At 37.3% G+C, this 288,358-nt stretch overlaps 5 protein-coding genes across 5 annotated transcripts; 1 reads left to right on the top strand and 4 right to left on the bottom strand.

Moving 5' to 3' along the window:
* Positions 1-25,396: 25,396 nt before the first annotated feature.
* Positions 25,397-28,215, bottom strand: SMIM43 (small integral membrane protein 43). The gene has a single exon (XM_051965152.1). The coding sequence runs from the start codon at positions 25,949-25,951 to the stop codon at positions 25,760-25,762; it is 192 nt and encodes a 63-aa protein (XP_051821112.1). The 5' UTR covers positions 25,952-28,215; the 3' UTR covers positions 25,397-25,759.
* Positions 28,216-54,717: 26,502 nt separating this feature from the next.
* EXOSC9 (exosome component 9) lies at positions 54,718-72,839 on the top strand. Its single transcript, XM_051966348.1, has 12 exons — positions 54,718-54,904; positions 60,538-60,632; positions 61,116-61,235; positions 61,355-61,457; positions 62,374-62,511; positions 64,933-65,015; positions 66,113-66,245; positions 69,624-69,712; positions 69,907-70,053; positions 70,620-70,801; positions 71,868-71,946; positions 72,660-72,839. Exons 1-12 carry the CDS (start codon positions 54,839-54,841, stop codon positions 72,742-72,744), a joined length of 1,320 nt encoding a protein of 439 aa, XP_051822308.1. The 5' UTR covers positions 54,718-54,838; the 3' UTR covers positions 72,745-72,839.
* Positions 72,840-73,553: 714 nt separating this feature from the next.
* On the bottom strand, positions 73,554-81,340 carry CCNA2 (cyclin A2). Its single transcript, XM_051966347.1, has 8 exons — positions 80,814-81,340; positions 79,550-79,799; positions 78,244-78,359; positions 77,909-78,132; positions 75,836-76,043; positions 75,108-75,221; positions 74,487-74,620; positions 73,554-73,775 (listed from the first exon to the last, which is right to left on the bottom strand). Exons 1-8 carry the CDS (start codon positions 81,045-81,047, stop codon positions 73,727-73,729), a joined length of 1,329 nt encoding a protein of 442 aa, XP_051822307.1. The 5' UTR covers positions 81,048-81,340; the 3' UTR covers positions 73,554-73,726.
* Positions 81,341-82,698: 1,358 nt separating this feature from the next.
* BBS7 (Bardet-Biedl syndrome 7) lies at positions 82,699-146,365 on the bottom strand. The gene is made up of 19 exons (XM_051966346.1): positions 146,270-146,365; positions 142,332-142,397; positions 139,031-139,093; positions 130,921-131,096; positions 129,259-129,445; positions 126,063-126,135; positions 123,650-123,766; positions 108,675-108,805; positions 105,755-105,839; positions 105,156-105,258; positions 103,207-103,399; positions 100,935-101,009; positions 99,906-99,971; positions 96,107-96,246; positions 93,840-94,004; positions 88,843-88,952; positions 88,641-88,744; positions 87,187-87,310; positions 82,699-83,889 (listed from the first exon to the last, which is right to left on the bottom strand). Exons 1-19 carry the CDS (start codon positions 146,303-146,305, stop codon positions 83,756-83,758), a joined length of 2,148 nt encoding a protein of 715 aa, XP_051822306.1. The 5' UTR covers positions 146,306-146,365; the 3' UTR covers positions 82,699-83,755.
* A 4,969-nt stretch (positions 146,366-151,334) lies between these two features.
* On the bottom strand, positions 151,335-253,519 carry TRPC3 (transient receptor potential cation channel subfamily C member 3). The gene is made up of 12 exons (XM_051964157.1): positions 253,018-253,519; positions 239,611-240,382; positions 225,069-225,257; positions 208,392-208,556; positions 202,314-202,530; positions 185,511-185,744; positions 180,266-180,530; positions 173,283-173,478; positions 170,500-170,709; positions 164,790-164,873; positions 161,226-161,301; positions 151,335-156,848 (listed from the first exon to the last, which is right to left on the bottom strand). The coding sequence occupies exons 1-12, from the start codon at positions 253,239-253,241 to the stop codon at positions 156,706-156,708; spliced, it is 2,775 nt and encodes a 924-aa protein (XP_051820117.1). The 5' UTR covers positions 253,242-253,519; the 3' UTR covers positions 151,335-156,705.
* Between the last annotated feature and the right edge of the window lie 34,839 nt (positions 253,520-288,358).

The raw sequence follows: 288,358 nt of genomic DNA, 5'->3' as shown, positions 1-288,358 counted from the left end.
AGAATCCCTAAGATATTTCAAGGCTCAATTTGCATACTACCTTCTACATAAGGCCTTTCCTGATCCCCTATATCTAGTACCAACCCTGCCCCCCAAATCCCTTTGTATCTATTTTGTCTATTTCTATTCTGGACCAGGTCAAATTATTTCTTTTTTCTATTTTGACTTTCTATTCTGGACCAGTAATTTAGGCTTTAGATTAGAAGACAAAGTACAATAAAAAACAATTTTACTTATGATAAGATTTTAAAGATATAATTCATAATTAAATACTCTCTCCTATTTCTGTGTTCACTCCAGTAAATGGCTACATTTAATGAGGAAGGCATCCCAGCAGGCCAATGAGAATTTTTCTTAAGACTCCTGAACATCAAATTAATTCCCCATAGGTTGGCCTTTTATGTCTGAGGAGAAGTGGTAAAGAGAAGATCATGAGCCCTATTTTTAAGGTCTGTATTCATTTTAAATATCAAGGTCAAACAGTTTTTACCCTTTACTCCAACAGAAGATTTCTTTTTTCTTTTTTTCTTTTTAATAACTTTTTATTGATAGAACTCATGCCAGGGTAATTTTTTACAACATTATCCCTTGCATTCATTTCTGTTCCGATTTTTCCCCTCCCTCCCTCCACCCCCTCCCCCAGATGGCAAACAATCCTTTACATGTTGAATAGGTTACAGTATATCCTGGATACAATATACGTGTGCAGAACCAAACAGTTTTCTTGTTGCACAGGGAGAATTGAACAACAGAAGATTTCTATTCTTTCTGAGATCATCATAAAACCTTTGCCTTTTTTGTTTGGCCAGAAATCAAGGAAATAATTCAATCCTCAGTACCCCAGAGACAATCAAACCTAAGACTGGCCTTTCTATTCCCTAAACTTAGGAATCTATATAAAAGTACCACCTTATCTGTTGTGTTCTCTGGCTAGAATGTAAGCTCCTTGAGAGTAAGAAATGTTTGTAATCTTGTCTTTGTATGCCCTGATATAGTGCCTGATACATTGCGCCCACATAATATTTCTTTGTTAAATAATGGGTTGATGGAGCATTTTTGCTCAGACACTATATCCATGTGTCTGATCCTACTCATAGAATTTAAGTTCCATGATCAATCAAAAAACATTTATTTACCACCCACACAATGTTCCAGGAACTATGCTAGTCACTAGAGATGCAAAAGACAGCTCCTGCCTTCAAGGAGCTAACAATCTAATGACAGAGACAACAAGAAAACAAGTATAAACAAAGCTAGTTATATTTAGGATAGAAGTGACCCAAACTTCAGCACCTAGTACAGAACTCTGCTACAAGGAAGTCTTTAGTAAATGTAATTTAATTCAACAAATATTTATTCAGCATAATTTATGTCTAGATTAGGTCCTGGGGATTCAAAGACAAATGATACAACTGCTACCCTCAAAAGTTTATATTCAATGGGGATGGGCAAAAAACTATAGTCCATGATGGGAAGTAATAGGAACAAAAGGGAGATCCTGGCAAAGTGCTTTAAGAAAATTTCAGAAGAGAGGAAATACTCCTATGTAGGAGAGATAATAAGGTTTTCAGGGATGTGAGTTTAGCCTTGAAGGGATAATATGGATTCTGTAAGGCAGAAGTGCTTTGGAGAGCTGGGATGACTTATACAAATGCATGGAGGTGATAAACTACATCATATTCATAGTCAATAGTTCATTTAGTTTAGAATGTAGAGCAAATTTCACAGGACTCACAAATTAGATATCTGAAGGGACTGGGCTCCTGAGGGCCTTCCCCAAGAAGTCATCAATCAAAACCACACAAAACAAATATGGAGAGATTGACCTTAAAATAACCACAAGCTAACTAAAGCTGGATTCTCAGAGCCTTGTCTAGCCATTCACATGTGAATGCTTCACAAGTTTCAGGAGAACATCTCAAAAGGACGGGCTGGTGTTTACTTGTACACCAGCACTGGATGAAGTCAGAACCTGGCTCTAAAAGCTCATCCTCCTTGACACAGCTATAAGGAGATATAAGGGAAATGCCCCTCTCTGTCACATGGCTTCAGCTATTTCCTTTCACCTCTGCACCTATCAGCAACATGATGTCCAATAACATGGGTATTTTGAAACTAGAATGAGTCCAATAAGTATTTGTTGAATGAATGAATGTGAAATGCCTTGTGGAATAGGTGAGATTTGGGCTAAGCCTTGAAAAAAAGGTAGAATTAAACAGAGGAAGGGAAAGAGAAAATTCAAGGCTGTACAAAAACTTGGAATCAATGATCCAGTGAGATATTTGTAAGTCACTTTGCATAGTGCCTGGGATAGGTGCTTAATAAATGATTGTTCACTTCCATCAGGAATGATTATAAAGTGTTGAGGGGGTGATAAAACCAACTTGGTTAGTATTGATGAATAGCTAAAGAAAATATCAGTACAGGGGATTCAGATTACGGAGAGCCTAGTATGCCAGACTGAGTAATTTGGACTTTATTCTACAAATAATGGAAATTGTTTCAGCTGAAGGTTGGCATAATGACCTTTAGTAAGGAAAACATCTGACAGACATGTGCAATGAAGACTGAAGTGAAAAAAGACCCTGGAGATAAGCAATTCAGCAAGGTAACTATGCATGTAGTGATGGGAAACCAGGAAAAGAGCAATGTATAAGGAGGGGAAAGAACAGAAACAAGGAACATGTCCAAGGAAGAATAGATAGGAGATAATTACAGAAAATATCAGCACTCAAAGACAACATTTTACAAATAAGGTTCAAAGAGAAACAACTTGCTCACAGTCACCCAGTTATTGACTTAAAGTCCAAATTATTCAGCCTGGTATTCAAGGCTCTCCAACTGCTATTTTCTTTATCTACTCATCAACACTAACCAACCTAGTTTCATTTCCCCCTCACCATTTTACATTCATTCCTGATAAAGGTGAATAATTGTTTATTAAGTACCTACTTTGTACCAGGCACTATGCTAAGCAATGTACAAATAATTTATTTGATCACTGATGCCAAGCTTTTTGAACAATTCAAACATATCCACTTCCCAGTGCTTAGAAAAGTGACATCATTTGATCCCTTACCCTTCACAAAGCAAACATATTACCTGAGGCCATCAGCACAGCCCTCATTTCCTGATTTGCTGATCACCTTCTAAGGGTTCACAGACAGATTCACCTCCAATGCTATTTCCACGTCATAGCTCTAGGTTCAGTGTGTGTGTAGCCAGGTATCTCTGAGAATTATTTGTGTAAGATGGAAAAACTCACCTTCTAATCTACTACAAAGACTGTATACTCACTCATCCTGGCCTGTATCCTTGAAATACAGACATTCATAGCTTTGTCTAGTTTTTTGATGTTGTTTTTGGTTTTTTTGCTGAGGCAATTGGGGTTAAGTGACTTGCCCAGGGTCACACAATAGAAAGAATTAAGTATCTGAGGTCGGATTTGAACTCGATCCTTCTGACTTCAGGGCCAACATTTTATCCATTCCACCATCTAGCTAACCCTTTGTCTGGTTATTTCCACCAACACAGAATGATTTCTTTACCGGGTGCATTGAGAAAACAATGGTGTAATCCAGGGGTCAAGTCTGGGCCTTTGAATAAGACTTTTCTCATTGGTGGAGAGAATGAACAATATGACTGAATGAAGGGGGAAATCAGCAGGAACTTCGAGAAGAGATAGTCTTCTCAGAATAACTAGCCTGAATGAACTTCTTCCCTTTGTGTTCACCAAAGGATGCTCTTGGAAATAATCTCTCCTCCCCTATATTCTTCTCAACTTCCTCCCTCACACAAGCACACAGCATTGAATAATCTTTCTCTCTACCAAAGAAGTGCATCTTATGCAAATACTCAGGCTTGAACTCTGTTACAATGGGGAAGTCAACCTGACCACAATATTTAACTGTCTCTTCTCCTACATAGAGCAATCAACTATTATTTTTTACTTCAAAAGAAGACCAAGATCCAACTTTGGGAGATTTATTTTAAAAAATTTAAATCATTATTAATAAGATTCTTTCCTTTTTTAGCTCTTGAATCCTCTAGGGGAAATTATTGTTCTCCCCTACAATTCAAAAAGTCCTTACTCTCTAACCATTCACTTTGGTATGTATCCTGTGCCATTCCTGCCCTCTTGGTTTTCCCTTCACAACAATGAAGCACTCCAATGAGACACAGTAATGATCCTGAATAAGCTGGCATTCATACTAATTAAAATAGAAACATAACTTTAAAGAACAGGAAAACTTTTTGGATTTGACATTTCCCTTTAAGACAGTGAAGGAGAGAAAGGGGAAAGGAGAGGAGACACAAAGCATGTCCTCATTTTTTATCAGATCCCCAGAGAGAAAAGTTGCATAAGCCTTAGTTTGCTCTAGCTACACCCTTCCTGGGGTGGCGGCAGCAACAGTAACTACTCAAACGTCAACCATTCCAGTTTCTCCCCTTCTCTCCAATCTGCCTCTGTTGAATCTCCGGATCAAACTCATTTTCGCACTCCTATAGTGAGCCTCTTCGATCACCCCTCTCTATGGTTCCATAGTTTCTCCTCTGCTGACAGGAAATAATGATGTTTCTTTAGAACTGCATCTCCCAGGGGCCCATGTAACTAAGCTTAGATGACATTCTGTCCTCAGAGAACTAGTATCTCAATATATATGCATCATGGAAAGTAGGGAGAGGAGAGAAAAAAAGGGAGAAGGAAATAGAGGAAAAGAAAGAAGGAGGGATGATGAAGGAAGGATGATGAAAGAGTGAAAAGCAAAGACAGAGATATAGGGGAGAAGAGGAAAAAAGAAAAAGGAAGACACAAAGATGGAGAAAAGAGAGTAAGAGAAAAAGAAAGGGAAGGAAAGAAAGGAAGAGCATTAAAATGGTATTTTGTTCTGGCCTCTGTGACCATACTATGTCAGCATAGTAAGTAGGTTGCATCAAAAAATAAGATTGCAAAGGGGAATCTGGAAGTCATGTACAAACTGTACTAAAGATCAAAGAAGCATAATTTACAAATTGTTATCATGAATTAACTAAAATTCGCATCCTGGTAAAATGTGCCAAATTAGATGAAATCATTTAAGCACTGCTTGTCAAGGTTTCTGTACTACGATATAAAAATTTCAGACAAATTCCAGATCTCCCCCATTTCAGACCAGTAGAACATCAAAAAGGTGATGACAATTTGGGGACTATAACTTTGAAGTTTTACCAATAACTTTGAGATGATATGGACATGTTAATGAATTCATTCCAAGGTGGCACAGATAAAAGAATTAATCTGTTCCCCCCAAAAATAAAAAATGAGACTCCAAATTCCTAGCTCTCTTCCATCTCCATCAGGTCCATGCTGCTGAGTGCTCCCAACTCTAATTTATGGTTACATAAGTGATTTTCTCTCTCTCTCTCTCTCTCTCTCTCTCTCTCTCTCTTTCTCTCTCTCTCTCTCTCTCTCTCTCTCTCTCTCTCTCTCTCTCTCTCTCTCTTCTCTCTCTCTCCCTCCCTCCCTCCCTTTTTCTTCCCCAAGCTGCCTGCCTTTACCATCCTATTCCCTTTCCCCATACCACCATCCACTTCTGTATTCCTTCCCACTTATTTGAAATTTGGGCTTTGTTGAACATGATTGCCACTCTGTTTCCCCCACTGCCAATCACAGTATTTCCTACCCTAACAATAAGCCATGGCTGTTTCTATTTCATAATTTCATAAATCAATGATGAGTTCAGAGAGATAAAGGAAAAAGAGGAAAATGAAAGGGTGGGAGACAAAGAAAGAAAAAGAAGAAGATAAAGGAGAATGAGAGGAAAAGAAAGGAGTAGAAAAAGAGAAGATAGAGACTGACTCAAATTTTTCAGTTTTTCACACTATTGTGACTCCACAAAGAGACTTCCATTTCCTCTCTTTTTAAACATGCTAACTATAAACAGCACTCAACCTCCAAATGGCCACAGAACTATTTGTCTCTTGTGAATACAAGGGATATATTGAGTCCTGCATGACTATTAACAAGGTCTGGTACCCATTGAGATCTCTAGGAACACTGAAGGATTCTTTTTCCACCCAATAGCTCCATCTGGTGGTCATGATTGTCTGACTTCCTTGCAAGACCTGGCAGCTTAGAATTAGACAACCTGGAAAAGGCCTTTTAAATTGCCTAATCCAGTCCTTATTTCTTTAATGAATCAAATGGAGTCACAAATAGGGAACTCATTTGTCTAGGGTCACACTGTTTAGATGAACCCCGTGTCTAGAAGCGGAGTTTGCAGAAAGGGTCCTTATCCATGACAGAATTTAAGAGGTGCTCCTCGTGTCTGTGTTAATGGGAATGCTAACAGTTCTGAATGGTATCAATTAGAGTGAGAGATGAGAAAGAGGGAAGGACGAGAGCAAGGGAAGGAGCAGCACAGAGCAGAAGCTTTTATCTATTATTAACACCTGGGGAAATAATGGAAAGGTTCCAAAGATGTATTCCTGAGGCAGAACTGTGACACAGCTTCTGGAGCACAATTTCTTCCTACAGCAATTCTTCCTTCAACCTCTTAATCCTATTCCAAATCCCTGACATCACTCTAGAGTCTCATTATTGTGGTTCTCAAGGCCTGTCTTTCCCTGCTTCCATGTTCTCCTGTTTCCCCCAGGCCACCTGGGATTTTCCATAAGGGGTTGATATCTTTTCCTTCCTTCCCCTACACCTATTTCCCAAAAGAAATTGATCTGCTCAAACATGGCAGCCAACATAGATCAGGCTCTCTATCTTATCCTAGTATCACTCCACCAACAGAGGATTATCATTACCCCCCACCAATTTGCCCAGGGTAGGTGGGAAAATTCCTAGTTCCTCTGATTCTTTCTTAGGGCTGCAGTGTTTGGAGCAAACTGTGACTATGAGAGCAGATTAGGGAGGCTGAGTGGAAACCCTGAAGGGGCCAATCAGAGAAAGTTTCTGTTTCTCAGAAAGAGGTTTCAGGTGAGTGACCTCACCAATAAGGAAACCCCAACTGGGAAAGAGACCAAAAACTAATGAATTTAGAAAGATGCCTCGGCATGAGTTCAAACCTTTTCACATATTAGAAGGTTCCCACAGAGGAAAGGCCCCATTAAATTCTATGTATATGGGAAAAGTCCCGGACAAAAGCCAAACCTAATCAAGCAGCAGAAAGAGGAAGGATAATGGAAGGGGGTGGGTAGGGTGACAGTGGGGGGGGGGGGGGGGGGGGAGTGCCTGTTTTTAATGCACATCTTTTATTCCAGAGCAGAACAGAAAGGTCCTATTAGTATGTGGATTAAAATCAGAAAGCAGATCTTATTTAAAATGAAAGAATTCACATTGGAAGGAGTCCTTAGAATGCAATCAACCAACCAACAAGAATTATTAAGTGCTTATTATATGACAGATAATGTGCTAATTATTGAGGAGGGCCAGTCTTTAACCAAAACACAGACTTGTCTCATTCCTTCCAGACCACCCACTCACAGCACCGACTGTCCCCAGGCTTCCTTCTGTTGAAATTTATTAACTCCTCAATCTCAGCTCTCATTGACTTATATATGTCAGGATTGGTCTTTTTATGTCCCTTAAACGTCAGAGGGTGTCATGTAGGTCTCTCCTAATTCCACAGCAGGCACTTTGGAAATTATCCTATTCAACATTTTTATCTTACAGTGGAGTAAACTGAGGACCAATGAGGGGAAGGGACTTGGCCAATGCCAGAGATCAGGTTTTCTGATCATGAAGAAACATTGAAACAAAGTCAATAACACGACCATAGCCACCATCAAGATTGAAAGGGAAAAGGGGCAGTTAGATGGTGCAGTGGATAGAACAGTGGCCCTCAAGTCAGCCTGAGTTCAAAGCTAACCTCAGAATTTAACACTTACTAGCTTTGTCACCATGGGCCAGATATTTAACCCCAAATTGTCTCAGCATAAATAAATAAATATATATATATATATACCCCTTTGTTAGGAAACTGAAGTACAAAAAGATTAAGGGCTTTCTAGGGGTACACAGACAACTAAGTAGTTGAGATAAGATTTGAGGTAAGACTTATCTGGCTTCAAATTCATCATATCATCTTTGATAGGATTGTAGTATCATTCAAGGATTTTGATAAAGGCCTTATTTCTAAAATATATAGAGAATTGACTCAAATTTATAAGAATTCAAGCCATTCTCCAATTGATAAATGGTCAAAGTATATGAACAATTTTCAGATGAAGTGGAAACCATTTCTAGTCATATGAAAAGGTGCTCTAAATCATTATTGATCAGAGAAATGCAAATTAAGACAACTCTGAGACACTACTACACACCTGTCAGATTGGCTAAGATGACAGGAAAAGATAATGCAGAATGTTGGAGGGGATGTGGGAAAACTGAGAAACTAATAAATTATTGGTGTAGTTGTGAACTGATACAGCTATTCTGGAGAAAAATTGGAACTATAGTTATCAAACTGTGCATACCCTTGAATCCAGCAGTGTTTCTACAGGGCTTATATCCTAAAGAGATGTTAAAGGAGGGAAAGGGACCCATATGAGCAAAAATGTTTGTGGCAGACCTTTATGTAGTGGCAAGAAACTGGAAACTGAGTGGATGCCCATCAGAGAATGGCTGAATAAGTTATGTTATATGAATGTTATGGAATATTAATATTGATCATATTAATGATCAGCAGGATGCTTTTAGAGAGGTCTGGAGAGACTTAAATAAACTGATGCTATGAATGAATGAAATGAGTAGAACCAGGAGATCATTATACACAGCAAAAACAAGATTATATGATGATCAATTCCATTGGACGTGGCCCTTTTCAACAATGAGATGATTCAGGCCAGCTCCAATGATCTTGTGATGAAGAGAGTCATTTACGTCTAGAGAGAAACTGTGGGAATTGAGTGTAGATTACAACATAGCATTTTCACTCTTTTTGTTGTTTTTTCTTTGCATTTTATTTTCTTTCTCATTTTTTTTCCTTTTTGATCTGATTTTTCTTGTGCAGCAAGATAATTTTACAAATTATTGGATTTACATATGTTTTTACCATGTTTAACATGTTGGATTTACATATGTTTTTACCATTTTTAATATATATTGGACTACTTGCCATCTAAGGAAGGGAATAAGGGAAGGGGAGGAGGAATTGGAACACAAAGGTTGCAAGGTTTGCAAGGGTTAATGTAGAAAAATTATATATGCTTATGTTTTGAAAAATAAAAAGCTTTAATAAAAAAAGTATTGTAGTATGATACATTTAGAGCTCAAAGAGATCTTGGAGGTCATCTAGTGAAACCCTTCATTTAATAGAGAAGGAACTGAGACTCAGAGATAATAGGTGTCTTGCCCAAGCTTACACAGCTAATTATTTTTTAGAAAGCCAGTTATTATAATTTTATCAGAAAGTCAATTGTTATGCATCTATCAGAAAGTCAATTGTTATACATCTATCAGAAAGCCAGTTGTTATACATTTATCCACATAATCTTAGAAAAAACAAAAGCAGCAGGCAGAGATCCAAGGCCCAGGCATCTATGCTGGCTGCCATATTTGAGCAGATCAATTTCTCCTGGAAAACAAATATAGGACAAGGAAGGAAAAGGTACCTCCCCCTCATGGGAAATTCCAGACAGCAACTTGCCACAAGTTCTCAGAGAAAGTGAGAAAGAAAGTGCTAAAGGGCAAATTCACTCCTTTTAAAATCCACTAAATGGGCAGTTTTTCCTGCTCTTATGCCCTGTCCTTTCTGCTAAGGTTTTGGCAGTTCCCCTGAGTCCTGCAGCTTTGGGGGGAGTTTTCAGTCTAAGGACTTGCCCCCTCTACCTCTGACACTCCCTCTATCCTTCCTCCTACTGCCTCCCTCACATACACTCCCAAGATTTGTAGCACCATCCCAAAATGCCAAGCTCTTCATTACTGAGCCACAATGGGCCCTGGAAGTCATCAGGAAGCTCTGCTTTTATAACCTATACTGCATTGGACACAGAAGCAACGAGGAGTTGTAAAACAATAACCACCAAGTTGGTAACACAGATTGTATAATAAATACAAAAATATTTGTTAAGAAATAGCACTCGCCCCAGCCCCAAAAATAAATTTTAAAAGAGGTCCACTACTTGGAGGTGACAACTAGGATGCAGACAGAATTAATATGTACATGGCATAATGCTGTCCACAGCTGCAGAAAAGTGTTTACTAAAGTAACTCATGCATTCGTATGGAAAATAAGCACCTTCCAATGATTATGTACTTCATTTGCTTGCAAGCGGGGATGTGAAGAATGATTATCACAATGATGATAATAGCGAGACCTGGATTCACAAAACATTGGCACCTCTTAAAAAAAAATACTTTCATCACTCTGCCCCGGGGTTCTGATTCAAAGTAGAATGCAGAATTATAGATGGGGAGCTGGAAGGGAACTTGGAGGCCATCTAGCTCAAGGCCTTTTGAATTTTTACAGATGAGGAAATTAAGACCCAGAAAGAAGTGACTGGTCTAGGGTCACAAAAGTAATAAAAGGTAGATCCAAGATTCAAATCCGTATCTCCTGGCCACCAACCCAATGCTCTTTTTAATGCCATACAATCTTCTGATCAATTAAAACAATGCACATAGTAAAAAATGATGATAGTTGCAAATAAAACAATGTATTTAAAAGTCAATCTTAAAATGCCATGAGAAAAAAAATTTCAAAGGATGGTCTCAAAGAACATGGGAATATTATACCTAAACATGCAAAAGCATTTTCCAAATGAATGTTTAATTCTTTTTAGTCCTAGGGTTATAACCAAATGACGGAGATCCATCCTTGAATGATTTCCAAGAAGGGATTGATTCACAGATGTCTCCCAGCTCTGTGCATCTATTCCAAACCTCTCTTGAACTTCAGTCCCAAACCCCATGGCCAACTGCCCATTCAACTTTTCTCATCCATCCTCTTAGAATCCTTAACATCCTTCAAGGATCAGCTCAAGGACCACCTCTTACAGAAAATCTTTTCTGATACCCCCATCTTGCGGGTGCCCTCTTGTTCTTCCATTAACTATTTGTACTCTGTACACTTTAAGCTAAAAAAAGAAAAAAAAAAGAAAAAAGAAAAAACTTTGTGTTTGTAGGACATGGCAAGTTCTTTTTTTGTACTCCCAGTGTAATGTCGGAGAAACTGAGGCAAGATAGAGATTAGAGAGTTTTTAATATTTTATCTGAAAGGGAGAGATTTACTGGGATCAAATGGATCCATGGTTTGGTCCCAGAGCTGAATGAGACTATGTCTCCAAGAATCCATCATCCAGCAGTGAATGTGAGTTTTCAATGACATATATATGCACGTGGCTCCAAGCTACCAGGAATAGACCTAGGCAGGAGTGGAGTCAGAGCACTGAGATCGGGAACCAACTATCAATCCTGTTCTGACAGGGTGGGGAGAGGCACCAGACAGTCTGATAAGTTGGGATCACAAGAACAATGACAGCATGGGGGGAGGCCCCAGGACATTCTGATAAGTAGGGCTCATGATGTCTAAGAAAGAAGGTCTTTTTCCTTATTTGTATTATTATGATTAGGAGGGAGGGATAGTGTTGCAGGATTGAGCAGAATAATTAGGAACCGAGGCAGAACAATTCAGGGAAACTGAGGCAGGACAATTTAGGGAAACTGAGGCAGGACAATAAAAGGGAACTGTGGCACAACACCAGTACCTACTACAGTGTTATTTACACACAGTAGGTGCTAAATCACTAGTTGTTGAATATAATGAAGTTTTGTAATGTGACAAATTCCCTAAAACATCTAACTACCAATTATGATCACATTCAGTACTAGGTACTTTATGAATAATATAATCAGGTAAAGTACCTAGAAAGGATAATGTGTATGATTTCATACAGATATTGTCAACTCTGATCAGTACTGTGGGCAATTATGGAGAGTTGATGCAGAAAAGCAATTTATCTTGAATGTTTAATTAATATTTCCTAGACATCAGAATTATAATAAATCAAATATTAGTCCACATTTGACTCCTATTAGTATTCACATTGATTGCAAACTCCTCATTTAAAAAATCTTTGAATAAGAGGCAATCAAAAACATTAATACCTTGTCTAGATTCAAAGAGAATAAGCATGTTGAACCAACCATGCCTTTATTTATTTTCCAGTAAGTTAACAATGGGTAGATTTCATCTGGCACATTAATATGACTTCACATTGATATGAATATCAATATGTGCAGAATTTGATCCATCAAACATTTATTAAGCACCTTTGGTATGTTCAGGGTACTGTTCTATTTACTAGGGGTACAAATAAAACCAAAAGACAATGTAGTCTGCCCTCAGATAGCTTACAATCTAATGATAGGAGATACTATACAAGCAGCTATGTACAACGAATATATACATAGGATAAATCAGAGATAATCCCAGAAGTCAAGTACTAACATTAAGAGGGAATGAAAGAATATGAAAACAAGGTTAATTGAGGAAAAGCAACTAATAATGGGTGCAGCTAGGTGGCACAGTGAATAGAATGTCAGGCCTGAGGCAAGAAGTTTCTTGAGTTCAAATCTGACCTCAAATACTTACTGGCTCTGTGACCTTGAATGCCATTTAGCTTGTTTGCCTCAGTTTCCTCATCTGTGAAATGAACTAGAGTATTTTTGCCAAGAAAACCCTAAATGGAAGTCACAAATAATTGGACAAAACAGAAAATGAGGAAACAACAATAACACTCACAATTAATGAGGAAAGAAAAAGGACAGGAAGGGAGATGACATCTGAGCTTCTTTGGGGCTTAGGAAATCCATTTAGGGATTTCCACAGAGCTAGGGAGCTCTGGATGAGGAACCCTCCACCCTTTGTAATTTATATTCTTGGAGGAATGCCAATTTTTACCCACAAGGAATAGAATCTGAGATTAATAAAATCTGGAATGAAACTCTGGTCTTGTCTCTATTTCAACAAATAGTGATAGAAGCTTATTTCCTCAATAAATGATCCATCTCCTCCAATTATCATATATATAGATGCTATATGGTACAGTGGATGGAGCCTTGGGTCTGGAGTCATGAATGTTGTTTTCTGTTGTTTCAGTCATGTCCAACTTTTCATGATCCCCTTTGGGATTTTCTGGATAAAGATGCTGGAGTGATTTGTTGTCTCCTTCTCCAGCTCATTTTACAGATTAAGGAAACTGAGGCAAACAGGCTTAAGTGATTTATCCAGATCACCCGGGTAATATGAATCTTACTTACTCCAGACCAGGCCATTACAACACCTAAATGCCCCAGACACTTATTAGTTTTGTGATCCAGGCAAATTATTTAACCTCTGTTCACCTCAGTTTGCTCAAATGTGAAATGGAGATAATAATAGTACTTACCTCCCAGGGTTGTTGTGAGGATCAAATGAAAGATTATTTGTAAAGTGCTTTGTACAATGATTGGCACATAGTATGTGCTTCATAAATGATTTGTTCCCATCCCTCCTTCTTGTACACTCTTATTTGGGAACGTGTTGCATGTATTCTCTCCAAAGAGTATCAGTTCCTTGAGGACAAAGGCAAAAAAAGCCTTTGTATGTTACTCACACACACACTGCTTGTTGATTGGATTGGATTCACATTTATCTCCATCATTTCTATATTAGTGTAGCTAAGGACCACCTGAGGAATGGAATCTTCCCCTTCATGCTGTATTTTTCACCTTTCTAACTAATAGGTCAGTCTAGGATGCTCTATACCTTCCTTTCAGTGATATGTACTAAGGAAGAAAACCATTGTGAGTAAATGATCCTTCTCTTCCCTTACTGGAAATTACATCCATCACTAATATATGTTTAAGGCAATTGAATATGGGGGAAAAGTTTCCTTTGGGGAAGGACACTTTAGTAGGGAACATTAATTCTGATGAAGAAGGTAGAGCTGGTCATTTCATCAGTCATCATCTGCTCTGTAAATGATCTTTCAGTAAGGGCAGTGTTAGGGTTTTTTAGGAAATCACAGCCCTCAGGACACAAAACCTCATAAGGAAAAGACTTCAATGCATACATTGCAGGGAGAGATTGAGACTCTAAAATATCCTAAAGCCAAGGTAGGGGTTAGAGTGGAGAGACTGAATAGGGCTTGGTCAGGGAGAAGCTCTCAGGGCTAATTGGTAGCTTCCTGTTTTAACTAACTAATCTGTGTTATAACTAGGTGCTAAACTCAATTTTTTGTACATATCTGCTGAAGGAATAAGTTGCTTTCAGAAACCCTCTGATTGTCGGTGTCCTAAAGAAAGCCCTAGTTGCTTCCACTCTAGTTATAAATGAATGAATACAACTGAAAAAAAATTTATTAAATGGTTACCATGTAATAAGTACAAGGATACAAATACAAATGCAAAGAAAATCCCTACCCTCAAAGAGGTTACATTCTAATAGGGAAAGACAACATTCAAAGAGGAATGTAGTGTTTTAGTCCAGCATGAGAGAGACCATAGGGAAAGTAGAATGACTCATAGCTTGGAGCAATGAGCCAGTCTGGCAGGATACAAAGGAAATATGAAGAAATCCCTGCCTTTGAGGAGATTACAGTCTTCTCACAAAGGCTTAATTTAATCAGATTGTTGCTTAATTTTGTCCTTCAACTTCATGCCATTAAATTCAACAAACATTTACTAAATATCTACTGAAAAATCATAATGCTAGCACTGTAGATATAAAAAGAGATGGATAGGTGGATGGATGGAATAAAACAAGAAAGAAGAAAGAAAGGAAAGAAAGGAAAGAAAGAAAGAAAGAAAGAAAGAAAGAAAGAAAGAAAGAAAGAAAGAAAGAAAGAAAGAAAGAAAGAAAGAGAAAGAGAAAGAGAGGGAAGGAGCGAGGGAGGGAAGGAAGGGAAGAGGGAGAGAGGGAGGAATGGAGAGAAGGAGAGAGGGAGGAATGGAGAGAGGAAGGAAGATGGATAGAAAGAAAGATGGATCGGATAGGAAGAAAGAAAGACAGATGATAAATAGATGGATGGATAAATGGATGGATGGATGAATGGATGGACAGATTAGAAGAAAAAAGAAAGAGAAAAAGAAGGAAGGAAAAAGAAAGAGTTATTTATTACACACTTACTATGTACTAAGTTACTTGGTATACAAAACCAAGAAAACAAGGTGATCCTTTCATCTACAAGGAGCTTACATCCTGGACAGAAGCAGCTATACCCAAAGAAAGAACACTGGGAAATGAATATAAACTGCTTGCATTTTTGCTTTTCTTCCCGGGTTATTTATATCTTCTGAATCCAACTCTCCCTGTGCAACAAGAGAACTGTTTGGTTCTGCACACATATATTATATCTAGGATACACTGTAACCTATTTAACATGTATAGGACTGCTTGCCATCTGGGGGAGGGGGTGGAGGGAGGGAGGGGAAAAATCGGAATAGAAGTGAGTGCAAGGGATAATGTTGTAAAAAATTACCCTGGCATGGGTTCTGTCAATAAAAAGTTACTTTTTAAAAAATTAAAAAAAAAAGGCGCTTACATCCTAACAGGTAAAGAAAAACCATAAAAAAGGACTTGGAGTGAGAGAAATAAAGAAAATAGCCCCTATCCTTGGGGGAGCTTATATTTTATGATTCAACAGGTACAGATATGAGTAAATATGGGGAATGAGGAAGATCTTCTGTAAGAGATGGCACCTTAACTGCTTTGAAGAAAGACAAGAGTTTTTATGAGGAAGGGCTAAATATGGAAGTGCCATTTGGGCAGAGGAGATCTTTTATGCAAAGTTATTAGATGGGAGATTGAATGCACAAAGAGACTAGCTGGTAACCCTGTATCACTACAATCATAAAATACCTAAGAGATTTGATGCCCTAAAAGAAGACTGGAAATGTAGGTGAGAACCAACCTGTAGCAGGCCTTAAACATTAAACTGAGGATTTCATATTTTATTGCAGAGACAACAAAAAGCTATTAAAGATTTGGGCGGGGAGAAGAAAGAGGGTCAAAACTATGCCTTAGAAATATCAATTTAGCAACCTGATGAAATTAGAGGGAAGAGGAACTTTATGTAAAGATATCACTCAATCAGAAAGCTATTATTAGAGTCCGGGTGAGAGGCATTGAAAGCCTGAATGGGGTGTCTGTGGTACAGAGAGAAGTGGTTGGATGTGAATTATTTGGAGTTAGGATCAATGAGACAAGACAAGTGATTAGTTATTGGAACGATGGTGAAGGAAGATCCAAGAACAACTCCTTTTGAACCTGATTGACCTCAACAAAATTATGGAAGATTGGAGGAAACTTAAGTTGGGAGTGGGAGAGATAATTAGCTCAGAACATATTGAATTGGAGATGCATCTGAAAAATATAGGCAGAGTAAGTTGTCCAAAAGACATGTGGTAATGAATAACTGAACTTGATAGAAGACAGGATGATAATATGAGGAGTCTTTTGATCTCTCCAGTTATTGGAACCACTCTTCACTTATTTTCTATATTTTCTATATATCCTGTCTTTACTTTTCTGTAAGCAAGTTACAATTTCACAGTAGAATGTAAGCTCTTTGGGGACAAGGATGGCATCCTTTTAATATCTGTATCCCTAATAATGTGTCACAACACATTATTAGGTGCTTAATAAATGCCTGGTTGATTAATTCTGCATAGATTGAATTCTTGAATCTGAAACATAATTTAAGCTGATGAGATCAGGAAGGGAGAAAGTATAAGGAGATGAGGGTGCCTTGAGTCAGGTTGGAGCAGAGCTGCAGCAAGAGAGAGCAGAAGAGTCATCATAAGTAGAGAGAACAGCATTAATTCTCTGAGAGTTTTATACAAATTACTGCATTTGATTCTCTCAACTTCCCTGGAGGCCATAATCACAATAATACACATTTATGCTGAATTTTCAAATTTATAAAGAAAGCTTCCTTCACAACTTCCTTGTAAGGTAGATATGTAATTATTCTCATTTTAACTGAGTTAGAAAAGTGAAGTCCTTTGTTTTGGCCATGGTGGTGAACTGATTGAACAGCAATTCCAGTGCCTTTCCTCTGCCTCTGAGTCTATACCAACCTGCAGATCCAGATTATCTGTCCAAGGGAAAGTCTATCTCATAATTCAGTTTAAGAAGAACCCCATGGCCATTATTTGGAGATCTCAAAGAAAGACGGGAGCTTTGTTGTGATGACTGAATCATCAGGATTACCCTTACAAGTGTCACCTTTAGTTTGCCAGTATAGACTCACACACCACATAATTATTTTCTAATATCCCTGGTTTTAAATTGTGGCATGTTCCTTAAAGAATTCATGGTAATGGGGGCAGCTAGGTGACTCAGTGGATAAATCACCAGTCCTGAAGTCAGGAAGACCTGAGTTCAAATTTGACTTCAAACACTTAACACTTCCTACAGGTGTGATCCTGGGGAAGTCACTTGACTCCAATTGCCTCATAAAAAAAAAAAAAAGAAAGAAAGAAAAAAGAATTCATGGTAACCACAAGGATTAAAAATCCAGGATTGTCCCTTCCATATGCCTAGAGCTCTAAATTGCTCTTCCATTTCCTTGTGATCCCCAAGAAGTTATGGCACAAAATGGCCTTTCTAGCCACCTCTAAGTTTCAACATAAACATGTACATATATATGCATATATTATATATGTACCCATTATATATGTATGTGTGTATTTCATCTCTATTATTTTTAGAATGACACTTGGATTATTTATAGTAGCCTATACTATATTCTTTCAAATAACTCAGGATTCTCCATACTGCCTAGTTCTGTTTCCCTCCTCAAGCAAGTGAACCAAGTGCAAAGGATGGCATGTTATAATTTCCAGAAAAGCCATAACAAGGCTCATTCTGGTACAATACTTTCTACCCTGGCCTACAGTGCCTGACAAAGAGATGTGTTACATTTTATTCCTTCCCTAGAGTTCTCAAGGATCCTTAGGAAAGGATTGCAAGATGGGAGAGTTGGCTGTGTAGGTCCTTTGCAAATGTTTCCAGTTCCCACCAATGATATGTTTTTAAATGTAAGAGCAGTTCCCTGAACCCTGCTTTCATTTAACAACTAACATTCAGATTAAGTTTTTAGAAAGAAATATTTACATCAAAGGTATATATAATCACAAATATATAAACTTATTTCCCCCTCAACATATGGAGCTTAATTTTTCTCCCCTCTTTGTATCATCTCAGTTTCTGGAGAGGGGAAGAGAATTAGGTTTATACAGCATCGTCCTAAGTTTTAAGTCCAATGCCTAGGACACTCTGGCTTCTCAAGGCTTGGCTTGCAGACTGCAACATCCCACAGGGGATCCTCATCCCAAGGTATCCACAGCTCATGAACTCCTAGGTAGGCATCACTTGCAGCACCTAAAACTGAGAAAGACAAATGGAACAGAACAGAGATCCCAGACAGATTTCTCAGAGCTGGGACAAACAAAGGGGGAGAGAGGACATTTTCCCCTTCCTAGTTCAGTTCATGGTACCTCCCTGTGGGTGAAATGTGTGGGTGACCTCAGCCTTTGGATTCTGGAGGAAAGAGCGAGACTGGCCCATCAGGTAGTTTTTAAAGATGAACCTTTTCTGGATGCACAAGCAATGAAAGGTGCATATTCCTACCAGAATGGTAGGAAATGCAGGAAGTGGAGTATCTTCATGTTAGGCATCTGGGCAACTTCCAAAGATCTGTTACACTGGATAAATCTGATCTTTGGCGTAAGCACAGAATTTTCAAGGAGGAAGGAAATGTGAAAGCCATATGGTGCAACCCATATCTGACCAAGATTCTTCTCTGTATCAATTTAAACTATTTTGGTCATCTGACTTTCCTTTGAAATTCTCAAGGAAGGGGAACAAGTAGTTCATACATTTTTACTTTGGGGTATAGCTCTCATTGAGGATCTCATCATAAGAAATCCTCTACATCTTCTACCCATCCTTGTTAGTTTTGTCCTACAGGGGCCAAGCATACAAATGATATACCATAGCCTTTCAAATTCTTGAATATAGCCATTATCTTCCTCCCCAATTCATCTCTCATTCACTAGTCTTTTCTTTTTGTAGGCTTAACCTTCCCAGTTTTTTAAGACCCTTCACTATTCTGGCTCACTTTTGGTCTCTCCCCAACTCACCAGCATCCTTCCTAAAAGTGGTATGTGCCCCAAACTGAAAGTAATGCAGTTATTCCTTTCACATCCAAGGAGTTAGGAGCATGGTGCCCCTGAGATCTGGAAATCTATGTAAAATTTTTTGGCCCTCCCTTTGTACCAGAGAAGAAGTCTGAATTTTCCCTTTTTATTTTATAGTACCTTAATGGTAAACAGTACCTTATGGTAAAATTTGGGCTAAGTATTTGATCATAAATTTTATATCATCTGCAGCTTTCACAAAACTCCAAAAAATTCCCATTTAATTTCTTATGCTGATCTGTAATATATCAAAACCTCAAAGGTTTTGTGGAAGGAATAACTGGACTCTAGATGTGAAATGAGCAGAGCAAAAAACAAAGGGAATCTCATCTTCATGGAACTATGCCTCCCAACGAAGCCCAAGATCCTGTCAGCTTTTTTAGATTCCATATTAATCTGTAGGTTTCTACAGAAAACTATACAAAATCCAGATCTTTTCCAGAGAAACTGCTCCCCAATGATGGGCTTGTCAAGCTGATTTCTGGAATCAATGTAAGATTGTATACTTATCCCTATTAAATTTCACCTTGTCCCATCCAGTCCAATGTTCTCACCTGCCAATATGCTTTTGAATCCTAACCAAAAGCACTAAAAACTCAATTCTTTTTTATGGGAAAAACATCAGGGGGAAAGCAGTTCTGCCCCTACAGCTGTGCCCTAAAATTGTCAGACATCAACATTGACTTTATGTGACATATTGGATGTTGCAGGTGTGAGCGTGACATTATCCAACTTGAAATGCTGGCCTTCCTAAGAGTAACAACTATAGATTAACTGCATAGACAACTCAGGAAATGACAGTAAATCAGCACTCAGACTATCCTCATGGGACTTGGTTAAGCTGAAATTAAGCTAAAATTTAGAAAGGTCAGTAATATAAAACAACAGCTGGGGAATTACAGGCCATCCCTTATTGTTGTTTAGATGATTTAACTTGGCTCCCAAACTATAGAGAAAACCTTTTATTTCATAAAGTACACATGCACACACATACAATTATGTTATAAGTACAATAAATACCTATTTTAAGGTAGTGTCCATCTTCAAAATGATACTGTGCTTTCATGAATCATGGTTCCAAGTGAAGCTCCATGGCAGTTAGACAGGACCCAGAAAATTGACCAGGAATTCAAGCAGATCCATAGAGTAAAGTGAAGACCAGCCAATGGAATATGGTAGTATGGACAACCAAGGTGAAGGGAAACGAGGCTGAAAGAAGGTTCCCAATCCAGGAGTCAATCTACAATAGGAAAGAAAGGCAGCAAAGGAAAGGACCCAAAATAAGGCCTAGAGCTCGTGTAGTTACTCAAGCAGAGGCAGGACAGATCAGCCTAATAGAAGGTCAAACCACACATGATTAGTTGGCAGAGCTCCATTCATGACAACATGACAAAGTAGCAATCCCTGCCCCGATCCCAGCTTTCTCACTTACTATCTAGTATGACTTCAGAGAAATCACTTTCTATCTCTGGACTTCTATTTCCTCAATTATAAAAATGAAGGAGTTGGCCTAGGTGGTTTCTAAGGACTCTTGTTTAAATTCCAACATCATGGATAGATCCTATATTAGGTGCCAGAATTGCATATATAGTCATGGGCTTAGTGACAAAAAAAAATTTCCTTGGACAAACTGATTTGGACTAAGTCACAAGAGAACAAGAAAGAAAATCCCTTTTTCTTTTCCTCACCCTCAAATACTAGAGATATATTTTATATTTATCTCTATATTTTCATTTGCATATATTTAGTATTTGGTGGGATAGCTAAGTGGCACAGTGGATAGAACTCTAGGCACTGAGTCAGGAAGACCAAATCCAGACCCAGAGTCTTGCTAGCTGTGTGACTGCACAAGTCACTTGAATTTTTTTTTTTTTTTTGCTTCAATTTCTTCAACTGTAAAATGGAGATAAAAATAGCACCTAACTTCCAGGGTTATTATGATAATCAAATGAGATAATATTTTTAAGTGCTTAGAACAATGCCTGGAACATAGTAGGCATTGTATAAATGCCAGCTATTATTATTTATCTATGTATATGTTTCTCTCTAGTAAACCATACGTTGCTTGACAGCAGGGTCCTTAATACCCAGTGCCTGGCACATGGTAGGCTCTTAGCAAACACTTGTTCAATGAATTCTTGAACTAAGAGTTGTAGTAAGACCAGCTATGGTTACCTCCATGATTAGCCATTGAGCTGTCTATCTCAGGCTTCCCTATAAAAAGGAAATTGATCCCTCCAGTATCTAAAGTTCAGACAAAAGGATCCCAGTTATAAAAGCCAGAGGTGTCCAAGAGCAATGAGCCAAATGGTTATTAGTTTCTGTATTCTGGTCATTTAAAAAGAGGGAAATTCATATTTCTCTTCATCATGAATAAACAAGTGATTAAATAATTCCTTCCACACTAATAATTAATTGTTAAGTGTCCCTATTAATCATACAATGCCAGGGAAATAGAGAATGAAAACTGGATCTTTGCTACTTTCCCCTCAGATGGCTTTGTCAGTAAGGACTGGTTTTTCTTTGTTTGCAATAAGCCATTCAATCAGAGCCAAGTCTATCTTCGCAAATATTTCCTGATCCTTAATCCTGATCCAGTTGTTAGTGTCTCCCTCCTCAAATTTTTTGCATTGACCTATCTGTAGACCTGCTCTATCCTTCCAGGAGCTCCCTAAGGACAGGGATTCTTGGTTTTTTCTTTGTACTACCAGGTCCTAGCACAGTGCCTTTTCCCATAGTAAGTTCTTCATACATGTCTGCTGAATTGAATTCAAAGTGGAGAGTGGAAGTATTTCTCCGAAACAGACAATCCTTCTCCTCTACCCACCACCCCAAGAGATATCACTGAATCACAGAAGCTCAGAGCTGCAAAAGGTCAGAAGAGATTATCTAAAATAATTATTATTAACCTGGAGTCCATGAATATATGTATGTATGATATATGTTCATATATATATATATTTCTGTATATCCACATAGTTCAATATCTATAAACACATATATTTTAAACTGTTTCAATATAAACTGATTTTCTTTGGAATCTTATATATTTCATTTAAGCATAAATACTCTATCAATAAGAGGTCCATAGGCTTCACCATACTGTTCAAAGGGACTAGGTTTTAGACTAAATCATACCAGGACAGAAAAACCCTCTAATATCCCTGACTAGTCTTTTCCCAACTTTTGCTAGAAGCCTCTAGAGGGAGAGCTCACTACTTGCCAAGGAAGCCTACTTCATTCTGGAGGAGCTGTCCTTTCTGGAAAGTATATCCCCCTTACTAGGCTAAGATCTTCTTTACCTGGTCCACCCTACTGCTTCCAGTTCTTTCTTCTGGAACATGTCTAGACTTTCCTTTAGTTGAAAGCTTTTCACATGCTTGAAGGTCGCTATGGTGTCCCCATAAATATCCTCTTCTCCAGGCTAAACATCACCAGCTTACTCAAATGGGGGAGTGAGATCTTATCCTTTTTGTCCTCCTCTGAACACTCTTTAAGTTATCAAATAATTCCTAAAATATGGCACCCACAACTGAAGAAGAGACTGAATGTGGTCTAACTAGGCCAGTGGGACTATTAACTACCTATGCCTGGAAAAGCCTCTTTTAATGAAATAATGTAAGCAAAGTGATTTGTAAACTTTAAAATCCTACATAAAGCTCAGTTATTATTATTAATGTAGTCTAAAATTCCCCTTAAGTATCCATGTAATCAAAACAAATATGTCTTGCTCACTTTCCTCTTAAATTGTATGAATAATTACTTCAATTTTCCATTTCACATTTGTATCTGAACCAGAATACAATAGCTGTTTAGAGGCAGACAGATCTTTGGACATCACCAAGTCCAACCCTCTCATTTTACAGGATGGAGAGACAGACCTAGAGGTTAAATGAATTCCCAAGGTCACACAGCTAGCTAATGGCATTCCCACAACACCCTGCTGCATCTCATAAAACTGGATTGAACTGAAAATGTGATTATTGTTCATGCCTCTGACTAGATCCTTTCTTTGTTCCTGAAATGAGAATTTTTAAAGTTTTCTACTTTTACAATGGGACTGTTTCCAAATTTTTCTTCAGACAAATGGACCCAAACCCCACCCTTATTTCTGAAGCTATACAAACACACATACACACACACACACACACACACACACACACACACATACAGAGAGAGAGAGAGAGAGAGAGAGAGAGAGAGAGAATGTTACATGCACAGTGTGAAGAAATGAATTTTTTTAACATTCAGGATAATTTAAGAGTGACAAAGTACCAAGGGAAGAAGATGATAATATTCTATCCCAACCTTTTTTTTTTTTTTTTTTTTTTAACATTTTCCAATTCTCCTGCCTCAGCGGGATGGTGCATTTACAAGTATTTATCTTTCTCAGTTTACAAGAACAGAGAAACATACTAAAATTGCATTCCATATTTTTTCAATCATTAACTAATTAGATCCTGAAGCTTGCACAAGGTTATTTAGTAATCATTTTTGCTCTGTGGTCCCAGGAAAAAAAACTTGATTACTCACCGTATTGTAATGGTATCATGTCTGAATAGAGATAGTGTGAATTTTGATGCAAGAGGACTTAAGTTCAAATGTCAGCTCTGCTACTATTTGTGTCTTCTTAGACACGTTAATTCCTTTCCCTCTTTTCTGGGCTTTCTATTGCTCATCTGTTTAAAAAAAAAGTATATTTGAGAAGTATCAATCACACCAGATTAAAATGTAATTGGGAAATATTTAACAAAATAAATAAAAATATAACAGGCTATAGCTAATGTTAATATATGGTTCTCTAAATCAACATGCTGCCTTCAGGGAACGTTTTGTATGATTTGTGGCCCCATTTCTATTTGGGTTTGATACCACTAGACTTGATAACCCAAGCAGGTCTCTGGAACACCCATTCACCAACTAAGAAACAACTACATTTGCCTCACTATCTCCATTCCCAAGGAAATTAATAGAAGGATCAGGCACATTAATAGATGCAAGAATTTTTTTTTTATTATTTTACTATGAGTTACTACAATTTCTCCTCTCTGTGCAAATGCACTCCAAATACAAATAACTACAAGGGGATACTATAATTTTATCTTGAAATGAAATGTTTTCTCAGTATATGTTCATTCACTGAATAAATTAATAACAGTTTGGTCCTTTGAGAGGTACGCTTAAATGGCCATCTTGTTAATGATTCTGGCCAGTTTGAGGGATGACAGAGTAAAAGAAAGTTTTGGGAGGACCAAGGACTCAGTTGCTCAAGAAAGTTAAATCTCACTAAGGAAAATTAAAGGTTAAGCTTTTTGCTATTGTCCTCAATTCACATTTGAGGAAGAAAGTTCAATTCCACAGAAAAACAGATGTGATTTCTAGAAGGCCAATATCATTATTATTTGCAAGATGCAAATTGGCTTTTGCAAATTCTCCAGAGCTGTAAGAATTCTTTCCAAAACACTGATGTTTCTACAGCTAGAGAAGGCCTGCCTGCTCCTGTTTCTTTTCTTCTTCTAGGTTTTTTATCCCAAAGTCCTCTTGTTTTCCTTTTCCACACTCGTTTCCCATTCTCAAAGGAATCCTATAGAACAAACACCCAAAGCTCCCCTTCCTGGTTTTATCCTGACTTCAAAAATATAGTGGATTTCTTCTCTCTCCCCAGAACAATTTGGTAGGAGAAGCAGGAGAAGGTCAGGACACCACAGCCATTTCAGTGATCAGATGCCAAGGGGAGGATCCCCAATGGATCTGCCCATCAACACTTGAAATGGTCATTTTAATCCTTTTTTACCCTTCGAGCGTGGAGTTCATTCATTCATTCAATCCGTGCATTCAACAATTTTTTTTCATCTCCTACGAGGCCTAATGCTAGTTTTAAGCAACTCCATGGAAAGAATTAAGACAATTATGGCTAATGATTCCCCAGCGCCGACCTTGCTTTCCCCTAGCCACTTAGTTAGAGGATTGTTTCAGCACAAAGTTATTTTGTTCGGTAGTGGGGAAGATTGCCTGAATAATCTAAACCAGTGAATTCTTCATTTAATGAAAGTAGCTGGAGTAGCTTTGCACATTACTGCTCCATCTATCCGTTCAAATCAAGGGTCTCTCTCTCCACCCCACAACCCCACAATTGTACCCATCCTCTGAGATGTCATGACTACTCCTTCCCACCACCAACCCGCGCTCCCGATGCCCGCCACCGACCTGCATTCTGGAACCCCTGGACCAGCTGATCTCGGGTCATTGCCAAGGAGGAGATAGGAGTAGCCGCACCTCCCCACTCCTGAGGGCCGCCGAGCCACAGGTCAGGAGGTGGCTTGGGCCAGACCCACACGAATCAGAGTTAGAGCAGAGGTGGAGCCGAGGGTTAGCGGACTCGGGGGCAAAGCGCTGGGGCTCTACTCAGTTAAGGAGCTAGAGTGGAAACCGCTACAGCTGTAGGAGATAGCCCGAGGGCTTTCTGCAGTCGGAGCTTGCCTGACCTGGAGCTGGAACTGATGGGGAGGCTGGGGTGGGCTGGACCGGAGGGAAAGCGGACTAGGCGCTCGAATGGGCCGGAGCCGCGCGCCCAGCCTGGCCGGTTCACACCGCTTGCTCCCGGCAGAAGCCCCACGGCTCCCGGGGCAGCGAGAGGCGGCTCGGCTGCAGCACCCCGGCGGTGTGCGCGATGGAGTTCTTCAGCTGCTTGATGACGGCGAAGAGCAGGAGGAAGAGTAAGAAGAGCAGTAGAAAGAAGAGGGCCAGGTAAAGCAGCAAGTTGAGTTCCCACTCCATGCCGCCGCCCCGCAGGTCGGATCGAAATGACCAACCTGAGCGCACCTGGCCAAGCCGGGAAAGCCGCGTTGCCCCCTGGCCGCGGGGGCCCTGCGGCCGAGCCACCCCTCACCTCTCACCTCGGGCCACTCTCCTCTCGGCAGCCCCAGCTCTCACCCCGACCCAGCCCCTAGGAGACAACGTGCGCTCCTAGCTGCCCCGCCAGTCCAATCCTGAGGAAAAAACTGCGTTTCCGCACCCTGCCGGGGCCAGCGCCGATGTCAGTAGCCAGCCTCGGCAAGAACCTCCTCTGGTCTCTCTCGGCTCAGTCTCGTTTTTTTCTCTTGTGGGCTCACTGGGTGATAAAAGCAGATGCTGCCCAGAGAACTTCAGAGGGAGGGGGGGAAACAGGGTTGGAGGGAGGAAGGATTGCCAAACAAGTCCCCAATTAGCTTCTCCTGAGAGCTTGGCGCTGCTGCTCTGCAAATGACCATTCCGGACATCGACAAGGATCCTACTTCCTCCCTCCCTTTTTTTCTCGTATCTCTGCATCCTTCATCTTTCTCCTTTTATCTCTCTTCCAATTTCCTTTTTCCTTTCTTCCCTTTCCCCCCTTCCCATGTCTTCATCTCTTCCCCTTCTTTCCCACTTTCTTTCCTCCTCCCCCGCCCCAGTCCTTTTCCTTTCTCTGTTTTCCTTCTTCCCTTCTATTCTCTTCTTGTTCTTTTACCCCTTCTCCCTTCTCCCCTTCCTCTCTTTAATTCCTTCCTTCTTCCTTTCCTTTAATCCTACAACCACTCAAAGGATCCTTATCCAATTTAGTTCTATTTACACACACGCACACACACACACACACTACTCTCTGACTTCCTCCTCCATTCTACTGTAGTTCGTAAATTTCAGCCTGATTCTCTTCCTCTCACACTTTTTCCTTCTTGCAATCAGAGAAACTTGGCTTCCTCTGGAAGAGACACTACATATCTGTGCTCTGTCTTTAGATAAGGTGTCCCTTTTCTCATTCTCCCCACTTCTCACAGAGAAGAAGGGGATCAGCATGTTTCTTGTTGTCCCCCCTATTACATATGGTTCATTGCATTGCTCTATGTCAGTAGATCTAGGTGTTATACTAATCAACTGTCTTCTGGGTGGCTTTCTTCTTCTACCCTCCAAGCCTTTTTACTTTTCTCTTCTGAAACTTAAGTATACAAGCCTGATGATCAGCTTCCATTACTCTGTGCTGTCTCCATTTCCTCTCCTTTCTCTTGCTTCTTAATCCCTTGAAATCTGAATCCACACATCATACAACCAACACTACTATCTCCAGATTTAATGGATAATGATATCTTTATTGCTAATTCCAATGGCCTTTTGTCAACTCAATTCTTCAGCATTTGGTACTGGAGAATATTCTCCTGGACAGTTTCTTTTCTCTGTAATTTGTGACACTGACTCCTCTTGGTTCTCTTGCCTATCTGAATACTGCTCAGTATCTTTTGTTAGATTACTAGTCTCAGAATGTCTCCTGCCTGTGGATGCAAGTCAAGGCTTTATCCTTTCTCTACCCTTTCTCATGTTGAGCTCATCAGTTCAATTATGTATTCAATTACTGCCTTTTCACAGATGACTCCCAGATCTAAACATCAACCTCTAGTCTCCAGTTCCAAATCACTAACTGCCTAATGGACATTTGGAACCAGATATCCTGTAGACAGTCCAAAACACAATTTATTCCCTTTCCCCCTTAACACATCCTTTTTTCAAAATCCTTGTTTCCTTGAGGACACTACCATCCTTCCATCTTGACAATGTTAGAGTCTTCCTTGACTCCTAACTCTACCTTAGCCCACATATCTACTCAATTACCAAGCCACTGTGAGTTCATGCTGTCTTTCTCATGTACCCCTTTCTTTTCACTCACATGGCTACCACTCCAATTCAGATCTTCAACACCTTTGTATCGAACTATTGCAATAGTTTTTTCGCTGGCCTTTGTAACTTAAGTCTCTCTAAACTGTACTCCCTTTAGTTTCTCAAGTGGTATTTTCTAAAGAACTAACTTTCCCACATTATTCCACTGCTAAAGAAACCCCGGTGGGTCTCTTTTATTTCTAGGATAAAAAACAAACTCCAATTTTTGACATTGAAAGCCCTTTACATTTGCTTCCACATACCTTACTAGGCTTATTATACATGACTCTCCTTCATGCTTTTTTCTGTCCAGACAAACTGGCATCCTTGCTCTTTTCCATGCCTTTGCATAGGCTGTCCCTCCTGCCTTGAATGCACCTCTCACCTCAGCTTCTTGAAATCCCTGATTTCCATCAAAACTCAGCTTAAACATAACCTCCTGGTCTTGCCAGCTGCTGCACAGATATCATAAATTACTAGCATCACAGGTTCAGGCACAAAATGCTTTGTAGGCACATCTGGTGAGGTACCTGAAAATCCTGAGATGGGATTTACTTTAAAAAATAAAATCATCTTGATTGTGAATTATTGTCAATAACTCCTCAAGTGTATTTTTTCAGTGTCAAGTGCATCATCTGCATTCTCAATCAGCAGCTTTTGGATTCTTCCATGACCCAGTTTATTGAGGCCAAACACTAATTAGAGCCTGGTACAGATCCAGGGATTACTAGAGAATGGGCTTTGAACTCTTGTGTATTTGCATTTAGGTTTTTCAACTTGCTTTTGTTATTTTAATTTTTACCCTACCTTTTGATCCCTTTGAGGTTTATGAAGACTGCAGAGGTGACATATCTTGATGCATTCATAAAAGAAACACTAAGTTATATCAATTGATTTAGCTAAAATAAAGAGACTTGGTTCTTATGTTTCATATCTTTTAATAAAAGCATCAACGGATGTCTTGTGGCGATATTAACATCTCCCATTGCTCACTAGCTTCTAGTTCCATTTACAAGTTTGGAAAGAAGACCCATGATCAACTGAGTCTCCCCAGTACTTTTGATGAAATTACAAATTTGGGGGAGCTCTGTCAGAAAGGGCCATCTCACTGTTGAGAGCCATCAGTTTTGTTTCTCAGTCCCTAGAACTGGGCCCATTGCATTGAGATAACTAAATCTAGAGGGGGATGGACACTTGGAGATGAACTTCCTCCGTTGTTGCTCTAGAAGCATAGTAAAAACACTTTTTTCTCTGTGGGACCCTTTTCTTTTAGTTCTGTCATCCAGTCCTCTCTCTACAATATTGTTCTGGGGTGAGGGAGAGAGTAAGAGGGCCTCATGGTGAAGACAGCAGGAATATTTGCTGGCTTTTTGATTCCTTCCATGAGCACATCAGCAGTTAAGATCTTAAAAAATTAACACTTCCAGTCTTGGGGGCTATCTTATGAATTCGAGTTAGCTCAAGGAAAAAATCTATTCATTTCCACATCATTCTGAAGAAGATGACCATGCCCAGGAAGATCATCTGTGACAACATAAATAAAGGGGCTAGCCAGATCTTATGAACTTCTCAGATGGTACAAACATAGAAATGAGGATAGGTAATATTCTAGTCATATAACTTGTGCAAAGGTCCATAGAGGGAGATGGAATGAAGAGCTGAGGGAACAGCAAAAGTCTTACAGTCCTGGCAAACAGCTTCTGCCTTCATCTAGTTGACCCATGAACCCATGACGGGGAAGTAGAGGTATCTGAAGTAGAAAAACAACAGGGACTGAAACGTTCATCACTTGGTGAAAAAAAGGCAACAGAGAAATCAATTCAGTCAAAGCTAAAAAGGAATATACAAGGAATTATGATTACCATCATTCCAATCAACCTAACATCCCAACAACTTTTCAGACCATAGTAATCCTTCTAAACTACTTCCCTCCCCCATATATTTCAGAAGTTCCTTGAGGACAAAAGCTGTTTTCACTTTTATATTTGTATTCTGGGCAGTTATTACTGTGCCCAGACACATAGCTAGTGATTACTAAATGCTTTTTAATTTTTAAGGGAAGAAAGGAAAAGGAGCAGGCGTTTATTGAGTCTGCTATGTGGTAGGCACTGTGTTAAGCATTTTATTGATTTATCGATCCCTTTGTTCAACTCACTGATTCTAGCTTTTTTTTTTCTGAGTTCAAACCATATTTTTACATAACAGGACTCAGAGTTTAGCAGACCTGGGTTCAAATCCTCCCTCTGCCACTTACTAGCTCTGTGATTTTGAGTAAACCATGTAACCTTTCTGAGTCTCAGTTCCTTCTCATTAACAGTAAGATAACAAAATCTGTTCTTTTTATGTCACAGAGTTGTTGTCAGGAAACATATAAAAGTTTTGCAAACCTTAAAATGATATATCACTATTGGCTATCATCATCCTCATCCTCTTCATCCTCATCCATATCATCCTCATCTTCATCTTCATTCACTTCCTGTCCCTGCCGATAGAAACTGATAACTAAAAACAACAGCTTCTTAATAATGGATGTTTGCCTTCAAGATAGTAAAAGACTGAGAGAGGTGATTGCTTGCCGCAGCTGTGATCAAAGCCACTTAGGACTCTTGAGCTGAACAATAGCCTTTCATGTCATCCTTTTATCTGAGCATCTTAAAAGGATTTGCAGATATTAACTAATCAATCCCCACTGCCTCTCTCTCCAGTGCTCATATTTAAATGGGCATTTCTGGCATAACATCCTTCTTATAACCATTATTAGAGGCAAGCATCCTCTATAGAACAGGCTCTGAATTCTAGCTTAGAGTTTATAAAGGTTGCCCATAAATGAAGCATTTTTCTCTGTCTAAATATGCTCATTAAAATAAAGTAAAGATGCAGGACCTAAACATTCTAAAGGGGGGAAAGGGAATTTCATGTGACTAAATAATAGGGAGGTTAAAAGAACAAAGGGCTAGGAAGCAAATAGTTCTGCTATTTGTGAGATGCATAATGAGACACATGTAATTTCTCTCTGGATCCAAATTTCCTCATTGATAAAATGACCTTGAACTAGATGCTTTCTAAGGTACCTTCTAGCACTAAAATTGCATGTTTCTGTAAAGCTGTATGGCTTACTTGCTGTCCTTCACATAAGCCATTTCATCTCCCATCTCCAGACATTTGCCCAGGCTATCTCCTATGCTTGGAATGTAATCTTTTTTTTTTTAATTTCTCCACCTTATAGAATCACAAGCACTGCTTCATATAAGAGACTTCTCTGATTTTTTTCCCTCCCCAATTACCCTATATTTAGTTGTACGTGTGCATACCTATATGTGTATATGTCTATGTGTAGATATGTGTGCATGCATCACATGGGTTTCTTCAGAATGTAAACTTTTCAAGAGTAAGGAACAGTTTATAAGGTGTAGGTTCTGGCTCTATAAGGATAAAAGCAAGCAAACAAACAAAAAAAAATTTCTGTGTTAATCATGTGAAAGAACAAAAGGAAAAAACCACACAGAGACATACATACACAAAGGTAAAAATAGTATGCTTTGAATTGCATTCAAACTTTTTAATTCTTTCTCTGCATGTAAATCACATTTTCTATCATGAGTCTTTTGGAACTGTCCCTGATCATTGTATTGCTGACAAGAACTAAATTTGTCATAATTGATCATCACAAACTCTTCTGTTGCTATGTACAATGTTCTCCTACTTCTGCTCACTTCACTCAATATCAGTTCATGTAGTTTTCCCAAAATCTTTCTCAGTTTTTCTCAAATCTGCCTACTCATCATTTCTTATTAGACAACAAAATCCCATTAAGTTCATATACCTTAACTTATTTAGCCATTCCCCAATTGATGGACATCCTCTTAATTTTCAATTTTTTGCTATCCAAAAAAAAAGACCAACATTTTTGTGGATAGTTTACTCTTTTGAATGATCTTTGGGATACAGATTAAGTTGTGGTATTACTGGATCTAAGAGTATACAGAATTTAATTGCCCTTTGGGCACGGTTCCCAACTGCCCTCCAACATCAATCATTTTATTGTAGAGATTAGTTCATTCCACAAAACATGAAGCAACCACAGTGTGCAATATGAGAGAATACATAGACAAATCCAAACCTGTCTTCAAGAGGTGCTTTAAAAAATTGGGGAATAATAATGCAATCTATTGCACAGATTCATATATACAAAATAATTCAAAGGTTTTTTTGAGGAGTTGTGATAAGCCTTTGAAAGGGGTTAAAGATTTCTGGCAGAGGCAGAGATGAGGAGAGAAGGGAATAATCTGTGCACAGGCATAGAGGAAGAGATTGAAATGTCAGGCACTAGGAAAAGTGAGATCAGTTTTGCATGAGAGGGAATAAAGTACAGTGAGATTATGCAGTCAGAAAAACAAAGAGGATACATGATATTTCCAATGTCTTATGGTTGGTAAGGGTTATCACCAGGACTTGACTCAAGTCTTAACCCTTATTACATGGTCTTTCCACTTAGAAACAAACCATTCCAAGGAAACTAACCAATGGGATCAAAATACTAATAAGATTCATATGTAATCAAGCTTTATTAATCAAAGCATATAAACAATATCCCTGCCAAGAATATGCCATCAACTTGAGCCTTAGAGGATCCAATAAGCTTCTTTCATATCTGACTCATGACAAATGGTTCATTCTGTTCCTGAAGACCAAGACTTTTCCCTTGAAGTGGACAGCTGGAAAGTTTCCATCAATCAACCTGGCCCTCAACAGTGCACATGCTATTTGAATTTCAGATATGGGAAGTGAAGGAGTCAGTCCTCTTCACCCACTAGAAACATTTTTTTGATGTTCCTACATCAAACATTTGGTGACTACAGTATTCTGTAGTCTTTTATAATTCTAACTATGGATGTTTCTCATTTATTTTCCATAAAATTTTATTGGAAATTTGAAATATGTTGATAAAGGTGTTTATATTTTTATTGGTGGTCTGTATTATCATAGAGTCCACATGTGTTTATCAGTTGCTAAAGAATACACATGCATTATTTACTACATCATACTACATAGGCACTTATTGAAAACTATTTGAAGAAAAAACTATTTCCTCCAAATAAGTCAATCACAAAATGAATATTTAAATTAAAATGGAGTGCGGTATGCTAATTTGACAAATTTATTCTTACTACTGTAATAAAGTGCTAAGATACTACAGACAGATTAGTGTCACAGTAGATAGAGCTCTGCATCTAGATTCAAAAACTGGGACCTCAGACACTAACTAGTTATATAAACTTGGGCAAATCACTTTTCCTTCATTCTATTTCATTTTTCTCATCTGTAAAATGGTGATAATAATAGCACCTATCTCCAAGGATTGTTATGAAGATAAAATAATATTTGTAAAGTGCTTTGCAAACTTTAAAGCACCATATAAATGCTTTTTCTTCTTCTTCTCCTCCTCCTCTTCCTTTTCCTCCATGTCCTCCTCATGAGCAACTATGATTAGACTTAGCTCATCAGCAATACTATAATCCAAGATAATTCCAAAAGACTCATGATGGAAAATGTGATTTACATTCAGAAAAAGAACTGAGAGTCTAAATGCAGATCAAAGTATACTATTTTCACCTTTGTATTTGTGTATGTGTATGTGTACTTTTTCCTTTTGTTCTTTCACATATTAAAATAGGAATGGTTTTTGTTTGTTTGCTTTTGTCCTTGCAGAAAGAGGAATAGAAGAAAGAGGAGGAGGAAGAGGAAGCCTTCTCCTTCTCCTCTTCCTTCTTTTTCTTCCTCTTCTTCTTCATTAGTTTTATTAAAATCTAGCTCTTGGACAGCTCCCTTGATCTCAGGCTATAGACATTCAAGTACTTCCCTCCATCAAGCAGTTCTAGGAGATCAAAGATGACTTCTTAAAAGATTCCTTTCCTTAATTTAGCCTTATTCCCTAAATCTAAATTAAGAAAACAATGAGAGCAACCACTATTATATGATTTAGGGCAAAGCATACTAGAATTAAAATGAGAATACAAGTTTTGGTCTTAGCTCTTGCCATGTGGAAGAGGGTTTAGATGTGTTCTACGCAACCCACAGAGGAAAATGTAGAATAACAAGTAGACCTTACACAAAGACAAACATAAACTTGACCAAAAGAGAAAAAGGTTTCTGAACAATTCTCATTAGAATGTAGGCTCCTTAAGAATAAGGACTTGTTTTGTCTTTCTTTGATTCCCTAAACACTTAGCCCCGTACCTAACACATAGAAACTAACACTTAATAAGTTCTAGTTAATAAATTGAACTATTCAAAAATGGAATTAGTGAAAGTAATCAGTTCCTCCTTGGCCAGTGTCTTCAAGTGAAGGTTGAATGGCCACTTGTTGGGGATATCATAGAGAAAACATTTGGTCAGGTAGAATTTTGACTAAACAGTTTCTGAGAAAGGCTCCTTTAAAACCTGAAAGTCTGTAATCTTTATGGCTCTAGACCATATCCAGTAAATTAGCAGTTATGTTGGGAAAGATCAATATTAGAAAATAGCCTGCAACATGACAGGAGATGACTCTATATGAATCAATAATGTCATATAGTAAAACCAGATATTAAAACAAATATGATAGAGCAGGTGTAGAAAGTGGGGTGACAACAGGGGAAAAAATCATTGGCTCAGAGATAGCATTGTCTGCAAATGTCATTTAATCTAACTCCTTCATGTTATAGATGAGAAACTGAGGTCCAAAAAGAGGATGTCACAATAATGAAGGAAACAAATTGAATTTTCTAAGTAGGTCATGATTTAGCTCAATAGTTTGATATTTCTGATGAAAATTCTTTTTAAATTGCATACTTTCTAAATCAACATATAAAGATGCTATGAAACTGGCAAAAATTAGTTTGACCCATATGGTCCTATACCCTCAAGATACATGACATCTAAGAAATACAGCTAGGGCAATGATCTATACTGGGTAGATAGCCAGACGAACCATGGAGGAACACAAAGTGCTAATGAGGAATAAACATGAGAATCTCTATAAGACATGCATAGAAGAAGTGCGCTAAAGAATTGCAACTCTATCCAATGTATCCTTCAGCCCAAACATTCAATCATCAACAAGTTATTCACTAAGTGCTTTCTGCATGCTGGATCCTGTGTTAAGTGTTAGGGAACCAAAACCAAAATAAAATGGTCCCTGATCTCAAGGATCTTTCATGTTGATGAGGTAGACAAAAGGTACAAATAGAGATATAAACAAAATGGAGTAAGAGATGCAAAATAATCTTGAACAGGAGGTGATTCTCATAACTGAAATCAGGAAAGGCCTCATACAAGAATTGGAGTTTGAACTGAATTTTTTTTCATTCTCTTCCTTTGTTTTTTTTTGAATAATAGCTTTTTTATTTTCAAAATATATGCAAAGATAGTTTTCAACATTCAGCCTTGCAAAATCTTTTGTTCCAAATTTTTCTCTCTCCCTTCCTCACCCACATAGCAAGTAATCCAATATAGGTTAAACATGAGCAATTCTGAACGTATTTCAATATTTATCATGCTACACACAAAAAAAAAATCATATAAAAATGAGAAAGGAAAAAAGCAAGCAAATAACAACAAAAAAGGTGAAAATACTATGTTGTGATCCACATTCAGTCCCTATAATCCTCTCTATGGATGCAGAGTCTATTAGAATTGGCCTGAATCATTTCATTGTTGAGAAGAGCCAAGTCCATTACAATTGATCATTGTATAATCTTGTTGTTGCCATGTACAATGTTGTCTTGATTCTACTCATTTCACTTAACATCAGTTCATAAAAGTCTCTCCAGACCTTTCTAAAATCATCCTGCTGATTTTTTCTTATAGAACAATAATATTCCATTACATTCATATGCTATAACTTATTTAGCCACTTCCCAACTGATGGGCATCCACTCACTTTCCAGCTGAACTGAGTCTTAAAGAAAACCATAATTTCCAAAAAGTGATTAGGAAGAGAAGGTATGTTGATACAAAGGCATGGTGATGGGAGATGGAATGTGGTATGAGTAATAACAAGAACAGTTTTGTTCATTCACAGAACTCATGGAGCAGACTAATGTGCATAAGATAGGAAAGGTAAGAAGGGGCCAAATTGTGATGATCTCTAAGTGCTAGACCCAAGTGTGGTAAGAGAGCCATTATAACTCACTGAATAGAAGCATTAGAGCTCTAGACTTCAATTTAAGAAAATCACTTTGGTAAATATGGCAAAAAACAGTGTTTACTAATATCCTTGACACATAGGGTAGGTTAGGCTTTCTGCCAGTATTACACCATACAGGTTAAACTAGTTTTTTCTTAAAAGACATGAATACTATTATTGAGACACAATTGGCTTAATGGACAAAGGCTTGAATCTTTGTGATAGCTTCCTGATATTCTAAGTACAAAAGCCAGTGTGCATTGAGAAGTCAATAAAGATTCAGGACCTCTGCCCTTAACATCAAAAACTACCATGGCAAAGGCAGAGGCAGGGAGCTGGCCTATTTAATCAATGCGGGATCCTTGCTAAATATCCTTTACATAGTATGACTAAGAAAATTTCTTTTTGTTAATGAGTTAGAAAAATTATAAAGTCTATGAATGTCTATAGGTGTTTAATCCAAAATCTAAATCTCAAAACAGACCTAAGTCAAACTAGATATACAAGAGCAGATAAATGGAGGATGGATTGAGGAAGAGTAACAGTTGAGGGAAGGAGCCCAGGTGAAAAGTGAAGAGTGGAGAGAAGGGACTGCATATGGAAGATGTCATAAAAATAAAAAGGGCTTATCAGCTGATTAGGATTAGATGTGGTAGGTGAATGAGAGTCAAGAACACCAAAGAGATGACTTTGAAGATAATGATACCTTGACCAGAAGAGAAGTGAGCTTTGGAGAAAAGATAATGACTTCTATTTGGACATGTTTAATATGAGACAACACCAAGACATTCAGCCCGAGATGTCCAATAGTTGATTGGTATCCTGCATGGCCACAGTATTCTTTTAGGACTCTTCAATGCATCTGCAATTATTTGCTCTTGTTTTTAATCTTCTATAAATGTTATGGTTATTTGTTTGTTTGAAATCTCAGCTGGTGATGTTCACTGGGAAATCATATTAGTTGTTTTAGACATCTCCCTTTTTTTCTCCTCAATGGGATCATTTTAATTCATGTGTTCAGCATTTTTTTTCTTAAGTTTCTATCCTGAGTCAAATTCTCCTATAGATAATTCTACATGAACATTTTTCTGATATTCCCAACTATTGAGTATACTCTCTCCTCAAATTATCTCATTTTTAATTATTGTATTAATTCTACATAGATGTATATTATTTGTTCATATGTAATATGAGACCTAAATCAACAGGAACACACACATATGTATATAGACATGTATAACTCTATAGATAAAGGTATCTATCAGTCAATCTTTCTGTCTATGCATCTGTTTATATATGTCTGTCTATCTATCTGTCTGTCTGTCTCTCTCCTTATAGACTTGCCTGTCAGAATATAAGCTCCTTGTGAATAATAATTATTTCATCCTTTGGACTTGTATCCTCAATACGTAATACAATGCCTGGCATTTAATAAAATACTTGTTAATCGACTGACTGAAAATAGGCTACCATCAAATCCAGAAATATTTCAGATCTCAGAATTCAGAGTTACAAGGGATCTTAAAGGTCACAAAGGAGGAACCTGAAGCCAAGAGAGATTAAATGCCTCATCAAAAAACTAGTCAATATGATCAACCTCTCTAGCCATTGTATCTAGCTCTCTCACAGTACCTCTATAGTAATCTTGTTCTGAATTTCTGCAAATCACTTAAGTTCTAACAATTTCTTTCCTTATTAGGAGGAAAAGAAAATCAGCTTAGCCTTCTTTCTAATTGAGTTTTAGGCCCACCATCCTTTTCTGCCAACTGACAGCTCCTACTTGCACTATTTCTACTCTGAAGTCTCTTTCAGACCTTAGAGCTTGGGTTCCCTGAATGCATAGTTGGCCAGCTGGGCAGCTGCCTATCTTTGGCTGTTGGCATTCATTCTCCTTAGCGCTTGTCAGAATTGAGGTCAGTAGGTTTTGTTAATTCATGCCTGAAACAGAGCTTCATCCAGATAATCTTGCCATTTTGCAATGACAGCTTCCTTCAAGGCCAACAGCACTAACTTGTTAGGGATGGTCTAACTGACAAATACAATCAGCTGCTAGAAGCTATCCCTCTCCTGACACAAAACTGCTCCTGAACCATCCAGGCTGTGAACACAGCTTTTTTGAACTTGTAAAATTCAAGATTGGGAATGTATGTGGTACTTTAGTACATCCTTGAAGATCTGGGCACATTTATCATTCCAGCATTATTCAAATGGTATTAAAGGATGCAGTCTAGGTTGTTCCTCTTAATAGGAATTTTCCTTCTCCCTTCTTTCTTGTGGTGTATCCCTGAATAATATATATACAGGTAAGATCATTGAGGGAAAATGATGGCATAGTTTGTTTTAAAAAAACTGATGATGACCAAGACTTTGTTCCCATATGTGAAAATTTATTCATATTTTAAATTATTTTTTTCTCAGTCCCAACTCCTCCATTCCCACGGAAAAGAAAAAGAAAATCCTTGCAACAAATAAGCATTGTCAAGCAAATCAAATTTCTGCACTGGTCACATTCAAAAAACAAATATCTCATTCTGCATTAGTCTATCAAATCAATTAGGAACAACATTATCATTGGTCTTGTGGAATCATGGTTGGTTAATACACTTCCTTCAAATTGTTCATTTTTACAATGTTGATATTATAGCATAATTTGTTTTCCTTGACTCTATCCATTTCACACTGCATCAGTTCATACAAATCTTCCCAGGTTTATCTGAAAGCATCTGTTTTATCATCTCTTTGAGTACAATAGTATTCTATTACCTTTATATTTATGATAATAAAGAATTATTATCATAATTCATTTAACCAATTTTTAAAACTAATCTTATACAAATGGTGAGCACTTCCTTAATTTCTGATTCTTTACCACTACAAAAATAGCTGCTACAAAATTGTACATATAGAACATTTATAGCCATGGCAAAGCAGATAGTAATGAATCTTCTTGAATATTATTTCCACTGATAAAACTCTATCCATTTCTGATATTGAACCCTTTGACAATTTCAAGGACTTTGGTGAAGATACCATTTTCTGAATCTTTAGTAGTTGGGGCAGCTGAGGAGCCAGGTATTGTGTTATTTTTTTATAAGAGTCAGGCTGGAAGTATGACCAATAATTTAGGGATCCGCTATATTCATAGCTCTTAGGTCCAGAGTCCTGGAATATCTCCAGTAAGATCTGAGAAAGAGTGGCAGTTATGATGGCCATGATGTTCTCACTCCTTGACACATGACACTTCTTTTTACTTCCTCTGTATGCCTTGCTAGACTGGCTTACAATAACTAGGGAATGGCTATAAATTCTATAAAGTAATTCTCTGGTGGTTTTGTTGGTGTGGCACTAACTCAAAAAATTAATTTAGGTGATACTATCATTCTTGTGATATTGGCATGGTCTAACCATCTTCAAATGATGTTCCTCCAATTATTTAGGTATGTCATTATTTTAGCAAAAAAGTGTTTTATTGTTCATTTATATAACTACTTTGTCTTAGTAAAGGCATTCCCATATATTTTATACATTCTGTAGTCATTTTTTTTGGCAGAGGGAATTGGGGCTAAGTGACTTGCCCAGGGTCACACAGCTAGGAGGTGTCTGAAGTCACATTTGAACTCAAATCCTCCTGATTTCAGGGCTGGTGCTCTAACTGCTACGGTACCTAGGTGCCCCATGTAGTCATTTTCCTATCTCATATAGCTGGGTTTTGATGATAATATAACAAAAGGGTCAGTGATTTTGTGGGCTATTTTATATACTACTAAGTAACTGAAATTATTACTTCAATAGATTTTTTTCATTAGCTCTGTGGAATTATCTAAATAAATTACCAAATTATCTGGGAAAAGCAATAATTTTGTTTTGTTTTTGCATATGCTTTTCAATTTTCTTTTTTTTACTTTATTGTAATAATTTGCATTCCTAAAACTGTATCAAATAAGAGCAATGATAATGGGCATCCTTTTGTTACACGTGGTATTACTAGAAAGTATGTCTCTATTATAGATAATTCTACATTTCTGCTTTGTTTTTCTATTATTTTATTTTTCAAGTTATACATATACATTCATTTTTATTATAATTAAAACTTTATTTTCAAACATAATTTTCAACATTCACCTTTGCAAAATCTTGTTTTCCAAATTTTTTTTCTTCACTTCCCTCCACCTCCTTCCTAGACAGCAAATAATACAATATGTACATTTATTTTTAAAATTTCCACATAAGTCATGTTGGAAGAGAAACAAAAGGAAAAAAAGAAAAAAGAAAAAAACAGAAGCAAAAAAAAAAATGAAAATACTATGCTTCTATCTACATTCAGTCTCCATGGTTCTCTCTCTGGATGAAGATGGTATTTTCCATCCAAAGTTTATCGGAATTGCCTTGGATCATTGAATTGCTGAGAAGAGCCAAGTCTACCACAACTGATCATCATACAATCTTTCTGTTAACAGCCAGATACAATGTTTTCTTGGAACTGCTTGCTTCACCCAGCATCAATTCATGTAAATCTTTTCAAGTTTTATTAAAATCAGTCTGTTCAAAACTATCCATTGACCTAACACCCAATACCAAGGTAAGGTCTAAATGGATTCATGATTTAGATATAAAGGGTGATGCAAATGAGGAGAACGGGGATAGTTTGTCTCTCAGATCTGTGAAAAGGAAGGAATTTGTGGTCAAAAGAGAACTACAGAACATTATAAAATGTAAAATGGATAATTTTGATTATATTAAAAAGGTTTGTACAAACAAAACCAATGCACTCAAGATTAGAAGAGAAGCAGAAAACCCTTATATCCAAGGGTTCTGATAAAGGCCTCATTTCTAAAATGTAGAGAAAATTGATTCAAATTTATAAAAATACAAGAATTCTCTAGTTGATAAATGGTCAAAGAATATGAAAAGACAATTTTCATATGAAGAAATTAAAACCATTTCTAGTGATATGGAAAAAAAATGCTCTAAATCACTATTGATTAGAGAAATACAAATTAGAACAACTCTCAAGTACCAGACTTCTCAGATTTGCTAAGATGACAGGAAAAGATAATGATAAACATTGGAGGGGATATGAAAAAACTGGGACACTAATCTATTGGTGGAATTGCGTGATCTAATCATTCTGGAGAGCAATTTGAAACTATGATCAAAGAGCTATCAAATTATGCATATCTCATCCAGCAATGTCTCTACTGGATCTGTACCCAAAGAGATCATAAAAGAGAAAAAAGGCCACACATGCAAAAGTGTTTTTTACAGCCCTTTTTGTAGAGTCAAGGAACTGGAAACTGAGTGGATGCTCATCAATTGGGGAATGGCTGAATAAGTTATGGTATATTAATGCAACGGAATATTATTATAAGAAATGGTCAGCAGGATGATTTCAGAAAACCCTGAAGAGACTTGCATGAACTGAAGCTAAGTGAAGTGAGCAGATCCAAGAACATTGCACATAGTTGCAACAAGATATATGATCAACTGTGATGGACTTGACTCTTTTCAACTATGAGATGATTCAAACCAGTTCAAATAGACTTCTGATGATGAGAGATGAAAGATGAGAGAGCTATCTGCATCCAGAAAGAGAACTATGGGAACTGACCGTGGATCCCAAAATAGTATTTTCACCTTTTTGTTGTTGTTGCTGTTTGCTTGCTTTTTCTTTCTCTTTTCCCCCCTTTTTTATCTGGGTTTTTGGTACAGCATGATAAATGTGGAAATATGTTCAGAAGAATTGCACATGTTTAACTTATCTTAGATTGCTTGCTATCTAGGGAAGGGCGGAGGAAGGAAGGGAGAGAAACTTTGAGAACTATCTTCACATATATTTTGAAAAATAAAAAGCGATTATTATAAAAAATTAAATCAGCCTATTCATCATTTCTTATAGAATAATAACATTGCATTGCTTTCAGATACCATAACTTATTCAGCCACTCTCCAACTGATGGGCACATATCATTTTCCAATTCTTTGCCACTGTAAAAAGATCTGCTACAAACATTTTTACAGATGTAGGTCCTTTTCCCTCTTTTAGAATTTCTTTGGGATATAGACCCAGTAGTGGCATTGTTGGGTCAAAGGGTATGCACAATTTGATAGCCCTTTCAAAGTTCCAAATTGCATTCTAGAATAGTTGGAATCATTTCACAACTCTACCAACAATCACCTCCAACATTTATGGTTATCTTTTCTTGTCATCTTTATTTTATTTATTTATTTTTTTGCTGAGGCAGTTGGGATTAAATGATTTACCCAGGGTCACACAGCTAGGTAGTATTAAGTGTCTGAGGTTAGATTTGAACTCAGGTCCTCCTGACTTCAGGCCGATGCTCTATCTACTATGCCAATCAGCTGCTATCTTTTCTTAATATCTTAACCAACCTGTTAGATGTGATGTGGTACTTCAGAGTTGTTTTAATTTGCATTTCTCTAATAACAGTGATTTAGAGCATTTTTTCACATGACTATAGAAATTGTCACCCTATCTGATCTTATTGTTACTCATTCTGAGAGTTTCTTTATTATGCCTTGTTAAATTTCTCCTAAGATGGGCTTATTTCAATTTTCAATTTGTGTTTCTGTTAATCTGTTATCTTTTTTGTAAATATTCATTCATTTCACTTACCAATTTTATTAGCATATAATTGAGTAAAATAGTTTGATAATTTCCTCTTTATTTGATGTAAATTCTTTTTAATTTTTTATACTGGCAGTTAAGTTTTCTTCTCTGTTTTTGATCAGATTAAGTAATAATTTACTAGTTTAAAAAAATAACAGCTCTTGATTTTATCAATTTAATGGTGGATTTTAAAATTTCTTTTCAACTTTGCCTTTTTTCTTCCTCAATTTCCAGATTTAAAAAAAAATTAAGTAGAATTTTAAAAAAATTGCCTTTTTATCATAAATCCAGTTAATTAGCTTGTTCTTTTTCTCTTTTGTTGATTAAAGTATTTAGAAATCTAAAATTTTCCTTAAGGACTACTTTGACTATATCCCCAACGTTTTACTACGTTGTCTCATTATTATAATTTTCTTCAGTGAAATAAACTATCGTGTCTAAGAATTTTTTGAACCATTAACTCTTTAGAATTAAATTCTTTAATCCCCATTTACATGAGTGATTTATTCAAAGATCTTTCATTAATTTTAATTTTTATTTTGCTGTGATGAGAAAAAGATGTGTTTAATATTTCTGCTTTTCTTTTGTCTATAGTATTTTATGCCAAATCACTTGATCAGCTTTTGTAAAGGTACATTAACATTTGGGAAATATGCATATCCATTTCAATTATCATTCAGTAATTATCAGAAATCTGTCATATTTAACTTCCTAAAATTTTAGTCAGGTTTTTAATTATTTTTATATGTCTTTTTGTGGAATGTGTCTAAGTTTTAAAAGGACACAATGAGGTCTCCAACTATTATGATTTTGCTTTCTATTTCTCTCTGTAATTCAACTAACTTTTCCTTAAACTACTCAGATGCTATGCCATTCGAAGGACATACACACATAGACATATGTGTCCATGTATGTATGTATATATTTATATAATTTCATTTCATTTAAACATGTGGTTCTCATGCTTATTTTCTTGAACCATATTTATTTTTATTTTTAGTCTGGGATCATTATTGCTACCCAATGATTTTCTTAAATCCATTTTAAAAATACTCCTCCATTTAACTCTGTGTGAATCTTTTATGCTCCAAGTGAAAGACCACAATTTCATATATAAAGGAACAGAATCATCCATTTCTGTCAGACGCTGGGCAAATCCTGATCCAGGTCAAGCTACTATCTAGTACCCTTTTTGACTACCCAATAGACCCAATTCCTCCTCCTCTCCCCTGGTCATCACATAGGCACAGAGGTAGACCGAAGCTCACCCCAGCCTCTATTGATGAGATTCTAGTAAACTATTTATTTCCCACTCAATACTACCCCTATGGTTTTTTCTGTTTCTCTCCTCATCTTGCATAGTACTGTTCCCAATCAGGGTGGCTGCACTGCTTCCCTCAGGGCTCTAAGAAATTCTGGCATAACTCAGAAGTTCAGCTACCCTGTTTCATTATTGTAATTTTCTATTGCTATGTTGAAGGGACATTTTCTCTATTGCCATTGGCTAGACCCTCACCATCTATATACTCCAGTGACTTAAAAAGGGCCCAGTGACTAGGTCCATGATTTCATTAACCATTTAATGTCAATTTGATTTTTACAAAAAGTTTTTTACTTCAATGACAGGCACAACAAACATTTATTTTCCCCAACACCTCTAGAGTGTACTTTCTCCTACCTCAGTCTCTAAGAAAGTAGATTTGAACAGAGTTGAAACTCTGCTCAGTTCTTTAATCTCTTCCTCCTTTGACTATTGCTATTCTTCTCTTGCCAAAGTACAGCCCTGTATTATTCCTTTCTTCCTCCTCCTCCATTCTTCCTCAAGAGCTACTGAATAAAGCTGAAGGAAATCCCACAACTATGCTGACTGGATACATTATAAATTCATGTTATCCTATCTCAACTGAGCCCTCACTGCAATACATGAATCATTTTATTTTTCTCTAATTATTTCCCTATCTCATTCTCCATAGAAGCTATTCTAAACTTTCTGGTCCACCCTCAAACCTTTCTGTTTTCCCTATTCTCAGCTCACAACTTGCTTATTTGAGAGAGAAAGAGGGAGGAAGAGGGAAAGGGAAAGAGAAAAGGAAAGGAAGAGGGAGAGGAATAAAGAAAGGGAGAAAGATGGATGTGGCACAGTGGATGGAGTGCTAGGCCTGGAGTAAGGAAGATCTGAATTCAAATCTATCTTCAGATACTTAATAACTATGACCCTGGGCAAGTCACTTAATCCTGTTGCCCTCTATTTCCGCATGTATAAAATAAGCTGGAGAAGGCAATGGTCAACTATTCCTTATATCTTTGCCAAAATAAATGTGGTTAAGAAGAATTGGCTCAGTTATATGAGCCAATTGAACAACAGAAGTACTATTTTGATGCAAAAAAACAAAAAAACCTACTATCTATCTACCTGTTTTATCCTCAGTTTTCTGATTTTACTTAAATTACTAATTTCTGGCTTTCTTTTTCCTTATGGATTTCTCCTCTTCTTTTGATCACACAGTGGTTGTTTTTAGTTCATTTAAGTATTCCACACTACCTCTTCCCCCAAAGCTTTCAACAGAGGACTTCATCTTATATATTGCTGGGAAACTAGCAATTACTGAAGAGGGGACCCCAAAACTCTGAAAATCCTTAAAGGAGAAAATCTCCTCAGTGAGGAGCCCGCCCCAAGGACAAACAGTTTCATTTTTGTTATCTGGGTGGGTCAGCTCAGTCCTGAAACTGATTGAATTCAATTCAAATTCTAGCCCTACCTGAAACCCAAGGAGGAGCCAACTTGGGACTCCACCCACAGGCCCCCTTTAGCTAAATCTCTCATTATAAAAAGAGCTAAACTAAAATCCTCTCTTTGCAGAGGTTCCAAACATATCATGCTATGCTATGCTTGGCATGCCAAGGGCCTCTGCCCACTAAAATACTGTTTCCAGTACTAACTTCTCTTTACCCTTACCTATTTTCTTAATCAGACTTTAACCTTACTTCCATTCCCCTTTTTTATCAATCTAGGTTTTTGGGTCTGTAAATTCCTTTACAGAGAACCTATGCCTATGCCAAATCCCAAAGGGTTGCAGGGGAGACAAACCCCTCCAATTGATTCCCTGAGTCCTGAACCTGTCACTAGATCTTATTTAACTCCTTGACTGCCAGAAACCCTAATTTCATTTGAGTTCCCCAAATCTAAACCTCATCATTATGAGTTTCTTTTTCTCCCCTATTCCATATCTTGACCTTCATTTTGATACACATACATATTGACACCATCTTCCATTATTCCTTTACTCCAGCATCTCATTCCCTCTCCTTTATCATAGAACCAATCTCCTCCTATTTGTACCAACATATTACCCCATCATCATCATCTCTCTAATCTTCAATCTCTTCCTATCTACTGGCCTCTCCATTGTAACCTATAGTCATGTGCATGTCTCCTCTGTTTAAAAAAGTTGGGGGAGGAGGGACATAAAACACTATGGAGTTTTATTGACAATGAATACACACATCAGAGGAGTTATAGTACTGAAAAAACAAAAACAAAACATACACAATCCCCCTCTTCTAGACAACCTATAATTAAATAGAATAATGATAGAAATAACGGGGAGATATACAAAATGCCAGCTCTTCTTTGGCATCCTCCTGGTTTGACATATTGAATGTACCAAAGAGACAAACTATATGAACCCAAATTGTCTAGAGTGTTTTAACTGATTCTGTCATTCACACAGGTTATATGAAAAGTCTTTGTTCTTTACAAAAATAATATCAATGAGAGATGCAGCATGGACTGTGAACCTGGAGTGGTCTAGAAGAAAATGTGGGTGTAGTCCTTGGAAGGAGGCTCTTCTTAACCTCAGAACTAGCTTGTTTGATTCCTCAAGGTCCAAGTTCCCCAGTCAATGTCAAACACCCCCACCTCCACCCTACAATTAGACAGAAAGTGCATGTGATTCATAGAGGAGTCTAAATGAATACTCAACTTCTAGCAGGAAGTGAAACATAAACAGTTACTTCCTTTTGCCCTTGAGATTAACTGATGGCTTTTCTGACAAAAGCAATCAGAAGATAGAGTGGAAAAGACAAAACTTTCTAAAAGGGCTAGGCACAATGAATAAAGAATTTTAATGTTGTAGGAGGGTTTTTTTTGTTATTTTTTACTTTAAAATCTATTCTATAAATTTAATCTATGTGAAGCTTTTCAGGTCATATATAGCAGAGAAGCAGCTCTGAATCTCAACTGAAACAGGACCAAACAAGTTGAATAAATTACAATGTCCATATCTATACCTTAGACTGGCCCAAAACTGGTATCCTGAGAGGAAGAGGTCCAGCCCCACATCCACATATGCAGAGGAACTCTAAAGGATGGAAAGGCCAAAGGAAATTCCTCAAAAGTAGGAGGAGCAATTTGAGCATGGAGCGCCACCTGGTGGCTTACACAGAACTTGTTTCCTATTCCAGCCCCCATATCTGAGGGTACGATGAAGTTTGCCATGCTCCTGCCTTCCTGGTTGTCTCTAATGCCAATGTAGAATAGATGTGATGGAGGTGGGGGGAGGGTGGGAGGAGGCAGGTAAGGGAGTTATATTTCATATCCATTTTCCTCAGCGGTGTTTGTTGAAAAATTAATTTCTAATTCTTGGATTTATCAAACATCATCATCATAAAAATGTTACTATTTATAATTCCTATTATATGTCAAGCACTATGTTAAGTGCTCTATGATATATCACACCTTTACAAGAATCCTGGGAGGCAAGTGCTATTATACTCATTTCACTGTAAGGAAACTGAGGCAAATTGAGGAGAATGACTTGACCAAATTCACATATTACTTCATGTATTTGGTTCTCTCTGATCTAATGCATTAAACTGATTATTTTTTTTTATGTAACTGCAAATAACTTGAATAGTAATTGCTTTGTGTTATGATTTGGCTTTACAAATTCCCCTACTTTATTTTTTCCTTTCATTCTTCATTTTTTTATTTTGATTTTTTGTTCTTTCATATAAATTTTGATATTATCTAATCTAATTTTATGAAGTGTTGCCTCAGAATTTTGATTGATAAACCATGCTAATACAGTAATTGGTAATGCAGTATTGTGGTTTTTTACTCTATTGTGACTATAAAGCCTTGCAGATTGAATAAATACATAATTCCTTAGTTTTTTGTTTTTTTCTGTAAAATTGTTTTGTACTTTTAGAAATTCAAGGAAAATGTTGCTACATTAATTTCCACATTTAATAATTTTGCTTTTATTTAAAATGATCTGTAACAAGGTGTGGTTTGTTTGGGGTTTGGTTTTTCTTTTTAAAATCTTTTTTGGGTCTAATACATAATTAGGCACTTATTGTTAAATAGAAATTCAGGTAATTTATTTTTCATATATTTGTTTTGCTGAATATCTTGCTCTTCTTAACTTAATATGCTGAATATCTGTGATTTGCTTTTTTAATTTCTCATCAATTCTCTTGGGTTTTGAAAATAAATGATCATAATGTCTACAAATGGAGAAAATTTAGCATCTTCTTTATCCATGCGTGTTTATTTTACTTTGCATACAGATATAGCTAGCATTTCTACATTATGTCAGATAATAATAGTAAAAATGGAGATAAAAGTGTCACATGATAATAGTACAAATAGACATAAAATGAACATATTCAATTGGCCATATGACTTAGTCCTATCATTAACTTATTTCCCAAGGTGCTTACTTTAAAAAAAATTAGTATTTTTTCCAGCTACACGAAGACAATTTTTAACGTTTAAAAAAAAATTAAATTCCAAATTTTTTCCTTCCTTCTTCCCCTGCCCAAAATGGTAAACAGTTTGACATAGGTTATATTTGTGCAATTATATAAAATATTTCCTTATTATTTATGTTGAAAAAGAAGAAATATACCAAAAGGGAAAAAAAATCCATGAACAAAAAAGTGAAAATAATATGTTCCCATCTATATTCAGCTATGACACCTACTTGATATAATAGGGTATTATTTTTTGGTAAAAGACAAGTCTTACCCAGAGAAGTCATCTCATCTCTCACTGGACCATTAAATCCTGTGTAAGATATAAAGATAGGAAAAAAACAGTTTCCTTACCCATTATTTCAACGGGCTTCCATTTTTATGAGGCTTGTGTTACAAAAAGTCTTTTTCTTGGCCAATGACTAGAGTGACTACTGCCCTGAATCTATTTATTATGGATTACATGCTGAAACTGTTAGTGCAACCCCTATTTGAGGAAACTACTTTTTCTAATTTAAAGAAACACTTGCAATTAATATACTATAACTTTTGGCTATATATTGAGTTAATGATTTTCTTTGAAGTAGATCATAATTGCTTTTAAACTCTTCCTCCCAACAGATCTCAATAACTTTAAAAGCAAAACTATCTTAACTTACAAAACATCAGGAGTTAGGATGTGGTTCCTACCAGACTCTCCTCTATTTCAGTAGCCATATTCCAAGATTAACAAATGTATATTAGATCTAATTGATGGGCATCCACTCATTTTCGGATTTTTTGCCACCACAAAAAAATCTGCTTACAAACATTTTTACATATGAGAGTCCTTTTCCCTCCTTTATGGTTTCTTTGGGATAGATACACAGTAGTAGCATTGCTGGGTCAAAAGATATGCACACTTTTATAGCCCTTTGGCATAGTTTCAAATTGCTCTCCAGAATGGTTAGATTAGTTCACAACTCCACCATCAGTGGATTAGTGTCCCAGTTTTTCCACATTATCCCCAACATTTATCATTATTTTTTCTTGTCATCTTAACCAATCTGATAGATTGTATAAAACCTTTTTAAAATAATCAAATCTATCCATTTTATATCTTATAATACTTTATATTTTATTAATAAATTCTTTCTGTATTCTTTAATATGTAATATTTCCCTTCATATATCTAGATCATATATCCATTTTGACCTTATCTTGGAAAAATAGTATAAGATATTGATCTATACCCAATTTCTACCAGACTGCTTTCCAGTTTTTCCAGCAATTTTTACCAAATAACGAATTCTTATCCCCAAACTTTAAATCATCACACTTTTCCTAATATAAATTTACTATAATAATTTACTATTGTGCTGTATTATAACTTGTAGAGAGCCAGAACTCTGGAGAAGTATACTTGAAATAAGGTGTCAACTCAGAGGAATTGATGAGACAATGGTTATCTAGTTTACATATATTTAGTACTTAGCATGATGATGTAATAGTTCTCTAAATTCACACATGCATAGTGTGCTACAATGATGTAACTGTAATAGAGTATATAAGGACCAACCAGGGCTAGAAGAGACTGGAAGATGAAGAACCCCATGGTGGCTGGTCTGTCCTCCTTCACTTGGAGACCAAGGTCTCCCAGAAAGCTAGTCTGGCTCCAGACAAAGGAGACAGATTGTGAAGGAGATAATAAAGACTTTGGACTTTATTCTTGACTATTCTTGTGATGATTATTCTGCTAAGACCAAGGCTGGTCCGAAGACCCTCCAGAAAACTAGTCAGAACATTACAATAACTATGTTCTATCTGACATTCCTATTCCTTAATATCATATAGTTTTGATAATTACAGTTATAAATATGATTTAAGATCTTAGTGCTCAACCTTCTTCCTTTACTGTGGTATTTTTCTTCTTTAAAAATATTAATGATTCTCTCTGAGAGAAAGCAGGTTTCTTGAGGAGGTTTTCTAGAGGCCGCCTTAGTTGCGGTTAAGAGTAATAATCACCCAAAATGCAGCCAGCTGGTAAAAATGCAAACGTTTATTTTCTCCTTCCAAAATAGCCAGTTAGTTGAGGCCTATCTCTCTGCTTGGTTCCAAAAGCGCTTGCAGATTGTCCTTTGCTTCTGCCTCTGCTTTCTTTAGCCTCCAGCCAGCCAAGTGGAAAATGGAATGAATCCCCCTTGCCTCGAAGAGAGGGCTTCTGGCTGAATCTAATTCCGCTGAACTCTCTCGGAGAGCCTCTGTCTGTTTTCTCCCAGCGTGCTCTCTGGCCCTAAGAGGTTCAAGGGAGGTGTGAATTTGGATATCTCATACTAAACCCTGAAATATCGCAAATGTGTGAACTCCAATGAGTAAAGATGTGAACACAAGCATTGTATCAATTAGTTCTACTTAGTACCTTATTTCAGGTTGGAGCCCAAAACATCTCCTTGTAAGATCAGATCAATAATACAGAACCATGCTAAATTAGATAATTATTGTCTCTATCAACTCCAATGAGTTAGCAGTTTGTAAAGATTCCAACACTTTATATTGTTTCATTGATTACTTTGATATTCTTGACCTTTTGTTCTTCCAAATGAATTACTTTTTCTAGCACTAATTTTCTCTTCACTAACATTTTTATTCCAAAGTTCCTACTTAGCTCTGATATCTTCCTTTTAAAAATTAAGTTACATTTTCCTCTGAAATAACAAATTGAAATGAGCAGAAACAAAAGAATGTTATATAGTTAGTGACATTATTCAAAGAATAACTGTGAATGATACTTATTCTGAGTATTATACTTAAATTAACTACAAAGGACTATCAACTAGACTGAACTAGCTGTGAATGGCCAGAGCTAAAAAGTTGGCTAGAGACAAGAGTTAGGAATAAAGTAGAAATTTAATTTCAAAGTGAGGGAAATGACTTGCAAGCAAGGAGGCAAACTAGACATATGTGCCTCTCCTTCTTGCCAAATGGGGAACCCACTTTAATGTGACTAAACCTTAATGCTTATACTATTAGCTTACTATAAGCTGTAACACTGGGGTAACAGCAACAATGTGACAAATTTGATTCATAGCAGGACTTCATGACTGGAACTTGCTTAACTCAAAGAACACCTAACATTGGTCAAAGCAATGCAATAATTATGGGATTTTGTCAGAGAGTGAGATCATCCAGAGGATGAGAGCAAAGAATTGCCGTTATACAAAGTTCAGGACACAGCAGACTTGCTGGGCCTTAGATCCAGAAAACTGGGTGAATCCTAATAAAAATAAGTGTCTCCTAATATTTTGACAGGACCTATGAAGGATAATGGTGTCCACTTCCAAAGAAAGAAATGATAAATAGAAGAAAACATAATATGGTTTTACAAACACACATATAAGTCTATGTCAAATAGTGCCCTTCTCTAGTGTGGAGTGGTGAGGAAGAGAGAGCAACAGTTGGATATTAAAATGTAATAAAAAATAAATTAAATTTAAAAAGTTGAAAAAGAAAAAGAAAACGAGAAAGATAAATTAATTTGAGTAACTGAAAGGGCCTATATAATGTTTTGGAGATAACATTCTGATGGGGGAAAAGAAATATATTTATCTTATAATCTTAGTGTCTTCAAAGGGTACTTACTAAGTTAAATAAGAAAAGCATATGATTCTAAGTAGATTGTTTAAGTTCTGAGAAGAGAAAGAGAAGGGAGGGTAAAAGAAATGTACTGGTTTAAAAGAAAGGAGAAAGAAGAATAGATTTTTTTCTTAACTGGGATGCAAGAGAACAGTATATATACACATGGGAGAAAGGACGGGGAAAGCAGCAATCAGAGGAACTTACTCCACTCTTATCTGAAATGGGCAAATAAAATTTGGATATATAGACATACCCAAAGAATCTAATGTAGAAATACATCTAAGTTAACAACTACACAGAGACATAAGGATAAAAGAAGAAACAAAATGGGGAGGGGGAAGGATAACTGATGCTGGGACAACACTGTAAAGACCACTTTAAAAGACATGAAAACCCTGATCAGTGCAATGACTAACCATGTTTCCAGAGACATAATGAAACAGACTTTTTTTTTTTTTTAATGATCTCTGTATGGAATTGTTTTTCTTGACTAAGCTTATTTGTTACAAGTCTTTCTGTAAAGTTTTTGTTGTTGTTGTTTGTCTTCTAATGGGAGTATGAGAGAAAGGGGAGTTAGCAATATTGATGAAAAAAAAAAGTTTGTTGAAACATTTCCTAAAATGCATAGAAGTAAATAAAAGGGAATACAGAGCAACTGAATAATTTTGCAAGTAACATGAGCAATTTGAAAAAAAAATCATTAAGCAGTTATTAAGATTAAATTATTAAGATTCATATGCAATCCTTTTTGGGTTTTGCTGCCTAAAAATGAAATTTTTTTATTGTTTGTTTGGCATTTGGATGTACCTTGAACATAAATTGTGAGTGATTTCTGTTGAAATTTCCTTACTGTCCGTACCTTAAAAAGTACAATGGAGGTAACCTTAAATACTCCCTATTTCTTGAAGGGCAATACTCTTTCCTATGGGACTTCAGTGGAAAGTTCATTCTAGCATGACAAAGAAATGGAATTAAAGTTTGTTTTCTGTTTTTTAATTTAATTTTTTGGGGGAGGAGGATTGATAATGAGATCATTTTTGACAGTGTGGAGTATAAGATGTCTTTCAGGATTGCCAGTTTGATATATTCAATTGCAGTTGGTAATTTGGAACTGAAGCTCAAGGGACAGACAAAAAATGGATTTATAGATCTGTGAGTCATCTGAACAAAAATAATAATTAAAACTTGAGGAGCTGATGACTTGGCCAATAGATATTGCTTAAATCTGTCCCTTTCACACAATTCACATGGTGACAAACTAGATCAAGTTCTCTTTACCTCTCTTCTGCACTCTTTCAATGACCTCCTAATTCCTTAAATTTTTCCTCTTTCCAATCCTTCCTCCATAGCCAAGATATGACCTTTTCACGGCTTTACTTAAATAAATTCACTTCCTCCTCTCCTTCCATTATCATCTACTTCTCCAGTTTTTCTTCACATTTCACCTCAAACTTCTTAAAAGAACCATAAGTGGATAAGCCATGCCTCTGCCATTACCCTAAAATCTTATATTCATTTACCTTTCCTGTTAAGAATCACTGCACAGAACTATTGGGGAAAAGGAGAAGACGAAGTGCCCTGGATCTGATCTAATTGCTAATAGATCCTGGCAAGTCATTTATTAGTAACATGGAATTAGAAAATACCTGCCCAATCTACCTCATGTTCATCGGGAAAAAAAAGCAATTTATAAACTTTAAAACCTATAGAAATGGAAGTTTTGGTCTGGGGGGAGAGGTTTCCCCCTATTTTAAGGACTCAACCCCCGATGCCTTTTTTTTTTTTTTTTTTGTATAAAGAGGCTGCATTTGCATTCAAAGGACCTGTTTTTCTGCCCAAATCTGATCCTAAGTGAAGCTTTGGGTAAGTCACTTTTATTCCCTTTTTATTAAGGAGGCCTTTCAGTCTTGTCCCAGTCTTCCTGACCACAGCAGTTACTGGAATGGTTTGCCATTTCCTTCTCCAGCTCATTTTACAGATGAGGAAACTGAGGCAAACATGCTTCAGTGATTTGCTCAGGGTCACATTGTTATGAAGTGTCGGAGGCAAGATATTAACTTTATTTACTAGGAAGGTACCTATTCTGAGCGAAGGACATGATCAAAAGCAGGAGTAAAATCAATTAACCAGCTGGTAAATACCTACAACTATGCGTGCATCATCAATAATCGAAAACGGGGCAGCTAGGTGGGATAACGGGGCACTTAAGTGGCCAGTGGATAGAGCACCAGCCCTTTAGTCAGGAGGATCCGAGTTCAAATGTGGCCTCGGACACAATACTTTCGTACTCAGTGAATCCAGGGGTGTAGTCTTTGGAAAACAAAAAACAAACACAAGGAAATGTATTCTAGATTCCGAGGACCTCCCTAGAGGATGTGGCACTGTTGTTCCATTAAATAACTTTTCTGGCCCATTTTCCTCATCTACAAAATGGGGGGCTGGGCTGGATGATCCAATTCAAGATCTAGGTTTCGTGTCCAATAATTACGCCTGCAATTTTCTACTCGAGTTTTGCGAAAAATAACCCTCCCCATCCTTTACAGAGGCTAGATGAGGGGGAACCGCAAGTGAAACGCAGCCTCACCAGTGACGCCTGCGCACTTTCCACCTAGAGCCGCCCCGCCTCGCGCCCTACCTCGTAGCAGAGCGACAGCCGCGAGCCCAGACCCCCCGCCCCCCCCATCTCCCAAGGACGCTTAGTGATGCCGTCAGTTTTAGGCGCGACCGAACACACCAAGGATTCACGTGAAGCGACGCACACTTCGCTTCTCTTCTATTACTCTCCCTCCCTCCCGACTCGGAGGCCACAGCGCTCCTCCGGAACGGTGGTGCCATGAAGGAGACGCCGTTATCTAACTGCGAGAGGCGTTTCCTGCTCAGAGCCATAGAGGAAAAGAAGGTAGGTAAAGAAACCCGCGCACACTCTCTTCCCTTGCCCTCATCCTCGCGCACGCGCGGGCTCGTAGTTTAGAGGCCAGTTGGGGGCGGGGCGGGGCGGAGCAACTGTCACCTCTCGCCCCGCCCCCTCCCCGTCGCGCCTACAGTGGACCCTAGTGTTTTCGGACATCAGCTAGGACTTAAGAACCTCTTGGTTATTATCCCGCTATCGATGTTACTAAAGAAAAGGGGTCTGATCCCAGCGTCTCTAGCGTACCCGTTCCCCAGCCTCCCCCACTTCCGGGTTTATTGCCTTATGGGAAGGGGCCTCTGAACATCAGTTTCGGAAAGACTGGGCTTCTCATCTGTCACAGATTCTGACCTACTATTGGCGCTTGCGCTCGCGCTTGCGCATGTCCTTCGGGAAAGTGGGAAGATTCTCCCGCACTTTCCTTCTCTCCGGGGGCGGGCCCAGAAGGTGCTATAGGTTCCCTTAGTTAGAAGTAGCATCTGCCCCGGCTGTCTTGATACGGGGTCTTCCCAGGCGAGGGTTTTACCTCCTCATTCTCTGAAAGGGTCAGGGACTTGCCCAGGGTGTCCTAGCTCTCTGCCGGTAGCCGGACTGCTTCTCTCTAAAGTGTCAAATATTTTATAAACCGAGGAAGGTGGGGGAGCGCGCCGACAGTGATGAGTCAGAAACGGCTGCCTGGAGGCGCTGGCAATGCGCTGATCCTTGAAGGCAGGGGCAGAAGGGAGGAGGGAGGGCATTCACACCCGGGTAAGTCCGAGACCGAAGGTGGAACATCTTACATGGGAGCAGCAAGTTTGGGCAGGTGTTAGAGGTCGGGTGAAGTTAGCCCAAGCATCCTGTGCTCTGTGATATGTAAGTTCTGGCCGTGCAAGGCAAAGACAGTCTGCTCTCAAGGAACTCAGTCTAATAAACCTGCCAAAAGAAGCTGGAACCAGATTGGAAAGGGCTTTATGTGCCAAACAAGAGGTTGCATTTTATACCAGAGTAATTGGGAAGCCACTTAAGCTTTTGAGCAGTAAGTGATAAGTGGCCATATTATTAGATATATTACTTCGACGATTTTTCCGGAGCTTGAGTACAGGAGAAACAGTAGGCTAAATCAATTAGGAGGTTCTTGCAGGAGTCCAGGCAAGAGGCCTTGAGGACTTGGACTTAGAGTAGTTGAGCTCAGTAGAAAAAAAAAGAAATGAATGTGAAAGATGTTGATGAGATTATATTCACAAAACTTGGCAATTGGTTAGATATAGTAGTTGAATTAGAGTAGGTTGTGAATCTGGGTTATTGGAAGAATGATGCTATTATCAATAGAAATATTGGAATTAAGGGGGAAAGGGATGTAGAGAAAAATAGTTACATTTTGGACTTGTTGAGTTTTAGGTGATAGTGAGACATAGTATCCTAGTGAATATGTCGTTATGTAAATTTGGAAGTGGTGTGTATAAAGATGACAGAGGAGTTAATGAGATCACGTCATGAAAAAACAGTAAGAAAGGATCTATGAGGTAAACTGTACCAAACCCTGCAGAGAGATCTAGAAGGCTGAGGACTGAGAAAAGGCCATTGAATTTAGAAAGAAAACAGTTATTTGGGAGAGAGTGGTTTCAGGTGACTGAAGAAGCTACATTGCTAAGAATTGAGGAATGCAAGGTAAGGAAAGAAAGTGAGTGTGCAGAGCTTTTTCTAGAAGTTCCTCTGGGTGAAAGGTAAGCGGTAGGGTGGGGGAAGCACTGGGGAAGGATGGGATATTTTGCTCTTAAGTATTTCAGAGATGTGAATTGTGGCTAATAATGGCATGTGGATATAAATCCCAGAAGTTGAGGGGATTTATCTGGGAAACAAAGATACTTGTGGGACAACAGCTTGTCAGTCCCAAATGTAAGAGGTGGGATAAAGAAAAAGACTATGCCATATACTGAACTATTTGAAAAAGAACAAAGAATGACCCAGGGCTAGTCAGTAGCACAATGTAAAATCCATAGATCTGGATGGAGTGAACTTCAGAAACTCTCAATAAAAGTTCCAGAAGGATCTAGAAGGGAAGGGAAGAGGCAGCTAGATGGTGCAGTGAATAGAGCACTAGCCATGAAGTCAGGAGGGCCTGAGTTCAAATTTGGCCATACTTCCCAGCTGTATAACCCTGGTTGTCTCAGCAAAAAAAAAAAAAAAATGAAGGGAGGAACAAGATGAAAGGCACATCTATCTTCTAGCCATCCATTACAGCCTAAAGACTTTCTGGCTGCCCTCACACCACATCCCATCCACTGTTTCCTCCATGCCTTGGCATAGGCTGTTGCTTATTCCCTGCATATACTTACCACCTTAGAAACCCCAACTTGCTTCAAAATTTAGCTCAAGAGCCATACTTATAAGAGCTTACCCCCTTCCAGACCTCTACCACTTCTTGTGCATTCCACTTGCCTTTAGTTAAGCTGATCTTAGCTAAAAGGCTAAGAAACCATCTGTACATCTTTTTCCCTGATAAAATATAAGTTTTTATGCAATGGGTACTGTTTTATCTGTCTTTGTATTCCTAGCACCAGATACAAACTAGGTGCCTAATGTTTGTGGATTAAATGGGGTTATGAGAGAGTATACTTCCAGTATTGGAGAGAGTGACCAAGGATTCAGTGTTTTCTGTTGCAAGGGTCTGTGACTTTAAGGAGCTAAGAGGAGTATAAATTGAAACTATCTTATATGTAAGACAATCTGTTTAAAAATAGAATGATACTGGAAGGATGGGGCCTATATGGTTCAGTCTAAGCCAGTGGTTCTCAAAGAATGTACCATAAGTATTAGATATATATTATTTCAGCTAAAAGAAAATTTATAATTATTTTGTTAATAATCTGCACTTTAAATATGGATAAATCTTTTTATTAATATAAACTAACCTCAAAATATTTTAGACCCTGCACTCATGAAGAATTCAAAGGTAGCTACTATTATTGAAGGGAAAATGGGTATACTCAAGTCTCCAGTTGTTTCCTTAGTGGTGACCCAAAATAAAGAATATATACTGTGCTGTGGGGCCCCTCCTCACATAAAAAGTTTGAGAACGACTGGTCAAGAGGGGAGCCTTGTGATAATAGAATGATACATCATGACCAGTTATGTTTATGTCAAAGAATTGAAAAATGAGTAGATGCCCATCACTTGGGGAATGGCTGAATAAATTATGGTATATGAAAATAATGGAATATTATTATTACATAAAAATAATGAACAAGCTGCTTTTAGAAAGGCCTAGAAAGATTTATATGAACTGATGCTGAGCAAAGCAAGCACATTGTACACAATAATAGCAAGCGATGATCAATTGTGAAAGTTATTTTTCTCAGCAGTTCAGTGATCCAAGGCAATTCAAATAAACTTGGGAGAAAACTCCATTCAGAAAGAGAAGTATGGACACTGAATGTAAATCTTAGTACGTGATATGTTCACTTTTTATTTCCTGTAGTGGTTTTTCCCTTTTGTTCTAATTTTGCTCTCTCAACATGATTCATAAAGAAATGTGTTTGTGTTTTTTTTTTTTTTAATGAATGTACATGTATAACCAGAAATAAAATAATTTTTTAAAACTTACAAAAAAGAAAAAAAGGAAATGGTTATGTTTATCTGATTAGTCTTTTATCCTGAACAAGATAGGTAAAGCACCCTCCAAACTAATGACCAGGTGACTATGCTCCTAGGCCCTGTTATAGGAGGCTGGATAAAACCTGGCCTGGGGTTCAGATGAGGTTTGACTTGCCCTCATCAGAAGCCTTGCAGCTCTATCCTAAAAGGAGCCCCAAGACTGAATGGATTAACTTGGAGAATAATAGGTTCCCCAGTGACAAGAGACAACTTCAGCCAATCAACAAACAAACATTCTGCCTGCCATATGCCATTGTAGTTGCTGCTGAGGATATAGTCCTGGTCCTTAAGGAGTTTAGATGCTGCTAAAGATTGTAGCATGTTGAGAGATAAATGAATGCCCCAGATAGAGAATATGCAATGATTTAGTAATGATAGGGAAATCAGGAAAGTTTTCTGAAGGAGGTGACCACTTGACAGGGAGAATGATGTGTGCTCAGTGAAAATAAGCAATTTACAAGGAAGAATTGGTTTAGAAGGATAATGATTTCTTTTTTGAATTTGTTGTTTGAGATGCCTATAATGGGATATAGCACCTAAAAAGGTGAGAGCTGAATTTGAAGATCTGGGGGTTATATGTATAAAAATTATAACTGAACTGAAGATCCTTCAAGGCAAAAACTGTTTTTCATCTTTGCTTTGATGCCAAAATATTTGTTGAATTGAACTGTTTAGTCAGCCTTAAAATAGTTTACAAATGGATCTCCAACCTTTTCTCCTTCTTCTCTTCATAAACAATCAGTTCATAAACTATCTGTGTTGTCTATTCTTGCACCTCTCTTTTCCTCTCTGGTCCATTACTATACATCTAGGCTCTTATTATCATCCACTTGGACTCTTGCCCTCGCCACCTGACAGGTCTTGTTTTTTTTTTTTCACCCCTTTTCTTTCCATCCTTCATATCATTACTAGAGTCACATTTCTAAAAGGACATCTGATTCTCTGTTGTTTAATGAGAACAATTTTAAACTTTAGGACCCTCCACAATCCACTTTAGCTCATGATTCCTCTGGACATACTGTTCCAGCCTAGTTCTGCCCTTCAGAACCTGTTCCTTTTTCAGGCTCCCACATCTGGATTTTTCAGGGTGGGACCATGGGATAGTGAGGACCAAAAAGTAAATGCCAAAATCAAACAAACCCTATCCCCTTTTTTCTAAGTTAGCTTCCCTTTCTTTCCAACTACAGTATGTCCCAAGCCTTTTCTTTCTATGGCCATCCCATGGGAATCATCATTACTTTTGTACTATTCAAACTTTCCCCTTCTCCTTTCATATGAGTGTTGTTTGTCAATGATAGCTTCCTTGTGGATACTTTATGATGATGTACCTCACCTCAGATCGTCAGTTTCACTAAAGTAGGTTTCTCATTTTCTTATATCCTGTTTGTGCCTCATTCCTCCATCCATGAAAAAGGTTTAGGTATTTTGTGTCCTGTAGAACTCAGCTACTATGGTTTATAATAAAATATAGTTTTGTTTTAATGGAGATATTCTCTTACCAAACCCACCAATACAGCCTCTTCATTTCCCCTTATACTTGAATGCCTTTATGACTTTTTTTTTTTTTTGGTACTGGTCTGATTATTTTAATAGCCTTCATTTATTTAGAAATTTATCATTCTAATAAAAAATATTATCGATTCTTGAGATATTTGGTTTCAGAATTGGTGAATTTTAATTTAGAGTTTTATTTTAGGTTAATTTTAGAATTCCTCTTGTGTACTCTGTCTAGGACTAGATGTTATGGAAAGGTAAGGTTTTGGTAAAATATAATCTCTGCTGTCATGGAGCTGATGATTTAGTAAAGGATAAGACATCAACAGATAAAGCTATAATACAAAATAATATAAAATAAAAGGTCATGTGAACTCTGTGTACTTTTGAATTGAATTAGAGCTCACAAGTTTAGTAAAGTTAATAATGTTAAAATAGTTTAACTGTTTGAACCTTCTGAAATTTCTACCTATAAAATTGTTGTTTTTCTGTTTAAGCGCCTTGATGGTAGACAGACCTATGACTACAGAAACATCAAAATTTCATTTGGAACAGATTATGGCTGTTGTATTGTGGAACTCGGGAAAACAAGGTAAAAAAGGATAACCCTTTTGTTTAAGTAAAATAAAAATGCACGCTGAAAAGTACCTCATGGGCTCAGCATTTTTGTCATTTAAAGAGTCTCTGAAAACTCCCTGCTCCTCATTTTTTCTCATCTGTAAAAAGACAGAATTGGACAAGGGATGTTATGAAAGGATAGTAATAAGCAGAGGTTCAAGTTTAGCTGGGACTGGTGGTTTTTCTGAGCTGCATTAGATTGTGCCAATTGTGCATTTGTACCAACTCTGGTATTAATGTGATGACCATGGGGTTCCAGGAGAAATAGACCAGCCCAGAGAGGAGACAACGTGTAGGTCAGAACTCTTGGGCCAGTCAAGGATTGTGTCCTGCATATCCAACTTGGAAGATCCAATTCAAAAAAAAAAAAACTTTTGTAAAATTAGTCAGTAGAGAAGAGCTTTAAGAAATGAATGTAGGTTCATTGACAAATACTTATTTTTTTTTTGTTTTGCAGAGTTCTTGGGCAAGTTTCCTGTGAACTTGTTTCTCCAAAGCTCAATCGGGCAACAGAGGGTATTCTTTTCTTTAACCTTGAACTCTCTCAGATGGCCGCTCCAGCTTTTGAACCTGGCAGGTATTGGATTCTGCTTCTTAAGAAGAATTTACTCTGCTTTTTTACAAGAGAAAATGTATTACAGCAGTGAATTTGTGTTTTAATGGTGATCTGTCATCTGCCCATTCTTATTTTCCTAGGCAGTCAGATCTCTTGGTGAAGTTGAATCGACTTTTGGAAAGATGTCTAAGAAATTCAAAGTGTATAGACACTGAATCTCTCTGTGTTGTTGCTGGAGAAAAGGTACAGAATATGTCTTCAGTGGTTAATACTAGAAAAAATGATAGAGATTTGTGGGGCTTGACATCCATCCTTCATTCATAAAGCTTTAGTTGATCTGAATTTTTTATGGGATAGTCTATAAACTTGATTAAGGACATACTTAGAGCATTGTCCTGTTTATTTTTTAGGAAGACACTTTATTGTGAGTAGAATTTGGTCCTTATGAAGATAAATTTGTTTCTTTTAAAAAATAAACAACTGTTGTGCTCCACAGAAATAATATCTTAAATTTGTAGAATCCCCTTCCCAATAAGATTTGAAGTTCTTATTCAAATTTATCTCATTCATTCTTCTTAAAGTGTATCATAGAGAAAGATAGCACTCTTACTCTTTTACAAATTGATCTTCACTTTGGACTTACCCTTGGCTCTAATGGACTGACTTGAATTATGGCAAATCACTTTGTTTTGCATTCCATACTCAGTGCTTCTTCTATTTGCCTGAGTTACAGATTGTCATCACAATTTTCAAAGGAGCACTGGTTAAGTAGAAATTGTAGTAAGTCTGGAAGTCTATGAACATTTTATTTTAGATAAAACTGTGACATTTATGCTATCTAAAATTAGATTCAGTTTAGCTAATGATAATAGAGTAATAGAAAATTTCATTATTATGTATTAACTCACTTAGAAATTAACTTTTAGAGATAAGTAACAGATTTAAAACGGACCATGACCTGACAGAGCCATCACCCTCACTAATAAGAAACCCTAGATGCAATATCATGTGTTCTTTCCATCCTACCAGGCTGCCCTAGTGACATGTACCTTGACTTTACAGATTTGCTTTCTTTGACTTGGTAAATATATTAAAAAGTAATTACATTTCGCATGTACTATACAAAGATTTATTTTTTATTATTCCAATTCTCTTCCAGGTCTGGCAAATCCGTGTGGATCTTCATTTGTTAAATCATGATGGAAATATTATTGATGCTGCCAGCATTGCAGCAATTGTGGCATTGTGTCACTTCAGGAGACCTGATGTGTCTGTCCAAGGTGATGAGATTACCCTGGTAAGTCTTTGTAACAGTGTTGGGGGGAGGGGGGGAGTGGGAGGTTCCTTTGTGTACTCCTTGTTTTAGTGGTGCTGCCATTTGGGAGTTAAATCCCAAAAGTGTCAAAGAGCAACTATTTAAGTCACCATTCCTGGCATAGCACCAAAGGTAAAGAAAGTATCGATGAAGGAGGAGGCAATAGGGTGTTGTGAATGGAGAGCCAGCCTTGGGTCAATAAATCTGTGCAAGTCTTGGTTCTAATGTGTTGTAACTTTGTGACTGTGGAAAGTCCTTTAAGCAATTTGTGATTCCAACATATTCTGGCAGATGGAGTTTCTACACTAGGAATTCCCTGCAACTGGTGAAATCACAGGTCTAGACCAAAAAATGTAATTAAATAAATGATTGTGATTCTGGGAATTTGGATGGAGTAAAATTCTCAAAGACTCAGCAAGAAAAGAATTTAAGAGAAATTGTTGAGGGTGGGAGTAGGGGTAAAAAAAGATGTGTTTTTAAAAATCTACTAGAAAAAGATAGAAGCTCCATTCCATTTGTGAAATAATCTGCACTCATTTCCTTATTAGATTGTTGCTTATAATCCCATTTTTCAGATAAGAAAGCCAAAAACCAGAGAGGCAGAGGGACTTGCCCAGATTCTCACTATAGGTTATGATCATACCCAAATTCAATTTACTTTAACCCACCTTGATTAAGAACTTGCCAGTGTAAATGCCCATTGATTGAGGGATGACCAAATGAGGCTCTGTACATAATGGAAAATCAGTATGCAGTGAGAAAGGAAGAAGGGGTCAGTACAAGGAACACATCAAGATATCTATATTTACACTAATGTCAAGAGAAAAAACCAGAAGGCATTTTGCCAGATGCTCTAGATTAAAAGACAAAAACTAAAATAGCCCCTGCCTTTTGAAAAGTATTCTGCTGGGATTGAGGGGAGAAGAAGGGGTAATGGGTATACAACAAGCATAGAAGTAAGTTACAGCAAGGGGATTTGAGGAGGATGGAGATTTAGTGAACTCAGGGGAGGTTTCACAGAGTCAGCGGCACCTGGAATGAGCTTTGAACCTTGCAAGTTAAAGATGAGGAGGGCATGGGGCAGGATTGCCTATATACAGTTGTGGAAGATAGAATATAAAGTTTAGAGAAATCAAGGGTGGCTAAAGATAAAGAGTGCTAGAAGAGGTAACCAGGAACTCATGTGTGGTCAGAGATATGGGAAGGAGGAGATTAAAAGATCTAAAATGGAGGGAAAAACTGGTTGACATAGAGCCAGGAATCCAGATAACAGGTAGGGGTGCAGGCCTCATAGAGGAGGAGACTGAGACAAGTAATAGGGGAACATTGTTGTTTTCTCTCAACAGAAAGGAAGTCTGAAGTATAGAGGCTACAGGAGATGGAAAAAGAAACAATTGACTGTCAAGTTTTAGGCATCCTGTGATGTCTGACTATTGCTATAATGACTGTTTCTGTATCCTGTCAGCCAGACACCAGAGAGATGAGCTGGGCCATAAAGGCAAATAAGTGAGGCTGGCCAGTCATTTGGTTCAATAATGGTATTGGGTATAGAATTAAAAGACCTGAATTTGAACACTATTTAGATGCTAGCTGTGTGACCACAAGCAAGTCATTTAACCTATTAAAGCCTCAATTTCCTCTCTGTAAAATAGGTATATTAATACTTACACCATCTAGATCCCAGGGTAGTTATGAGTAAATTGTTTTGTATCCCCAAAAGAGCATACAAATAAGGTACGATAACTTTTGATAATCAGGGGCCCAGAGCCAAATTGAATTTATGCTTACCATGATCCTTTTTATTTTTGAAATGTGTGAAACCACCTGAAATTCTGGATCAGCATGTCTTTAGCTTCTAATTTCTAAGAGTTTCTAGCTCTCTGAGGTTTGTCATGTCTGAGAGATCTGAATCTAGTACCAAGGACTCTCTGGAGCTTCTAATTTCTCTTGAGGCCAAGACTCAGTTGGCATCATACTGACTTGGAGAGGAGGCTGAATGCTTGCTTGGCACTAGTTCTAAAGCTTCATCCCAAGGTGGCACATTTGGAGGATGCCCAGTAAAGGAAGCAAGTATTTGGCTTGGGCACTTACATCCTTGGCAGGTAGCCCATGTTCTTTCGTGGCTCCCTGGAACTTATGTGTCTAGTAATTATATCAGTCACACTGAGGCTTCGTATAGTTCCTAAGCTGCAAATACCTCAGATACTAGTGACATTGATAAGAGAGCTTGAGGAAGAAAGATTCTAGGATCATAGAAGCATTAGAGAAGGGGATAATTTTTGCAACATTGGTGACAAAGAAACATTTTATTTTTTCCCCTTGAACTTCTGGACCAGTTCGTTTTTTTTAATATGACCATTACTTTAATGTTTTATAGTTACTGGCCATTGTGTTTTTGTATAGTACGCATTGGAAGAACGAGATCCTGTACCTTTGAGTATCCACCACATGCCCATCTGCATCAGTTTTGCCTTCTTCCAGCAAGGGTGAGTCTCAGGGAGCTTGGTATCAGGAGCAAAAACAGATGATCTAAGGATAATACCAAAATGTATGTCCATAACACATACCCTGCAAGTGGAAGAGTCTTATTGTGGGGTCTTTCTAACACATACATATATTCATGTGCATGCATGTACACACACAGTGAAAACATGGAAAATATGAGTGTCATCATCATCATCATTATTCCATGTTGCCAAAAGAATAGCAAGGCAAAATTGAAGTATGAAATGCTGAAATCATCACTCCTGATTGTGTCATATGTTATCTCTTTACATTTAATAAATGCATGGTAAAGACTTAAATTTGTGATTGCATTAGTATAGGAAAGTCCCAGATGGGAAATCTCCTTTACCACTGTACCAAGTCTGGGACTAAGCCTTAGAGAGTTGCCCAGAGTTACTCAGCCAGTACATAACAGAAGTAGGACTGGAACTCAGGGACTAAAGACTTGGAAATGATGAACTTTGATCAGGTAATTAAATGTTTTTTTTTTTTCTTTTGGCTATGAACAAGGATGGAGAAAAGCACTGAGAAGCACTCAAACTCATTACATTGAAATGATAGTTGAGAATTTCACTGTAAGATGAACTGTTTTGTATGGAATATGATCAGAGTTTAGAAATAACTTTTAGAGTCATTAGTTTTGCCATGTAATGGCATTTATTGTACTTTGAAATTTGAAATGAAATCCAAGATGGAAGGGATTAGAGAAAAAATGGACTTGGAATTAACATAAAGCATTAAATCAGATCCACATGACCTAATTTTTTGTTAGAACATTCAGGTCATCTAATCAGCCAAAGACAAATTATGCATTATTTAAAGAAACCAATATTGACAAAGAGATTTTTACAATAATTGCCTTGTTGGGTTTTCAGAAAGAAGTATGTTTAGTATTCACTTTGTGTTAATAAATATTATCATTTTCCTTGGCTTTCAGTGCTTCCTAATAACAAAAGATGTTGTCATTTTAATTTTTCAAAACCTGTTTAGAATTTATATCGTAATCCTTTAATCATTCGGTGTTTCTTATTCTGGACTATTAATGTTAATTAAAATATTAAACTGCTATTTATTTCAGAACTTACTTATTGGTAGACCCCAATGAACGAGAGGAACGTGTCATGGATGGCCTTCTTGTGATCGCCATGAACAAACACCGTGAGATTTGTACCATCCAGTCCAGTGGTGGGATCATGTTGCTCCAAGACCAGGTGAGCTGTATGATTCATGTCTTGTTAAATATGATAGTGTGAGGCATTTTGGGATTGAGGCTCCAAGCTCCTCTTACTGCTAACATTGTCTTGAATAACTAGATAAGTAAGTTTGTGTGTCAATAAGGCTCATCCTCCTAATCCCAGTACTAGTTGTTAGTCTTTAATAATGCTCACTTAATAATATTTGAAAGTAGTTAATTGTGGGAGCCTTTTTCACAATGTAAATCACTCCTTCATATCTAAGTAGATGGAAAGTAGTTGTTGCCAAAATCAATTCTCACCGGGTGCCAGCAGTCTAGCCAAACCAGTGGATGGGCTGCCTACTCAAGCTTGAGTTACAGCAGCAGCAGCAGCAGCATTAGGGTGATTCTTCTCCGACCCTTACTTCCTCACCATAAAGAGGCATGAAAAACACAAGTAAGAGAAATGAGTGAATAATGTTGGGAAATTGTGTATTCTTCAGAACTTAAAACCTGAATATTCTGGTTACGTAACTGATATGGATGTAAGCTAAGTTGAGGATTGAGATAAATAAAAAGGATGGTGTTAAAAGTACTTAAAAAAAAATCATTCAGGCAATGTGTTACAGTTGATACATACCTTGCATGGTGTTGAACAAGACACTTAACCTGTCAGTGATAGTCTCTGCAACTCTGTTAAGAATGTACATTTCAGAGAAGATGCTGAACTTCATTGGTAGAGAGTTGCCTCCCTCAGGAATTCCTGAGACTGGCGAAATCACAAATATAGACCTTCCTCCTTCCTTGTCCCTATCATTTAAGGATGATAGGAAAAAAAAATCTGATTTTTTTTGTGTTGGTTTTTTATAAATTTTATGTGTGTGTGTGTGTGTGTGTGTGTGTGTGTGTGTGTAATTATAAAATTTTATAAATTTTATAAACCTTTATTTGAATTGATGCTTTAAATGTTTTGTGGATTTAAAGTATCCTTTCTCAAGGGATCTGAAAGGGGGAGAAATAGCAGAAGTCTGGGAGATATTGTTTTTATCAGAAAAACTGACCAAGAGGATATCAATATCTTCCCACTCATAGGCCATTGTTCCATTTTCTCAAAAGTTTTCATCTGTATATGCTTTGAGAGCATCCTTGATGAAGGTATGGAAAAAAGAATGAGGCTTTCTCAGATGAGATTCCAAAGCAAACCACAATCATATATTCTACTGAGAGGGGCAGAAAACTCAAGACCCCCCACTTCTCTCCAGGCTTATTGTTTGTCAGTTATGAAAAGTGATATGCTTTGGTAAAGTACAATACTACCCAAAGGGCTCTTCTTCAGTAGGTACTTTCCTGTGTTGTATCAGTCATACAACATCCTTAAATGATGTTAACAACAAAATAACTGTGGTCAAGCAACTGATTACTAAAATTAAGCAAGGCCTAAGACAAGAAGATGTATGCTTATCCAGAGTGTTTGCTACTATTACATACATGTGTAGCCTGGAGGTGAGGCCCTTTAGAGTCTATTTTTTAATGACTTTGTGCAGATTGCATCGAATCTAAACACATTGTAGAGCCTCTTAATAAGCATTCAAGAACTTAGCCTATCTTAATAAGATGAACAGAGCTCATGGACCAAAGACAAATGGACGGTGAGCTGAGCCCAGAATTGAAAGAGGAAGATCTAAGCAAGCGGCAACATATTACATTTCCCAGATTTTACCCAGAAGTGGTGGAAGAAGAAATAAAAACCAGGGGGGAAAAATTGGTTGTCATGGAGTAAAAGTGAAGGAGCCTTAAGGCCTGTGTATCCCACTGGCATCTATTGCTGTGCAGTAAGAGGGGGGCCATGTCTCCAGCAGCTGTGGCTGCTGCTACAAAAAGTACTTCTGTTAACAAGATTATTGATTGATTGATGTCCTAGAGGAGTCCATTTCCTACAGCCAAACAAATGAAGTAATTCAGTCCTCCGGAAATATAAGTCTTTAAAGTATTATTGAAGTCACCAGATTAAGAACTGGAGAGAGATCTTAAAGATCATCTTCTGTAATGTCCTTATTGTGCAGCTAAGGAATCTAGGGTCCAAAAGGAAGTAACTTGTTGAAGGTCCTGTTGTAGAGCCAGGATATATGCGTATTTAATTGGTGCCTGCTGAATAACTGAAATCAGCATCTTTGCCACCATCTTATAATGCCTCAGCCTCAGCAGAATTGACCTTTTGAAAAAACAATGTAAGAAGTCATTACCCTTGCTTCTCTGAAAAAAATAGGACTAGTGACACATTGCCTTAAAATTCATTAACTCAAAATACAAAGTACTGGGGGGAAGTGAACTCTAAATTACTTTGTCTCAGACAATTGGAAGTTTTTCTTGTTGAAAAATTCTGAGATTAGTGATCATAGTGTCGGTCTGTTTTGTTTTTTTGTGAGGCAAGTAAATGTTGGGTGTCTGAAGTCATATTTGAACTCAAGTCCTCCTGACTCCAGGACTGGGGCTCTTAAGTACTGTGCCATCTAGCTGTCACCAAAAGTGTCTGTTTTAGAGGGCTGATGGTGTCAGATTCAAATAGAAATGGGGGGCCATTAAATGGTATAGTAAGATCCCTAGCAGGCCATGTTTTGACTTAGAAAGCCACCTCTTAGCATTAGCTATGTTTTATTTTATTTTTGTTCATTTTGTTAAATATTTCCCAAATGCATTCTAATCTGGCTCATGCCACACTCAGGACTGTTGTGGGCTCCATGTACTACATTTGATGTCTCTGATCTAACCTTCCTCCTCATTTTACAGGTGAATAAGTTAAGATCTAGAGAGGACACCCAATTTGTCAGGGTTACAGAGGTAGATATAACTTCTCTGACTCCAAATTCCATGCTTATTCACCACCTGAAAACATCAGCATTGGAATTAGTTATCCCTTCCACATTGTGACTTTATCCATAGTAGCTTTTAAAACAGACCTGCTCCTATGATCCTTATTAGTAAAGAAACAGACCCAAATTAAACACATGTGGGAATCTCAGAAGAATTTTCAAAGATACTTCATGGGATGCTGATGTTGAAAATCCCTAGCACGAAATTAATATTCATTCTATATGTGCTATCCAATCTTAAAACAAAATAAATGCTGTTGACTTAAATCATTTTGTTTAGCCAATGACATGGATAGTAGACTACTTTGGAATTAGTTTATTTCAAATCTTTAAATAACAAATACATTTAATTGGTAGGGAACACTCAGATGATTTTCCTTTTCTTAAAATTTTTTAAGTATCTCTTTGGACAAAGTTGCTTAAATTTGTTAATGTTTTTAAAACGTAAAAATAGCCTCAGAACCAGAATGTGTCTGTTTTTATTGTACTAGGACAAGGCATTTGGTTTGTTGTATCATTTGAGTAACATTGGCTTTCATAAACAGGTTCTGAGATGCAGCAAAATTGCTGGTGTGAAGGTGGCAGAGATCACAGAACTCATACAGAAAGCCTTGGAGAATGACAAGAGAGTGAGGTGAGTTTGATGGAGAGGAAATTTGATTGACTCCTCGCTTTTCTTAACTTGTACATAATCTCTTGTTGAAAAGTTCCTAATTTTATGCTTCTTCATGATGACCACAAAATGCAAATCAACCTGATTTTTAGTTTTCTGCCTATCATTGGATAATTATTTTTGTCCTTTTATTTTTCCAACTAAAAAAAAATTAGGAAAGAAGGTGGAAAATTTGGCTTTGCAGAATCGATAGCAAACCAAAGGATCACAGCTTTCAAAATGGAAAAGGCCCCTGTTGATACATCAGATGTGGAAGAGAAAGCAGAAGAAATTATAGCTGAAGCTGACCCTCCTTCAGAGGCGTATCTGTTTTGGAAGTTATTTTTTATAAGTGGTCATCAATGTTATTGTGATTTGCATTTCTTTTTAAGGGAGTCTTTATTATTGGAACTTTGAGCAGTTAGGTACATGAAGAGTAAAATAATCTAGCTTGTAAAATGAAGAGTTACAAGTGTTCCACTCTTTAATTTTGCCTCCAGAAATCCAGGATTTCTTCTTTAACGGAAGCTTCTAAATGTTTGGGGAGAAAGGCCACTGCTGCTAGCACTGATACAGTTTAACATAGCACCAAGATTTTCAGGACACCTTATGTGATCTTTAACTTTGTATCATATAAATGAATAGGTCATACTTATATTTGGCACATAACCTTTTTTCTCAGTTATCCTCAAATCATCCTCCTGGTTGTTAGTCCCATTATCTTGTACATAGGCTATTAGATTATCTTTCTTGTAAGGAAAAATTGTGCCACTTGTTCTTAAGTGGGCTCACATAGTTAAAAAAAAAAAAAACTTCTCATTGTGCCTGCTCTTTAGAAGAAGGTATCAGATCAGATTTTGGTCTGTTTAAGTTTCCTTAACAAGTTAAGTGTTTCTAAACCAGTGTTATGGACTCCTGGCACTGCCCAGATTGGAGAAGGGATAGAGAGTTCCTGGGGCGATTTAGAAGAAGAGGAGGATGAGGATGAAGGTGGCAGTGATGATGTCACCATTCTTGACAGTGTCAAAATGGAAACAGAAGACCAGAATGTTGGGAACCACATCACTGATGGTAAGTTCTGCTCCATTAAAAATAACAGCTGAACTATTGGTTTTCATCAGTCTTTGCTTGGCTTCACTTCCTCTGGCCCCCAGGTGTGCTCCCCAGGATTGCCAGATCACAGTGGAGTAAGTAGTGCACTCAGACCCACAGCATGGATCTTAGCAGAACCCTTGGGACTGTGAGCCCAAGAAGGAAGACAGCAAAAAACTTATCTCCACATGTTGCAATTTTGGATCTCTGACATGACTCAGTATAATTCATTAATGTCCAAACACTGCCATTGAGTAAAATAGTCTGGAATTATTATATTTCCTCAAGTTCTAAACCTTGGTTAGGAGGATGGAGAAGTAATCAGCTCACTTCATTGTAACTTGGTTTAAAAACAGATAACCTTACAAGTACCACCAATGCAGTTCCATTAACATGTGTCTTAGAGTCAGGATTTAAACTTGTCTTTATGATTCTATCACTTATTTGAAAAATGTAGTTTCCCAGATTCTTTTGTCTTTAAGAGAGACACTCCTGTGGCTATGAAGCCACAAGAGCAAGAACAGTCTTTACATTTGTTTCACCTGGCATGCCGTAAGCATATGATTGTTTGCCCCAAAACCCTTTAAGTGACAGTAGCACTGCTTTGTGAAGGAAGTGCTTTCCTCTCACCCAACACATCCAATGTCACATGAAGAAATTGGGCTTCAAGCCCAATGCTCTGGCTAGGCTGTACCTAGAGTCTGTTATCTAAACTTTTCCCCCAAAAGCAATTAGTTTTTTCTGGAAACAAAATTCAATAATTCATTTAATGAAGTCTATATATTACAGCTTTTGAATAATCCATACAGAAAACATTTATTGCAGACCTCCTATGTACATAGAGCCCCTTCTAGAAATTAAAGTACAATACAACATGGTAGAGCTGGTCTTCACCAAAGGTCCTCGAATGATAACCATCTACTGACATTGACTCATCAGCTGTTTGCAGTTCTTGATTAAGTTTACCCAATGATAAGAAAATACAGCATTGTCTTGTTGGCTATACAATTTTACCTTACTATGGTTTTTGCATATTTCTTAAAAGATACACCTATCGTTCTGTCAGATAGTGAAGAAGATGAAATTATCATTTTAGAACCAGGAGAAAATCCAAAGAAAACAAGGTAACTGAAGTACTTCTGATTTATTTCAACAGTTATTAATGTTAATGCAAATATTAATTCAACTCTTGATGCTAGGTTTCAATATGTCTCCAAATGTAGAATTTTAAAATGCATATGTAAATATAAAGCTCACTTTTAATCCCAGCAGATGACCATTGAAAATTCCTTTTTATATGGATTATAGTGAATTGTCCAGGAAAGACTCTGGGCTTTTTAAAAAAATCTGCACTATACGACAAAATCATATGATGGCCAGAGGAAAGAAGAGAGCCTACATCTTCACATAAACCCATTCTAAGTTTGGTTAAGGTGAAAACATTTGGCCCAACTTCTGCTGGGCAAAGTAATTTGTACCTGATAGGTTCAGGGCAGGGTGCTAGGAATGGGTTAGACAGCCCTGCCCAACATGTTGGCCCATGGCCCTGATAAAAGATTTTTCCATCATTATTTAAAGCTGAATATGTCCTAGCAATTAATTTTACTTGGTTGGGGACTGGCAAATGCTAGCAATCACCCCAGGCAATGATTTGTTATTGTTATTTTAACACGAAGATACTCTTCTCAGGCCTGGAAGCCTTACCTCCTTGAAAACAGAGGCTAAGCCTTCTTACTAAATTTTTACCTGAGTGAATACCCACTAAAGGAAACATCTACAAATACTTGTCTAAAATCTGAGATACATGTTTTTAGGCTTTGATTTCATTTGTTTACAGGATACAGTCTAACAACTCCAAACAGGAAAAAGCCTCAAATAAAAAAGCAATTAGAAAGAAAAAGAAGAAGAAGGCTGCTAACTAAAGCTTCCAAAATACATTACTGGAAAGTACATTTAGGACTTGTTGCGTATTTTTACATGTATTTTTCTTGATTTAAAATAAAGTATCTAGAAAACATCTTGTGTAATTGGATTAATTTGAGAGGTTGAACCTACCCTACTTGTGATTGCAGACAGTTGAGGGGAAGGCCCAAAGAGGCAGGCAGCATGGTCTGACAGACAGAAAAGAATATGGTGATATTTTAATCTGTGTGGACCAACCTGGAAAATGCCCTTCTGCCCATCAACAGCTCTCTCTGGGTCGTTGGGATCCACAAGTGGTTTGTATCATCAAGAAGAAGGGCTATATATGGTTTGTTTTAAAATCTCATTCTATTTTACACTGCAAGAACTGCTTTAGCAGCAGAGGCACAGCCTTGGCCAATGGTACGCACACAGCCCGCCAGCAGGGACTACCAGAAAAGGCCAAGGATTTGTTGCAGAAACACCATTTCCTACCTGAATACTGCACATCACCCTGCCCTGGAAGACCGTATCTTAGACGTGCTGATGCTCTCCTGAGCCATGGCAATCTTAAGGAAACAGATATAAGCCAAGACAGGGAGGGCCACCAACATTTTAAGCTTTTTCTCCTGGAAAATCCTTCTGTGGTGCTGTCTTTTACCATGCTGTTCAAGTTCAAACACTCTCATGAGTGAGCCAGATTCTGACCAGTTTTCACTTGTTAGAGGCAAACTATCAGGCTCACCAAATTCTTATCCTAAGTGTATGGGCTTGAATACTCACTATGCATGAACAACATGACATATCTGCAGCTAAATACGCAGGACAATTGCACATAAAAGATTTACATTTAAAATCATAAAAATCAAAAAAGTTACTTCATAATTTGTAATTGACCATAACTTGTGCCTTGTGAAGTGATTCTTTGCGAAGAAACCTGGGCCCACAATAAAAACTGTCCAGCACAGCTTCGGTTGGAATTATAGCTAAGTCTCTTGTTCACTATAAGTTTAGTGTCTCTGGAGGGTTGATGAGAGATACACCATGGTACCTGTGAAGGCGGGGAGAGAGAGAGAAAAAAGCAAAAGAGAAATTCAATATCCTTCATCTTGGAGAAGCGGCTTTGTTATCACCAAAGAAAATGAGCTGCTAAGTCTTGTCCAGGCTTTCAACCTAGGAAGCTGCTTTCCTAACTGTAGACCTTAGTTTAGATAACTGGTGAGCTCACAATGGGATATGGACTGAAACATTGATAAAAAAAAACTCAATTTTCTCTTCATGAAGTCCATGAATCTAGGTTTAGTGGGAGCAATATCTCAAGACGAGCATAACACATATGATATGATAGACCCAGGGATAAGAACTTATAAATTTATGGCTTAATAACTGTTTTGAGTATTTATACAAAACCCCATGTACAGTTAAAGTATCATATTTTTACTCTCCAAATCCTCCTTGCTCACTTGGACAACTCAAGAAGCCCTTATCCCTGTGCTTCCAGAGAAGATGGGGAATACCACCTGATTCACCACCTACTTGAGGGGACCTGGAAAGGTTTTGCCCTTTCTATATCCCCAGCACTAAAAGCATAGTATCTGCAAGTCACACTACTTAATACTTGCTGGTTTTTAAATATCATAAATCTGACCTCAGAAATTGATCACTTATAAATTAAAAGGACATACAGCTACACTTTGACAGAAAGTGCTTAACAGGAGTTACATGAAAAGAGTCCTACTTCTCCAGCTGATACTTTTCTTACTTTGCCGTCTTGTATTTTTCTCGTATAGACTGCTGTGCATGCTGTGGTGCTCTGAGGTAGGTCTGATGGAGGTCCAATAGACATGGTTTAAGGCTTTCCAAGGTGTATCCTGTTTGTTGGATTAATGACTCAGGCTACAGGAAAGGGACATGGAAGTATGAAACTAGATTGTAGGCATGTTAATGAGTATAGATATCTTTTCCCCCCGAAATGTGAAAAATGAGTCAATCATCTCATCATTCCCCATTTTTAGACTCAACAGATCCTTGAAATAGAAAGATTGAACCAAAAAGCAGAAGCACTGGCCCACATAGGTGCAGTTTCTCTAGCCTTTGGCTCAATGTATCTTAATGTCATTCAGTTCAGTTGAATTATTCAGATGAACATTCTTTCCATTTTATAAAAAAACAAGCAAGTTAGATAAGATGGAAAGAATGTTCATTCTATCTAGGTCACAGAGATTATTTCCCCAAAATGATTTGTAAGCCAAACATTGCTCTATAAATGATCTATTATAATAGTGGTTTTTCCTTTTCATAAAATGCAGTCGGACAACTATAGCGATTTTATATTTTATCAAAACAACTCTTCAGTACTATTTATTTGCAAAGTCATACATACCCAGCTTTTCCCAGTGATTGTATAGAGTGCTATATGAAAGGCAGCTCCTGCAGTAACTGATGGTAAGTACTTCAGATATGGGTCAGCATCAATTAAACTTAACTCTCCCAGAAACTAGAAATGTAAAAGTTTTAATATTTAGTGATTACATACATTTATTTCCACCTAAGATGTTTGCAAGGTGTTATGTGTTAATAACATTAAATGTTAACCTGCACATAATGCAGACATTAGCCTCTGACTCTTCTCTTCACAATAAATTATTATTAACTTATTATTAAGCTTTCTTATTAGCTCTGGGCCTCAGACTTAAAATGGAAAATTTTAGCAGGACAAGGACAAGGAGAGAGTGAAGGGATTCAGAATTAGGCCCTAAAAGGAGCAGGAGAAGTTTATCCTGGAAAAGAGACGGCTTGGGCCAAGTGCTGCTAACATTCCATGAACTTGCTTAATATTTTAGTAATTGTATTTCACCATAATTGATTTCCTGAATGATATGTTATGCATTCTAAGGATTCAGGACCCCAAAACAAGAGGAAATGCTTCTTGTGAGGGGACGGGATGTTTGCCTAGAACCATTTGAAGGGCTGCTTTGTAGAAAAGAGGTTAGAATCATTTAGCCTCCGTGGACAGAACCAGACACAGTTCATGAACATTACGAAGGATATTAATTCCAGTAAGTCACCTCTGCAGTAATGAGACATCTCATGATGACACGAGTCACTTACCATTGCTAAGCTTTCCACTTTAGAATTGGCCTGCTGCTGATGTAGGAAATACTGAGTGAGAAATTGGTTGATTGTTGGTGCAGCAAGGTCAAAAGCAAGCACTTTGAGCACCAGGTGCTCCATTCTTAAGACCTGCTTTTTAGTGTACGTGTCATCGGTGATGTACACAAACTCCGCCACTTCTGGAGGGTAGATCTCTTCAAACTTTCTACAAGGAAAGGCAGGATTCAAGATGATCAGTCCCATTAAATAAATATTGCTTTCCTCATTGGAAATGCCATCATTGCAAAAGGTGTTAGTATGTTGTTCTATCATAAACTGCCTTCCATAGCTTTTGTCCAAGGGGGTTATAGTGGATCTCTAACTCCTGATCCCCAACAAACAGCCTACAGACAGTACACTGAATGCACCACAGCCAAAACCAGAACTTCTGGTTCCTAATTTTCTCATTTTGCCAAGGGTACCATTGTACATCTAGCCAACCAGGCTCACAACCTGTCATCTGACTTTGCACCAAAAAAATGAGCTGCCAAGTCTTGTCCAGGCTCTCAACATCTTTTACTCAAACCCTCCACTTCAGGCTGTCATCGCTTGCCTGGACTACTCTTAAGAGCCTCCTACACAGTCTCTGCAAGTTGCCAAACTAATGCTCCTAAATAACCTCGGGCCCTCTGGGATTAGAAAGAGATACCTTGGTTACATTCTAGCAACATCCAAATGCCTTCTTGTCCTTCCTTTATGCAAGCTTTTGCCCAGTGTTAGAATACATGAACTCTCTTATCTCCTACACTTAAAATCCCTGGTGGCCTTCAGCCTTCATACCCCCTCAACCAGGAGGCCTCTTCTGATTCCTGCAGCAGATAAAAACCCTCTTCTATCTCCTGCTTTTCCCCACCATTTATTTCCACATAAGCCCCTTTTAGGAAGCAAGGTCTATAGAAACACAGACTGGTCTTTAAATTTCAGCTCCTTAATAGGAGAGACACTGATACATTGTGGGACTTAATGCTTGCTAAATGTAGCTAACGTGCACAGACCTGTTTCTGAAATGCAGTTCTCTATCGCTGGATTCTAGATGAGTTCTTCCCTGCTCTAAGACCTTGATGCTTCATGTGAAGTCCCCAAATGGCATGGCTCTAAACTGTTCTATACTATCAAATCAAGGAAGAGTATTTATTTGGCTAGGCCCCTGGAAGACTTCTGCCAAATGCTCCAGAAATCACTGATGCTAAAACCAAGGTACTGAAGCAGAAATTGAAGCATCTTGTTGTTTATGAAGGACATGGACTATTACATTTGAAAGGGACAAGTAAAATACATGTATAGAGTACCAAGACCAGGAATGGAAAAAGTGAGGTCAGAGACAGCATTATAGAGGGGACAGGATAGGCAACTGGCCTGTGTATGGTAGAGGGAAGGACCAGAACTTCAAACAGTGGTGGTGCTTACATCCCAAAAGCAAGTGCCCATCAGGATAGGCAATGTCTACTGCTGAAGATGGCGGCCTTTTGTAGAGGAGCCAAACATTAAGCCAAGTGAGGCTCTAGCTTCTGAGGTGACACTGCCTCCTCTGCCTGGCTGAGCCACCATTCCCAATCCTAAACACTGGTTGCACTCCCAAAAAGAAAGAAAAAAATCATTGTGTAAGCATACATTGAAAATTCAGGCTGCTTTCTGAGCTCAGTTCTTCTATAAGCCAGATTTGGAAGAAAAGTTCAGAACAACCCATTATCTTTTTGAAAAAAAGTTCTTGCCAATCCAGTCCCTGTAATAAAAGAATAGTAAGCACAACAGCTTACTCTTACCTCTCTGTTCTGTATTCCCCCTGAAAACAGGCCTGGCTCTTTAGATCAAGGCTTCTGAACTTTTTTCTACTGAGAAATTTTTAACGACCCTGGGTATATAGATATATGACAGGTATACAAACCAAACATTTACTGATAATCATAACTTCATGACCCCTGTGTTCAATACGAGGTCACAATCCTCCGTGTTTAAGAAGCTTTGCTTTAGATGATCACTGAGCTCATCCTGCTTTGTAAGGAGCCTCCCACGACTGGGGGAGTGACTTACGAGGCAAGGAGCATGGCAGCAGTCCCAACCAGCTGAAGCTTCCCTCGGAGCACTGACATTGAGGACAGGAACCTATCAATGTAGTTCACAGCCAAGTGGAGAGTCTCATTCTGGAGCTTGTACTCTTCCCCCACCTCCACCAGCCAATCCACCAAGATGGCTCGCATACTGTTGGTTATGTCTGGTTGCTTCTTCATGTAGCCCACCTTGGGCTTACACTTAACCTGGTTAAAAGTAAACAGCTGAGGGTCAAACAAGTGGACCCCATCCACTATCCTGTCTAGCAAGCTGTCCCTTCACAGAAAAATGGCCAGCAAGCACAAACTCTGATTTACCTCCATTTCCCTTAGGTACAGATAGATGTCTTCATGGTAGTCAGGGACTTCATTGACATTTGGTGGCTTTTCTTCTGGCTCCAGGACCACAGACATGTCCATAGTAAGGGGAGATTCTGAGAAAATTTCAGGACAAGGTTTATCACTTTCTTGTTTTAAATGTTTAAATTGCAGAAAGTTAGAAGGTGACTGACCACAGTCAAATCTCTAACTCTGGTAAATGGAATTCATATAAATGATATCAATCCTCTTTCTAAGCCATCTCTAGTAACAACACCAACAGCTTTAATTTTTAGAGCTCTCAGCTTTACCAAAGGCCTTCCTCAGCAATTCAATGAGTACCAACATGACTATTCTTTGAACAAGGAAAATGAGGTTCAGAAATGAAGGCATACACCCATGGTCACACTGCTAGCATCAAATGTTGCTAGAATTTTAGGGCAATAGTTAGCCTAGCTTATACGGCAGGGGATCCCAATAGACATTATCATACCTGGTAATTTTACTGAGCTACTCTTGCTGACTCAATATAATAACAAAATAAATATTATCTCATCTGATCTTCACAATAACCCTGGAAGGTGTTGTTATGATCCCCATTTCATAGCTGAGGAAACAGGCTAAGAAGTTAAATGATTTGCCCTGTCACAGAGGTAGTTAAGTGAGGCTGGATTTGAACTTGAGTCTTCCTGTTTACAGGCCCTTCCCTCTATCCACTGCACCAATATTTTATGTTCTACATGTACTCCACAGGGAGCATAAATTAAATAGATTGGCTCATCTTAACTTTTGTAGGAGCTGTTCTGTTATGGAGGTGTCAAATCCAGATTAACCTAGCTATAACTAGAGCTGTACACAAGGTGACCCCTCTGGAAATCACCTACACCCACCCAAGATCAAGAAACAATCCTATCACTGCTTGAGTTTTCATAGGAACCGAATGTTTTGCTGATCATTATGCTCTAGGCAGCCGTTTTATACATTTTTCTTTACCATGACTAATAACTATGTCATTACTTTCCAATGTTAATGATGTCCCAGAGCCAGAAAATCAATCTTAACCTGACTTTCATGCCTAATTTAACAAGAGAGCAGATCAACTTTGCACAAAAGGTTTTTTGCTTCCTTCTGGAATATAAGAATTGGATGAATAAAAGTTTTGGGTTTGCCTTCCTAGGCGAATAGTTCTTTTCAAAAAGCTAGGCTAGACTGTATATTCAGGGCCCCAACCACTGTTAGATAATCATCACTTATGCCTGTCTCAGTTCAAAATGAAAGGCATTCAGTTTTAACTTTCAAGTCTTACCAAAACTACCATCCATTGGATAATCAAGGGGCACCAAAGGTTTTCTTGTCTCAGGCAGAGAAACAGCTGAATTAAAACCCAGCATATCATCCTCAGATTCCACTTTTTTAGGGACAGAAAGTTTCTTCCCATTGTCAGCATCGGGTTCATCCACGTGGATTGTGAAAGTGGGCTGCTTACTGGTGGCATTCCAGGGTGGGACAATACCCTGATCATCATTAATGGAAACATCCCTGAGAGGCGCAACAACCTGCAAAAAAATAAATAGGCAATATTACTTCCTAATTGGTTGGTGACTCAAAAAGCACAATTACCTCTCCATCTCTAGTTCCTCATCTGTAAAATGAGGGAGGTTGGTGTGTCCACATAATCTTTCTGGTACATTCCAGTTCCAGATCCTGGGACCAGGCTGGTCCCTTGCTTCATGCCTGGGGGGTAGAGAGGGGGAGAAGAGACAGGACACACAGACCATGCTATCTATCTCTGCATTGCCTGAGAAAGGCGTGGGGGCATTTCAAACCAGGGAGATCCTCACATTTCCGACCTTCCAAGAACTGGACCGAGAACATGCTAGTGACCCAGTACCGTGGGGTGGGGGAAGGACCCTTAAGAAAGAGAGGCCAGACTCAGGTTAGCACGGGAAGTGTCCCAATGGACAGCTAGTTCCGAACACTTTCATTTGCAAGCTGTCTTCTCCAGACAGAGGGCAGGAAGGGTCTGGGGCCTCCTTTTGTATGCCCTGAGCTCAGGCTTAAGAAGCCCTTAGTAAGTGGTGATTAATGAAGAAGGGGCCTGGGCAACTTGACAGCTGCCACTTCCTGGGGTGGGGGGGAGGGGGAGGAGACCTTTTTCAAAGGTTGTCAGCCAGCCGGGAGGGGCTGAGCGCGCGCTAGCTCCCGTGGCGATCCCGCGCAAACGGGCGGACCGTTCTCGGCCCTGTGGCCAAAAGGATCTTTGCGGAGAAGCCCCAGCACCTGTTCCTCTGGGGTCTTCCCGGAGACCACCCCTCCCCCCCATCCCACCCAGGGCACTCTCCTCGATCCCGGGGCCCAGGACGGGCCAGGCTCCCGAACAGGTCGAGGAGCCGCGAGGAGACAGAGGGGGAGACGCGACCAGCGCCCGAGATCCCGCCGCGCGCCCCCCGGGCTCCACTAATATTAGAACGCTGGGCATCGGGGCGTTCTATCTACCGGGACAGCGTTCCAGCAGCGCGGGAGTCCGCCCGGAGCCCGCCTTCCAACGCCACCCCGCGCCGGCCTCTCACCCTGCGGTTCTTGGACTTCTGCGGCGCCAGAGCAGCTGCCGGGCCGAGACCGGGGCCCGGGCCCGGAGCCCGCACGTTAGCCCGCAGCACGCCCAGCACCGTGCGCGTTCTGGCGGGCTCGGCGCCGCCGCGTTTGTCCGGATGGATGTTCTCTTGGTTCTCGTCGGGGCCGGCGGCCCGGGGCAGCCTGGGTGGCTGCGGCCCCGCCGCGCCGGCCGCCGTGTGCCCCAGCATGGCGGGGGGCCAGCCTGCCGGGGCTCGGCTGTGCGCCCGGCCCCGCGCCCCGTGCACCCCTCTCTGTTCTGATCCGCTCCGCGGACCCCGGAGGCTCCAGGCAGGGCCGGACCAGGCCAGGCCGGGCCGGGCTGGGGCTGCACACACACACAAGAACTGGTGGACTCAGGCAGGATGGCAGGCAAGGGCAGCAGCAGCCGGGGCGTTCTACCTCTCCCGCCGCTGCCCAGGCCGCGGCACCGGGCTCTCCTCGCAGCAGTTCAAGCGTCCCGCGACTATTGAAATGGGCCAATGGAAGCCGCAGGCGTCGGTACGTCACCGCGCGCACGCGGGCCCGAGACATTGCACGCGGGGCGGGGCGGCCTGGGAAGAATGGGAGGAGGAAGAGGAGGAGTCCTCAGCCCGCCCCGCCCCGCGAGGGACTGTCGGGGGTGCAGGGAATTGGGGGGCTGGCGTGGAAGTGACGGCCTTTTCCGTAGTGATGTGGCCTGACGGAGTCTTTGCCTAGCACAAGCTAGGGCTGGAGAGCCGCGAGACCGCCGGGGGAGCCTTAGGCACCCACGTGGGTACACTCAGCTGGGATCCCACCAAACAAAGGGCAGCCCCAGCCCAACTCTCGGGGGCTCCCGAGCAGATCTGGGGACAGGATAGACGGAGGCAGCAGACTCAGGAAGTCCCGCACTGGCCAGAAGGTCCAGGAAACTGGGCCACGGGCTTTGCGGTGGGAGGGGAAGCTGAAAAAGTGCAAAGCGCTCTCTGCCTATGGAGGAAAGTAAAATACCCCACGGGCCGCAGGTTAGCAAATGAAATCCTATTTGCCAGGCGTTTAGCAGCATGGCACAGTGTGTGGCCCACAGCAGATCGCCAATAAATGCTGTGTCTCTAACCCACGTGAGCCTGGCGCTCAGGGGAGGGGCTGGGACTGAGGCTTCCAGATTGATCAGGAAGTGAGCAGTGTAGAGAGGGAAATTAAAAGGGGGAGGAGGGGGAAAATAGGATCACCAAGAGAGTGGAATCAGAGAGGGGGAGAGAGTCCAGGACTGAGGAGCAGTCAGGGGGGTAGGGCCACCTCTTTATTGGGAGAAGACAGGATATATCATAGCAGGAGGGTAAAGACCTTAAAGTGAAAATCAGAAATGGCACTTAAGAGAACATCCCTTTACAAAGGAAGAAATCCAGACTATTGACAGCCACATTGGGGGGGAGGGGGAAAGGGTGCAAGTCCTCAAGAACAGTTACCAAGGTTCCCATTCTGGCCAAGGATGTCTGTCCAGGTACAGAATTAGATCCTGCTCTTTCTTCATCCCTTGAGCTGTAACCATTCTACTTACCTCTCCCAAAGAAGGCATGTCTGTGGAACAAGTGGATACCTCTTAGGTTACAGAGCATGCCTTTTGGAGATTAAATGTGGCTAGCACTGCTACTCCCCAAACTCTGGCCTATGACAAAGCATGTGCTTTGTATTTATATAAAAACACTCCATGTGACGTCAGCATTCTCATCTGCCAGGAATGAGTATGCCTCAATTCATAGCACATTTGAAGGTCTTAAATCGCAATTTAAAATTTAAAATAAGCTTTTCCAAGCTTTTAAGTATTCATAGTTTAAATCATTTTCTTATCACACAAATGAAAAGCCCAATTCCTGAAAATAACCATTTAACCAGTCATTTTTATTGATTTCTTGTAAACTTAAATACAATGATGTTCATTGAAAAGGAATATAATTTAATCCTAGAGCATCTATCTTTTAAAAAAGATACTTTTCCTTAAAAACTATAAAATGGTTTATAATGGTAACTGAAGCTAAGTAACTGGGAAAGAGATTCCCTATCTCCTTCCCCAACCTTTGCAGCAACAACCATGTACTTGTAAGCCAGGAGTTACATGGTCAATCATTCTCCATGGCTACATTTCTGGGCACAGCTAGGGTGCCACTTCTTACATGTGGATCATCAGACTCATAGACAATGAGCCAGAAGACCCCACTGGCTTTCTTATTTAGCATAACTAGTCCATTACTAAAACAACAATAGGAAGACCAAGGGCATTACCTATACAAAGAAAGCATGGTAGGTCTAATGGAGAAATACATAGATTAGGAATCAGAAAACCAGAGGTCAGATCCAACTCAGACACTTACTAGTTATGTGATCTGGGGCAAATCATGTAGGTCCCAGTTGCATTATCTATAAAAAAATGAGGCATGGACCAATTATCTGAAGGCCCTTGCCAACTCTAAATAGATGTCCCCATGATAGTAAATCTCTTTCTCTTATGGTGCCTGAGTCAGTTCCCTCATTGTATAGTGAGAATTATAATTAACCATTGTACTTCTTGGGGATATCATAAGGATCAAATGAAAATACACATGAAAGTATGTTTTAAAACATAAAACTAATTCTTCTGCCGTACTGGAATGTTATTTCCCCAATACCAATATTCAAGGAAGCTGATGTCAGTAAATCATCTCCACAACTCTTAAAATTAGCTTTTCTTTTAGGCTGAAAATAAAAAATATTCATTTTTTAAAAGAACCATCTAACAAAAAATATGATTTCTTGAAAAATGTCAGGACAACATCCAAATGATACATTTGAGATGGAGTCCAAATTGTATAAAAATGTTATAAATCTAATCTGTGATATACTTGGAAAAATATTCTTCCATAGACTAGACTGTCTTAATGCTTAATCTGCATTTTATATTTTAAGCGGCATCAAAGAAAGAAATCAGGGTATTTTGGTCATAACTGTCCAGAATCTCCAGCAGAAGAGGAACTTTGGTCTTCACATTGGTGCCTTTAAACTTGAACTTATCAATGAAGAGGTCCGTGATCATGCCTGAAAGAGAAATGCACATTTTCAGCCATTAGCTTTCATAACCTAAAAGAATACATTTTCCTTAAGGCAAATGTACCCTTTGAATACAGAGAGCCATTTAAACAAGTCTTTTTTTTTTTTTTTAAGGATCTCTCTTTTTTTTCTTTTTTTTTGGGGGGGTCTAGACTTGTGATTTAAAATCACAAAAGGGTTAATCACTGTTCTTTAAAATATTAAGTATAAGAAACTCAACTTCTAGGACAGTGGTCTCTAAACATTTTATATGCAAATCATAGTAGGTAATTGATAGGGAAAGCCACTACAATTTTCCAAGCAGGGAGACTGATGTAGTCAGAGCTACACTTTAGGAAGCTTACTGGTAGATGGAAGAAAGCCTTGAGGAAGACAGACCCAAAAGCAGACCCCTACAATAGTCCAGAGATAAGCTGAGGAGGGCCTATTGATAGCACTACCAGAGAAGAGAAGGGGCACAAAGGAGAGAAGTTCAGAGGTAAAATCAGCATGCCAAAGATTGGAGAAAGGGGATGAGAGAATAAGGAATTGAGGATGACATGGAGGTTGTGGTGACTAGGAGTGTGGTGGTGCCCTCAATAGTAAGAGAAGGAAAGAGTAGAAACAAGAGGAAGAAGGGAATCCTGGGAAAAGAGAATGAGCTCAGTTTGGGACCAGTTGAGTTTAAGATATCCAACAATGAGTGGTGGTGAGATACTGAAGAGGAGTAGAGAGAGTAGGGTTAGATAAGATCTGAGAATCATCTGCACAGAAAAACTAACTGATCTGATGAGATGACTATGTGCAATGGCATTGATGGAAAAAAGAAGAGGGCCCAGGATAGAGGCCTATGGGATTTCGATGGTCAGCACATACAATATGGGAGAAAATCCAGCAAAGGAGATAGAGACAGAAAGGAGGAAAACCAGGACAGAAAGGGGGCTTCCAGTCAAGTAAGGATTGAAGAAAAGCCACTAGACTTGACAATTAAGAGGCTGGCAATGACTCTGAACCTGTCTTTGATCATGTACCATTCCAGCTGCCACCTTTAACCTTTAACAATCTCACAAACTGCCCTCATTTCCTTCAGCTCAAGCAGCTACTCCTACCTGAGTCTTTTTCTGATGTTCCCAAGGTTGATACCCCTCCATCCAATCATCTTGTTCTGTTTTGCATCTTACCTATATTTAGTCCTGATGGTGGGCACAACTCTGCTTTTGTCTTGATCTGTCTAGTACCTAACACATGGCAGATGTTAAATAAATGACTGTTTCATATTACCTCCCACAGTCATCTGGGCCTGGCCTGGGCCTGGTGCTCCTAGCAGTTGCTCAGATCCCATATGCCCTTGGGCTCTTTGACAGCTGCTGCTGCAGCATATTCCCAGTTCATCCCTGAGCCACCGCCATACTTGAGCCTGGTCAGGCTGCTAGGAACCATTCTCACACCCCATTGCCCAACCTCCTCAGACTCTTTAGCTCATCCTGTCTCTGCCCCCAACACCAGAGATGCTCAGTCAGCCTTTGGAGAGAGAAGGGAACAAAAAGAGGAATCCATAATTCTCTCCAACACAGAGGAGCCTCACTGTTTGTTCGGTATCAAAGTTTCAGGATATAATTCACCATTAAAACTACTTTAATAAAGGGCAGAGGCAAACAATTAAATAGTTATTTTGTTTATATTTTGTTTATACAACACTAATAACTAGTCTGTCTAATTTTTTAAAAAGTAAATTGACTAGTTTTTTGTCACAATGTAGACAACACCTGACTTTTAAAAGATCTGTAAATATACCATTTAAAACTCTGGTTTCCAGTTTGATTTGATCAGGTTGTAGTTTTATTTTATGGCTATAGTTAAACATCAGAAGAAATGGGCTATCTACTCCCTCCAGCTGTCTTCAGCATCAAAGCAACCTGTCTTCATAAGGGATGAATGCAATAATTGATGTTGACCATGAAGAAGGAACAAAGAAACACTTATTAAGTGCTCACTAGGTTCCCATCGTTGTCAGGACCAGGGAATACAATGGCAAAGCACCACCATACCCTCCTCGGATAGGCTCCGAGATCATATGGTGTGTCTGATATAGGGCTGGGGGATGGACTCAGTATGATTTCATTGGCATAGGCAATTCCCATATGAGGAAACTCTCTCTAATAATGCAGGTAGCACCTTCTCTGCAAGGCCTGGTCAGAGAGTAGACTCAAGCACTGAACAGTTAAGTGATCTAAGTCCCACAGCAGGACTGGCACCCTAGTCTTTCTGGTTCTGAGGCTAGTTCTCAAAATAAGACAGCATACAATTATCTCTCTTTGAATAGAGATCACTTTGGAAAAAACAAAAACAAACATTTCTTCTTTGGAGGAAAAGTTTCTGCACAAATCCCAAAAACTCTCCCAAAAGGCAAAGTGAAATAGGAACTAATCACTCAAAAAGGCCACCCTGCAGAGTGAGCCAATTATGTGGAATATAGGTAAAATCCAAACATGAAAAATTTAATTTAGTTATCTTGAACAAGTAGGAAGTGATCTTTAAAATTTTAAATTTAAAAAGTGCCAGTCTTATGCTGTTTTTTTATGCTGTTTATAGGGATCAACAGGGTAGGAGACAGGGGTCACAAGCCTCCTCTGACCCTTACTCTGTGGCATAGACAAGACCCTCACTTTTTCAGTGCCTTTTATTAGGAGAGGACATGTATCATTTTAATTTAACTATAAGAGTAAAATCTGAGTACAAATATTTACACATTTAGATACCTAAATGAATATGTCTACAGCTTCAAGATTTAAATCGTGTTCCACATATTGTAAGAGAATAAATAAAACATCTAGAAGTCCCCTAATTTCTTCTTGGGGCTTATTAAGCTTTTAGAAACAATGATGCCAGAGAAGGTTGCTACAACATCTCTCTTCTGACAAATTTTTGTATCAGAGTGAGTAAGCAGTCTAAGAACAGGATACATAGTCCCTTATAGAGTAGCTCAAATCAAACCTGGAACCCAGCCTGACTGTGACCTTAGGCAAATCATCTAAACTCTCAGTGGTTTTGGGCAGGAGTTAAGTTTTTCATCTCCTGAAAAATCACAGGTGTGGACAAAACACACACACACACACACACACACACACACACACACACACACGAGATCCCTAAAGACTGGCACTTTAGCTGGATCATTCCTGAGGGTTCTAAAAAGTCCTGGAAGCTTTGATTTTGTCAAGCTGAGGGCCAGCTTTACCCATAATGCCTAGCTTTCCAGGTGCTATGAATACGTCTGAGCATCAGTTGAAATGTGGGCTAACTGACCATAGAGTCTTTCCAGGTGTGCAGGCTGTTTCTTGTACTCTTCCTGTAGGCGGTCAGCCTCTTCTAGAATACAGCGATATTCTGGTATCAGAAAGTCAGTGTTTCCTTCATGTACCTGTAATTCCTTATTGGGATAAAACAAAGTCATCAGTTAGTCCACAAATTCAACTGCATGAGGGAATTTTCAGAAGTGGCCTTTTTGCCCTTCCTAGTAAAGTCCCCTATTACGTAGCAATAGCAGTAGACAGATGAATATTGAGAAGGTTATTTTCAGATTCTAGAGTAGGGCAAATTTTCTAAATATCTGGCATTTCTTCAAAAAACTTTACATCCTTTTGTCCAGTGTTTCCCAAGAACTGGTCCATGACTACCTAACACCAGTCCATGGTAAATTAATCTACAAAAAATTACTATGAACAGCCTTCATTTTATAAGACCTATAAACTTACCAAATAACAAGCTCTCCTTCCCCTCCCAGCCTCCTCTTCCCTCACCTTGAACCCAAGCCATTCTTCTGCTTCCTTCCTGGCTTCCACTTTCCACCTTTTTCATTACAGAAGGCTACAATGTCACAGCTTTATTGCTCATCAGAGTTAGATGGACCTTCAAAACCACTGCATTCAACACCTTCGTTTTCTTTCTTTCTTTCTTTCTTTTTTTTTTTTTTTTGCTAAGGCAATTGGAGTTAAGTGACTTGCCCAAGTCACACAGCTAGGAAGTATTAAGTGTCTGGGGCTGGATTTGAACTCAGGTTCCTCCTGACTTCAGGACAGGTGCTCTATCCACTGTGCCATCTGGCTGCCCCAACATCTTCATTTTAAAGCTAAAAAAACCAGGACCCAAAGATATGACTCAGAAAGGTTACAGACCTGTAATCAAGTTAATTTACTCTCTCCGACTACTTTCTGCCACCCAAGTTTCAGAGAACAGTGAGGAACGGTTCACAAGCTGCCAAACTTCCTTTTCTTCTTTCCTTCCTTCCCTTCCTTCCTTCACTTTTTCCTTCTTTCCTTCTTTCTCCCTCTCTTCCTTTTTTCTTTCCTTCCCTCCCTTCCATCCTTCCTTCTTTCCTCTCTTCTTTCCCTCCTTCCCTTCCCTCATCCTTTCTTCCCTTCCATCTTTCCTTTTTTCCTTCTCTCCTTTTTACCTTTCCTTCATTCCTCCATTCCCTTTCTTTCCTCCCTTCTTTCCTCCTCCCTTCCTTTCCTCCTTCCTTCTTCCCTTCTTTCCTTCCTTTCTTCTTCCCTCCCTCCTCCTCTCTCTCCGTCTCTCCTTTTCTACTTCCCCCTCTCACTTCCTCCCTTCTTTCTTTCCTTCCTCTCTCCCTTCCCAAAATGTCCCAAATTTTAAAATGGATAACTTTATTCTTTGAATAAAATCAGAAATATAGCACTTAAATGAAATATTCTGGAAAATGGCATAATGGGATTAAATGAATCTTAAAAACTGCTTACTTTTAAAGCATCAATTAATTGCACTTTTTTGGCCAACAGTAGCTGGTATTCCAGTTTTGGGTGGATCAGCTTTAATGTGTGATTCACAGATATTTCATTGATATCTAAGAAAGAGAAGATATTGAGTATAGTGAGTTTACTAATGCACTATTACATAATTTTTTTAAACTGGAATTTTTAAAATTAATTAATTTATTTTTACCATAAGCTATGTTGAGATTTATTTTTCTTTTTGTGGCTTCTTTAGAAAGAACATCTTTTAGGATGGATATTGTAGAAATGTTGTCCGATTTAAAGACTCCTTCTCCTTTTCTAAAAAATTAATATTTTTGAAAAAACATTAGGAAATTATGGTCCAGTTCACAAATTCTTTTTTCTAGAAGCTTAGAGTTAAAAATCTGATTTGATTTTAGAATTTATTAACATGAATCATATGAACTAATAATATACCATGAATTCTTTGCAAAATTATAAACAAGTGGCCCTACTAGATTAGCTGGGATTATCAATATGCTGGTAAATCCTGAAATGTTTGTGCTCCCACTAAAGGAGGCAGAGGAAGCATGGCTGTTTCCCTGGCCAGAAGGTTGTGGAGGCCAAGATAGAACTCATCTAAATAAAGATGGAGGGGGCAGGGAAGGGAGAGGGAAGAGAGAGACCTGGAGATTGGAGAGAAGAGGGGGTAGATACCTTGGCTGGTGTTAGGTTTTCATTTTCCCTTGGGTTTTCTCCTTTGAATCTCCCCTTCCTCTCTTCAAACTCCAAATATGCCCTCTGATCTCATATTCTACTCAAGGTTCTTCATCAGTTATCCTCCTTTCTTCTATCTCCAGCCTCTTCTCTCTTCTATCCTCTGCTTCCACAAATACAATCAAGTTCCCTGAGCCCCATCACCATTACCACTTCCTCCAAGCTACCTCTTCATCTCTCCTTCATCATCCAACTTCACTGAATTAGGAGGCAAGACCTTTTGCCATTGAGGCTGTAGGCAAAATAAACTAGTTGTCCTCAGAAGTTATTTCCAGTTCTCAGGTTTGGGGAAAATGTACTTTTTTCCATCACTCTACTGAAAGTGCCCTGTCAGAGCTTTCTACAACAACAAATCTAACGCCTTTTTTCTCAATCCTCATATATGCATGGTGTACTAGGACCTGCTAATGGCCCCTTCTTCTCTTTTACTCTGCTTGCTGTCAATGATTCTGAAGAGAATACTCTATATATAGTTGTGTATATACACATATATCTGTGTATATGTGTGCAAGGTCTTAAATATACAGATTCTAGTATAGAATAATTTATATGCCAAAAGGTAGTGTGGATATACAGATATGACAGTGAATTCTCTTTAAAGTACTTTTAAAGTTTCAAACCTAAACATCTCCCAAATCATCATTTCCATATTTAAAATAGAACAGAAAAAAGGATTATATATATGAAATCACGAACATCTGCATGGTTCTTCTTTTTAAAAAATTATATCATGAATTTAATAGGTTATTTTCAAAACTGTTCTATTTCCTTCTGGATTTCCTTCATTTCTCATCAATGCACTTTTAAAAATGCTGCAATGACTTTTTTTTCTTCTGCTTTAGCAATACTATAACCAGCATTACTTTCCTCCCAAATGAAAAGGGGAAAAAAATGCTTGTAACAATCATAGTAAAGCAAAACTAATCTACAGAGAAGCCATATCTAAAACCATATGAGCCATTCTGCATTGAATCCATCATTTCTCTGTCAGGAGTGAGGAGCATATGACATCATCAGTCTACTGGAATCATAATGAGGTACTGCATAATTAAGGGTTCTTAACTTTTTTCAATGATATTTTTTAAAAAACAATGTTCTATTCTCCTAGTTTGGTTCTCTTCATTGTGAATCAGTTCACACAAGATTTCCTTCTCACCATTTCTGTAATAATATTACATTGTTAAGAATATTATAATATTCTGTAATAAATATTACATTATTTTCATCTGTCATAATTTGTTTAGCCATTATGGACACTCTCTATTTCCACTTCTTTGCTACAGAGGAAATATAAATATTTAGACATAAGATCCTTTTCCTCTTTCTACTATTTTTAACAGTCAAGAAGTCTTGGTGAATCTGGTTCTGCCACCTAATAACTATGTCTCTCTGGTGAATCACAATCTCTTTGAGCCTCAGCTTTTTCTGAGGCTAAAAAATTCCATTTATACAAAGGGGATAATAACCTCAGCACTAGGCAAAACACAGTATTTCAGACTTCAAAGTTCACTGTTATTGTGGCCCTTTATATAACTCTTCTCTGTGGCCTTTGTTGGCCCTTCTTCCTTTACCCTACTCCCTAAATGTAGGCATCCTGCAAGTCTGTTCTTAACCCTCTATATTCTTCACACACTTTACAATCTCTTCCATGGACATAGTTCCCACTATGAACATAGCTTCCAAATGCATATGACCAGGCTTACATTTCTAATTAACTGACTGACTATCCATCAAACATCAAATTCACCATATGCCAAATAAACCTTTCCTTTTTCCTACTTTAGAAGAAAACTACTTCTTCTAACTCCTTTTTTTCTAGCCTCTCCATGTACCAACTTCTCCATCATCCAGGATTGGAATACTAGGAGCATCATTAACTTCTATTCCAAGGCAACTGACAAGTTCTATGGATGCTATCCCTAAAATACATCATTTCATCCCCTTGTCACTATCCACATTTAAATCCTTTTTGTTTTTACTTGGGCTAATGCAGGAGCCTACTAAATGATCCATCTTTTGTCTTCCTCCCTTCCCCCCCAATTCCAATCCCTCTTTAGTACACTCATACCTATAATTTCCTAAAGCCCAGTACTGATCATGGCACTGTCTAGTGATAACTCATTCATGCTTAAGGCCACAATTGTCACAGTTCTTGTGATAACATCTCAATTAATATCTCCTGTCTTCTTCTTTCATCTGAATTCCAGTCTCACACCTCCAGCTGCTACCAAGACATTTTTGCTCAAGAATTTTGTTGTCATCTCATAACTCTAATTTTCTGAAACTGAATTCATCAGTTACTTTCACCAGATTCATATGGCAAACTTTTTTTCCTGTCAAAAATTCTACAGATTCGCCTTCTGAAATGGTATTATGTTCATCATCCCTTCCAATCCATTCTTACCTTCACCTCCCCACAGATAGTCTCAGCCTTTATCACATTATCCTTTCACATTGGATTAAAACAAGTCACCAGCCTCCCAGCTGACCTACCAAACTCTTAGACTCTCTCTTCAAATCAATTCTACACAGCACTACCAGAATAATCTTTAAGGATTACTGTTTAAACAGGCCATTCATCTGCCAAATTGTGGCAATTTGTGGCCCTTTTATCAAGGATTTTATTTCTTCTCATTATAAACTTGATAAACATAAACTTTTACATACACAAAGGTCAGAACAAGAAGACTATATATGAGACCATGAGAATCTGTGACATTTACTTAATTTGGTACAAAGCAGATTCAACTCATTCTCAAAGCTGCTAATGTATCTGCCCCTGAGCTTTCACCTACTCTCCCTACTCTCCCCATTGGTGTTCTCTATCTTATTTTGGGAACATCACTACCACAAGCTCCTACCATCCTTAAAAAAAAAAAAAAAAAAAAAAAAACAATGCTGAGGGAATTAACAGACAGATTTTTTTGGAATTGATGATTAAAATGTACACTTCACATTTGTTTTCAATGTCAAGCATTCCTTTATTTGCAGCAATAATGGTTCGATCATGAAGATTAATCTGATTACTTATTTATCAGAAGAAAGAAATTCAGTGCTGCAGGGAACACTAAAGAGTGCCAGGTTACCTCCTGGGATATGGTATACAGATTTTACTGCTCTCCCTCGTATTTCTGAGCATAATGCTACATACTCCCCAAATGTCTGATAAAAACTTCTTGGCCGAATAACATTAGGACCTTATTTGTATTTCTGTATCTCAACTTCCCCATTTATAAAATGGGGATTAGTACTTAAGATAAGTACTAATACTTCTCAAGGCCTTCATTATGTTTCACAGAAACCAGTCAGTCTTTATTTTGTTCTCTATGGCCTCAACCAATGCCTATGGTCTCTCCCTTTTCCAATCCCTTCTACATGATATACAAATGAGCTTCTTCTTTTTTTTTTTTTTTTAATTGTAATTTTTTATTGACAGAACATATTCCTGGGTACCTTTTTTGCAACATTATCCTTGCACTTACTTCTGTTCCGACTACAAATGAGCTTCTTAAAAGTCTGGGAACATCATGTTCCTACTCAAAAAACTTTGGTAGCTCCCTACTTGGTTATTAAGTAAAAATATCAAACTTTGACTTCTAAGATCTTCCAAAACTATTTTTCCACCTTCAGTTCACATTTCTCACCTAAACTAACAATACATTCTTCTCAATCTGATCCAGACAGAATTCACTCAGAAACATTCCACATTTTAGATTTCTTTCTAAGTCTCTCATTAGAATAAATATAAACTCCTTGAAGGCAGCACCACCTTGGCTATGGTTTTAATATCCCCAGAACCTGGCCTAGAATGGGGTACTTAATCAAAACTAATCATTCATTCATTCATAAGCAGAACAGATTGCTTTAAGAGGAGTGGATTCCCCCTCTACCAGCAAAGGTTATATTTAAGACTATTAGTTGGGCATGTTGTAGAAGACACTCTCGTTCAGCTGTGAGTTGGACTAAGGTGATCTCTGAGATCTTTTCTCTCTGGGATTCCCTTTCATTGCCCAAGCCATTCCCAGGCCTGTAATGTACACCCTCTTTCAATTCTGGCCAGAGGCCCATTTCAGTTACTTCTTCCAAGAGCTTTCCTAGTTCCCTTAGGCCATCTCCTCCATAGTCCAAATAACTTGCTTAAAACCTTTTTCTCCCTCCTTTCCTCTTCCCTCCCAACAGTTAAAGAACTAAGATCAAATCAACTCCGACATTGTTCCGGCATAAAATGTGCCAATCTCTTCCCTAAGTAATTTTCAGTAACTCCACCCTAGCCACTCCCCAGCAGAGGTCCCCATGGCGATATAAGTTGCTTAAGAGGAAGGACTATGCTTTTGTATTTCACTCCTCAGTACAGTCTGAAATGTAATAAATCCTTAAAAAATGTCTTTACATCCATTCACTCAAAGTAAACAATGTCCTTTCAAACAACTCCAAGAACATTACTTTTACCTGTAAGTACTTTCTAGTTGTGTATCTAGGAAGGTATTTTGAAAATAGAATGTCACACACTCTCCTGCTGGAGTTTTTTCTGGAACCTCAGGCAGGCAAAAGACAACCCAGGAGTGAACTTCAGCAAAACTGAACTGGCCTGTCAAAGTCAATGTGTTCATGGGCCTGCAATTTAAAAAAAGAAACATAAAACATTACAAGAGTCATTTAGCATCTGATCATAGAAATTAACAGTGAATATACAATTCATAGAATTCCTCTCATGTACAGCAATACCACCAATGACCCATTTTTTATTTCTTCCCTGTGGTTACTTAACATTTCAGTTCAGTTTGACAAGCATGATATTCTCTTGCTCAATGCCTTAGAACTCTGAACACAATCTCCAGCTGCCTGTAGGACCACCTCTACCTGGGGATCTCACCAAGCAATGTCAAAAACCAGATTTGTTGCCATCCTCCCTAGACTTGCTCCAATGTGTGACTTAAGCACTTCTGCCAACAGCCCCACCCAATTCTCCATATTTGGAACCCCACCATGGGCTCTGAGAGGTTTCCTAATTATTACCTATGTACTTGGTACAAGTCCCATTCTTCTGCCACTGAAGTAGGGACCAGATGATCTCTAAGGCCTAAGATTTCTCCCATGTTTCTCATCCCCCAATCAGCTATTCAATCCTGTTTGTTATCTCCCCATAGTGTTTTTCCAAACTCTCACACTCAGTCTCTGTGTCTGTCTGTCTCTTTCTCTGTCTCTGTCTGTCTCTCGTTCTTATTCTCACTCTCTTTACCACATTCCGCTCCCCCACTCCCCTTCTAGCTGGATCACAGCAGAATCTGCTATCCAACCTCCATGCCATGATTTTCTTCCCCTTCTCAGCCTTTCTTCCTGTTCCTCCCAAAAAAATATTCATATGAAGCACTCTGGTGTTCAATTGCATCATTGCTAAAAGGCCTTGAGGGACTTCTAAGGGGCGAAGTGGAGAGAAGTCTGGGCCTGAAGTCAGACATTGATCAACTAGATGGTGCAGGTCCAGGGACTCCCATCTCTCAGCCTTATTTTCCTCATCTATAAAATGAGGAATAATCATAGTATCTACTTAACAAATGCTAAGTGCTCTGAAAACCTTAAAGCATCACATAAAGACTGGCAAGGAAGAAGAGGAGCAAGAGAAAGAAATAAAAAGAATGAGGAGGAGGAGGAATCTTGCCCTCTGGTGCCATGTTCTACACTTCAAAAATCACATGTTATGCCTACAATGGGCATCTCTCTCCTCTGCCCATCTTGTAAATGCCATCTATACTATAAAGGACAACTCATTTTCATTGTTCACCAACATTATTTATTGCCAATTCAAGTGCAGCCTCCTCCAGGAAGATGGCCCTGATTGTAGTAGTTCTAATCTCAGCTTAGACACTTACAAGCTGTGAGATCCTGAGCAAGTCACTTCATGTGTTCAGCGTTGGTTTCTTTCCTCAACTGCAATAAGAGAGCCGCACTCAGTAGCCTTTAAGGTCCTTTCCCAGCTTAATGCTAAGACACTCTATGACTTTTCCCGATCTCACACAGTCTGAATAAGGACCCCAGAATTTCTTAAGTACCTTCCATGTGCTAGGCACTGTGCTAAGCAACTTCTAAGTATTGTCTCATTTGATCCTCCAAATAACTCTGTGTTACGATTATCCTCATGTCACCGTTGAGACAACTGAGGCAGACAGAGGCTAAGCTACTTGCCCCAACTGCTACAGCCAGAACTGGGAGGCTCATGTGCTGAGCACTCTGGCGCCACCTAGCTGTCTCTCCAGGAGCCTCTTAAGTGTATGCTCGGCATTCCTCAGTTCTCCCAGAATGCAAACCTTCTTTGGGAACTGTTTTGCGTTTGCTGAGCCTAATTCAGAACCGGGTACAGTAGTCACATAGTCTCCCTTCGTATGGTAGGAAATGTCCTACAATTGTGGGGACAATGTAAATGGGACTCCATATGGTCTGTTTTGAGGGTAGCAGGTTTTTCAGGGTTATAATTGAATACAACTGAGAACTCAGATGGGAAAGTAGAGGAGCTGGAAATCCATTTCAGAAGTCCTCTAAGTGAAAGCAAAAGCTCTTACTATTGAGCAGAACCATCTTGAACGGAATCTAAGAAGTTAAATATACTAACACCACTAAGGAAAAACTTGTATGTAGCTTCAAAAATTGATAAATTACAAAAATAAATATCTTTAAATCCAGTAAACAATAAAATCAAAGTGTTCAGTCCTTTGTCTTACCTGTCATGATCAATAAAATGAGTTCTCTGATGAAGTGAAAGCGGCTTGATCTGATACTGCCGAACCTGGCAGGTTTTAGGCTGAATTCTTGGAGTTACATATGCTTGTAGCATACCATATTGGCCTTCAATTGATCGAATCTGATTTCAGTACAAAGGGAAAAAGAGTTTTAAAAAATCTCAATGATCTTAGAGACCAAAAATATCTGAAGAAAATCCTTACTGCAATTAATTTAAAATGTCAGATCTCGGTTTTTTTAAAATGTGTAATATCAAATAACTAGAAGGAAAAATAAGTATTCCATTAAAAAGGTAATTTTTAAAAATAAAATGACTAAGCTATAATAAAGAAATTGAAACCAAATCAAAAGATTTTGTCCCACCTGTCACTAGTCAAACAAGCATTTATTAAGCACTTACTGTGTGCCAAGCCCTGGGGATACAAAGAAAGGCAAAAAACAGCCCATGATCTCTAGGCACTCACAGAATAATGGGGGAGACAACTGGCCAACAATTTGTACAAACAAGATATTCATGGGATAGACAGATGTTCAAAGGGAAGGCTTTGGACACTGGGCAACATAGGAAAACTTCTTGCAGAAGGATTCTGAGCCAAGTCCTGAAGGAAGCCACAGCTGCAAGGATCAATAGCAGAATGAATTAATACTACCTTGTAGATAGTTTGAAAAATAGCCTTTGAAACATGAAGTATTTTTCACATCCCCTGATTTTACCAGCTCGGTAGATATCTCTTCAATACATTCCTCATAAGCCAAATAAATCTAAAGTCTTTCAAACAACTTTGTCCCAAGTCTCAGCCCAGTGCTTGGTACGGTGATCGATGCTTACTCATTGATAAGAAAATTGTTCTGCAAAATTTAGATTTCTATTAGTTATAAAACTAATGACGTGAAAGCCTGTGAGTCATATTGAACAGAGCCAATCTTAAGAAAATTTGATCTGAGTTCAAGTTTTACCTCTGGCACACCCCAGCTATAAGAACTTGGGCACTGTCCTATACTGAGCACTGATCCCAAAGTCTCAGTTGTTAAGTAGGTGCTGGAGGTGCCAATCTACACTGGTGAAAGGAGTTTCCTTAAAGATGAGTACTCTTAAATCATTGTACACAGCAAAAAGATTATATGAAGATCCATTCTGATGGATATGGCTAGATGATTGGGGCTAGTTCTAATGATCTTGTGATAAAGAGAGTCATCTGTACCCAAGGAACTAAATGTGGATTATAACATAGCATTTTCATTCTTTTTGTTGTTTGCCTATATTTTGTTTTCTTTTTCATTTCCCCCCCTTTTTGATCTGAATTTTCTTGTGCAGCATGATAATTGTATAAATATGTGTGTATACATATATATGTGTATATATATATATATATATATATATATATATTAGATTTAACATATATTTTTTAAACATGTTTAACATACACTGTATTACTTGCCATGGGGAGGAGAAGGGAAAAATTTGGAACACAAGGTTTTGCAAGAATCAATGTTGAAAAATTATCCATGCATATGTTTATATAATATATATATATATATATATAATAATAATAAAAAAAAGATAAATACTCCTAGACTGATAAATTCACAGGTCTAAACCAAATTGGGAAAGGAGAACTTAAACAGCACTTTAGTTTTCCAAAATATTTTATACTGAATTTTTTTCCCTATTTGACCCTCAAAACGGTCCTGGGAAATGGGCACAACAGATATTAACTCCATTTTAGAAATAAAGAAACAAAAATTTATGTTCATAAAACTAACATTTCTGAAGCAGAATTCAAACCCAGATCTTAAGGCTCCAAAACTAGTTTTCTTTTTACTATACTACTCTATGCTACCTCTTTAAAACTAAACATTTTTAAAGCTTTGGCAATAGATATAAGCTTCAGTTATTTGAAAAATTATTTACTTACCTGAGATACCTAATTGCCCAGTAATGTCCACTAAACTATGACTATACACTTGTATTGCTATATACTTGTAGAGCCTCTTTTCCCTGCTCCCCCAAAAAAACTAATTCAAGAAAGAAGATGGAGAGAGAAAACATTTTTACAGGAGGGGGAAATAACATAAACAGAACATTTCTCTAACTGAACAAAATAACTGAAAAAATAGTTTTCATGAAAGTCTACTTCCCTCATTTTATAGATTTGGAAAAACAGGCCCAAAGAGCAATGCTTTTCCCATGGCCACGATTCTGGATAAAGGGAGGATCAGGCCTGGGGCCCAGGTTATTTAACTTGCAGTCAGGTGCTTTCTCCTCATCAATAAGAGACCCTGACTTAACAGACATATAATGATTTCTGACTAAAGAATCTTTGAAGACAATAGTGTCAAAATGCTTCAAGCCATCCAAAATTAGTTCAGCACTTTTAGCCAATGTTAATTATACTCCAAATATTTCAGTAAAAAATGAGAGATACTGACCAACAAGAATTTATTTCTGAACAGAGATCAAAAGTAACTTATTTATTGAATTATAAACTACATCAATTAACACTTCATGAAAGAAAAAAAACTTAGATAAATTAATAAATTCTATGTCAAAACTTTTAAATTCTAAGATTACAAATTGAAAAATAATGGATTATAATTCTTTTGTTGTTAGGTTTGACCTAAGTATGCTAACTCTTTATTAAGAATGATCATCATCATTACTGATCTAGTCATTCTGGAAAGCAATTTGGAACTATGCCCAAAGCACTACCAAACTGTGCATATAACCTTTGATTCAGACCCATTACTAGGTCTGTATGCCAAAAAGATCATAAAAGATTTTGCACATATTGCAAAAATGTTTGTAGCAGCTCTTTTTTGTGGTGGCAAGGAATTGCAAATTGAGATGCCCATAAGTTGGGGAATGACCAAGTAAATTATGATATTTGAATGTAATGGAATCCTATTGTTCTCTAAGAAATGAAATGATGAAATTATTTTCAGAAATCTGGACTTACATGAACTGATGTTGAATGAAGTGAGCAGAATCAGAAAAATATTGTACACAATATAATAGCAAGATTGTGTGATGATCAGTGATCTAAGGCAATTCCAACAGACCTGGGATGGACGATGCTATCCATGTCCAGAGTAAGAACTATGAAACTGAATGTACATAGAAGCATACCATTTTCATCTTTTGGGGGTGTATTTTTTATTTCTCATGGTTTTCCCCTTTTGTTTTGATTTTTCTTTCACAATATGACTATGATTTAATGTAGAAATATGTTTAGCATGATTGCACACATATAACCTGTAACACATTGCTTGCTGTTTTAGGGAGAGGAAAGGGAAGGAAGAGAGGAGAAAAAAATAACTGGAACTCAAAATCTTACAAAAGTGAACACTGAAAACTATCTTTACATATAATTGAAAAAAAATAATATTAAGTAGGGGAAAAAAAAGAATGACCATCATTTACTAATTTAGGATGAGCTTAAAAATAAAACCAATAAAATAAGTTTTGAGCTAATGCCTCATAAAAATGATATTCAACATGACTCTTGGTAATTGCAAAAAGAAAGTTTCAAAAGATTTCTTCCAATCATAAAAAGTCAACACTTTATATAAGATTACCAAGAATGACTATCATTTTAGGGAGGAGTTTAGGGGAGGGCTAAGTATAAGGAAATGAAGAAGATAAAATCATTTGGTTTTAAATGAGCTCACTAATGGGTCCAAAAGACAATGATCAGAAGAGAAATAAAAGACTCAGATAAAAATATTTTTTTCAGCTGATGTTTTCAGCAGGATTCAGGGCAGCCATTTCAAATACTTTACCTTGAGCTCCAGCCTAGTAGTATTTGCTTGGCACCGATAAGTGGCCAGGAGGAAGTTCTCATTTACCTGTAAGGAATTCATAGTTGATGAAAAGGATGAAACAATTTTATGTAAAAAAATTTGTAAATAAGATATTTATCCTAAAACCATTCTGGTTAGAATTTAATTACAAAAAATAATGTTCATTTCTTTTATTTTTATTGTAATTAGCAATTAAGGAAGACATGATTTATGACCTAAGTTACTGTAAATGTGGTTGATTTATACTGAACAACTTTAAATAAAATCATATGAACAACATAGAATTTATTTTTATTTTTCTGAAATTAAATATAACAACTAACATTTATATTCTCTTTAAGATTTGCAAAGTTCTTTATATTTGATTCTCACAATAAATTCTATGAGGTAGGTGCTCTAATTCTCATCATTTTACAGATGAAGAAACCGAGGCTAAGAGAGCTTAAGTGACGTGCCTAGTTAGGATCATACAACAAAAGTATCTGAGGCAGATTTGACATAAGCTCTTGCTACTTCCAAGTTTAATACTCTATCCATTGCACAAACAGATGACATTTCATGATTTATAAGTAATCAATATTTAAACTCTTTAAGATGAAAATTATTTATCTGTAATTTTTCCTAAAACAAAATTCCCTAAAAATGAAAACAGGGACATTTTAGTATTTTTTTCCCTCTCAGTATTTACAGCTGAATATAAATGTAATATTAATTACAGGAAACTAGTCCACTAAAACAAATTCACTCGTGCAAAATCCAAAAGCTACTGACTCCCATTGGTTCTAGGCTTAGGCTCAACAGTCATCCAAGGAGCAGCAAGGCCAGTAGTGGGAATTCTTTTTGCCCAAACTCAAAGCAAGTCTGATTTCATGGCAAACCCTGCATTTCAAAAAGTCAGTCATAAAGTTCACCAAATAGCAGCATTGAGAAGCCTTAATCTTCAGAAAGTCTCAAGCAGAAAGGAAAAAAAAATGATGACAGAATGTTTTATAATCTGGATTTACTTACCTCTATATCAGAGCTGCTAAAACTAACCACAGCTGAATTCTTATCTACATCAAGCAGATCTATTGGAACATCACTCTAGATGTAACAATTGAGGGTAAAGAAGGGGAAGAGAAGAAATATTTCTTAATTTATGAATATATATTCTCAAGCACTTTCAATTCTACTCTCTTAAATTACATTTGAAAATATATATTACTGTAAAATCAAAATTTGAGAAAACAATGATCAATCTAACCAAATAATCTTTTACTTACTTTATAATCAATATGCTTACTATGTAATCAATTACTTTGCTACCTCAACATTTATTAAAATCAATAAGCCAATCTCTCATAAGATTTGGGGACATTAATACATGTCAACACACACACACACACACACATACATACATCACACCAGGCTGAATTGTGGAATTTTTCCTAGCTCTGCTGGAACCAGTCAAAACAACAAAAAATTGGGTGGCCCAATACAAGGGGTAAAATGATGATCTCTAAAGTCCTTTTCAACCCTAAACTATGACCTGCAACGATCATTAAACAGTAGGAAACAACCTGGCTCATGATACCCAATATCTGCAATTAGCTCTTACCTCCTCACTAACAAAGAAAAAACTAATTTTCTGATCTAAAGTAAGCAGTTAAAATGTTGGCACCACTAAACAAAAGAATCTGGGCTTTTAAATGACTTTCAAAGAGATGGCAATAGGAGATTTCCTAATGTTCTTCCATCTTTCTTCCTTAGTTGTATCTTACTCTTTCTTTCTTTCTTTCTTTTTTTTTTTTTTTTGGCCTTTTTTTCTTTCCTCTAATTGTCTTTAGGGTCTTGAGATGGAGAGCTGACTTAAAGACTTTGGAGTTCATCTCAGAAGATTAAAAAACTCTAGGATTGGAACCCAGATCTTGTGACTCTAAATTCAATAGTCTTTCCACTACATTGCCATGTATTTTCATTCTACTCCTCTCCTCACTCCAATCCTTCTTTCCTATTTCATTTTAAATTTGGAGCCTGAGCTAAGATCAGATAGACAGACATATAGATAAATATATATATATATAGATAAATAGATAGAAAGACAGATAAGAGGTCTAATATTACTCCCCATGATTTCATTTACTTCTTACTAAACTAGGGAACTGATGGAATAACTAATAAATTGCACCATTAAGTGATATCATTTCAAAAAATATTTTAATGTATTTTATAAATTTATATAGATTTATATGATTTATAAATAAATATTTTATTGATGATGCTTTTTATTGTTAGACCAGTCATTTCAGAGTTCTCCCCCCACCAACTAAATCTGTCTTCACCCTAATGATAAAGAAAAACAATTAGACAAATACAATAAGCTTATCTCACAAGATATATAATATATACAGTTTTCTATCTCTCTGCCTCCCATCTCTCTGCCATAATGGAAGAGCTATGTTTTATTTATTATTTGCTCTCTAGGACATTCATTGATTTAATGTATTTTTTAAGGTTTTAACAATTTATTTAAAAATGACTTATTCAATTCAAATATTAAGAATATTTACTAACATTGTATTTATCTCTATCTTGACCAAACTAATTATAGTAGCACTTTTTATGATAGCAAAGAACCTGAAACAATTAAATGTCCATCCAATTGGGGAAGGGCTAAACAAGTGGTGGTGGTGCATAAATGTAATGGAATATGACTATGAATAATGTGACTCCAAAGAATTATAGGAAAGACCTAAATGAACTGATACAAAGTAAAGCAAATAGAACCCAGAAAATAATATACAAAAAGAATACAGCAATGTAAACAAACAACAAAAAGGAATTGAACTTGAATGTGTGAAATTAAAATGATTAAGCCTGGATTCAAAGAAGAGAAAGAAAAAGGATCCTCCCTCCTTTCTTTGCAGAGGTGGGGAAAAGAAGTATGGAATACTGCTTATAATGGCAGACTTTTTTGTTGTACGAGTTTTGCTGAATTGGGTTTTGTTTTTCTTCTTCTAGTTCTTATTCTTTGCTATAACTCTTGGAAGGAATGGCTTTCTGGGAAGGAGAGAGAAGGATGCAAGCAATGGAAAATATATATGATGTAAAAACAAAGAATCAAATAAAATGCATTGTACTTATATTCTAATTTAACTCTTCTTCTGATATCACTTCCTCCAACCTTGTGCTTTTTACTGATAGATGTTCCTAACACCCAAACACAAGAGGAAGGGAATAAGAACCTACCTCCTATAATGTTAGTACAGTCAAGGTCAAGAAAATGGGATGGTTCACTTACCTGTACCATTACATTATCAATAGCTGTTTGTACCTCCAAGATGAGGCTATAACTAGCATCATCCTTATTTAATGTAAATTTGTCATTCACACTAAAGGTTGGCACTGAAGATATTGCTGTGTTAGATTGGGATGACTGCTGGTATTTCTCTCTTTCCTGAATCACCTTAAATTGCAAATGTTCCAAGTCGCTCCTATAGAAAGATGGACAAGTGTACACTCTCAGAAGCCTCAAATATTAGCTACTGAACAAATGAGAAAGCCTGAATTTCTACAATGTGATTTGATTTTGGTGTGGATGCAAACAAGAAATCAATTTTCCCTCTCCCATTTAAATAGCAATAGTAACCAAGAAATGACTAATAGAGTGAGGCCTGAAGGCAAGTGGAGGATCTGGACAATGTAGCTACAGACAATTGGAGCAGGTCAGCTCAAAGATCTTTTGCTATCCACTTGTGACAGAAAGAATAGGCTCTAAGTAAACTTTTGTCAGCTCTCCCTAATTCTTGCTTCTTCATCATAGCTGATACCTCTTTAAAAGGAAGGGATAGTTTTCCCCAAAGTAGCTGCAATCCCTGTGATCACAAGACAAGCTATTCAAGGAGAACCAGAGACAAAAGGAGATCCCATTTTCTAGTCTCTGTAGTCATGGTAATAATAAAAGAGAGCCAGGAGTACAAAATGAAGAGGCTTTAGAGGTTGCTGGGGGAGTTGATACTTCTAGCTGGCTGTGTGACTATAGGCAAATCACTTAGAACAGAACATAGCACACACTTTATAAATGCTTCTTGATTTGAATTCACTACTCAGTGCTGCAGGTAGGTTTATGGGTTTATGGTAAAATATATAATTGAGTTACATTGAAACACATGGTTCCCTCACTAATAGGATGGAGTCCCCTACCCAAATAAAATCAGAACTTGAGCAGAAATAATTTCAGCTATAATTTCAGTGTATCAAGGCTTACGAAATGCTTGGTCATAACAAGTCTCTGAGGCAGGCAGTACAAATGTTATCCAAATTTTACAGATGAGGAAACTGACTTTCTGTATAGTTAAAAAATACCTAGCATTTATGAGTATTTTAAAGTTTGTGGGGCATCTTACAAATATTTTCTCATTTGATTCTAATGATAACCTTAAAAGGCAGGTTCTATTATTATCTCCTTCCTCCCCATTTTACAGATATAAAATTGATACAGACAGAGGTTAAGTGACTTGCCCAGTGGATTTGAACTCAGATCTTGCTGACTCTAGGCTCAGTGCTCTAACCACTGCACAATCCAACTTCCTTACCTTAAAATAAATAAATAAATAAATAAAACAACCAAAAAAAAACAAAAAACAAAAAACAAAAAACCTGTCTAACTTCACAAACCTCAAAAGCAGGGACTCAATCTTAAGTCTTCAGACTCTAAGCCTAATGATCTTTTCTATTACATCATGCAATAAGAAACTTCTATGTGGTCTTCCCCATTACAATGAAAGCTCTGGAGCTTAGATAGGAATCCAATCTTTGCCTTTTTGTATAGAATCAGCACTTAGCACAATACCTGGCACAATACCAGACAATCTTCTTGTCTGATTGAGTAACCTACAAATGCAAAGGACTCATGGCCCACAGACGCCAGAAAACTTGTATAAAATTTTCCCTTTTTAAATGTCTCTATTGGTCCTTTCCAATGACTAGGAAGAGATTCTTCATAATTAAATACTTGGTAAAATGGAATTTTTAACCTGGGGGGCAGGGAGGAACAATATAGGATAAGGTTTTTTCTTCAAACTAAATTTTAAAGACCAAAGACAATTATGATATGTTAATTTTTCATTCCCCTAAATGAATCAATACATTTTAAAGATATAAATTAGATACTTCCTTTCAAACAATTCTGCATTTTAAAGTGAACAAACCAAGTGAACCAGTCTAGAAGAAATCCAACAAAGATTTTACCGCAAAGATGCAATCTTGTTTTGCATCTCCTGGTTTATTTTCAGTTCTTCACCAGGTCCGCTCTCTTTGTGGACAGGCTCTGTGGTCAGACCTGTGATCCAGCCTACAGGAAAGAATCCTGATTACACACCCCCAAAAAAAAAAAATGCTGCCTCAAGGACATCCAGAGGGATGCATGAAGAGGTATCCAGACTCTTCCACCACATATCATTCCACTCCCCTCACTGCCCATCCCCAAATATCAAACTCAACCTCGGGTTTGGCAAATCTTTAAACACATGCCAAATTAACAAGACAAGAGGAAAATTTTTTTTAGACCAATTTGCCTTTCTTTCTAATATGAGAAGCCCAGATTACTGGATAGGGAATGAGAGCAATATACTTCAGTCTATGAGTATAGTGGTATGATGCTCCCAAACCAATCCCTTTATAACTCAGTGCATGGCCTTGAAGACCTGCCAAAGCCCAGAGTGGCTCCACCCAGTGGTTTTCAATGCTAAGGGACAAGGTGATTGGAAATAAGGTAGTACTAAGGAAACACAGTCAAGAGTTTAAAATATCACTCAGTTCTCCAAAATTCCTGGAAGTATCTACTCTACCTGAATATGTTGTTAGCACAATTTCATCATAACCATCTTTCCCCACACAGCCACCCTGGATGGATGTGACACTTTCAGACAATGCCTATGAGAAATATATGAAGCAAGATGTCATTCATTTTAAAATATACACACACACAAACACACACACACACACACACACAGATACACATACATTTCTGGTTAACAATAAGCAACAGGACTGCTTATCCTATTTGCATGGTGATTAAAAAAACCCTAGGCTTAATAAGCGTACAGAAAAAGTTTTGCTGTTAACATATAAACACATAGTGTATATGCATATATACATGTGATAATAAACACACACACACACACACACACACACACATATCAATACAATGTTTCAGTTTTGTCCAACTCTTCATAACCCCAACTGGGATTTTCTTTACAAAGAACTGAGCGGTTTGCTATTTCCTTCTCTAGTTCATATTACACATAAGAAAAAGAGGCAAATAGGGTTAAGTGAATCCAGGGTTGCACAGCTAGTAAATGTCTGAGGCCAGGAAGATAAATCTATCCACTCTGCCACCTAGCTGACCTTAGATAAATATAAAAGTTTTAAAAATCTCAAAATTAGAAAAAAATGTTTTCCTTTGAAAACAGTAAATTTTCAGATTCAGATGATAAGACAGATACTAGTATTAATAAAGTAAAAACTATTATACATTTAATTTTAAATATTAACACAAAATGAACCTATATAATTATTCACACTTTAAAATGAATTTCAATCTACAATAGTCCATTTTATAGATTATTCTATAAATAAAATAGTTCATTTCCTTACTGATCAACATATTTTCAAGTGCATATGTGGAATTTGTATATACATTTTTATTAATCAACTATATCCTTTCAACATTTATATAAAGGTGATCTGGTGTGGCTCTTGCATATTTATATCAATTTCTAATAAATTTTAAGTGTTATGATTTTGTCCATTAAGTTTGCTATCAGAAATTTTTTTTATATCTTAATTATTTTTTCTTGAATAGAATTTTTTCATTTTTATGTGATCAAAATACTACTTAACTTATTCCCTGTGATTTGTTCTATTATATAATAATTTTAAATGCCTCTGCCTTCCATAGTAGGGATGAACATAATATTCTATTTTCTCCTAATGGTTTTTATAGTTCATTTTATATTTAGTTCTATGACCCAGCTGGAATTTATTTCATATATATAGTATAAAGTGGGGACATAAATATATTTTATCAAATGTTAGCCATTTACCCCAATATTAATTTATGAATCCTTTTTCCAATTTTTGTTTATAGATTTGTCCAATATAAATCTTTCTGTATATATTTTACTTTTGTTTCTGGTATTTCTAGTTGATGATAATAGAGAGCATTTATATAGCACTTTGAGGTTTTTTACTCGTCCTTCCATTGTTGTTATAGCTGATAATACTCCATAGATGACCAATGTTTGGCTAACTTAATCCCAGATAAATATTGTAATTGTAATTAAAGTAAGATCTTTTTTCCATATCTGCTTCATCTCTGTCAATTGATAAAAGAATGCAAATTAAGTCTTGTGGGTTTTTCTTGTGTCATGTATCACGGAAAAACTCATTTATTGATTGAGAATGAGTTTCTAATCTAGCCATCATGTTATTTGCAAATCATGTTTTGACTTTTTTCGTTTTTATATTAATTACTCTAGTTTTAGTAGCATTTTAATAACGTCAAAAGAAATTGTATAAAAGCATATCCTTATTTTGTATCTGTTTTTCATGAGATTGATTTGCTTCACATTACATATAATGTTGGCTCTGGACTTGCGGTAGTTTACAAAATTTTTATGAGAAGGACCAAGTGATGGGAATAATATCCTATCTATTCTTTCTATGCAAGTTAGGCTACTTTTTTCTTTAACATATAATCAGATCATTCTCAAGACTTGGTTGTTGGCTCAGGGGGCTAAAGGCTCTGCCTCCTGATATGCCTTCCTCATCATCTAAGTACAAAACAGCAGATCCTCTATGGGTGCTGGTGGATCACAGTGAGTAAAAGATAGCTCAGGCAAGGAAGCTATGCTCAGCTGAATCAACTCATGTTTTTCCTTACCGAATGTACTTCTTTTATTTTATGGCTAAGTAGATCCCTTATTGAATTGAATGACTGATTCATGAGCATCTCATTTACCCATTACTTCTCCAGCTCATTTTTACAAATGAGGAAACTGATACAAAAAGAGTTAAGTGACTTACTTAGGGCTACACAGTAAATGTCTGAGGCCACATTTGAACTCAGGTCTTCCTGACAGTGTCTTCAATTTTTATATATATATATATAATTATATGAATTATATAAAACAATGCACTCAGACAAAAGTTTTTGGATCAAATGAAGCCTGTGAATTATATTCTTAGACTTTTAGTTGATGAAGTGGCTCAAGAGCCAAACTCAAAGGGAGGAAGTTGTTGTTACTGTTATTGTTCAGCAGTTTCAATCATGTCCAACTCTTTATAGGGTTTCTTGGCAAAGATTCTGGAGTGGTTTGCTATTTCTTTTCCCAGTTTATTTTATAGATGAGGAAACTGAGTCAGAGTTAAGTCTGCCCTAGATCACACAGCTAATTAAGTACCTGAGACCAGATCCAATTTCATAAAGATGAGTCTTTTTGACTCCTCTAGACACCAAGACCAGACATTTGCTATCTGGGCAATCCTGGGTTAGTACTTAATTGATGTCTGTGTAAGTTTCCCCATCTGTAAAATAAAGATGATGATAATAATAATGTCATCTAGCTCCCAAGGCTGTGAGAATCAAATGAAATAACATGTTAAATACTTTGCAAGCAAATCTTAAACTGCTATACAAATGTTAGCTAATATTATTATTTCACTTCTTTGAGGCAGGAATAAAGTGCTATCAACTGTATAATTTACCTGCTCAAATCGAAGAACAGGCTCATCAGCAGCATCAAAACTGTATACTTCCACCATTCCATCATCTCGACCAACAAGTAGATCTTTAACACCATCTCCCACAATATCAAAATAGTCAACACATAGAATGCCTTTATTTTAAAAAAAGAAAAGTATATACAACATGAACTGCAGATGAACATTTTAAATGAAGTTTGAATTCAAGGCAGCACTTGGTACTCTAAATAAGAATTAAAAGAGATAAAGATTTCTGAGTTCAACAGTACATATTTCAGGGATTAGTTCCCTGCAGAAAAACAAAATATTGAGAGGTCTTCATGCACTTAACTGGTTGGCCAACACCAAGAGTCCTTCATGCATATGGGTCTAACATCATATCATTTCAAATCTTCTATGCTTTGCAGAACACATTTTTCCCTCCTTGAAACAATGTGATGAAGAAGAATTAGCTTATAAATACCATTTAAACCATAAAGTAACTAAAATGGTAGTATTATAATCTCATTAAATGTATCCCTTATCTCAAGGACTCCCTGTGACTTCAGTTATTCTTGAAACCAAATAAGACTAATTTCAGAAACTATTATTTATTTTGTTTCTATGAAAAAAATGTTGACATTTGACTTATTAATGAACTTTTAGTTCAACTTTTATTTCAATGTGTAAATTGGGACCTTTTCAGTAACAAGAACTGTTTGGATTTCAATACAACTCACAGCCTTAGAATAAGGAAATAGACAAAATGTAAGTTAATGATTCCCAAAATATAACAAAGGAAATAAAACTGTGATTTATATCACAAATGTTTAACATTTAAACCTTATTTTTTTCAACTTGAGATTAAATAATAACTTCATTGCTGGCAATTCTGAACTAATCTATTCATGATTTTATTAGGAAGCAATATGGAATAATGGGGGAAATAAAGAAAAAAAATGGACTTGAAGCCAGGAAAGATCTTGGTTTAAATCCCAGCAATGACACTTCCCATCCAGATAATTTAACATCACTAACCTATCTCAATTTCCTCATCTTTCCAATGGTACTAATATTATCTCAAATACCCATTTCACAAGATTATTATGAAAATCAATTGAGAAAAATAAAACACATAAATTTCAAAGCATGATGGAACCACTAGTTGCTGCTATCATCACCAGTGTTCTGTTAAATCCACCAAACATTTAGTAAAGCACTTACTTTATTTATTCATTCATTTATACTTTATTTAGCAAAGTGATAAAGGTCTAAAGGTAAAAATGAAACAGGCCCTGCCCTCAAGAAACCCATATTAAACTGAAAGAAATGACATACAAGTCCAGAAAAATAAACACAAAACAATACAAGGTAATATGAGCACTTTCAGTAAGAAAGTGGCTAACAATGCTAAATAAACTATTTGAAAAAATAGGGATTGAAGGAGTCCTACCAAACTCCTTGACACAGACATGGTACTGATACCTAAACCAGGCAGGCTGAAAACAGAGAAAGAAAATTATAGACCAATCTCCCTAATGAATATTGATGCTAAAATCTTAAATAAAATATTAGCAAAAAGATTACAGAAAATCATCACCAGGATAATACACTATGACCAAGCAGGATTTATACCAGGAATGCAGGGCTGGTTCAATATTAGGAAAACTATTAGCATAATTGACTATATCAATAACCAAACAAACAAAAACCATATGATCATCTCAATAGATGCAGAAAAAACATTTGATAAAATCCAACATCCATTCCTAATAAAAACACTTGAGAGCATAGGAATAAATGGACTTTTCCTTAAAATAGTCAGGAGCATTTATTTAAAACCATCAGTAAGCATCATATGCAATGGGGAAAAACTGGAACCTTTCCCAGTAAGATCTGGAGTGAAGCAAGGTTGCCCACTATCACCATTATTATTTAATATCATATTATAAACATTAGCCTCGGCAATAAGAGTCGAGAAAGATATTAAAGGAATTAGAGTAGGCAATGAGGAAACCAAACTATCACTCTTTGCAGATGATATGATGGTATACCTAGAGAACCCCAGAGATTCTACTAAAAAGCTATTAGAAATAATTCATAATTTTAGTAAAGTAGCTGGCTACAAAATAAATCCCCATAAATCCTCAGCATTTTTATACATCACCAACAAAACCCAACAGCAAGAGATACAAAGAGAAATTCCATTCAGAATAACTGTTGATACCATAAAATATTTGGGAATCTATCTACCAAAGGAAAGTCAGGAATTATATGAGCAAAATTATAAAATATAAGTCGCCACACAAATAAAGTCAGACTTAAATAATTGGAAAAATATTAAGTGCTCTTGGATCGACTGAGCGAACATAATAAAGATGACAATACTCCCTAAACTAATCTATTTATTTAGTGCTATACCAATCAGACTTCCAAGAAAATATTTTAATGATCTAGAAAAAATAACAACAAAATTCATATGGAACAATAAAAAGTTGAGAATCTCAAGGGAATTAATGAAAAAAAAAAAATCCAATGAAGGTGGCCTAGCTGTACCTGATCTAAAATTATATTATAAAGCAGCAGTCACCAAAACCATTTGGTATTGGCTAAGAAATAGATTAGTGGATCAGTGGAAAAGGTTAGGTTCACAAGACAGAATAGTCACCTATAGCAATCTAGTGTTTGACAAACCCAAAGCCCCTAACTTCTGGGATAAGAATTCATTATTTGATAAAAACTGCTGGGATAATTGGAAATTAGTATGGCAGAAATTAGGCATGGACCCACACTTAACACCATATACCTTAAGATAAGATCAAAATGGGTCCATGACCTAGGCATAAAGAACGAGATGATAAATAAATTAGAGGAACATAGAATAGTTTATCTCTCAGACTTGTGGAGGAGAAAGAAATTTGTGACCAAAGATGAACTAGAGACCATTACTGATCACAAAATAGAAAATTTTCATTACATCAAATTAAAAAGCCTTTGTACAAACAAAACTAATGCAAACAAGAATCGAAGGGAAGCAACAAACTGGGAAAACATCTTCACAGTTAAAGGTTCTGATAAAGGCCTCATTTCCAAAATATATAGAGAACTGACTCAAATTTATAAGAAATCAAGCCATTCTCCAATTGATAAATGGTCAAAGGATATGAATAGACAATTTTCAGAGGATGAAATTAAAACTATTACCACTCATATGAAAGTGTTCCAAATCATTATTGATCAGGGAAATGCAAATTAAGACAACTCTGAGATACCACTACACAACTGTCAGATTGGCTAAGATGACAGGAAAAAATAATGATGAATGTTGGAGGGATGCGGGAAAACTGGGACACTAATGCATTGTTGGTGGAGTTGTGAACGAATCCAACCATTCTGGAGAGCAATCTGGAATTATGCCCAAAAAGTTATCCAATTGTGCATACCCTTTGATCCATCAATGTTTCTATTGGGCTTATATCCCAAAGAAATACAAAGAAGGGAAAGGGACCTGTATGTGCCAGAATGTTTGTAGCAGCCCTGCTTGTAGTGGCTAGAAACTGGAAAATGAATGGATGCCCATCAATTGGAGAATGGCTGGGTAAATTGTGGTATATGAATGTTATGGAATATTATTGTTCTGTAAGAAATGACCAGCAGGATGAATACAGAGAGGACTGGCGAGACTTACATGAACTGATGCTAAGTGAAATGAGCAGAACCAGGAGATCATTATACACTTCGACAACAATATTGTATGAGGACATATTTTGATGGAAGTGGATTTCTTTGACAAAGAGACCTAACCGAGTTTCAATTGATAAATGACGGACAGAAGCAGCTACACCCAAAGAAAGAACACTGGGAAACGAATGTGAACTATCTGCATTTTTGTTTTTCTTCCCGGGTTATTTATACCTTCTGAATCCAATTCTCCCTGTGCAATAAGAGAACTGTTCGGTTCTGCAAACATATATTGTATCTAGGATATACTGCAACATATCTAACATATATAGGACTGCTTGCCATCTGGGGGGGGGGGGGGAGGGAGGGAGGGGAAAAATCGGAACAGAAACGAGTGCAAGGGATAATGTTGTAAAAAAATTACCCTGGCATGGATTCTGTCAATATAAAGTAATTATTAAATAAAAACTAAAAAAAAAAAAAAAAAAAAAGAAAGTGGCTAAGAGGTCCATGTCCTCTGGCCCAGATATTCCATTGGTAGGTAATGGGGTATATGGTCCCAAAGGACCATAAATAAACTCCTGCAAACATGTGAAAAGGGCCTCCAAAAGAACATGGTCAAGGAAGAACAGACCAAAACAGCATAAAAAGAGTCAGCTCTGCAGTGACAAAGGCTGGGAGACAAATCTTACCTTTAGGCATTCTCCCCCAGAAGATCAGAGGTAAGAGCCTGCTGAGAAAGCTAAAAAGGAGTCTGTCGGACATTAGGCACAGAGGAAATCTCACAGCATAATCACAGGAAGTACCTCACACATATAGATCACATGATAAATTAAAAGGATCAGAAAAGATAAATTTTATAATTAGATAGGAGAAACATTATTATCTATATAAAAGAAGGAATCTTAGGAGATATTATTGGATGTACATGAAAAAGCTCTGAGATTCCACTTTAAGCTCAGCAGACTATGGAGAAGATAAAAAATGAAAATGGAGAGTTTGTGGAAGCACAAGAACACTGGTGCATTATTGGCAGAGCTATGAATGACTAAACTATACTCTTTTAATCACTAATATCACTACTAGGCACAAGTCCCTAAAAGATTAAGATAGAGGAAGGCCCTATATAAAATATTTATAGCAGCATTTTTGTGTTGTAGCAAAAATTTAGAAATAAAGTGAGCACCCATCATTGGAATATTATATCATAAAAATGATAAAAGATCTGGGTTCAAAAAGAAGGGGGGGAAGGAAAAGGAATTTATGGGGAAATCTAAGCAATATAAATACAAAATATATTAATAAAATCTATTAAACAACTAAAATTATTTGAAGAGGAAAATAGATAATCAGCACATTGAAATGATTAGAGGAAGAAATGAAAATATATCATAAGTATATAAAATGATTTGTTATTCAAGCTTCATCTACAAAGAGAACAAATGACATCATGGGTGATTCTTTTCTTGCATGTGAATTGGATTTAAGTAATTTCAAGTGAAGTAAGAAAAAGTAAAGTGCTAAAATACAAAGCAATATTAATGCATCTGATGGACAAAGAAGAGTAGCAGGATGGGAAGAAGGAAGGAAATAGGCATTTATTAAGAATTATTTATATCCCAGGCACTATCCTAAGCACTTACAAATATCTCATTTGATCCTCATAATTACTTTGGGAAGTAGGTAATAGTACCTACTTTTACTATTATTATTTTTAAGTTACGTCAATTATTATAAGTACTATTATTATCTTCATTTTATTATATTTTCCAAGATTTCTTTTCTCCCATTAATTACTTTATTTATTTGGTTGTTTGGTTGATTTTTTGCTTTCTAAAATTATGTTTCACTTTGCTAGGATTGGGGAAACCAAATTCCTTATTTTCTAATTTTCATTATATCATAACAATGTAATTTCTTAACTGTTATAACCTTTATAAAATCCAAATGGGTACTTTTGGATATATAGTATCTTTCTTCTTGACTACTGTTAGAGGAACAGTTCCTTGCAGAGAAATCTTGAAACTTGATGGTAATATATTCTGAATGAATTAAAGTATGGGTAGGCCCCTGTAGGTGTGCTATGAATTCAATCAGGAATCTGATATCATTCTCACTATTTCTGAGATTTTTTCTTACACATTTCTGGAAGATATAGTGGTCAGATTTCTTTCTTCTTCAATTTCTAGGAAATTCAATAATGCTGAAATGTCTCCCCCTGGATCTCCCCTTCAGATCTACCACTTTTGATAGCAAAGATTCTAAATATTTTGTCAGCTGAACAATTTTCTAAGAATTTTTTTTTTTTACTTTTACTTCCAACATCTTGATATCCCATAAAATATATTTTTCATTGAACCTATGATTTTGCTTATATTCTTCAAGTATATTTCTGAGTCATTGAGTTTCCTCATAATTTTAAGATTAGTTACATTCAATTTTTTCTATATTTCAACTTATAACATTTTCTCTCTTTTTTTTAAATACTAGCTTTTTATTTTCAAAATACATGGAAAGATAATTTTCAACACTCACCCTTGCAAAAAGTAAAATTGTCATTTTTATATTGGCTCAACCTACCTATAAGCAATATTTTCCCCAATAGTTTAAATCTGACTGTGTGGAAAGTGTTTTGTAATTCTGTTCATATAATTCCTGGGTTTATTTTTGGCCAGTAGATTCTCAAGTATTTTATATTGTACACAGTTATTTTAAGTGGAATTTCTATCTCTTGCTGCTGGCCTTTTTTTTTGGTAATATATATATATGGAAATACTGATGATTTATATGGGTTTATTTTATATCCTGAAACTGCTAAAGATGTTAGGTATTACAATTAGTTTTTTAGTTGACTCTCTATATTCTCTGCAAAGAATAACAGTTCTATTTCCCGACTCCCCTTCAATTTCCTTCAATTTCTTTTTCTTCTTGTTTTGCTATCACTAGCATTTCTAGTACAATATTAAATAATACTAGTGACAATGGGCATCTTTATTTCACTTCTGATGTTCAGGGAATGCTTTTAGCTTATCCATCTTATAGATAAGGTTTGATGATAATTTTAGAGATTGTTATTTTAAAATAAGCTCCATATATTCCTATGCTTTCTATTATTTTGAAAAGGAAAGAATATTCTATTTTTGCAAAAAAAAATTTTCTACCTATATTGCAATAATCATATAATATCTCTTTTGTTACCGACATGATCAATTATGCTGGCAGTTTTCTTAATACTGAACTATCCTTACATTTGGGATATAAATCCCATCTGCTCATAGTGTATGATCTTTGTGATATATTGCTGTAATATTGCTACTAAAAATTTTTGTATCAATATTCCTTAGGGAAATTAGTTATAGTTTTCTTTCTGTTTTTGCTCTTCCTTATTTGAGCATCAACATCATATTAGTTTTGTAAAAGAAATTTTATAGGACTCCTTTGCCTATTTTTCTACATAGTTTATGTAATATTGGAATTAATTGTTCTCTATATGTTTGGTAGATTCACTGATGAATGTATCTATTCCCAGAGACTTTTTCTTGAGGAGTTCACTGATGACGTGTTCAATTTCTTTTTCTAAGATAGGGTTACTTAAGTATTGTTTTCTCTAACTTTGGGTGATTTATATTTTGTAAAATATAAATTTTACTTAGAGAGATTTATTGATATATTTAATTGGACAAAATAGCTCCTAATAATAATTGTTTTATTTTCATTGGTGGTAAATTCACCCTTTTCATTTTTGATATTGGTCATTTGATTTTCTTTTTTTTTAAAAAAACAAATTAACCAATGGTTTATCTATTTTATTGGGTTTTTTAAAAATAAAACTAACTCTAAGTTTTATTTATGATTTTGTTGATTTTCTTACTTATAATTTTATTAAATTCTCTTTTGATTTTTAAGATTTTCAATTTGGTATTTAACTGGAGATTTTTAATTTGTTTCTTTCAATTTTTTTTAGTTGCATATCTAATTCACTGATCTGTTTTTTTTCTCTATTTTATTAGTATAAGCATTTAAAGATACACATTTTCCCCTAAGTGTGCTGCTTTGGCTGTATTCCATAAATCTTTATATGCTGCTTTATCTTGCCATTCTCTTTAATTAAATTATTAATTGCTTCTATGGTTTATTCTTTGATCTATTCATTTTTTAATGACTGTTCAGTTTCTAACTAATTTTAATCTATTTCTACAACCCTTTATAGAATATAATTTTTATTCCATAAGGATCTGAAAAATATGTATTTAATATTTCTATTTTTCAGCATTTGGTTTTAAGGTGTTTTTTATACTTAATACATGGTCAATTTTTATATAGGTGCCATGCACCTCCGAGAAAAAGGTTTATTCCTTTCTGTTCCCATTCAATTTTTCTCCAGAAATCTATTCTATATCGCTTTTATAAAATTCTCTTCATATCCTTAATACCTCTTTTATTTTTTGCTTAGATTTAGTTCTGATGAGTAAGTCAAGCTAATATAATGAAAAATGACAATTCTGCCTAAATTGGTCTACTTGTTCAATGCCATACCAATCAAACTGTCAAAAAATTATTTTATAGAGCTAGAAAAAATAAGAACAAAATTCACCTGGAAGAACAAAAAATCAAGAATATTAAGGGAATTAATGAGGAAAAATATCAAGAATAGTGGCTTAGTAAAACTATATTATAAAACAGCAGACATCAAAACCATTTGATGTATTGGCTAAGAAACAGAATGATGTATCAGTGGAATGAGTTAGATACACACAACACAATAATCAATGACTATAGTAATCTAGCTTGATAAATATCCAAACTCCAGTTTCTGGGATAAGAACTCACTATTTGACAAAAACTGCTGGGAAAATTGGAAAATAATGTCAGAAACTCAGCATAGATCTAACTCTCACACCCCATACAAAAATAAAGTCAAAATAGGAACATGATTCGGGAATAAAGGGTGATACTATAAGCAAATTTACCTATCAGATCCTTGGAGAAGGGAGGAATTTATGACCAAAGGACTAGAGAACATTATGAAATGCAAAATGGACAACTTTGATTACATTAAATAAAAAAAAATTTTGCACAAACAAAACCAACACAAACAAGATTAAACGGGAAGTACAAAGCTAGGGGGAAAATTTACAGCCAATGTTTCTGATAAAGATCTCATTTCTAAAATATATAAAGAACTCAAATTTATAAGAATACAGTCATTCCCTGATTGATAAATGGTCAAAGGATATAAACAATTTTCAGATAACAAAATCAAAGCCATCTTTAGTCATATGAAAAAATTCTCTAAATCACTACTGATTAAATACAAATTAAAACAATTCTGAGGTACACATCACACCTTTCAGATTAACTAAAACAATAGGAAAAGATAACAATAAATGTTGGAGGAAATATGAGAAAACTGGGACACTAATGCATTGTCGGTGGAGATATGAAACAATCCAACCATTCTAGAGAGCAATTTGGAACTATGCCCAAAGGCCTATCAAATTGTGCATACCCTTTGACCCAGCAGTGCCATGACTGGACCTGTATTCTAAGGAAATCATAAAGGAGGGAAAAGGACCCCACACATGCAAAAATTTTTGTAGCAGCTGTTTTTGTAGTAGCAAAGAACAGGAAAATAAGCAGATGCCTATCAATTGAGGAATGGCTGAACAAGTTGTGGTATATGAAGATAATGGAGTATTATTGTTTTATAAAAACTGACAAGCTGATTTTAGAAAGGCCTTGAAAGATTTACATGAACTGATGCCAAGCGAAACAAGCAGAACCAGGAATACATTGTACACAATAACAGCAAGAATGTGTGATGACCATCTATGAAATACTTAATTCTTCTCAGTGGTTCAGAGATCCAAGTCAATCCCAATAAACTTTGGATAGAAAATGCCATCTGCATCCAGAAAAAAAGAACTTAGGGGATTGAATATAAATCAATAAGGTTATGTTCACTTCTTTTTTTCTGTTTTATTTTTTCTCCCAACGATTTTATCTTTGGTTTTGATTTTTCTCTCACAACATGATTCATAAAGAAATATGTATTAAAATAAAATTTATTAAAATCGAAAAAAAATTAGTTCTGAAAGGGAGAAGCTAAGGACTCCTACTAGCATAGTCTTATTGTCTATTTCTCCTGTAACTCATTTAACTTTTCCTTTAAGAAGCTGAATGCTATACCATTTGGTGCATAAATGTTTAATGCTGATATTACCCTACTGTCTATGGTACCTTTTAGTAAGATGTAGTTTCTCTGCTTATCCCTTTTTAATTAGATTTTTGCTTTTGTTTTGTCTGAGATCATGATTGTTATTCCTGCTTTTTTCTTTTAAACATCAACTAAATAAGAGATTCTGCTCCAGCCCCTTACTTTTACTCTATGTGTCTCTTTGCTTAGGTATGTTTTTTGCAAACAACAGACTGTCATTCTAGTTTTTAATATACTCTGCTAACTACTTTAATTTTATAAGTAAGTTCATCCCACTCACATACATAGGTATGATTACTATATAGTTCCCTCCATTCTACTTTTCCTATTTATCCTCTGCGCTCGCTTGTATTCTTTCTGTGTGTGTGTGCGCGCATTTCTCTCTTCTTCAGTCTGTTTTGTGTCTCACCACTGCCTCCTCTAATCTGCCCTCCCTTTTATAGGATGGACATACACACACACACACATCCCTTTCTCTTACTTTCCCTCCCCTCTTACTTCTCTGTAGAGCAAGATAGATTTCTGTCCCCAACTATATGTTATTTCCTCTTTGAGCCAATTCCAATGAGTAAGATTCAAATATTGTCCACTCCCTCCACCTCCACAGTAAAAGCTCTTCCATTCATAACATTTTTAGGAGATAATTTACCCCATTTTGTCTTTCTCTTCCTCCTTTTACAATGCATCCCTCTTGCTCACTCTTAAATTTTATTTTCTAGAAATCATTCTATCATAATCAACTCACACTTGTGCTCTTTATGTATACTCCTGACTGCCCTAATAATGACAAAACTCTTTGGAGTTACAAGTACCTATCATCCTCTCTTGTAAAAAACATAAATAGTTTAACCTTATTAAATCCTTTATGATATCTTTTTATGTTTCTCTTGAGTCCTGTCTTTGAAAAATTACATTTTCTGTTCAGCTTTGTTCTTTTCATCAGGAGTGCCTGCACACCCTCTATTTTATTAAATACCCATTTCCCTCCAGCAGAATTATATTCAGTTTTCTCCTTTGCTCTGCAGAATATTACATTCCAAACAATCTAATCCTTTCATACAGAAGTTTTTTAATCTTGTGCGATCCTGAATGTAGCTCCATACTGAATTGTCTCTGGCTGCTTGCAATATTTTCTTCTTAACTCCACAATTTGACAATATTTCTGGTTTTTAATTTAGGATTTTTTTCAAGAGGTGAGCAGTAGATTCTCCATTTTTACTATACCCTCTGGTTCTAGGATATCAGGACAATTTTCCTTGATAATTTCTTGAAACATGATGCCTAGGTTTTAGTTTTAGTTTTGTTTTGATCATGGCTTTTAGGCAATCCCTCCCCAAGGAGAGAGGAAGGCAACTGGGATTAAATGACTTGCCCAGGGTCATACAACTGGTGTCAAGTGCCTGAGGCTGCATTTGACTTCTGATGTCAAGGCTGATACTCTATCCACTCCACCACCTAACTTCATTTCAACAATTCTCAATTTATCTTCAATCTCTTCTTAAGTTAGATGTTTACCAATGAGATATTTCACCTTTTCTCTCCTATTTTTTAATTTTTTTGATTTTGTTTTATGCTTTTCTCATGTCTCAAAAGGATATTAATTTCCCAGTTCTAATTTTTAAAGATGACTTCTGTGACTTTTTTGTGCCTCTTTTTACATAGGCCAATTCTGCTTTTTAAGCAGTTTTCTTCTGTAATTTTTTGCAATTCTTTTTTCATTTGGCTAATTCTGTTTTTTAAGGTGTTGCTTTTTTCAGTATTTTCTTTCATTTCTTTTACCAATTTTTTTTCTACCTCTCATTTGATTTTTAAAATCCTTTTTAGAATTCTTCAAGAAATTCTTTTTTGGGCCTGAGACTAATTCACTTTTTTTTTTTTTAAAGTTTTACATGTAGCTCTTTTTGAAGCAGGTTGGGGTCCCTTTAATAAATTATTATTTCCTATTGATCTGTGATTCCTTTCAGATTCCTAGCCCCTCCTGGCTGAGGCATATCCTCCCCAGACAAGTTGTCTCTCCAGGATGCCAGAGTCTTTGACTGAATTACAAATCCTGGTCAAAAAGCATTCCTTTGAATTCTAAAGGACTTGTCCCAGGCCCCTACTAGATCTGAGCCAACTTGGGCTCTCCCAGCCCCTACTGGTTCTGATCTGCTCAGGCTTCCCAACCCCACAAAGACACCCAATATAATAAGCTTCCATCAACTAAAGTTTTTGCAGATAGATCTTGGCAGCTCCCTTTTCTGCTAGGACTTTCTGTCCACTGAGAACTGCATTCTCAATGCAAAACTCCATTTTCCATAGATCTGCCACATAGAAGTCATTCTCTGGTTAAACTGTTAACAATATGTTAACAATGTTAAACTATCTAACAATAACTTTCATTTTACAACTAATATTTGGGAATGAGTGAATTCTTTCACTCCTAAAACCTGTGGCTGATTTAATGGGGATTCTTAATAACTCTCTTATAGCCATTAATCTCTAGACCACTAGGAATCTAGACCACTCAAACAGCATCATTTTGACTGCTGTTTTCTGAGTTTGTGTCTTAATACCCTTGTCACTATGGTATTATTTTATGGTCAGTTTTCTTTTGTTATTTGCTAGTTTTTACAGTCTGTTTCTTGATTTTTAATTTTATGTTAAAGTTGAGCTCTGCTCCCAGAGTGGACAGAGTACTGTCTCAAGCTTCAGGTTTTTCATGCTGCTGTTTCACAGAGGTAGTACTGGACAGAGTGTAGGGTGGTGATCTATAAACTTTTTTTAAAATAACTTTTTATTGATAGAACTCATGCCAGGGTAATTTTTTACAGCATTATCCCTTGCATTCACTTCTGTTCCGATTTTTCCCCTCCCTCCCTCCACCCCCTCCCCCAGATGGCAAGCAAGGTGATCTTTATATAAACTTTTATTTTTCCAAGGTGGAATGATCTAAGAAGAGGTATGTTCTTCAAGTCTGTGTTCTACTCTGTGAACCACCACAAGCATTCTTCTCTATCCTGAAACTATAACGCAGAGTCTCTGCTCCCCTATAGCCATAAATGCTTTCATTCCTTATGATTCTGGAATTGTGACTCAGGTTCCTGCTCTCCTAAGGTCATAAGTATCAGTACTTCTTTATGCTTAGGATCTGAAGCTCTCCCGTGAACAGCCACAAGCATTCTTCCCCATCCTGAAACTGTGACTAGAGTCTCTGCTCTCCTGCAGCCACAAGTGTTAGTATATGGATAATCCTCCATGCTCTGAGACTGCAACCCAGAATCATATATTTGCAATCCTGCACCCAGTGTTAGCAAAGGATGCCCTATTATCTCCTTCTGACAAGTTGTATGATCTCCTTAGTGTTTGTGGGCTAAGAGCTCCTGAAGTTGCTGCCACTAATCATGAATCTGCCTCCAAGGCCTGCTACTGACTTTTTGGGGTACAGTCTGTTCTGGGCCCAACCACCAACTCATTAAGACAGACCTTTCCCACCAATCTCTTTAGGTTGTCTTAGGCTGGAAAATTATTTCACCCAGACTTTTTGTTGGTTCTGCTGATCCAGAATTTGATTTGAGGTTTTATTTTAAAGTTGTTTGGAGAGGAATTTGGGAGAGTGTAGGTTTTGCTTTGCCATTTTGGTGCTGCCCATGACCACACCTTACTCTTAACTTTGCTGACTTCATTCTGCATTACTGTCAGCCTCTGCATCCTTCTCTGTATCACTCTATTTATTGTGTCTTGTAGTACAGTAATATTCCTTTACATTTATGCATGACAATTTGTTAAGCCACACCCTAATTCTTCCATCTTCTCACAAGTTGAGATTTATTTTTTTATACTCCAAAAATAAGTTAAGACCAGTCAACTTCTGGTCTTTTAAACTGTTGACAAATCAATCAATCAACATTTATGTGACAGGAACTGTGTTAGGAATTGGGGATACAAATAAAACAACCTCTAATTGAAAGAAATGTACATTCTAATAAAGAAGAGAAAAAGAATCTATATAAGCCTAGACAGAATAAATATAAAGATGGGGATAATGATCATACCCATCTCTCAGGGTTAATATAAAGATTAGATAATATTTGCAAATCACTTTGTGAATCTCAAAGTATGATATAAATGCTATAAGAAGAATAAATACAAAATACAAAGTCCTTCCTGTCTGATAAGAGCACTAGCAGTTGCAAGGATCGTGAAAGCTGCATGTAGAAAATGGGGCCTGAACTACTTCTTGAACTATTCTGTGCAGCAGAGGTTAAGGAGGGAGTATGTTCCAGTCATGAGACACAGCCAGAAGAACCAGTGTAAAAGGAGAGAAATGAGAAGTTAAATGTTTTGTGTGGGAAAAGAAAAGAGATTAGTTTGGCTGAACTGCAAAGTATGAGGTAAGTTAGAGGGAAAAAGGCTGTCCAAAGAGATTGGAAAGATAGACCTGGAATATAATGGGCTTTAAAAATTAATGAAGAGCTTATATTTGATTCTAGAAGCAACAGAAAGACAACAGATGTTGGAATCTTTACAAACTGCTAACTAATTAGAGTTGATCTGATCTTACAAGAAGATGTTTTGGGCCAGAACCTGAAACAAGGTACTAAGTAGAACTAATTAGTACAATACTTGTGTTTACACCTTTACTCATTGGAGTTCACAAGTTTGCCAGATTCACAAAGTAAACTTTGTAACTTTGTGAATTCACACCTCCCTTAAAGCTCTTAGGGCCAGAGAGCACTGTGGGAGAAAACCCATAATCCCATTCTCTCAGCAGAGTCATATATAAGGCCAGTGAAGAGAGATCTATTCCAGAATATTTTCCACTTGGCTGGTGGCAGAAGAGAGTTCAGCTGGATTGGAGAGGAGCACTCTGGTGCAGACACAGAGCACTTTGGGAGATGTGAATTCACATTTTAATCCTTGAAAAGTGCATAAATTAAATAATACGAACAACTCACCTATAACACATTACATTCAGATACAGAGCATTTTTGCTTTTGACCTTTACAACTACCCTGTGGGTAGTAAGGCAAGAATTATTACACCCATTAAATTCTGAGCCACAGAGTTAACATAAAGACTAGTGAAGTTTAGATTCCCCAAATGTTAACAAATGACATACCTCCTCTCTTTTTCTCATTTCTCATTTCCCATTTATGTACTGGATTGGATGCAGTGATCTGAATAATCCCAAATTTTCCATCTGAGGTTCCAAACAGAAGATCCTCTCCAGATTCACCTAGAAAATTGAGAAATGAATGTTTCTCCCATTTACAATTGAATCTTTAAGAAAAACTTATTTTCCTAACAGTTTTATGGGGAAAATTTTTAATTCTATGCAATGGAAAATAATTTGAATTAGTTTTGGTTACATCTTCATAGAATGTAAGAGCTAGAAAAGACTTCTAATCAGGTCTAGTCCCATTGTCTTAAGGAACAATATGAACTAGCAAATGGCTAATTAGTAACACTGTTGGCACTAAAATCCAAATCTCCTCATCCCCAAACTCCAGCTCTTCCTTGATTCTTTTAACTACTAGATAGGATGCCCCCAAAACCTTAATGCAGATTTAAACTATTAAAGCTTTAATATGAAATTTATTTACTTATTAACAGCAAAGCTTTGATAATTTATTTAAATTTTGATTGATTAAATAATTGATATTAATTTAATATTGAAGCTCTAATTGGTTAAGACAGACATTGGACTTTTAGGATACCCTGTATTTATGCCAATACTTCAAAGAATGATAACCATATCAGTATGAGAACTCCTTCCACTGACAAAAGCTCACTCTACATCTCTAACCATAACAGATATATAATCTGGTTGATAACTTTCTAGATTCATTTTTGACCAGTTAAAGACAGAACATACCAACTATCATATTTACCTGAGCATAAAATTTGATTTTAAAAACAGAACATAAATTTTAAAAGGACATCATATTTAAAGCTATATGGTACTTTAATGATAACTATGGCCTTTTGTTCCCATAAATCTCCCCATGTTTGCAGTAGTTATACAGAATATCTTCTTCTTAAGTCTTAATTAGTCTGCATTGTAAGATACCCAACCAGGAAGTAAGACTTTTTGATTTTTAAACACCATTATGTTAGAAATTATGAAATTTGGGTCACTAAACAAGAGAAGATAAAAATGATAAAATAACAAATAATTCATAAACTATTTTGCCTGGATGTTAAAGATTTTCACAATCTGGCTGAAACCTTCCTTTCCAGACTTATTATTTCATGAATGGTCTTTATGATCCAGTCAAACAGGGCTACTTGCGGTTTCCTGCACTTGACATTCCATTTCACGTCTTTGTATAGGCTATTGTATCACTCTCTAAAACATCTGTAGAAAACAGGATATTACCCTTATTTGTGCTTACATCTTACCCTCCCCTCATATCCTCTATGAAAGCAGTGACATCTTTTCTAAGCTTTGTCTCTCTGCCCACACTTACACACACACACACACACACACACACACACACACACATACACACACATATATATATATATATATATATATATATATATATACTACTCTGCATATAGTAGATAATATTTGCTGAATGAATGAATAGGAATATTTTAAGGTACATAATTTGACCTATGTAATACAAATGATATTATAATAGGATTTGATTTTTTTTTTTTTTTTTGCTGAGGCAATTGGGGTTAAGTGACTTGCCCAGGGTCACACAGCTAGGAAATATTAAGTGTCTGAGGTCACATTTGAACTCAAATCCTCCTGACTTCAGGACTGGTGCTCTATCCACTGTGCCACTTAGCTGTCCCAATAGGATTTGATTTTATCAGTTCTTTCCATTTAAAAAAAATACTTATAGAACTGTCCTTTATAAATCCAAAGGTTAGGCTTCCAGCAACTATATATACATACCACTCACTGAAACTACAAAATATATATTAAAGAAAAAAGTTAACAAACATGTTTTATAAGGGTGTTCAAAAATAATTGGATTTTAGAGTGATAAAGAGACTTTTCTCTTTAGAGGAGAGTATTTCAATTCCTTCATTTCAAGAGATGAGAGATAATGAAATTATTTTGTGGCAGAGTAGTGGTCAGGACTAGAACCCAGGATTCTGAGAGTAGTAAGTACCTCCTTTTGTACCACAATGTTCATTTATTTCTTTAAAACATACTGTGACAGATGTCTGAGCTGTTTCTGTGTGGTGTTTATTAGAGGTGCTAATGGTTTTCCTGATTTCCTCCATTGTTAAGAGTTTTTTCTTTTTAAATTTACAAAAATCAAATAAAAATGGTCATTCATGGAACAACAGAAAAGGATAATAAATGAAACTACAAATTTCTATAATGTACAGACTGCTTCTCTTTCAAAATATATTATAAATTCATTATTTAATTTTAAAAATAAAACACTATAAAAGAATAATATAAACATATAACTAAAGGTTATATGGTATTGATAAAAACCTTTAGTTTCAGATATAAATAACTTAATGTGTTGTTCTACTTCAGTATGAAAATGCCATCTATTTACCACCATTCCCATTGTGTAAGGCAAGGACTGTAGGGGGACCAGGAACTTCCACTTCATACATCATATCAGACCCCTGAGGAAAAACATGACATGAAAACATTAAAATAATGGAATTCAAAATCATGTCCTTTAATTAACAACAAATATTCCTATGGTTATAAGTATTCAAATATAATATTCTGCATGAGCTTTACTGAGATGGGGAGGGGGTATTCCTGTAAATGACTGGCTTTGAAAGAGTATGGGGAAATGTATCTATGACAGACATATTTATAAGCTTAATCTGCATTATTAACATTTTCTTCATAACTTTTTTAAGTCTAGACAATAAACAAAGCAATCAATTAAGTCTTGATTTGTAGTACTTATCAGTTTTCAAGGTTTAATTGCTCACAATGAAAATTTAACAATTGGCTTTCATTGACCTAACAAGCTGGCTCCAAAACACCCCTAGTTCTGCAAAAAAATGGAAAAAAAAAGGGAATGGAAAGGAGAAAGGAAAAAAGGTCAGGAAAAGGGGAAGAGGGAAACCCTATAATTGTATAACAAACCTGCGAATCCTCACTTGTGAGCAGAGCCTGGGCTCAGTTGGGGAAGGGGGAGCAACAAAACTCAAGTCAAACATGGTCCTGTCTTCAAGAGGCTTATTTAGAAAATGGCCAAATTAATGTTTAAAATATTGTTGACTGATTTTTTTTTTGGCTTCATTTTTTAAAAAATTTGCTTAATTATAAAGTTATCACTGACATAAATCACTGATTTGGACTTAATGGTGGGCTAAGCTAAGCACATGATTCTCCCTTTGTTGTTGTTATTCAGTCATTTCAGTCATGTCTGACTCTTTGTGACTCCATATGGAATTTTCTTTTTTTTTTTTAATTTAAATTTTATTTTATTTAATAATAACTTTGTATTGACAGAATCCATGCCAGGGTAATTTTTTACAACATTATCCCTTGCACTCGCTTATGTTTCGTTTTTTCCCCTCCCTCCCTCCACCCCCCCCCAAGATGGCAAGCAGTCCTATATATGTTAAATATGTTGCAGTATATCCTAGATATAATACATATTTGCAGAACCGAACAGTTCTCTTGTTGCACAGGGAGAATTGGATTCAGAAGGTAAAAATAACTCGGGAAGAAAATCAAAAATGCAAATAGTTTACATTCGTTTCCCAGTGTTCTTTCTCTGAGTGTAGCTGTCTCTGTCCATCATTTATCCATTGAAACTCAGTTAGGTCTCTTTGTCATAGAAATCCACTTCCATCAGAATACATCCTCATACAATATCGTTGTCGAAGTGTATAATGATCTCCTGGTTCTGCTCATCTCACTTAGCATCAGTCCATGTAGGTCTCTCCAAGTCTCTCTGTATTCGTCCTGCTGGTCATTCCTTACAGAGCAATAATATTCCCATATGGAATTTTCTTAACAAAGACACTGGAGTGGTTTGCCATTTCCTTCTCTAGCTCATTTTGCTGATGAGGAAATGGAGGCAAACCAGATTAAGTGATTTACCCAGGGTCATACAGCTAATAAGTGTCTGAACCTGGATTTCAATTTAGGAAAATGAGACTTCCTGACTCTAGACCAAATACTCTATCCACTGTACCTCCTAGCTACCCTTAAATGCACAGTGCAATGAGAAGACATCTAAGATCATCCCAAACTCTAAATCTCTGATCTTATACCAGAGGCCAACTCTTCATTTTGTTGTTGTTGAATTTGGAGCAAGAAAGTGTTGAAGGCAAGATCTGAACTCATTTGGATAAGTCTCTCTGATTCCAAGCCCAATAGTCTATCCATTGTACCATGATTTTCCTGTCATGATTTTCCCTGTATCCACCCAAATCACATGTGTCTTCTTCCTCGATCTCCAGGAAGAAGAAGAAATGTATAGCACAGCTTTTTGTGGTGGCAAAAAAACTTGAAATTAAGGGGATATTCCTCAATTGGGAAATGGCTAAACAAGTTGTGGTATAAGAATGTAATGGAATACTATTGTACTATAAGAAATGATGAACAGGCTGATTTCAGAAAAACTTGAGAAGCCTTACATGAACTGATGCAAAGTAAAGTGAGCAGAACCAGGAAAACATTGTTTACAATAACAACAACACTGTTCGATGATTAACTATGAAAGACTTAGCTTTTCTCAGCAATTGTCCAAGACAATTCCAAAAGACTCATGATGCCGTCTACATCCAGAGAAAGAAGTATGGAATCTGAACACAAATTAAAGCACTTTTTAATGTTGTTTTGTCTTTTCTTTCTCTCTCTCTTTTTAAAGCCTTTTTGTTCTAATTCTTCTTTCACATTACTTAGGTGGAAATGATTAACATGATTATACATACATAATCTATATTAGATTGCTTGCTATCTTGAGGAGAGAGGAGAAGGAGGGAGGGAAAAATCTGAAATTCAAAATCTTATAAAAAATGAATTTTGAAAACTATCTTTACATGTAATTGGAAAAAATAAAATACGATTGGTAGGAAAAATAAAAATGACAAATTTTTTTTTTTTTAAAAAAGAAGAGAAGCACAGAAGTTCTTGGATATTAAGCATACTTTGATATTGCCAGGAATTTGGGTCAGAATAATCTCCAAACAACAAAACTGGGTGCAGAACCTTAAACTCTGTCTCCCTACAATTGCCAAAAAAAAACTGTGCACATTTTGCTCAAATTAACAAGACAGTTTAAAATAGAAATCCAATGTAACACTTAAATTACCAAAAATAGTAACCAAGAAAATGTGATTCTCTATAGAGGTATCCTTGGATAAATTTCTTCAGTAATTATTATTATTTTAAATTAAGAGAAAGGGACATGTGTGTGTATGTGTGCGCATGTGCATGTGTACATGTATGCATGTGGATGTATGTGTAGAGTCACACTGGACTGCTAGCTTACTCCCATTCCCTGGTGTCCCCCATGTCCTCAGTTTCCCCTTTTAGAATTCTGAGGATCTTTTGAAGGGCAGCTCAGATAGCATTATCTTACTTAAGGCCTTTCCTCATTGCTTTTTCTCTATGAAATTGTTTTGTGTAAGTTAGTACAGAATTAGTTACTTATTTGTTTAATTCTCTTAATCCAAAGAACAGGAGCTTGCCTTTGTATTCCTAGCTTTATAATAAATTCTTCTTGAATTGAATATGGCTTATATATGCAAAAGAAGGAAGCTAACAATAGTCACCTGTAAAACTCGAAGCACTCTGTCCTGACAGGCCAGGATAGGTATAATACAAGGCAATTTTTCAACTGGGAGACAGATCACATCGTTGATTTTGTCCCCCGACAGGTAGTAATGTTGGTCTTTGCAGTCACAGTAATGGTTATAGATGTAACTGGCACACAGGAAGAGATCTGAGCCAGAGATGTGCCTGGGAATGAGAGACAACATGGCAATTAAAAAGTCATTTCTCACTGAACCATGGCCCTAGATTTAGTTTGATCTAAGTTCAAATCCAGCCTCAGGCTCATGAAACTTACAAGTCACTTAACCCTGACTGCTTCTTTAAAAAAAGTCATTTCTTGAAACAGCAAACGGGTGATTCAATTTTCTTGTGAGACTAATGTGAAAGTCAGTTCACGTTTACCAAATGCTAAAATTCCTCTATTTACCTTGAAGGGTCCTTAATACCTTTCTTCACTTCCCTCCTTAAATTTCCATCTTATACTGCTACAATTTTTACAATTTCATTTTTATGCTGCTATAATTTTTATGATAATCTTGAAGAAGAGACAGTTCAGCATTCTCCTGGAAATATTTAAATTGGAGAAAATGAAAGCAGAGACACTATAAATGTAATTGTGTATTACTGGAAACAAGTGACTGATTAAAGATAGTTATCTTAAGAATAATTTGTTTCTCTTAAAATTTTACAGCACACTAAGAAGAAACTCTTAACAGTTCAAGTAAAAAACATTGAGTTTTAAAAATTATTTTAAAAATATAATTGATCACTGTGGTGAGAGTAATATTTACTCAAGTTACTATCCTATGAGTTAAGCAAGCTTTTTTTTTTTTTTTTTGGTTCTGTCTTTCTCTAAGAAGCAGAAGAACCATCTCCAAAGCTTAATCTGGCAAGGAAACTAAGGCTTTTAATCCACTGAGGCAGAATTATGAGGTATAACCATGGTACTCAGCATCATCTAATGGTTAAGGAATAAGAATGTGGCTGAAGGGTTTCTAGGTTCATTATCTCTGTGACACACCCTACCATCTATCTCCCTCAGGGACCCAATGCCTTTTACTTTTCCATGCATCTACACCCTAATACTAATCCTACTTTTTGGAAGAATTTGACTAATTTTTACTATATACTTTTAAAAGTTCAGTGTGTCATCCCAACTAGCTCAATGTGGATATTTTAAAGAGAATAAATCTGAGGCCCCAGGCCTTGGTAAGATGCAACATAAAAGAGATCCTCTCTGACTTTCACGAAATGGTATCAACTGGATGGTCACCAACTCATAAGGCCAGCCCTATTGGCAACAAAAGGTTAATATAGAACAAAGTGACAGTAAATCAGTATAAATGCTCAGAATCGGGAGTTTTCTTTGAATCTAACTCTATTTCTTTGTTTTAAAAAAAAAAGTCTACACAGCTTTTACAAAGACAGAAAAACATATGAGAAAGGCAAAATTATCAAAAACATAAAATTGAGAATTAGATCTTTTAAATAGCATATATGGCCTATATCTGTGCCTCCAGGGTCAATGAGGATGAAATTGTTCCCACATACCATAATATATTAAAATACAGGTCTCTGTCAAAAACTCCTCAGCCTTCAAGAAAATCTAATATATGGGGTGGGGGAGTAGGGGGAAAGGGAGAATGAAATTATCAACATACATAGCTTTGATGCTTTCAGTGAGATTAGTTTCAAATGAAAGAAACTGCTTTCCCCTCTTCGTGAAACCTCTGATTTCAGAGCCTGTAGCCACAAAAATCTTCTCCTGTGGTGTGTTAAGTGCTCCTCCTAACTCCAGCCGTGCAATTTTCAGTCCTGGTAAAGTCTTGAACACCGGCTGTAAGAGTCATTAATGAAATAATTAATAAGCCTTTTTAAAAAAAAACTTCCTTTTAGTCATTAAAGAATACTGAGTTTCACATATAAAGTGCCACAGTATTAATGAGTACAATGAGATAAAATTTCTATTGTTAGCATTCTTTTCTGTTAAATGTTTCTTAAAAGTATGCTTATTTATAAACATATTTTCACAAAGCTAAAGACCAAGAGCTGTTAATATAGAGCGGGAAATAGCAACTAATAAATTCACAAGGGTCTTGTCTATACCTCAAAAATATCCATTTGAATAAGCTGTTTATTTGAACTAATACTTCCTTAATCCTTTACAATCATTGCTGCCTGACATTTCAGCTGAAGTATGTGAATTTAAATCCCCCGATACCTATACTAATAGCATAAAATTTTACTTTACTTTTGCTAACAGAGAATTATTCTTCAGAGCAGAATTATAAACAGAACCCATGATTTTACTCATACTTCTCTGCTAATGATTTTCTGATTGGTTTATCTTTAAAAAATTTTTTTTTTTTAATTCACAAATATTTCTTTCACTACCAATTTCCCCTTCTCTGGCTTTTAAAAAAAGAAAAAAAAAACTTTTTTTTTTTTTTTTAACACCCATGTATAGTCAAGCAAACAAATCCCCACATTGGCCATATCCCAAAAATGTGTGTCACATTTCGTATCTTGAATCTATCAACTCTCCAGGTAGGCAGCATATTTTTGGACACTATGGTGGCCAGAATTCTCCATCTTTCAAAGTTGTTTGTCTCTCCAGTGTTGTTCTCCTGGTTTTACTCTGCATCAGGGCAGAGAAGTCTTCCCAGATTTCTCTGAAACAATCCCTTTCATTATTCCATAATTTGTTCAGTCATTCTCTAAGTAGAAGGCATCCCATCCCCTTAGTTCCCAATTTTTTGCCATTAAAAAAAAGAGAAGTTATGAACAGTTTTCTATATATAAATCCTTTTCCTTTTTTCCTCCTCTTTGGGGTACAGGTTTATCCCAAAAGGCATATAAATAAGGTCAAAGGGCATATAAACAATTTAGTGAATCTTCAGGCCTGGTCTAAAGCTGCTTTTTTGTGATGAGTTACCAATTCATAGTTCTTTGTGCATGTATGCATGCACATTGTAAGCAAAACCATGCTTTCAGATAAGTTTCTAGGTAAAATATATATGTGCACACACACACACACACACACACACACACACTTTACATGCAACCAGAAAGAGCCCAAGTACCACACATGTGTACGTATGTCTATGTATGTGTGTATATACGTATATATACGCATATATACACATACATGGACATTATTATAGCCATGCATAATATATACAAATATATGGTATAGATATGTATATCTGACTCATTTTATGTATACATACATATTTATATATATGTGCCTATGTGTATTTTGTAGATGTGTGACATATGTATATTGAATATACTGTGTTTCCCTGATAATAAGACCTATCCCAAAAATAAGCCCTCCCCTTACTGTGTAAGATTCCTCTAAAATAAGCCCTATTGAGATTGCTACTGTAGTGAAGGTGATCCCCTGTGCTACACGCTACATTACGGTACCCTCTGTATGCACCATCCCTCCCCTTCCCCTCTCCCCCCGGGTGAAATGCACACCACGCTCCGAGCTGCATCCAATCAGAGCTGCAGCAGTGAGTGCAGCATCCTGTTCTTCCCCAGTGATTTGCTTGCTGGCGCCATTGAGAGCAGTGCCATGGAGGAGAGCTGAGGCAGGACAACATAAAAACCCGGTATGTAAGTGGGAGTGAGGGGGCATGATGGAGGATAAAAGGGGCATGATGGGGGATAAAAGAAGAACTCAGGGGGCATGATGGAGGATAGAAGGGGCACTCAGGGAGCATTGCTGTCAATGTTCATTAAAATAAGCCCTCCCCTGAAAATAAGCCCTCTGGTGGGTTTTTTTTTTTTTCTGTCCAAAAAAAATAATAAGACAGTGTCTTATTATTGGGGAAACACGGTGTGTGTGTGTGTAAAAGAGAGAAATGACAGGGGCAGAGCTATGATTTTATCAGTGTAGGAAGTTCCCAGGAAGAATCTCCCTTTCAGCCAATGCTCATTCTGCAGCCTTGAATCTTACAGAGTTGTCAAGGGCAATGAGAGTTTTAAGTGATCTGCCCTGGGTCATACAATAATATGATGATTCAATTTTCTTGTGAGACTAATGTGAAAGTCAGTTCACGTCTACCAAGGCCAAGGCTCTACAAATCATGCCCCACTACTTTTACACATACACACACACACACACACACACACACACACACACACGTGTGTGTGTATATATATATATATATTCCTAGAAAATAATGAAAAGGTAATTGTATAGTTTTACATTAAAAAAATTTTTCTCCTCTAGATGTCAATGAGTGGAAGCAGCCCAGTTTTCCCACAACTAAATGTAAAGTATGGGCTAGCTTCCTGGAGGCCTCAGGGTCAGCCAGAGACAGGATAAGCAAAAGACCTTGGTCTTTAGGGGGAGAAGTAAAAGAGATGGACAAAACTGCCACAAGCTCTCCACCAACCTCCCTTCTCCTGGTCCTCTGGCAAAGTGAGTCTGGCTGTCTCATTCTACCCTCTAATCCCTCCTTCGATTCTCTGTATACACCAAAAGATTGAGCAGCACGGAATAGTGAGAAGGGCCATTTTTCCAAACATATGCCAATAGAGTATTGGCCAATCGGTAATTAACTTTAAGTGCTCGGTTGTCTGATTCCAGTGCACCTATTCAGAGGTTCAGTCCTTTACAAACTACTCCAACAAAGATACTTCTTAAAACACCAAGACATGATAGAGGAGAAACTGTACTAAATGCATTCTGCCAACACATCTCCACAAAGAGAGACAATTGGGAGTCTATGGACACTAAGTCCCTCCAGACAAGCATGGTAGGAAGACAGGGTGGACCAGGTTTTAGCCAAGGATACTAGAGTTGCATGAACTCTGACTACAAGGTAGACTCAAAAACCTGAGAGACTCAGAGAGTGAGGACAACAGCCCTTGCACAGAATACACTGCATATACTGCCCCAAATTGTCTGGTCATTCCTGATTATTATCCAGACATAAACCAGAGAGCAATAATAAAAAAGACTCCACCATTCCTTCCAGAATTGTATAAAGCCTAGTCCCCAAACAGTCTCAATTCATAAAGTATCACGAGGAAAATGAATAAATACAAGAAAACACTAATAGTAAAAAGACACAGAACTAGCCATGCTTAAGATACAGACCCAGAAAAAAAAGAGAATAACTCCAAATCATTTATAAACAAAGCCACAAATAAAATTATAGATGTGCCTCAGCTCCTGGAATTCAGGGGAAAAATGAACTAAGAGCAAAAATTAAAAATTATCAAATGAGAGCTCTAAAGGAAAGAATATGAAAGTAAAAACTCTAGGGGGAAAAAACCTGGAAAAAGAATAAAAAAGCTTTAAACAGGAGGTACAAAATTTTACTCAAATAACAGATGAAAATTAGACTTGAGCAAATAAAACAAGACATGAGGTAGTCTTCTGGCATCAAGAGGATGCAAAGACAGATACACTTCTTGTCCTTAGAGAATTTATATTATTTTATGGAAGAGACAATATGTATGTGTGTAAATATGATTACAATATGTAAAAAGTAATACAAAATAAACTGAGGAAGAGGGAATGAGAGTTGCAGGGAGACGTGTGTACAAAGAAAGGGCTTTTAAAGAAGGAATCACATGTACAGAGTTATGAAGGGGACAAGAGATTCTAAGAAATAAAGATAAATTTCGGACATGGGAGACACCAGTACCAAGAAGAGACGGACGATGGAGTATCAGTTCTTGGGAAAAGTAAAGATGTGTTTCAGAAGTAAAGTATAGTGTATGGTAGGGTTAGAAAGGGAAAGGAAAAGCCTGAAAAGCTAAACAGAGCAGCTCATATTTGACACCACAGATAAGAGGGAGCTAGCTATTGGACTTTAGTAAGTAGAGAGGAATAGTCACACCTATACTTCAGAAAGATAACTTTGGCAGCTCTTCAAAGAATGAATTGTAGAGGATACAGGCTGAAGACAGAGATATCAATGAGGAAGCTCCTGTCTAGATATGAGGTGATGACGGCCTAAATAAGGGCAGTAGCTCAATGAATAAAGAGTAGGGGTAAGACACTGCCAAAGTAGACCTGTCAAGATTTGGCAACTGAAGGGATATATGGGGTGAGAGTGAGATGATGTCAAGAATGATAGCAAGCTAAGGACACCCTGGATAGTAATAGAAAAAGTACAGAATGGAAGCTTCTTTCTCCCTTTTTGGAAGGAAAGATGATGAATTTAGTTTGAAACATGCTTAATTTGAGATGCCTTTGGGATATCCAATAGTCTTTGAATGGATTTCCCAGCAAATGTCCCCAAAGCATCTAAGCCTACAAAGGCTTTCTAATCAAAGGCATGATCAGAACTCAAGAGAACAATTAGGGTCTGATAAATAGATTTAGTTGTCATCTGTATGTTCAATTCATGGGAGCTAATGCAGTAATCAAATAAAAGAGCAGCAGAGGAGCCATGGGGGGTTACACTCACAGTTAGAGACATGATAGGAACAATGAACGAGCAAAGGAAGCCAAGAAGAAGCAGATACCTACAAGAAAACTAGAGACAAAAGGTTCAGAAACCTAGAGAGATATTGCACCAAACTCAGCAAAGAAGTTACAAAGAATGAAGAATGAGAAAAGGGCATTAGATTTGGAGAGGGAAAGCTCATCAACCACTTTTAGAGAAAGGCAATTCAGTTGAATGATGAGGCCAGACAGCAAAGAGTTGAGAAGTAAGGATAATGAAAAGTAGAGACCGAATATGAACACAGCTTCTTCTAGGAGTATGTCTAAGAAAAGGAAGAGAGACAGGAGGAGAGCCTGAGGAAATGTCAGAAATCGAGAGGATTTTAGGAAACAAACTCAGGGCAGTGTAATTAAGAAAAAAGGAAAATACCAAAAACCATATCATTTACTCTATTCCATAGCTATTTACAGATAACGTGATCTAAGATGATCAAGGGCCCTTAGTAGCCTGAGGAGAGAGGATGTTTGTACTTCTGTTCTTTATCGCTTTGCAAAAACTAAAAAAAGAAAAAGAAAAATCTTTCCCAAGTGGTAAATCCCCCCCAAAAAAATAGATCAAAAAGAATTCAGGTCTCTAGGGGACTTCAAGCTATATTATAGCAAAATCAAAAGACTGAAAAAAACAAAAGAAAATTTAAGATTCCAAGTATCAAAAACAATTGACATGGAAAACAGATCAAGAAGAAATCATCTAATAATTATTAGATTATATGAAAACTTTAAAACACAAAAAAATTGCAAGAAATCATAAAAGAAAGATGCCCAGATGTATCTGAGTCAGAAAGCAATTTAAAAATAGAATGAATCCACCATTCAACTCCTAAAAAAAAAAAAAAAAAAAAAACCCTCAATTGAACATTCTCAGGATGTTATAACCAAAATTTACAACTTCAAGGTCAAAGAAAAAAAAAAAAAGATGGGAATGGAGGCATCTTGCAGGACAGGGTACTGGGTGGGCCTTTAGTAAGGAAGACCAGAGTTCAAATGCAGCCTCACAATTACTAGTATGACTCTTGGGCAAGTCAGTTCACTGTTGTTAGCCCCTACCTAACAGAGCTAATGCAAAGGTCAAGTGAGATAATGTTTCTAAAAAGCACTTAGCATAGTGCCTGGCACATAGCAGGAATTTGCTTATTCCTTTGCCTTTCTCTTCCCTAAAAACAGGTTTAATCCTACAGTGGAAAATAGATTTTAATAGAATAGAGGAATTTCAGGCATTCCTGATGAAAAGACAGAAATTACATAGAATATAGAATCTGTGACAGGCAAAGAAACAGAAATGAGAACCCCAGAAAGATAAATATATCTGAACAACAGGAAAAAGCTAAATGATGCATAAAAGCTTACTCTAATAAGGGAATGAGAGACAATTGCCTCTTTAAAATAGAAAAGAAAAAGATAAGATAGAAAAGAAAGGCAAAGTCAAAGATCTGAGGAACGGTTATTATTATAAGAAAGGAGGAAGAAGAACTTATGTTTCCTCCTAAATGTTCCATATAAGAAGAATGCACAAACACAGGAAAAAGGGTATATGGGGAAGGTATCCCAGGAATTTTTACTCATATTTGAGCCCGACAAAGGCAGGTTGAACACACACACACACACACACACAATTTGGTAAAGAAACATAGTAAATTCAACAAGAAGACAGATGGGAACAAGAAGAAAAAAGAGGAGGGCTTAAAAGAGAAGACAGAGTCAAGGAAGAAATATTCATGATCAAAACATATTTAAACTTGGACAATAGATCAGAGGTGAGGATCAAAAGAAGGGAAGGAAAACATAAAAATTAGTAAACAGAATTCTGGACTTGATGAAGATAACTAGTAAAGAGGAAAGAAATCAGGCCACTTTGATTACTAATAACTAATGTTGATCATACTTCTCTTATTTTACCATCTTTTCATATAGAGGAAAATAGGAATGGGGAGTATAAGAGGATATAATGGAGGGACAAATATAATTAGCAATCGTAATAGTGAATATAAACTTACCCATATATATATATATATATATAATATAGGATGGGAAAATAATTAGAAATTAGAAAACAACGACCAACAATATGTTATTTATACAAAGCACACTTTAAAAACAAAAACCCATATAGATTTAAAAGAAGGGATCAGAACAAAATTTATTTTGCTTCTAGTGAATTCAAAAAAAGTAGAAATATACATCATGATATCAGAAAAGATAAAAATAAAAACATACAGGTTGTGTAATGCCAGTATAATAAAAATGACACAACTTCTTAAATTATTTTATTGATCCAGTGCCATACTAATTAAATTATCAAAATTATTGTGTAGTTCTACCAAAAACCCCACAAAATTCAACTGGAGGAATGAAAAGCAAAGTACCTCATTGGAAATAATGGAGAAAAAAATAGAAAGGAAGAGAGCCTGGCAGTAGTAAACCATACTACAAAGTAGTAACTATAAAACTATTTGATATTTGTTTATAAAAAGAAAAGAGAGAGAGAAAGGTTAGTAAATGGAATAGATTAGGCACATAAGACCAAGAAACAAACGAACTGTGTTCTGAATCTCTAGAGCAGGGGTCCTCAAACTTTTTAAATAGGGGGCCAGTTCACTGTCCCTCAGACTGTTGGAGGGCTGGACTATAGTAAAAACAAAAACTTTACTTTATGGGCCTTTAAATAAAGAAACTTCATAGCCTGGGTGAAGGAGATAATCATCCTCAGCTGCTGCATCTGGCCCGCGAGCCATAGTTTGAGGACCCCTGCTCTAGAGCTTTATATATAACATTCAAATATATATTGTCTTTTGTTGTTTTCAGATTTTTTTCCTCCACATATATGCAATCAGAATATAATTTCCTGGAATTATATCTTCTATTCTTTCTTTTGTATCCACTACAATATTTAATACAGTACTAGGTAGATAGGGGGCATTTAAAAACATCCATTAATTTAATTTTTCATGTTATCCTACAGCTAAGCTTCCATTGTTATTTTTCTCCAATTCAAAATATCTCTAATGCTAATTAAAGGTACATCTAAATTTAAATCCAAAGAACAAAGAAAATATACATTTTATTCCCAACTATGCGTGGCAATAACTTTTCCTCAGGTATTTACCAAGCAAATGAATTCCAAGCTATCTGCTGCTACCCTATATGGTATATTTGTGTCTGAAATAAATTTTCTTTTTAATTTTTTTAAACATTGTCTCTATTGTCAAGATATGCATTTTAGAATTTTTAAAACTTAAGTGTAAGAAAATGTAAGAAGAGCATAGCTCTTTCTAAAGCAAATTCCAAAATGTTCTACTTACCACAGCTTCTCCTTTTTTTATGCCAAAACATGTAGCCACCCCATCCTGATCTCCAACAACCACCTTTGATAAATTGAATAGTATAAAGTCACTATTTTTGCATTTTATTACTCATGCATAAAAAATTACTGTATTTTATTATTCAAAAATTATTTACTTGTTATCTATTCTGTGCAAGGTACTACACTCAGTACATAAACTATTATTTTGAATTTGTATAGATTGAAGAATTCTGAAAAAGTCAAACACAAAAACCCAAAGGATTATAAAATTGGACACTGGAGGAAAGGTTATGGACATATATTATAAGGAAATTGTGACTATGTGGTTTCCAAATGAGAACAGAACAAGAGTCTTAAATTGCAGCAGGGCAGATTAAACATCCAAACACCCATAAGAATTTCCAGAGATTATCCCTCAGAAAGGATTACCCCAGATGGCTGTGGTACATATTCTCCTGACATTCTTTAATGACCGATGAGGCACCTATATGTCTATAACAGTTTAAACAATAAACAAATAAATTTACCCAGAAAAATTACAATATATAATGCTAAGAGATTTTGTCCCTGATGAAGTATGACATTTTGGCTGTTAAATTTGATTCGCTAAGTGATATTATAGCATCACAGATTTATAGACAAAACTGATCTCTTAATTATTTTGGTCTAATCCCTACATTTTACAGATGAGGAAATCTCTCAGAGAGGTAAACCAATTTGTACAAAGCAACAGAGACAAGATTTGAGCTCAGCTTATCTCACTAAACTCAACATTCATTCCTACGGGGGCTAAAAAGAATACCTCTATACTAAAATGCTTGCTGATTTCTTTCTATGTAAATTCTGTTGGCACAGCATATTATCATCATTTTTGCATTTGTTTAGAAATCCTGCTCCTATACAAATGAAGTCACCCGATAAAAATCACTGAATTCATGTTTACATAAAAACAATCCATCTTGTTCATCAAATACAAAGATCACATCAAAGAGATCTTGGTGTACTCTTATTGAAAACACGATCAATAATTAAAGGAGGCATTCTCTTTATACCATATTATGTATTTTTGTTTTCTTTGTGTACTCCCAAAGACAAGGCTACAGGGAATATTAAATCAAGGCTCTAAACTTGTACATTGTTTGAGTTTGAATTGTTGAACTTCAAATGTATATTTATGTTCCCACACTATGACATACAACTAAATGTGCAGTCCACTGAGTTAGTCTCTTGGTAGTTACATGAAGCCTTTCCTCATTTCCCCAATTGCCAGTGGTCTCCTTTTCTATATGTACATATTTTCTGTTAGAATGCAAGTTCCTTGAGAGTAGGACTGCTTCATTCGATACCATGTATGCTTGTTACTTGACTGATTTCAAATAGGGTAGATAGACATTGAACTGGCTCCAGAATTCAACTGGCAGAAGAAAGTGAGCTACATGGAATTTTGGAAACTATTAGTTTCTCTACTTCTTTATGTAAAAATCATCTTCCTAAGATGAATAGACTCCTGGTGAAGCTGTGTGGTTGTGAATATTGTGACACATAATCTCTGAAGACATTACAAGTGACTCAAAGCTCAGTAAAAGAGAACAAGCTCTGTCCAATTACAGCCAACACCCAAAAAGTGGTGGCAAGGCTATCAAAAGAATGTACGCTCAGATTAGGAGGTGGGCCCATCAGGGGGCAAAAACACGAGATGAGTCATGGTCAACCAGTGTTCCACTTGTATCCATAAAATGTAAGAAGACCTACAGTCTCTGAAGTACCAAAGGTGAAGAAGTATGAGTAGTCATCCTGAGGTGCAAGCAATAAGGGGTTGCACTACCTGTAGAGAATTTTAAAACAATAAATATTATATTCCATAAGGAAGAATATAATTAACAAGGAAGTTAATTTGGAAAACTACTAGGTATACAATCAGCTTGTGTCACCAAATTCTATGGTTCTATATTCTTGCATCTAAATAGTAGATTTGAAATAAGCAATGATAGACAGCACAGTGATTATAAAGACACAGAGCAAGAACCTGAGTTACTTCTTTTTGTCATTGTATTTGAAACAGTGCCATAGTGCACTACAAGGCATAATATTTTTGTTTAGTACATGCAAATTCTATACATGAAATGCTTCACTAAATTTGCATGATATCTTTAAAACTGAAATTTGTCCTTATTTTTATTTGTTGGTATTTTAAAACCAGAGAACCAATCAAGAAAATAAAATTATATTGGTGGTACAATTTAGTAGTCACCTAAATTTTTATCTTTTATAGACATTTAAGCTTTATTAAATTTACTTATGAAATAGGACTTTTACAAATCGCTTTACAAACATCCTTCTGTTTAAGACCTTTTAAAACTATTTGTACATCTGTTGCTTGATATGAAAGTAACATTTTGAAATTTAAGTTAGTAAAATTTATTCTTTGATCAACCATGAATAAACAGAAGATCAAATCAAGTTCTAGACCTTCTATTTATCGAAAATGAAATGCAAAGATAAATTTGAGAAACTCATTTACAAATCCGCAGAAATCAAGGCTCAAAAGTAAACTGTAATGTTAATATTCATTACTGTGACAAACCAATATGTACATGTGTTTTCCCTTTTAAAAAATAATGCAATTAAAAAGTTTTCACCCTTTTTCCTTTTTAATACTGTAACATTCATTTTTAACTAAAACACTTTTACTGTATGATTATATATAAAGTTCAACAAAAGACAATGTTCACTGTCTGCATTTCTTTTAGTTATTTCATGACAATTGCTGAAAATAATTTTTTCATGAAGAGAAAGGAATTTTTATAAGCTGTTCTGGTACATCTGTGAAGTATGCCAGTGTCTAGAGAACAGAATCTAGAAAAGTGGGTAGATCCTTGTGGCAGAATGTGCAGAAGAACATGGATAAGAACCACCAGGGATTAGAAGCATGAAAGAGGTTAAGATCTCTAATTATGGAAGAAATGTCTACATTAATGAAATCACAAATATACTTAAGTATTAAAGTCTTCGTATTATCCCATACAAAAACATTTATTTGAATGTTGTATATAAGAAAGCATTTCTTTCCTTACATATCATATCCCTTGGCATTCTGAGCGACAGAGAAAAATGAATTCAAAAAATAATGCTCAATTTTAAAATACTAACCTATTAATAAGGGAAAGAAAGCATTTAAAAAACATAATTTTCCAAAAACTGAATTTCCTTTCCCCATTCAATTCCTCACACTTAAGTCAAATTAAAGAGAGAGCACATGAGCAAAGGCTGCTTAGTCATGTATGGAAAAGAATTAGCACCTTCTGTGTTGCTCTGCGTCCTGATGCTGGGAGCAGTTTCATGGTCTTCTGAGAGGTTACCCCTACCTAAGAAAACATAAGCAAAGTATTTTTAATTAACAAGTTATGATCACAGTAAGCAAATTTCAACTATGATTAAGTAGTTTACAATGAAATCCTTATTAGAACCAAGAAAACACAGCAACAAGAAGATTATGTGATGATCAACTGTGACAGACATGACTCTTTTCAACAATGAGGTGATTCAAGACAATTCCAGTAGACTTATGATGGAAAGAGCCATCTGACTCTAGAGCTAGAACTATGGAGCCTGAATGTGGATCAAAGCATAGTATTTTCACCTTTTGTTGCTGTTGATGCTTATTTGCTTGTGTTCTTTTTTTTTTTAATCTTTTGATCTGATTTTTCTTGCACACCATGACAAATACAGAAATAAATTTAGAAAAATCACACCTATTTAACTCATATTGGATTGCTTGCTATCTAGGGGAGGGAGGTGAGAAAGAAAGGGAAAAAATTTGGAACACAAGAATTTGTAAAGGTGAATGTTGAAAACTATCTTTGCATGTATTTGGAAAAATAAAAGGCTATTATTTTAAAAAACAATGAAATTCTTATAAATATCATTAAGGAAAAAAATTATAATCTGAGTGACCATTAAGGCATGCTAAAATTTTCTAAAGTTAACTTCAGCCAGAAATAAGAAACATTATATTTTAAGTTACAAAGTAAATGACATTAATCACTTGCTCATGATTTTGTGGTAAGAGGTACCAAGCAAGAATACTTCTAAAAAGGTTTCTGTTTAAAAAAAAAAAAAAAGTCAGGTTAATAATATAATCTACAGATTCTTCCTTAATAAAGTAATTTTTCTCAAATCTTTGCAAATATGTAAATATAATGCAATAGTTAATAGGGGGTCATATTGGTAATATTTGCTAAAGATCACAAGGAAAGATGATGATGATAACTACCAATTCAACTTATAAAGCTCTTGGTTCAAACACCATATGATGTTCTGCAGTATTCAAAGTCATTCTCCTATTGGAGCCTCACCTTAACTCTGTATAGAAGGGAAGACAGATATTACTTTGTCTTCTTTATTCTCTTTCACTTTCTCTCTGTGTAATCTTAATCATCTCTATGCAGATGACTCCAGAACTATATACCCAGCTCTTGCCTCCCTCCCAGTTTCAGGCACTCATTACCCGTTGCCTATTGGACACGTTTGGACACCTCTTGTAGGCATCTCATTTGAACATGTTTGAACTCATTATCTTTGCTCCCAAACTTTGCCTTCTCCATAACTTCTCTATTTCTACTGAAAGCACCTCCATCCCTCCAGTCATCCAGATTTGTAACCTCAGACTCATCAACAACTCTTCTCTATTACCCTTTGTATCCCATCAGTTCTCAAATTTTATCAATTACTACACTATCTCATACATCATTGTTTCTCTTCTCTAACATAGACACCATCCTAATTCAGGTCTTTTGCTACCACAATGGCTTTTTAATCTTCTACATTTGTACCCTGTTCAAGAAACTCCAGTGGCTCCCACTTGACTCTGGAATGAAATGCAATCCCTTCACAGTCTCCAGGCTATGTTTCCAAATTTAGTACACATTAACTTTCCTTTACAACTTTACATTACACCACACTACCTTTAATGTTCCCCATTTACAACATGTATCTCCTATCTCCATGCCTTCACAAACTTTCATGCCTACAAAGCATGCTCTCATTCACCCTTAAAAACCCAAGTTTTCTTCAAAGTTGTCCCCTATGCCTAGAATGCCCTCCTTCCTCATTTCTCCCTCCTGTTTCCCTTTAATTCCCAGCAAAAATTCTCACTTTTTACAGAATCATTTTCCAAGACCCTTTGCCTTCTTTCTGTTGATTGTCCCCAACTGACTGTGTCTATCCACAGTTAGTGGATATTTTTTGATTATGTTGGACCATGGGCTCCAAGGCACTTAATAATGCTTGCTAACTAATTCCCAGTTACTAGAATGCTACTCACAAATGCATGCACTGGATATATATGGCACAATTTTCTACGTACTCATTTTTCCCAACCTGTAAGCTCCCTGAAGGCAGAAACTGTTTCATTTTGTCTTTGGTGACTGGCACAATTTGGGGATAGTTGATATAGAAAGATCTCTATGAGGACATCCCCACCATTAATTCAGATTAGCACACACTTTCCAATTTTCTAGTTAATTGGAGGAATAGAAGGTTAAAATAAGATACCTAGGGCCACAAAATATGTAGTGGCAAGTTCAAGTCAGGTTCATTTTCTACCTTCATTAGAATGTGAGCAGAGACTATCTTACTTTTCTATACCTATTCCCAGTTTTTAGCTAAGTGCTTTCCATATACAGCTTAATAAATGCTTCATTCATTCATTCACATAAGCTCTATGTGATTCAGGGCAGGTGACTGAACCTTTCAGTTCTCTAAACCACTTTGTTAGTGTTATGGTTGAATTGTTTCAGTCATGTTTCACTCTTTATGACCCATTTGGAGTACTCTTGACAAAGATCCTGGAGTAGTTTCCCATTTCCTTCTCTAGCTCATTTTACAGATGAGAAAACTAAGGCAAACAGGGTTAAATGATTTGCCCAGGGTGCACAATTATTAAGTATCTGACACCAGGGTTGACCTCAGAAGGTGACCTTCCTGACCCCAAGTCCAAGATTTTATTCCCTCTTGTCACCAAGCTGGTAGCAAAATCAAAATAGAAATAGGAGCTACTAAGCCATACATAAAGATCCTCAAAGGTCACATATTGACCTAGAAAACCACATATTTACATTATCCATGTCCTGTTGTATCTCTATTTATTGGGGGAGGGGGAGGTTACTATCTGATACCTCTGCTCTAGGCAAAAACTTTAAGTTGCAGAGCATATGTTGACTTGCATTGATAAAAGAAGTGTCCTTCTGGGGATTTCCTTCCATTGAAGAAACCATAGGTCTCAACAATTAAAAAATAAATCATTTCTGTCTTCAATTCAACAAGTATTTGTTAAGCTCTTGCTAATAGGTGCTGCTGCTGAAGACACAGAGGCAAACTACCTCTGGTATGGAAGCAGCTTGGTACTGCTCTGGAGTTAGGAGATTTAGATTCAAACCCCACTTACTACCTGTGGCTCTTTGGGAAAGACACTTATACTGGCAGGGTCTCAGTTTCCTTATCTGTAAGATGAGAGAGTTGGACTAAAAGGCCTCTGAGGTCTCTTCTAGCTCTAACTTTGTAGTTCCATGAGTCTTTGTGTGACTTTGGATAACTCCCTTCCCTCCTTTATGCCTCAGTTTCCCCATTATAAAATGACTGAGCTCCTTCCAGGCCTAGCTATGGGATCTTGTGAAGGTAAGAAATGAGATTGAAGAGACTGGGGAGATAAATACTGGAGGGAAGAAGAGAGAGGGGAGACACTGAGAGATGGAAGGAGTAAAGAGATGGGGAAGGCAGACAAATTGGGGGTATATAAAGAGATGGAGCATAGACAGAAAGGGAAAATAGAAGTGATGGAGATATAGAAATGAAGAGGCTGGAAAGCTAGAGAGAAGGGAAATGGAGGGAGGGGAAAGGTGTAGGAGGGAAGACGTTGAAGAATGGGATGGAGGGAGGGGAAGGATGTAGGAAGAACGGGGTTGGATGGGGGGGGGGTAATGAAAGGATGGGGGAGGAGGAGAGATGAGGAGGACAGAGGGATAGGAGAGAGGAAAGGCCTGCAGATCCACCCCGTTAGTCGCAGCCCCACAGGACCCGCCTCCCGGGGCCAGGACGAGCGGGCTAGGGCAGTCGGAGCCTCGAGGGCGGCCGTAACCAGCGTCATTGTCCGTGCAGGGCCGCGGGCAGTAGGGGCAGGGAGAGGGTGCCCCGACCCGGCTCCCCGGGGACTTGAGGCTGTCTGGGCTGCTTCTCTCACCTGTAAATAGTCGGAGCGGTTCAGGGTGAGCTCCATGGCTGGGGATGGGGGCGATCTGGGAGGGGCCAGCCGCCAGCCGCAAGCCTAGGAGAAGCGCAAGAAGCCCCGCCCCCTACCGCGGCCAATGGGAGTTAGGTAAGATGATGGGCGGGGATAGGGGAGAGTTTCGTATGCCGTATTGCCGAAGGCCCGCCCTCCCGACTCCCGCGCAGCCTCCCTGGCACCCTCGAGAAGGAGGGAACATCTGAGCAGGGAACTGTTTCCCTGACTACGGCCACGCCAAGCTAACTCTCCCTCCTTCCCGTGGTTAATTATCCCTGAGATAGAAAGGATCCTCTGCTCACAGTGGAGCCGGTCCAAGAAACCTTCACCACAGGCATTTAGACAGACAGCAAGCACTAATTAAGCACTTACTGTGTACTAAGGGCTGGACTACATGCCTGAGCAAGCTTAGGCAACAAACTGGTTTTCATTTTAAATTTTTTTCTTTCCCACTCCTTTCATCTTCAGCCTTCATATCTACCAAACATTAAGCACCTCCTAAGTGCCAGGCACAGATGTGGGAGGGAAAAAAAAAAGTCCTGGCTTCAAAGAGTTTACAATCTTAAGGGGGAAGACAACCTACAAAGGGAGCTGAAAAAGGGAAGGAGGGATGGGGAAGGTTCCCAACATGGTGGAGAAGTCGTCAGAAAAGTCCCAAACTAGGGCAGCCAAGGGAGAAGTGTGGGAGAGGTTTGCAGTTCATGGCCCCAATCAGAGGGAAAGAAGAGAGTGATGAGGTGAATTCTAAGACTGAGAAACTTCTTACAGGATGATGAAGATAGCTCAATAATGAGTTTGCTGGAGCCTGAGAGGAAAGTCAGAGAAATCCCCAAGTAGGGTAATAGAGGATCTAATCAAAATCCTGGTCGCTTTTGTCTATTGATCCCCAGGATACTTCAGCTTCTTCCCTCAATGAATTCCTTGCCTAGATCATTTCCTCCTCAACTCCTGTCCTCATACTAGGGGATGTCAGCATACACACATACACACACACACACACACACACACACACACACACACACTCGCTCAGTCTCAAAAATCCTGAACTCGCATCATTGTGATCCATCCTTGTGCTTTAAAACCCCAAACACTCTTCTTCATCTACACTGAGACTAACAATCTCTCAAACCTTCAATTCTTTTTCAGACCATCATCCCTTACACACTCATCCTTCCCCATCTTAGTGAACTAATTCAACTCTACAACGTCCTTTTCTCTTGAATTCCCTTCCTCTTTATCATATTGCCAATCTTGTCACCCCAAGCTTCAGCACTGGAACACTCCAATACATATGTGGTGAATGAAATTGAAAAAAATCATGAAATTGTACTGTGTGTTTATTACAAATTTATATAACCTCACCTGGGCCCTCACTGCTGCAAAGTAATCCTTTTGTTGTTGTTTAGTTGTTTCAGTCATTTTCGATTCTTCATGAATCTATTTGGGGTTTTCTTGGTAAAGATACTGTTGCTATTTCCTTCTCTAGTTCATTTGACAGATGAGGAAACTGAGGGTCACCCAGCTAGTAAGTGTCTTAAATTCAGATTTGAACTCCAGGTGAGTCTTCCTGACTCCAGGCCCTGCATTCTATCCATTGCACCACTTAGCCTTCCAAATCCTTTTATAATTCTTTAATTCACTATCCCAAAATACAGTGGCTTTTCCAAACCTTCTCTTAGTTTCTTCCTTTAACTCTCCATGAGTTCGTTATTCCTTCTTTTTCTTTTCCTTAGGACCACAGATTATCAAATTTCTTCTCATCTAAATTATTCCCTGTGTTGCAGGTTCTGTTTATCATAACAGCTTAGGACCATAGATTCAAAACTAGAAGGAACTGGAAAAATTATGCAGACCTCATTTTATATGGCTTTCTGATATGCCTTCCTACCACCATTATTCAAAAACGGCCTTTTCCCATCTTAAATTCAAATCATCTTTTTCAGATCCCTGTTGCTGATATCTTTGGACCTTTCTTCCCTCATCGGTAAGGTCGCTATCTGGGTCATATTATATTACTCCATTCCAGCTCCTTTATTACACAGCAAAATATCACACACACATACACACACATACATACACAAAACCCTCAAATGGGATCATGAAGAATTGAACACAATTAAACAACAAAATCCTTTATTCTTTAAAAAAATTGTTATTCTGCACTTGACAAACATAAACTTTTCCATATAGAAAGAACAGAAAAGAGGATTTCATATAAAACTACGAACTTTCTTATATTGTTTCTTAAAATGCTTCAATAAACTTTTTCTTTTCTTTTTTATAGCAACATCATCATTAGCCTCTTTACTCCCTTTCACTTCCCCAAATTAAAATAAACAAATTCTCTTGTAATAAATATCACAAAACAAAACAAATCTACAGAGGCCATATCTAAAGCTGTAGATGTCTCATCCCACAATTTTCCCCTGTCAGGAAGTGGATAACAGGTTTCTACAGTGATCCTATAGAATCATAGTTGGTCATGCGTTCTTAAGTCTTTCAAAGTTGTTTTTCTTTGCAATATTGAAGTCATATATATATATATATGTTTACCTTTTCTGCTCACTTCACTCTGCATCAATTCATGTGTCTTTCCAAGTTTCTCTGAATCCATCCCCTTCGTTATTTCTTTTCATGCAGTAATAGCTAATACATTTCTATATAATAATTTGTTCAGCCTCTTCCCAAGTAATGGACCTTTCTCTTTCTCTCTGTCTTTCTGTCTCTCTGTCTCTCTCTCTCTCTCTCTCTCTCTCTCTCTCTTCTCTCTCTCTCTCTCTCTTCTCTCTCTCTCTCTCTCTTCTCTCTCTCTCTCTCTCTCTCTCTCTCTCTCTCTCCCCATCACCTCAACTACCTATTTATCATCTGTTTATTCTTTCCTTTAAAAAATCTCTTTGAGGTCTATACATAGCAGTAGCATCACTTGGTTCCAAGTAAATGCTCACTTTAGTGATTTGTGTACAATTCCAAATTGCTTTCCAAAATGGTTGGACAAAATCACATCTTTCTACCAATAATGCTTTAGTGTGCTTGTCCCATCACTGCTTCAACAAATTGCCATTTTTCCTTTTTTTTAATCACCTTTGCCTGCCTGATATCTGTGAGATAGAAATTGAGTTTACCACTAGAGCACAGGCACTGTGAAAAAACATTGCTAATTTCCACCACTACCACCATGGTTACAACCCAAACACAATAACTTTTGTGCCAATTTCAGAATGAAATGGTGACAACATACTGGATTCATTCTCTAATATGTCTTGGTTCAAGGTATAAAAAGCCCCCAATAAGTTTATTAAGGCTAATAGAACTACTCTACTTGAACCTTTGGGTTGAAACCTGCCCCCGGCTCATCCAAATGACAAGTGTCTATTCCTCCACAAGATTGGCAATATTGTTATTTGGCTTTGTGAAAACAGGTATTCTAAAACCAAGTATGATTGTGACCCATGTTCAGATAAGCATTATAAGTGAAGTAAACCATGAAGCTTTAAATGAAGCTCTGCCTGGAGATAATGTAGAATGTGTCTGTCAGTGGTGTATTGTTGGTGGAGTTGTAAACTGATCCAAACATTCTGGAGAGCAATTTGGAACTATGCTAAAAGGGTTAATCAAATTGTACCTATGCTTCGCTCCAGCAATACTACTAGGTCTGTATTCCAAAGAGATGATAAAAAAAGGGAAAAAGACATATATGTACAAAAATATTTATAGCAGCTCTTTCTGGTGATAAAGAATTGGAAATTGAGGGAATGACTATCAATTGAGGAATGGCTAAATAAATTGTGATATATAAATGTAATGAAATACTATCATGTTATAAAAAATGATGAGGATATGAATTTGAGAAAAAACCTGGAAAGACTTACATGAACCAATGCTGAGTGAAGTAAAGCAGAACTAGAAAATATTGTACAGAGTAACAGCAATGTTATCCAGTGATCAACTATGATAGACTTAGCTCTGCTTAGTAGTACAGCTATCCAAGACAATTCTAAAAGACTATTGATGGGAAATGCTATCCACATCCAGAGAAAGAACTATATTGTCTGAATGCATATTGAAGCATACTGTTTTCACTTTTTTTGTTTGTTTTCATGGTTCTCTCTTTTATTTTGTTTCTTCTTTCACAATATGTCTAATGTGGAAATATGTTTAACATGATTGTACATGTATAATCTATATCAGATTGCTTGCTATCTTAGGGAGGGGAAGGGAAAGGAAGGAAGGGAAGGAGAAAAATTTAGAGCTCAAAATTTAAAATGAATATTTAAAATTATATTTACATATGATTGGAAAAAATAAAATACTACTTACTAAAAAAAAAATGTGTCTGTCAAGGATATCCATTGTAGTAATGTTGTTGGTGACAGCAAAAATGAGCCACTGCTGGCTTCATTACCCAGGTCATTATCCTATTAAGGCCAAATCAGTACTGGATATGTCTCTGTTCCAGATTATCATATGACTCACATTGTTTACTGAACTAAAAGAGAAGATTGATTGTTGCTATGGTAAAAGCTGGGAAAAAGTCCCTATATTCCTGAAATATGCTGGTGCTACCATTGTTGGCACACTTCTAGACAAACCTATGTGTAGAGAGCTTCCCTTATGATCCTTCTCCTGATCATTTGAGGCAGATGGTTACAACTGGTATCATCAACACAGTTGAAAAGAGGGCTGCTAGAACGGAGCAGGTCACTAAATCTGCCCCAAAGTCTCAAAGGCTAAAAGGATATTTTGTACAACAGCCATTCAATCTTAATTAATGTTTCAGAACCCTTTGTCTCAATTGGTCTTTGGCATTTAATAGTAAAAAAGTGGTTAATTATTACAATGCATCGTAAAACCTTCAAAAAGAAAGGAATGTTTTTTCCTGACATTTGTTTCATGGCAGTTTTAAGTTTTTTTTTTTTAAATCAGTAATTTTTAAATGGAAACAACTTGATTAAAAAATTGTCACAGAATTTTCATATCACTAAAACAAATCTTAATGTGAAAAAAATCAGAAAAACAAGTGACAAAGATTTCAACCTTTTTTATTGTTCCTTTTAATTTTGATCATAATGGTTTGTGCATACAGAAACTTTTCAATTTTATGCAATAAAAATGGTCCATTTTTTGTCTCTCTATCCCTCTTACTTGCTCAAAAGTCATTTTTTTAATACATAGCAGTAAAAGGTATCTCTTTCCCTATTTCTCTAAATTTGTTATGTGATCTTTTAAATCTAGATTCTGTATCAATCTGTAATGTCTCATGGTTGTGCTATAACATACAAATCTACTTATAACCTGGCAGTTTTTCCCAATTTAGTACCACCCTGGTATAAATACAGCTTGGTCATAGCTTATATTATTTTAAATATATTCCTATAACCTCTTTACTAATTTTTTGCATCAATTTTCATTATGAATATCAATCTAGTTTTCTACCTTTGTTTTGCCTCTTCCTGGTTTAAATATAAAGACTATCCATGAAGGAATTTTGTATAACTTAATCTTTTTCTATTTTTAAAAAATGATTTAAAAATTTCTATTTAAAAAAAAACATTTAAAGAAAAAATGTTTAATAGAATTTACTTTTAAATCCATCTGTTTGGGGAGGGTTTTTTTTGGGGGGAAGAGAATGCATTTATGGTTTTTCCAATTTCTTTTTCTGAGACTGTTATTTAAACAATAGATTTCTTATTCTATGAATCAAGGTATTTTATATTTTTGTAAATGTTCCAGTATTAAAAGATTTTTTTAAGTACATGATTGAAGAAAATAGGTTCTAATAATCTCCTTTCTCTTCCTTTGTTGTGGATTCTCCTTTTTCACTTTTAATACTGTTTAATAAGCCAAGCTCTGATTCAGGAGAATCCAGTAGCTCAGATTTGAGCTTAGGCAGTGAAACACTTGTAGATCATTTGGAAATCACTAAAGGAAGGTTAATTTATTCATAGAAGGGAGAAGATATTCACTAAAGATAGAACATTGACTCAGTGGGGCACAGCTTCACTGTTTTATACTGCTTATGCTGATAGACTGGCCAGAAGGAAGAAAGAAGTAACTTCTTGGTCCCTGGATATTTTTGCCCTTAGCCCACCAGGAACTTATATTCAGATCCTTAATATTTGTTGTTATTAAGTCATGTTATGTCCCACTTTCTGTTACCCCATTTGGGGTTTTCATGGCAGAAATACTGGAGTGGTTTGCTATTTCCTTCTCCAGCTCATTTTACAGATGAGGAAACTGAGGCAAACAGGGTTAAGTGACTTGCCCAGAGTTACACAGCTTGTAAGAGTCTTAGGTCAGATTTTAATTGAGGTCTTCCTGATTCTAGGCCTGGTGCTCTATCCACTGCACCACCTAGCTGCCCAATAAACATTTATTAAGCACCTAACATGCCAGGGACTGTTGCTAAACAGAAAGAATGGTTTAAAAAAAAAAAAAAAAAGGAGGCAAAAGACTGCCTTTGTTCTTAATTACCTTATAATCAATCTATTGTAGGTTGCTAAAGGCATTTCTTTTTTTGTGCTAGGACCTGTCTCGACTACAGAGCAAGAGATTTCTGGATTTAAATAGTACCGAAAGTTCATAGTTTTGTCACAGTCAATATAAGGGCATATTAACACATAACACTAGAAAAATATTCAGTCTTTTATTAACACCAGAGGCTTCACATCAAATATTTAACTGTAAAATACATGTGAAATTTGGAAAGCTATTTAGAATGAATATGCTATTGGTATAGCATAAAGGGATTCTTTCCCCCTAATGGCAACGGAAACAAAATGCTCAAGGTAGAAATTGTAAAATATATCACTTGGAAAATTACGAGCATCTCCAGATGCCACTGAATTGAGGAAGCTGTATTTAGCTCTACCACTCAAGCAGGGCTTTTTCATCTGAATGTACTAAGAAAAAAAATATACAATTTACATTCCTAACGAAGTGCTATGGGAACAGCTTGGGGGGGAGGGGATTAGGGGAGGGGGAAACAGGACAGACTCATGATTCAGGATATAAATCTCTAAGTGATTTAAACTAGCTGGTAGAAGTCCCTTTGAGTCTTTCCCTGCTTTTTGCTGAATCATTTGGTAAGTACAAATCCTTGTGCTACAATGCCTTATTGGCTTGAAACTCAATTCTTTATAGAATTTTGAAGATCTCCAATAACAAAAGGAAAAATCCATTGCTTTATGAGACAGCACACTCCATGCTGGGGCAGCCCAGGATGCTAGAAAGTCATTCCTAATATAGGACCCAAATCTAACTCTCTGCAACCCTTTTATCTTCACATATTGTTCCTATTTCTTTTCTTTTGTGGCAAATAGAAATATAATCTCCATCTTTTATGATGGCCTTCCTATATTTGAGTTTGAGGCATTGTAGGAGTATTCAAATGCATTCCAATAGACTTCAAATACAAATGTGCTGGTTTTTATATTGTAGTTGAAGAGGCAGTGTGACATAGTAGATAGAGAACCAGCTTTGAAGTTGAAAAGACCTGGGGTGAAGATTTGCCTCTGACACAATAAAGAGTTCTCTACAGAGATTAAATTGCAGATATAGAACCAAAACCAGAAAAAGATGGACTAGAATGATTTGGTAAGATGAAAACATTTCTCAGTAGGAGTTGGCAGTGATGGACACAGATGTTCCCCTAGAGATAGAATTGCCCATGATCATCAGGCAAGTATAAGAGATCATTGGGATACAATTGAGTATTTCATAGACAGATTTCCCTGCTTACTTGAAAAGAGACAGGATGAATTACACAATTTTGGACTGGAAGGGATTTTAGAAGGGCAGGGTTAGGTTGGTCCACAAAATCTCAATTACCTATACTGGAGACAAAAAGCAGGTGGTTGCAGTAGCAGCAGCAATGGAGAATGTTTGGCATGAGGACTTACAAGCACTAAGTTTCTGATATCTCTTGCTTACAGATCTGGATATTTCATAAGACTCCTTCTAGGGAGAATGAGATTGGGCTTTTCTGAGGAAACCCAAATTTTTAGTGAATTCCTTTTTTGCCTCCCCCCTTCCTTTTCTATCTAAAAGACTCAAGATGTAAATCCTAAAATCTTTTTTTTTTTTTTAACTTTTGTTAAGCTATCCCTTATTTATTAGCACTTCAACTCTGGTTTACTTTAGATCAAGCACAATTTAAAAATGCTTCTGTTTTTATTTAGGTATGAAGATTAGGAGGACTAAGTAACTGTTTGAATAAAAATATTTTTACAGGTTATCTGACAACTAACCTGTAACTCTAACCAGAAGGATCTGATTTTTGTTTTTATTAATAATTTTCATTAATAATTTCCTAAAAATAATAGGGGGGAAAGGACAACTATGAGAACCTGTGAGCCATTGCCCTGAGCTAAAATTGGGAGTTTATCTCTTTATTCCTGGAAATTCTGTTTAAAAGCAGATTGGGCAATTTTTAACTTTCTTCCCCAATAAGTTTTCAGAGATGAGGAGGGGGAAAGAGGGATCGGCCATTGGAAAGGTAATCTCTATACACAAGATTTATAGGCAGAAGCAAGAATAATCTGGGAGATTAAGACTTGTCCCATTCTATTAGAAGGGAGAAAGTTTTCCTTAACCAATCTGCTCTCCTTGGGGACATCTGCTGGCCATACAAGTATCTAGTCACATTTATGCAGCATTCCCAAAACTTCCCAGACAAGAATCTAGCTATGTCTATACAGCTCTTGGGACTTTTCTTTTGTTACTCTTCATTTTGGTGCATGATTTCTTTACATAAAAAAAAAACATAAAAAACTCAAAGTTCACTAAGTGTGACTATTACATTGAGCTGCTAAACATGAGAAGCAACAATGAGAAACCTGCAAGAAGGTTTCAGCCTGGCAGAGAATTTAAAGTCTCTGTCCTGCGAAAATGCCCTTGGGACTAAATTCAAATTAACTTGAGAAAGATAAAGAGAATCTTAGACTGAAAGGACACAATATACATCATGGATATGCAGATATATAAATAAAGCACAAAATAATGTTCATTGCTTTGGACAATACAATACATCTTCTTGCTATCAAGCTCTTGACTCAAAGCTCATGGCTCAAAGGCAACATTGATAATTTCAGAACCAAAAAAAAGTCTCAGCAATTATCCCTGAGCCCTATTTGAATATATATGTATATTCAAACATATATATATATATTCATATAGATGTATATTCAAATGTGTATTTATTCTTCAACAGTTCTCCAAAGAAATCTTTTTGGACTATTTGCTGCAAGGGAAGATGTGGTTTAGACAATTTCTTTTTCTGGTCAACCAATTAGTGTAAATGATCAAGGGTCAGTTGTAAATAAAGGAAAATGATCAATCCATGATAGTTTAATGTATTATAGAGAGTTGATTAGGAGAGGCTGATCAACTTGATGAATTTATAAGGAAGTGAGCCTTGGTTCAAGATTTTGGTTTTCCATATGAATGTGAAAATGTCCATTAATACCTCCATGATGGGACAGAGGAGGTCTTCTGAGGTTGGATGGTACTCTATAGATGCCATCCCTGTGACTGTGAGGAAGGAAGATTGGTTCCTGGGGAGTCTTTGAAGTTTTAACTCTGCACTCCCACTCCTACTCAGGGTTATTAATCTGCTCTCACCTCTCTGATTTGAACTATCTCTGGATCTCTCAGAAGACCTACACTCAGACCAAGTGGTCCTTTTGTGCCTACTAATACAGAGAGGTAGCTCAAATTCATAGCCTGAATCAATCTAATTGTACCCAAAAAATTTAATCACTCTTAATCAGAGGACCTCAATAACTTGCAAGTACTTAAGCTCTGGAGATGTTTTCAGTCTTCTCAATAAAATCATCATGATCTAATTGATTACCATAGATTTTTTTCAACTGGCAAGGATCGTGGAGGTCATCTCTTCTCACTCCCCTATTTTACAGATGAAGAAACTGAGAGAGGGAAATTGAATGGCCTTAAATCACAACTATAGTAAATGGATGAAACAGGATTCAACCCAAGGTCCTGTGATTCAAAATATATCTAAATACTCTTTCTACAACATCACACAATAGACAAGTCTACATCTTCTTAAGGGAGATCCAACCAAAATGTCAAACCTCTGCTTACCTCCCTCTACCTTCATCCAGCTGATCCCTGATTAGCCCTCTATAACTAGACTTTTTTGTAAAATTCTCTTATTTTTTTAAAAAGGTAAAAAGAGCACAGACAATTAGAATAAAATTATTTTGTTGATGGATTGAACTAACAGGTCTCAAAGTCTTAGCTTTCAAGGAAAGATTCACATAATAAAGGCAATTTATATGAAAAATTGACATAGTCTTCCCCCCCACCAAATAGCTGTTAGAAATATTATTGCCTGTGTTTGTGCTATAGTCAACAACAGATCCCAGGCTCTTGAGTCATTCACACCTCAGCATGCTGGGATTTAGTTTCTCTGTGAGTTTATGGATCAGAACTGCTAACTCTTCTGTTGCTTGGGACTTGTCTTCCAAAAGTTCATAGCGCAGACTTGAAATGTCTTGTTTTATTTCTTTCAGTTCACCTGTAGCATTTGTGAGAAAATATTGTAAAAAAAAAAACACTTTTGATTTCTTGTTCATTGAGTTGGAAAAGAATTTGTAAAATCTGTTGAGTGCAAATAAGTCTGAGGAACCTTAGAAGCTGTCTTTTCCAATACCTTCTTTTCTGATACAAAGCAAGAATGCCTCCCATATCCATGATTATGTGTAAGAAGGTGTAATACCATTGGTCTTTTTAGGTAAGAGGCAGACATAGTAAATCCACTCTGATTGCCTTTTGTACCCAAAGGGTTTTCCAGCTTGAGTAAATAAACACTATGAGTAATTGAAAAACTTCTGGATTTGGAATTAGTCAACCTGTACTCAAACTCCAACTCTGTTACCTCATAGTTATATGACCTTGAATAACTAAGTTTAACTCCCTGGGCTTCAGTTTCCAATAGACTCACTTGCAGTGCTAAAGCTAAAAGCCTATGAACCTAGTTGGATTCAATATGGATTTATCAAATGCCTTCCTAAATTGGACCATTCTGAGCAAGTTTCAGAGCAGGAGATGGGAAAAGAGGAAGAAGTCACTCCAGAAAAAAGGAATGACATTTACAAACCCATCGAGGGAATGGCAAGCAGACAAGTTGACCATTCCGTAAATGTCTGTACCAGAGAAATAACAAGAAATATGATGGTGAACCAGGGGCCAGAGGCACAGGTTGTTAAAAGCAATAAAACAGGCAATCATTATCTGCAGGTTCCTTAGCACAGCAGTGGGCTGCCTTGTCTATTAAGTGGCCTCCCACCAATGACAGTTAGCACCATGATGCCTGCCATAGATGGCTGGCTCATTGCCCAAAATATGGTTCACTCTCAAATGATGATGTAAAGTAGAGGTGTCAAACTCAAAGAGAAGCAATCCTTGCTGGGCAAATTGACTTTGTTGTTATCAGTCAGTAGAATTGACTCTGTGACCCAAATGAGGTTCTTAGCAAAACCTTAAATAAGCATTATCTATGCTGTGTTGTATTTTAATTTTTATTTTGTTAAACCTTTTCCAATTACATTTTAATCTAGTTGGGGAGTTTCGTGGCTAAGTTTGACACTTCTAATGTAAGTTACCCATCAGCTATCACTCAGATCTCCCTTATAAAAATAAGACTTTTCAACAAGGCAGATATGGGTCTTAAATTCAGTGATTTTCTTGGCAAGGTACTACTAAATCAGCTTGCCTTTTTAGTTATAGAATAATCTATAAAGTTACAGAATAGTCTGAAAAATACATTATTTTAACACAATTTACCATGACTTTCTAATCTTTTAAAATATAGCATGTATCCTTCATCTACAAATGAAGGAACTTAGCACCAGGCTCTTGGTGAGAAATTTTTGACTTTGGAGTCATTAATCAATATTTAAATGAGTTTATGAAATGATTTCCTTTTTTCTACTAATATTGAAGAATATGGTTCTAATTTCCACATTTGTCTCTGCCTCGTATTAGCTATGTAATTTGGGGTAAGTTTCTTCTCAGGATCCTGACTGAAAATAATATTATTTGGGATGTTGGGAGACTCAACAAGTGATGACTCATATCTAATGTTGTGTGACTATTAAGTGCTCCATCATTAAGTGCCAACTGTGATGACTGTGAGTGCTGGGATGTGCTGCAATCTTGGTTCCACCATTCCATCTCCTGGTGTAGAAAACAGCTCAGTAATAAGAAAGTTCTTAAATAGTTAGTGACCACAGCAAACAAGGCAATGAAGAAAAGGACCAAGTCCCCAAATGTGACTAACCCCTAAAGAAGGGAGCATTACCCTTGGATTCTTAAACTCTTGAAAGGTAGATTTGGATAGATTTCAGGAATCCATGAATTTGGATAAGAAAAAAATTACATTTTTATTTTCAAGTAATCTTTGCTTTTATTTGTAATTCTCTGTTTTCTGTTTTATACATTTAAAACATTATACTGAGAAGATATTTATTGATTTTGTCAAATTGCTACAGAGTCCAGGACAGAAATATGGTTAAGAAACTTTTCTCTAAAGGGCAGCTTACTAGATTTGGAGTCAAAAAAGATTTGGATACAGATCCCACCTCTAACCCTTACAAGCTGTGTGACTCTACACAAGTTATTTAACCTGGTAGACTTATTTTCCTCATCTGTAAAATGGGATCACAAAGCCTCCAATACCTGCCATATAAGATTGTTGTGAGAATTTAATGAGTTAATCAATGTAAATCACTTCATAAACCTCAAATTGCCATATATTAGATATGATTATTATTGCTAAAGAAAATGGCTTCCAAAAGAAAACCCTAATGATAGCTCTTAATAAACAAACAAAGAGTTTGTCAATTGGAATTAGTCAAATCAAAAAAAAAATCCTGTATTAATAATAGATTCCAAAACACTTTCTGGCCCATATATTTTTACAGAAAATACTTGTTCTTTCTCCACTTGCCAGGGAAGATTAAAGCAGTGCCATCTCTGATAGTTGGCAGTGAGCCCAAGTAGCATTTGAACCCTTCATGACCTTCACAGCCCCAAAGGAGAAGCTGAGGAGAAGAGCCAAGTGTTATAAGACTTAGAGGGACAGAGTTAAATCTTACAGGAATAAGTCTTACAACACAGCCCCAAGCTCGTCAAAAGGAAACAGAGGCATCTACAAATCAAGTGACCTGCTCAGCGTCACCCAGATGGCAACTTTTAGAAGATAGCACATATATGTTTAATATATATTAGATTACTTGACATCTAAGGGAAGAGGTGGAGAGAAGGGAAGGAGAAAAATTTGGAGCACAAGGTTTGACAAAGATGAATGTTGAAAACTATCTTTGCATGTATTTTGAAAATACAAAGCTATTATTTTAAAAATGAAATTTTTAAAAAGAGTACATATTGGGGAATAAGGTAGGAGGGGATTGGGTTGTGAAGGACTTGGCTTTGAATATCAAATAGGCCATTTTGAATTTGACCCTGAAACCCATAGGGAGTTATTAAAATTTCCTGATAAGGGAATGAGGTGGCTGGACCTGTGCTTTAAGGAAATCACTTTGATAGAAGAATTGTATATGTTTAGCATATATTGGATTACTTGCCATCTAGGGAAGGGAGGGGGAAGAAGAGAGGGAGAAAAAAATTTGGAACACAAAGTTTTGCAAGGGTGAATGTTGAAAACTATCTATGCATGTAGTTTGAAAAATAAAAAGAAAAGAAAAGAAAAGAAAAAGAAGATTGCATGCATTCTTAACCTAGTTTTATATGAAGGGAATTACCACTGGGCTACCAGATACAGGGTCTATCTGAGCTCCATCATTACTTTCTAAGTGGACAATTATACATGTTTCCATGTGATTATTAACCAGAACTTGGCACAACTAGCCTTCTGCCTAACCAATGTTGGGAGGATTAACGGTCCATCAGGGTAGGAAAAGACTTGTAAAGACAGATAAGAAATATCCTGTTGGTGCTCCTGCCCAGGAATCCTTTGCTTTCACCAAATGGGAATTAGGTGGTTCTTAGTCACAGAGCCATCATAGGATCTCTAAAATCCTAGACTGAGAGCTGGAAGGGATCTGAAAGGTCATTACCATCTAGTCCTTCATTTTACAGTTGAGAAAATTAGAGAGGGGAAATGATTTTCCTAGAGTGACAGAGCCAGTAATTTTCTGAGGTAGAATTTGAACTCAGGTCTTCCTAGTCCCAAGTCTAGTATACCATTTATGCTTTAAGTCATATCTAGGACTTTATTCCAGGACACCAGACAGAAAGTTTCCTTTCACTCACTGTTCACATTCCGTCCCCTGGCCTCCCCTCTTCTCGACCCTTCATCCTTGCTCTCTTTTCCCCAGGCACAAAAAGCTCTATTTATGGCTCTGCTCAGACACTTGAAAAACACGCCACAGCTTGCTCAGCTGTCCTTGAATTATAAGAAAGACTTAACCCAAATAATCATAAATCGAATTTCTGTAATATTTTAAGATGCCCAAAGGGCTTCCTTCCCCCCTCCTTCTCTGTCTCTCTTCTTTCTTCCTTCTCTCTTTTTTCCTCTCTCCCGCCCTCTCTTACCATCTCCATCTCTTCCTTTCTCCCTTCCTCCTTCTTTCTCTCCCTCTGTTCCTCTTTTTCTCTCCCTCTCTCCCTCCCTCTTTCTCTACCTTTCCCTTTCCCTCTCCTTCTCTCTTCCTTTCCCTTCCTTCTTCATGCTCTCTTCCTCTTTCTCTTTTTCTCTCCTCTCTCTTTTTCTCTCTTTCTCACTTTCTCCCTTCTTCCTCTCTTTCTCTCTCTTCTCCTCTTTCTCCTTTCTTCTCTCTCTGCCTCTCCCCCCCCACTAAGAGATGCTGTCTTCCATGTTTGGTGAAACCCTTGGTAAAAAAAAAAAACTTCTCCTCTGAGGGCCACTCACCTTCATTGACTTCATCATTCTCCTTGTCTACCTGGGCTTTCAGAACATAACGCTTTATGAGCCTTTTCATTATTTGCTGCAGAAAGAAGACATAATTACACCCCTGTTTATATATATGGAAAAAGTCCACAACTTACTCTTCCAAGAGTCCTATGCACCTGCAAGTAAAACATGCCATGAGAGAAAAAAATGCCTTGAATTGACTCTGTTGCAATAGAAGGACCCAGACAGCCACTGGGACCTGGACAGCTTTAGGGAGGAAAGGGGATATGGAATAAAGGTTCTGGGTTCTGCTCCTTTCTTCCTATTTGATCCTGGAAAAACTCCTTACCTGCTCAGAGCTTCTGCCTCTTTAATAAAATCAGAAAGATGATTCACATAAGAGTCTAAGTCCAACTTTGAATACTATGTTTCTGCTGCAATTAGCTAGACAATCCATCAAATTATTGATTTTGAATTTTGACTTCGTCTTCCCAAATAAGTAATGAATCATTTCCTAGAACCCCCAGCCCCATAGACTCCTCTTTGAAGTGGCCTATGACATCTCTAGGCACTGTGAGACTCTGACCCATCATGAGACTGAAGCATGCCCCTTGACTGTCTAATTAAGAGAATTAATGAATTATAAATAAGACTTGAGCTCCACAGGGAATTGTGGGCAAATCCTCAAATATCACTGGACATCAGTTCTTCATGTAGAAAATAGGGATAATGACATTTGCATTACCCAGACTGTTATACTACCTCCCAGGGTGGTGACCAAAATAGTCAGAAACCAGTTATCACCAAATAAAACTGAATTATCTTTCCTCCAGTGAAGTTTGGTGTCTGAGGTCTCATCATTGGACAGTTGAAATTTCTCCCTCACAACTTTTCTGTTTCCACCATGACATTTAAAGCACCCATTCCCTCTCCAATAGTATATTAGTAGCAAGTCACAGAGTACTCAGTCTAAGAATGGGGCTAGATGGCAATAATCTGCATAAACAGTATCAGGCCCCAATATCTCCAGGTGTATTACTTTGGATCTCGTCTGTTGGGGGGGTGCAGAAGAAGCAAAAGGCCTAATTCAGAATGGACATTTAAAAGTCAATTTTCTGGGAGTTCACAATTCATAACATTTCATGTTAAAGAATATTGTGAGGAATCTCTTTGTCTGTTTAGCTTTCTTTCCTTTCTCTTTCCCTCTCCTTCCCCTTCTCATCTCTCTTCTACCTTTTTCTTCTCTTTCCTTCCTTTTTCTCCCCTCTCTTTATTTCCTCTTTTCAGTATCGGGCCTAAAGTCAGAAAAATCTGAGTTAAAACTGAGCTCCAAGAACTTGCTAGCTGTGTGACTGACCCTGCCTATATCTCTCCTACACTGTGAAATGGGGATAACAATAGCATCTCCTACGGTTGGTGGGAAGCTCAAATGAGGTAATATTTGTAAATTGCTTAGCTGGTACATAGTAGGTAATTAATAAGTACTTGGTTTCTTTCTTTCGCCATCCTCTCTCTCCACTCTTCCTTCCTTCCTTTCTCTTACTACCCCACCCTTTTTTTCTTTTTTCTTTCTTCTCTTTTCTCTATCTCTTCTGCTTCTCTCCTGTGTCCCTCCATTTCTTCTCTCTTTTGTCTCCTCTTTCTATCCTCTCTTGGCTATCTATCTTTTCTTTCTTTTCTTCTCTTTCTATCCCTTTTTTTCTTCATTTCTCTTCTTTTCCACCACTTTCCTTTTCCTCCTCTCCTCTCTCTACTTCTTTTTGCTCTCTTCCTCTCTTTTTACTCTGTTCTGTCCTTTTCTCTCATTTCCCTTTCTCCTTCCCCCCTCTCTCTCCTTCCTCTCTTTTTCTTTCTTTCTCTTTCGGTATTTCTGTCTCTGTCTCTGTCTCTGTCTCTGTCTCTCTCTCTTTCTCTCCTTCCTTCTGTAAAAAACAAAAACAAAAATCAACATATTGCTGATATCACTAGGTGAATATAGGAATTGGAGATCTAGACAAATCCTCTCTCAGATTCTTCCTAGCTGTATGACCTTGGACACATTACTTATCCTCTTAGCCCTACCATATCTACAAAATGGGCATCTATTTGACCTCATTGTTGTGTGGACAAAATAAATCAACATATATATATATGTATACTCTGCAAGTCTTAAAAGTCCTATAGAATCTATTTAATAGCTTTGGTGGAATGTCTATTTGGATTCCAATAGGCTGGTACATCCCTATTGCTTAAGGTCATGAGCTGGGGCTTGAGGCAGGAAGGAAAGAGCAGAACCTAGGTGCTGTGTCTGCAGGTGATCACCCCAGGAAGAGAAGGAAGGAGTTAGGGACAATGCCTGGTCCAAGGGCCTGGGAGCTTGGAGAGAAATGAGAGAATGAGAGGAGAATGAAGAGAGGGAAATTTGCAAAGATATCAAAGAGAGAGAGGATACAAGATACAATGAGCAGAGTATGGGGAGCTTATTAGTCAGGATTGGGCCAGCTTCGTGACACTTGGCACCTGGGCAGCTTCCAAAGCACATGGCTAATGTTAAATCAGTCTTCAGATGTTTGCCTTTGGCAATAATATATTCCTTATTTCAGTTTATAGCGGAATATTTAAACATCAAAGTCAGCTTCACCAGGAGACAGTGTGAAAAGAAGTCCTCCACCCCCCATTCCAGCACTGTATTTTACAACCATTGAAACCAGTTAGTCATCCTCATTTCCCCATCCCCTTCCTCCTCATCTTGGGGCTGGATCACCACCAGAAACAGCTAAAGATTTGGAAACTATAATGATCAACTTGAGGGGAAAAAACCATGCTTTACTCTGGGTGCCCTCACATATCCTTCCTTAAGTTTGAAAGCAGCTTTCATATGTCTCACCCAATAGAAAATGCAAAATATACAATATCATTTCAAGGCAGCAAGGTGGTACAGTGGATAGGGTACTGGATTTGGCATCAGAAAGACCTAAGTTCAAATCCAATCTCAGACACTTTCTAGCTGTGTGACCCTGGACAAGGCACATCACTGCTGTCTGCCTTGATTTCTTGATCTGAAAATTTCAAATAATAATAGCATCTACTTCTCAGGTAGGTTATTGTGAAGATCAAATGGGATAATAATTCTAAAGTGATTAGCACAGTATCTGGCACAAAATAGTTGCTTAATAAATAGTTTTGCCCCTCTCTCTCTTCACCCTTTCCCCACTTCTTCCTTCAAGGTGGCACTAAAGAAGACAAATTCTCAAAGAATGGACATAATTTGGGGGGTAAAGAGATGCCCAAAGGCAAAACATTTATAAATCCAGTCCAGGTGTCAAACTTATCTGTATCTTGTCCATGAGGTTAACATGGTTAGCCATCAAATTTGTACTGTTTTTCTGTAGCCCAACATGAACCCATTCATTCTAAACCATAACCATTCTTGACTTTGAATGTTCTGAAGTTTCTTTTGAATCTTCATATTGAACAGAGGGTCTCTAAAGTCCTTTCCAATTCTAAAATTCACAGCACAAATGAAAAATGGATTTCCACTCACAAACACACACAATTACAGATGTACACATACATGTATATACATGCCCAATAAGCGCTTACCTGATAGCGTGTTGGCTGATTGAGAATGCTGTTAAAACTGTGTGATTCAAAAACTCTGGAGTTAGACTGAGTGAAGAGGTTTAACTAGGAAAAAATACAATTAACCTAGTAAATGAGAATACATTCATTGGAAATCAAAACTACCATCTACTTTTTTGTTTTCTCCCTGGTATTTCTGGAGTTTCAAGTCTGGGGGTAGCATTCTTCTCAAATGTGTTTTAGGAATAATAATTGAAGGTGTTTTGCAGAAGTATTTTGAGACAGCTAAGTGGTACAGTGGATAGACTTTGAGCCTGGAGACAGGACAACCTAAGTAAAAAACCCAGCCTTAGATACTTACTCCCTGTATAATTCTGGACAACTCACTTAACCTCTTTTTGCCTGAATTTCCTCAACTGTAAAATGAGAATAATAAAAAATTATGAGATAAATGAAATAATATTTGTAAAACATTTAGCAAAGTGCCTGGTACATAGAAAATGTTATATAAATGCTAGTTATTACTATTATTATTATAAACTCAATATCCCTGTTCTTTAAAATGTTGAGTGACTTAAATATATAAAACTTATTAAACATATTGTCCATATTAAAAAACTTTTTTCTTCTTTCTTATGCCTCTCTGTATACTCCGGAAAATTGTTCAAGTGCTTCCTTGGGTGAGTACTACCTAAGAATGGATCTGTTGTTTCCTGAAGTATTTCTATTTATGAAATGAAGAACTTTTTTTTTTCATTAGAATATAACATCCTCGAGGGCAATATATCTTTTGGTTTTGGTTTTGTATCCCCAGTATCTAATCCACATAATAGACATTTAATCAAGGCATGTTGTAATGACCTAAATTGAATTTCCCACCAATGAAAGCCCCTTTGACAGATAGACTGATGTAAAACATCTTCCTAGATACTTAATTAGAACTTTAAGAAGTAGGCTAAAAGTGTTCAATATTGAAAATTTGAGTGGGTGGGAACAGTTGACAATCATAATCAAGCACTCCATTAATGAATAAGTGATACACACAAGAACAAGGCTAACCTTCCTTCCCATGTAGGCAGAGGAGTGGGAAGGTGCACCAGGAAGGACCTTCCATTCAAAAATATCAACATTACTACTGACTTTCTACCATTACAGCTTCATTTGTTTGGATCTGAAAGATTCCTTTTTGAATAAGAGAGAATTGTATCATAAGGTATTTGAAGCTCACACCTGGGCATCAGTATTCAAAATGTAACACAATTCATTTAACCATCAGATGACAATAAGATCATCAAAGGAGGGGTAATGGGTGAGCATTTGAGGGGTGGTTGGGTGCCAGGGTAGGAGAAATTGGAATTGTTATGAGAGAATCCTCAAAGCATATTTTTTCACTGTTGTCTAAAGTACATCAGGATGGAGTAATGGATAGCTAGGCAGTTTTAGAACCTAATAAGACCTGGATTTGAGTGTAATTTCTGGTACTTCTTGGCTTTGTGACTCTTGGCAAGTCATTTAAGACCTCAGTGCTCTATCTAGCTAACTTTCCAAGTTGCAGAGAAGATGGCACCCAATATTCCTACAGTTTCCTCATCCTTATGCCAGTGAAATCATGGGTCCTTCAGACAATTCTTCCCCATGCTTCTGGTCAGATCACTATATAAGGAGGTATTTTGTTGCTTTCCACAAGAGGTTAGGGTCAGTCTATGGACCAAGGTTACCTCCACAGTTGTGCAAAAGAGATCTTTTAAGGTCACAAAACAAAATTCTCCCTCCCCCCTTCAAGAATTTTGGAGTGATAGGGAAAGAATCAGCATCTGTGAAGAGAATTAGAAAAGGAGGAGAACACAGCTCACTGTTAAAAAGCTAGAAAATGTGAATGGCAAGTTTTCAACTTGGTTTATTTTGGCTGGGAAGTCCCTGAGAAGGGGCTTGAAAGGGCTCAACTTCTCTTCTATTTGTAGGAGTCCTGCCTGAGACAAGTTATTCTCCTCTAAGAGAGCAGTGGCATGGGTACCAGCTGTGCACCTTAAAATAGAGCCCAGTGGTGCACCTTCTGGGCTGTGATGCTTGCTTGCTACTGGGAGTTGAGTTATCCAAACACCATCTGGATTTGAGATTCGGGCTGCAGTAACCAACTGCTACCTCTTTTTGGGGTTTGTCAGTTTTCTCATTAGGAAGGGATAGGAGATTGGGACTGGACTCTGGGATGAGGAAATTCCCCATACCAAGGCAGATCACCTTCTTTGTAACTATAATCTTAAGAAAATTGCCAAGAGCATAGAGAGAACTCAGCCAGAGCCATACGTGTCAGAGACAGGACTTGAAACCAAGTCTTCCTGGTTCTAAAGCTGAAAATTTCAAAAAATAAATTGATACAATCCAGCAGTTAAAAAGGAAGTCAGGTTCAGCCCCCAACAGGTCTGGATTATGGCAAGTCTTATTTTTAAATGGAGTAAATCCCAGATAATGAATATTTCTTTAGAGAAAGGCAGTATGGGACCATGGAAAGACTTTGGGATTTGGAATCAGAGGACCTGGATTTGGGCTTGGGGCATGTCATTCATTAACCTCCCTGGTTATCTCAGCCTCTTTATCTCTAAAGAAAAAAGGGTAGAACTGAGATGTTTTCTTAAGTCCCTTCCAGCAACAGATCTAAAAGGGTATAAGGTTGGAATGGATGGTCTCTATATTCTCTAAATCTATGATTCCATGACCTTATGACAACCTCTACTTCATTCCAATGGTAACCAGGGTGACAATTAGCATGTGATCCTTTCAGAAGTCCAGTTTGCCATCTGGTACCTAAGGGCCATAAAATACAAGATCTTTTCGTACTAGGACCTGTCAGAGAGATGAAAATCTCTAGAGGATTCCTACAAGAGGATATTGTTAACATAAGCAGGGATGTTTTGAAACCAGCTTGAACCTACAAGAGTGATTGTTAGATTTTGAGCATAAGAATTTCACTTTGGGATTAGGCAAAATACTACAATACTATTACAAATTGAGGCTCTTTTGTTGATTCTCTAGATTTAATGTAAATGATGAAAATTAAAGTTGTGTCATACTTTTTTATTTCAGAAAGCTAATTGTTAAATATTTGGTAAACTAAACTAAAACTCATCTTTTTCTTAAAACCTGCTAATAATTATCCTTGTGTTAGCCTGTATTTGTGGTTTTGATTGTTTTTTTTTTTAATTTTACAGTTGAATATTTTGAGGACTTTCACATTGAAGATTTTATATTTTATATTTTATATTTATCCCCAATGAATTTCATTTTGTTTGATTTGTGCTTAAAGTGAGCTAACTTAAATTTTCAGTGTGAGCATTTATATCTTAAAAATAGGCAAATGATACAAATCAGGGCATAATTTATCTTGTTGATTGTCTAAACTTCAGAAAATGATGGAGGAAATGCTAATACTACAGTTTTAATTTAAAAGTGTGTCATGTTTTTAGGCGAGCTGATTGTTAAACATTTATGAGCAACCCCTGAATTCAGCTCAGTGATTTAGATCTTTTGGATTTTTATGGCTCTTGATTGTTTTTCAGTTTGTTAGCTACCTTTCCCAGTTTTGTGTCTTCTGCAAAGCTGATAAGTATACTACATATCCCTTTATTTCAGTCACTGTAAAAAAAATTTTTTTTTAACTTCCCAGAGTCAAGCACAGATCCCTGGGGCATTCCACTGGAGGTTTCCTGCCAAGCTAACTGAGCCACTAATGATGACTTTTTGAGTTTAGTCCTTCAACTACTATCAAATCTATCTAACCATATTACCTTTAATTCTACATCTATCTTTGCTCTAAAAATAGTATGATATGCCCTATAAATGCTCTGCTAAAATCTAGGTAAACTATATTTTGGCATTCCTCTGATCAGCCAATGCAGTTACTTTGTTAAAAAAAAAAAAAAAAGAAAGATTAGTCTGACCTGACCTGATCTGGAAAGGAACAGCCATCTAGAATTACTGCTAACCTTTCTGGAGATTCAATAGCTATCTCTTTAATGACTATGTTCAATAATTTTCCTAGAAATCAAAATCAAGTTCATTGGCTCAGAGTTTGCAAACTTTGTGCTCTTTTCTTTTTTGAAAATCAGGACAACATGTGCCCTTCCCTGGTTCTGTGGTACCTTGTCCTAGTTTCCCTTTGCATGATGTAGCTCATCTGGGTCAGTTGATTTGAATTTCCCAAGGGCAAATATCCTCTTATTATTGCCTTATTTATTTTACGTAGGAACTCCCTTCTAATCATTTTTTCTTATCAAATTCAGACAGATATCATTCTCTTCTTGGCAAAGAAAACAGAAATAAGACTGCAGCAGCTCTGCTATCAGTTATCATGGCATATGCACTCCAATCAATAATCCCATTCCTTCTTTTAATTTCCTTTTTCTCTTATGATATTTTAAAAGCTTGATAGACATAATTTCTGAGTAATTAATCATTTTATTAATAATGCTTGTATTTTAATAATAAAAGAGGTCAGTGACACTCTTGAATGCCAAAGACCCCTCATGGAGCCCTCCCAATGCTTACATGCCTTTGGAAGAGTCAGTGACCTGAGAGTAGCAATGAACTCTGATTGGTTAACAATAAGGTGAATATTATAAAGAATTACGAATGTGGGCAGTTCAAATGAGAGTCTTGGGACAAGTAACTTGGATACACACTAAAGAGTCTTATCAACTTCCATATCACCTATCTGACAAAAGGGAGAATTTATATTTTCCCAAATCTGAGTAAACACAATGAGCAAGAATCCATTCATTCACATAAACTTAGAATTTCTTTTGCTGTCTTTGATTAGATCTTAGCCTGGGTAAGTCTTTGCCCAAGATTTTCCACACTGGTCGATTTCTCGATGAGGAAGTAGAAAAACAGAAAAACAATGGCTTTGATATAATAGCTAGTTATTAAATAAAAGAGAAAAATAATCTCTCACAATATAATGTTTAAAAAAAAAAGCCCATATTGGGGGGGGGGGGGCGGTGTATGTATACACTTCCTTTTTTAAGATTCTAAAATCCATCCTGAACCTATTGAGTTAATTATACTTCTCTACCAATTTTTTAAAAATAAGTTTTCACTATGGAACATGGCAGTTTCATCAATCTTACCCATTCCATTTTGATCCCCAATGTTTCATTGGGCTAATTCAGTACCTTTAAATAGTAACTGAAACTAGATGCAAGAAAACTATGAGCCTGGTTTCAATTCTTCCTATATTTGCATTCATTGATATATCTATTCCTAAAGAAATTCAGATTATTTAGCCTTGAAAAGAGATTGTTTGTGGGTTTTGGGGAGTGAGGAGCTAAAGCTTCTCAAGAATAAAAAATGGGAAATGGTCAGTTGTTTCTACGCCAGATAAAATAAGTAAAAAAAGGTTTAAGTCATACCTAAAGAATTTAGCTTGAAACTTTGAATGATAGAAACATGAAATATGAAAAAAAAAAGCAAAATTTATATTATCTACTTAGGTGGACCTTTTTTTTTTTTTTTTTTTTTTGGCCTCCAATGAATTAGGTGAAGTTTTAATTAAAAGCATGTAAGTTTTCTCTAAAAGCCTTAGAATAATACTAAAATATGGCTTATTCTATCAGAGTCCATGAAGAATTCCAACACCTTTCAACTTCACAAGTAGAAAATAGTCTACAAATAACAAAGGACAATGATGGGGAGACAACACATTTATTTGAGGCCTGGAGAAGTCTTCAGTACCTACCCTGGATTTGGAGTTACCCATTCCCATTTCTATATCCTTCTGCAGTCTTCTCCTCCTGCACTTGGAAAAATTAACAATCCGCATGATGAGATAAATAAAGGATTTGGGACTGGGCACCAGACTGAAGGGTGGGGGTAATGTTTTTCCATCATCAAAGTAAGATAACCAAAGTTTTGAGCGAGCGAACTTCCATTCAACATCACTGTCATCCTGTATCACATAGGGGAAAAAAAGAGACACCAGCTGATGTTTTAAACTAAATACTTTAGAGCAGAAGTTCTTAACCATGAGGTTCATGAACTTATTTTATAACTGTATTGCAATGTAATTGGTTGTCACTGGGCGCTTTTAATTCCTACATATTGGCAGGGCTGAAGTTAATGGACTGCTTGGATTCTGGAGTTCTGAGCTGCAATGGGCATAAGCCATTTAGAAATTGGGTATTTGTATTATGCTGGAAACCAATATGGGGAAGAGTGGAGAGAAAACTAGTCATCTTCCTAATGAGGGCCAAATAGAGTAGATCAAAGCCTCCTAGTTGATCAGTGTGAGATTCAACTAATGTACTTCTAACCTGAGTGATGTATGGAGATTGTCTTCAAAAAAATTTTTTTTTCCTTTTCCTTTCTTCCTTCTCCCTTCCTCTCTTTCTTTCTAATTGCAATTACATATAATTGGTTCCATTTACAATTCCTAAGTATTTTATTTTATGTACTTAAAAACTGTATCCTAAGAAGTACTCCAGCAGCTTCTCCAGACTGCCAAAGTAGTTCATAACACAACAAATACTATAAAACCCTGGTCTAGAGCAATATTACCCAGTAGGATTTTTCCAAAAGATAGATACAAGTACATACAAATATGTAGGTGATTTATTATTTTATTAATCTTTTATTAGTTTTTCTTTATATTATAATCCCAAAAGGCAAATGAGATAACATTAATTACTATTGACCTCTATTTATTATTTTGCCTCTATTAAATTTTTATGAGAATTTATAAGACATGTTTTTGAGGACATCCTTAGTAAAAATATGGGATGGCAGCAGAGAGGCTTTTTTCTACAGCAGACACAATGGACTAAAAAATACAGAGAATATAAGCTCCTGCTGTGCTTATTTTCCAACTTTTACCCAAAGAAAATGCATTCAGCTAAGTAGAACAAAATCATCAAAAGTCATCCCTCAACAAGGAATCTCTCGTTTACATGTTAGGTAATATAAAACTCAAGAGAAAAGGAACCCTAGAGAAATTTGGTTAATCCTCTATTATCAATAGAGTAGAAAAATAATAGTATCAAGATAAGGACTGCAGCTGGAATTTCACTGATAATGAGAATTCTCAGGTAAGAAAACTCCCTCCACTAATTCAGGGCAATATCTTCTCTGCAATTTACAATCTTAAGAGAGTTATCTATAGCACTTAGGGATTAAGTTAAGTGATCTGTCCAGGATGGTATGGTCAGTATTTGTCTGAGGCAGGATTTGAATTCAGGCCTTTCTACCCCTCCCCCCCTCCACCAAATCTGGCTTTCTATCCACTACAAAGCCCCAATCCATCATTTACAAGTAAGATATACAATGGAAAGATACATGGTAGCCCAAGTTGGTGGCCATAACATGGAGAATGCCCTATACAAGGTTCAAATAGGAGAGGGATTCCCCATAAATCATTGAGTACCCCAATTATTTTGTTTGTGGATGATGTTGTGCTGAATGCATCATGACTCAAAACATTACCATAAGGTCAAGTGTAACGGGCCAGATCTCTGTACTTGAAACAAGGAGTCTTACAAGGTGTTAATTCAGTGGAATTGATAAGACAATGGTTATTGAGTTTAGCATGGTGACTAATAGTTCTCTAGTTCTCTTAGTACTTAAGATAGTTCTATAAGACTGTCACCTATTCTACAAGATTGACACCTATGATAATGTAAATATAATAGTCCAAAGACCTCCAGAAAGCTAAATCAGCACATTACAGTCAAGACTAATTCGAGACTATTAAAAAAATAAGTTTAATAATGCATACAGGAAAAATTAAGTAGTTGAAAAGTATGCATTTTCCAGTTTTTTTTTTTAAAAACTGTATGGCAAACCCACTATGCCATAGTAATACATATATATCCAGAAGTTCTACATTTCCAGCCATATTATTGTCTGAGTACTGTTGCCTTCCTCATATTTTGTTTTGTTTTGTTTGTTTTTGTTTTTTGCCTATTGCTTTGGGAACAGTAATCATATTAATACTATTATTGCTTCTAGAAATTGAATGTCCATTGATTCCCATTGGACTTAACTTACTACCCCTGTGACTTTTCAAGCCAAAGCATTAATTCCCTGGCCTCCACTCCTTTATATGTGTTTCTCCCCCTATAAAAACATAAGCTTCTTGAGGGAAGAGACAATCTTGCTTTTGTACTTGTATCCTCCATGATTAGCACATTAAGTATTTATTAAATGCTTTTCATTCATTCAGTCGGGGACAGACACTGCAAGTAAACAATAATTCACTCTCCTAATATATGCTTTTTCAGTGGGGTAGAGATTTGTATAAGATTGATCTGCTGGGGATCAGCACTGCCACTTTACTTCCTGTTTCACCTGTGCAGAGGTAGAGAGGAGGATGGGGGGAGTAAGGGAGTGTGAATTTTTTCACCTCTCTGGACCTTAGATTCCTTATTTGTAAAATAAGGGGCCTGTCTAAGGAACCCTCCATCCCCACAATTATCACATTATTAGAATGTCCTGAAAAAATATGGAGGGACTGCCCTCAAGACTTACCTCAATTTCCTGGTAAGAGCTATTAATCATTGCAATCAGCATGTTCAAAAGGACCACAACCATAGTGACGTTGTATATTCCATATAGAACATAACCAATATTTTCAATGAATTTGTGGTCATACTTGAGCACCACGGATGTCACTTCAGATAATCCAAATATGGACCAAAACAAAGTCTTGAAGCTTTCTTCCACACTGTTAAAAGAAGGAAGATCACAATGATCAGTGAACTATTCTTGATACAAGGAGCTCAATTAGACAGTGGAAAAACTGTAAAACTCAATTCCACAAGTTCTGAACTTTTCGTTTAGCCTGTTTCTCCTGCCCTCCTCATCTGTAAATGGAAATAATAAAAGCACATACCTCCTAGGATAGGTGCTATAATTGCTATGAGAAAAAAATGAGATTATACAGGATGTTACAAAAACCTTGGTGAATTTTAAAGTTTTAATAACTTCAATAATTATAATAGCTAGCATTTATATAGTGCCTACTGTATGCCAAGCACTGTGCTTTACAAATATTATCACATTTAATCTTCATGACAACCTTGAGAGGACAATACTACTATTATCCCCACTTTAGAGTTAAAAAACTGAGGCAGAGGTGAAATGACTTATCCACTCACATACCTAATAGATGTCTGAGGCTGGATTTGAACTTAGTTCTTCTTGACTCCAGAGTCAGCATTGTGACTCTGTGATAGTCAGATTCTATTCTATCACCTAGCTACCATTATATATGAATAAATGTACCTATGTATAAATGTTAGAAACTTACAAAAGAATTTAATTATTTAAAATTTTGAAATATTTTTTCTTATTAAATTCCACATAACTACCATAAATTCTACATAACTAAATAGTTTTTTGATCTTTGTAAAAACTTTTATCAGCAGCAGCTCAGTGCCTGAAAGAGCTTCAGTTGTAATCCTAGCCTTTAGATTATCCAAAGAATAAAGTTTTAATGCATAAATGACAGTTTTGATGTAACCTCACAAGAAAAAATCCAGTGGAGATAGGTAAGTTGACCAAGGCAGTGGAGTAAGAGTATGATCTCTTCTGCTACTCCCTAGTCAGAAAAAGTATCAAACAGACATATACAATGCATAAGGACAGGGTGTGCCATCATATCTAAATGAAAACTTTATTATTCAAAATTCACAGAACTACTTTAAAGGAAATTATTCACTATAAAAGTTCAGTTTTTTGTCAGGAGATGGATAGCATTTTTCATCATAAGTCCTTCAGAGTTGTCTTGGAACATCGTGTTGCTAACAATAACTAAGTTCACAGTTGATCATCTGATAATGTTACTGTTACTTTATACACAGTACATTTCACTTTGCATCAGTTCATGTAAATCTTTTCAAGTTTTTTTTTTTTGAAAGCACCCTGCTCATCATTTCTTAAAACACCATAGTATTCTATCATAATTACACAGCACAATTTGTTTACTCATTCTCCAATTGATGGTCATCCTCTCAACTTCCAATTCTTTACGACTAGAAAAGAACTGCTATAAATATTTTTGTACATACAGGTCTTTTACTTTTGGGATACAGATCTAGTAATAATATTGCTAAGTCAAAGGGTACGCATGGTTCTATAGCCTTTTGGGCAGAGTTCCAAATTGCTCTACAGAATGCTTGAATCAGTTCACATATTCACCAATAGTGCATTAATGTCTCATTTTCTCCACATCACCTCCAACATGTCATTTTCCTTTTCTGTCCTATTAGCCAGTTTAATAGGTATGAAGAAATACTTCAGAATTATTTTAATTTTCATTTTTCCAATCAATAGTGAGTTAGAGCATTTTTTCATATGGCTATGGATAGCTATGGCTAGTTCATCTGAAAACTGTTCATATCTTTTGATCACATCAATTGGGAAATGGTCTCTATATGTTTGAGAAATGAAACCTTCATCAGAGGAACTTGTTTTTCCCCTCCATTTATTCTATTGCCTTTTCTTTTACCCTGTCCCTCCTTAAGTGTTTTGTTTCTGATTACCATTTACAACAATCTCCCTTCTTTGCCCTCCTCCCTCTCTTATCTCTTTCCCCTCCTATAGATTTCTATGTCCATCTAAAGGTTTATGTTATTCCCTCATTAAGACAATTCTGATGAGAGTAAAGTCCATTCATTTCCCTTCACATCCTACCTCTTCCTCTTCAATGTAAAAACTTGTTCTTGCCTCTTTTAGGTGAAATAATTTACCTCATTCTGCCCCTTCCTTTCTCTTTCTCCCAGTTTATTCCTCCCCTCAATTTTGTTTTTTAAGATATCTCCCATCATATTCAATTCATACCTGTGTCCTCTACATATATGTATGTATGTGTATATGTATATATGTATTCCTTCTAACTGTCTTAATAAAGAAGTACTTAGGAGTTATAAATGTCACCTTCCCAGTTAGGAATGTAAACAGTTTAACTTTATTAAGTGCCTTATAATTTCTCTTTCCTGTTTACCTTTTTGTGCTTCTCTTGAATCTTGTATCTGAAAGTCACATTTTCTATTTAGCACTGGTCTTTTCAAGAAATGAAAATCCTCTATTTTGTTGAATGTAATTTTTTCCCACTAAACATTATTTTAAATTTTGCTGGGTAGGTGATTTTTGGTTGTAACACTAGCTCTTTTGCTCTCTAACATATCACATTCAAAGTTCTCCAAACTTTTAATATAGAAGCTGTTAAATTTTGTGTTATCTTGACTATGGCTCCCTGTCACTTGAATTATTTCTTTTTGAATGCTTGCAGAATCTTCTCCTTGACCTGAAAGCTTTGGAATTTGGCTATAATCTCCCTGGGAATTTCCATTTTGAGATTTCTTTCAGAAGGTGATCAGTGAATTCTTTTAATTTTATCTTCTGGTTCTATAATGTCAGTGCAGTTTTCCTTGATAATTTCTTGAAAGATGATGTCTAGGTTCTTTTTTTGATCATGGTTTTCAGATAGCCCAATAATTTTTAAATTATCACTCCTAGATCTGTTTTCCAGGTCAATTATTCTTCCTTCTTTTTCTTTCTTTCTTTCTTTCTTCCTTCTTTCCTTCCTTCCTTTTTTAGCAAGGCAAATGAAGTTAAGTTTCTTGCCCAGGGTCACATAGCTAGTAAATGTTAAGTATCTTGAGGCTGGCTTTGAATTTAGTTCCTCTTGACTTCAGGGCCAGTGATCTATCCACTGTGCCCTCAAACTGCCTAGTTGTTTTTCCAATGAGATATTTCACATTTTTTATTTTTTCATTCTTTTAGGTTTGTTTCATTGTTTTCTTATTTCTCAAAAAGTCATCAGTTTCCATTTGTTCAGTTCCAATTTTTAAGGAATTATTTTCTTCAGTGAGCTTTTGTACCTCATTTTCCATTTGGCTAATTCTACTTTTTAAGGAGTTTTTCCTTCAGTGTATTTTTTTACCTTTTTTTTCATTTGACTGATCCTGCTTTTTAAGACATTCCCCTCATTGACTTTTCATACCTATTTTACCATTTGGTCTAGTCTGTTTTTTAAGGTGTCAATTTCTTTAAAATTCTTTTGTGTCTTCTTTACCAATGTGGGGAATAGAGATAAGGTGAAGAACTTACAGGAATGTATGAATTCTTTTTCTGTATTTTATTATTTCTGTGTTTCCCCTATGACATGTATAACATGTATAATATGAGCTTTGCCAGCTAGAAACATATTTACTTAACCTGAGCTGATGACATTTATTGGTATTTGACATTTATCGATATTTAGTCTATTAGCTGGACCACTGTCTGTCTGATTAAGCCTGAAGGCCTGACTTTGTTTCCTAGAAATCAGGAGATTTCGGGGAAACAGAAACCTTCCTTTCCAATATCCCCAAATAGCAACAACCAATTAGATGCCTCCCCCTCCCCTTCTCAATGCTCTCTTACTTGTGATGTAATCTCTTGTATAAAAGCTATGTATCTTTACTACTTCTTTAGCCTCCTACTGAGAGTTTTCTCTTTCTTATCTCATGATGGGATGGCTCATCCTCCAGAGGTTTTCAATAAACAACTTTTCTGCCTTCTACTGAGTGATCTCTGAGTAGTCATTTTGGGTAAGGGTCTTCCTCATTCCTTACACCAAGCTGATTTTCTGGGATCCCTCTCATTTCTCTTCCAAATCTTTACTCCATCTTATTTGATTTTCAAAATCCTTTTTGAACTCTTCCATGGCCTGAGGCCAATTCACATTTTTCTTGGAGGTTTCCGATGTTGGAGTTTTGAGTTTGGATGTTGGATCTTCTTCTGAATGTATGTTTTGATCTTCCTTGTTACCATAGTAACATCTTGTGATCAGAACTTTTTCTCTGTTGTTTCCTCATTTCCCCAGCCTATTTCTTGACTTTGAAACTCTTTGTTAAAATAAAGTTCTGCTTCCAGGGTAGAGGGTGCACTGTCCCAAGCTTCAGGGGTTTTGTGCAACTGTTTTCAAAGATACTTCTGAAGACCTGTATGTTTTTAGGTCTTCCAAGGTGTTATGCTCTAAGGAGAGATATGTTTACTACTCTCCTGGTATATGCTCTTATCTGTGAGTGAACACAAGCACTCTTTTCTGCCTTAAAACTGTCCCCAGTCCACAGTGGCTCTGGGGGTGCTAGTGCTCCTCCTTGCTTTGGGACTGCCCCCCAGGACTGTGACTTGAATCCAAATGTGGGCAAAGCAACAGAGTCCTGCTTCAGTGCTAGCAAAAAGACCCCTGCAATCTCCTCCTGACCAGTTCAACCCTCTTACCATCTGTGGACTGAGAGCTCCAGGAGCAGCTGCTACCACAACATTCAGTGACTTCCAAGACCTTCAACTAAAAAAGCAACAACAACAAAACAAACAACTCTCCCTCAACCCCAAAGTTGGATTTACTTTGTTTTATATGTACTTATATGTGTGTACATGAGGTTTCTCTGTGACATAGTAGATAGTGTTGTTCTTGAGGCAGGAAAAGCTGAGTTCAAATTCTGCCTCAACCAGTAGCTCTATGACCTGGACAAGTCATTTCACCACTAAGCCTCAGTTTCCTCAACTGTTAAAATATGGATTATAATAGCACCTATCTCATTATTATTGTGAAAATCAAATGAGATGTCAAGCACTTTGCAAAAGTTAAATCATTACACAAAAGCTAGATTATCAGGTTGTTGAGATAGAATGTCCCTCAATAGAATGTAAATCTTGAGGGCAAGAGTTAGTTTAATTTGTTTCTGTATTCCGAGAACGCAGTTTGGTAGGGGCACACAGCAGGTGCTTAATATTTGCTTGTTGATGATTGACAATTTTATAACAAGAAATTAAGGCTTAGAGACTTTTTCAAGGTGACAATTTGTGCACTCTCTTGTTTCATAGATGAGAAAACTTGGGACCCTCAGACATTAAATGACCTGTCCAAAGTCACATAATCCAAAGCATGCCAGAGTAGAAAGAGTACTGGCCTAGAAGACAGATCCCTGGGCTTGAGTCATGGGGCTGCTGCCATGACTTAGGTGATCTTGTCTCTTTGCCTCCAAGGCTCTCAGTTTCCTCCTCTGTAAGGTAAGAGGTTGATTAGATGATTTCTAAGGTAATTTCTAGTTCAAAATTCATGATCCTATGATAGAATGGCTACATCAAAGACAGCACCTATGTTTCACACAGTTCCCAGCATTGCTCTCATCTTAATGTCTAGAATGTATGTCCAGACAATTGTTTTGGGGGGTTCAGTACGGAAAAAGGCAGCTAGGTAGCACGGTAGTTAGAGTGTCAAGTCTGGCGTGAGAAAAACCTGAGTTCATATCTGGCGTCAAGAAACTACCTATGTGACCCTGGACAGGTCACTTAACCCTGTTTGTCTTAGTTTCTTTATCCATAAAAATGAGCCAGAGAAGGAAATGACAAACCATTCCAGTATGTCTGCTAAAAAAAACAAAAACAAAAACAAAACACCCTAAGTGGGGTCACAAAGGGTTAGACATGACTGAAAAACAACTGAACTACAATGGAAAAACTGAGCAGAATCATTGCCAGCTTTGACTTGGAATTATTTTTTCAAAAAGCCAACAAGTCCTTAAGCCAAATTCTCTTTCAACAAAGTGTTGTATATCACAAGGCTGATGCTCGTCCCAAAGATAGGGCCTCTGAAACAGAGCTTTGCTGGCTGAGGAATAGCCCTGTGTATAACCAAGAGCACATTTCTCTGATGTTCAATAATCTGGAAAATGAAGCTGGATCCATAATTATTTGGGCAGGCTAAAACACAGGGTCAAATCAAACAAGAGAAAATTTACTTTAGAGATTATTTTATATGCTTTATGTCTCATTTTTTGGGGGGTGGGGAAATCATGAGGTTTTTTGCATTGAGAAAAATTCTGAACTTATGGGATTGAATCATCATAAATTTAGAGTCCTATATTTGGGTTTGAAAAAAAAAATCACCTTATAATGGTGGGGGTCATAGTAATGGGGGAGTCATAGTAATTTGTCTGAAAAAGATCTTGGGGTTCTATGAACCACAAGCTTAATAGACAACAGTGTGATATGGCAGTACAAAAAGCTAGTATGATTTCCTTTGCATGGTGTTAGTTCCTGTGTACTCTCTCTTATTCAGAAATCATTTAACATAGGTGTGAAATTTGCAGCAGTAAAATTGAGTGTGCTGAACAAGATTAAAAATGTAATTGAGAAATGATTAGCAAAATAAATAAAAATGCCATACCATATAGATAATGTGAATTTGTGGTTTCTAGAGACATATGCTGTCTTCAAAGATTTGTTTCTATTTGAATTTGTGTTCAATTACCACTGCTATTAACATCTTTATCAGCTTCTCCTATGTTCTGTCTGTAGCCAGCAGGATTATTTATTTGATTTTTTTAAAAAAATGAAATCTTTATGCAATCTATTTGCAGTTTTATGTGCAATCACCTTTTTTTTTATTATGCTTTATTATGGAAACACTTGTTTTCTTCTATAAATCAAAAATAAAAATAAAAATGAAATCTTACGTGGTAAAAGCAGGGTTGACTTTGGCCCCCAGGTAGTAGGAATACAATATGAACATCCCAATCATAAATGCCAGGAACACCATAATGAAGAGGACCATGAACTTGAAGATGTCCTTCACAGTCCTGCCGAGAGAAATCTGCAAGGGGCCGAAGCTTTCATTGGCTGGCAGGATGTAGGCAATCCGGGAGAAGCTGAGCACAACAGCTATTGCATAGAGGCCTTCTGATATGATCTGAGGATCAGAGGGGAGCCATTTATCTCTAGCTGGAAAGGGGAAAAAGAAGTTAAAAAAGAGAGTTTTCCATTTATCATTGTATATGCTCGCCAGCAGCTATTGTGGCAGGCAGTATTTATCTCTGGGTTGGCTCCATGCTGTTGTTGGCCCAATCACTCCCTTATTCCTATTCTTCCTTTTCACTCAGATTTGAATTAAATGTTCTTTTCAATAAGGGGCTGGAACAATCACAAAGATATATGGTCTTTTCCAACTGGGGGAAGACAAAATAAAATACTTAAAGGGAAGAGAAACAGGGGGAAATTCCCTCAGATATAGGCTGGGGTAACATGATGTTAAAACAATTGAAATGGACTAAATTTCCCACCCCATTGGGTAAATAAGACTGGCTGACATTTCTGTATCAATCTGAAGTTTTTAATGTATTTTTATACACTTAGGCTACTTTGAGCCTAAGGTGACCTTCCATCTCTTTTCGGATCTAAATACTGATTTTTATATGTGTGGTGGGTTTTTCCCATTGGTAAATAAGTTCCCTGAGGGCAGACATCAAGTTTTTGCTTTTGTCTTTGTATCCCTAGGATTTAGTGACGTGGCTGGCACATGGAATGTACTTACTAAATGCTTACTGATTTGAGTTTCACAACAATCCCTATGAGGTCATTGCTATTATTCTCCCCTGTTTATAGCTGAAGAAACTATCACCATAAAATTCTAATTTCTTTATTGTATTTTACCATCACAGAGTAGAGTTGTTATGAAATTTCTATATAAAAGTTTTCAGGGAATCAAGTTCTCTGAGCACAATCATCTATAAGAAATGTCCCTCTCTACCCAAGAATAACAACTGCTAGAGACTGTATAGGGTCATTGGCTAGCAAATGCATGACTATAAATGAAGGGCATGAGTTTTTATATGTGGCACACATAATGAGTCTCAGGACTCATTTATCATCTTCATTTATAGCCTATACATCTGCACATTCCCTAAGACAAAAAATTGCAGATTCTTTTCATAAAGCTATCTTAAAATCAAATGCAAACAATATTTAACTCTGTCATATGATGATAATAATAATAATGGTTTACATCAATATAGATAAACTTCACAAAGCCCCTTTTCTCCATGATCCTATTTGATCTTCAAAATCATTCCAATTATTATCTTCATTTTACAGATCTCTGAGGCTCAGATATAGTAAATGATTTGCTCGTTGGTGGATAACTGGGAAAGAATGCGAATCTGCCTCCCTGACTCCAAATACAATCCTAGCCAAATACTGCACTATGCTATCCATAGTCAAAACAACTAGTCTAATATGCATATATCTAACTCTCTCTGCCTCCACGCCTTGAAGCACCTGTTTTCCTTCCTTTGTAGGTTTCTCTGTGTTTCTGTGAGGGGATGGAAGACTGAGTCCCACCTCAACATAATCACAGAAATTCCAAGCGATCAATAAACAATTTAAACTCAACATTAAGTAAAATTCCTAAAACCCTATCATAATTACAACGTTGACTAATTTGAGGGATTTTATAGAGCTTTAGTCACTGGATAAAAGCAGATTCGCCTCAAAGAAAACATCTTATCATGGACTGTCATTCCCCCTGGGTTACACAGAGATATGCATGCACATATGCTCATCAAATCCCAGCTCTACTAGTCAAGTAGTAAATTAATCCAATGGGGGAGAACTTCCAGTTTAAGATTTGAGGATTCTGCTTCCATCCAAGCCCCTGAAAGGGAACTGAAATTTGGGGGAAGAAGGACTTTCTCTCTTTTTCTTCTAACCCACTGTCATGGGTATTTTCAGAGTCCATGTCATCAGAGAATCTGGATCACTAACAAAGAGAATAACTAGCTAGAATCAGAGAAAGTAGGCTCTAGGAAGTACCACATCCAGCCAGGAGCAAAATGGACACTAAAGACAAATTGATGTAGAAAGTAGTCACTAGAGAAGAGAAGCAATTTCAAGGAACAAAGCCCCTTGTACCAGAAAAGAATGTCAATTCTGAAGAATTTTCAGGCATAAAGCACATAGATATTTTGTCACAGGCTCTGGGTGTATTTGTTAGGGGGTATGGTTGGGGGACATAAGGGAATATTTCATACCACTGTTCTTATTATACCACTTTAGTGGATGCTTTTGCTAAAGTCTTTTGGCTGATTGTTAATAGGAAGCATACCAGTAGGGGCTTGTGAACAACAATACTTAAAACCCTTATCTTAGAAACATGAGTAGTAGCTGAAGAATTATAAGCAAAGAGAAATATAGATGAAAACAACTCTAAGGTTTCCTAAGGTTGTTTTTCCCCTAAGGTTTTCACCTAGCAAGCTGGCAAAGAGAACAAAAGATGCAAACAGTTGGTGTTGGAGGAGCTGCAGAAAAACAAGCATACTGATACAATGTTGGTGAAAGTCTGAATTAGCCTAATCATTCTGGACATCTGGATCCCCCAAAAAGGTAATATTCCAAAGAGCTCATAAAGAACAAAAAATGTAAGGAATTAGAGGAGAAGGGGGAAGGATACTATATTAAAAAATAAGTCTGGATTTGTAGAAAAATTACCAACCAAACCACTATAACAAAAGACTGTTTTGATGACGCTAACTAATTCTCATGGCTATATTAGGAGGAATCATAGAGCAGCTTGAGTGAGCCGTGGATGAGAACTCTATGGAATGCAAGTTGATAAACATATATGGTTTCAAAACTGACTTAGCCTATCCATATTTTTCTGACACTGTGGCAAAGTGCAGGCAGGTGATGAATGGTCTGTACTCAGGGGCTGGCTTAGCTAAGTTCATAAAAGCTCATCTCACAGAATCACAAAATCTCAGAGTTGGCTAGGACCTGAGAAATCAACTAGTTCAACATATCCCTGACCCAGAATTTCTATTACAACATGCAGTCACTAAGACTGCCAGGGAAATCCCCTCCTGTGTGGGGAAATATGGCAGCCCACTCTACTTCTGAATAGTGGATCCTTAAAGACCTGAGAATAATTACTAGTAGGGAATCTGATAACTGGCGTTTATATAGTTCTTGAAGGTTTACAAAGCACTTTTCAAATATTATTTCATTTTATCCTCACACAACACTGAGAGATAAGTTATTGTTATCTCCATTTTACAGATAAGGAAACTGACACAAGAAGAGATTAAGTGATTTGCTCATGTTTACAAATTCAGTACATGTCTGAGACAGGATGTGAAGCTCTTTCTAACTCCCAGGTTCAATTTTCTATTTAATACACCACCTGGAAGCAAATAATCTATAACATATTTTTAGATAACTTCTTCAGGAACTGAGAAGATAAGTGACTTGTCCATGATCACAAATTAGTATTAATTAAAGTAGTTAATTAATGGTGTAGTGCCTATCATAGGTCTGGAACAAAATGCAAAGGAGCTTTTCATTTCTTTTTCTTTTTTAAATTCTCTGTTCCTTTTTTTTTTAATGTATTTTTCCAATTACATGTAAAAACAATTTTTAACACTCACTTCTAAAAATCTGAGATCCAAATTCTGTCCCTTCCTTTTTCCTTCCGCTTTCCCCTTTCCTGAGAAGGCAGGCAATTTGAAATAGGTTCTACGTGTACAGTCATGCAAAATATATTTCCATATTAGCTGTGTTGTGAAAGAAAACCCAGATTTTAGATAGGAGACTTTTCCTAACAGCAAACTGAAGTCAAATTTTCATAAACCTCCAAGGATTACTTCTCATTCTTTCCTCAGAAGTCAAGTTAAATTAACTATGATTTCAGTTCAAATTGATACATCCCATGCACGTGACATATGCAATCATGATTGATCATCACAACAACCTTCAGAGGTAAGTGCTATCATCCCCGGTTTTGTTGTTTTTCAGTTGTGTCTGACTCTTTTTGAGAGTCACCTTCAAGTGACTGGAGGTCATTGTATGTCCTAAATAAGATAATATATGAGTTAGATGGGATCTAAGGGATTTCTCAGCTCTAAAGCTAGGGGATAAGGAGAGGCAGTATGAGGCCAAATCACTAAATACTAAATTACATGAAACAATTGAAGAAACCCAATTTGGACATCCTGGGCAGAAAGAAGAACGAAGGGGGGTTGACTATAAGAAGAGGTGAGGAGAAGGAAGGGAGCAGAAGGAGCAGAAGATTTGGAGGGAGAGTTGGGATGAGGGTGGGATGGGGGAGCCCACAGATTTACTAGTGATCATGCAGTTTCCAGTTCTAAGAGAAGGGACATGAGCCAAGGATGGAGTGAGGACTCACTAGTAAGTAGGAGAGAGGTTTGGAGAGGAAATAATGGTCTACCTTTTTTGGTAGCTAAGTATCATCATACAATATCTTAGTAAACAGAGTAAACCCAGCTTTGTCCTTCAGAATGGAACTGAGCTTCAGACATACTCTGTAACTGATGACAGAACGCAATTCATTATTTTGCTGAGAGATACTGTCAGTTTGATCTTTCTTGACATGCATAGAATCTACCCACCTAACAAGATAAGAAATAAGGAGGCTCAGAGCTACAGGGCACAGTCTCCTGACTCGGGAGACAATGGTAGGAGGCCAAATCCTGATTCTGGTGCTTACCTGGTAATTTTAGACAAGTCACTAAATCTCCATAGGCCTCAGTTTCTCCACTAATAAAATGAGAACCCCAAGGTAGTCCCTTGAGATAAGACAGAAGAGGTCCTTTCCAACTTTAGACCTGTGATTCTATATATTTTCTTGATGTTTTCTTTATTTTTTTGTTTATTTGCTTGAGAATGGTCTGCATGTGTGATTTTAATACTCTAAAGAACTCCCTTTATGGAATAGTCCTTCACTGATTCCAGTCAGCAACTCCTTTCTAAGTTACACTCAAGTTACCTGGGGGCACTGAAAGACTTAGGGATTTGCCAGGTTGTATCAGAGGCAGGACATGCTCAGATCTTCCTGATTCCCAGGAAGTATATTTCCCTTGCTTTCTCTCTTATTTTAAAACATCTAGAGATTCTGTTCAATGAACAACTTACCATAAGTGAAATACTGTATCTCTGGAGGCAGAGTGACTTCACTGAGGTCACTTTCTTCAATATAACTGTCCACATACTGCTGTGCTTTGGTGGCCTGAAGAAAGGCTAGAAATCGGGCTGTGAAGGCTGCGATGAAGATGGAAAGCATCCCAAAATCGAGCACATTCCACAGCTGTAAAATGTATTCCCTCGGCCCCTCGAGCCAGAGCTCCTTACATTCCGACCACATCATCCCTGTTGGATTGACCAGAAAAGAGAAAACAGGGTTCCCATCAAGCCGTCTTTGTCCCCATTGCTAATGGCTATTCCTACAGATGGAAAGCTTATCTTGAAAATTTGGCTCAGTTATGGAGGTCCAAGAAGCCAAATCTTTATCTTCAAGGAACTGAAATTCAAATAGCTAGTCATATTAAAATACCAGAGAAAGATAAATGGAAGGAATAGAAACTGAATGATTTTCTTTCATTCTTACCACCCCAGGGGTAGCTAGGTGGCTCAGTGGATAGAGCACCAGTCCTGGAGTCAAGAGGACCTAAGTTCAAACCTGATCTCAGACACTTAACTAGCAATAAGACCCTGAGCAAGTCATTTGACCTCTTAGTGTTCCTTGGCATCTCTCTAAGACAGTAAATTGCAAATGTTCATCTATGGGAGGAGCTCCCAATGCCCTTGAATGGAGTCCAGACCCCACCCAAACCTGAAACATTATTGTCCCCTTTTTACAAATGAGAGAACTGTAAGACTTAGAGAGTTGAACTTATTCAATGAGCTTACACACACACATAGAGTTAGCAGATGTGGGAAATAGCATCTGAAGCTAATTCTACCTGACTTCCAGTTAGAGGCAGAGTCTGAATATTTTTCTCATTTCTTACCTTAAGCAGAATTTGAATTCAACTCTTTTTTTCCTATCTACTGTTTTATTTATGATGCCATACTACCTTAAAAAAAAAAATAAGGGTAGAGAGCCAATATATTAAATTTGCTGTTCAGTCATAACTCTTTGATCTTCATTCTAACTCTTTGTGATTCCATTTGGAGTTTTTTTGGAGAAGATACTGAAGTAGTTTGCCATTTCCCTCCAACTCATTTAACAGATGAAGAAACTGAGGCAAACAGGATTAAGTGACTTGCTCAGGGTCACACAAATAGGAACTATCTGAGGTTAGATTTGAACTCATGAAGATGAGTCTTCCTGACTTTGGGCCTAGTGCTCTATCCAATGTACCATCAAGCTGCTCCCCCTGCTCCCACCTTCCTGATTATATTTGAGGGCAATTCCATACTGGCAATCCTTCAGGTTCTCAGCCTAGGTATCATCCTTGATTCTTTATCCCCACATCCAAACTGTTTCTTTGCATCTATGCCTCCTTCTCTTTTCTGACCCTGTCACAACCATGTTATAACACTTACCACCTCTGTAAGTGCCTAGGCTAGTGCAATAAGCTATGATAGGGCTGCCTTCTTCAATTAATTCTTCATTCAGCCACCAAAGTGATTTTCTTAAAGTGCAGGTTTGATCACATCACCCCCACCCCTGCCTACTCAATAAACACCATTAGCCCCCAGGATCAAATACAAAATCCTCTTTTGGCATCCAAAGCCCTTCATAACCCCTCACTAGTCTTTTTATATTTGACTCCCCAACATGGATTCAATCCAACGACATAATGTCCCACATTAAAGACATTCCATGTCTCACTCTGGGCACTTTGGCTGTCTTGATATGCTCTCTTTGCTCATCTCTGCTTTCTGGTTTCTCTGGTTTTCTCTGTGTCCCAACTAAAATCCCATCTTCTATAAGAAGGTTTTCCTAACCTTTCCTAATTCTAGTGCCTTCCCTATGTCAATTATATCCTATTTATCCTTTTTTTTTTTTTTTTTAATTTTTTTATTTAATAATTACATTATATTTACACTCATTTCTGTTCCGATTTTTTTTTTCCCCTCCCTCCCTCCACCCCCTCCCCTAGATGGCAAGCAGTCCTTTATATGTTGGATATGTTGCAGTATATCCTAGATACAATATATGTTTGCAGAACCGAACAGTTCTCTTGTTGCATAGGGAGAATTGGATTCCGAAGGTATAAATAATCCGGGAAGAGAAACAAAAATGCAGATAGTTCACATTCGTTTCCCAGTGTTCTTTCTTTGGGTGTAGCTGCTTTTGTCCGTCATTTATCAATTGAGACTCAGGTCTCTTTGTCAAAGAAATCCACTTCCATCAAAATATGTCCTCATACAATATCGTTGTCGAAGTGTATAATGATCTCCTGGTTCTGCTCATTTCACTTAGCATCAGTTCATGTAGGTCTCTCCAAGCCTCTCTGTATTCATCCTGCTGGTCATTTCTTACAGAACAATAATATTCCATAACATTCATATACCACAATTTACCCAGCCATTCTCCAATTGATGGGCATCCATTCATTTTCCAGTTTCTAGCCACTACAAACAGGGCTGCTACAAACATTTTGGCACATACAGGTCCCTTTCCCTTCTTTAGTATTTCTTTGGGATATAAGCCCAATAGAAACACTGCTGGATCAAAGGATATGCACATTTTGATAATTTTTTGGGCATAATTCCAGATTGCTCTCCAGAATGGTTGGATTCGTTCACAACTCCACCAACAATGCATTAGTGTCCCAGTTTTCCCGCATCCCCTCCAACATTCATCATTATTTTTTCCTGTCATCTTAGCCAATCTGACAGGTGTGTAGTGGTATCTCAGAGTTGTCTTAATTTGCATTTCTCTGATCAATAATGATTTGGAACACTCTTTCATATGAGTGGTAATAGTTTCAATCTCATCCTCTGAAAATTGTCTGTTCATATCCTTTGACCATTTATCAATTGGAGAATGGCTTGATTTCTTATAAATTTGAGTCAGTTCTCTATATATTTTGGAAATGAGGCCTTTATCAGAACCTTTAACTGTGAAAATGTTTTCCCAGTTTGTCGCTTCCCTTCTAATCTTGTTTGCATTAGTTTTATTTGTACAAAGGCTTTTTAATTTGATGTAATCGAAATTTTCTATTCTGTGATCAGTAATGGTCTCTAGTTCATCTTTGGTCACAAATTTCTTTCTCCTCCACAAGTCTGAGAGATAAACTATTCTATGTTCCTCTAATTTATTTATAGTCTCGTTCTTTATGCCTAGGTCATAGACCCATTTTGATCTTATCTTGGTATATGGTGTTAAGTGTGGGTCCATGCCTAATTTCTGCCATACTAATTTCCAATTATCCCAGCAGTTTTTATCAAATAATGAATTCTTTTCCCAGAAGTTAGGGGCTTTGGGTTTGTCAAACACTAGATTGCTATAGTTGACTATTCTGTCTTGTGAGCCTAGCCTTTTCCACTGATCCACTAATCTATTTCTTAGCCAATACCAAATGGTTTTGGTGACTGCTGCTTTATAATATAATTTTAGATCAGGTACAGCTAGGCCACCTTCATTTGATTTTTTTTTCATTAATTCCCTTGAGATTCTCGACTTTTTATTGTTCCATATGAATTTTGTTGTTATTTTTTCTAGATCAATAAAATATTTTCTTGGAAGTCTGATTGGTATAGCACTAAATAAATAGATTAGTTTAGGGAGTATTGTCATCTTTATTATGTTCGCTCGGCCGATCCAAGAGCACTTAATATTTTTCCAATTATTTAAGTCTGACTTTATTTGTGTGGAGACTTTTTTATAATTTTGCTCATATAATTCCTGACTTTCCTTTGGTAGATAGATTCCCAAATATTTTATGGTATCAACAGTTATTCTGAATGGAATTTCTCTTTGTATCTCTTGCTGTTGGGTTTTGTTGGTGATGTATAAAAATGCTGAGGATTTATGGGGATTTATTTTGTAGCCAGCTACTTTGCTAAAATTATGAATTATTTCCAATAGCTTTTTGGTAGAATCTCTGGGGTTCTCTAGGTATACCATCATATCATCTGCAAAGAGTGATAGTTTGGTTTCCTCATTGCCTACTCTAATTCCTTTTATATCTTTCTCGACTCTTATTGCCGAGGCTAGTGTTTCTAATACGATATTAAATAATAATGGTGATAGTGGGCAACCTTGCTTCACTCCAGATCTTACTGGGAAAGGTTCCAGTTTTTCCCCATTGCATATGATGCTTACTGATGGTTTTAAATATATGCTCCTGACTATTTTAAGGAAAAGTCCATTTATTCCTATGCTCTCAAGTGTTTTTATTAGGAATGGATGTTGGATTTTATCAAATGCTTTTTCTGCATCTATTGAGATGATCATGTGGTTTTTGTTTGTTTGGTTATTGATATAGTCAATTATGTTAATAGTTTTCCTAATATTGAACCAGCCCTGCATTCCTGGTATAAATCCTACTTGGTCATAGTGTATTATCCTGGTGACAATTTTCTGTAATCTTTTTGCTAATATTTTATTTAAGATTTTAGCATCAATATTCATTAGGGAGATTGGTCTATAATTTTCTTTCTCTGTTTTCAGCCTACCTGGTTTAGGTATCAGTACCATATCTGTGTCATAAAAGGAGTTTGGTAGGACTCCTTCAATCCCTATTTTTTCAAATAGTTTATATAACATTGGAGTTAATTGTTCTTTAAATGTTTGGTAGAATTCACATGTAAATCCATCTGGTCCTGGGGATTTTTTCTTAGGGAGTTGATTGATAGTTTGTTCTATTTCTTTTTCTGAGATGGGACTGTTTAGGATATTTACTTCTTCCTCTGTTAGTTTGGGCAAGCTGTATTTTTGGAGGTATTTTTCTATTTCATTTAAGTTGTCGAATTTATTGGCATAAAGTTGGGCAAAGTAACTCCTAATTATTGCTCTAATTTCCTCTTCGTTAGTGGTGAGTTCTCCCTTTTCATTTTTAAGACTAACAATTTGATTTTCCTCTTTCCTTTTTTTAATCAGATTTACTAAGGGTTTGTCTATTTTGTTGGTTTTTTCATAGAACCAACTCTTAGTTTTATTAATCAATTCAATAGTTTTTTTACTTTCAATTTTATTGATCTCACCTTTTACTTTTAGAATTTCAAGTTTAGTGTTTGACTGGGGGTTTTTAATTTGTTCCTTTTCTAGCATTTTTAATTGCAAACCCAATTCATTGACCTTCTCTTTCTCTATTTTATACAAATAGGCCTCTAGAGATATGAAATTTCCCCTTATTACCGCTTTGGCTGCATCCCATACATTTTGGTATGATGTCTCATTATTATCGTTTTCTTGGGTGAAGTTATTAATTATGTCTATGATTTGCTGTTTTACCCAATCATTCTTTAGTATGAGATTATTTAGTTTCCAATTATTTTTTGGTCTACTTCCCCCTGCTTTTTTGTTGAATGTAATTTTCATTGCATCGTGGTCTGAAAAGGATGCATTTACTATTTCTGCCTTACTACATTTGAGTTTGAGGTTTTTATGTCCTAATATATGGTCAATTTTTGTATAGGTTCCATGAACTGCTGAAAAGAAAGTGTATTCCTTTCTGTCTCCATTACATTTTCTCCAGAGATCTATCATATCTAGCTTTTCTAGTATTCTGTTTACCTCTTTGACTTCTTTCTTATTTATTTTCTGGTTTGATTTATCTAATTCTGAGAGTGCAAGGTTAAGATCTCCCACTATTATAGTTTTACTGTCTATTTCTTCTTGCAGCTCTCTTAGTTTCTCTTTTAAGAATTTAGATGCTACCCCACTTGGTGCATATATGTTTAATATAGATAGTGCTTCATTATCCATGCTACCCTTTAGCAAGATATAGTGTCCTTCCTTATCTCTTTTAATTAGGTCAATTTTTGCTTTAGCTTGATCTGAGATCAGGATGGCTACCCCTGCTTTTTTGACTTCACCTGAAGCATAGTAGATTTTGCTCCAACCTTTTACCTTTAACCTGCATGTATCTCCCCGCTTCAGGTGTGTTTCCTGTAAACAACATATTGTAGGATTCTGGCTTTTAATCCATTCTGCTAACCGCTTTCTCTTTATGGGGGAGTTTACCCCGTTCACGTTTATGGTTAGAATGACCAATTCTGTATTACTTGCCATCTTGTTAACCCCGGTTTATGCTTTCCTCCCTTCTTTCCCCTTTCCCCCCCTTCCAAGTATTAAGCTTGTGAGCACCCCTTGCTTCTCACAGCCCTCCCTTTTTAGTATCCCTCCCCCCCCTTAGAGTTCCTCCCCTATCTTACCCCTTTCCCTCCCAGTTCCCGTATTCCCTTCCCTTAGCTTATTCCTTCCCTTTCCACTTTTCCCTTCTCACTTTTCAATGAGATGGGAGAAGTTTCACCATAGATTGAATATGTCTTAAGATTTTTCACTTAAAGCCAATTCTGAAGGCAGTAAGATACCCACTATATTCATCCTCCTCCATTCTTTCTCTCAGATATAATAGGTTTCCTATGCCTCTTCATGAGATGTACTACCCCCACTTTACCCTTTTTCTGGTACAATGTCCTTTCCACATCAATTTCTAGAACAAGGTATACATGTATTCTTTATACATCTATATAGTCAAAATATAGTTCCCAAGATTAATCTTTACCTTTTTAGATTTCTCTTGAGTTCTATATTTGTAGATCAAACTTTTTGTTAAGTTCTGGTTTTTTCATCAGAAATAGATGAAATTCGCTTACTTCGTTGAATGTCCATCTTCTTCCCTGGAAAAAGATGCTCATTCTCGCTGGGTAAGTTATTTTTGGTTGCATACCAAGTTCCTTAGCCTTTCGGAATATCATATTCCAGGCCCTTCGATCTTTTAATGTGGATGCTGCCAGATCCTGGGTGATCCTTATTGTGGCTCCTTGATACTTGAATTGGGTTTTTCTAGCCGCTTGCAATATTTTTTCTTTCACCTGAGGGTTCTGGCATTTGGCCACTATATTCCTTGGTGTTTTGATTTTAGGATCCCTTTCAGTGGGTGATCGATGAATCCTTTCAATGTTTATTTTTTCCTCTGTTCCTATGACTTCTGGGCAGTTCTCTTTGATAATTTCCTGGAAGACAGTGTCCAGGCTCTTTTTTTCATCATGTTTTTCTGGGAGTCCAATGATTCTCAGATTGTCTCTCCTGGATCTGTTTTCCAGGTCTGTTGTCTTCCCAGAAGGTATTTCACATTTTTCTCCATTGTTTGATTTTTTTGGATTTGCTTGACTGATTCTTCTTGTCTCCTCGAGTCATTCAATTCCACTTGTTCAATTCTGATTTTCAGTGAAGTATTCTCTTCACTCACTTTTTTAAAATCTTTCTCTAATTGTCCAATTGAGTTCTTTTGTTCTGTGGAATTTTTTTCCATTTCGCCAATTTTGTTTTTTAGAGAGCTGTTTTCTGTTTCCAGTTCACTAATCCTATTTTTCAAGGATTTTACTTCTTTATCCACTCTCTCTTTAACTTTCTCCAGACTCTTTTCCCATTTTTCTTCTAGCTCCCTTGTGAGAGCCTTTTTAATCACTTCTATGAGGTTCATCTGTGCTGAGGAACAGCCGATCTCCTCCTTTGGGGAATCACCTGGGGACTGCCTGTTTTTAGTCTCCTCAGGATTTAGAGTCTGCTCTCTATCTGTATAGAAGCTGTCAAGGGTTAAAGTCCTCTTCAGCTTCTTGCTCATTCTGTCTATTAATCAGAGATAAACTACCAAAGAAAAACAGAAAAAAACTGGAGTCTTTCTTTGGGGGGGGGGGGGCTGGTGTGTTATCGAGCTTCCTCTACAGACTGCAGGTGGCAGCAGTGAGGCACTAGCAGGACTGTGCTGCGCCTGCGCTCTGAGATCCCAAAGCGTGCTGAGTCACTGGGGGGGGGAAGGGGGGGGGGGCCAGGTCCTGAGAGACTCCAGCTGTTTGCGGTTGTATTCTTCAACCCCGGTGTTTTTAGCTTCTCTGCTGGGCTGTTGACTTGCTGCCGGAGGAAATTATCCAAACCTGTAGCGAAGCTCTCCCCGCAGAAACGGCTACGATCACTCCCCACCCCCTCTCAGCTCTGCTCCCGTGCTCTCACTGCTGCTGCCCGCCGCCTGCGCCCGATCTAAAACCGCCCCAGCCCTCCAGTAAAGACAGACCTTTCTTGGCGGATCTCAAGGATGGCTTCTCTTGGTAACTATTTGTGGGTTTTTTTCAGTCAAGCATTGATTCAGAGGCTTGTAATGAAGTGGATAGTGAGAGAAAGCGCGGAGCTTATGCAACTGTGAGCCTCCTCTCCGCCATCTTAACCGGAAGTCCCTATTTATCCTTTGCATAACTTCTTCACACATATGTGTTTGCTTGCTCTTTCCCCCATTAGACTGTAAGATCCCTGAGGATAGAGATTCCTTTTTTGTGTCTTTTTTCATATCTCCAGAGCTTAGCACAGTGCCTGATACATAGTAGGTGCTGAATAACTGTTTATTGACTGACTGATGACTAAGGATGACATTGTCTTTTTTTTTTTTAATCGTAGCTTTTTATTTTCAAAATATATGTAAAGATAGTTTTCATCATTCACCCTTGCAAAATCTTGTATCCCAAGTTTTTCTCCCTCCCTTTTCCCCATCCTCCTTCCTAGCAGCAAGTAATCAATATATGTTAAATAGATGCAATTCTTTTATACATATTTCTGTGTCTATCATGTTGCACAAGAAAAATCAGAACAAAAAGGGAAAAAAATGAGAAAATTTAAAAAGCAAGCAAACCACAACCAAAAAGGTGAAAATACTATGTTGTGATCTACATTCAGTCCCCATAGTCCTCTCTCTGGGTGCAGATAGCTCTCTCCACCATAAATCTATTGGAATTAGCATGAATCAAATCACTGATGGGACTTCCTCATAAAAATACTCAGCCCCCAAGTCTCATTCCCCTAATTTCAGATTTAGTAATAGATTGAGAGAAAAGAGATTCACCATCTCACCTGTACACATTAATAACTCACATGAAATTATTTCTCTCTGTTACTGATAACTAATTATTGAATCAGGACCAAGGTTTTTCCCCTTTTCTACTTCATTCAGAATTCAGCCAATGTAGGCAATTTTGGTCAAAGATTTACCATGACCAAGACCTAATCAGACAGTAAAAGAAATTCTAAATTCAGGCTAAAGTGAAAATTGCTGTTCATTGTGTTTACTCAGACAGGTCTGGGAAAAAAATGGATTCTCCTTTATCAGAGAGATGATATGGAAACTGATAAGTTTCTCTGTCCAAGATTTGGATGATCTTAGTAGTAACAGCCCACCACTCATTATAATATTCATTCTCTCATTGTTTACCAATCAGAGTTGATTGTCACTTTCAGGAACATTTGTTCTTGCAAAGGCATAAAAACTATGAACCCACCACCATGAGGGGTCATTGGCATTCAAGAGTGCCACTAACCTCTTTTTATTAATAAGCAAGCTAGCTTGATTAATAAAATGATTAAATTACTCAGAAATCATGTCCCTCAAACTTTTTAAATGTGACACACTTTACTTAGTGTTTTAAGATTTATAAAGTACTTCTTTACAACCCTGTTACAAAATTAGTGTATTAACCCCATTTTACAGATGAATAAACTGAGGCTCTGGGAGGTGACATGTATTTCCTATAGTCACAAAGCTATTCATTACTGGAGTTAACATGTGAGTCTCCTGACTTAAAGACCAGCCCTGTTTCCATTAGTCTATGCAGCTTCAATATATTATCCTCAATTTCTGAAGATGACATATAATGGCACTTATTATCCCTGTAGGATGGATAAGCAGACCAATGAGTCACAATAGAAATGGGTATGGCCTATTTTGGCTTACAGCTGCGGGTGCTGGTTGCTATTTTCAGGTCTCTATGGCTTGGCCTAATAGAGCCACCTCATTCCTCATGATTAGAAGCTATGTAGGACTGTCTGAAAGTTTACAATAATCCATTCCTCATTTGTTCCAGTTTCTGAGGGTCAGATGGCTTTTCTCCTTGCCAAGGACAACCCATCATTTCCAGTGATGTCACCCCCTCCTATTTCCTCCAAGAGATGGTTCTTTTTTTTTTTTTGATAATTTCCTGCCTCTCTTTCATCTTCAGTCTCAAACCATATGCCTTCCCTGTTACCTACAAGTATCCTTAGCTTCCTTTCATCCTAAAAACAAACAAAAAATTCTACAAATACACATTTTACTTATGTCAAAGAATCTAATTTTTGAAGAAATATATATGATCAACAACCATGTAAAAACATGTTGCAAATCACTAATAGCAAGAAGAAGGTAAATTAAAACATCATTGGGGGTTTTTTCTACACCTAGTAAATGGGCAACGATGATAAAGGATGGCGAAGAATGTTTAAGAATGATCCTGATGTAGCCTACACGAGCGTCAGTTGTATCCATAATCACGCCAAATCACACATCTCCATCCCCTTCTACTTGACTCTACCTTATTTCATTTCTTTCACTAATTAATCACTTAGCTCTGAGATCCTTCCATTGGCTTAAAAATATCATACTAAATAAATTGGAAAAAATCTCTTTTTCCATAAGCTTCCATAAACTTGCACACTAAGACTTTTGGGCCACCCTAGATATGCACAATCCCCTAATCTTAAAGCTTAAATAAATGACAAAGTTACTTAATGATTATATGATTTCTTTACAATATAACAGAAAATGAAACAAAGACACGGATATTTATCGTATTGTATCACTTAAAAGAATGATCTCAGCCAACGTCACTTCTAACTCGGCTGCAACTTACCTCTTCACTTCTAGGAAACAGTCTCACTAGCTCTCTCAAGATATCAGCCAATGTTTCTCAGGATTATAGTTTTTCTACCCTAGTCAAATTTCGTCTCTTAGGAAAGTTCTCTTAGTCCTTCCTCTCTAAACCTTGGACAATGTCATAAGTAACTTTCCAGAATAAAAATTAAACTCTTAGTCTCCTCAGAGAGTCTTCCAAAATAGACTAAACCTGTAACTTTCTGAGTTTAACATGTTCCTTAAAGGCACAGTTAACAGTATACTCTGTGGGATAGGCAGAAAAACTGTGTTACAAAACCTGGTAATACCTTTTATTTAAAGTCAGTTACGGAGGGGTTGTGGGAAGCTAGCACCCATAAATATTGTGGATTTATGAGAAACAATTGGAGCAAAGTCAGCAAATTGTTCATATCCTTTGAGCATATATGCATACAGTAAAACTTAAAACAACAAAACCTTTCACTTAAACTGTCTGTCATCCATTCAAGCTATTGTCTATTGCTTCTCACTTTCACTGTAACTATCCTAGAGAAGTATTCTATATTCTCTTCATCCCAACTCCTTATATCCCAATCTTTTAAAATTTGGCTTTCAACTCTACTACCCTGCTGAAACTGCTCTCCCTAAGGTTAGCACAGAAATGATTGCCAGATCTATACTGATTGAAGATCTCCCTCCAGGACTCCTGCCCTGTATTGCCATATGCCTGATGGGCATTTCCATCTGGATATTTTATCAAATAAAAGTTTCAAAATGGACAATTCACTAAATCTACCTCTCTTTCAACTTCCTATTTGGTTTGAGAAAAATAGATGTTTTTCTACTCATCCAGATTTGTAACCTTAGAGTCATCAAGTCTTCTTTTTTCCCTAGTTCTTTATGTCCAGTCAGTTGATTGGACCTTCCCAAAATGTTATATCTGTGCCCTTCTCTCTTCTCACACAGCCATACCCTTGTCTAGACCATTTAATGTAATTTAACCTTACTAAATGATCCTCCTACCGCCAGCCTCCCCTCTGCCCAATCCATCCTTCACACACACACACACACACACACACACACACACACACACACACACACACCCTTCTATGTTTCTATGTGATGTTTCTAAAGCAGAGGTCTGACTGTGTCACTTCCCTGCTCAAAAACCTCAGTGAGTCCCTATTTTCTCTCAGATAAAACATCAAGTTTTAATGTGACATTTAAGGGCCTTCATCATTTGCATCCATACCACCTTTCTAACCTTTTATGTCACAGTCCTCTCCACTTTCCATTTCCTTACTTCTGGTTGTTCTCTGAAATTGATATTTCATCTGATCTCCAAGCCCTTCCACAAACTGTCCCCTCTTCCTGTACTATTTCTGTCTCCTTTCTTTCTCTTTCCCTTATCTCTATCCCTTCTCTCTCTCTCTCTCTTTCTCTCTCTCTCTCTCTCTTTCCCTCTCTCTCTTTTTTCTCTCTTTTCTCTCTCTTCTCTTTTCTCTCTTCTCTCTCTCTCTTCTCTCTCTTCTTTCTCTCGCTCTTCCTCTCTCTCTTCTCTCTCTCTCTCCTCTCTTCTCTCTTTTCTCTCTCTCTTCTCACTCTCTCTGTCTCTCTTCTCTCTCTCTTTCTGTCTCTCTTCTCTCTCTCTTCTCTCTTTTCTCTCTCTCTTCTCTCTCTCTTCTCACTCTCTCTGTCTCTCTTCTCTCTCTCTTTCTGTCTTTCTTCTCTCTCTTCTCTCTTCTCTCTCTCTTCTCTCTCTCTTCTCACTCTCTCTGTCTCTCTTCTCTCTCTCTTTCTGTCTCTCTTCTCTCTCTCTTCTCTTTTTTCTCTCTCTCTTCTCTCTCTCTTCTCACTCTCTCTGTCTCTCTTCTCTCTCTCTTTCTGTCTTTCTTCTCTCTCTTCTCTCTTCTCTCTCTCTCTCTCTCTCTCTCTCTCTCTCCTTTTCAAGGCTCAGTTCTACTACTACTTCCTATCTGAAACCTTTACTGACTTCCTAGCTTTTTTTTTTTTTTAAATATGGCTTCCCTCTTTGAATTATCTTGTGTGTACTTGTTTATGTGTTTTATTAGCCTTACTAACCACCCGAGAGAGTAAGCCCCTTGAGGGTAGACATTTCTACATTTCTGTTTTGTATCTTATACAGTGTCTGACTCACAGCAGGCACCTAGTAAATGTTTGCTGAACTGGAAGACATTGAGTTTAATGCAAGTGTTGAATGCCATGTTTCTATCTCTACTCCACCAATGTGCATATGTCTATGTTCTGTAGAATGTTGCCAAATGTTTACTGATTGATCTGGGTCTCTTTAGACCAACAACTCTTATCTTCAACTAACCCACGTAGAGTTAGCTAAGCCAGACTGAAGTCATCCTACTGTCCACATCAGGGGAAGGAGGAACTAAATAGTCTAATAGACAGTACATCAAATATGGAATCAGAAGGTGCGTGTTAAAACCCCAGTTCTACCACTTACCATCTGGGTGAGCTTGGAGAAGTTGCTTCACTGCTTGGTGCCTCAGTTTCTTCATCTGTAAAATGAGGGAATTGAACTGGATGCTCTCTCATTTCTAATTCTAGATCCATTAGTTGTATTTTTTAGTCTTCAGGAACCCCTTGGGTTTCCCCTGTGGTAACGAAGGGCTTTTTAAATGCTTATAATTGAGGACTCACAAAAGTTCTGCCATGTTCCCTTTAAATGGGAGCCTGGTCTACTATTAAGGCTAATCTTTATCATCTTCACAATTCACTCCATGGCCTTGCTGCCTTGGCCATACTTTTAACCAACCATAACTTTTTAATTCTGAAGGGGATTTCTAGTGTGAGGATGCTTGTTCTGTGAATGTACCCCTACAATTCCCAGATCTTTTCCCAATATCTAACCTACCCATGCACCCATGGATCTCTGCTTCTAACTTCCTCCAGCTTAGCAAGCCTAGAAATAAGCAGCTGTGTGAACCAAGTAAAAGGCCAACCTGGCTTTCTACGCATATTTGTGTTCCAGACCTCAAGTCCTTTGAGATAAAGAAGAATTTCCATTCATCAGATGGAATTCTTATCAAGGGCCCTGGAGAATAGCAATAGTTAACTGGGAGAACAAGGGCTGAGGGTAGGGGGTGGGGAGGGGAAAGTGAGAGATGTAAAAGTTTCTTGACGTCTAATGATCCACTATCTTATTTCAATTTCTATTTGCTAGGAAAAGATATAGTATAATTCTTCTTACATCATTAGTTATTTCATTAAAGCTGGAAATTCCTCTAAAGAAGCTCCCTCTACCAATTCATGGAAGCACTTTCTCTCCAACCTAGCACCTCAGAGAAAAGCCTAAAGCACTAAGAATTTACAGGATTTTGTCCAGTGTAAAACAGCCCATATATATTAGAAGGAAACTTGAACTCAGCTCTTCCTGGCTGCCTTTCATATCTATGGCCTCAGTTTCCCAGAGTGTATACCAAGGAACTATGTGATATTTTAAATTTCTGACCTAACTACTTAATAAACATGACTGTTATTTATTTTTTTGGGCCTAATGGTGCTGTGAAGAATTTACTTAGATACTAAGGGCCCCACGAACTGAAAAAGTCTGGGAACCTCTAGATTTAGCTTTGTGCGAAAATGTTTTAAGATCTGGATCACCCAAAAGGAAAAGTACAAAGTTTGAGCAAAATCAAGGGACATAGAGAAAAGAACCCTTAGGTTTGAAATCAGATAATCTTGGCTGTCGTTTATTACCTCTGTGACCTTAGACAAGTAATTTCTGGATCTGATTCTTCCTGTATAAAATGAGGAAGTTAGACTAGATGGAGACAATTGGGTAGCACAGTGGATAAAACTCCTAGCCTGGAGTCAGGCAGACTCATTTTCCTGAGTTCAAATCCGGCCTCAGACACTAACTGGGCGACTGGGTAAATCATATGACCCTGTTTGCCTCAGTTTCCTATTTATAAAATGACATAGGGAAATTAATGGCAAGTCATGCCAGGATTTCTGCCAAGAAAGCCTCAAATGGGGTCACAGAGAATCAGGCATGACTGAAATGATTGAACAACAGATTAGATGGTCTTTATTCAAATCTTATGCTATATGCTGTTTAAGATGCATCTAATAAATTGTAAGAGGAGAATGCCATTTGGTTGCTAAACCTAAAGGTCAAATCTTATACTGATATTCAGGTTCAATCCTGCAGTAAGCTAAAAGTTATGGGATTTGATTTTTTTTTAATTGAATAGATCAAAATAAAAACTGTTTAATAGTTGATTTAGGATGAAGACAGTGGAACTGTCTGCTATACAAATGGGGAAAGTGCCAAGAGTAGATAGTGGGGAGAACAAGGGCTGAGGGTAGAGGGTGGGGAGGAGAAAGTGAGAGATGTAAATTTATTGACTTCTAATGATCCACTATCTTATTTCAATTTCTATTTGCTAAAAAGAAAAGATATAATTTCTCTTACACCATGAAAACTGGTTTGACTGGTACCTGGGATGTCCATATGCTACAGATCAAGTGACCCGGAGACCAGGCCCCCCCCACAAACCACCTGTTTGCTGTGTGACTTAGAGTCCCTGATTCTTCATTCCTTTTAAACAACTCAGAATATACCCTGCCCGATATCAGTGCTCCTATGCCTCCTTGCCTCACCAGTAACTGGGCAGTCTCCCATTAGTGCCATGCTACCTTTTAATCTAAAATTTTAATAATAATAATATTTATTACTATTATATAACATATATAATATTATATAATAAAATATATATAAACAAATAATAGTAAGTAATAATAAAAATTAAATAAAATAAACTTATGTAAGTTTGAGAGCAGCTAGGTGGCTCAGTGGATAGAGCATCAGCCCCAAAGTCAGGAGGACTTGAGTTCAAATTTGATCTCAGACACTTCTTGGCTGTGTGACCCTGGGCAAATCACCTAACCCCAATTGCCTCAGCACAATATATATATGTATATAAATACAGGAAACCTTCTTAATAAACATACATCTACAAAGCAGACCAGATGGAGAGCTCACAGTCCCATGAGATCAAGATCTACTTGAACCTTAGAAACTATCAATTATAATTATTCATTCTATCCATAATCAGTCCTTTACAAAACAGGATTCAAGCTTCAGGAACAAATGGATGATTTTGGACTCATTTTCCCTTTGGATGGAGAGACAATCCTTAACATATAAAGGGGGGTGGAAATGACCAGCTTGGGGATCATTAGTCAACATGCATTTATTAAGCATTTATTATATGCTGGGCACTTTACTAAGCATTGGGTTACAAAACAGGTGTGTCCCTGCCCTCAAGGAGCTTACTTTCTACTGAAGGAGACATCCATAACTAGACACCTAGAAAGTCTGTGAAGAACGAGAATGGCTTCCTGGAGAAGGGGCCTTTGAGCTGTCTTAAAAGGAGCTTGGGTAACTGATTGATGCAGGTGAAGAGGCAGAACATTCCAAACAGAGGGTACAGTCAGTGCAAAGACATGGAGCTAGGAATTGTATGCTTGCTTATCTTTGTTTTCATAGCCTTAGCTTATGCCTCTGCACATAGTGGGAATTTTTAAAAGCTTGTCACATTGAAAGAGGTCACATTATAAGTGGTAGGCAGTGTGATATAATGGGAGATGGAGTGAAGTGTTTGAGGAATTGCAAGTGGACCACTGTAGGTGAAACATGGTACATATGAAAGGGCAGAAAAATAGGAAGGAGTCAGGTTATGAAAGATATTAAACAAAGAATTGTACATTCAGTCCTGCAGGTCATAGGGAGCCAGTGGATGTTAGATCTACCATGTTAGTAAAATCATCCTGATAGCTGAGGGGAAAATAGACTGGTTCCTCCACAGATACTTACTGTGTAAATCCTACCCTCTTTTTGCCTTGATTTCCCTATCTGCAAAATTAGGGGATCGGCTCCAATGGCTTCCAAATCTATGATCCAATGAGCTTCTCCCATCTCCAAGAATTACCGGCATCATTGCTTTTATGTAGTTTGAACCAGTTTATAAAGGTGGCGACAATGATTTTCAGTAGAAATCCATAGCAAATGAAGTAGTTACTTTATCCTTCCCTCATAACTTCCTGAGTCAGAAAAACTTGAATGAATGGAGAATCATTCACTTACCGAGAACCCAGACCATGATTAACATCTCAGTCCAGGTGAACTGGGTTGTTTTCACCCTGAAGATTTGCTTTGGGTAGTCGATGACCGTGATGTTTGGGAGCGTTGTAATGCCCTCAAATCTGTCCGAGGCATTGAATACCAGCAGGCACAGGAAAATAATGAAGGAAGCAGCATGGGCCACAAATTTCATGAATGGGCTTCGGAGGATTTTTCCAAGCTACCATATGCAAGACAGAAATTAAAAAAAAAAAATTTCACTTGAGAAAACTTGGCTACTTACAAAAGACGCTCCATAGGCAAGAAGAAGTTGGGAAATATATGCTTGCTTTTTTTATATTCACAGTCCTAGTTCAATCTCCTGGGAAAAAGTAGGTGTTTTTAAAGGCTTGCTGCATTAAATAGAGATAAATAAATAATAGATATACAATGTGACATAGTGGATAGAGTGCTGGACTGGGAGTTCCAAAGACCTGCCTTTCAAATTCTCCTTCAGAAGCTTACTGGGTTTATGAATATAACCTCATATAATCTCATTTGATTCTCACTCAACAACAAGGTTGCTACTATTATTATTCCTCTTTTATAGTTGGGGAAACTGAGGCAGAAAGAGGTTAAGGGACTTGGCCATGATTATACAGCTAATAAGTGTCGGATTTAAACTTAGGTTTTCCTCTCTCCAAGCCCACCACTCTTTGTACTGTGGTACCCCCAATGACCTCTAACAGACAAGGGAGACCTGCCCAGGGTCACATAGGACTCAAACAGTTATTGTATCAGGTCACAATCCTAGGATGGCCCTGTTTGGCCTTTAAAAACTCATTGCCCTTTTTGAGTCCATCTATATGAAAGGACACAAAAGGATGAAGTTAATAACAATGATGACAACAACAACAAAACAACAATGAGACAATAACAGGAAGGAAGATGATAATCTGGAGTCAGAGGATGGAAAATCGAATCTCATCTCAGTTACTGACTGTTGATGTAACATTGGGCAAGTTCTTTTCATTCTCTGAATCTGTTCCTCCCAAATGAGACTAGAGTATCAGGATCCTTCCATTTCTGAGTCTATAAGATCTCAATAATCATAGCTATCCTTTTATAGCATTTTAAAGTTTTCAAAGAGTTTAGCTCCTTTGAGTTACACTACAACCCATAAGATAAAATAGGTGCTATTATTAACCCTATTTTATAGATGAGTAAAATGAAGCTAAAAATAAAATGACTTGCTTAGGGTCAAACAGCTAAATATCTACAAGTTGCATTATATTCATTTTATAGATAAAAAGACTGAGGCTCAGGGAGTTCAGTTACTTGCCTATATTCATGGATGTGTTAGGGATTCTTCTGATTCAAAACCTTGATTCTATGAAATTCCTACAAATGCATTTCAGGAAAGAGTATGGAATAACCAATTTCTTAAAAGTCCAGGAGAAAAAAATACTACTTCTTACCCCCATTCTTAGGATATGATCTTTTCCTGGTTGGTTATCAATGTCAATTATCCTAGTTTTTAGTACACTGCTCCCCCAACCCCCAACCACACACAGTAAGTGCTTAATCAATGCTTGTCAACTGACTGTCCTAACAATGAGCAAGTCTACATTACAAAGAGATTGAAGAACTCCCCCAGCAGACTAAAAATAATTTCTAATTCAGTTCTACCACATTTAGTTTGAACTTTTTAGAACTTAGGAAACTAAGATTCAGCTATGGCTACTAAAACTTCCAAATTAAATTATAATGAATATATATGCATAAAATTCAATCACTGGCTCAATGGTTAAGAAAATACCAGACAATTGTGGCAGAAGCTGGTCTGTTCTCCTCTCACAAGATATTATAATTAGTCATACTAGCTAACATTTACATTGTACTTTTGAGTATGCAAAATGCCTTGCAATTATTACTTCATTTGTCCACAATAGCCCTGTGGTATAGATGCTATTAGAGACATGAAGGAACTTATTTAGGGTCATACAACTAATATGTATCTGAGGCAAGATTTGAATCCATGAAGCTAGTATACTATCTATTATGATACCTAGCTGCTGATCTCTAGCTTAACTCTAGCAAGGGAACAGGCATTTATTAATCACTTCTATGTACCTGTGCCTAACACTCTGCCAGGACATCCTCAGTATATACATGAGCCATTCTCAAAAAGCTTCTATGAGAAGTGAAACACTAAGAAAACAAAGCTATCTTAGAATCAGGATTAAAAAAAAACAACCTCTTTAGTCCTTTCCTGATCTTCCTCTTTGCTCCCACCTCTGTTATCAGACTCTCTCCTTGAAATTAATTTATATTTGCCTACTTGTGCTCCTGTTGCATTCCTTCCCTTCTCCCCAGGTTCTTTAAAGGAAGGATTTAAAAAAAATTGTACATCTGTGGCACAGTATTGTAGGCACTATAGGTGTTTAATAAAAATGCACTAAATTGAATTATCTCAATAAAAAGGGAAAAGGTATGATGTGATTCACAGAACAGTCCAGTTTATTCTAATGGAAAGTCAAATCTCAGAAAATGGAAACAGGATCATTGCAAGATCTAATCCCTCATTTTACAGATGAGGAAACTGAGACATAGAAACACTGACTTGCCAGGATGACACAGCTAAATTAAGTACCTGAGATGGATTTGAACTGAGATCTATCCAGGGTGAACTGAAGCCCTAAAAATGTTCATAAAGCATATCAAATTTAAAGTGAGTTACAGGCACGTTTCTTTCCCCCCTTCCCCGCCCCAGGGAGCTAGTTGTTAAACCTTTACCAGAGTCACACAGGTTGGTCTTCTTGACTAAAAACCATGTACTCTACGTATTATGCTCTTTTATGAAACTACTTTAATACTTAAGCTTATAATTATATGAAAGTTTCTTCCACACCTCAAAACCATATCATGATATATCCTAAAAGTACCATGTGCTATGATTTTATTTTTTCAAAAGATATGATGAGATGCCGAAGAAGTCACCACTAATGTTCCCCTGACCTGAGGAATTTTTCTTCTCCCAAGAGGTAGGAATACTTGCTGGGTTTTTTTTTTTCAAGTAAATTCCACATTTTACTTTCTGGAACTTCCCTCTATCCCCCGCTCTAATCCTTTATGGAAAAAAAGAAAGAAAAATAATTTTATTCTCTATCTAAACTTAATAACTATTGAGGCTTATATAAGCAGTGAAGTGATGCAATGGATAGAGCCCTAGACCTGACATCAGGAAGAGCTAAGTTCAAATCCAATCTCAAACTCTAGTTGTGTGACCCTGGAAATGTCATCTTCCCCATTTGCTGGTCTCCTCAATTGTAAAATGGGGATCATAATACCGACCTCCCAAGTTTGTTGTGAGGATTAAATGAGATAATATTTATAAAATGTTTTGCAAACTTTAAAGCTACATATAAATATTAGTTGTCATCATCACTGTAATCATCATCATCATCATCCTCACATTAGTATGATCATCATCATTCCCACCTAGGATTATAAAATTAGAACTAGGAATCTTTACAAGCTACCAGGTCCAACTGTCTCATTTTACAGATAAGGAAACTGAGGCCAGGGGAAATGGAATAATTTGCAGGGTCACACAGCTAGTAAGTTGCTAATGCTGGATTTAAATTCTTCCCAACTCCCAAGTTCACAGTTCTATACACTACCCCATGTTGCCTGTTGAAAGCTTTATCCTCCTGGACTCAGTTCAGAAGTTCCCTGTTCCATGCACCTACCCAGACTTCTCTTCTCTCCCTCAAACTTTCCTAAAGATCGTTCATTAAAGTCTGTTCTATCAACCCCCTATCTTGCATGATGCTTTTATGTATTATGTTATTTTCCCAGGAGATGGAGAATTCTTACACAGATGTTACGACTGGGTCATCTTTGCATCCCCAGACTGGCTTAACAAATCTTTGTTTAGTTTCAATGAATCAAACCAGATGAAAAAGATCTTAATATGTTTGAGGTTTTGGTCAAAAATGGAAATGCCATGCAACCTAAAAATAGCCCAATTTTTGAAATAAATTACAGAGGCAATTGCAAAGCAAGATGAAATTAAAGAAGAGCACAGGAATATTCTGAGGTGTGCTTTCCTGAGAGCAGAAAGGGGGCTTAAGTTTTACCAAAGGGCAATGAAGGCTCAAGAAAGGATATCTGTTTAGAAGTCACTTTCATCTGGGAATACTATTGACCTATTTGGCCTGAAATATCCACTTTTTTAAAATGAAATCAGAGTTTTTGGATTTTGAAAAAGAAGTAAGAAAAATCAGGTCAGGTCCTGACCCCTCTCTTACAGTCACCACTTATTACCCTCTTGCAGAACTAGCCTGTATGATCAGCATAGCCTCCATAGGCTTCTCAGATACCTTCAGTGTGACCAGATTTGAGAATCCCCCACCTTGGATAAATTTTCCAAATGCTTGATCTATGACAATCTTTCTTCTCCTGGTCCTTCTCCCAGCCTGCTCTTAGACTGAAGTTAGAGTAGCATTAATGGGTATATTTTACGGGGTCTCATCTTGAACGGCTGGCCTAACACTTCACTGTTGTAAACCTTTCCCTAAGCTTTAAAGAATGACTTGAAAGAGTGTGGAGAGAAGAAAGAGAAAGACAGGGAGTTGTATTTTTTTCCTGAAGAAGCTAAGAACATTTAGTAATATTTGTTTGTAAAAGTGACACTTCTTTGCACTGAACAGATAGCTATGCTGCTATTATTTATATTTATATTTAATTTTTTATATTTAATGTTCTATGGCCCAAATCCCAGAAGAATAAAACAACAGTCTTCTGTGATTACATAAAAGTAACGGAATTGAAGGTCATCCTCTGTAGGTTCAACATGGTATCTATAGACAATTCTGGAATAGTAGGGATCATGGTATCTTATCCTGGTTTCAGCTACTTTTGATTTCTTCCTGTAAGCCTCAATTTATTACTCCTCTATTAACAATAATCACTAACATTTCTGTAGCAATTTATGTATAGGTTTGCAAAGCATTTTACAAATATCTCCTTTTAGGCTCACAACACCACCAGGAAAAAAAAGTATTATTATTATTATCATTATTGCTATTATTATTATCAGCATTTTATTATTTTGTTTTCATACAAAGTGCTGAAAATTCTTGGGGCAATTTTAACCTACTAATGATCAAGTTAGCTATTAATTAAACTTTGATTAGCCTTTAAAGATTAAAATTGCACTAAAACTTTTGGGCCACTGTATTTTTTAAAATAAAATTTGAGTAGGAGCAGAAATGATCTGGGAACAAATTAATACCATCCTTAGTATTATTCTTATATATTTATTGTTCTGTGAACTATTGCATGGGAGGATAAAATGACTTTAATTAAAAAATGGTATACTGGAATATAGACTTATCATTATTTATTCTCCATATGAGGAGCAATTATAGATGTTACAGAGTCATTTGGACAGTGAATAGGGGATATACATCAGTTTGGGAATGTCTGAACAAATTAGGTATATGAGAGTGATGGAATATTATTGTGCTGTAAGAAATTATTAAGTTTGGGATCTTAAATGAACTGATACAAAGTAAAGCGAAAACAAAGTATAAAGTAACAGCAACATTGTAAAGATTGCAAAAATTGTGAAAGACTTAGTAACTCTGATCAATACAATGATCCATCAAAATTCCAAAGTAGTCAAGTTGAAAGACCCTGAGATAAGAGAACTTATTGATTCAGAGTGCTGATTAAAACATTTTTCTCTCCCTTCCTTCCTTCCAAAATGGCTAATGCAGAAATTTGCTTTGTATTAGTATACATATCTGTATTGGTTTTGGAAAAGAGAGAGAGAGACAGAAAGAGAGAGAGAGAGAGAGAGAGAGAGAGAGAGAGAGAGAGAGAGAGAGAGAGAGAGAGAGAGAGAGAGAAGAGAGACAGAGACAAAGACAGAGACAGAGACAGAGACAGAAAGAGAACATTTATTAAGTGGTCACAATATGGAGAGGATAACAATTAAAGGGAACCTGCTTAAATCTCTCCTACACACAGACCAACTCCCTAAGGGATACCTTGAACCAACATCACAACACATTAAAGTAGGAAAGTCAGTACCCTGCTACATGGGGCAATCCAGTAGCCAATGGCCAGGAATGGCAGTCCCAAGGCCACAACCAATACCACCAAACACTTGATAGCGATGGCCTGTTCCCGTAATCCTGAGAGGTTCTCGTACCAGATAGTCAAAAGCTGCTGCTGACAGTTGGGATGAGCCACAAACTGCAGATAAACAGAAGTAAAGACATGTTACAGAGCCACAGTCAGAGCTAAAACTTTTCATTAGAGTTGCTAATTTCACTTACATGAACAAAGGATTTAATGTTTTAATGCTTCAGACATCCATGATGCCATTGGTATGGACATGCCCTCCACCCCTACAGATCTGGACCCCCTCTAAGCTTTAGCACACAGTTTTGTGAGTGTATGTGACTGAAAGAAAATCATTACCCAGCAGCCAGTTTCACTGGAAATAGTGTCCTTAGATATGTATTCTGGCCCTTGGCTATCCAACCTCTGGAACAGAATGTAGCTGAACCTATATTTTTTCTCCTTTTAACAACAAAAAAAATTGTGGACTCCTTTCCCCCAATTCCATATGACTATAAGTAGCTAACCATTAATGGAGAATCAATGATAGAGGGAATATAAGATTCAGCTGTATTTAAATTTATCGATTTTTTAAAGTATTTGCTTTGGAAAAATCTTAGGCTTATAATCATAAACTTTAAGAGGCCATCTAGTATGCACTCACGTTTTTGCAGATGAGCAAATTAAGGTCCAGAGAAAGATTAACCAGCTTACCCAAAGTCACACAGGTAGCAAGTGTCAGAGGCAGAATTTGGACCCAAGTCTGCCACATGAATACTCTTCTCACGGGACCTTACATACTCTGTGACTCTAGACAAGCCACTTAATGTCTCTCTTTCCTCTTCTGTAAAATAAGCAGTTTGAATTTGATCCATAAAATCTCACCCAGCCCTAGGATTTAGGGTTATAATTAGAAACTATAATTTTGAAAGGAAAAAAATAAAAATTTTTAATAGGCAGAAAAATTAACTCTGACTTGGTTAAGTATTAATTCTGCTTTAATCAAGACAGAATTAATGGTATTGACTATTCTAAGTAATTTTCCAAATTAGTTGACCATTTGCAAATAGATAAGCATACCTGCCAATGGATATATTTTCACATGTAACCTTTACGGTACAAGAAAGATGCTTACATTCAATAAAGCTAAAACATAATAATAATAACTTATTTTAAAGCATTCTTTCTAAAATTTGCTTAATGCTTTAAGATTTATAATGAGCTTTAAGGTTTATAAAAAGCTTTACATGTATTATCTCATTTGAGTCTTATAACAACTGTATGAGACATGTAATATTGGTCTTACCACTATTTTTTAAATGAGAAGACAGAGATTCAGAAAAGTTAAATGATTCATCCATGGTCACACAGCTAAAAAGAGTCAACGATCGGGATTGAACCTGTCATCCTTTTAAGATCTACATTTGGTCCACTCACTATGCTATGCTGTGCCCTATGCACACATATGATTTAAGGCTTTTAGTTAGTGAGGATCTGAAATGAATAACATGAAAAGAAAACTGGAAACTGGCTATTTCCTCTTTTAGACTGAAGAGACATCAGACAGCTAGATAGTACAGTGGACAGACTTGGAGTCAGGAACACCTGAATTCAAATGTAGCCTCAAAGGTTTCCTAACTGTGTGACCCTAGGCAAGTCATTTAGTTTGTCTGCCTCAGTTTCCTTGAATGTAAAATAAGAATAAAAATAGTACTGACTTCCCAGGATTATTGTGAAAATCAATTGAGATGATATTTGTAAAATATTTTGCAAACCTTAAAATACCTTACATATGCTATTTTAAAAAATCATTATCTAACCCAAAAGTTTAATTTTGTAGATCAGAACTTCTTATTCTTTTCCCACTAGTAACCCTTTTTACTTGAGAAATTTTTACATAATACTGGGTACATAAATATATAAAACAGGCATACAAATGAAACATTTACTAAGAATAAATCATAATTTCATGACCCCCACAGTCAGTTATATAACCCCATAAAGGGTTATGACCCACAATTTAAAATTTGTTGTAGGTGAGAAAAGGATGACCAAGGCCATAGAACAGAGGTTCCAGGTTCACCTTAATCCAAGGAACGTAGCAGCCTCTTCCTTCTGGCTAGACTCCAAGATATCCATCTTTCCTTCATAAGAGTACTACTCAGGTTCCCTTCCCATTGCTACCAAATGTGCTCCCAGGGGGATGGTTTGAGGGCGTCTTTGTTTTAACCTTATTCTGGTTTCTCTTCTTTCAATATCACCTACTGTAAGAGGTCAGTGTTGTCTTTGAGGGCTGACTTAAGGTAATGAGGTTTTCTGCTTTTAGTTCTTAACAGTAGTAAGTCAGTTGATCATAGCATTTATTAAGTACCTACTGTATGCCAGACACTGTGCTAAGTGCTAGGGATACAAAGGCAAAAATGAGTTCCTGTTTTCTCAAAGAACCCAAAAGCTAATGAAAACATTCCAATGTTGATGAGAAGAAGGTCTGAAGAAAAATTATTTTAATGTATCAAAGCCATCTATACTTGTTGGTTCCTTTCCTCTTCTAAACTAGCCACACATCTTCTACCCTCACCATTCAATTTAAACTGTCTTCTTTGAAGCTGTCAATGAACTCTTAATCAAATCTAATGACCTTTCTTCATTTTCCTTGTCCTTCCTTTCCTTGGCCCTTTCCTCCCCTCCTTACTTCCCTTTCCCTTCTCACTTTTCCTTCTTCTCAATCCATCCTCCACCCTCACACCAGTGCTCTTCCAAAAATTCAGATATAACCATATCACCCCTTGCTCAGAAAACAACAATAGATCTCTACTATCTTCAGGATTAAAAATAAAATCTCTGCTTGGCACATAAAATTCCTAACCTATCTTCACAATCCTCTTCCCAAAAGTAATTATTTCCTTCCATATTCTATAGTCCAGACATCCTCAAATACTTGCTATCCTTCAAAAACAGTGCTACATTCCCTATCTCAGTAACTTGGAACTGGTCATTCTCTATACCCAGAATACTTTACTTCTCCATCCCCAACTCTGTCACATGGGAGTTCCTGTTTTCCTTTAATACTCAGATCAAGCATCACCTTTATGAAGATTACTTTTCTGGTTCCAGCAGAACAATCTCTGACCAATTTTTTTTGGCAGTCAAGGAAAATTAGAGAATAATAGAATTGTGAGGTATGATTATGTAGAGGAACTGAGAAAAGACAATTAATGGTAAGGTTTAAATAAAAGCATAAAAGAGATTCAGACAGACAGAGAGAAAGAGATGGGGGAGGGAGGAGAGAAAGAGGGAAAGAGAGAGGGAGAGAGAGTGGGGATGAGGGAGAGGGAGAGGAGGAAAGAGAGGAGAGAAGGAAAGGAAGAAAGGAAGAGGGAGAGAGGGAGGGAAAGAGGCAGAGAGAGAAAAGGAGGAAAAGAGGGAAAAAGGGGAACAGAGAGAAAGACATACAGAGAGAAGATGAGGAAAACTTTCTTGGAAGAACTGCTTAATTTTAATACAATGGAAAAAAACATTATGATGAAAATGTTAGGGGGAATAAAGAAGTATGAAGGGATTTTTTCTGTCTCCACTGGACAAAGATTGAGTAATCTATAGTAAACAAAGGATGAAGACATATTTCTTTAGAAAATTGTTTTTACTTTTATCTCACAAAATGGATGTACAGAATTCTTGAGAAGAGATTTGGTATCATGAGACAAGTGGATGGTAGGACTAGGTTATATAAATAAGAAGTCAACAATTGTTCTGCAGCCAAAAGTGACTTTGGCTGTGATTTTTTCCCTATACATTGCAGTTGTTCTTCTTTTATTGTATTTTTGTCCTTGTGTTATCATTGATTACCTCGTTAATAAATTATGTAGCCAATTACTTTAATATGTATTTACCTAAGCAGTGATGTGTTTTGATATAGACAGATAAATAATCACTTAAAGGAAAAGAAAGTTCTCCAGTTTACTAAAGAAATAATGTTTAATTTATTATCTATTAAATAAACAATATTTAAGAAACTATGGAAGAGAATGCCAAGCTAGTTGATTAATTAATAAGATGTATAATTTTAATAATTAATAAGGAAATATTGAAACAGTCTACAGATTTTTTTTTATTTCCAATGAGGTATTTTTAGTACCCCTGAATTACCCTAGAATTTGGGATCATGAGAATGAATATTTTAAGGAGTCAAGTAGCAAGCTGAAGGAAAATTACATGTGATTCATAGATATAGATACCGATATCTATATCTGGCTGTCTATATCTATCTATCTATATCTACATATGGAGGGAAAAGGAGAGACAGAAACAGAGACAGTATATATATATATATATATATATATATATATACATACACACACACATACATACACAAACACACATATATGTATGCATACTGTCTCCACCATTAGCATTTAAATTTCTGGAGAGCAGTGATTGCTTGACTTCTGTTTCTATACTCCCACGCTCAGTACAGTTCTTAACAGAGGGGCAGCATTAATAAATGTTGACTGACTGAGTTATTTAATGCTACTTATGAAATTAATACCAAAAGCCAACTTGTAGATTTAAAAGTCTTAAAAGGGAAATAATTTTTTTTGTTTCCTTTCTTTTTGTTGAGTGCTTCTCTAAACAGCTTCAAAGACTTCAGCTCTAGGATGCACCAGCTGGAGTCACTACTCAAACTAATCCCTGCGTTTAACAGGGAGAAGCAGCAGGATATAAGCACCTAGACCCTAGACTCTAAATTAGAAGACCTTAGTTCAAGATGCAGCTTTGATGCTTGAGAGCTGTGTGACTGGTTCCAAGATGATTCACCTCTCTTCAGTCTAAGTTTCCTCATTTGTAAAATGAGGCTTGAACTTTTTTGTATTCCTGAACTCTCAAGGTTGGCACTTTAACTACAGGAGCAGTTAGGTGTATATGACCAACAGATCTATGTCCCCAAGGGCAATATAAACAGAAATGGTTTGGTAATTAGAAGAATTAGAAGAATGGATTCAAGTCCTGACTCAAACTACTTGTGTGAATTTAAAGAAATTGAGTCTCAGAGAAGCTTATTTTTTTTCAAAGTCACACAGAGAGACTCAATTTCTCTAAAGTAAGGTATTAAAAAAACCACAACTTACTTCACAAACTGGTTATAAAGAAAGTATTTTATAAAGTGTGAAATATCAGGCAGACTGAATCAAAAGTCAGAATTAAGGTTTCTGAGAGAAATAACAATTTCAGATATACAGATGGTACCACTGTGATGTTAGAAATTGAAGAATTAAGAAACCCTTTGTTAAGCGTGAAAGAGGAAAGTGTGAAAGTTGGCTTGAAGTCTAACATTAAAAAAAAATTAAATCTTAGCAATTGGTTCCCATCACTTCCTGGCAAATGTAGGGAGAAAAAATGGAAGCGATAAAAGATTTCATATTCTTGGGCTCAAGATCATTGCAGATGGAGACTGAAGCCATGAAATTAAAAGATGCTTGTTCTTTGGAAGAAAAGCTATGACAAATCTGAACAGCATACTGAAAAGCAGAAACATCACCTTGCCAACAAAGGTCCATATAGTCAAAGCAACGATATTCCCATAACACAACTGGTTGTGAGAGTTGGACTAAAAAGAAAGCTGAGTACCATAGAACTGACACTTTTAAATTGTGGAGCTGGGGAAGATTTGAGAGTCCCTTGGACATCAAGGAGATCAAATCAGTTGATACTTAAATTAACTTAAACCATTCACTGAGGGATCATATACTAAAGATGAAGCTTAAATACTTTGTCACATGAGAAAACAGGACTCACTGGGAAAGATCCTGATGCTGGGAAAGATTTAAGGCCAAAGAAAAGGGGAACAGAAGAGGATGAGATGGATAAATAGTGTCATGGAACAAGTGTAACATGAATTTGGACATAATTAAAGGAATAATGGAGAATAGAAGGGCTTGCCATGCTATAGTCCATGGGAATCACAAAGAGTTGGACAAAATTAAACAACAACGCTTTGTAAAGTATTAAATAATGATCCATTTTCATAGATTCCATTTAAATTTATAGAGCCATAAAATTAGTTTCACAATTGGAAGAGATCTTGGTAGCCACACTTGAACAAGGATTTTCACTACAACCTACCTGATAAGTATCTATTTAATCTTTTTTTTTTAAAGCTTTTCAATCAATGAAGAGGGCCCCATCTTCTTCCAAAGCTGACTCCAATTGCTTCCAAGTATGTCCCTACTTCAGGCATATATCTGAATCTGAAATCTGTAGTCAATTTTCACTTTTGCCATATGGAACAAAGCAGAGGCTGAATCCTTCTTCCACACAACAGCCTCCACATCCTTGAATCCCTTTGAATCTTTTCTCCTCCACTTTGGTATTAGATCCTGGGAATATGAGTCCAAACAGTTTGACACTTAAAAGTATTCTCATTTCAGAGGAATCTGAGAGTGAGATATAGATAGATGATAGATAGAGATACACATACACATATATAGTATGTCTATGTGTCTGGGTTGTGTGTATGTATGCATGTATCTATCTATGTAAATATCTATCTATATGCCATTAAGGAGTTCCTTACAAGTCTCTGTTTTGAGGATGGGCACAGGCCAGTCACATTTCATTCTCTTTCTGGCACACACACACACACACACACACACACACACACACACACCCCTACATATATACATATATTCCCATGCTCTATGTTTCAATATATATTCTTATATATGTGTGTAAATCATATACATATATATATATAATCTCTCTCTCTCTCTCTGTCTCTGTCTCTGTCTCTGTCTCTCTGTCTCTCTGTCTCTCTCTCTCTCTCTCTCTCTCTCTCTCTCTCTCTTTCTCTCTCTCTCTCTCTCAACACAAATTCTAAGTAGAGAAGAGCTGACCAATCCAGGGGCCCCATAAAGTCAGACAGAGAACTGAAATTGAATAACAGAAGATTACAGGATTACAAGAAGATTATAATTTAACACAAAGTCAGGTACTGAGGCATTGCCCCACGAAAAAGAGAGAAAGGATAATGACAGACAGAAGTAGAGATAGACAGAGACAGAAAGGGAAAGTATAGAATTATCCAATGCAGAAACCCTCTCCTTTCTCCTTTTCTCTCTCTTGGCTGGGTCTGAAGTCAGGAAGACTTAAATTCAAATCCAGCCCAAGACACTAATTCTGTGTCCCTGGGCAAATAGTTAAAGTTTGTTTACCTCAGTTTCCTCAAATGTAAAAAGGCTATCTTCCAGAGTTGCTATGAGGATCAAATAATATTTATAAAGTGTTTAGCACATCACCTGGGACATAATAAGCATTTAATAAATACTTGTTCCCTTCCCTCCTCACTTCTGTCTCTGCTTCTATGTGTGCGTGTCTCTCTGTGTGTCTGAGTGCTCCTGTTTCTGTCTGTCTGTCTTACCCCCATTCTTGAGATTGCGCCCAACTGCTGAGCTCAGTGGAAAGTTTTTAAACCTGGACCCCAGTTTTAATACCCACAGAGAGAGAGCTCAGAGATTTAATGAGCTGTGAGGATGCTAAATCCTAGATATATCTGAGATCTGAGATGGTAAATTCTGAGCCTCAGAGTCTCAACAAGATATACAAAATATTCAGGGAGAAATTTTAGAATAGAGTATTCAGGGCAATATGAAATGGAAGAAAATGGCTTGGAAAAGATCTATAACACTAACATTAGAGCTAGAATGGAGGTCATCTGGTCCAACCTCATTTTACAAATGAAAGCGAATCCCAAAGACAGGAGATGAGTTAACTATGATCACACAGGTAGCAAAGAGAAGAGCTAGAATTTATAACCAGGTCCCCTAGTGCCAATTTCCACTCTATGTCTCATAAGCATATGAGGCCATATAGCATCATTGCTATGGGCATTAAAAAGATCAAAAACTTAGAGACATCTAGTCAAGCACAAGTGAGGAAACTGAGTCACAAAAGTACAACATGTCATGAAGAAGCATGGGAGTCATTCAAAAGTATTGCACATTTCCCCAATTGCAGGAGCTGTTTAACAATTTGGATTAAACTAGCTCTTTATTTAAAAAAATGTAGTTGTGGAAACTGATGCCTATCGGCTGGGGAATAGGTAAACAAATGATGGTTTGTGAATATGATAGAATGATATTGAGCTGTAAGACATAGTGAAGGAAATGGTTTCAGAGAAATCTGGGAAGACTTTTATGGATGATCTAATGCAGAGAGAAGTGAACAGAACCAAAAGAACGATGTATACAATAACAACACTGTAAAAATTATCTTATAACTTAAGAACTCTGAATAATGTAATAATCAGAGGACCAATGTAAATTATATTGCCTCCTGACAGAGAGAGGATGGACACAAGATACAGAAGATACGTTTTTGGACAAAATTTCTATGGGACTCTGTTCTGTTTGACGATGCTATTTGTTCTCTTCTTAGCTGGTTCTGATTCTCTGGATGTGGACACCATGACTTAGCTGTGTTCTAACCCTGGAACTCTCCTCAGCACTTGGATCCTTCTCACCTTAGAGCATTCTTCTTCAGATCATTTCCCTTCTCCCATTCAGCAGCTGTTTACAGGTCTCTCTTTTGAGGGTGGACCTAGACAAGTCATATTTCATTTCCTTACTGGCTAAGTTTCTGAATTCCTGGATTTTTATATCATACTCCTTCCCCGCCACTTCTTATGTTTTTTAACTCCCCTTTTTGTGTCAATGTTTCCCGTTAGAATATAAGCTTCCTAATGACAGAAACTGTCTTCCTTTTTGCATAGCTTAGCTCCAGGCTTAATAAATACTTGTTGTATAATTTTGTTGCCTTTTTCTTTTCCTTTTTTCTCAAAAGCTTGGGAGGGGAAAGAAGAGGGAAATAACACAAATGCTTGTTAGCTTTTTAAAAAATGAAATTTAATTTTAAAATATATTTGTGATGGATAATTTTAATTATATTAAATTAAAAAGGTTTTGTACAAACATAATCAATTTGTTTGTACCAAGATTAGAAAGGAAGATTTATATCCAAAGGACCTGATAAAGGCCTAATTTCTAATATATATAGAGAATTGACTCAAATTCATAAGAATTCAAGACATTCTCCAATTTATAAATAGTAAAGGGATATGAATAGACAATTTTCAAAGAAATTGAAACCATTTCTAGTCAAATGAAAAAATACTCTAAATCACTATTAATGAGAGAAAGGCAAATTAAGACAATTCTGAGGTACCACCTCTCAGATTGGCTATGATGACAGGAAAATATAATGATAAATGTTGGAGAGGGATATGAGAAAACTGGGGCTATAATAGTTGTTGGTGGAGTTGTGAACTGATCCAGCTATTCTGGAGAGCAATTTGGAACTGTGCCCACAGGGCTATCAAACTGCATACCCTTTGATCTAGTAGTGCCATTACTGGGTCTGTATCCCAAGGAAATTGTAAAGAAGGAAAAAGAACCCACATGTACAAAAATGTTTGTAGCAGTCTTTTTTTGTAGTGGCAGGGAAATGGAAACTGAGTAGATGCTCCTCAGTTGGGGAATGATTGAATAAGTTATGGTATATGAATATTATGGAATATTATTGCTCTATAAGAAATGATCATCAGGATGATTTCAAAAGATCCTGGAGAGATTTACATGAACTGATGCTAAGTGAAATGAATAGAACCAAGAGAACACTGTATACAGCAACAGCAAGATTATGTGATAAGCAACTTTGATGAATATGACTCTTTTCAACAATGAGATTATCCAGGCCAATTCCAATAGACTTGTGATGGAGAGAGCCATTTGCATCCAGAAAGAGGTCGATGGATGTTCACCTTTTTTGTTGTTTGCTTGGTTTTTTTTTTCCTCATTTTTTTCTTTTTTCTTCTTATTTTTCTTGTGCAGCATGATAAATGTGAAAATATGTGTAGAAAAACTGCATATGTGTAACATATATCAGATTACTTGTTGTCAAAGAGAAGATGTGGGAAAAAGTAGGGAGAAAAATTTGGAACACAAGATTTTGCAAGGGTAAATGTTGAAAACTATCTTTGCATGTATTTTGAAAATAAAGAAGCTATTATTAAAAATAATAATAAAATAAAATATATTTGTGAAATTGTATGGCCCAATAGAATGAGGTCTGGATGGAAATAAGGAAGATTTGGGATTAACTCCTCTTTCTGTCACATACTAGTTAATCATTGCATTTTCTCATGTTTTTGGCAATCTCTAAGATTATATTTCATAATATTCATTATTATGACTGATGATCTTTATCAACAGAAGGAATTTCCATACCACAGAAATCAAAGGCTCAGGCCAAAACAAAACAATACAAACAAACAAAACTTGTGAGACTACAATATTTTACCAGATAATAGCTAGCCTTTATGAAGTGCTGTAAAATATGCAAAGCACTTTATATATAAATTCTTTTTCTCTTAATAACAAAAAAAGCAGGAAACCAAGGTTAAATGATTTGCTGAAGGTAAAAGTCTGAAGTAGGATCTATATCAAAGTATTCTCTACTGCTAGCTTGGTTATCCATAAGGTCTTCTCTTCTACAAATTACTCACAATGCAACATTATCCCAACACATGTCACTTATTTATTATAGTACCTTGCTTTCCCTAGGGCAAATTGTTAGATCAGGATTTTAATTTGGGGAAAAGAGGAGGCCTCTTACAAATATAAAAGGGATAAGCTTGTTTGGTTTTTTTGTTTGTTTTTGCTGAGGCAATTGGGGTTAAGTGACTTGTCCAGGAACACACAGCTAGGAAGTGTTAAGTGCTGAGGCTAGTTTTGAACTCAGATCCTCCTGACTTCAGGGTTCTAGTACTCTATCTATTACAGCAACTAGCTGCCCCTTATTTGTTTGTTTTAAGAAAGCAAAACATACAGCAAGAGATCTAAAGAAAAATTCCATTTAAAATAACTGTTGATAGTATAAAATATCTGGGAATCTATCTACCAAGGGAAAGTCAGAAAGTATATGAGCAAAACTACAAAACACTTCTCACACAAATAAAGTCAGATCTAAACAACTGGAAAAATATTAAGTGCTCCTGGATAGGTTGAGCGAATATAATTCGGTCTTAAATGAATCTATTTATTAGTGCTATACCAATCAGACTCCCAAGAAACTATTTTAATGACCTAGAAAAAATAACAAAACAAAATTCATCTGGAAGAACAAAAGGTCAAGATTTTCAAGGGAACCAATGAAAAAATAAATCAAATAAAGGTGGCCTAGCTGTACCAGATCTAAAACTATCTTATATAGCAGTGATCACCAAAACCATTTGGTATTGGCTAAGAAATAGATTAGTTGATCAGTGGAATAGGTTAGGTTCACAGGACAAAATAGTCAATAACTATAGCAATCTAGTGTTTGGCAAACCCAAAGACCCCAGCCTTTGGGATAAGAATTCATTATTTGACAAAAGTTGCTGGGAAAATTGGAAATTAGTATAGCAGAAACTAGGCATTAACCCAAACTTAACACCATACACCAAGATAAGATCAAAATGGGTTCATGATCTAGGCATAAAGAATGAGATTATAAATAAATTAGAAGAACACAGGATCGTTTACCTCTCGGACCTGTGCAGTAGGAAGGAATTTGTGACCAAAGAAGAACTAGAGATCACTATTGAGCACAAAATAGAAAATTTTGATTATATTAAGTTAAAAAGCTTTTGTACAAATAAAACTAATACAGACAGGATTAGAAAGAAAGCAATAAACTGGAAAAATATTTTTACAGCTAAAAGTTCTGATAAAGACCTCATCTCCAAAATATACAGAGAATTGATTCTAATTTATTAGAAATCAAGCCATCCTCCAATTCATAAATGGTCAAAGGATATGAACAGGCAAGTTTCGGATGAAAAAATTAAAACTATTTCAAGTCATATGAAAAGGTTTTCCAAATCGTTGTTTATCAAAGAAATGCAAATAAAGACAACTCTGAGATACCACTACATACCTGTCAGATTGACTAAGATGACAGGAAAAGATAATGATGAATGTTGGAGGGGATGTGGGAAAACTGGGACACTGATGCATTGTTGGTGGATTTGTGAACAGAGCCAACCATTCTGGAGAGCAATTTGGAACTATGCTCAAAGGGTTATCAAACTGTGCATACTCTTTGATCCAGCAGTGTTTCTATTGGGCTTATACCCCAAAGAGATATTAAAGAAGGGAAAGGGACCTGTATGTGCAAAAATATTTGTGGCAGCCTTCTTTATAGTGACCAGAAACTGGAAATTGAAGGGATGCCCACTAATTGGAGAATGGCTGAATAAATTGTGGTATATGAATGTTATGGAATATTATTGTTCTGTAAGGAATGACCAGCAGGATGATTTCAGAGAGGCTTGGAGAGACTTACATGAACTGATGCTAAATGAAATGAGCAGAACCAGGAGACCATTATACACTTCAACAACAATACTACATGATGATCAATTCTGATGGACATGATGATCATCTGATGAATGATCTTCTTTTCAACAATGAGAGGATCCAAATCAGTTCCAATTGATCTGTAATGAACAGAACCAGCTACACCCAGAGAAAGAACACTGGGAAATGAGTATGGACCACAACATAACATTTCCACTCTTTCTGTTACTGTTTGCTTGCATTTTTGTTTTTTTATTCTCAGGTTATTTTTTTTACCTTCTTTCTAAACCCGATCTTTCCTCTGCAACAAGATAACTGTATAAATATGTATACGTATATTGTATTTAACATATATTTTGACATATTTAATATGTATGGGACTACCTGCCATCTAGGGGAGGAGGTGGGGGGAAAAAGGGAAAAAGTTGGAACAGAAGGTTTTGCAAGGGTCAATATTGAAAAATTACCCTTGCATATGTTTTGTATATAAAAAGCCATAATAAAAAACAAAATTAAAAAAAGAAAGCAAACCATATTTAGAAGCTATGTCTGAAGAAAGAACAGCTGGACATGAGGTCTCTTTATGGCCCTCCCACTGAGAGTACAGCCTTACTCTATTTCCTTAAAAAACATATGGGTGCTTCAGTGTGTAAGTCATAGTCAGTTAAACAACATAATGATATAGTTTCACAAATGTAATTGGGTAATGGATGGAGATCTCTCAAACATAATGAAGAGAAAATACAAGTCTTTATACACACCAATTATCATTGAATTAGTCATTGCCTCTGCCCTAAGTTATAATCAGCAGGTTGATGAGGGAAAGTAGAGTAAGGGAAAAGAGGATAATGCTTATTCTAGAGTATGGTATTTTAAAATGGCACCAATAGAACCCAAATCATAGTTTGACAGGAGATTTCCCAGAGAATGAAAAATCAACACTGGGTGATAAAAGTAGGAAGAAGTCTTATAGATATACAAGTCCAATCTCTTTTTCATATGGAGAGGGAAGTAGAGGACTGGTGAGGGTAAGGATCAGAATAGACTTTCCTTTCAACATACATTAATCTCTTCCACATCACAGGGGTTAAAGATATGGCTCCCCTGAGATCTGGAAACTCTACATAAAATTTTTGGCCCTCTCTTTGTGCCCGAGAAGAAGTCCAAATTATTATAGTATTAAAAGACAAAATATGTTGCTGTTATATAATACTCAACACATTTTATACATTTCTGAGTTTCTAAACTTTTTCAGTATTGTCTGCTGACCTTTGTGCATCATCTGTTGCTTCCTCAAAACAACTCCTAAATTTCCCTTTAAATTTCTTATGCTGACTCACTGTATATTGAAACTGTAATGGGGAAAGTCATGATATGGACAACATAACTATATTCTGTGTACACTGCCAGAGAATGAATGATGGGAGGAGAAAAGGGAGATGATCTGTGATTTCCTTGGTACAGTATAGGAAACTTCTACATGAGGAACCTCCCCTTACTAATGCAGGTCTGTCTCTACTTTGCAAGTTATATATCTTTAAAAAATGAATTTTTTTTTAAGTTTTGAGTTCCACATTCTCTCTCTCACCTTCGCTATTCACTGAGAAGGCAAGCACTACGATATTAAGTTTACATGTGAAATCACGAAAAATTGTGCAATTATGCTGTGAATTTATAAAAAATTCCTTATTACCCATGTTGCCTTCAAAAAAGCAAGAAAAACAAAGTGAAAAAATCATACTTCAATCAGAGTTCTTCAGTTCTCTTTCTGAAGGTGGATAGCATTTTTCATCATGAGTCCTTAGAAACTGTCTTAGATCACTGTATTGAGCAGAGTAGCTAAGTCTTTTGTAGCAACTTCTATAGTCTTAGAGAGTGAAGTGTAAAATGATTTGCCCCAAAGTGAAACTTGAACCCGATGCTTCGTCATTCCGAGGCCACTAAGCCTCACTGCCAAAAAAAAGGACAAACCTGAGAATAGAACCCACATCTTCTGGATCCTAATCTAATGCTCTTTCCATTCTCCATTCTCCATGTTGCTTCCCTTAGCAGTTCAAAGTCACTATTCATGTTGATTGAAATATAAAAGTTTTCTATGGATTCATGAGTTCACTAGTATAGATATTCTGTTCACGGGTATAGACTGCAATCTCCTCATCTCCTGAAGTTCATATTTGTGCCTTTCTATAACTCTTTTCCATGTAGGGTCTATACCACAAGCTAGATGCCTTCACAGAATTATGGGATCCAAAAACAGGCATGACTGAGTAACAATTGACCAGAGAAAGATTTCAGGATTTCCGTGAAAAACAAATTAAAGATAAGTCAGTTGTGTGAGAGTCCCAAAGTGAGTGTCTTCCGAGACATCATTGTGAAATCCTATAGCATCCAGAACAAGGATGCTCATCATTCCCTGGTCCATAGTCCCAACTGAGGTACCCCATTTCTACAGCACTGTGTTTTATCATGTACACCACATTTTAGGAAGGACATTGATAAGCATCCAAAGGAGGCCAACTATGATGAGGATGATAAAGATGCTGAAAAAGCACCATGGAAGGATGGGTTGAAAGATTACAGAATGTTTAACCTGAAGAAGACCCATGGGGTCACAAAAACTGTCTTTAAGTACTTGAAGGACTGATATGTGGAAAAATAAAAAGATTTGTGATATGTAATCCAAGAGGGCAAAATTAGGAACAATATGTGGATATGATAGGGAGGCAGAATCAAATTTGATGGGAAAAAAATTGCTTCCTAACAAGCTGCTAAGAGACACAGTTAATAGCTTCAGAAAAACCTAAATTCAAACCTAGCCTCAGAGATTTGTGTGACTTTGGGCAAGTGACTTAACATTACCTGCCTCAGTTTCCTAAACTGGAAAATCAGTATCATAATAGTACCTGCTTCTCAGAGATGTTGTGAGGACCAAATAATATTGCATTAATTAAGCATGTGATTGAATTCTTGGCATATATCAGGCCCTTAATATATGTTAATCTAAGGGCACCATCCCCAAGGCATCCTTGAACTGTTTCTGATAGAATCTGAATTTCCCTCTGATTTTCATCCTAATCCCCTGATCCAGGAGCCATAGCATAGAAAAACATTTAGTTATTTGAGGAATTTTAAGGGTTGAGTTCACAAAGCCACAGAATTTTAGGCATGGAAGAGATCTTTGACATTCTTGATAAGTAGTCTTCCAAAAGGCCTTTAGTAATGGAGACCTCACCACTTCCTGAGGTACCCCAATTTACTTTGAGTAGTTCTGACTCAAGAAGCCCGCTTGAATTGGAGTCTAAATTTGCCCTTTTGCAATGTTTATCAAGTACTGTTTTGAGTCTTGGGACCAAACACAGTGAGTCTAATTCCTCTTACAAATAAAAGTCCTACAAGTACTTGAATGCAACTATCACATCCTATACCCCCAACATTCAATCTTCTGTTTTCCATGCTCATCATTCCCAAATCCTCATAGTCTTCTATCATAATGAAATATCACAATAATTTTTTAACAAATTATATAGTCCTACAAACATCCTCTTCTGGGCCGATAAATTATTTGTGCCCAACTTGTGATAGAGCATTCTGAACTTGTATCCGTCTGTTCAGCAACAATTGAACACATTGTAACTTGACTCTAACATAGTGATATCATTTTCCTTCTCTTTGAGAATGAAGGACAACAACCAACTGTGATGTGGAGTTGATGGGGACTCTGAAGACTAAGGTAACTTTGGCTAGTTCTAGCAAACCAAAAAGATTTTGGATAGCGAACCAGAAATGAACTCTAAGTTTGTGGTCTCAGGAACAACCACTCCCACTAAGTTTGGATGTTCATAAATAAAAAAAGCTAGCATTTACTAATATGATTACCAGGTTAGCTACAGATGATGAGGGCCAGGAGGAACAGGGAGGAGAATATCTGCAGTTTCATCAAAGTGAAGAAACTTGCAGCATAGAATCTCCCTTTACCCATGCAGATGGACAACTAATCTGTAAATAGTAGCCTTAGGGATTTCCTGGGGCACTGAGAAATAAAATGACCTGTCTGTCTTGAAGACTTGAATCTAGGATTTCTTGACTTCAAGATGCTCTCTACTCCAGCCTTTAAATAGAAAGGAAACTATTCCCTCTTTCACTAATTGCTCCCAATATTTTTAATTTTCATCTTAAGTCCATTGGTACTCACAGCATGAGCACTAGATGTTGCTTCAACATGATGCTTGCTACCAAGTTACTTCTTCCCACTCACCTTTTTTACTTCATACTTGATGGCGAGCTTTACACGACTCAGGGATGCTCTATGGCGCTGCCCAACTACTGCCTCCATTGAATCCACATCTCCATTGAGGATGGCCTCAACCTCTTCGGAGTCTCGGCAAAGGTCTAGCACACCTACCACGAAGTCTTTGCATTGCATGGAGAGCTTCCGATAATCATTCTGAGAAGAAGATATCTAGAGATTAGTATTGAAGCTGATCTTAGGTTTAAATTGATGCCCTAGGAACATACTTAAAAGCCTGGAGTGAGCAAACACATGCATTAAATAAGAAAGAGCCCTTGGATGACTCTGGAATCTCTCTCTCTCTCTCTCTCTCTCTCTCTCTCTCTCTCTCTCTTTCTCTTTTTCTGTCTTTCTCTCTGTCTCTCTGTCTCTCTCTCTTTTTCTGTCTCTCTCTCTCTCTCTTTCTTTCTCTCTCTTTCTTTTTCTCTGTCTCTCTGTCTCTCTCCCTGAAGCTGCAGATCTATTATGTACAGCTTGCTATTCTTTTAAAATATACAATAGTTTTGTGACTTTCTTTTCCCCCCTCCCACCATCCCCATAGAGATGACTACCATTAGACACAAATGTGTGTGTGTGTGTTTGTGTGTGTGAGACAGAGACAGAGGGACACAGAGAGAGAGACAGAGAGAGACAGAGAGAAGGGGAGGGAAGTATTTCTCTAGATGCAGATATCTTTATAGGACCTTGGTAATTTAGCTATTTATATTTGTCAGAGTGACTTAATTGCTCAAAGTTGTCCTTAAAAAATACTGTTTTTACTATATACAATGTTTTCTTGGTCCTGCTCACTTAGCTCTTCATTACTTTGTATAAGTCCATATTTTTCTAAAAATCACTGAACTCATCATTTCCTGTCTCACCCTCAGCAGCAATGGTAACTCATAGCAGAAGCTACTAGCATTAACTAGTAGGGTTTACTAACCTAGGTGAGCCTGAAACTGGATCATGAAACTTCTGGAAACCCATTGTTTGGGGTGAGGAGGAGAAAAAGAAGGAAGAGAAATTTCCTCTTTGATCTTTTTGTTCAATAGAAAGTACCAAAGAGATGCAAGGCCAAAAGAAAATATTGACTGAATCTTGTTGATATAACCCAAATTACTAGGGACCAATGAGAAATTCACTGTAATCTCCCAGTAAGAAGTCATAGCCTATCTCCAATTTCCATCAGAGGTGCCCTTCTCTTACAAAGGCTCATGCCTTGTAATCTCATAAAGTATATTTCCTTGATCATGTCCTTGCTATACTATAATTAAGTAGAATATTGCATAAAAGTCAGATGTGCTCACTCTGATATTTAACTGTGCTTACCTCTTTATTTTTGTTTCATCAGTCAGTCAACAAACATTTACTAAGTGTTTTTGTATCAGGTACTGCGCTAAGAAGGGGGAATATAAAGAGAGTTGAAAGTAGCCCTAAAGTTAAGGATCCTGATAGAAAAGACAACATGATATAATAAGGCACATACAAGATCTCTACAAAGTAGGTGGAAGGCTACGTTACCTCAGATGGGAAGGCCAGTAGCAGCTCAGGGGTTCAGGAAGGGGAAAAATGCTCTTGAAAAAGGGGGGATATGAGCAAAGTCTCAAAAGAAATCAAGAAGATTAAGATACTGAAGTAAGAAGGGAGAGCCCCAGGAATTGGCAGTGCAGCTAGTCACTGCAAAGGGACAGAGATGAGAGAGAGAGATTGTAATGTTTGAGGTATAACAAATAGGACAGAATTACTGAATCATAGGATGGTGTGGAGAGGGAAGAATGGTCAGGAGGCTGGACAGGTAGGAATGGCCAGAATCTGAATGCCAAATGGAGACGTTTATATGTGATCATGTGGGTGCTATGGGTATAGCAGCATATGATCAGGAGATAACAATAGTGGTATAAAACACAAGCCAGAGCAGTTAGTTGGTGAAGTGGATGCAACACCGAGCTAGGAATCAGAAAGACTCATCTTGCTGGCACAAACCTGGCTTCAGACATCTACTTGCTCCTGGGCAAGTCATTTACCCTTGTTTGCCTCAATTTCCTCATCTATAAAATGAACTGAAGAAGGGAATGGCAAACACTTCAAACCACCGCCAAGAAAACCCCAAATGGGGCCATAGAAAGTTGGAAATGACTGAACAATCACAATACAAATGGCAGCAGTACAACTTTAAAAGGAAAAGGAAGAGGAGAGGGAGAGAAAGGGAAAAAAAAGTAAAGGAGTGAAGAAAAGAAAGGAAATGGCTTGCTCAAGGTCATACCCACCAACTTATGCCACAAGTGAGAGCAGGACCCAGGTTTCCTGACTTATGACCTCTGTCACTCCTTTACCTCTAATTCCAGGGCACTGAAAACCATAAAGAAGTTTTCCCTGACCCAGGCCTGTCTCCACCTTCCTAAGGAAGGTTCCTTTGAGCTCTGAAGGACATGTCTGTACCCATAGAGCTGGAAAGAGAGAACTAGGCTGGTGACATGTAATTGAATCCTCAAGGGCTGCAGAAAATCAATACCTGTGAGAACATTTTCCAGGACACTGGAACTCACACTTTGCTAAAAATATTCTGTGAAATCAATCTTTAATTTCATTTGCATACTTACGGAGCACAGAACATCATCACCGAGTGGAGCTCACTGCCCTCTGTTCCTTCTCTGAGCTGAGGCTCTATCCTCCCCTAAAGATGCCCAAGGACCTGTTAAAAAACAGGTCCCCTCTCTATCCCTAGGACCCCATAGTTTCAGCTTTCCTAAAATAATAATAACAGATTGCCGTCATATAATTCACTTTGCAAAGGTTTGCAAAGCACCTAACATGCCTCATCTGAATTGATCCTAACAACTATCCCAGGAGTATTCTCTATTATTTCTTCCATTTAAAAAGTGAGGCTGAGAAGCTAATTGATTTGCAAGGGGGAAAGGTCACCATCCTAGTAAGTTTTTGAGGTAAGATTTGAATTCAGATCTTCTTGACTTCAGGTCTAACAGTCTACCCATTGCAGCAACAATCAGGCAAGCGGAATTTCTGTAATGTTTTCATGTTTAAATAGCACTTTCAAACATTATTTCATTTGAGCTTCATAGTCATTCATGAAAAGAGATACAATAGTTCTTCAACTTTTTCTTTGCCTTGATCTATGACTTCATTGGTGGGAGGTGTTGAGCAAGGGATCTGGCATTATTAGAAAGACTTTCCACACTGGGAGCTCCCCTTGCATACTGATGAATTCACCAGGTCTAAATCTCCCTACTCCCATCAATTAAGTTAATATCTATGATCTTTACATCCAAGTAATAAGATCCTTTGAAAGATCCTACACACTTTATTAGTCCCTCTAGTACATAAGACAATGGCACATATTAGGCACTTGTTGATTGGCTGTCCAATTGACTGACCAACTTTTCAAGTCAGAGTCAGTAAGACAAATCATGTCAAATATCAAGGCTTCACCTGCAAAGAGTCATTTGTCCTGATGTTCCAGAATCAAGGTATGGACCAAATCAGAGAAAGGGGGGGAGGGAGTCTAAGTTATGCATGAGCCGTAGAGATTAGGCATTCACATAAAGAATAGATCAGTGGTATCCTCCAAAACTCTCCCATAGCATAGCCAGGGACAAAACTGACCAACAATGTGGGTTCAGGTTTCTCACAGGATTTTTAAGAAAAAAAAAAAGCTCCCTCTCCCCACTGCTCCTCAAGGACTAATCAGTATATCCTGGAAAAGATCTATTTTTCTCCTGAGCCCAATTTCCTTGCTGAATTTTCAAGCACAGATTGTCCACTTGCTCATCCTCAGCCCCTCTTGGAGGACACTCATGGAAATAGGGGCAGAATAGAAGCTGGCCATTTCCTCATCATCCAGGTAGTAAAGAAGCATGAATTGACAGTCAGCCTTTAGATATCTTCTGCCTCAGAGCTGGGGGAGATCCCAAGGATCAATTCCTGACTTAGCAAGACATAAAATGAACTGTTCAAAGTAGTAATCTATTCTTCCAGTTTTATTTAAATCTAGATTTATTAATCGCTCACTGTGTGCCAGGCACTATACTAAACACTGAAGATAAAGCAAGAGACAGTCTCTGATCTGGAGGAACTCACAGACTAATGAGGTAGACAACATGCAATTAATTCTACACAAACAACATATTGACGGGAAACAATTAACAGAGGGAGGGCACAAGAATTATGGGGATTGGGAAAGGCTTTAATAAGTAATTTGTGAACTGCAAAAACTGAGGAAGGATGTGGACTTTTCTGCACAAACAACACATTAGCTGGAAAACAAAGCTATGCTACTAGTAAACTAAGCTCTAGGCAAAATCGTTGCTTCTCAACATTTTGAGAGGGCACTTGGTATAAAGGACAAGGGCTAGTGTTAGAAGTCAGGAAGAGATAGCTTCAAAACCTGCCTCAGATGTGAACATGTATGTATATTGCACATACACACAAGCACATGCATGTATGTGTCTATGAATATATGTGTGTACATGCTAGCAGTAGTATAATATGTATTTATGTATATATGTACTATATACACCAACATATATAAACACTAACATTATAAACATATACTATATGTATACTAACATTATATATAGATTATTGTTGTTGTCCTTCGGCCTCGAAGAAGACCATGACTTCAGGTGAATTTGGATTTAAGTGAGGGAGGGCTGTGCAAGGTCATCTGCCTCATTTTCCCCTCCAGAGCCATCTGGGTCCAATGGCAAGATATGGATCGAGACTAACTAGAGATACATCAACATATACATATACTAACATTGTACATATACACTAACATTATATTTACCAAACTATATTCTATCTATCAATCTCTCTATCTCTATCTTTACTAATATTAACTAAAGGAAGGCACTACTAACTCCTGGCTCACTTGTTGTGTAACTTCGGGCAAGCTTGTTCATATGGCATGTCAAATTTCATCTGCTTTCTTCAACCACAGTTCTAACGTTATCTTGTTTTGTTTTGTTTTTCTAGGCTTTTTTCCAGACCATTTTACTTGGTAACTTGCCTCCACTTCATCTTCAGCTTAGTGTCTTTCACCATATCTCAGTTTGGCCATCTGGGCTGTATCACACAAGGTCAGCAGCTGTCCTCTTCAAGGGAAGTACAAAACCCAGACCTGCCCACTCCTTGTCTACATGTCTCATCACTCCTACTTTGATGAATAATCTTCACTTCTAATCCTTTTTGCCTCTTAAAAAGAAAAAGAAGATTCACCTCTAAAACCTCAGAGATTTAACTGAAATGACTAAGATCCAAACCAGGGTGGTAATCAGTATGAAACACTGTCATTGTTATTATAATTTGGGGCTATGGAGTATGAAGAAAGAGGACTGATGATGGACACAAATCTGCTTTCTAGTTCTGATCTTACGATTACCTACCCTGAACGAATGGAATAACTGAGTCCAAAGCCAAGGTTACAGAAAAGTATTATCAAGAGCAAAAATCTAGTTGGAAATGAGCTCGTTTCTAGCAGTAACCCCCTCACTTTCAAGTGAGAAACAGAACTTTCTTGGGCAAAAATTCCTCCATAAAGGGATCTGATTTTTACAAGTTTGTAATCTTGGCTGTGGCCTCAGTTTCCCCATACATAAAATACAGAAGGTAAGCTAGTTGGTCCCTAAGGTCCCTTCTGGTTCTAAAATTATACAATCCTGTGTTGATACCAGGGTCTTTAAAATTATTGCTGTGTGGGAACTAAGGTCTTCATTCTTCATAGGGTTCTCCTCTGTATTACTGCTGTTCTACCTTACAAACAAGAAAACTGAGAAAACAATTTAATTGTAAGGAAGTTCCTTCTAATGTGGAACCTAGATATATCTCTTTACAACTTTAATCAAAGCCCTAGTTCAGTCATTTTCTTCAGCTGTGCCCAACCCTTCGTGACCTCACTGGGGTGGTCTTGGGAAAGATTCCATAGTGGTCTGCCATTTCCTTCTACCCTGGCTTTTTTTTTTAACTTCAATTGAAGCAAAAGAGATTCTGCTCCAGTTTTTACCTTTATTCTGTAGGTATCATTACACTTTAAATGTGTTTCTTGTAAACATATTGTAGGATTCTGGCTTTTAATCCAGTCTGCTATCTGATTCTGTTTTATGGGAGAGTTCATGCCATTCATATTCACAGTTAAAATGATTAATTCTGTATCTCCCACCATATTATTTTTCCCAAATTATACTTTTCTTTTTCTTTTCTCCCCTTCTCTCTCCATCAGTGTTTTGCTTCTGACCACCACCTTCCACAGTCCTCTTTAACAGCTCTCCCCCTTTTTTATCTCTTTCCCCTTTTACTTCTGTTCTCCCTTTTATTAGCTCCCCTTTCCCCTACTCCCTATAGGGTGAAACAAGTTTTTTTGGTATATGTGTGTAACAAGTTTCTCTCTGAAACTAAATACATCTGATATTCTCTCTTTGAGCCAAATCCAATGAGATTAAGGTTTACACAATACTCATCCCTTCCTTTTTCACTCAACCATAATAGAGATTTTTTGCTTCTTCATGTGATATAATTTATCCCATTTTACCTCCCCTTTCCTCTTCTTCCAGTACAGCCCCCTTTCCACCCCTAGTTTCTTTTTTATATCATCACGATAAAGTCAAATTATATCTACACCCTCTAAATATACCCCTAACAAAGATACAGTTCTCAAGGGTTAAACATATCTTTTCATTTGGGATGTAAACATTTCAATCTTTAAAAAATAGTTCTTTTCTTCCCTTTTTACCCTTATATGATTCTCTTGAATTCTGTATTTGAAGATCAAATTTTCTGTTCAGCTTTTGTCTTTTCATTAAATATAAATGGAAATCCCTCATTTCATTGAATGTTTGTCTTTTCTCCTGAAAAATGCTTAATTTTTCTGGATAGTTGACTCCTGGCTGTAGTCCAAATTCCTCTGCCCTGCAGAATATCATATTCCAGGTCCTTAGAGCCTTTAAAGTAGAAGCTGCTAGATCCTGGGTAATCCTGATTGTGGCTCCTCAATATTTGAATTATGTTTTTCTGGCTGCTGATAGTATTTTCTCCTTGATATGATAATTCTGAAATTTAGCTACAATATTCCTTGGAGTTTTCATTTTGGGATCTCTTTCAGGAGGTGATAGGTGGATTCTTTCAATGGCTACTTTACCCTCTGGTTCTAGGACATTGGGGCAGTTTTCCTTGATGATTTCTTAAAAGATGTCGTCTAGGCTCCTTTTTTCATTGTCATTTTCAGGTAGTCCAATAATTCTTAGATTGTCTCTCTTGGATCTATTTTCCAAGACAGTTGTTTTTTCAATGAGGTTTTTATATATTTTCTTCTGTTTTTTTTTTTTTTCATTTGGGGGGGGTTAACTAATTCTTGATGTCTCATTGAGTCATTCACTTCCATTTGTTCAATCCTAATTTTTAGTGAATTATTTTCTTCAATTAACTTTTTTTTTTCTTTTACCATCTTTAGCACTTGGCTAAATAAATTTTTAAATGAGTTGTTTTGTTCATTGAATTTTTTTCCCATTTTACTAATTCTATTTTTTAGGGAGTTGTTCTGTTTCCATTTCACCAATTCTGTTTTTCAAGGAGCTGTTTTTTTTTTCCATTTTGCTAAATCTATCTTTAAGAAGTTATTTTCTCTTTCCCTTTCACCAAATCTATTTTTAAAAGAATTATTTTCTTCAAACAATTTCTGTATTTCCTTTCCCAAAGCTCTCAATTCCTTTCCCCATTTTCTTCTCTCTTTTAAGATCCTTTTTGAATTATTCCAAGAGAGCCTTTTGAGTTGGAGACCAACTCATATCACCCTTTAAGACTTCACCTGGAGACATTTTGCCTTTAGTGTCCTCAGGGATTTTAGGTTCTTCCCTGTCTCCATAATAGCTATCAGAGCTCCTTTTGCTTTTTTGTTCATTTTTAAAGGTTGAAATCTACTCTTAGGGCAAAGGGAAGATTGTCCCAAGCTTCCTCTACAGGTAACACAGCTTCACATTGCCCTAGGGCCAATGCTACTGGCTTCCTTCCCTGCTGGGTGGGCATAGTCAAATCTCACATTATGCTGGGGTTCAGGGGTTCACTTTTTGCCTTCTGTAGTTATGTTGGAGGTCTCGCAGTTAGTCTGCTGATCTACTGGCTTCCAAACCAGTATAGAGTAGCCAACGCTGCTGTATTTTGGCTAAGAGCGTCTCTGTAGATTCTCCCTCTCCGCCCCATGCAGAGAAGTCTCTCCACTCTATGCTGCTGACCTGCCTCCCCCCTGCCCAATTTGAGACACCTTTTATGAAGTTCTTCCAAAATATCTTCTGCTTGAAATGTATTAAACTTAACAAATATTTGTGGGTTCTGAACCCATTCAGAGGCTAGATCTGGTGTTGATCTGAGGGGAAGCCAGATCATTTTACAAATGAGGAAACTAAGACATAGAGGGTTAAGTGACTTGCCTATGATCACCCAGCAATAAGTGTCTAAGGCCAGATTTGAACTCAGGAAGATAAGTTCCTGAATCTAGAATGGGCAGTCTATTCACTGAGACACCATCAATGGGCCATAGTTCTCCTGTTTCCAAATCACTGCCACCAGCACCCTAAAAAACAAGGCTCGTAGTGAGTTAACCCAAGGGTCCACCTAGTCTAGAATTCTGTTTCTGACAGAAGCATCCAAGAATATTTTGTACAAGCAGCTCCTCCCTAACCTAATTTAGTTACATTCTGCTCATGCAGTTCTGTTTATATTTCCTCTTATTACCTTTCAAAGGTAATAAGCTTCTCACATTTACTATCTTATATACACAACAATGCTCAAAGAGCTAGGAAGATGTGGCATTCACTTTCTCGACTATCAACAGTGTCTGAAACACTGCAAAAAAGGGCATTTGCTGATGCCAGATACTAGATGACAGACTAATATTAAGAGAAAATACACGATGAGAGGTAAAATTATGTCCGGGTATCTGAAAGATATAAAAGAAATGCATGGAATATGTCAAAAGTCTCAGTCAGACTTTTTGGATGCCTTGTATTTCTTTCTTTCTTTTCTTTTCCCCCTTTTCATTCTCTCTTGAATATGTATGTATGTACATATATATAATACATATATTTAAATATAAACGCTTTTTCTTTCTTTCATTTTCTTCATTTTCTCTGTTCTTTTGCTCTTCCCTCTTTTCTTAATTTATCTCTTTCTTCTTTTCTTCTTTCCTCCTGTATTCTTTTCAACCTCAAGGTGTATACTTTAAACATCATCCCCTGCTCTGGGATGGCAAGACTGAATGGGTTGGGGGAGGGGGAGAAGAAGAAATTGCCAGCAGGCAATGGGACAGTGGGAAGCTCCAAAGGCTCTTTCTGATTTCCATCTCCTTGGTTCAGCATAGATGCTTTCTTTTTTTCTCTTGGCCTAAGATATATGGCAGAAGGACATGAGGGTAGGATAAGATGGTAGGTCATAGAGTCATGGGAGGAGTGTGCTCAAGTCAGCTCAAACCAATCACAAGCTGACTGTTACATTTTCAGTGTAAGCATTTACACTTTAGAAACAGGCAAATATCATAAATCAAGGCTTGATTTATTATTTTATTAATTGTCTAGACCAGAGGTATCAAATATGCATCTGCATGGGGCTGAGATTAAAATATAACAAAATAAATAAAAATACAATAGAACATGTTAATATATCATTTTATAAGTCACTATGAAGCTTATGGTGACCCCATTTTTGACATTTCCAGACAAAACTGATACCATCAGACTAAACTTAAATAAGTTATGGAGAAAATTTCTATAATAAAGATTAAACTTCAAGATTATCCTACACTTGAGTCAGTTATAAACACATAGGGTGCACCAGTATATAAGCTGGCATAATTCATAAGTACAACCCTGAAAAAAAATTCCACTGAGTACACAACATGACATACCAGAGCAGAGGGTTCAAAACCCTGGATCCATTTGGCTGTATGACTTTTAGCAAAACACTTCACATGTTAGCCTTTATAGCTGCACAAATCTAAAATAAAGGGGTTGGACTAAATGACTTTTAGCATCTTTTCCAACTCTAACATTCTGTGATTATGTTTTTGTTCAGCTTAAAAAGTTCATATGGATGTGATCTCCACATAAGGGAGTTAAAAAATGCTGGAGAATTCAGAATATTCTAAATGTTGAGAAGACAGCAACTGATTTTTGCCTCTTTTTTATATCCTTAGTGTTTGGCTCAATGCCTGGTACAGAATACAAAAGAGATAATAAATGTTTATTGAATTAGATTTCCTTTTTGTTAATTATTTATTTCCAATAATTGTTTTTTCTAGATGACTGTATTGGGACAGATAGTAACATAATAAAACTTTGTAAAAATGTCCTTTGTTGATTTTGCACAATTTTGTATTTGAGAGAAATTGTAATCTCTAGAAACATCAGCCTTTGGTAGATCAAGGCCCTCCACAAAGACTGTAAATTTAGGGAATTCTTAAGAACTGGACAGAAGAGATTGCCTGAAATGCATTTAGAAGAACATTGAAAACAGTTATATGCATTTTGTTGAAGCTCTTTAGTCTAAGCCATTGGGAGAAGGACTCTTCCCAGGTCACCAGAGACTTTCTAGGATGGAGGATATTGGGAAATGAGTGAAATATATCCAAAAATTATTTACTAAGAACTGCAAATATGTAATTGGGAAGAATTTGATAGGGATAAGGCAGTGAGATTGCTGATCTGCAGGTCACTAAGTCATTCATACTCAAGGAAGAATCTGGAAATTTGGGATGCTGATGCAATTACTCGGTTCCATGATAGCAGCAGGGATTGAAGGATACTTCCAAAGAAGATTGACCACTGAACCAGAAAGAGTCACCCATTTAGTAAACTTTAAAGGGAATTACAATCTCAGCTTAGTAGCATCATGGAGAAGTAAACAAAGTGTTAGACTCAGAGTCAGGAAAGACCTGAGTTCGCCTTAAACATTTACTAGTTGTGTGACTGAGCAAGAGTAGCCTCTCTATGCCTGTTTTCTAAGCTGCAAAATAAGAAGGCTAGATTGTAATGTCCTTTTTTGCTGTAAATCCACAACCCCATGGTCTTATATTCTTACTCTCTTGTTCTTCCCTCTTTAACTTTTTAATTAGTTTACAACGTTTACTTTTACAGCTTTTTGATTTCTAGTTTTTCCCTCCTTCCTTCCCCCACTTCCCTCTTTCCCCAAAAGTTCCTTCCTCTTGAAGTAGAGTCACACCCATCAGAGGGCTAGATACTTTTGTATCTTCCTCTACATCTTTCCTCCATCTACCTCTGCTAAGTTTTTGATGTTTTACAATTCTGCAAAAGTTGACTCTATGAGCTTTTCTGAACTCTAGAGACAAAGTGATTTGCTCAAGAACACAGAGATAATAAATAGCAAACCTGAGACATGGAAAATTATCTGACTCAAACCAGTGTTCCTTTCTATATCCACTGGAAGGCTGGTAAGGAAGAAGAGAAGGCTGCTGGCATCCTACCACTGTGAGCAGGATTCATATTTATCTTAGTGTCCATAAGTATCCTCACAACAAAGCATGGGGAGACAAGAACATGGAAATAAGACTAGCTAGATTTGACCAGTTCTGTCAAATGTCCCACATATAATGAGCAAAACTATTCAAAATCTACAAAAAGACAGGAGAAAGAAAAAAATAAATTTTTCTTAATAATTTTACTTCTTGTTCATAAAATACCCATATAAACTAGCTTCGGGTTAAAAAGAAAACTCCTTATTTATTAGTTACTCTATTTTTCTAAGGAACCTAGAATCCCAGAAACCACTGTATATTTTACAAAGGGACCTGAAGTCCCAAGAGGTCAGGCAGTGAGTGTCAAAGCTATGATTCAAATGTACATCCTTTGAATCTCAATCTTGGGTTCTTTCTAATATACTCCACTCCCTGGAGGGAGGAGGGAAGGAGATTTTGTGTTGCCAATGACCTGGATTGTATCAACTTTCATTCGGAATTTCAGTGACACTTGTCTTGAATAAATTTATCTTAGTTAATTCCTTTTTAAGTTATGCCAAAATGTCTGTCTGCTTTTGGTCACATCCCTAGCTACACATTTCAGGAGTAGGAGCTCTCCACATTTTTATAAACGAATCATAAGTAAAATTCTACACTAGGATTCTATCTCTAAAAGATCTTTGAAGGGAGTCACTTCAATTCAACGAGCATTTGTTAAATGCTGGCAGTAGCAGGACACATATGACTCACACATGTATCAATATTATACACTGGGTCTCAACAACACACTATTTCTTTTTTGCCATGGGCAATTGGAGTCTATGTTGAACTGCCAAATGAAACTGGCAACAAAGAAAGCTTGCCAGGCAGTAGAGCCTTCAGAATTAGAATAGAGCAGAGCTGCTGATGTGGCCTTCCAAATGCTAGTCTAGAAAGACAGGCAGCCCCCCCGGGCACTACAAAATCTTTGATTTAATAATAGATGACACTTATAAAACACATACTTTGCAAAATTTACAAATATTATCACTTTTGGTCTTCAAGACCACCCTGTGAGGAACATGATATTATTATCCCCATTTTATCAATGGGGACACTGAGGCAGACAGAGCTTAAGGAACTTGCTCAGGGTTACAGTTAGTAAATGTCTGAGGAAGAATTTGAAGTAAGGTCTTCCTGACTCCAAACCTAGCATTCCACCCAATACTCTACTTCATTGTGTCATTAGCACTGGAAACTACTGTAGTATATGAGCCTCTTATAAGATTATAGGTTTAGGGTTAGAAGGGACCCTAAAAATCATCTAGCCTAAACTCCATCCCCTCACTCACAGATAAAGAAAAAAGGAAAGGAAGAGCCTATCAAAATATTCTTGGGTTTGTGTGGGAAGTGTGTAAGAGAAGAAGCAAGGCAGGAGAGACTGAAGGGAAATAGCTAATTAATTCACAAACTGCAACAGGCAGGAGGAAAAAAAAATTGGGGCTGAATATACCAAACTAACTCTCCACTCTTTTTTTTTTTTTTTTTTTTTAAGAAATAAACTATCTCTAAATGTTCTGAGGGGCAGTTTGGTGGCACTACAATGGATAGAGTGCTGGGGTTGGAGTCAGGAAGAGTTTTCTTTGAGTTCAAATTCAGCCTTAAACACTTAACTAGTTGTATGACATTGGACAAGTCATTTAGTCTGTTAAAAAAAATTTGGAAAAGCAAATGGCTGAGGCAGCTAGATGGCAAAGTAAATAGAGCACCAGCCCTGAAGTCAGGAGGATTTGAGTTCAAATCTGATCTCAGACACTTAATACTGCCTAGCTGTGTGACCTCGGGTCACTCAAACTCACTTGCCTCAGAAAAAAAAAAAAAGCAAATGGCAAATCACTCCAATATCTTTGCCAAGAAAATCCTAAATGGGGGCATGAAGAGTTGGAAATGTTTGTCCTCAGGCAGACAGAGCACCATAATTTGGGGTGGCAGGGGTCTAAGTACTAAGGTCTCTATTTCCAAAGGGAGCTTCCTCACCATTCTCCCACACTTTCCCCAAATATCGACTGAATCAAACCAGTCTAAGAGAAAAACAACCATTGCACTTGATGTGGCTTCATAGGATCAAGATCTGAATCCTTTGAATTCTTCACAAGTCTATTATGGCTTCAATTTCCTCCTTCCTAAAATGTGAGGACTGAGTTTCTGACTTCCAAAGTCCCTTCCAGCTCTGGCTCTAGGATCCCATAAATAACAAATTCTAATTGATTATCGTAAACATCAAGAAAAACCTGGAGTTTAGGATGCTCTCCCTCCCCTAGTCTCTATTAATTCATCAGTTGGTAGTTAGTCATCTGTGAAGCTAAGCTTGAATGAAGACCCCCAAATCATAAGGGACAGTCTCAGAAACATCATAGGATCTAAGATTTAAAGTGGAAAAGGATCTTCTGAGGGCATAGAGTTCAATCCGCATTTTACCCATGAAGAAACTGAAATCCCAGAAGAAGGGATCTGCCCAGTATCTGAGGCAGAATAGCCCGCTAGAATCGGAACCCAGCACTCCTCCTCTTTAATAATCCCCTAAGGCACCCACAATCACAGAGGCTAGTGCATGCCTAAGCCAGTTTTAACCTCTTTTTGGTCTATGCCGAGATTTCAGGGGATCCAGGAACTAGAATGCGGTTTAAAAAAAAAAGTTGTTATTTCAACATACTTTATTTCTTTGTAGTTCTAAGTATCATATTTTATGCATTTAAAACTATTTTCCTGGAAAAAGCGGAGGGGGATGGAGGAGGAGGGAGGTTATAGGCTTTGTAAAATAGTCAAAGGGGTTCATGACTCAAAGAAACAAAAACAAAAACAACAAGAAAAAAGCCCCCTAAGAACAGAATCACCCAGCTAAGATGTGCAGGCCCAAGGACTCTTCCCTTGCCTCTCCTCGCCATTTCCCCTCTAGCGCGCGCACCCATACGTTCACCGTTATACACACTCACCTCCACCCACACTCACAGGTGCACGCACAATCACGCTCGCATACCCGCCCGCGAGCTGGCCCTCTGTAGCCGGGACCCGCCTCACCTTGAACTCCTTCTCGATGTTGGCCAACTTGGCGAGCTCGTTACTGAGCTCGAGCGCCGTGAGCACGGGGTCCTCGCTGGCCAGGGACAGGTAGGCCGGGCTGGCCAGGCCGCGGTAGGCGTTAATGCGCGAGCGCGAGTGGCTGAAGGAGTCGCGCCTCTGCTTGTCGGAGCAGTCCGGGCACTTGCAGAAGTAGTCGTGCGGCCGCTCGATGCGCGCGCCCTTGGTCAGCAGCATGTGCACCACCTCGTACTTCTGGCAGTGCGCGGCGAGGATGACAGGCGTGATGTCCGGGGAGAAGCGCGTGCCGTCCTCGTCGTACGCGTAGAAGTCGTCGTCCCGCAGCTCCTGCTCCCCGGGGCTCAGCGTCAGGCGGCGGCCGGCCGCGAATCCCGGGTGGCTCAGCAGAGCCTCGACGATGCGCACATAGCCCTTGCTGATGGCCAGCAGCAGCGCGTCGCCGATGCGGCTCAGGTTGTCCTTCTTGAGCAACAGCTCCGTCACCTCCAGGTGCTCGTTGCCCACGGCCAGCTGGAGCGCGTTCTGGCCCATGTAGTCCACGCAGTTCACGTTCAAGGTCTCCGACTCGTCGAGCATCTTGCGCACGACCGGGATGTTTCCGTACTCGGCGGCGTCCAGGAAGCGCTCCTCTTCCGCGGTGAGACTCGGCCCGCGGGCGTTAAACATAAACGCCGGGCCGCGCACTGCCTGCCGCCGGCCCTTCTCCCTCATGGCCAGCCTCTTGGTCATGCATGGGCTTCGTTCCACAGACCTAATTAGCAGCAAAGAGAAAGTCACTGGAGGTGACAGCTGGACTCCCCCTCCACACCTCCCCTTCCTCCACACCCCTTTCCCAGCTGCCAAGCTCAAAGTCCCATTTGGCGCTCTCCAAGGTTACCCGCAGCCTTCCTCTTTTTCAGTGCCAACCATTAATTAAAGACTCAACCAGGGGTCTGTGAACTTAAAAAAAAAACATTTAAAAAAATAATTATTTCAATATAAGTAGTTTCTTCTGTAATCTCATGGGGCTTTTTTAAAAAAAAAAATTTTTTTTTGCCTTTAAAAACATGATTCTGAGAAACCCTTAAACTTAATCAGACTGAAAAAGGAGTCCCTGTCACACACATGATTAAATATTGCCTTTCTTTTTATTAACTGTATCCCTAGTTCTTAGCGCATAGTAGACGCTTAATAAATGTTTACTGAGTTGAATTGGATTACATTATTAAGAGGTGACTTGCACTTTTGTATAATGGCACTTTTACTGGTTGTCTTCCACCTTTTAAAGAAGATTAAGTTGTGTTGTAGTGAGGTGACTGTCATTTTCTTTGTGATTCAAATTTTTTAAAATCAGGCAAAAAATTTTCATTTTTTCTGAACTGTACTTTTTTCTAGAAAGAAAATGGAAATACATACTTCCTCCAAATTTCTTCAAATATATCATCAAATGAAAATGAAAAATCATAAACTTTTCCCAAAAAATTGCACTTTTTCCTAAATTCCCAACACAACAGCCCAAACTCTTCCTATGCATTCTCCTTCTCTGTAACCATCACCTACATTTTTATAAGTCTAATGTAATTCTCAAGATAAATTTTTTAAAATTCATTTTTATTGATGTCTTTTGTTCTTATATTGCCTCTTTATCACCTCCAGAATCAAATGCAAACTCATTTTAGCATTTGAAGTTCTTCATAACATGGCCTCTTTCTACATTTCATTAAGCATACATTTTAGCAACACAACACTAGCCTACATACAGTCCCTCAAATATACCACCTCACCTGAGATGCCTTTGCATTGACTGCCTCCAGACTTGTAATGTTCTTCCCTTTCATTCATGCCTTCTAGTTTCCCTGCTTTCCTTCTTGATTTTGCTGAAATCCAATCTTCTCTAAAAATCTTCCCCTCTCCCATCCCCTCCTGTTGCCAATGTCCTTCCCTCTCAGAAAGCCTTTATCTACTCTAGTTATAGTTTGTATCTCCTATTTATTTGTTGTCTCCCCCATTGGGAGAAGGTTATTAGCTCTTTAAGGGCAGATATTTTGTTTTTGCCTTTGTGTCCCCAATGCCTGGAACACACTAGGTGCTTAACAAATGCTTGTTCACTGGATTCAGGTACCAGTTTGTTTAGCTATCTTCCCATCAATAAGCATCTATTTTGTTTCCAGTCAGTGCACAGTATCTGTGTGGAAATTAATGGGATGCCCATTAATTGAGGAAGGGCTGAAAAAATTATGGTATATAACAGTATGATCTTTATGCTATAAGAAAATATGAAGGAGATGGTTTCAGAAAGCCCTGGGAAGGTTTATATGCACTGATGAAATATAAAGTAAGGAAGACCAGGAAAACAATGTACACAGTAATACCATAATGATAATCAACTGTGAAAGGCTTAGTAATTCTGATCAATACAATGATCCATCATAATTCCAAAGGACTCATGATAAAATATGCTATCCACCATCAGATAGAGACCTGATAGATTCAGAGTGCAGATTAAAACCTTTTTTTCCTTCTTTATTTTTCTTAAAGCTTTTTTTTAAGAGGGAGAAACATGGCTATTGTGGAAATATGTTTTGCATGAAGTCATAGTATATTGGGTATCATTTCTGGTTTTCTCAATAAGTGGGGAAGAGTGGAAGGTGATGGAATTTGGAACTGAAAATAAAAATAAAATGTCTTTAAAACAGCTGTGGTGTGGTCTGTAGGAGAAGAATTGAAATCTAGAAGATAAGACTGTCCTCAATGGCTTTCAAAGCTAATAAGGCTATTTCAGATTGAAATGGAATGTTGAGAAAGCAGGAGAGTGGTTTTTATGTATTTTATTTAAATGTGAATGAAAATTGAAAATCTCTTCTGTTTCAATCTACATGGGTTGTCCTATAAAATGACTGTCCAACTGCTTCTATCCTATTTAAATTTTGAATCTTCACACACACAGGGAGTAACCACTTTCAATAAATATCTGTCCACTAAATGAACAAATGGGAGGCATTGTGAATGAATTGGGAAGCTTTATGAAGTAGTGGCAAGACAAGTTGGTTTGGAGTCAAGAGACCTGGATTCTGATTTCCCCATCTCTCTGGGCCTCAGTTTCTTTATCTGTAAAATGAGCAGATCAGACCTCCTTTTCTCTTGGGTCCTTTCCAGCTCTAAATCTGTGAAATGTGAATTGATAATAAGTGAGGGACTTAAAGGTTGTAATGATTAGGACAAACCATTTGATTCCCATTCTCAGAAGGGGCATCTTCAAAATCTGGGATGAAAGTAGAACCCTACTCACACCTGCAATTTTTTGGTGTACCTAAAGAGGAGACCATTGCTAAAGAGATTCTAGTTGTCTGCTGATCCCCAGGTCATTCCCCCTTTAATTCAAGTTCCTGAGTGCTAGGCTTAGACTCTCCACTCATTTGCTGTCCTCACTCTATCTTCGTCAACTTTACCACTTCTCACAACTTCACTTTATCTCAGCCACATGCAAGAACTGTCATACCCTTATTCTCAGTCATCCATAATTCTTCAACCTCTATGATCCAGATCTGCAAAATTTCTCTCTCTGACCACATCTTTCTATCTTTTCATCCCTTTTTCTTCCTTATTCCTCCTAAACCTCTTCATCTTCATCTCAGCCTACAGTCTTCCCATACTTTTCTGCTCTGACTTTATTTTCCTGTCATAATTTTGATCCTATAGTTATCCAGGTCAACCATACACTAGCTTCTGAGTTAGAATCTCTTGCTCCCTTTTCTCATCACTACTAATGTCTTCAAACCCAAACCTTCACTCACTTAAATGTCTTCTATATTATTTTTTGAGGCTGCCAAAGACCTCAGACTAGTTTCCTACAAATTTATGGTATCTAATCTCAACTGGATCCTCACTACTTATTCTTTGCATGGATAATTCTTTCATTCCTTTCTGATTAATTCTCTCATTGCCCCTAGTAACTCTTCTCTCCATACATTTCCTATGCCATATTCTATATATGACTATTTATAATATTTTGACTACTATAAATGTATCCCTCTCTTCTCCCCTCCCATCTCTTCCCCTGTCAGAGCCACTTGTCTATAAACTTGATTCCAAATCATTCAATTCACTCCAGATAATGAATAAAGTCTGTAATATTTTGGAGATACCCTCTTTCTCAGAGCTAAGATCCAGTAACCCGGTTGTGTCCTTGAACTTGACATAACAATAATCTTTTGTGTGCTCAGAATGAGCAAAGTGTATACGCTTAGACCAACACCAGAAATTTACTGAAGGATTTAGCTTCCCCCATTTCCCAGGGCCATCCATCCAATATTCACAATCTTTGTTTCGTGTCACTGATGGGTGCTACACTCCTATTCCTGTTAGGGAATTCTGGTTCTGTTCCCCGGTGGCATAACCCCCAAGACTTGACACAATATGATTTCCACAGGCCCATGGGAAAAGTAACTCAAGATCTAAAAATGATTATGTCATAATCGAGCCCACTTGTCACATATAAGATCCACCTTTAGTCCAGCATGTTAAGCCCTCCTTCTTAAGACAGGGGTGGGACTTTCATTTGCAAATATCATTTTCCTTACTCTGAAATTAATTCAACTTCTGTTTGTGGTCTTGATTTTCGTGTTTTTAGCCTGCCAGATCTGTTTGGCTCTGGCCACTCAGGTTAGAGGCCTGTTCATATTCAGTTGACCAAGTCTCTTGGTCATCTTAATATTTTTCAAAATTAGTTATTTTTCTTTGTATTTTCTCCAGCAATGACAGGAAACAACTTTTCTCTCAAAAATCTTCATATAATTTTCTTTATAAACTTCTCTTCACATGATTTTCTTACAAAATAATATTCAAGACAGTTATTCCAAGAAAGAAATCTATCTTCACCTTCTTTCTGTCACATAGGTTCTTCATAAATCCTTAAGAGACACATTAAAGACACAGCTTCTTTAACTCTATTGGGAATGATGGTTCACATTAAGATATTTCTCTTACAGGAGGTAACCAGTAAATTCTTTGTATTTCCAGTTTGCTCTCTGGTTAAAAGAGACTTGGGCAATTTTCTATTATGACTTCTTGAAATATTCTTTATAAAAAAAACCATGGCTTAAATAGAAGCCTAAAATAGAAGCAGCACAATGATAGAGTACTTAGTCTTGGGTCAGGAACACCTGAATTCAAAATAATAGCTGTGTGACCCTGGAAAAGTCAACTTAACCTTTCTCTGTCTCAATTTCTTCATCTATAAAATGGAGATAATAATAGCTCTATGTCCCAGGGTTGTTATAGGGGGAATGAGATTGTGATTTTAAAGCATAGTGTGTGACACATTCTAATTTCTATATAAATGTTGGCAGATAATTTACTCTGTGGAGAGAAGACCTGAACTCAGGCACTTACTAGCTGTGTTGGAGACCTGCAAGTTGTCAGTATTCCCAAAGTGGTCTGTTCCAGGGTAAAGCCTGAATGCTGCCCTTTTGGTTTACACTCCAGACCTGGGGCTTTGTCGGAACAACATATTGTCCTGGCTAGAATTTCAGCAGTTACTATTAGCCAGCTGAAAAGCCTTACAGGTTCAAAGTGCCAGAACTGCAGGTTCCCTCTTGTCTTGGGATTACTACCTTGATTATTTGGTTGAAGACCTCACACTGGGCTGAAGACTGGAACTGAAACTTCATCCAGCTCATGGGTTAGATTAAACTGATTGAGTTATGAAGGAAATAGGGGAATGAAGGAAAGACCTAATTAAGCCCTAACAATAAGATCTCAGCTAGAGTAGGTCCAATAGAAAAAAAAAAAGATGAGGTTACCCAATACATAGTATTTGACAAATGAATAAATATGGGAATGAGCATCTAAGTGATACAGTGACTAAAGCACTGGGCCTGGAATCAGGAAGCTTCATCTTCCTGAGTTCAAATCTGGCATCAGACACAATAGCAGTGTGACACTGGGCAAATCACTTCACCCTGTTGGTCTCAGTTTTCTCGTCTGTAAAATGAGCTGGAGAAGAAAATGGCAAATCATTCTCTGCCAAGAAATCTGTAAATAGGATCATGAAGAGTTGATTTTGGATAAAAAACATGGGAACAAACTCCTATAGATAATTTCAAGGGAATGGTGGTGCTACTGCTAAATTTTTTCTATGGCAGTCAAAACAGACATAACTTAAAAGATATGGCTAAGGAAGTTAGGCTTGCTTTGATTACCCTCTTTTCCCTTTATTGTAACATTTCCCTTTTTTCCTTCTTCCCTTCTCCCAAGATCCTTCATCCCAGAGGAAAACTCGTGCATTATGAATAAATTCACACCAAAATGGCACTGACTTCATGGGTAACACCTCTGAAACATATTTGCACATTAACAGAAAACCTAAGATGAGAATACTACTTAAGCCAAAGGAGAGAGAACATGCTGGGAATCAGATGATCCAGGACAGCCCCACTTACTCTGCCACAAACTTTTGCAACCAAGGAGCTTCTGTGCCTGTGTGCTCACCTGGAAAGTTATCAAGTAGACAAGAGCAGGCATTACAATACAATGGAAAGAACACTAGCCCTGGATCAACGTGTGCTGATAAATATTTTAACAACCAGCTCTCCCCTCCCAAAGTTACCAAGACATACTTTTCAGTTTAATGTGTATTATTATTGTTATTATTTTCTTGATCACTTAAGTCTAGATAATCAACAAAACATTAATTCTGCCTTGATTTGTATAACTTGTGAATTTTGAAATGTAATTATTTGTACTAAAAATTTGTAATTAAGAAAGAACACTGGGAAACGAATGTGAACTATCTGCATTTTTGTTTTTCTTCCCGGGTTATTTATACCTTCTGAATCCAATTCTCCTTGTGCAACAAGAGAACTGTTCGGTTCTGCAAACATATATTGTATCTAGAATATACTGCAACATATCCAACATATAAAGGACTGCTTGCCATCTAGGGGAGGGGGTGGAGGGAGGGAGGAGAAAAAAAATCAGAACAGAAACGAGTGCAAGGGATAATGTTGTAAAAAAAATTACCCTGGCATGGATTCTGTCAATATAAAGTAATTATTAAATAAAAATAAAAAAATTGTAATTGGCTCTCAAGCATATCTGTGCCTCAAACTCTAAGAACAAGAGTTCAAATCCTGAATATGCTACTTATTACTATGTCAGCTGGGACATTTCTCTGGATGAATAGTTCTGCATCTGGCAAATGAGAGGGCAGAATTAGATGTTCTCTTTGATTCATTCCTCTCAACTCTCATTCTTATGACATAGATAATAAAGACCTTTTCAACTCTAATATTCTATGAATCTATATAATGAAGAATTCTCAGGCACTAAGGTAAAGATAGTCACTTCAAGTATTTATCACCCATTAGCTGATTGATCCTGGGCAAATCATCTAATCTCTTTCTTCCTCACTTTTCTCATTTGTAAAATGGGGTTAATAGCCCCTTCCTCTCAGAGTTGTGAGGATAAAATGAGACAACATATGTAAAGTGCTTTGCAAATCTTAAAAGAGCTATCTAAATGTTCGGTATTGCTATCATTTTTATTACTATACATCAATTACTATTCTAGACATTGGGGATACAAAGACAGAAATGAAAGAAACTTACATTTTACCAAAAAACTCCTTTCCACCACATTATGCCAGTAATGATTTACTTCACCTACACTAAAAATAAAAATAGAATAGAATAATGGAGAAATGATACAGAACTTTAAGGTTTACAAAGCACTTTACAAATATCATCTCATTTTATCTTTGCAATAATCTTGAGAGGCAAGTGCTATTATTGTCTCCATTTTACAGTCAAGGAAACTGAGACAGAAAATGGTTAAGTGACTTGCCTAGGGTTACATTATTAGTATCTGAGGCTGGCTTTAAACTCATATTCCTGACTTCTGGCCCAGTGTCCTATCCACTGTGCCATCTAGCTGCTTTTAATAAACTTTCTATCGTAAGCTTTTATAAAATCCTCTTCAATCCATCTGCTAGGATTTCCAACCAATAACCTTCTATTACTTTTGCATATGTTTTACGTGCCCTCTTATCTGCTTTGGCAATACCCACAAGAGACAGTGACTCAAGTGACTTATAACAAGGGACTGATCTGCTAGATCAAGCAGGAAGTGCTTGTACAAGGAAAGCAAATGGTATAAGAGATGTCATGTTGAACTGAGAAGTGGGAGAAGTTAATATATCTGAGATTGGATTTGAACTCGTCTTACTGACTACAGACCTGGTGCTATATCTACTGCAGCATCCTTTCAGTTCTAGAACTCAGATATCAGGAGAGACACCTCAATTGAAGATTGTCTACCATTTTTTTTTCCTGCCACACCTTAGGATGTTGTCCTCGGGGATTGCAAAGTTATTTCTGGGAAGGGGTTGGAGAAATAATGAATTGAAACTCAACAGAATTCTTTCCTATATAAGCATTAGTGTTTGGTTTGCTAAGGAGAAGACTTAAAAGGAAAGCTAGGTTTCAATTTGGCAATTGAGCCATAGATGACCAAGTAATAATCATGTAGACACCTTCCCCTCTGGGTTGATTCTGGCTCAATGCCTTAGTGTAATACATTGTATAGGGCACGGACTTGGAATCAGGAAGATCTAGGTCCATATCCTCTTTCAGATTATTGCATAATGTGAGACAAGTCATTTGTCTTGACATCTCTGAGCCTCAATTTTCTTATCTATAAAATGAGAGATTGGACTCAATAGTCTCTAAAGCACCTTCAACTTTATTACCCTCTAAGTAATTAAGCAAATAAATAACCGAAAGGTATTGGGCACATGCATGTGAACTGACAGCCCAGGCTTTGTTTCTGGAAAGAGTACAATACACTCTCCAGGATCCTGGCCAAATTTCAAAATGGGACACTTTGTACCTAAAATGAGCTCTTGTGATATCAGTGTCCTCAAGTCAAGAGCTCCTGGAGGTGAATCCAGTTTCAACCCTTCCTATAGGATCTATGAGACCATGGACAAGTTATTTCACCTTTCTGTGCCTCTGTACTAATCTGTAAATGTACTAATCTGTAAAATGGGCATCACAACATAACAAGAGAACCCTTGTGATATGGTAAAAATAGTGCAGATTCTGGAGTCAAAGGACCTGAATTCAAATCCTACTCAGACATTGAGTAGCTGTATGATCTTGAGGAGTGGGAGGTGGGACATTTCTCCTTTTTGATATTTCTTTATTTGTAAAATAAAGGGGTTAGATTATATGGCCTATAAGGTACCTGCCAGGTACATATTTGAGGTGACTAATGGGAGAACAGTATTTTGTAAACCTTAGAGACTATTGAAAACCTAAGCCATCAGCTGTCTGCTCTGAGAATTTGCTGTTGTAGAGTCCATAATCCTGGACTCAGGTCTTTATTTGACTACTCTATTTGACTAGAGCTTAAATTCAGGGCAGGAGAAAGGGCAAACATATCTACTTTAAAAAAGCATTTATTTTTGATATTTCAGTAAGACTTATCTCCATATGGCTCTCTTCTCTTTCCCACCCATTAACTTAGCTTTCCTCACCTGCAGAAGGAATCTCCCTTAAACTATGTGTAACTATATAACCAAGAAGCTGTGCAGTATAGTGAGAAGCTGGGGAAGCTAGACCTAAATTCAAATTTTGCCATGGTCACTTTCTAGCTGTGTGACTGTGAACAAATCACCAGTCTCTCTGAATCTCCTTTTCTTCATCTTCAAAGTGCTGTTAATATTACTTACAGAACCAAACTCAAAAAGTTTGTTTTAAGAATTCAAAAAGCTAATGTAAGTCAAAAGTTCTTTGCAAGTCATAAAATGAGAAACAGTTCCTTAGATGGAAAAGAACATAGACTTGGTTAGAATAATCAACAAACATTTATGAAAAGTCTAATATATGCACCAAGCACTGTGTTGGGTACTGGGGATAGAAACACAATGAATGAAACAATCCCTACTCTCAAGAACTCAGCCCAAGTCTTTAATTCTGTCACCCACTCCCTGTGAGACTTAGGACAAGTCATCTTCCTTCCAAAGAATTATGACTCCCAATTCATAAAATTAAGGAGTTGACTACCTAAAGTCCCTTCAAGCACCAAAACTTTTGTTATTATTGGTTATTTAGTTATTATTAAGAAACACACACACACCCATGCTAGTTGTAAAGGTCTATGAGAGAAATATTCTGCCTACCCACTAGATTGTTGTTCAGTTATTTCAGTTCTTTCTGACTTTTTGTGATTCTATATAGGTTTATTTGTTTGTTTTCCAAAAATGCTGGAGTGGTTTGCCTGTTTCCTTCTTCAGTAGCTTACATAAACAGGTTAAATGAATTGTCTAGCATCACACAGCTAGTGCCTGAGATAGGAATTGGTAGTCTTCCAACTCTAGGTCCAGTGGATCTATCCACTGAGCCACCTAATATTCTCTACCTTTTAGAGGTTTCTATATGAAACAACAAAATTGTCTCAGGGGATTGTTTCACTGACCCAAAACTTTAAAAAACAATAAGAACCATCTCCCTTGTGTCCTATTTCTTTAGGTCAGTGTCTTCAGGTGTTCTCTTTAAGTTGTATCTTGTGTTTAAAGAAACAATATGCTCAAACTCAACTATTGGAGGAAATTCCCTATTTTAAAAAAATGACAAATTGGCAGATGGCAGCAGTTTTCATCTTGCTATTTGGGAGGGAGTGATGCTGAGCATATAATGAAAGGTATATACACCATCTCTCTCTCCCTTCCTCCCATCACAAAATGTTAGAACTAGAAGCTGGCAGGGACCAGTGAGTCATTTTACAGCTGAGGACACTGAATGAAAGGACATGTTCAAGGTCATACACTTAGTAAGGATCAGACTGCATGTCAACTCTTTGGAAAGTAGCTAGAGGGAAAGATCTCTGAATCTGACAGCATGGTATCTAGGTTGTGACCCTGGCATTGCTTTTACTCTACCTGTGTCAAGTTTCTCTGAGTTCATAGGATTTAGAGCTGAAAGGTAGTCCAAACCCTCAATTTTTTTAACATACTTTAAAATTTAACATTTTATTTCCCCCCAATCACATATAAAAGCAATTTTAACCCCCTCATTTTAACTGAGACAAGGTTTTGTCTTAAGTGATTTGCACAAGGTCGCAAGAGTTAATTCAAATTTGACCCCAAATCCCTCAACCCAAATCCAGAACTCTTTCCAGAACTCAGACCTAGTTAAGGGTTTTTATAATCCTTTGTGTGTTCCATAGCCACCTTTGACAACCTGGTGAAACCTATAAACCCCTTCTAAGAATATTACTCTGAAATGCATAAGATTACCAAAAAACATTAATTATATGGAAGTAAAATTCTCAAAAAATCAAGTTAACAGCTCCTGAAGATGAATTGTAAGATAAGGTTCCTTCGTAGTCTGACATTCTTCGGTCTTAAGACTCCAGAGCCAGAACACTCTTCACTTTCCCGAGTTGCCTCCCTCACCTCCAAAGCCTGTCTCCGATTCAGTCGCAATTAATAGAAACCCAATACATCTACTACGCTGCCTCCATATGGAAAAGGACCGTCCTTGATTTTTTAAAATAACGAGCCAGGTACGCGTTGAAACAAACCAACAGGAAGGAACTTGCTGAGGAAGGTGGGATCTTGGTAGAAAGGGTCTCTCAACTTAACGGTATTGCTCTGCTGGCCAGGGACCAGATGCGCCGAGATCGAGTTGGGGTGTGCCTCCCTGCGGAAAAGACTCCCCAGCCGCCAAGCGTGCTGTGCTCCCTCTCCCTACTCGCGGCTGTTTGTTCCTCCCGCAAACTCCTTAAATCCTGACTGGAGCGACGTACAGTTTCCGAAACTAGCCACACAAAACAGTCCCTCCGCCTACCTTCCCTAAGAGCCTTCATGCTCCCTAGGCTAAAAGGTTGACGTATTTATTAGAAGACTAGATATGAGACTGACCAAAGTCGCTGTCCCTTTCCGGCCATGTGTCTTGGGACCTTTCCCTCCACTAGAAGGAACAAGCAGATCAGACGACCACGGAGCTCCCACCACCATCTTCACTTTGAGGAAAATTCTTCTCCCTGCCTTCCAATCCATCTACCCTTCAACTCTAGCTACTTCTGACACCTCTCCTTTTGTATAGGTTGAGCCAGACCGACACAATTCCCCGATCCCTTGCCAGCGGAGTGAAGCTTCTCTACACTGGGGTGAGGAAGCCTTCTTTCCCGGCTTGGGGACAAATAAGCTGGTTATGTGATCGGGAGGAGTAACGGGGCTCGCTGAGGCCAATGAATGGGGGAGACCAGGTCTCCCTCGTGTAGCGGTTTGACGGGAAAAGAAACGTCTGTTGTATTAAGTATCCATGAGGCAACAGGGTCCTCCCTGCGAGCTTCAGGTGCTCGGGTGGCTCTGGTTCAAGTCGCCCATCTGTATCTGTCATTGTCTTTGCCCTAGGGACTGTCCTAGGGACAAGTCCTCTGGCTTGCCTGTCTGCCTGTTTATCCTAGTCGACCGACCTTGCCTGTCTGATCTCTCTCTCTCTCTCTCTCTCTCTCTCTCTCTCTCTCTCTCTCTCTCTCTCTCTCTCTCTCTCTCTCTCTCTCTCTCTCTCTCTCTGTGTGTGTGTGTGTGTACGGGCGTGTGCCTGCTGATTGCCTTTCCTTTCTTCCAGCCCTATTTATCTTCGAGTCTACCAGTCTGTCTGCCCTTCTGATTTTCTGCCACTACCTGTCTGCCTAGTCGCCTGTTTCTTTGTCTGCCTGTCTGTCACTCTCAGTTAAATCTGTTGTCTCTCAGGCTCTGCTTGCCTGTCTGGGGCATCTTGTGTCTTCTGCCTCATAGCCTCCTTGTCTGTATGCCTAGCCATTCTCCTGCCTGCCTGTCTCTGCCTATAGGTCAGTCGGCCCTGCTGTCTGCTTGCTTGTGTTGGCTGTCAGTGCTTTAACCTATCTAATCTAAAGATCTTTCTGCTTGTCTATTTCTCCGCCAGAATACCACTTCTCTCTTTGTCTCTGCCTCTGTCTCTTGTTTCTCTGTGTCTCTCTTTCTCTCTCTCCTCCCCCCACCTTCTTCTTCCCTCCTCTTTCCATCAGTCTTGTCTTGTCCTTCTACCTGACAATCTATTTGCCTGACAGTCTGTCTGTCTACTCGTCTGTCCCCCATCTCTAATCCTGGTACACCGGCCCGCCCCTCCAGTCTTTGCTCCTAGCAGGCAGCATCCGGGGGCGCCATCAGCGGGCCTATTGGCCACCAAAAAAGTTGCTCAGAGTTTTCCTCGGGCTGTTTGATTGAGGGGTCAGCCCCGCGGCCCTGGGGCTCAAAATCCTAACTTCGCAGTTCCGAAGGGGCCACCAGCCCCGTCCCCCTCCCCATTCCTATCAATGGTTTGCCTCCATCAATCCAAGCCTGCCCCTAGAGTGCCGGCGTTTGGAGATTGTACTTACAGGCTGCTGCCCAGCGGGGAGCGAGGCAACTCTCCGCCTAGGGGCTCGGCCGGGTTCTCCCAGTAGCCAGACCGGGGCGGCGGCTCCAGCCCACCATTGACTCCCCTCCAGCCCCAGCGGCCGCCGCGCTGCTGCTGCTGCAGCTGTTGCTCCTCGTCCTCCTGAGCCGGGAAGGTCACTCTCCCGCTCGCCGGTTCCTTCCACTTCTTGCCCTTGGTGGACATAGCGGCGGGCCGGCAGCGGCTCGGGCTGGGGCTCAGCTCAGAGCTGGGGAGAGCGGCCCCCGAACCCTTCACTAACGCCTCGCTCCGCCCTGGTCCCCACCCTTCGGCCCGTTTGTCCCGCTGCCTGGCAGGGCCCGCGGTTCAGCCGCTGGTGGGGAGGGAAAGCCCGAACCGAGGCTAGCCCACGTAGCAGCTCAGCCTGCACCATCCAACCAGCCCCGGAACCAGCTGCGGCGGCCAGATGTGCACCTTGAGCAACAGTGGACAGATGTGCGCCTTGGGCAGCGACGTCCAGATGTGCGTCCAGAGCGGCGGCGGCGGCGGCGGCGCGGGCAGCGGCGGGGCCCCTTCGGGCAGCACAGCGAGCCCTCCCTCCTTCGCCCTTGCTTCTCCTCGAGCACCACATCGCTGGCGAGGACAGCATCATTCCCATGGGGAGAGTAAGGGCGGGGCGGGATGGGGGGCGGGAGGAGTGAAGGGACAAACGGGGATGGGGATGGGGGTGGGGCGGGGGAAGGCAGGAGCGGGAGACGGAACTGGCGGAAGACGGACAGGAGTCTCTCTGCTTTTGGTCAAGACCAGGAAGACACGAGGGGCGAGAAAGGGAGGACACAACTTGCTCAGACCTTGAGAAATGAGGGAAGAGGAGAAGCCCCTGCAACCTTCCCTTTGATTTTCAGTCGAGAGGGAGATCTTTCCCATTGAAAGATTCAGGCTTCGGAAAGGAAAAGGATTTCTTTTCCTCCAATCTCGCCTTCCTCTTAACCACCTCAACTTTCCAACTTCAGGCAACAAATATTTTTCCGCTTTTTGAAATAATTGGGAATTCAATGCCTGTTAATTTGGCGGCAACTTTTCCTAATCCCGAATTGTAATGCAGAAATCTGCTTCACACCTCAGGGTGTAATTAATTGTGTCTTTTAAAACAAACAGTTATTCCCAGTCTGCCACGTGTAAGTGATAGTGTTGACAATGAAAGGTGTTAAGACTGTGTCCTTAAGGACCACGTTCCGAGGGCAGTTTACTGGCTGTGTGCACCTGGGCAAATTGCTTAACCTTGGTTTCCTCAGTTTCCTAATCTGTACAATGAGATGGAATAGGAAAAGGCAAACCACTCCCGGACCTTGGATATCATTTAGTCCAAATTTTACATTTGAGGATACTGAGGCCCTGAGAGGTTAAGGATCCCAATAAGATAATTGACTTCCTGATAGAAAAATTAGTGTCATTTATTAACAATAGGAACAATAATATAGCACTTTAAGTAGTGCAGAATTCTTTACAGACTATCTCATTTGGGTTTAATTTGCTTTAGATTGTGAGCTTCTTAGGAATACTTTCTTTGTATCCTTCTTCCTTAGTACAGTTCCTAGCACTTAGTGTTTGTTGACTGACTACAAGAGTCCTACAAGAATCTAGTCCAACTCCCTCCTTTAACAGATGAAAAAACCATGGGAGACATATCATGTTTGCAAGTCCAATGCCCTTTTCACAAAAAGGCCACAAAAAGTCATAAGTCCTGCGATTGCGGGATTTTCTGCTAATGAAATCCTAAAGTTTATCTATCTCCTTTTACAGATTTAGAAATAGAAGCCCAGGTCAAAGATTTGTCTAAGGTTATTTGGGTCACAGATAGCGGAGGCAAGAGTGAAGTCCAGCTCTTTCTTGTGTCTGTCTCATCCAACCTTCCTTGCCGCCTATACCCCTTTAACTGAATCCTAAGAAGTCTATCTAGAACATAATTTTAAAATAACCTATTTTTAAAATCCACAACAGCCACCTCCCCAATGATTTCAACAGGGGAAATTTTGTTCTGAATAGGCTTCCTTCAAGTTATAAATTGAAAGGACAGCTATTTTCACAAGAATACCTGATATGTTCTAATGAGAGCTAAAATAAGGTCTTCGTTTCAACAGTATATCTAATCAGACTGGTTTCTTTTCTTAGTGGGGGTTGAAGCTCTGCCCTATCTCAACTCTGTCCTCAACTCCTATATAAGCCCTTTCTTGAGCCCTGCAATTGTTAATACCCTTTCCCTCCTTAAATTTACTCTGTGTTTGTTTATCTGTATATGTCATCTCTTCCTTTCCCACCCATAGAATGTAAGCTTGCAGAAGATAGAATCTGATTCACTTTTGTCTTTGTAACCCTAGAGCCTAGTAAAGTACCTTGCACATGAGGATTGGGAATTGGACCTGTGGCTTAAATAATATAAGAAATTCCCAATCAGAAAACTGACCCAGACCAATATCTTCTCTGCAGCCAAAAGGTGGCAAAGGTGGGATTGGAACTTGGCTTCCTAGCTCTGAAACCTACCTTCTGTCTAGTTCCATGGCACTTTACTTCCCATAATAAGAAATGACAATCATAAAAAGATTAACATTTTTGCCGAATTTCGTTTTGTTGATTACTAAAACAAAACAAAAATAAAATAAATCATGGTGATACAGTGTATAGAGTGCTGCTGGGTCTGGAGTCAGGAAGGTCTGAGTTCAAATCCACCCTCAGAAACTTACTTACTTGTTCTGTGACTCTAGGCAAATCTCTTAACCTCTATCTGTCTCAAAAGAATACATGGTGAAAGGGAGTTTGATAGTCATAAGAAGACTTGAAAGGGGAGTTTTGAGCACCAAGCAAAGGAACTTTTTATTTGATCCTGAAGATGACAGGGAGCCATTGAAATTTCTTGAATAGGAGGGGTGACATGGTCAGAATTACATTTTAGGTAATTCACTGAGTGATTTGCCAAGGGTCACATAACCATGAAGAGCAGGGATTTGAATTTAGGACCACAACTCCATTTCAAAATTATTTCCATTCTTCCTTAGCACAACTAATACCTGTGCCTTTAGGGTCACCTGTGGTTATAAGTCTTCTGAGATTCACAGGCAGAGCATGACTGGGGAATTTTGGATATTAAAAAGTTCAGCTTTTCTGGCTGGGAACAGCTTGGGATCATTCAAAATGCTGCAAAATAAGGAAAATAAAGAATAGCTTTGCAGTTTCTCATTGATGCTCGTTGAACTATTAGACAGCAAGCAGTGCTATTGAAATTCCAGGTCACCTTAGCTATTCACATTTGGAGGAATGGAAATAATTCTGAAATAGAGTTAGAGGTCTTGAATTCAAATCCCTGATCTTATGATTGATTCCTAGCTGTGTGAACTCTTGGAAAGTCATTTAACCTCAGTTTTACCATCTGGAAAAAAAAAATGGTGTTAAATATTTGAACTAAGGCAGCTAGGTGGCACCATAGTGCATAGAGCATAAAAACACTCATTTTAGGTTTAAATGTGGACTCAGATGTCTACTAGTTGTATGATCCCTATTTGCCTCTGTTTCCTCAGCTGTAAAATATGCTAAAGAAGGAAATGGCAAACTACTCCAATCTCTTTGCCAAGAAAAACCCAAATGGGGTCACAAAGAATTGAACATGACTGAAAATGACTCAATAATAAGAGTTTGCATATAATTACTTCATGGAACTTTTAAAATTTGATAAAGAAGTGAATGGGAAGAGAGACATTTTCTTCCCAAGGAAAGAGAGATGCATTTGCTTAAGAGAGTACAAAGTCAAGGAAGGAAAAGGGCATGCTTGTATAAAGCAAAAGAGAAGCCAGAAGAAATAGAATGATCAAAGGATTAGGGAGAGAGATGATCTTTGCAGTCAATACCTAAAGAGAGGATAGGCTGGAGCCCTTGCACAAGGAGAGACATTGATGTGACAAGAATCAGTGATTTTATTCTCCGAGACTGTAACAAAGAAAGGGAAACAAAGGATGGATTAAGAACTAGAGAGGTTTTGGAGGGAGAAGGCCTAGAAAGGAATAAAATATATGCATGAAATGATGAGCTTCAAATGAGAAGACATTGATATGGGAGAGGGGCAGAGTGGATATGGGACCTGAAATCTCATCATCATATGTTGATTGATTCAGTTTTGAATAGTTAGCACCTTCTCAACTCTCTCAGTTGTCTCTCCCTTTTGACTAGAAGGATGGAGGATGGAGCAATTAATTCCTCCCACAGTCTTTCTTTATAGAGGGCTCAGAACTTTTCAGATAATCACTCTTCCATTTTCCATCAGTTACTCTGCTCCCACACCTGTACTTCTTAGTTCCTTACTCCCCAATCTGGTTTTGTGTGCTGTATTCACTCAATAGGGAATAAGTTCTTTGAGGCTAGGTTTTTGTTGTTGTTGTTGTTGTTTAATTTGTATCCTCAGCACTTAGCACAATATTTGACACATAGTAGACACTTAATGTTTTTTGAATTGAATTGAACTGGGAATAGTTATGCTTTCTCCCAACGATTGGATTTTGTACCAGGTGGTATATGTCTATGCAAAAGACTTTCTAGGACACATGATATATTCAAGGAAATTCTGAGAGGGGGAAACAGTAGTGATTGGGCTACTTCCTTTTTGCCTTTGAAGAGACTTCAATAGCAAACAACAGCCATTTTCCTTTGGACTTTGTTCCAAAGCAAAAGGGACAGAGATATAACAAAGTGAAGGAGAAGGGGCTTAATAGGGCCCAAGACTGTATATATCCTCCTATTGCTGTACATGCTAGATTTGTGACAATTTGTATTACATAGGGATAAACTCTGGAACATTTTATTAATTCTACATTTCAGTGCTGGGAGACTATAGCAACAAGTTGAGACTTTAACCTTCCTGGGCCTCAATTTCCTCAACTATAAAATGGAAAGTTTGGACTATATAACCTCTAAGATATTTCCCCATCCTAGATTTATAGCCTAGACATAGCCCTAGCCCACTCAGTGTAACTACCTATGTGACACACAAGTATTTCCTTCTTTCTCCTTTTTCCTAGTATCTGTTTCTCCTTTCTCTCTTTTCGGGCTAATTCACTCACTTCTTTCTGCATTTGTGTTGGCAGTCCTGGAGATTTGCAGGATGGGTGGGCTGGTAATGATATACAACCACCACTCAAATTCTCTTTCCAGGTATTAAAGGTAAACTGGTCTAGAGAGAAGGGAATTTCTTCTGACTTGCTATTTTTGCTCCTGAATTCCCCATCTGTCAAATATGTCAAAAGCCAGAAAACCACAACATTTATGCTATAAGAGGTAAAAACACAAATAAATCTGAAGTCTGAGCCACACCAGTGTTGCTAGCTTCTGAATTTCCTCCATCCTCTGTGTACCACTCAGGGTCTCCTGACCACTGCACCCTGGATCTTCAATCTTGAGTGTGAGTCTGGCAGTGCCATAGTATGCATTTGAGACCATTTCTTGAGTTGATTCATAGTCTATTCCAGGACATTGGACAATGTGCTGCTGCCCCACCTTCCCTAGTGTCCCAAGCCCTCCCTCTCTGTCTCTCTATGCTGAAAAGGAGACACGGGAAAATGGAAGTATATGCCCAGGGTCATACAGAGAGCTAGTAGCAAAGTCAACATTCTATCCCAAGCAACAAACTCTATGAAAACATGAATGCATCAAATAGAAGTCAATTATTTCATTAGGCAATAAGATATATTAAAAATAATCTTAAAAGGCTGAAATATAGAAGAAAATGTAAAGTATATAATTACAAAAATAACTGATTTTAAAACCAATTGAATAGGAAAAGTTAAAAAATCATTGAACCATCTGAAAGGCATGATGAAAAAAGGAGCCTAGAAATCTTTTAAAAGTTCTTAAAAGAAAGCTTTCCAGATCTCCTGGAAACAGAAGAAATGGATTTAGAAAGACTGCACTATTCATCTTAGGAAAGAAATCCCAAAATGAAAACTCTTAGAAATATTGTAGCTAAAATCAAGAGTTTCCAGACCAAGAAGAACATTAGGAGAAGCCAGAAAGAAAGCATTCAAGTACTGAGGAGCTACAGTCAGATCACATAGGATTTAGTAGCCACACTATTAAGGATCAGAAACTTGGAATATGATATTCCAGCAGGTAAAGGATATGGACTCATAGCCAAAAAATAACTTATCCAGTATAATGCTCTGAGGGAAAATGAATTTTTATAAAATAGAAGACTTTTAAGCATTACTGATGAAAAGACCAGACCCATAGAGAAATTTTAAAGTACAAAGACAGGAATACATGGATAAAAGACTTAACATAGATAAATGGCTTAAATTCAAATATGAGATGTGAGATATATGTTTCCACTGATCCCTATCATCATCAGGGTTCATGGAAAAAGTTCAATTAGACTAGACTTTGGAATGATTCTATTATAGCTTGATGTTCTTAAAAGAGAGAGAATGGAGAGGAAAAAAGGAATACACTGAAGAGGATGGGAAAAGGAGACTAAGGAAATTTTTCTCACATAATAAGAATCAAAATTAGAGATCTATACAAACAGGGAGAAAGGGGAGGAGGTAGCTGACACTTGAACCTTATTTTCATCTGAAATGGTTGAAAGAATAATATACCCACAGAGAGTTGGGTACAGAAATAATTTTACTCAATAGTAAGATAGAAATAAAAAGAAAGAAATGGGAAGGAAAACTAAATTGAGGGTAAATCAAAGAAAGGACTGGTCCTAACCAAATCAAATTCTAAGATTGCAAAAAAAAAAAAAAGCTATATCTTTTTTTATGTGGCACAGAATTGGAATCTGAGGAAGTGACAATAAATTGAGCAATTGTCTAGCAGGTTGGATGTGGTAGGATACTATTATATTGAATTTATCATTCTGATGACCAACCAGGATGCCAGAGGATTAATGATGCTACCTACCTCCTGATTGAAAGATGAAGAACTCAATGTAGAAATAAACTATTTTTTAGGATATGACTAAAGTGGGAATTTGTTTTGCTCTGTTATGTACTATATTATATTCTGTATGCAGACATACATTATGTATTTAAACTATATATAAATACATACACATATATACATATATATACTATATACAAATATAAACTTGGGAACTCCAATAAGACATTGACCAATCAAAATTGCTGAGGACCCATGATGATACATGCTGCTCATTTCGTAACAGAGAGGTGATGGACACAGGGAGTATAAGTAGAAACATAATTTTTTTAGTCATGGACAATGTGAAATTTTATTTTGCTTGACTATATACATGCTTGTAAGAGGGATTTTGTTTTTCTTTCTTTCTCAAGGTGGTGAGGAAAAGTCAGGAAAGTGGGAGATTAAGAAGACTAATATTTGTTTGAAAATTAAAAAAAATTTAAGAAATAAAATGAATGAGTAAATTTAATTTCTAAAGTCTTCACTATTTTAAAGCCCATGATTCTTGCTGCTTAGTGTGGAGGGAATGGGAATATTTTATAAAAGCTAAATGAAAATTGTACTTTACATATATTATCTTATTACTTCACAACAACCACAGGAGGTACTTGCCATAATTATCACCATTTTGTAAATGAGGAAACTGAAGCACAGAGAGTTTAAATAATTTACTCAGGGTTACACAGTTAGTAAGTATCTGAAGTTGGATTCAAACTCAGTTCTCCCCATTCCAAGTCTAATAATCTACCTTTTATCCCCCCCAATAATCTATACACATTACCCTCTCCACTTCCAGTCTTTTGGAAGGGACTGTTCAAACACTGTGGGAAAATGTGAAAGCAGCTCATATTCCTAAAACCAAATCATTTGCTTCTGCTGCTTCTCCTTCCTCTTCTTTTTTTTAAACAATTTTTTCTTAAGACAATTGATTTGCCCAGGATTGATTAGCTAGAAAGTATCTGAGGTTGGATTTGAACTCAGGTCCTCCTGACTTCCTAACCTGACCAGGACATTTCTCCAGACTCTAATATTGTTCATGTACTATACAAGTCCTACCTGAAAGTGCTTGCTTTGTCAGTGCCTAAAACTTAGTCTGCTCCCTGCTCCCTTTAATATGATGACCTTTAGAAAACTGCTCATTCTTACAGTCCAAATTGATCTCATCCACTCCTCTCAATTTTGTCCATATTCATGCTCTCCTAGGAATCTTGGTTTAAGGAAGCAAGAGTGGAAGTAGAAAAGCATATGTTATTTAGATCATAGACTTAGGGCTGGGAGAGACCTTGAAGGTGCTAGTCCAATTCATTCATTTTCCAGATGAGGAAACTGAGGCTGAGAAAAGTTAATTTGTCCAGAGTCACACAGGAAAGGTAGAAGAGTCAGAATTCACAGTTTCTCAATCCTTACCCTTCTCTTGCACTCTGTTATCTCTTTTATTCCAATAATAAACTTTTCCCCAAAGCCCTTTCCCTCTAATATTTAGGTACATTGTCTCCTGTAAAACTGTCAGAAAGTGAACAGCCTTCCTCTTTCATAAGAAGGAATGGAGGCAGACTTGGGCTTAAATCTAAAATCTCAAGCTCTGCCATTTATTACAGGTTTTGGGCAAGTCATCCTCTCTTCAAGCCTCAGTTTCTTCATTTGTAAAGTGCAGAAGGAGGAGAAAGGTTCCTTGTAGCTTTAAATTTATGTATAGTACTTCAGAAACCTTAAAACACCATAAATGTGAGTGTTACTGACATTAATGGCAAATACCTACTGCTGCTACTGCTGATAATAATGAGGATGAGGAGGATGAAAATGATGATGCTGATGTTGATGAGTGGAGTCTGCTTTTTAAGAGAACCCAAGTTGTTTGTTCATGCACTCTATATGAGGCATGGCAACAGATTTTATCACTTGGGTTGTGAACTTTGACATTCACTTATTACTCTGATCACCTTACCTATTTTGTCATTGTTGAGAAAATGAGGGCTAGTCTTTTTGTTTGTTTGTTTTTAATAGTTTCATTAATTGTTTCAAACATTCATACAAGCAGCTTTTATTAAGCACTTGCTGTGTTTTAGTATAATGTACTAAGTATTGTAGTTCCAGGAACAAGCATTTATTAAGCACCTACTATATACTAGACATTTTGCTAAGCACTTTACAAATATGATCTCATTCAACTCTCTCATCAACTTTTTGAGCAAGGTACTGTTATGATGCCCATTTTACAGTTGAGAAAGTTAAGGTAGATAGAGGTCAAGTGATTTGCACAGGGTCATGCAGCTAGGAAGTGTCTGAAGTCAAACTTGAACTCTGGTTTTTCATGCACCTATATATAGGTCCCATGCTCTATCCATTGTCTCACTTAAGTTGTATATTTTGTCCCTATTATTCCAGGACTGTATTAAGCAGTGGGGACACAGAAACAAAAACCTTCTCTGAAGATGCTAACATTTTGGTGGGGATAGGGATGAGTAAAGACACAGACAGTAAATACACTGTAAATAAAACCAAAATAAACACAATAAATGAAAAATAACCTGGCAAGAACACTAGCCACTAGAGGGAAGCAGGAAAAGTCACTTGTAGGAGGCAGCTCTTGAGCTGAGCTTATATAGCTTTTTTACATGTGACTTTCACATTATTTATCCTCATCTTTATCAGCATCAGCAGCAGCATTTTCATCCTCCTCCTTTTCCTCCTCATTATTATTATCAGAAGCAGCAGCAGCACTAGCTATTTGCCATTACTATTAGCAGCACTCACAGTTATATTGTATTTTAAGATTTCCAAAGCACTGTACATATATTACCTCATTTGATTCTCACAGTAGCATGCCCATCTCACCTTCCCTCTGGAAATGACTGATGGATTTCCAGAATTTTGAGGACACCGCTGATATTAAGATACACAGGGAGGGGTAAATGTTTTCCCTGCCTGATGGCCAGTGATACATCCTGCTGTTTTATTAGCAGACTAAGACACCATGGTAATTTCCTAAGCTAAATAAATGATGCAGGAAGACAAATGCCAGGTCTGTGAACGGTATCATTGTGAATGATTTAGTGTTTTGATTTTCAATAATCCTTTCCTTCTATGAATGAGAGAATGGTATTATCAAGGCAATTTCATCAAGGAAATTGTAGGATCTAGAGTTCCTATATCACCTAAGACAGTCTCCTTTTCTCCAGCATAACCTGGAATGAAAAAAATCAGTCATTTCCTATCAAAACTATTATAGTCTGATTTTCTGTTTATTGGAAAGGGCTGTCCTTGCATATAATTCTAGTCTTGAACTGACCAAAAAAACATATCAAGGGAAATAGTCTTATTCAAATACAAACTCTTATAGGTAATTGAGCCCAGTCGGGTAATACAATATATTAGAAAGAATTATGGGAATCAAAGAATTTAAATCCTGGCTTTGCTACCTAACTTACTGTAAGAACTTGGATAGATCATTCAACCTATATTGGTCATAATTTCCTCAGCTGGAAAATGAGGCAGTTGTACTTGACTGCTAAAGTTCCTTAGAACTTGAAATCTATGATTCCAAGGTGATCTAATTTAAATTCTGTCTCAATTTAAAAATTCATTTTTTCCTGAATTTTGTTTATATGAAATATCATCCAATAGACATTAAATATCCATTAAAAGGTATCCAAAGATGATCTCTACCCTCCAGGAGTATATACTCTAGAGTGGTAGAGGTTTTCTTTCTTTCTTTTTTTTCCATAGGTGTAATTTTATCTGTGTGGAAACTCTTGGTATGGGAAACCTTTTCCTCCAATTCAGATCTGCAACTTATCTGTAACTGCTTAAGACCCTCAGAGGTTAGGTGATGTCCATGATCATCATAAGACTAGCTTATGTCAGAAGGGCAGCCTGAAGCTTTTTTTCCCCTTGAATCCCCAGGTATTTCCTTCAGGTGATAAAGCTTATTCCTTGACAAAACAATATTTTTCTTAATACACAGAAGCTTAATCTTCATACCTCATAATTTCAGATGGCATCCACTGGCTTGTGTTTTCCTGGTAGCCACTGATGAGGAAGTTAGTCTAAAGAATTAGAGAAGCAGATACTTGTGTTGCATGAGACAGAGACTCCCAGAATGACCAGATTCTGTTTGTTTAGATAGTTTTCCAGATCCTTTCAAACGAATGTCTTTTAGAATAGTCTGGGACAGAAAGGACAGTGCATTTTGTTGCACCCTGATCCTTTCCCCTTTCCCCTTTGATCCTTATTCAGTCCTTTATCCACTGCTTTTCAAATGGTGGTGGTAATGATGAAAAGATAAGACTCATAACATATTTAACAACAGTAAAAGTTTTAAATAATAGTTGAAAATATCATGGTCTCCGTATGGAATTGTACTACTTGAAAGGAGACCCTCCTGAAATTAAGTAATAAAAAGTATAATGTTGAAAGTTGACTATTATCTGCCCAGATATAATGCATAATATTGTGATTCTTCTTCATTAATTATTTGCCTTTTCATTTTAAGTGTTTTACTGATGATCTAATTGTCTGTCTATTGTCTTGCTTAGTGTTCCCTGATTGTAGGCATAAGTGGAAATACAGAATCTCAGAATTGGGAAGGACCTCAAAGATCATCTTATAACCTGTCTCTGGACAAGATGCACCTTCCTTCCCCCAACATTCTTAACAAGTGACCCTCAAAATTTTGCTTGCAGACTTTTAATGAAGAGAAATCTGTTCTCTCTCCAGGACAGCCCATTGAACTTTGATACAGCTCTGATTTTTAAGCTTTTCTTTATGTCACATATAAACCTACGTTTCTGAAGCTTTGACCCACTCATGTGATTGAGCATCCTTGCAAGCCTGGTTATCTTCGAAGGGCCAGTATAAAATAGTGGAACCCATAAATGAGCACAGTATTCCATAGCTATGGTTTGAGCAGGAATGAGTATGTCATGACTCCCTAGTCCTACCAACACACTTATCTTAACGCTACTGAAGATTTCATTAGCTTTAGCTATTTCTCTGCACTGTGGGCTGAGGACATAATTCTAGCACCTCTTATCTTAAGTCTACAAATCACATTATGATTTTACAGTAAGACACTTAAGAATCCCATTCCCTGCCCTTATCTTAAGTATTCCTGCTAATTATTGGAAATGCTGACTGTCTGCCTGGCTAATTTTTTTCCTTTCCTTTCTCCATCACATATTTCAAGAATCAGAGGTGAAAATCATATTCAGGCTCACATTCCTGATATGTCTCCATTGTCATAAAGTCAACAAGTCCATGCAGGACATCCACAAAAATTGTACAAACAGCTAATATTTAGGGTGCAAAAGACAGGTTGCTACTCAGTAAAATGGTCAAGTAGATAAGGTATTTGTGTGAGGACTATTTAGATAGATTTCAAATAAAAAGAAGTTAAAAAAAACCCAACCTAGGTATTCCCTTCAGGTGATAAAGCTCATTCCTTAACAAAACAATATTTTTCTTAATACACAGAAGCTTAATTTTCATACCTCATAATTTCAGATGGCATCCACTGGCTTGTGTTTTCCTGGCAGCCACTGATGAGGAAGTTAGTCCAAAGAATTAGAGAAGCAGATACTTGTGTTGCATGAGACAGAGACTCCCAGAATGACCAGATTCTGTTTGTTTAGATAGTTTTCCAGATCCTTTCAAACGAATGTCTTTTAGAATAGTCTGGGACAGAAAGGACAGTGCATTTTGTTGCACTCTGAGAGTCTTAAAGAGATTCACTTAAGCTTGCTAATTTAACACAATGATTCAGGAATGAACATTTTTTCTACAGCTCGTATGAAATATGCTTAGCCAATGAAAATGCTGATGTGTTTTCTCTTCTTAACATTGATGCTCTTCTTCCTTTCCCCCCTCCTTCCCGCAGCCTTCCAAGCCCCACCTATATTTATTTCCCTTCAAGAAATCACATCCAAGCTTTAGACATTAGCTTTCTGTGGCCTCTAGGGGAAGCCCAAAACAACTCTCAAAGGCATTAGCAAGTATCTTTTCTTGATTAAAAAAAAATAAAAATGTTTACATTCTATTTCCCAGTGGAAAGATCAAGCATGATTTTTCAAAAGAAGAAACTACAGGCTCTTTGGAATAAATCTCACATCTTCTTTATGATCTTTCAGATTTAATGAAAATAAGTTTTAAAGAATAAAAAGAAAGACTCTGGGCAGCCAATTTAAGCCACTAACTGAAGAAAGTCTTAATCATATAATAAATCCTAGGATCTTGAGGAGGATTCACACCAACATTCTTCCACAGCCTCTTGGAACTATCCATCTGGAATAATATTCTTTTAAAAATACTTTATTATTTTATTTTAAATTCTGTTTTATTTTCAATTCCAAATTCTTTTCCCCTCCACTAAGAAGGCAAGAAATCAAAATCTATAATAATTATGAAGTTATATTAAACAAATGTCCATAGAAATCATGCTCTGGTTTAGGGTGGGGGAAAAAATGCATTTCAATCTATCCTCTGAATCCATCAGCTCTCTCTCTAGAGATAGAAAGTACTTATCATCATGAGTCCTTTGGAATTATGGTGATTATTTGCACTGATCAGTTAGTAGATCTTTCTCAATTAGTTATTTTTACAATATTATTATTTCTGTGTAAATTTTTTACTTGGCTCTGTTTACTTCACTCTGCATCAGTTTATATATGTCTTTGCATGTTTCTCCTTTGATCATTTCTTACTTCCACAATCATATAACTTGTTCAGTCATTCTCTACTTAATAGACATTTCCATATTAATCATGTTTTGAAAGAAGTCTGCCCCCACTTTTACATGATTTCCATGGAAGAAGACCACTCAACCACAGAAACTAATTTAAGAAGGTCAAAATAAGTGCTCACTAGGTCATTTTAAGATTTTCCCCTTCCTTTGGAAATTCTAAAGCAGCTGCTAGATAGAACCTATATCTCAGGGTTGTGGAGAATATCAAATAAAATAATATTTGTAAAGTGCCTGACACATATTAGGTGTTTAATGCATATTTGTTTCCTTTTTTCCAGATTCATAGAGGAATGAAATTGGAGTTAGGACAACCTGGATTTAAATTTCATCTGTGACACATATTATCTGTGTGACTCTAAGCAAGTCACTATATTATAATACTCTCAATAGTCAAATTTGATGTGTGAGCTCATTGAGTTTTGGTTTCCTTTCAAGGACACCAAATATATCCCCTCTAAATCTGCCCAATTTGTGCTGGACTTGTCCATGTTCTCCTAAAAGTTTACCACATGGGATCTTTCCAATATTTGAAGGACCTTCCTCAATTTCCTATAATATCTTGAGAATATCAGCAGATTACCCTGGCTGTCATTCTTTATTCTGGCACAGAAACAGCCCATATTCTTTTTCAATCATATGATTCTTTGACAACATTCTTTATTCTTGGTTATGTGTTCTAGCCTGAAAACATCCACTATGTCCACTCCATTGCTGGCTAACTGATGCTTAAATTAAGTTCTTCAGAAGGAAGAGCATCCCAAGTCTTGTTGCCATACAACAACTTTGGTAAAAAATGTTTGTATTGAATAGATGGAATTCTGCTTTTATGAGAAGCTTGAAGTGAGTGCACTTAACCATGAACAATTCATTTTTTCTCCTCCTCTTTTTCTATTCTGATCTCCCAGCTCACTATCTGTGCTGTCTGTCCCAGATATCCATATTGTTGGACAAATCTTACAGAGTGTCTATTCCAATACATGTTGAAATATGGGTAAGAGAGATTTTTTCATCCATTTGGCCTTTCTTGTGTATGGCAAGCCATTTTGAATAGTGATAGGTTTCTTCCAAGGAGATTTTGGATAGCTTGGGACTTGATATAGTCAACATAAAGCCATCTGCAAACAGGAGAATCTCACTATCCAAAGGAATTCCTTCTAGACCCAGACTTTGCACAGGATCTCTTCCATCACAGAAGTGATATATTTGGATGAGTAAATGTCTATTTTAAGGTGAAAATGTTTGTCTTCAGAGAATCACTTCAAAGGGTTACTTTTTATTATTATATCTGCCAAGGAATCCTGAGTAGTATTACTATGTGAGGTCAGGTACCATGTTATAAAAGTACTTTTAATATTATATTTTGTTTTACCAAATTAATTTTTTTATGGGGATGGCAGGTAATCAATGAGCTCTTATAGTCTCTATATCTTTCATGTGCACCATGGTGGAATTTGCAAAAGTTATGTGTCTTCTTATTTAATACCCTCATTAAAGATATTCTCAATTAGATAGAGTGCTGGACTTGAAATAAGGAAGACTAATTTTTCTGAGTTCAAATCTGGCCTCAGACATTTACTAGCTGTGTGACCCTGGGTAAATCACTTAACCATGTCTGCCTGTTTTCTCATCTGTAAAATGAGCTAGAGAAAGAAATGGCAAACCACTCCAGGATCTTTGCCAAGAAACCCCAAATAGCATCACAAAGAATTGGACACAACTGAAAGAAATATACAACAAAGACTTTCATAAAGTCTGTGTATATATGGGAAACTAAGCATACAAGGTAACTTTTGAGGTTTTCTTGGTCACTTTTTCTATGATCAAGACCGACCTTTTTTTCTCACTTTTCTTCCCCAGTCCTCCGTCTTTTTCTACTCCCTGGGCATAAGTGGCACTCCAACTCATGTCTTAAAAAATAAAAGCAAAAACACAGTCTCTGTCCTCTGGGGGCTCTCTTCTCATGGCAGGAGATGACATGCAAATAGCTATAGTAGGATTGAAGCCATCTTAAAGGAAATGAGGAAGGAGGGTATTCCAGACATTGGGGACAGCCAGTGCAAAAGTAAAGTCAAGAAATGAAATATCATATGTAAGAAATAGCAAGAAAGTCAGCGGAACTGGATTGTAAACCGTGGGAAAAAGATTAAGGTGAAAAAGACTGGGAATGTAAGCAAGAGTCAGGCCACAGGATCTGTATTTTTAACATTTTCCTTTGTTCTTTCCCATTCTAAACTAGGAGTGGAGTCTCTTCCTTTGTTTAGGAAGGGAGCCATAGAAATCCAGAAGTCAGAATCCTAAGCTACTTGTAAGTACAGATGCCCTGAGGAGCAAGGGAGTGACTTTTGGGACTCCACACCATTGAGAGGCTTCATGTAGTGGTCATTCAATATCTGGACATGGATACAGTAGGGACCAATGCTATATAGTAATTGAATTATGAATCTAATTCCCTCAAGAGATTTTATCTCCTAATGCATTGTTGGTGGAGTTGTGAACTGATCCAATCATTCTCTAAAGAATTTGGAACTATGCTCAAGAGGCTATAAAACTGTGCTTACCCTTTGATCCAGCTAGATTTGGGTCTATATTCCAAAGAGAAAAAAGGCCCACATGTGCAAAAATGTTTGTAGCAGCTCTTTTTATAGTGACAAAGAATTGGAAATTTAGTGGATGCCCAACAGTTGGGGAATAGCTGATTAAATTATGATATATGAATGTAATGGAATACTATTGTTGTCTAAGAAATAATGAGAAAGAGGCAGCTAGGTGGTGCAATGGATAGAGCACTAACCCTAAAGTCAAGAGGACCTGATTTCAAATCTGCCCTCAGACCCTTAACACTTCCTGGCTGTGTGACCCTGGGCTATCACTTAACTCCAGTTGCCTCAGCAATAATAATAATAATAATAATAAGTAGACTGATTTCAGAAAAACCTGGAAAGACTTAAATGAACTGATTCTGAGTGATGTGAATAGAACCAAGGGAACATTGTATATAGTAACAACAAGATTATATGATGATCAATTATTATAGACTTAGTACTTCTCAGTGTTACACTGATCCAAGATAATTACAATAGACTTGGGATGGAAAATGTCATTCACAACCAGAGAAAGAATTATGGAGACTGAAAGTGGATAAAATCATAGTATTTTACTTTTTTTCCTTCTCATTCCCCCTTTCACTCTGATCTTTCTTTCACAACAGGACTAACATGAAAATATGTTTTAAGTGATTATGCATATATAACATATATCAGATTGCTTGCTGTCTTGGGGAGGGGAAAGGTAAGGGAAAGAGGGGGAGGAAATCTGGAACTCAAAATTTTACCAAATGAATGTTGAAAACTATCTTTGCATGTAACTGAAAAAAATATTAAGTGAGGAAAAAAAAAGAGATTATGATCCCCAGAGTTTTGAAGAAATTTTTAGCATGTTTGTTCTTGCTATGTTTGAAATAAATATCTCTTTTTAGAAGCCATTCAGTATTAAATGAAACTGAGGTGCTACTTACTGGTCCTCTAATAAATTAGGAAAAATAGCTAGTGAGGGCTAAATTAGAGAAAATATTGACAGAATCCTAAAACCTGATGTAGCTTGCCTGATTTTGAAACTGAGCATGCATGTTATACACAGTAAGCACTTAATAAATGTTCATTTAAAGAATGAATGAATGAGTTGCACAGACTCCCTCAAATGTCCATAGAAATTCTGTAAGCAATTTGTCATTCATTGGAACAGGTAGTACTACCCCAGGTAGAGACCATGTTCATATAGAACACAATAAAAGTATGAAGACATTTTATTCTGATTTCTGTATTAAGGGAAGAAAGATGAGGTTGTCTGAAGTTTCTGGGTTTTCCAGTAAAAAGTCTTCAATTGATGTCAGTATTAGCAACATGAGAAATCTATAAACTGCAGTGTGCTTTAGGCTCTGACTGTATGAATGGACATCTGCTGAGCACATAGATGTTAGATATACACAATCATTCTTCTTCTCACCCCTATAAGGATTATGGTCCATGAAGGATTCAATCACTTCATAATTGGAAGTAGAAAATCTGAGTCACCCACCACAGGGGTTAGGAAAGAATGGGTAATTATTAATGACTATAGTGATAAAAATAAAAGATAAATCTTGCTGAAGTAGTTCTGCAAAGTCATCTGCCATGAGTTCTGCTGTCCAGATCAGTGGATTTTTATTATTTATATTTTCTGTCTTACAAGCTTGCAGCACTCCCACAGACCATGGCCCATGACTCTCACCCACGCTCTCCCCATATATGGACACCTCCAAGCCCTTGGTACCATGATCAGGGGATCAGAAATGACATGTTTACTTAGATATGCAAACAGGTACAACTGCCCCAATTAGAGACTCTGTTTATTCAGAACATATGGGAATTGAGCATTAGAGAAAGCGTGGTGTTTTCTCAAGACTAGATTTGAATCCTGACTCAGCTATTGCTCCCTGTATGCCCTCTCCTCCGGACCCTTATTTTTCCTTTTGTTGTTCAGTCACTCAGTCATGTCCAGTTCTTTGTGAGCTTACCATCACTCATCAATGGGTTTTCTTGACAAGAATACTGAAGTGGTTTGCCATTTCTTTCTCCATTTTCCTTATCTGTTCAAAGTAGGGGTTGGACCAGATCAGGAATTTCCAACCCTTTTCAGTCTCAATACTCCTAGGCTTTCAGGAAATCTTCCTGTACCTCTAATTCAATCTGAAAAGATATAGATTCTATAATTCAATATGCATATGCAAATAAGAAATAAAATTAAAAATATTAATTTGAATGGGATAATATAGTTACCTGTCAAATATACCCTGTACTCGTTGACAAGCTTCTAATTACATTCTATGGCATTACATGTACCCCATGTACATTCTATGGCATTACATGTACTTGCAATTCCTGGACTAAATCTTGTTTGTTTGTGTAAGTGTTTGTGTGTGTGTGTGTGTGTGTGAATCATGGAACATTTTTTCTTTCTACAGCAAAATTATTTATTCTGCATAGGTTTCTTCTCATTTAATTGTTGAGCAAGGATGATGATATAGCAGAGTTGGGTTTGTTTTGTTCAGTGGATTTTCTTTTCATTTACTTTTTTGCCAATTTTTTTTTATTATAGCTTTATTGACAAAACATATGCATGGGTAATTTTTCAACATTGACCCTCCTTCCCTCCACCCCCTCCCCTAGATGACAAGTAGTCACATACATATTAAATATGTTAATGTGTATGTTAAATACAATATATGTATACATATTTATACAGTTATCTTGCTACACACAAAAAAAATCGGATTTAGAAAGAATTTGCCAATATTTTTAAGGAGTTTTCTTTTTCCATTTTGCCAAATTTATTTTTTTCTTTTCTTCAATCAATCAATTTTTGTGCTTCCCTTTCTAAGCTGTTGGCTTTTCCCCCCAAACTTTCATAACTTTCCTGCATAGTTTTCACTTCTTTTCCCCATTTTTCTCCTATTTCTTTTTAAAGATCTTTTTAAAATTCTTTCTTTCTTTCTTTCTTTTTTTTTAATCCGTGTTTTTTTTTTTTTAATCCGTGGTTTTTTTTTTTTTTTTTAAATTCTTTCAAGAGAGCCTTTTGAGATGGAGACTGGTTCATATCCCCCACTGAGGTTTCTTCTGAAGGCATTTTGCCTGTTCTTGGTTTGTGTTCTGATCTTCCCTGTCTCCATAGTAGCTCTCCATTGCTCATTTTTAAAGGTTGAAATTTCCTCCTACTGCACAGGAAGATTGTCCCAAAATGTTTCTGCTGGTGGACAGAGGCTTCTCACTCACTTTGCAAGTGCTAGTAGTGCTGTAGGCTTTCCCATTAAGTAAGTGGGCTTGGCTAAGTCCTGCCTATCATGCTGGGGTTTCAGAGTTCACAGTTTTCCTTCTACATTTGCATTGAAGATTTCAAAGATGGTCTGCTGATCCACTAGACTTTTGAAATGAATTAATCAACACTGTTGTATTTTGGCTAAGAGTCTTCTGCTAAATTCTCCCATCAGGCCTCCTAATGCTGGGCTTCCCACATTGCACCTGCCCCAGGTCATGTTCTCCCCCTGCCCAAGTGAGACAGAAATTTCTTTCCTGAAGTTCTTCCTGTTCTTCCAACTCAAAAATCATTAGACTTCAAAATCCTTAATCTAGTGCTGATTCTGAGGGAAGCTGGGGAAAGCTCAGGTAATGTCTTGTCTTTTCTCTGCCATCTTGTCTCCACCTCACTTTCAAGAAATTATCAAGGAAAACTATCCTGATTTTTTAGATCAGATTAGATTAGATCAGATAGATTAGATAGAGGATAAAATTGAAAAAATCCACCAATCAGCTCCAGAAAGAAATCCCAAAATAAAAACTCTCAGGAATATTATAGCCAAATTCTGGAACTTCTAGGTCAAGGAGAAAATATTGAAAATATCCAGAAAGAAATAATTCAAATATAGTGGAGCTGTCACAATCAGGATACTATATGATTTAGCAGCTTCTACATTAAAGGCTTGGAGGGTGTATTTCCAGAAAGCAAGGGAGCTAGGATTACAACCAATAATCACCTACCCAGAAAAACTGAGTATCATCTTCAAGGGGAAAGATGAAATATTCAATGAAATAGAGGAATTTCAAGCATTTGTGATTTAAAAAAAAAAGACCAGAGCTGAATAGAAAATTTAATTTTCAAATACAGGACTCAGGAAAAACATGAGGAAGTCAGGAAAGAGATGTCATAAAGGACTTGATAAGGTTTATTTGTTTACATTCCCACATGTTATAATATGTTTATTTATATATATGAATGATAGTTTTTTTCCCCCTGAGGCAATTGGGATTAAATGACTTGCCCAGGGTCACACAGCTAAGACGTGTTAAGTGTCTGAGACAAGATTTGAACTCAGGTCCTCCTGACTTCAGGGCGGATGCTCTATCCACTGTGTCACTTAGATGCCCCTAGAATGATACTTTTTTAAGTCATAAGAACTTTCTTATTATTATGACAGTTAAAAGGAGTATATATAGACAGAGGGCACAGGTTTGCATTGAATTTGAAGGGATAATATCTTTAAAAAATAAAATTAAGGTTTAACAGAGGAATGTACTGAAAGGGAAACAGAAAAGTATAAAGCTGTAAATTATCTTCCATAAAAGAGGCAAGAAAAAGCTTTTACAGAGGAAGAAGAAAGAATCATCAGAACTGGCTCAAAGGGGAAATGATATACACATTCAATATGGGTAAAGAAATCTATCTTAGCCTGCAGGAAAGTAAGTGGGGAAAGGCAAATGGGAAGGGAAGAAGGGTGATAGAAAAGAGGGCATATTGTGGGAGAGAATGGTCAGCAGAAAAATAAAGTGTCAGAATGAAAGGAGAAAGAGAATAGAATAGAGGGGAAATATAGTTAGCAATAGTAATTATGAAAAGAATTTTGAAGTAAGTTTCTCTGATGAAGGTCTCATTTCTCAAATGGGAAATTGAGTCAAATTTATATAAAAAAAATTCCAAGCTATTCATCAATTGAAAAATGATTAAAAGATTTGAACTATATCTAAGTCATTCATATCCTTTGACCTAACAATACCATTATTAGGCATGAATCCCCAAATAGATTTTTTTAAAGGCAAATTACAAAAATATTTATAGCAGTTTTCTTTCTAGAGCAAAGAATTGGAAATTGAAGGGATATCCATCAATTGGGGAATGGCTGAATAAATTATGGTATGTGATTATAATGGAATATTATAGTTCTATGGGAAATGATGAGCAGGATGCTATCACAAAAATCTGGGAAGTTTTCCATGAACTCAAGAAAAATGAAATGTACTGTGTATAAAGTAATAGCAATGTTGTAGGATGATTAGCTCTGAATGACTTTGTTATTCTCAGCATGACTACTCTGAATAATTTATGATGAAAATGATATCCATTTCCAGAGAAGAACTGATTGTGTCTGAATACAGTTTGAAGCATACTCCAAAAAAAAGTGTGTGTGTGTGTGTGTGTGTGTGTCTGTTGGGCTCAAAGTTACAACAAACAGAAAGAAAACTGATGCATAACAGGGGGAGAGTGCCATGGGTCTAGCAAAGTGATTAGGCTGAGAGAAGTATTATATTATTATATAATATTCCAGTATTATATTCCAGTATTTGTGGAAGGGAGGGAATGACCCATTAGAATTCAAGGATACCTAGGTTCAGATCCCTATAGGGTAAGAGAAAGGCCAAATGGGGAGTTTAGTTTGAGGAATGAATTAATCAATGTTTAATAATTTTTTAAAAAGTTTCCTTTAAAAATTTAAAATTTCTATTGATATGAATTCTATTGCTTGTATATACATTTCCAAAAAGGAGAACTTGGCAAAACTCACCTACATATCGACCAAATCTGACAACAAAGAGTATGCTAGAGTTCATTCATATGGGCTCTTAAGAACTGATTGTTAAATTTTCAGTGTGAGCATATACACTTTATAATGTAACTCAGGACTTGATTTATTATTTCATTAATAATATAGACATAAGTGATGGGAAAATGTCATACAGATTAAATTAAAAATATGTTTTATGTAATTTTTTCTTCTGGAGAGATGGTTTTAATATTTAATTATTAATAATATTTAATGAATTATTGCTGAAATGACAACCTATACAACTTTCTTATCTATATCTTATTGTATGGAAATTTTCTTATCCCTCACTTAAGAGAAAGAAGTACATTTTTTCTCACCTCTTTTCTGAGATTAAGTTTGTTCATTATAATTGTACAACATTTAGTTTGCAAAAAGTGGTGGATATTGTTGCTTCCATTTATTTTGTAGTCATTGTGCATATTGTTTTCCTGGTCCTACTTACTTCATTTAGCATAGTTCTCATAAATCTTACTTTTAAATTTTTATTTATTTTTAACATTTATTTTTTGAATTTTAAGTTTCAAAATCTCTCCCTCCCTTCTTCCCTCCTTATGCTCTCCCACTAAGAAAGCAATTGTTCTGTCATCTAAATCTTTATGCTTCTCTGAATTTTTATTTATCCTTTATTTCAAAATAATGCTAAATCATTATATTATACCCCTACTCACAAGGAAAATCTAGAAGTCTGGGAGATGGTCAGATCACTGGTGATTTTTGTTGGAAGGTCTTTTGGTCTTCACCAGATTTGGGGAGAAAGACAAAGCTCTGAGGAGGAAAGACCGCAAATTAAAAAATAGGGAATGGTGACTATGTGAGGACTAGTTGGGCAAACAGGAAGAGTTTAGCCATAATCCTTAAGTCAAACTTTTCCATTCTCTGTAACTGCAAAAATGAGGAAGAGCCCTAGCCTCCAGAGGCAACTTAATATGCAAAACTCAGGCAGGGGTCCTCAAACTTTTTAAATCAGACTGTTGGAGGACTGGACTATAGTAAAAACAAAAACTTTGTTTATGGGCCTTTAAGTAAAGAAACTTCATAGCCCTGGGTGAGGGGGATAAACTTCCTCAGCTACTGCATCTGGCCCGCAGGCCATAGTTTGAAGACCCCTGGAGAGCCTGCTAATATCTCCTGTCCATGAAAGCAATGAGTGTTTTCTGGTGAAACTGGCTTGGGATTCCTCTCAGAGGGTAGTAGATACCTAATCACCTTTAATTTCACTTTTATTTTTCTTCATCTACTCCTCAATATCACACTCCCTAAAGAGAACAGGTTAAGAAGGGGAGAAAGCCCCTTCCTGGATTCTAACAAGGCAGTCATTTTTCAGGACTGCAGTCTCTTTTACAGATTTTTTTTTTTACTTTTTATGTTGCCATTTGAAACTGTATTAAAAACCATATTATATTAAAATATAATTATATATTTTTAAAAGAATATAATTATTTGTTATATTAAAACAAAATAGCAATCAAATCTGTGCTACTTCTATGTACTTAAATGAAAATAGGAAGATTGTTAAAAAAAAAAAAAAAAAGGAAGGTGAAAGCATAGTGGGGGAAGGAAGGAATTCTGTTTTTTTGAGTTTGTAGATCCAATTTAGATTCTACCAGAGAGTAAGAAAGAGAATAGGAGCTATTATAAGTAGTCAGTATTAGCCAGCATTCATTAAAGTTTCCAAAACACTTTATAGATATTATCTCTTCTGAACCTTTTGATAGAACTGAAAGGTAGGTGCCATTATTCCTATCTCAAAGATGACTTGCCCAGATACTATCTTGAGGCAGAATTTACTCTCAGGTCTTCCTGAATCCAAATTTGACACTATTCATTGTGCCACCTTATCACGCAAAATCATGAACTGAATGGAAAGTGGAAAATGCCTCTCTCCTTCTCCTTTTAGGTCTCACAGCCCTGAGAAATGGGCCTGAGCTATTTGTTTCTGTTCTGTTTTGTTTGTCCGCAGCTTCTAGGTGTAGGTTGTAAGGTTGTAGGTCCCACTGGACCCAGCAATTTGAGTTATGGTGGTCCTTCAAACCAGGATACCTGATGGGATGTTTCAGTCAGTCAACCCAACAGGGAAGCCTTGAGAAGCCAGGGTACCTGGGATTTAAGCTTTCGATTTGGAAATTAGGACTGTGCTGCATAGAAACAGAATTACATTATGTACCTAATCTTCTTCTCCTCCCCAGTGATTGAGGTGGTATAAAGGAGAGAATTAAGACCCACATGTAAGGGAGTAAGTTTGTATATTTGTGATTATACCTTTGAAGTAAGCATTTCCTTGTAAAAGCTAAAAGTTAGTAGCTAAATGGAACTAAGGTAAGGGGGACATCCTCATAATCAGGGAAATATCATTAGAAGGGGATGGAGCTATTGATAAAAAGCCTAGATACCCCAAACTCTCTGGAGGGTGCCAGAGAATCCTGGAAGAGGGGTGACTTGCAACATATCTAGTCTTCAAGAAGTGGGGACTAGGATAGTCAGTGAAAAACACACACACACACACACACACACACACACGATGTAGGTTTACATATGTGTCCCCAATCAGATAGGCTATATAATAACCATAAAAGTTATTAGCTATATAATTTATTAGCAGGAAAACAAATAATAGCCCAAAGAAATAAATAAGTATTGACAATTTTTTTGATTGTAAAAAAGAGCAAAACCATAGTACCTCTACTTGTTGATTTCCCCTTACTTTTGAACATAGTCCCACAATTCATCCAAAAGCTCTCAAGATTTCTCTTTTTATTTATTCCAATTCAATCCTATCAGGGAATATGTTCTTTCTCACTGCTTCCTCCCAATCTCTCTTTCCAGCCATTACAGGAAAATAATTTTTTCACAAATGACAATTAAAACTCCATCTCTAACAGTAGCAGTTAAAACTCTCCTCCTCTCAGATTCCTCATAGATTAAATTAAAATTCACTCTTTCCCCCTATGATTTCTTTGAGAATGATAATGAGATTGTCACAGCTCAAGATTTCAAAGACTTTTTAACCATTTTAATTTTTAATATTTGGAACAAAATAAGCATTTCAATAACATAATACAATTTTTAAAAAAGAGACAATTTAACATGAAACTGTATCAACAACAGTTTCTTCCATCTCTGGAAAAGAAATTATTGAAATTTGTGTTACACATACATGTTGTCTATGCTAGTCCAAGTTGTGGATTTTTTCAAGGCAGGGACTGCTTTTGTTTTTTTCTTTAGATATAGTGCCTAGACCATAAGTAAGCATTTAGTAAATGCTTGTTGATTTACTGATTAAAGACATCCAATGCATTTGAAAGTGAAATTAATTTCCCTATGGATGGTAAAGTCCTCCAGATGCTCCTGTTTGTATATGGCACATTGCTGGTTGCATCAAATCCTACACTACTGAAAATATTTTTAGATAATTGTACACGGCAACAACAATATTATACATCGATCAATTCTGATGGACGTGACTCTTTCCAACAATGAGATGATTGAGGCCAATTTCAATGATCTTATGATTGAGAGAGCCATCTACACCTAGAGAGAGAATTGTGAGAACTGAGTGTGGATCATAACATAACATTCTCACTTTTTTTTTTGTTGTTCTTTTGCATTTTGTTTTCTTATTCATTTTCTTTTCTTTTTGATCTGCTCTTTCTTGTGCAGCAAGATAATTGTACAAATATGTTTACATATATTGGATTTAACATTTAGTTTAGCATGTTTAGCATATATTGGATTATTTGCCATCTAGGGGAGGGGGCGAGGGGAAAAGGGGAAAATTTGGAACACAAGGCTATGCAAGGATCAATGTTGAAAAATTACCATGCATATATTTTGAAAAGAAAAAGCTATAATAAAAAAAGAAAGTATTTCTAGAAAATATTCATAACCACTCAAGAGTTGGACCAAATCATTCCCAAAGTAAAAAGCAAGATAAAGATATGGCTAAAGAATGCTTATTGGTCAGATTATGACATGAGAAGAAAAAATGAAAAAAGAAGAAAGAAAGAGGGAGAGAAAAAGGAGAGAAAAGCAAGAGATGAACGAAGAGAGATAAGAGAGAGAGAAAGAGAGGAGGAAGGAGAGAGGGAGAGAGGGATGGAAAGAACGAGAGAAGGAGAGAGAAGAAGAGAGAAGGGGAGAAAAAAGCTGAACCAGTAAAGCGTCTTCCAGAACAGATAAAAAGTCTTTTGTGCCAGACAAATCAAATCATTATGTTGACCTCAAACTCCCTTCAGAGTCCTATGGAGATAAGCCAAAATCATGCACCCAAGATTAGCCATGCACCCCAGACCTAATTCCGTTTCCAGCTTGGCCCCAATAGCCATCATTGAGGGGATCCTATGGAACAATTCCTGTGGAGAATGAGTCTGCCATTCTTCCAACATCAATCATTAACCAACTGCCTCCCCTGAGCAGGTAAAGCCCAAAGGTACCAGGAATGCTCACGTCTCAAAGATCACCAAATCCTGCTTCCGTTCAATCCCCACTGCCAGAAGATGGAAGAAGTGAAACAAATCCAGGCATAGGGGATAACCAGTGAAAAGGAAGAGTTAAGAGATGGAGCTTCTAGTGCAAGAATAGTAAGGATACGTTGTCATTCTGTATCGACAGGGAAGGGAATCAGGTGTAAGAAAACTGAGAGGATAGGAAGGGCCAGGTTGTGAAGGACTATAAAAGTAAAACAGATTTTCTATTAGATCCTGGAGAAAAGAGGCAGCTACTGCTATAGCTTCTCTATAGCTCTACAGCTTCTTTGAAGACAGACTCAGGTCTAATCTCCCGCCTCTCCCCAATGGCTAATACCTTTCCTCCCTATTAACTTCTTATCTTTATCTTGTGTTTATTTGGAGAGTTGTTTGCCCATTGTCTTTTCTTTTGACTGTGAGCTCCTCTAGGGCAGGAACCAGGTTTTGCAATTCTTCTCATCCCCAAATCTAGCATTTAGTAGGCACTAAATAAATATTTGTTGACTGATTTTCCACATTTCACTTGGGTATGTATACATTATCCAAAGAGAAATTTGTGATTGATCCCTGGAGTAAACCTGGAGGATCTAGTGAAAGCTTCCTCCACAAAGGGTTAGCTAAGGATAAGCTTGCTCACAGAAGATCTCAATCTTTCCTCCCTTGATTACGCCTCTAATTCTAGGGGTTCTTCATTTCATATAGTCATTAATTTATTACTGAAGATTCCATTTGCAAAAGCTCAATGATGCTTAGGATATAATCCTGTGTATTAAAACCTTTTAATGAGAGCACAGCATTAGCCACTCCAGTCAGTGCCAAAAAGAATTAGTTGTTAGTACGTGATTTGTTTGTGGATTAGAAGATCATTTGGCTGATCATTTTAGCAAATGAAACACTCTGTAGCACATCAATCTTTTTCAGGACAGATGGTAATGAAAGGTTATAAAATCATTTTACATCCAAATTAGTTCTGAAAAAGTATATGGGGGAGTGGGTGAGGGAGGGGAAAGCACTTAGGAGTTGGAGGGCCTGGGTTTCGCCCCGGATGACATGGCTTCAAATGCTTCCTCAAATGCTTATTAGATGTAGGGCAAGTCAATTACCTCCCTAGGAATCAGTTTCCTCATCTGCAAAATGAAAAAATTGGCTTCTGACTTCAAATATTCCTTCCAATTCTAAATCTATTATCCCATAAATCATTATTAAATTTATCATCAAATTAGAAATATTGCTTTAAAATTAAATTTAAATTATATGTCTATTTAAATGTATTAGCTGTGTGACATTGGGCAATTTGAGATTGTTGCTCTCTTAGGAAACAAGGCAGTTGACAACAATTTCTAGAGTCCTTTTCATCTCTAAATCTGTCTCTTCTTATTATTCATTGTATCACTAGAGCTTAGCACAGTGCCTGGTATATAGTAAGAATATAATAAATGTTTATTGGATTGAATTAAATCCATGATATTACAAGCTACATTTCATGCTATAGGGTACCAACTGTCTGTATAGAATAGATTGTAGCCTAGTCTGAATGAGTGAATGAAGCATTTATTAAGCATTCACAATACAGAAGACACTATGCGAAGTGCTGACTAAAATAGAATAAGACAAGAGTCTAATCTTAAGGAACTCACAATCTACACAAATGACAGTTTTCAGGGGCAAATCAAATGGAAGAGTTCCATGGGTCTTAGGGTGAAGATGTCAAATAGATTATAATGCCTTTTCTGATAAACGCCTATAAGTCTTCATGGATAAAATCATATCAGTTTCTGATGATGAATCACTTGACAATGCCAGACTTTGGTGATAAGAATCTTCCCCTCTGGATCTTCAGTAACTGTCTATCCCACCCACAGGGCCATCCTTAGGTAGTTTCCCACAGATGTTGTTTGAGGGTGCTGGGTTACAAGTGTTGCTGTTCCCGTGTCTCTTGGGTTCTAGACCTGGGTTGTCCCCATTGGGGTCTTCAGGGAGATGGCTGTCAAACTATTGGTAGGTAAAGTATATCAACTAGGCAAGTGGATTTGCCTGAAGCATGCTTCCTCCAGTCAGTGACTTTCTCACAGTATCTTGCTGTTAAGACTGATTTGCCTGAAACTGGAACCTGAATGGATGCCCATCAATTAGAGAATGGCTGAATAAATTGTGGTATATGAATATTATGGAAGATTATTGTTCTGTTAAGAAAAGACCAACAGGATGATTTCAGAAAGACCTGGAGAGACTTACATGAACTGATGCTGAGTGAAATGAGCAGGACCATGAGATCATTGTACACAGCAAAAACAAGATTATACGATGATCAATTCTGAAGAACATGGCTCTCTTCAACAAGGAGATGATTCAAATCCGTTCCACTTGTTCAGTGAAATATCTACACCCAGTGGATTCATCTACACCCAGAGAAAGAACCATGGGAGCTAAGTGTAGAACACAACATAGCATTTTCACTTTTTCTGTTGTTGTTTGCTTGCATTTTGTTTTCTTGCCCAGGTTTTATTTATTTATTTTTTTTCTTCCTTCTTGATCGGATTTTTCTTGTGCATCAAGATAATTGTATAACGATGTATACATATATTGGATTTAACATATATTTTAACATATTTAATATATGTTGTTCTACCTGCCATCTAGGGGAGGGAGTGGGGAGAAGGAGGGGATAATTTGGAACAGAAGGCTTTGCAAGGGTCAATGCTGAAAAATTACCCATGCATATGCTTTGTAAATAAAAGGCTTTCATAAAAATAAAAATAAAAAAGACTGACTTGCCTGCCCTGTGTGTGGTCATTGGTTAGTTGTTTATTGGGGGATACCTGCCCCCCCCAACAGGAATTATTTCAATGAAATTTGATAGCTCTGCTTGGGATTTCAACTGGGATTTTTGGACATCTGAATAGTTCCCATATTTAAAATTTGGAAGCCCCTATGGCAGAGTAAAGAGTACAACAGAATGAGGAAGAAGAGGTGCCAAATGAAGAAAAACTTTTTGCAAGGCAATTGGCATTAAGTGACTTGCTCAGAGTCACACAGTTAGTGAGTATTAAGTGTTTGAGCCTGGATTTGAAGGGTTGGTGCTCTATCCCATCTAGCTGTTCCAAATGGAGAATTTTTAAGTATTTTCTTGCAGTCTTTAGTAAAAGTAAGAAAAAAGGAAGGACCAACAATGTATAGTATAATGGAAAGAGACTTAGAATAGATGTTGGAAAAAACTTGGGTTCTAAATCTGACTCTGACAAATATGAGTTATGTGACCATGAACTTAACCTTTTCAAGTCATAATTTCCTCACTGGAAACTTGGAGATAATGCAGATAGTATCTAACTTCACATTGAAAGATGTGTTGTTATTAAAGACAAGGCATCAAAAATTTGAATTGTAAATATAATTTCCTCCAGTAGAATGTAATTTTCCTGATGGAAAGGACTGTCTCATATTTGTAGGCGTATCCTTAGTACAGTGCTTGGTACATAGTGGGTGCTTAAACAATGGTTATTTAATGACCTTGAAAACCAACCCAACAAATAAAGTGTTCTGGAATTAATTTAATGTTTCTTATGGGAAGCAGCCCCTGGAGAGATGTAGCCAGGACACAGCCCCTACAAAGGCTGGAGCCATAGCTAATGGTTACCCAGGAAGAAAAGTTCTGGCCACCAAAGTCTTCAGTCCTGTCAAATAGTTCAATTTCAAAAATCAATATGACTGTGGGTAGAAATGACATGAGAGAAGAGGCATTATAATCTGCTTTGACATTTCCTGCTAAGGGTCATAGATTTATCTGTATGACTGGCAGCTGAAACTTTCTCCATATGTTGTTCCCTCCTTTGAATGTGAGTTTTCAAAGAGTAAGAGCTCTGATTTTTTTATTTGTATCTCCAGGGCTTTGCGTTAGTGAGTATTTAATCAATGCTTTCCTTCCTCCCTCCCTGCCTCCCCCCGCTTTCTCCCTCCCTTTTTCCCTTCCTCCTTCCCTCCTCCCTCCTTCCTTCCTTCCTTCCTTCCTTCCTTCCTTCCTTCCTTCCTTCCTTCCTTCCTTCCTTCTTTCCTTCCCTCCCTCTTTTCCTTCCTTCCTCCCTCCCTCTGTTCCTTCCTTCCTTCCTTCCTTCCTTCCTTCCTTCCTTGTAGAACTGCTTCCCCCCACCCCCACTTCTTTGTATTCTCAGGTCTCAGCACAGTGTATGGAACATCCATCTGTTAACTCTTGACTTTTCCTCCTTACTCTAAGCCCTCCATTTTATCGCCTGCAACCACCTAAACAATACAGCAATACCTCCTAATTCTTTTATGATTTGCCACCATTTTTCTCTGTCACAATTCAGGGAAATAACACAATTGGCTGAGAAAAACAAGTTAAGCTCTGCTTTGATTTTTAAATCAATAAATTCTAAATACTGGGTCTCTTATAGAGGGAGACTATTGTAAGGTCATGGTGTCCAGAATTAATTTGCCCAGAGGGAGATTCCCTGTGTGGAAGAACTTGCAAGTTATATATGGAAAAGTCTCCAGTAAGAGGAAGGAGGGATTTTTTTCCTCCTCTTCTCCTCCTTTAATCATATAGCTTTGAAGGGAAATTTTGCTACTCTATCAGTGGGAAATACAGAATCTAGCAGGGAGCAGAGACACATACTCCAGACAGACAGGGAGACAGTCACCTGAAAAAGGAAACAACTTCAAGGAATGTGACCCCAGGCAGCAGAGAAGAGAGTCAGACTCAAGTGTTAGTTTAGGCCTTTGGTTAGGGTTACCAAGATACATCCTGCTTAGCCCTTTCTCTTACTGTGACTTTGACATGGGCTTCTAAGGTCCCGGATGCTAGTGTGCTAGCTTCTTGGAAGGCCCCAGGCATGAACACTGGCCAGTGTTCTATCTCCTTGTGTAGTAAGTTTGTGGTTTGGCTTTATTCACTGTACTCCCAACAGACCAATAATGAGATCCTGCTAGCTTTAGGCCATATGACATACTAATATAGGCTTCCTCTTCCCCTACAGACTTCTGACAAGGTTCTTGTCTATTCTTGAGTAGGATGAAGGGACTTTCTGGTTCTTTATAATTTCCGTCAGTCATTTTTCCTTTTTGGTGCTTTTTTAGAACTTTGCTGCCATATTTGTAGGAGATTCAGGCCCTTCCCAGTTCTTTCATGAGCTATCATCAAAGAAAAGAAGAAAATTTTCTTCAAGAAGGTGAAGCGCCTATGAAGAGAAAATGCTGTATGAAGCTAAATATTCAATTAAGGGAGTTTATCTTCCCTCACATATCTTCCTCCCCTCCCTGCTATCTCACTGTTTCTCAGGTAGTTGGTGAAAAGAGCACCTGATTTAGAGTCAGAAAAATTGAGTGCAAATTTTGGATGTGTTTCTAGTCTCCTGAGTGCATTTTGGCAAGTTATTCTAGCTCTGTAAAATGGGGAAAGTCAAAGATTAAAACAACAACAACAAAAAAAAATGGCAAAACTGAAAGTAGCTACTCAGGGAGATAAGAGGGAAGAAAGAAAAGGACTTTTAGTCCATACGCCTTTTCTCATCATTTTTAGAAAGGGAAGAAAGAGGGAGAAAGAAAAGTAAACCCAGTCTACAGAAATGGTTTTAATAGGATCATAGATTTAAACTTGAAAAGGACCTTATAAGTCATCCTTCCCCTTATAGCACAGAAGAAAAAAACTAAAATAAACAGAGGTCTTGCCCAAGATCACACAGAGACTCAGAGATAGAGCAAGAATTTGAATATATATCCTTAGACTTTAAATCAGAATCAACTATTTGGAGGCAGTGGATGGAGTTCTGGGCCTGACTCAGGAAGAATTACTATTATTCCAATTATTCCAACATGTGCCTGCTTGACAAAGATAGTTGAGCACTTGAAGGAAAACATATAGTATTCAGGATCGAGGGGGCAGGCTCAAAAAAATCATGATAAACTAATATATTTTACCAATCAGTTCTCTGGGATTTGCATTTTCAAGAATGAGAGAATACTGGATGGGGGGAGTGAGTGTTCACATGCATGGAGGTAGTAAGGTACATCTTCATTTTTTTTAATAGAGAAAATGTATTAATTCATTATACATTGTGATACTAAGACCTGTGAATTAAAGATTATGTCTTCTCAAGACCAAGGACCTTTCCTTTGTTCCTCACCAGTTACCAGATACCACAGAATATAAAGGCAGATGATTTTGAGTTCTGCACAGCTATTTATAGATAATGTCAAATATTAGTGGAAGAAGTCACATCATTCTGATTGTTGAAGAAAAATCAGCCAGCTGTCAGCTGGGTTATCTGATATAAAACTCTGACTTGGCCTGGCTGGCTTGTTTTGGGTTTTGATCATCACAAGCAAATAAATATTTTTAACAGTAATCTATCTCCTGATCACTTGTGCAGACAAGTACAAGTGGCAAACACAGGAAACAAGTATTAGACTTCTTTCTTAAATGTAACACCGGGGATTACCTCCCCCCCCCCATATCAATTCACAAAGTGGGTGGGTTCCCTGTGAATAAGCTATCCCAGGTTCAAGGGACTATCTGAATCTTCATCCCCTAAAATCATAACTAATGAGAATTAATTTTTAATAAACAGAAAACACTGTTCATAGAGGCACTAATGAAATGGTATAGTAAGATGAGTAGCAACAAAAACATTTCTATCTAGGGTGAATTCTCTCACAAAAAAATACACAGCATCAATGGAAAGAGGGGACATATGTAAAGAAAGAACATTTGTGACTGAAGTGCAGGGGCACATATAGGGAGAATATGTTCAGGTAGGGTACATTCATAGGGAACATGTATGACCAAGACACATCTATAGGTGGAAAATTCATGGTTTTGACATTACAGTATTGCTGATGTCCTAGCATTGCTTCTGCTGGGCCTGTTCCTCTTTGATCTTGAAATCTCCACCGAATGGCTCTTGTAGTCTCTCTGGACATTGATCCACTAAATGGAGCTCAGCTGAACAAGTAGCCTCCCCTGAATATGTAGGCTGAAATTCCTGGCTCACGCGAAATTCTTGATTTTCTCTTCAGCAAAAAAGTAGATGCCGCCATGTTCTTTTAGTCCATACGCCTTTTCTCATCATTTTTAGAACGGGAAGCAGTAAGAAAAAAATTTTTTTCTTCTTTTTTTGGTCCTTCAAAATCAAAGGACTACTTTGGCCTTTCCTCTAACCAGCAGGAAATTTTTAGGGCCAGGCATTCTAGCCTTTTAGTACAGAAAACAAGATCCTTCCAAATAAATCTAAAATCCTTAATCTTTTCTTTGTTTCTTGGTTCAGGTGCTTATTATTCAATCAGTCAACACATACATACTATGTTGGCAAAGAATTGGAAAATGATGTCCATCAATCAGGGGATGGCTGAATTGAATAAACTATGGTATATGAAAGTAATGGAATATTATTCTATTAAAAAAATGAACAAACTGATTTTAGAAAGGCCTGGGAAGATATACATGAACTGATGCTGAGAAAAACAGTAGAATAAAGAATACCATGTATACAGTAACAGCAAGATTGTGTGATGATCAATTATTAAAGACCTGGTTCTTCTCTTGGTTCAGTGATCCAAGGCAATTCCAATAAACTTTGGATAAAGAACACCATCTGCTTCCAGAGAGAGAACCATGGAAAATGAATGTAAATTGATATACAACATGTTCATTTTTTTTTTGCTTGTAATTTTTTCTTTCATTCTGATTTTTTTCTCCCAACTTGATTCATGAAGAAATGTGTATTTTAAAAAACTAATACACATGTATAACCAGAAAAAAAAGAAACAATTTTTTTAAAGTTAAAAAAAAAAAAAACCTTACTATGTGCCAGGTATTGCAATAACCAGCAAGGAGTACAAACAAAAACAAAAACACAGCCTTAGTCCTTGCCCTCAAGGAGTTTACATTCTAATTGCAGAGACAGCATGCAAACTGTGTACATCCAAATATAGGCATGGTAGATATAAGAACAGTAAGTGGGGTTATTTCAAAAGAGAAGTTAAGAAAGCTCAGAAGAGACTCTTACGGGACACTTATGGTTGATGGGTGTGATCTGAAGGAAAATAAAACAAAGAAAATGAGAAGCACTATCAGACAAATAGAAGGTGAACAATATCACAAAGCCAAAAGAGGTTATCCAGAAGAAGGGGGTGTTCAAAAGTGCTAAAGTCAAGAAGGATGAAGAATGGTTTTACACACACAAACACACACACATCCCCAAAATTAAAAAAAAAAAACAAAAACAAAAAACATGATTTGGTAATTAGCAGGTCATTGCTAAATAAGCAGTTTCCATCCAATCAAGTCAGAAATCAGGCAAAGAGGCTTTATAAGAGAGTAAAAGAAGAGGATATGGAAAAAATCTATTGTGGATGAATTTTCCAAGGAGTTTAACTATGAAAGGAAAGAGATAAATAGGGATAGCTAGCTTAAGTGAGGGTTTTTGGTTTGTTTTTTTAAACAAAGGGGGATGAAGGCCCAAGTTTGTTCACTTCCTTTACCTTTCAGTCTTCTCCCCTCTCTTCTTCTTCCCTCTCCTTTCCTCTTTTTCCTTCCTTTCCTTTCATCTCCCCCTTCCTTCTTTCATTTCCATCCTTCTCCCCATCCTCACTCCTGGCTACCCCAGCCTAGATATACCTGACATATGGCTGACAGACACCAGTGAAGATTATAAACTTCTGGAAAATATAAACAAATGACCAGCTTGAAGTATAGAAATGAAAGATATTGTAGTAAACATAAATAGAAACCTAAAGGACCTAAGTCAGAAATATG

Source organism: Antechinus flavipes, chromosome 6 (assembly GCF_016432865.1).
Source record: "Antechinus flavipes isolate AdamAnt ecotype Samford, QLD, Australia chromosome 6, AdamAnt_v2, whole genome shotgun sequence".
NCBI classification, from domain to species: Eukaryota; Metazoa; Chordata; class Mammalia; order Dasyuromorphia; family Dasyuridae; genus Antechinus; species Antechinus flavipes.
This window is presented reverse-complemented; position numbering and strand designations above follow the sequence as displayed.

Bases quoted from the DNA above. Each gene is read 5' to 3' on its own strand.
- SMIM43 (XM_051965152.1), bottom strand. From the start codon at position 25,951: ATGGAGTGGGAACTCAACTTGCTGCTTTACCTGGCCCTCTTCTTTCTA.
- EXOSC9 (XM_051966348.1), top strand. From the start codon at position 54,839: ATGAAGGAGACGCCGTTATCTAACTGCGAGAGGCGTTTCCTGCTCAGA. The intron at 66,246-69,623 runs GTGAGCTGTATG...TTTCATAAACAG, and splicing joins TCATGTTGCTCCAAGACCAG to GTTCTGAGATGCAGCAAAAT. The intron at 69,713-69,906 runs GTGAGTTTGATG...AAAAAAAATTAG, and splicing joins GAGAATGACAAGAGAGTGAG to GAAAGAAGGTGGAAAATTTG.
- CCNA2 (XM_051966347.1), bottom strand. From the start codon at position 81,047: ATGCTGGGGCACACGGCGGCCGGCGCGGCGGGGCCGCAGCCACCCAGG. The intron at 79,800-80,813 runs GTGAGAGGCCGG...ATTTTTTTGCAG, and splicing joins AGAAGTCCAAGAACCGCAGG to GTTGTTGCGCCTCTCAGGGA. The intron at 76,044-77,908 runs GTAAGTCACTCC...CTTTCCTTGTAG, and splicing joins GCTGCCATGCTCCTTGCCTC to AAAGTTTGAAGAGATCTACC.
- BBS7 (XM_051966346.1), bottom strand. From the start codon at position 146,305: ATGGAGCTCACCCTGAACCGCTCCGACTATTTACAG. The intron at 105,259-105,754 runs GTAGAGTAGATA...TCTTTCCTGTAG, and splicing joins TGTGCTAACAACATATTCAG to GCTGGATCACAGGTCTGACC. The intron at 101,010-103,206 runs GTAAGTGAACCA...TGTTACATCTAG, and splicing joins TTGATAATGTAATGGTACAG to AGTGATGTTCCAATAGATCT.
- TRPC3 (XM_051964157.1), bottom strand. From the start codon at position 253,241: ATGTCCACCAAGGGCAAGAAGTGGAAGGAACCGGCGAGCGGGAGAGTG. The intron at 185,745-202,313 runs GTAAGTGAATGA...TCAATCCAACAG, and splicing joins AATCATGGTCTGGGTTCTCG to GGATGATGTGGTCGGAATGT. The intron at 180,531-185,510 runs GTAAGTTGTTCA...TCCCCTTTCCAG, and splicing joins GATACAGTATTTCACTTATG to CTAGAGATAAATGGCTCCCC.